Source organism: Poecilia reticulata, chromosome 1 (genome assembly GCF_904066995.2).
Source record: "Poecilia reticulata chromosome 1, P_reticulata-male-v2, whole genome shotgun sequence".
NCBI classification, from domain to species: domain Eukaryota; kingdom Metazoa; phylum Chordata; class Actinopteri; order Cyprinodontiformes; family Poeciliidae; genus Poecilia; species Poecilia reticulata.
This window is the reverse complement of record NC_088830.1, coordinates 13,391,977-13,680,334: the sequence shown is the minus strand read 5'-3', so window position 1 is coordinate 13,680,334 and position 288,358 is coordinate 13,391,977. Positions and strand designations below refer to the sequence as shown.

Here is a 288,358-nt window from a genome sequence, read left to right as displayed (position 1 = left end):
CACAGCTTGGCTTTGACACAAAGACATCTAACGTTAGTCCCAGACATCAAACTATTTATCTTGCAGTACCAAACACGTTGGTGTTACCTGCAAAAGAAAAAAAAAAAAAAAAAAAATGTAACCGATAAAAGAGGAGACCTAATGAGGTGGTTGCTCATTTTCTTGGAATTCAGTTGGTTTTTTTTTTCTCATGTAGCAGTAAGTGTGGGATGATGTACGGCAAGCCGGAGGTGTTAAATTAAACATAGATATGCTTCCAGAGTGAGGGGGGGCCTCCCTCTCACATTCTGTGGAGTCGATTGAAAGAACTGATTCGTTTATTTTGAAGCATGCTAAAGTACATCTTAGTATAAAAAAGTTCTTTATTTTAGCGATTCAGTACAAATTCATGTATTATACAAATTAAATACACAGAGTCTGACACATTGTAGGCGTTTGTTTCTGCTAATCTTTATGATTGTGGCTTACTGCTAATAAAAACCAAACTTCAATTTATCAACAAAAAAACAACAACAACTATATAATAAAAAAATAACATTACAAAAATGTTATATTTTGGCATTTTTCTGGCTTACACAATCTTGAAAAAATGGACTTGACAGTCGTCCATCACTCCTCGACACCCTTCACAACCAGGGCGAGTCAATAAAAGGTTGCTGCTAAAGAAACTCACTGCGTTTCTCGGGTATATTAGCGGCAAGTCATAAGATTAGAGTAGAAGAAAAGCGCGAGGTTGAAATTTCCTGCTTCCCGAAAATGCGATATTTACATTAGAATTGTTTTTAACACATGAACATACTGCTTCAAAGTATGTCTATGTGCACTAAACACTTGGTTGCGACTCATTTTGGCATAAATTACTACAGAACGCAGCACGCTGTCGAGGCAATCAGTCTGTTGTTCTGCTGAGGTGTTCAGGAAGCCCAGAGAGCTAGAAAAGCAGCTTTTAGCTCGTCTGTGTTTTCGGATCCGGTGACTCTCGTCTTCCTCTAAACAATAATTCATAATTTCTCTCCGAGGTTTAAATCAGGACAGTTTGCTGGCCAATCAGTCACAGTGCCACTAAGGAGGTATTCTCGATGGGAAATGAAATCAGCTTTTCCATACATCTTGAAAAGCAACAGGAGTGTTGCACCTTGGAAATAGTTAATTTAGATTACTATAATTTTTTTTAAGTTATGTATAAAACACTAAATTAATTTACATAATGTATTTTCTTTGCTTATTATAGACAGGCAGGTAGACAGATTTTATTGTAGACTATGCAATTTTATTGTTTAAAACATTATGTCCAGATATTTTTGTTCAGGCGCATAAGTTTTACAGAATTTGAGGTGTGCGCTATGTCACTGATGGCATCAAAAGTAGAAAAAGAAACTCTGCAATGTGACTGTCGTCATCTGTGCATCCATGAGGATAACATAACATTTCTGTGAAATATTTTTTTTTTTTTTAAGTTTTATGTAATATTTACATTTTCTGAAAAACTGAAATTGGATTTCCATTAGCTGTAAGTCATAAGCATTAAAGTTAACAAATAATAAACCATTAAAAATATAATACTCTGTGTAATTTTTTCCCACAGATAACAGGGAACAACCTGTAACTAAATAATAACAAAAAGGTCACACACTCTCTCAAGTTCCCCCAAGAGAATTGACTTTAAAATTACTTTATTTGAGACTTTTTCCTGTCTAAATTGTTACTTAATTGATATAAGATTGTTTGCAAGATATTTCTTGTTAGCATTGCTTAATCTCATGCGTTTTTCTCTACTGTGTTGGCCAGGATGTTGGTCCAGCTTGCGAGGGTTTTGAATGCGGTTCATGAATAAATGAACATCATTACTAAAATAATTTATAAGAGGATCAGTTAGTCCTCTCACAGGGCTGCTTTGTTTCCAGGGTCAGACCTCACTGACACCACGTCGAATGCCAAGCGGACCCCGCAGCAGCGCCAAGGAGCTCAGGGCAACGTTTTGGCACCGGTCTGCCAGAGACCGAAGCGAGACAACCAGGTTTGGCGAAGGGAGCGTGGAGGTCAGTGTGATGGCTGGTATTTGGAGAGCACTGCACATGAAGTGACTCACCACATGAAGGATATGAGTAAAAATGAAGCTAAGCCAAGGCAGACTGCGTATTTGTTCTTTTCTGTTTTAAGAGCCGCCTGAAAGTCAAATAGTGAAACAAAGTTACTTTATTTGTGATAAGCTGGCCAAAACCCCCCGTCTCTCTCTCTCTCTCCCAATACCAAAGGCAAACAGGACCTAATAACAGCTGCTGCTGCTTTTCTCTCCTCTATCAGGGTCATCCTAATGGAGATGTGATTTTGCACATATTGACAGTGAATGCTGTGGGACGCCGAGCGTGAGAGGACCGGTTCGTTTTATTACGATTGACTGCTGTTGATTTTCTACTAAATGCTGCACTCATGCATTAAAAGGAGACATTTATTTATGTTGATTTTAGTTTTTAAAACCGTCCCTCAGGAGTATGTCTGGTGTATGTGTTGGTAATTATTTGTGCGACCTTTGTTTTACCAAAATAACCTTTCTGAACATTTGTAGTTTAGGAGAAGAGCAAAAGAAATAGTGGAATCCTTTTGCTCAACATCAGCATTAAGATAGAAAAAAAAATGCTTTTAGTAACATTGTTGTGAAGTTTGTCCCAATTAGATTAATTATGCTATTGCTTGTTTGTTACACTTGAGTGTTTCAGATCATTAAGACATAGTTTGATTAGAGAAACAAAGGCTGAGTAAATATAGAAAGCAATTTTCAAAATTAACTTAAAAAAGTTACTAACCAACCAACCTAAAGTCAAAAAGCAACTGCCTCTTCATCCTGATGAGTAAATGATGAAGAGTTTTTTTTGTGTATCACTGTGAAAGAATTTTGTCTCCGTTCTTCCTTGCAGAATTACTTTTATGTAGGGCTGTTTTCAATCAATCGATTTTATTGATTGATCAAATTTTCTGTCTTTTAAATATGTAATTTTTTGAAAATCTGGATGTTTTTTTGTACCAATGCACTTGTTTTGTTTCCGTAGTTCAGACTGATGTTAGCCAGCCCCAACAACTTGTATGACGACCATGTTTTACAGCTTAAAGAAGGAATGATTGAAATAAAAGCCAGTTTTTTAAATATATTTTTCTCATTGTATTATTTTTTTTTCACAGAAAACAGTGAAGAAAAAATTTATTAAAATCGGAAATTGCATATGGCATTAAAACAAAATCTGAGGTTTACTATCGATAAAGAAAGCCCAGGCTCAGTTTTACGTCAGATATAACTGGACACAGAACTGTCAGAAAGTTTCACTGATGTCTCGTCATGCCAAATAATATTTTACAAAAGCTGTTGGAGATCATCAAGATGTTTTCTAATAGATGTGCAATTTTGAGTTATTTTTGATCAGGTATGGTTTTTTGCCTTGAAACTCTCCTATGGAGGTCATTGTTGCCAATAATCTGTTCCCTGTTCAGTTATAAACGCTGACCTCAACTGAGGCAATTGAGACCTGCTGTGCTTTAAATGTTGCTCATTCAGGTTAAGTTCAACCAAGTTTGTCTGATGTCAAAATTTGTTTTATCTATCTACAAAAAAAAACTGAAGTTTTTTGAACATCTTTTCTTTACACTATTTTTTAATGTTTTTTTTAACAAATAATGATCCTACAAAACTGATATTATCAGGAAGAAGGAAAAAAGTGCACCTGTCACCAAGACGCCATTTATTATAAATTTTAACTTCAAGTGTTGCTGCTGATCAATCAGAACAGGAGGGTGTGTTGTGTTTACCTGGAAGCGGTGAAAGTCTGAAGGCTTGAAGTCATTGGGCGAGCATCCACACCAGTCCACAATGTGCTTGTACTGACACTTGCAGCCCAGTTTACGGTTCCAGTTGGTGATGCGCAGGTTGTTGTCCACCATGCTCTCGCAGTGGGCGCTGTTCTCCAGCACGGTGTGGAAGAACGACTGGGAGACGGGGAGCAAAAACAGGCGGCGAGATAAGGAGGGGAAAAATAAAAGAGATGGAAAATTAGAAAAACTGTGTGTCTGTTGTTTTTCCCCACATAATCCACTTGACAAGAGGAAATAAGATTGGGAGCAGGGAAAAAATAGATTTACTACAGCTCTTGATAAACATTCAATTTCTCTCCAGAGATTTATGTTGTTTCTCCCCCCCCCCCCAACCTGAGTTAATGGCTGATAGGTTAGGATCTTAAGTCTTCCCCTCACTCTCCGACTCTCGGTGTCCGCCTTTGAGTCATCTCACATTAACAAAAGGAGAACAGTGTGACTGTTGTTTGTTAAATGATGCGGTGCAAATACAAAGCAGGGCTTGCAAGTTAGAGAGTAAAAAAAAAAAAAAAAAAGATGTGACCTTGTGTGTGTTCGTGTGCTGGCCTGTGTTACCTCAGCAGGCAGCAGCGTGTACGCGTAGAATCGCTTCATGTTGGTGACCAGATCGTCCTTGGAGTTGATCACATATTCCACAAACACGCGGTTGAGGAGGAACCAGTCAGAGCCGCCGTCCACAGAGATGCCTTCTGGGATTTTTCGGTCGCCCAGCCTCCACATGTGAGTGTCGCACTCGTAGAAGAGACGATCCAGACCCTGCTTACGGATGAACCTGACAGAGACAAAGAGGACGGTCTGGTCACATAGCTGACTACTGTACAAAAATCTTACCAATCCTAAAGGCTCCGTTCTCACAGAAGGCAAATGCGACCCAAATCTGCGGCTTTCCCCAAAATATGACCTATATCCAGCTTTTGCAATGCTGTCTGAACGGACCAATCTTTTCACACCCCAAAAAGATCCAAAGTGTGCCACATCCATGTGTGCTACTGATTCGTATCCGGTTGTTTTCAAAGCGTCTGTTGCCTTAACCGTCATGCCGCATTTTATCTGACTTGTATGTCATCGATGTGAGATGTGTCATAATTCGGCACCAGACGAAGCCACATGTGGAAAGTCGGGATGTAAACGATGTCTGAAAATTACGATTGTGAACTTATGAAAGAAGTGCGTCGCATAAGCACATCATCACATCATCACATCACAATCGGACCGCTGCTGGGTCTGACTACACATCCAAACAGATTCCTCTACAGAAGTTGCAGTCAATGTTCCTCAAAAAGCCATCGCTGTTAGTGACGCTTTCTTATTAGCTTTCTTTGTGTCGTTATGATTTTGTGACATTGTTGGCTATGAACTTCAAAATCGATCGATAAACTCCTCCATCCATTATGACGTCTGTATGACATCAATGTTCTTCATCTGAGCATGTGGATCACTTTGGGGACGTGAACCGTTCACACAGAAATCTCATTTTGTTCGAGTTTAATTAGTAGTATAAATAAAAAAGCCAAAAAATAAGATCAGAATTGAGCATCAAGAACTTCTATGTGGATTTTATTCTCTATTTCCTAATGATTATCTTTACTACATAATACACCTTTGAGGCAACATTTCCATCCTCGTTCCAAACCCGATATGAAACCTTATTCCCACGTCTATTTCAGAGACACTCCTCTCTTTAAAGATGCAAAAAAAAATAAAAATAAATGTGAGCAAACAGCACAAAAAATGCACATAGAAATACTGCACAGAGAGCTGGGCAGCCACAACTTCTCACTAAACATTTCACTGCACCCGCTGCAGTAACAGTGACAGCCTACAGACACAGCAGGTGGTGTTACTCCTGCGAACAGATCAAGTGTTGGATGCGGGGAGTCAAATTTAGGTCAGGCAGGTCAGACTGCTCCCTCTGCCATCTGAATGGCAATGTGTTGAACTGGTGGCGCACGCTCAGACATTAATCTTTCTAGTAAAGAGGTTAGAGGCGATTAATGCGATCGTTGAGATGTTTGATTTAATTAGTCGCGTGCACACACGTTTTAATAAACAAGAAGCTCTTCTGTCGGAGAGGATCACGTGATCAGACACAGCGGCCGCAATCACGAAAAGGTACCGCTGAGTCACACTGACTCATGCGTGCTTGCGGGACATTTTGCTCCCTCTGCTTCGGGTCTTTCTGCCCACGGTGCTGAGCGATGACTGGCCCGGCCACGAGGGCGCGACCGGGCAGAGAGCGGGGTGGCGTCAGCGCCGAGCGGCGCTCTGGCAGCAACCTCGCCTCACCAAGAAGGTTAATTAATGGAGCCCACAGATGGGAAGCTAATTGTGTTATGATTCAGTGTCCACGTTGTGTTGGCACATGAGTTGCAAGTGTGGGAGCGAGTGGGGGGAAAAGAGACAGAGGGAAGGAGACAGAAGGCTGCTGGAAGTGAGGCTACAAAGGAAGATTCAGAAGGTACATCTTACCTTGCATTGTCCCGGCCATGGGACTTAATGAAATTCAGGTCTCTGTACTTGGACAGGAACGCCACCAGCTGGTTATTGTTCCTGAAATAAAAAAAGAGAATGACTTACTCTTGACTGGGAACATATGGTGACCGCTGTATAGTGGAGGGAAATTGATTCTCCAGCACAAATTATAGGTTTAATGACTTTTTGGAGGACAGTTGCGCAAATGGGTTCATCTGGTTGTAAAAGACGCCTTAATATATATAAATTATGCTGCGTTTATAATTAGGAAATGCCTGAGAACAACACACAGAGAGCAAAGTGTAACAAACGGAGAGTTGAGACTGAGAACTCAAGATGTTTTGTGAGACTTTGGCATGTCTGTCCGAGTTTTAAGTCGGCTCTGTAAGTGCCGGAACGTCCACTGCACCGAAGAGAGAAAACGATGCTGTAGGCTAGAAATAAATGAGAAGTTTACAAACATTTATCAGTGGCACAGAGCCATTAATCGTTGGCCTTTAATAATATATTCACTCCCTCAAAGCTCTAAACAAGTGTGTTATGGTTTGTGGATTGGTAGGACGAAGATGCGTGTGCCCGAGGTAGGCTGAATCGTATTAACAGTGATTTATAGAGGAAAAAATGTGGTACACTGTGGGCACAATCATGTAAATGTGTGTTTCTCTACCTGGAACTCAGGGATCACTGTCTGCCTGTTTTAGGTGTTTCCCTGCTGTCAAATACCCGACTTTAATAAACGGCTGATTGACAGAATGCTAAGGAAGCAATGCGACCAAATGAAGCCGATGTACTGGAGCCGAGATGCACCTACAACATGAGATGTGACACAGACTGTAAACCGTGACTGGATTGTTACTGATAAACACAAGGACACAACTTACGACAAAAGACCCCCATACACATACCTGAGCCTGTATAATTTTGACTCAGTTAATGAAAATCCACAAAAGAAATACTTTCTGCTCCCAGTTTTTTTTGCTGTATAATTGTTTGAATCTGGGCAAAGAATGAATTACAGTAAGCATTTATCAGGGACCACCTTGACTGATTAAGTTATCCAGGTGAGAGAAGGGAGTAATAATGCTGTTTTTCAAAACTCCTCGGAGAAAAAAAAAACAGGCCCTGCTACTTCTGTTTCACAGCATCTTGGAAATGTGAGTGATGGGGTCCTTCATGGGTCCTTGTGTTTAAGCTCATATTGCCGCTTTAAAACAGGGCGAAAGAGATGATGTATGTACTGCCATCGTTCATAAATTCGTCTTAACCCGGTGTCAGGCAGATCGGATGTGTCTTCTGAGGGATAAATTCATTAAAAATAATGACTAAGGACGGAAATCCTTTTAAAATTCAAATCTGGCACGCCGTAGCCCCGCGCGGCGTTGCTGCTAAAGGAGAATTGACCAGCCGCGTGCTCCTAATATCCGAGCGTCGGCACAGTTAAACAACGGAACAATAGACATTTCCTTTCTAACTTTAAATCCATTCCCAGCTTCCTTTTCACATTAAAGTTTACAACCCTCCACATCACTGCAATATAAACTCATTTGGAGTTACAGCTGGCTTCTGTGAGTGTTTGTAATGCCACAAAACCAAACTTATAAATCTCCTGTCTTAAGTGAGCACAGAAATATTCCCCCTTATGTCGACAACAACAGCTTTTTAAATTCCAAACTGCACATACATCAAGCAAAGCACTCGACTGGCAGGATTGGCGCAAACACATTCCTAAGCAGAAAAAGGGAATGGGGGGGAAGACTTGACATTTTACACAGGAATATTTGAGGGTTTTAAAGGGGATCACAGAAGGACTTCAAGTCACACATACCAATCAATTAAAGATGTTGCCTGTGCTACTCCTCCACTTCCTTCAAGCTGTTAAAAGCTATTTAGGGTTACACAAAAGACCGTGTCACAATCCGCTATTTTGATCAATGACTCCACGCTGCTCTGGAGCTGCGGAGGGGTCTGCTTCCACCAACACATCGGGCCAGACAGGCTAAAAGCTTTGCTCTGCAGGCCTCTGCCCCAGTCAATGGCTCCAACATCTCATCTGCGCCGGAGCCTTTCACGACGGCCGGGATTGTCTTTCTGAAAAAGAGCAGTGAGGCTCAAGGATCAGTGGGGGGAGAGACAAGTGCATATTAATGTCATTTTCCCCTGAAGGAGCAATTTCACAGCCTGGGGGGTTTATCTTAGGAGGTCTTGAGCCATAAAGCCTAACGGATGATGTGCTGCACAGACCTCCGTCTCCGTCCCCCCCCACCACCACCACCACCACCACCCCCGCTCCAAAGACTCCTGCACACGCTGTCTGTCTGCTGGTATGAACACTGGCAGTGCAGCGTACAGTCCTTGCGCACAGACACACAATGCCTTCAGGCAGGAGGGCAGACACACACACACACACACACACATGCAGACAGAAGCAGGGGAATTCATGTCAAGCTCCAGATTTGCCACCTGAGTGGTCACCCTGTCCACTGGGTGCAGTTTGCTAACTGTCAGCCCTGTGGCCGCCCTGTCTCGCAGTGCTGTTCACACACAGAGACGCACTCGTACCTCGGAAAGCCTTGTACAGGTCTTCGTAGTGCTTAACTTTTCAAATGTTGATTCATTACAACCACAAACTGGAATGTATTTACCAGGATTGTTGTTTTTTCTTTTGTTGGGTTTTGTTTTTGCCACAGCCCAGCAGGACGTAGAAAGGAATGGACGCTCGGATTTTCAAAACCTTTTACGAATAAAAATATGGAGAGCTGAGTGAATGCCTAAAATGATTCACTTAGCTTTAGTGAATCATTTTAGGTAGTTTTATGAACAATCTTTTACTGTAAATCTTTTGAGGTTTGTCTCTATCGGAGATATTTTTCTGTTAAGATAATTTTTTTAAGGCTTGCCAGAGCTTCTCAACTTTTAGGTCTGCACTTTGACTAGGTCCCTTGTGACACCTGGACATTTTTATCAGCCACTTAGAAGTTTGTCGTTCTTCCCTGTTCCAGCAAAAGAAAACACTCCCCAAGCATGATGCTTCCACTACCATGTTTCATTGTGGTGGACTGTTGGTATGACAGCAACAGGACTATCCAAAGAACCAAATGAGAATGTAATATTATTTACAGGGATATATAAACGTGACCTGAAACCTTTTAGACTTCCGTTTGACATCTGTACAACCCCTGCGACGCAGCACAGTCTCACCCTTTCTGGTGCCTTTTCTGTGCTGTTGCCTTTCTCTCACGTAGAGCAACATGCTCAGTAACTCGCTGCTTCCTCTGGTCACCAGGCTGGGCAGCTTCTTGTCATAGTGCCCCAAATGAACAGCTGCCGTAACAACATGATGCCATTCGGGGAACGTGGTCTACTTTTAAAAGTGCATTGTCAAAGTGAAAAAAATAAAATAAAATAAATAAACTGTGAAATCGTCTGACGCTTCCTGCACAATTGAGTTGAGTCTTCTGGGCTTTCCGGTGCCACAACTTCCTTAGTTACCTGCCAGATGTTTTGTATGTAGGTCAAAGAGCAGCTTCTACTTCATGCTTTGTATCCCCTCCGTTGATTGTGACAACACACAAATAAGAGTTATGACTTTCGGTCTACAATGACTTTGCATCTTGTCACAGAGCAAAATATGACAGAGGGTCATATTTTGGAAAGTCTATGATTGTACCATACGCTTTCTACATTCAGAGCATGGGAACGTTCTCCCTGATATCTTCTCTAACAAGCCGCTGAGTTTAAGCCAGAGACATTAGACTCTGTCTACTAATGCTAGGTATTCCCTTTTTTATGGCTTTTCATAATTGTACTACTTCTTGCAGATCCAGGACATCAAATTCGAACAAAATAGAGGTGACAAAACGTGATTGTATCTGCTGAGAAGAGAATCGTAACGACGAGGCACATGTTTTTCCAACAGGATCTACAATCACTTCACTTTGATAGAATGAGTCATGTTTATTTTCCAAATCAAGAATGGCATCCACAAGACTGAAGCTCCACATTTTATTACCCCACATGAATACCGTGTGATGCAGACGAGTCAATCATTGCCCCACAAAGCTGTGACTTCAAAAAAAAGCAGCGGTAAAGTCTATAAAAGGTTGTTTTTTTTTTTAAAGGAGCCGGCAGAGATAAAAGCTGGGAAAGAGGCCTGCGCTCGCTGGCAAAGAGGGCGTGTAACTCATCCTCCACCCTGACTGGACCCACACAGACACTAATGCAAACATGCATGCCATATCTCCCCGGTGGACACGCAGCAGCCTCTCAACGAGAGGCTCTGGGATTGCCTTTGAGAGCCATCCATGCGGCAGAACAGACATTATCAGGGAATTAGCGGGGAAATAATGCTTGTCTCCAGTCCCACTGATAACAACAATAACAGTCAGGCAGTCCAGGGCCGAGGGGAGCCCCCCGCATTCCAGACTGCAACAACGCACGGCATTCACACCGGGCGACAACGTTTAGGGACAAAAATGATTGTATTTGTAGGACGCAGCAGCTCAAGCTGGACAGCTTAAGTTTATGAGATGAACTTATTGGGTGGATGGTGACGGCTCAGGAGGCGGAGTTTTCAGTTTTCTTTTGATGGTTGCTACAAATTTTTCCAGACGCAAAATTCTACATTTCTTTGTTGGTTAATTTAACAAATCACTATGTGTATGGACGCATAAATGTCCCACAATTCATTCATACTCTCATAATAAAAGATTCAAGGCATGCTGCATTCTGCAAAGACTTACATTTAAACTACCCAAATATAGTTTACGCTGTTTGAAATATAAAGTGATACAAAATTGCCCCTCCCCCACGTGTTGCTATTGGTTGCAGGCCTATGGAAGGCCTCTACACTGTTCAATCTCCTGAAAAAAAAAAGACAAAATTATCTCTTTGGAAATTTTTCAAACACAGAAGCCCAGAGGAGCACCGACCATCACTTGTATTGGTTAGAAAACCAGGAGCAGCATTTTTTAAGAGTAGAGTAGTGCCGGCTCTCTACTTATAAAAAAACCACAGCAGAGGGCAAGATTCAACAATCAGGTAATATAAGGCAGTAGTATTCGTGTTACTTTATGAAGAGCTGCAAAATCTTTTAATAATCTCAACAACAAGCATTTAACATTTCTTCTTTTTACCCATTTTTTGCTATTTTTGCTATTTGCACAATTACAGCTGTAGAGCTTGTAATGCCAAGTTCTTTTTTTGCAGCAGAACATATAATCACTGCTTTTCATGTTTTAAATAGAAGCAATTTGGTAATGTTGAACTTTTTTGTGATATTACTGTGAAATTGCGGTATTCTTACTTATGGTTATCACACTGGCCTTTGACTATCACAGCACAAACAGACATGCTAAAAAAGGCACATAATTGTTTTTTTTTTTAGGCTGCAAAATCATGAGCGACTCACGAAACGTGTCTTCAGGGAGAAAATAAACCATCGATGCTCAGTGTAATTGCATTTTATAAATCCATCAATGTTCTTTTGTTTGGTGTCTTTAATTATTCAGCTAAATATTAGTCTAGCTAAGAACTGTAATGTAGTAGCTTTGATGGTCCTTGAAGAAGCTCTCTATCCGCTGATGTTTTTGAGAGAGTGAGTACAAAATAATAATGTAAAGCTGCTTATTACACGGAGAAAATATGATTTTTCCCCCCCCTCAGATTCCCTCCTGAAGATAGGGAGACGGGGTTGTCAACTGGAAAAAAGGCTGAATGGGTGTCAGCTTGTTGCTTGAGGGCACTTGAGCAGCAATGGGCTCACTCTCACTTAGGCTTGAACCCAGACCTGGCACTTACAGGGAAAAAAAAAAAAAAAAAAAAAAGATCTGCAAGTTCAACTCAATAAAAACACGCACTTTGCAGACTTGGTTAAAGACATGCCATGGCTGCACATGCACTTCCTAAGCTAAGATACAAGAGTGCAATTTCCATATTTTCATATTGCACGGATCCAAATCGTGCCGTTTCCTCTCATTCCCCTCCTCTAACCGCCTATTCGTTCTCCCTTTCCTGTCATTTCTGCCTCTCTGCTCCTTCTTTCGCTCCATCAATCGTTTCGTTTCCCAGAAGACGGGGCTTAAAAACCTCCACTGTCAGCCGTTTTCCCTAACACCAACACTCTCCACATGCAAATGATAGAAAATAATAATAATAAAAAAAGAAAAAAAAACAGCACACTCACAAATATGTTTAATCAGACGGCCTAACAAGCGTTTAGAGAGAATAAATCTGCACAACTTTGCACAAACAGGGGCTGAGAGCAGGACTAAGATGGCAGCATACAATTTGTGCAAACAGTATTGATGCAGAGATACAAAAGCAAAGCATGCCATTGATTAGGCCAAAACAGATGAGACTGAACCAGCCTGTCATCCGAATCCACATGTGCGCCAGCATCTTCGCTCCAGCTGCAGAGACATCGCGGCTTTTCACCCGGTGGCCATTACAGCTTGTCTAAATTCAACTGGTGGACATCTGGCTGTGCTGAGGAGATAACTCTCTCCTTAATAGGGGGATTTTAATTGGCTGCCGTGGAGCTACATCAAAAACCCAGCAGACCCTCAAGTCCCAGAAGGACTGTAAACTCACACCAGTGATGAAAATTTCTCCTCCAAAAGGCTATTTCCATGACTTCATGTCTCGCCTGTGTAGACTTTGCAGCAGTTAATTACACTTTACAGCTTCCTAAGTGGGATGTTTTTGAGTTGGAGGGATGACTCTCGGACGGCGAGGTGCACAACAGACCTGGAAAGTCAATGGGTATTGACCTTAGGCAATTAAACCGCAGTAAGTTAAACATGTAAACTGTTCAATGTGGTGAGAACTAGAAGGCAGATGCTTGGATAAAAATAAAAAAAAGGGTATGTATGAACAGTGTTTAAGAAAGCAGAGGTGCTACATCATCGATCTGTTTGGTTTGACTGTATTTAAAGCTCACAGTTAACGACAGAAGCATAGACTGGAGAGTATTGGATTACTTGTACATTGACTCAGAGTGGGATAGCACTGTGGTGACAGGATGCTTTTAAGGAAAATCCTTTTCTACATTACACTGCAATATCGCCACGCTGTCGTCATGTCTTTCTGTTAAAGACGCCAACATTGCTTACTGCAGAATAGTATTCTATAACAAAAATATTGCTCTTGTTATTTTTAAAGGTGGCTTTGATCAATAGTTCACTGGGACATTGTTTTTTTTTTCTTTTTAGAGATTTTTAGTCCAGTACCTGGCTATTTCAGATACTTGTAAATCTGGTAAATTCAGTCAAATGACTCATACATAAACACTGTTATAGTACGTAGCCAATACTATAACAGTGATCACCAAAGGTGGTTGTCATAACCCCACAAGGTGTAGCAAACCAACAAGAATTGTGTTTTAATTTCCACATCAAAATAAAAGAAAAACAAAAAATATATAGTTTTAGAAGCTAATTCTTAAAAGAAATGAAAGACAGCATTCACAAATGAATAAAAACAATATTTTGGTAGTCGATGTCCATGTCTTGTTGTTATATCTGCTTCTACTGACTTAACATATTTTATACTCATTTGACAGATGTAAAGTAATTTCTTGTTTTATAGTTGAATGGAAACTGAACGGTTCGGCTCTAGAACGTTCTACTCTATTTTTCCTAAGCGCTGCTGACTATAGTCTCTTCTTGCTTAGCTATGCTAGCTGCTCTGACTGGACTAGTGAGAAAGTAGGACCCCAAAGCATCTGCTCCTAATATAAATAATAATCCATTGCATAAGAAAGTCAGCAAAAACATCTTGAATGCTGTTTTTGAAATGTTCTGCTTAAGACAAATGCTTTTAAAGAAATAAGAACTAACATCTAAAAATTCTGATCCACAGAACAGCAAGGGAAGATTACTTATCTTTATGGAGCCCTGCATATCTTTATTTCAGAAATTTCCCTCCAGGCTTTTACTGTAACGTGATGGTCCTCTGTTACCTGATAGGGTAGTCGGCAGCGCTGAGATTGATGAAAAAATCCCAGCTCCAGTCCCTCATGGCCAGCAGGTCAGCCATGCTGCGCAGATACATGGTCAGCAAACTGGCTCCCCCCCAGATGGTGGCCATGCGCCAGGGCGTCACCCTCACGTTGGGATACTGGGAAGCGAGGGCCTGCACCTGCCTGTGCAGGTAGTTGGAGCGCTGAAAGAGAGAGAGAGAAAGAGAGGAACCAAACTGTGTTTTGGAGACGCGTGGCTCCTGTTTTGGACCGTGTTCCAGGTTCTGTGCGGCTCACCTGGTCGACGTGAATGTAGTAGAAGTGAGAGGTGTGGAAGATGGCTTTGAAGAGACGCTGGAACTGGCGAGAGGCTCGTCCGTGAATCACCAGAACAAAAACTATTCTCACTGGTTTCAGTGGAAAGCTCTCCACAGAGTCTTCATCCCACTGGATGTTCACGTTGGCTTTACCTTCACAGGTCGACAGACAGCAGAGAGTTTTGTATTATTTGTGGGAAATTATTAAATCAAACCAGTACAAATAGAATAGGGAGAGTAAATGTAAAGAATAGGTTATAGTCATTTTTTTAGGGTCAGCTAGAGGAATTAGGCCAAAGAGCCTTGTTTTTGTCCGATCCTTTTTATCTGTTTTGGGCAATTTTACCTATTTTTATCAGGCATAATTGAAAGTTAATGTTTGAGACTGCAAGGATAAATGATTTCAGGCTGTTTCTAGACAGAATATGTATTTTAATATGACAGGTAAAAGCCAAAGGCAACACTGAGATAGTAGTGCACTCTTGGTACATAATAATGTCAAAGAAGCTAAAGGAAAAGAAGAAAAATAAGCATAGAAATGTTATGGATCTATCTATCTATCTATCTATCTATCTATCTATCTATCTATCTATCTATCTATCTATCTATCTATCTATCTATCTATCTATCTATCTATCTATCTATCTATCTATCTATCTATCTATCTATCTATCTATCTATCTATTGAATTTGCACACAGTTATGATTCATATAGGTTTTTATTGTTGCGTGTATCTTAAGAAAAAGAGGATCCAACACTGGTCCGCACTCCGTTTAACAAGGGGAAAAAAACAACCACTCCAGACTGGATGCTAAATGAGACGCTAACACCCAAATTTGTCACATTTACAAAACCAAACGGGAACATAAAAACAGAATCAGGAAAGATGTAACGCTACAGAAGCACAATGCTATGAGTCGCTCATTCGGTTATCGTTTGATTGAACTGGAGCCATTTCAACAATTCCAGCCACATGAAATCTGCTGTGACCACCGTCCTCCCGCAGGCAGGAATCCTATGAGAAGTTCCTCCGGGAATCTGGGTGTAGCTTGGAATGACAGAGTGCCATCATACCACAACAGGCCAAACTCCCCGAAGACGTCTTATACTTTTGCAAAAGATGGCAACGGCATGAATGTGGGCGCACACACCCAGGTTGTGGCCTGTCAAAATGAAACAATCCCAGCGGTCCTCGGAGGATTGTCGGAAACATTGCTCAGCTTCATTGTGTGGCTTTCTACCACGCTTAAACAACCCTTAAAGATTTACACCAACATAAATCTTTTGATGTAAAATAAACTGTAGAGATTTTAAATCAGCACAAAAGGAACAGACTTTCATTGAATTCCTCGAAGCTGCTAACCTCCCCCGCTCCTCCCCTCAAAAAATTATTATGGGCATTGTTTGTTTGCTTTTTTTTTTATAAATCTTTAGCTATCACAGCAAACGCACACAGACAGTTTATGAAAGATTTCTGTTCACTAAATACGCCTTGAGCTGAAGCCTCAAATTAATATAATTTAGGGTTACAGCTCCCAAGAGCCTGTCTGTAGTGTAGACACAGGGAACCTAAGGGAATACTGACATGTGGACTGTTTATTCGCCTGGCATTAAGGAAAAGCCCTCTCTGCTGGCCCCGAGGCCTTGTAATTACAACGGGTTTTAGCGCATGTATCTGTCATATCCATATTCTGTAGAAAACTATTGCACTCGCTGAAATTTAAGGTGGATTTGCTCAAAGGCCAATGACAAGAGTAAGGTTAACGACACGCTCGCTTGGTTCTAACTGGCTTTACCTCCCGTCATTCACTCCCACAGAGTTCGTGCTACACCATTTCTACATGTGTGTGAGAGTGTGTGTGTGTGTGTGTGTGTGCGTGTGCGCGTGTGTGTGTGTGTTCTCTGAGGGAAATCTGCTGCAGGCCGTATCAGATTGAACAGTAATTGGTGACCGGCTAAGAAGATCCACTGGCTTGCTTTGCAGTCAGATAATTGGCCAGTCGCTTCTCAAAGCACTCCAAGAGTGTGAGCAAGACTGTCTGGCTGAACTAATGAGCACTTCTGTGCAAGCTAAACTTTCTTTTTTTTTTTTATTGTCAATTTGGTCAACCTGTTCATCTGCAGAAGAGCAGCTTTGCGTGGCGTATTCTCCGAGCAGACTGTGTACCTGAGCTAAGAGCTTGCTATCAATCTTTGAAACTGCCTTTCCCTCATCTGCTATCATCCCGCACTCTTCCTCCATCATCCTGTGTAACGTCTGGCTCTGACACACCCTCCATCTTAAATGCTCATATGAGAGGTTAGAAGAAGAGCTGAGTAAGGTCCCAGAGGGCATGCACCAAATTGCATTAGAACATGTCTCAAGGATTGTCTCGGTCTTAAAAGAGAAGAAAAAGGCACAAAGTGAGATTTGCAGATAAAAAAAAGGTATGAATAACAAAAATGGTATTGCATTTGATGGTTTCAAAGTGTCATATTTGGTTTATCTTCAGGCAGACAGTGTGAAGAAGACACATTTTCATATCTTCCCACAGATTCCCTACTGGATTTACTGCAGTTTGACTTGACCATTCTAACACATGAATATGCTTTGGTTTTTGTAGCTCTGGCTGTATGTTTATGGATGCCGACTCCAAGTCTTTTACAAACTCTAGTAAGTTTTCTTCCAGGACTTTATTAGGCTCCGTCCATCTTCTCCGTGGCTGAATAAGAGAATGATGCTGCCACCGCCATGTTTCTCCGTAGGGGTATGTGAGCAGGATAATGTCTGTAAGTAAGATCTGTACTAAATAACATAAAAACAAAAAAGCCCAACTAATTTACAACTTTATTACATGACATTATGATACCCAAAGGTTGTGCTGCAGTAATAATGTTTTCCTTAGAAGCTGTAAGTAAAATAACAGTTTGGAAAAGTAAGGGGGCTCTTGTTCCTTTGTCTTTTTTTCCCCATTTACTCATATATTTCCTACCACAGATTGTAGGGTACAATAATCTTTTACAAATATCTGAACTTCAAATGCTTTCATAACTTTTAGTCCAATTCTGCAATTGTCCAATAAGGACTGCCAGGTCACTCCTAACTATTTATTGAGATATATTTCAATCGGATGGTCTCAGTAGGACTAATTAATTAATTTTTCAATAGATCTAAGTAATTCGTCATGATTTATGACACCATCATCATTTTTCTACCGATATTCATCACTATTCAGCTGGGTCTTTAACCATTCTCCTCCCATCAGAAAGCAGCCGCCTGTTGATCCGGCAGCCAGAGCAGAGTGTCGTTAGAAAAGTTAGCATGTTCCCCCTAAATTCAACGACTCTAATGTAGAGCTAACACAATTGCTAATCTAGCCGAAGCCTCGAGGATTGAAAGTCGATCAAGCCAATTTGGGCATTTTCGGCTAACAAGGTTAAGACTTGATTGGGAAGGGAGGAGGAATAACACGTTTGCAGCAGGCAGCAGGCAGCAGGCAGCAGGCGGACGAAGAGAAAGAAAAGTGATTTAATTTAGTTGTTGTGTTGTTACATCCCAGCCACCAGGGGAGAGCCCCTTTTCAATTTCTTTGTCTCTTTTGATCAAATTGTCAGTTCGAGTGGGCTGCGAGTTGCTGTGTGAGATGACAAGAGATCAGGCACAGACGGGCGACGTTCCCGCTGATGAGGAACGGGAATGCACCAAAGTTGCAAAGTCATTGTGCTTTGTCAAGTTGTAACAACAGGAGCCGGGGCAGGAGAGGTATCTCAGCAGAACAGGCAGGAGGTATAATAGGTTTCTCCTCCTCTCCTGCTGTCTGCGTTGCATACAGTCCGCTGCCCCGCGCGCGCTCGCACGTGTGTGTACGCAATGTTCACTGCAACATGCCTGCTGATGCGTGCAGCTCGCTGATGGCTGCCGGCGCAACAGATTTTGTGTACAGAATCCACAACCAGCCTGCAGATGTCCATAAATTTGTGAGTGTGGTGCGTCTGAAGAAGATGAGGGAACCTGCGTTCTGTGGCCAGCTTGACAAAACAAACCAAAAAAAAAAAAAAACAATTTGGGGAGAAACACAAGCAGCATCCCAATTTTTACTTCACCAACAATTTACTTCACCAATTACACATTGGAAGGGGTGAGAGCGGGGGACGTACCTCGGCTTTGATGAGAAATTGCAATTACGAGACGGGGAAATTTTTCTCTGTCTACTTAAGCTTCACTATAGACCTACTGTCTGTACGTAACTTTGTGAAGTGGTTACTTTTGTTGTTTTCTCTGGGGGGAAAAAAAAGAGCCTTCACGGCAAAGATTAGGCAGACGTAATGAGAAAAGTAACATGTAAAAACAAGACAAAAAGGCAGGAAAATCATTCGGAATAACTTTTAACAAGATTTTCTCCGAATGATAACTCCCCGGAGCCCTTAATTTCATTCTACTTAATGTATTGCTCACTCCTATTTTTTTTATATCTATAGCTTCTGCTTTCCTATGAAAGTTGCACTGAAACATTCAATTTAATTCTACTAATTTAAAGACAGGAATTGTCTAAATCATTGTCATTACCATAAATTGATTGCAGTGATTTTGTAGATGGCTAACTTATGTTCCAAATATTAAACATTTAGCTCAGTGTGTACAGTTCTGAAAACAAAAAAATATTTGCTACTTTCTGATACCTTCTTGTTTTGCTTTTTGTTAAGATTTTCTCAGATCATCACACATATTTCAGTCTCAAAGATAACCTAATCAATATTTCGTTTTTAAATAATGATTTCATTTACCAATCCAACCTCACTCTGTGTTAAAAGTAATTCATTTCAATGTTAAATCATAAAGAAACTGTGACAGTTACCATTTTGGTTCGGTTTGGTTCGGACTCAAACCCAGGCGTTTCCCACTGACTGACCAGGGGAATCAATAAATGACTGGAAGGAAACCTGTCTGACAGCAGGAAATGGGCTCAAAGGTCAGAACAGAAAGAATGTAGAACAACGATGAGAGAGCCGCAGGAGCCACTTTCCCCAGTTAAATCGTCAATTTTCACGATTTAACAAGGAAAGGTGATGGGAAAAATTTTATCCATGGGAGAGCTCCAAAAAAAAGAAAAAAAAGAAAAAGAATAAGAAAAAACCTACAAAAGCCTGTGTCAAATTTGCCAAAAAAAAAAAAAAACCATCTTGATCATCTTCAAAACTTTTGGAAACGGTATTCTGTGGATTATGAAGCTGCGTGTCGTGTTGCATCAGGGATTGAACTAAACAGTCAAACACGATGGCGGCAGTGTAATGGCCTGGGCCTGTTTTGTTGCTTCAGTCCTAACTAGTGAACTCATTGTTTTTGCTCTCTGACAGAGTTGAGTTAAACCCTCCTTTAGTTAAAAAGAAAATAATAATTGAGGGTTTTGGAGAGGCCTTAGTCAACGTCTGGGCTTAAATCCCGTAGAGATGTTGTTCTCTGATCCTAACTAGATTTTACAAGCTCGAAAACCCGCCAATGAGACGGAATTAAAATAATCCAAGAAGGGAGGGCTACAGTTCCTCTTCAGCGATTGAAAAGACTCATCGAAAAGTTGGTAATTTTAGCTGCCATGGGCGGCACAGTCTACTAGGGATTACTTTTTTTCATAAATCAGAACTCTGCAAAGAAACCAAATACGTTTCTCCCCCCCCCCTAATACAAGTAACTTTACAGCTTCAAGCAACTATGCAAACCTCTCTGTGGACTGGAGAACTCGGCGTACAGTGAGGACGCTTCCCATTTCGAATGCTGCTCTGTCAGCAGCACTGAGAACAGCGGCGCGTAGAGCAACACTGAAATGTGAGGAGCGACTGAAAAAGAAGTGTCACAGCAAAATGGCAGCTCTTTCTCACAATTCCAACTAGAGGGAGAAGAAGAGGAGGGGGCATGAGTCGCGGGGAATCTTTGGAAACTTTTTAATCAGAAAGTTCGTCTGTTGACAGCTCCGACAATCAGACCAGATCCTGAATTTGCATTCAGATGTCTCAGTGTTGGCTGAGACGCAGTGATACCTTTTCAAATGGTAATTATAATTTCTAGTCACAAGTGAGTTAGAGCGTCTGAGGGGAAGCTTAGAAAAAAAGCTGTTTGCCTGGAATAGTATTTGTTTGATTTTTTTAAAAGTTAAATGGCCATTCGTAGCCATTAACTTTAACATGATCTGTATTTTCCTATAAAAAGCAGATTCAACTCATTTGAATGACGCACAACTTTTTATGAACTGTGCAACGCTGTGAGAGCGCGGGTACAGCCAGCTGCACTTTGCAAAACAAAAGCAAAACCACACCGTCGTCCGCTACTTCCTGTTGTCTTCTTCGTCCTTTTGACCAGTAGCAACATCCGGCTGTTGATCATGTGACTTGTGTGATGTAAAAAAAAAGAAAAGTGTTTTAATGTGGCTGAAAAATCATCTCATTCCAGTGCGAAAACATTTTCTCTAGCAATATGAGTTTTTCCTTCAAAAGTGCTGCATTTCCATCAAGCGAATTTATTTTTGTAATTACAATTTGCGCAATTTTACGGTTAATGGAAACTCAGCTACTGTCTCCTTTTAAGACAGAGCAGCCGAACCCATTAACTACAGCTACTCTTCCTGTTTTTCTTTCCCATAGAAAGTACTCTTGGCTCAGTGCTTCTGCTGAGTTCTGTCTCCTTCCAAGATGAAGTTAATATGTTTATGGCTACTGCAGCCATAAACCTCGTTGCATTCTCCTAATTAATGTCTCCAGAGAAAGAAGTTCAGACTCATTGCTTCAATGTTTAGCGGTGTCACTTTCCTCAAACAAAATCATTGATAGAGCTATTGCAATAGTTAAATATGTGCATACACTTTGTAATTATCTTTTCCTTACAAAGTATCCCTGACCTGGTGCTTCCAATCTTTTCCATACAGCAAGAACTCCTGCTGCAATCTAGATCAACTTACTGGAACGGATTCACAACGTTCTTCTTGATTGGAAATTGTGAAAGAAAGTTTGCGTAATCAAACAAAAGCCACACAAATTGGGAGAGCATTCAAATTCTGCCTCTCATGTAAACATAAAACCATGACAGCCCTTCGCTAGAGTAATGCACTTACCTTCAATAGGGCAATAACGAGTTACTGCATCAGGCATCAGCTGGCCCTCCTTGTGTCTGCAGTAGACTTCGGCGATCTGCTGCCGGCACTCCTTGCTCTTGGCTCTGGACAGGGCAGAAATGGCTTCCTTGCCGCTGATCTCGCATTGCGGCGGCTGATCGTACGTCACCTCCAGTGTCGGTGTAGTCGCCTGCTTCTTGTGCGGATGCTGATGTCTGTGCTGGGACTGGTCAAGTGAGGCACGAGTGTGCTGCTGCTGCAGGCCTCCGACGATGCCCTGGCCACCAGGATAGGAGGCATTGTTTCCCAGTTCTAGCGACTGGTGGCCTATGGGCAAAATCTCATTGGAGCTGCGGCCCAGTCTGGGGGAGCTGTCGTGCCAGGCCTGCTGCTGGGTGTGGGGCTTCCCTTGCACACGCTCCCGCTGCTTGCTGCTGGTGGCGCCTACAGATTGCCGGTGCGAACGGGCACCGAAATTACTATTATCTATGTTCTCAAAGTCTTTGGGCACCGAGTTCTCATTGTTGCTGTCGACTCTGCTTTTCTCCTTCGGCCGGTGGGAGTAATACCCATCCTGGAGGGAGACAGGTGGAGCAGAGGAGGACAGAGTCGAAGGAAGTGTTGGGTAAATAGAGTGGGGAGAGAGAGGTAAGAGGAAGAGCAAAGTGGGGACACAAATAAGAAAAACAAGATCAGAACCAAGCGAGCACCGTGCATATCAAGTGTTGGATTAACAATCAACATGGCATTAATGACTAGGCAGCATGGCGCCGAACCACGAGCCATGAAATGAAGCAGCAAGGCACCACAGGGCGCTACATAACTCAAGGTGATACAGGTCTAGGGACTCCGTTGCGCCGTGCCATCATCAGATTAGCCCTTGGTTTCAATTAAAATCTCCTTCAAACAGACCCAACGCTCGGCAAACAAAGCACCAAGAGGGACTGAAGATGCAGAACATGACTGAGCGTGAGCGTAGATGAGCGCGTGTTCTTTCTTTTGCTTGAGACAAATAAAAATGCAAAGAAATTGCAGAGGCGTGGCGTCTGACTGCACTGCTCAACACTGCATGGCTGCATATTGGAGATAGTCTCAGAGTGAACGGGATTGTTTGCTTGAGCCCGTCCTCTGTTTTTCCAGCAGAATAGGCTGAAAGCATCGGGGAGCACAGGGCACAGCGGCACAAAAATCTGCTAGTGAGTGACACAGCGGTGGAAGATGAAGGAGCACTGGCACAGGGTACGAGCGAGCTATGTTGATTTTCTCTACTGAAATGTTCTGTGATGCATGAAACGAAAAAAAAACAAAAAAAAAAAAACAGAAAAAGCTGCCGCCAACCTGCTGTAACGCACCCCTCTACAGAAGCTAATCTGAAATTTGAAAGGGGAAAAAAAAAAAGTGAAGGTGGGAAACAGGATGACAAAGAGCAGCCGAGGAAAGACATACAGGGGATTCTTGACTTATACCCACAAAGTTTCTATGAATTTTACAGGGATTATAAATAAAACATTAACAGAAAGTGGCACAGAACTGTGAAGTGAAGCCAAAACTCATGAAATTTGTCAAATTATTAAAAAAATTTCAAAATGTGCAAAGATTACCCAGAGTTTGGATCTTTTTACCAGGCACTACAACAGCAGTTATCATAGATATGTGTGTAAAACAAAGCCTGTAAGAGAGAATCAGAACCAGGACAGGTGAGAAGCACGAGAGAGAGACGCGAGATTGGTTGGAAATGTCTCTCCACCCCTACAGCCAGGTCTGTTATCGCCCCGTTGACCTTTCCTCGCTGTAAACACCTTGTACTCGCACAATTACAAAGGTGGGACACTTTCACGCTCAAAGAGACAGGAGGGGGGGAGGGGATGATATTATACAGCGCAACGCAAAACTGCAGGGAAAACAAGACGGGGGACAACGCTCCCATTGTCATTTCCCTCTAAGCTTCCTCCTTGGCGGAGGTCTGGTTCTCACTAAATTAGATGCGTTAAAGCTGCCTGCCTCTCTTCTCCTCTGAATCTCTGCCTCTTCCCTCGCTCCTGCCCTTCACACTTCTCTTCACACATCTCGTTCCCTCCCCTCCGCTCCACTCCGATCATCCCTCATCCTTTCTTGCACATCTCCCTCCTCTCCTCTGATCATCTGCTACCCATTTTGCCTCTCTCACACCTCACTTTCTCCCTCTTCTCACCTCCTCTTTATTAATCCACCACTTTGCCACCTCTCCTGCCTGTCATAACCTCTCCCCGTCTCCCCTTTGCCCTCGTCTGTGACTGCTTTCCACCCCCGCCGCCGTACCCCACCAACTAGTTTAAACAAGACAGTGTTTCTTGTGAATGGCAGAACTTGTTAATCCTGCGTGTAACAGCTGCTTAGGCCGGTGATCACCTAAAAAGAAATCCCTGCCTCGACGTTTCAAAGGGAATGCTTTAGGAGACTAATCCACGCAGTGCAAGTCACTGGATGTTTCCAGAGGTAAAATGAGGCTGTGTGCAGTCACGATTATGTCTGTAAAGCTCGTGCTTGTAGTGGATTTTTGTTCAAAAAGTGCACAACGGAGAGTGTTGTTCTTTGTTTAAGGCAGAAAGAGTGAAGCCGAAGCATGTGTTTGCCCTGGAGGCTCTTGTGCTTTGATCCCTGCTGAGACAGATATGAGAAGATGAGGGACACAGTTAAATTGGAAAACTGCCTGGAAAAAAAAAAACAACGCCACAAAAGTGTGTGTCTCAACTTAGTAGAAGACAGACACGACGCAGAAGTTAGAGGTGAGATGCCAGTAGTTAAGAGCTTTTCTTGCTTTTAAAATAAGACCGTTTTGTTTTTTGTTCTTTTTCTCTCTAGTGTTCTCTTGTTAAATTAAAAATGACAAGTCTGGCATGTGGTGACGACGTGTTGTTGGACTTGTAAGGCACGTACTCCCCAAAGCACAGCTAATGGTAGAGAGTCTAAATCTTTTACAGTTTGTGGGAGAGCATAAAATCCTTTAACCACGCTTCCAGGAGAACAAGCTGGGGCGTGATCACGCAGACAATCCAACACAGAGGATCTAACGTCTTCTAGACGACGTATCGAGAGATGCAGAATTCCTTCTGATTCCTGATCTCAGGTCTTTGGAAAGCTTTGATCTGGCTTCCTGCTGTGGTTGATAATCAATTATTTATATTGGTGGCAGTGAGCGGTGGAGCGGTGGGGTTGCGGTGTTGGAGCGCGGGCAGAATGACAAAGGTGTGAATCTCTTCCTAAAGTCTTTCTGCGTAGAGTTGGAAGGTTCTCTCCCACTTCAACCCATCCATCAATTTTCTTTACAACCTTGTCCCTTAATGGGCTCGGGAGGGTTGCTGGTGCCTATCTCCAGCTAACGTTCCAGGCGAGAGGCGGGGTCACCCTGGACAGGTCGCCAGTCTGTCTCAGGGCAACACAGAGACACACAGGACACACAACCATGCACACACAATTTAGACAGACCAATTAACCTAACAGTCATGTTTTTGGACTGTGGGAGGAAACCGGAGTACCCAGAGAAAACCCACGCATGCACAGGGAGAACATGCAAACTCCATGCAGAAAGACCGGGGCCGGGAATCGAACCCAGAACCTTCTTGCTGCAAGGCAACAGCTCTACCAACTGTGCCACTGTGACATCCTCCCACTTCAACTAATTTGTTTAAACAGGGTTTCTGTGTAACTAATAGCTTTGACCTCTGACAACACAGCAAAAACAGCCTCATACATTTTACTGATTTTTTTTTAAAGATTTTGAGATAATGCCATACAAAGACATTGATTAAAATTGTTCAACTTTATAGTTTGAAATGGTTTTGCCTTATATTGTTTCAGATCTTTGCAATTTTGACTTGAGTTACTAAGACCATTACAGCGAAGCAGCCCCATGCGGCCTGAAGTCCAAATGAGTGGCCTGTGTAAGCAGAGGCTGAGGAGATTCCTGTGAATCCACAATCTTCACACGGTGTTCCTCTCTTCCTCCTTCTGTGAGCAAAAGGACTCCAGTAGCTGTGCTGCTATTTAATCTCGGAGACCGGGAGGAAACGGTGGGACACAGAATTAATAGCGGAGGCACTCACTGAAGATAGAGCTGCCTTGGACTACAGCTGGGGCATGGAGCTGCAGGGAGCTATCGATTGTTGCTGGGGATGTGTTTTCCGCTCCCTGGGAATGTCAGGGAGGCAAAGCGGGGATTGCCTGGCATATGGCGAGGTGGCTGTGCAGACACACACGCACAAATGAGCACAAGCGGGGAGCGCCCTGAGCCTTGCTGAACAGTGAGGAAAATGCAGAGGGGGGTAAACAAAAAAAAAAAGAAAAGAAAAGAAAATCATCCATCACTGGTAGGTACATTTAGAGAGAGGCCCAATGGAGCTGGGAGTTTCAGCTCCCCCTCTGGGGATGGTTTAGTCCATTTCTCAATACTAAGCTGGCCCTTTCCACTTTACCTCATTTCCTCTCCCACTGGGGGAAATAGTTCACCTGTCCTTTTTTCTTTCTTTCTCACTTCCTTTTGCCTCGATCTCCTGTGCAGCAAAGGGGAAAAAAAGCACATATCTGTCTTTCAGCACCTGTCCAGCTTCACCCTTTTCTTTCTCCTCCTCCTCCTCCTCCTTCTCTTCTCTGGCATTTTATTCCTTGCTCTCAGTAAAAGAAAAAAAAAATGTTCATCTGGTCCACCCTATCCCCCTTTCTTAATGCCATCGTTTGCTCTTGCAGTCCCAAGGAAAATGTGAAGGCCCACAGGATAACAACACAGATCAGATTCACCCCACCATTTCAGTTGGCCTTTATTTTAAAGGTGTATTTAAAGGGCTTGTTTTAATCTCACCCTGGAATAGCTCTCGAGTTGCCCTGCGGTGCTCATTGAGCTAAAATGCAAATACTTTGGTGTGTAACAGACAAGTTACAAAAGATTTGAAAAGATATGTCGGGCCATTTTAACACAAAACTGCCTGCCATATCTGTCTGCATTACATTATCTAAAAAGGCGTTTTGACAAGACACAAGTGACTCACTTGCTAACCGTTAGCTGCTATGCTAACGCTAGCATCTGCTTCCGAGATCCCCGGAAGTAAAGGGACATGACACAGTTTTTTTAGATCACTCTGGATGTTTACATCATTTTTCTGGCAACATTTTGTGTAGTAGAAAAGGGAGGATAGACCTGATAGGAATGGTTTGTACGCATTTATATTGTGACATAAATCAAACCATAATTTGATGGAGGGATTATTCTTTTTTTTTTTTTAATCATGACAACTTTAGAAGGAGATATTTGCATAAAAATTTAGTCCGGATATTTGACCTTAAAAATGTTTACTTTTCAAAAAAAAAAGTTTCCTCTGCTAAATACAGAAAATAAACCGCTTGTTTATGGCTACGAATTTCTATCATTGGATTTTCTATTTTTAGAGAGGTTTGATTGAATTTTACAACAAAGCTAATAAAAAAAGCAAAAAAAAAAATCTAATGATGTTCAAGATTCCCAGTGCACGTCCACAAACAATGGACAGGCATTACAAACCTGACACCAGAGAACTTACCAAACCAATAAAAACAACAACAAAAAAACACAACTCCTGGTAGACTCTAAAAACCTCAGAGTCGCTATCTACGAGGGAGCGTGTGTGCTGTGTCGCCAAAGTCGAGAGTGTGGGCAAATCTCTGTACAACCTGCCTTCCATGTGGCTAACGAGCTCAGATTAATTACCTGAACCGAGTGGCAGCAATTCTCTGAGCAAGACGTGGCGTCTGGCGCGACATGGAAGACGGATGCAGTTGACAGACTTGGTGCACAGCTGCTCCAGCACCTGAGGACGCCTCAGTGAGAAATGAGCCAGAATGGAGTTAAATGTGTCAATGAGGGGGGCCCCAAAGTGTACCAGTCAAACATGACAAAGATTTGTAAGTGACTAAGTGGGCTGATCTCTCAGTTTGAATGAAAACTGAATGCTCTTCATGCAGTAAACCTCCCAGCAGGTCTCAGCTGCAGGAAGAACAAAAAAAAAAAAATGTGGCAAAGATGCGTGAGAATGAGTCTGCGGTAGTCATTTCTCAGAAGATACGTTAAATACTCATCCCTGCTCCAGCACAACAAACAGGATTAAATAACTGTTTTTACCTCCTCAACATGTCATCGTGTATAGTTAGACTTTCCTATTCTAGACAAAGGTGGCTAATCATTGGTGAATGAAAATTTGCTTGCAATTTGCATCTCCTCCTTTTTTATTTTTTTTTACCAAGGTATTCATTCATGTCTTTCACTTTTGTAAGTCATTATTGTAGACGTACGAGATGCAGCCCAATTGAGTAATAAAATATCTGTTTTTGCTATCTCGAGCAACGCAACGTGATTCAAAAATGTCAAAACACTTGTCCATTAATACAATATCTAATTTTGTTGTGTGTCATTTACAATCTGCTTCATTTTCCGTTTTATCTGTTATGACTCTAAAACGGTTCCGTTTTATTTTTTTTTACTGCTATTCTTTTCTATTTTCCCAGTGTAGACTTTGCTCTCTGAAGAAATAGACCTGATGCATGTTGTTGGAGTGAGAAGGAATACAATTCTTGAGTTGAACTTTTGAGCTGAAATGAAAACACCCAACTCAACTTGCACCCACCAGGTAAATGTTTTTTGGTTTGTTTGTTTTTTACCGCCATTGACACAAATGTTTTTTTGTTTATCCTGCTAATCCTCTATAGCATATTTCTCAATCTCTAGTCCTTGAGGGACTCAGCAATGCCTCTACCAACATGAGCTTCATGTTATCTTAGGTTTGATCATAGGACTCCGTCTTTCAGATCTCACAACTCAAATAAGAACCAAAATAAATGGAAATAGTTTAATACAAAGCTAAACCCCCAACAGCAATTTAACTCTAAATCTAATCTTCAGAATTAGTGAAGATACTTCACTAATTCAGAAAAAAACAAAACAACAAATGGTTTGTAGGTATGAAACAGTTTATCCACAGTTGTGAAATGGGGGTACAAATCAGCAAAGAGGAGGATTGATCCAGAACCCATATTTTCTTATCCCATTGTCCGCCTGTTTGTTATCAATTACTGCTTTTAATTCAATAACGTGCATATTCATGCCTGGTGCCTGGGAAACACTAAGATGACACATCTTTCTGGCTTCTGGAAACTCAAAATAGTCTCTTACTGGCAACCAAGCTGTGAGATTTCATTACTTTCTGTGTTCTGCGTGCTTTTCAAGCTTCCTTTCTCTGTTTCTCCCTTTAGACATTCTCTTAAAACCCCCCTTTTTTTTTACCACAGGCCAAAACTGGAGAATGCTGGTCACATGTATGGTAAAAGAAGGAGTGTGTGTGCGTGTGTGGGGGTGTGTGTGCGTGTGTGTGTGCGTGTGCAAGCAAATACACGATTAGCACCCGCAGCAGCAGCTCCAAATGAGCTGGGTTTGGTATGCACAGAAGCTTCTTGTGTGCCCTGTGACAAGCCCTGGAGCTGGAGTGTTGGAGGGGGAGTCCATCTTTTCATCAGAGTGAACGCTGGTAACACTTTCTGTCCAGGAAATTTGAGGTAGACACATTGTATGTACTGATAGCAAAATTATATTTAGGAATCAGACAAAGATTCTGTTTAAAACCAAAGAGAAAAGATTTTGGAGTTACACAGACAAGGGTCGAGGGTTTTCACTGAGACCAGAGGTCAAAGGTGAGGTTACAAACTGATGCAGAATTCCCATTTTGTCCGAACAGACTTTCTTCTGTCGCAACTATGTGGCTTCGCAGACTGTTTGCACATGTGTATTTTTGCTTTGTCAAGATAATTAAAATGCCCAGAACGACAGAACCATTCCCACAGACACTGTAGTTTCTATTCCTTAAATATTGCAAATCTGCACATAAATGTGAACTCATAATGAAACATTCATCTTGTGTTGGTTTCTATAAGCTCACAATGGCATTACAAGTGAAAAGTTTTTGTTTTAGGAAACTGCAGGTTGTGATTTTTTTTTTCTCAGATCCAGGCGTTATATTATTACTGTTAATGGTTCTCACGTTAAATCGTTTCTATTCTTTAATCATCTCAATCTGTACAGTCAGAACCTCTCAGTCTTTTTCAAGCACTGCTGTGGGATAGACGTGTGACATGTAATGACAGCTGATAACCAGGGCATCTTTCATTCATCAAATAAACCTACAGGTTTGTGAAAACAGACTCATTGCTGCCTACTTCTCTAGTCAAAGTCTCCAAAAAAGGAAAGTCAAAGAGCACCAACGACGTGTTAACTCATTTTTTAAGCTATAACAGTGAGTCAGTCGTCTTAGTCACAGGCTCCACGTTCGAGTTTGTGAAGAACATTTTTATAAAGTTAAAATAACAGAAGGGTAAGTCATTTGTAAATTACCAACGTAGAGCTCCATCTAGATATGTAGTTGTCTGTTTTTTTTTCTTTTTGATTTTTACACACAACAGAAAAAGCAAGGTTGTATACAATGAAACAATAATTGCTAAATTTCCCTGTAGCTTTTACAATCGTTTCAGGGTCACTTCTTTTGTTCACGCTGGCTGATTTATGACTCATTAGAGTGCCTTCGGAGCCATTACTGATCTCATTACATATTCACCCTGCACCGCATAGCAGGGTAAACTGAAAGCTACTTATATTTATTTTGGATAAACAGGCTTTTCAGAGTAACATTTGCACAATAAAATAAACTATAAAACAGCTAAAAGTTTGGTATGGAGCAAGAAACTTTTTTTTTTCTTTAATAATTTAACACAATAACTCTGACAATAGTTAATTATATGTATGTGAAAAAAAAGCTAACTGGTTGCTGCTGCACATTGGCTCTTATAAACATCAACTTGACAGTCTAATTTGACCGTCTTTCCAGGGAAATGACTCCTTTTTAAATGTGATATCAAAAAACAAGAACTCTGCAAGGAGGTAAATTTGTTTATATTACACTTTAAATTAAATCAGATTAAATCAAAATTGGAAGGCAGCATCTCTAAAATTATGATCCTTACAATCACCAATAGGTGGCAAAAACTTAAATACCATCAAAGAACAGAGAAAGCAGCACTGCTATTGATAGGGAATGGGTTGTGCAGGAGTTTTTCCTATTTTTGTAAGACTAAACTAATGATCCGTACCTTTCAGTCTGTGCTTACAATAAAACGATAACAATCTTGACATGTAATTCTTGGCAAAAAAAACAAAACAAAACAGTATTCTGGTGAAAAAAAAAAAAACGCTTTATGTGGCAAGACTTATCAAATTCACTTTGCTTTGAATGATCAAAGCAAAATATGTTTCTGGAGATTTCAAAAGCTTTGTGTAACAAAAGAAAAAAACTTAAATGAAAAAAAAAAGATTAAAGGAGGTAATTTCTCTACTTTCAAGACACATTTCCAGCCAATTGTTTCGGACCGTGATCCTGATCATGTTCTGGTTGTTTTATGCTGCATCTTCTGCACTTAATTACATTCCTCTTCAAGCAGAAAAAAAGAAGCATATCTCCTGATTACGAAACACAACATGCACAGCTGAATCTTTGTATTCTAATCTTAAAACGCTGAATTATTAAAATCACTGCTCACTGCTTTTTAGAATGTAGAAAGTCTGGTCAATTCAAGCTAATGCATTTTGCACACACAGGATGTGCGTTTCTGAATAAAAGCATCAGATAAATGTCATAAAGTGTCATTTCATTAACATCGGCTCTCTGATGTGGAAATGACCTGATGCGACCGTTGCGGAGGAAATATAAGAAAATCTGCACGGAGATGAACAATATTCACTTCTGAAACTTCTACACTTGAATTGGATTAAGTAGAAAATGAAGTTGAAAGATGACCCTGAAGATTTGCTCTGTGTGGGCTCTCTCATTGCAAATTATGTCAGAGCAAAACGATCTAAAGAACAACGAAATGAATGCAGTGCTTCAGTTTTGGTTCACCTTCTTGGCTTCCGTAGTTGTTTTAACAAGCACACACGCACGCAACGCACACGCACACACACACATGCACACACGCAAATGCAAACTGAACAATGCCAGCACCGCTCAGTCACATAAACCTAGCCATGTCTGTGTGTTTAGCTGTGTCCATGTGTGTGTGAGTGACTGTGCCGCTTGTGGAGGCTCCAGGAACCAGGCTGGGTTTGAGAATGCTCCAAAATGTATGTGAGTTACAACACATGTCTGAAACCTGAAATTTACCTTTAAACACATAAGTCATGTGGCATAGCTAAAGACGGAATAGGTTATTTGACAAGTGTCGTTTGCTTTCAACGTGAGAAGTGATCAGGTTTCTCCTCACCATCTGGACTAAAATACAAGTTTTCTGCTGGGCAGCTAAAGTCATAACTAGACTTAAAATTAAACATCTCATTTCAGGGCTTACGAAGTTAGCGTGTACAGTTACTCCATCAAACTTCTCACATTTCATTCACATCTTTAATTGGTACAGTACATCCGCCAGTATTTGAGGTGCGTTGGATTGGACATCCACATGTGAATAGCTAAAATCTGAAAACTTGAAATCCCCTCTGGTCCTCTTAATGTGCATTAATACGTAGAGTGGAAACCATTGTAGCGCTACTTGAGAAAATAATATCTACTGTTTTCTTGTTCTCTACTTTTGGGGATACAGCCAGTCGTTGCTAAGGAAAATAAATGGCGCTCCTGGATTGGCTGATTGCAAACAACAGTCAATAATATGTTAAGTAGCATTGAGTTTTGGGTATCTCAGCATCCCAAGCAGCCTCTTTTTGGAATAGTGTCAATATGCTCTGCAAAAATTTAAAAATCAGTGAATAATTTTAAGTCATGTTCTACAGAAAAATCTGCAAGTTCTTGAATTTGCAAATACTGATCCATAAACAGGCTGGGGTCCACCGAACATCATGCTCTTCTCCCAATGATTCTTCTTTCCTTTTTTTGTGTGTGCAGGCAGCAATCACTCTATGTGTTCTAGTTCTGGATACGGAATTGGGGATGTTCTCATACTGTGAGGAAACTATTCAGAGCAGGAATTTATTTCGCCCTACATTCAGCGTTTCTCACCAGTTTGCTTGTGAAACTGACTGATTGCTGATGGTTTGGAGAACTCAAATCAACATGGATCTCAACAGCTGGCTAAGACCTATCAGTGAGGATCAGGATGCCCACTTCTCAACCTGCTGTGCTGAGATTGGCAAACCAAAGTGCAAAACGAACTGAAACTCATCCCAAAGTTCAATCAGTGTATTTTAACACAAAACTGCATGGCCAGCAGTTGCTTGTAATATTAACTGCGTGACAGAAAACGGAGGAAAACAAGACTGACAGTAAGGTACAGGCTTTTATTAACTTGTTTACGACAGAGGAAATGGAGCTAAATTTAAACTGTCTGTGTACCACCAGGCAGCTGTTTCACAAATATGGGAAGCTTTACATTGCTGATCCCAGTCACTGTTTGCTAACAAGAGTCTGAACCACCACCATTACAAAGCACTGAATCAATACCTGACACTGTTCAACGTGGCGTTCTTCCACAATTAATCCCACGTTGAATTATGTCAATGTCACACAGAATTCAACATTTGATTATTAGTACGAGATCAGCTGTGATAACAAGGGACGTCCTCGGCTTATGACTTATTTTCTGAAATGGTACATAAAAACAAATCATCAAGCATGTTGATGAGAACCTGTATGGTTCGGCTTATGTATAATACTTGTCAAAAATAGGACTTAAGAGAAATGTTAGTGTTTATTTTTGCTGTGATCATAAAGAGAAATTCAATATCACATTATGTCAAAACTGAAACACCAGTAGCTTTAAGGGGGGGATATTATGTCAAATTTGACTTTAAACTCCATTTTAGCTTTAAACTCTGACCAATGTCTGTAAAATTATGCTGAAAAAAGTCCCATAAGCTCAATAACTACTTACGCTTTAACATTAATAATCGTTTTGTGTGATAGTGGGGCCTAAATATGCCCCTCAAGCCTTCAGGTTGGTGCTGAAATAACTTGTCCTTTCTCCTTAACCGCCTCCTCACTATGTGAACTCAGAAAGTTTCCAGATGACAACAGGAATTGAAATCATTCAGCTTGCAAACAGTGTATTAAGCCTATATATCTCCAGCCACTGAAAGCCATTTAACAGGCCATGTTAAGATATTGGCAGTCCTCCTACTGTGTGCCTCTTCACGCTCTTTTCTCTCCTACAGCGTCCTAATATTTCCTCCCTTTGAGTAAGCCCCAGAAACGCACATCTCCCAACTTCGAATAAAGCCCATCAGGCGATTCCTGAGCCATATCTCACAAGGGCATGAAGAAAAGTTTCTTACCCCTCCTCTTCCTCCTGTCGCGCACCTCCCTGTTCAGCCATGAAATGACACCCCTATTTAATCAATTGTGAATCATGAAATTTTGCACAAGAGACCCCTTTTCTTTGCACTTGACAGTGATTGAACTGCACAGCCATGCAATTCCATTCACCACGGCGATGGGAAGAAAAGGGAGCGGAGGGGGAGGGGCCGCGTCTCTGTGCAGTCGGCGTGCGAGTGAGGGATGACGGCAATTTCCCTGTGACATCATGAGGCCCCGCTCAATGGCGCAGCAACACAGGGTCCCTTCTATGCGTCGAGGCTGCGTGGTCTGTCAGCGCAGTGGGGTCCCATAAGGGTACAAGGAGGGCTGCGTGTGTGTTGTGCTAGAGACAAACGTTTTACATATAGGCCCAAAAATAGATCAGGGGCAGGAAAAAACTGAGACGGACAACGGGTCTGGCATGAGAGAGATTAAGTGTAGAAAAGAAGAACTTAAGGAATAGAGAGAGCAGGGTTTGGGGGGCGGGGTATCCCCCTCTCTTCGGCGGTCAGCTGAGATACAAAGCAGTGACACAGCAAGATGCCGTACACTACACGAAGCTGAGCGGAGAGTCATGTTCGTCTGTTTTTAGCTGCGAGGCAAACCACATTTGATCCCGGTTCGATTTGTGCTTTACATGCTTAAAAAAAAAGCAGTCACCATATTTAGGAACAGCATGCAATGATTTGCAAATATACCACATGGTGAGGCAATTTGGTTTCACTTCCACTGTGCTGTCAAATGTTCTGCCTGCAGGACAAAAACCCAAGGCACATTGTTGGTAATTCCGAACGATAAGGAAGACTGGAATATGATTCCCTGATGCCCAATTCTTTTTTTTTTTTTTTTTGGAAATGCACAAAGATTGAGAAACAATGCTTCATTGTTGATCTTGGCGTGTACACCTTCTTGTTTCTAAGAGTGAATCCCCATCTGTTTCCTCAAGCCTTTTATTAAAAACCCATCAACAAGTAATGTGACAAAGATTTAGAAGTTGAAATACTGGATAACAATCGATTCCAATCTGCCATATTCCAACTATGCATTTAGTAGTGTCAAAAGAAATGTTTTTTACTTAAAATATGACAGAAATAACCAAACATCTTAATAACCAACAAGAGCTTTCCTAGAGACCTGTTGAAAACGTAATATATGTCATCGACTTAATGAGGCTAGACAAGATCAGGCCAACGATGACTTAGTCTTTTGCGTCTAAAGTTCAGTTTATTCTGGCCTGGCAGAGCAGGCTATTTATGAAATACCACACACTTACGGCATTGCTAATATCAGCATCCTCTTCAGGTTTCCTGTTGTTTTCTGAGTGAGTGCTTTAAGGTGAGAATAAAATAATGACTTCTTCTTTAGCGGAAAGAAACCGTGGTGGAAGCTGTCAGTTAGATGTTGTTTCTGCTGAAAGACTCGAGGGTGAAAAAAACTGTTTACCGAAGCAGAGAAACTCCAAGAAACGGTGCTTTCAAGACATCCATTGCATTTAAATGTTCTTAATGCACTGTTTGCCGAAGAGTTAAACATCCTTCTTGAATAAAATTCTTCAAATGATTATAATCAATCCATTTGGAAGTCACATCATGTGGTCAAATTTGCATTTTTGCAAAAACAAACACAGAGAGCTAATGTGTTGTGTCCAAACAGCTGCGAATGCAGCACAGCTGAACAGTCAATGGGAAATGGAAAAATTACACTCAAAGAGCAATCTATGGTTTTTGAAAGGTGTAGTTTGTGAGTTTTAAAAGTCGCTAAAGTTACAGTTATCTCCTTGGGGGATAGGGAGATAAAAATCAAAGTGAAAGCAGTAAGAAGGAGAGGAAGTGAAGGGGAGAAGAGAAGGCAAAAGCAAAAGCAAAAGCACAGATGGTTGATCAGATTTTAAAGTTCGACAGTCACAGCATAAAAATGTCCAGGGCAAGTTATTTCCAAGCAAGAGAGTAGATTTCAAGCCTTAGCTTCTTAAAATGTAAGAAGAAAAAAAGCCTTCAGTGAAATCTAAAAAGATATCAAAAAGATTATTTGTCCTTCTATAAATTAGGCAGTTTGTGGTTCAGTGGTTAACAAGATTGCATGACAAGAAGAGAGTTGGGGCAATAAACTAAAAAAGTTGGCTGAAGAAGAAGGAACCAGATTAATGCTTAAGTCTGCAGTTCTGTAAGTGGCCACTTAAAGCCTGCTTGCAACAACAAGTCAACCCCACAGATGTTCAGAAAAAAATAAAATTGTTTCCAGTTTGCAAAATTAAGCAGTTTTGGTTCATGCAGAGAATTTCACCAGACAATCACTGGGTTCTTTTAACCTCATCCTTAAATTGCAGCATGACTTAAGGGAGTGAGTTATCATGTACAGTATGTTGAAAAGACATTTTCCACAATGCGTGAGCTTGATCTGGTAGTGCTAGCAATAAGTTGGTGAATGAACCATTGGAAAATATCACATTTTTACATTTCAAGCAGGCAAAATCTTTGGATCTAGTCACCGGTCCATGCTACAGCCTGAACCAACTTTATTGGCAGATGAGACCATTATAGTGTCACATTTGTATAACAATGGCCTACGTCCTTTTTGCAAAAAAAAAAAACACTTTTGCCAAAAAAAATGACTTGGGTCATTATTTTTAGAAATGTGATTATATAGAGATTTACAGTATCCCTGAAATTAAACTAAGACAATCTCATTAGAAGGATTTACAGCATACCACTGTATGCTGTAAATTGTTTGTGGTGTGATGTTGATTCTACTGTGTTTCATATGTTTGTTTTATGCTTTGTATAGTTTTAAGGTTGATTTCTATTGTGCAGCGTTTTGTGATTTTATGTCTGTGAAAAGCGCTTTATAAATAAACTTTACTTATAAGCTTGTAAAATGGGTTTCAAATGGTTAGGTTGAGTTAATGTCAGTCTAAGCTGTGACGTCCAACTTCTGAGTGAAATGGTATGAACCTTAATGTCTATTTTAATTTAGCTAACATTAATATTTTAAGTCATTGTATGTCTCGAGTTTGAAAATTACCCAGATCAGGACATTTTAAAATTTTCCCCTAAAATTTGAAAATTATTTTTTTTATATTTATATAAAAATGATATAAAATCATCAACGCAGTACCTCAATCATGTCTAAAAACAAATAAAAAATTGCTCAAATTAAATTAAAACAAAAAAATGAATAGGGAAAACCAATAAAAAGTAAAAGCAAGTCATTTTCTCCAAATAACTTTGTTCACATTTTAGCATTGCTGTTGAAAGATCTTATACATGTATTTAAATGTTAGTAAAATTATATTCAATAATTATTTTACTTAATGAAAAATGTGCTGTTGACTGCCGCAAATACTCTCTAGCACAAAATCTAGCTTGGCTTGTTTGATTCATCTCTTTGTCTTCTAAATCAAATCGTATTACATCAGTCTGGAAATGACAAAATAAGAGCATACCTGCAAAACAGAACAGACCAAAAATATGAAACAGTTTTGCGACTGCATTGTTTTTGCAATTGACTGGAACAAACATTGAAAATGAAACTGATTAACTGCTCTACCACACTGTGCGTACATACGCTGTAGAAATCAGACAGTGACGTCTTCTCTTGAGATTTTGACAATATCACTTAAAAAAAACACCCAGTTCTTCTCCGTTGCAACAAAAAACAACCCGCAACACGCTTGACTTCTCATTTCTCTCTCTTTTCCCAATGTTAGTCCCACCTCTGAGCAGCATGGGGTTTCCAATACTCCCCCCCACCCCCACAAACCTTTTAAACCTGACATCAAAAGCCATTTGTTGCCAGCAGGGCTCCCTGACCAGGCCACACCCAAAACAAGTCGCGACACAATCTGGTCAAATTACAAACTTCCCCCTCCTCTCTCCTCTACCATTAAAGGGCACCTTAATATCCCCTCCACCACCACCTGCATGGCATCAAAGTCTGGAAACCCGGTGCTTTTCAGGAAGACACATCAGCAGCAATTTTGGCTCTCATTTCCTCCCTCACAGCAGGAGTTTAGCAGGACATGCCAAAGCCTCCGCTCAGCGTGACGGAGGGGGGAAGAGGAAGGTAGACTGGGAGTCTTGTCCTGCAGTCAACAATGTCCCTAATTTGTCCACAGATTGAGCGAAGAAGAGACAAAGGCAGGCCCTCAGACACCACCAATTCAGATGAAAGCACATTTATGAGCTTGTGTGTTTGCGTTTGATTGCCTCGGTGTGTGAGCGTGCAATTAGCAAGCAGTGTGCTGCAGCCATCTCGCTTGGCTGCAGGGTTACTGGTCACCAGGAGGCCTTCATCAACCCCCCACCTCCGGCTCCGCGGCTACAGATGTGCAGCGTGGCGTGGCGTCGGCACAAGGAGAGCGACAGATGTTTATACACGCGCACGCTGCGATTTGTACAGATGGATCTGTGTGAGGCAGTCGTTCTGATGGCGGATACCGACGCTTCTTCTTCACCGTCTCGCCTGCTGGCCTGGCGTGCCCTCTACACCCTCCCCAACATATGCTAATCGCTGCCAGAGAGCTGTAATTTGTAAATGATTTAACCTTTTAATAGCGAAAAAATGAGGTTGGATACAAGTGAGTCCCTCTGGATGTAAAGCCAGAGAAGAAAAATAAGGATTTGAGCGGCTATTTAGACATCACTTAACTGTGCCATCCAATTATCTGTGGGGCTCTATGCTCGGACGTGATCTGTCCACAGTGTGTGTGCGTGAATGGCTACAGTAGATGTTGAATTTGTTATTGGATTCTTACTTTTATATATATATATATATATATATATATATATATATATATATATATATATATATATATATATAAGTGTGTTTGTGTGGCTTTTCAAAACAAGCTGGTGCCAGGGCTTAGCTGATAGGCTAATTAAGATCACCACAGGGAATAAATGTTTCCTCTCTGCCTGCCATTTGTCACACCTGGCACAGAAATGTCACTGGGAAAAAGGAAACACACAGACAGACGTACACACACTGCGAGTGGGAGCATTGCTGAGGCGACAGGGCTACTGTGTGAAATTAAGCAGAAGCTAACAAAAAGTAGCAGGGAACTGGGGGAAAAAAGCAGACAAATGAGACATAGATATATGGCAAACAAAGAGTTTGTGTGGTGGTAAATTAGAACGGTTAGAGTGCAAAGAAGTGCAGAATAAAGGATGGATAACAAAGAGGAAAAAGACGTTCTAAGTTGTGCAATTCAACAGAATATTATAATAAGATAATATTAAGCTTTCCTGATAATAATATGGAGATGCTGTGACTAAAACTGGGAAAATATCCAACTGGGCATCGGGAGATTGCAAAATTAACCAAGCAACGGAAAGTCATAAATCTTGGCTCCTCACTGCGATGTCTCATCTGTGATTTTTTTTTTTCCTAATAAAGGTTACAATTTAATCAACTACTTTAAAAAAAATGTTCTCAAAGTGTGGAAGTCTTGGCTTACTATATTAATTTGGTACTTAAAGGTGTTATGCTTTCCCTTTAACAGGTGGCACTGAACACTGAAGTACACTGTGGCCCATAAAGTTGGAGTAAAAAAGTTTTTACATGTTCTTATGAAATCACTGTTCTGTACAGATCAAGTGTGTATCCTTTCAGAAAAATGTCGGTCACTCTCTCCCGAATATAAAGCATTGAAAATCAAGAAACATATTTTCCAGCTTGTTTTATCAAGATGCTCACTCTTTGACAACCTTGATTAGCAATAATACAAAACCACAGTTGTAACACAAAAACAGCAACGGTTATTCAGCCTGAAATGTTTCAGTCGAGTCAGAAGGGAACAGGAATCAGAGCAGTTTAATGCTCAGCTAACCAGTAGCATGCAGCAACAGGTGGGGGACGGGCAGAATTTCAAAACTCTAAGTACCAAAAAGCTAAAAAAAAAAAAAAAGAACTGAAGTCATTCCAGCACTTTCTCTGACTTCCAATTAAAGCAAATGTAAATCTTAAGAATGATATGAAATTTTATTTATTTCTAACTATTATTCCAGAGGCTGCAAAAACAACACATAGATAATTGCAGGTGAAATACAGTGTCCATCACATTATTTCTTCTGATTTCAGAGCTCGGACATAAATTTGGGCAAAACCATATAATGCGCTCCCACCGAATTTTGCAGTAGTTTTCAAGTTGTACAGAATGTTAAGCCTGTGTGCAATGGCTCTTTTCACAGAGTAACACAATTATAACAGGCTCTTATTAGCAGGTTCATTAGTTACTACAAATTAGTATTTGATCAGGTAGAGCCTGCAGCCGGTTGTATGACAGAAATGTCTCCTTGTAACTTGCTGTGTTTCGTTTTAAAAGAGCATTCACTTATTTATTTAAATTCAAAGGTGGGAATTACAAGTTTGATCATTTTCCAACGTCTGTAAAATCAAAACTGAGTATGGAATAAAGTTCCCGAACTTTATTCCATTAAATAAGTGATAAACATTTCAGAATAAATTGCATTGGTTTCTGCTCATATATTCAGAAAATGACCTTTCTTTTCTTGGTTTACCAAATTTCATGGCTTTTCCAACTCCTTGATCTTTTTCATTTTTGAAGGTTTAACAAATAACATTACCCTCAGTCTCATTGTTTGACTTTTGTAAAATTACAAACTGTGATCAGTGATACTATCAGTGAAATGCATTTCACTGTTTTAAGTTTGTCCAATTCAAGAAACCACTAAAATAACCCGTTACAACATTAGATTGACCATTGTGTTTTTTTCATGATTTGTGAAAACAAATACAGAAAATAAAGCCCAACTAGTTTAAAGAGGCATGATAATGTTACAACCATGTTACATGGTGTAAAGTTCAAAAAAGTCATTTTTACATAATATTGTCTCTTTAATAATTACACATAAGTACCCATAATAAAAGTCTAGAAAAAGTGTAAAAAAAAACCCTGAAGTAATCTTGAATGAAAGTAATGGGTGGCCCTCTTTTAGTTTTCACACTATTGGTAACTACAAAACGTGTTGTGAACAGGACTTAAAATCAGAGGAATAGCAATTATAGCAGTTTTGGAACTTTTTCAGGCCCTTGTAGACCTTGATATTAATAACAGGAACGTTTTCAAAAGAATATAACAAATATTTAAGTATTAAAAATGCATGAAAGACGATAAACTGCAAACTGTAGGAAGGTTACGATTTAATATTTATAAAACCTTGCAATACACCGGACACCGGCCTACGTCTTTGCTAATACAGGCAGTGAGAAATGAAGGAGACCGGATCATCCATCCAGAAGCCCATGCTACCGCCTCTACGTTTGCCTGGTGAGTCTTTGGTTGTCTTTCAGAATCACATATTGTTTCACACTGAAACTCACCCTTCATCACACCTGTGACAGTTGAAGTGGAGTGTAGCTCCACAGCTGCTGCAGCGCTAACAACCAACCACCAGCCCAGACCTGCTGCAGCACGAGAAGCACCAAACATGGCAGTCCCAAACACACTCAATGTCTGGATAAGCCTTGATGAAAAAAAAAAAAATGTATATGTAAAGCCTCTCTCAGCTAGCTTGACCTTTTAGGAGTAGCTGAACATAACTAAATAAAGCAAACAAATAACCCTCTGTTTGGATTTTTGGAGCACAGCCCTGAAATACTCACATACTGATCAAATACATGCTTGCATTTCACGGAGTAAGTCAGAGTGCTGGAGTGTGACACGGAAACGCCAGAGGGGGGTAATTCAGACTCGGAACTGTAACTTCTTTTCATTTGGAAGCGATCGAGGCCAAATAAATTAGATAAAACCTTCATTTCGGTTCAGAAGTTTGCCGCTGCGAAAACTTTGATGGAGTGCAACTTCCAGAATTGATTGCAGCTGAAAGCAAAGCGAGTGCGGCATGCGCAGCAGGGCGAGGAGGAACATTAATGTAACATCGCATTACGCCGAAGATGCTGCAGATGTTGCAGATGACAGTGAAGTTTTTTAGAAGAACTGCACCAGGGATGAACTTTTATTTTTTGATTATTAAGTCAACAAATGGTGCTGTTCCCGATCATACGTTGATAGGAATACAGTAATTTATGACTTATTGGAAGTAACTGCCATTAAACATTTATGGACTCATTTTGCATCTCGTCAACATGTCACTTATGCATCCTTTGTTAACTTCAACATGCCAGCTGTCCATTCTTCCTCCTCCTCCCTTCATCCTCCTACATCTGCCCTTCATTGTTCATGGCACCCTCTACCCCTCTTCCACCGCCCCTTTCTTTGCAACAACAGACATATTATCGTTGCTGTCTCCTGCTTTAATACACACTCCATGCAGTCTGACAGCGGCCGTATGGCCCCATCCTGTCCAGCACCGCAGAAAAACGTTGGCCCCATATGGAGCTTCCCCACAGGGGAGAATGTATCTGGAAAGGCTGAGGGCATTGAGTTGGGCTGAAAGCTTCACAAGGCTCACAGAACACAGAGCTTAAAAGGAACTACGGCTGAGCAAAGACGCTGACTTTTCCAAGGTTCGGCTTTCATGCTGGAGTCCTGCTGTTTCCTCATTCACCATGTCTTTGTTATGTTAGGTTTCTGTTTTAAAAAATATCATCATCATCGAGCCATATCAGCTGTTTGAGACAATTAAGATTTTCACTTTAAATGATGGGACACTGACCTCAACAAACTTTTTGCCTGACCAGTCCTGAATGATGGTCGTCTTGGTCGGAAACAGACAATCCAGACTCTGGATTTGGAAACATTGGCAGTATTTTCATAAACACAGCTAGCCCCCCAGGCTAAATTAAGTCATTACTTCTAAAAACAACACACACTTAAGGGTCCAGGTTGGTCGGAAAGAAGCCGAACTGTTGACGTGGTTTTCCAATGTCCGTTTTCGCACAGACCTCTTACAATCCACCAGACCCACCGAGCCGAGCTCCTGCCCAACGTCGTAACGTTTTGCTTTATTTGTGATTTACAATAGCGTAGTAAACACAGTGATCATGGCAGAGAGAAACAACTACTACAAGTCATAACATCACAAGTTCAGAATAGGAGGAAATACTCATTGTTAATTTGGAAAATCTCATTTTATTTTCCCAAGTTTTCCTTCTCTGTCAGAAAAAAAAAGCAGAAGGCCTCAGTGAGACGTTTCAGTTCACAGATTAAACTTCACCTCTAATTAATTCATTTGGCTTGTTTTGAAGGACTGGTGAAATACTGTTTAACTACAAAGCTGTTTTTTACTGATTGCTTTCTCGCTCTCTCAGTCTCACTCACACCGTGTGACGTCTCCCTTCACAAAAAACACTAGTGATCTTACAAAACTCCCGAAAGCTGGTATTATAAACGAATGAAAGAATGGCTACACAATCTAAGGATTAACAGTAAATGTGAGCATTTGTTGAATTTTCTTCTCTTTCAGAAGTTGTGGTTCTTCTGTTTTCACAAGTCATTACAAACCCCTCTTCAAGTACTGAACTGGTTAATAAAAACATTAAAAAAAACAGCAACTCGACATGTCGTCGTTTTAGAGCAATGTTCCCATGCTTCACTGATAAAGGGGAAAAAGAGGAAGAAAAAAAAATCAGACAGCATACGAGCTTGCGCCTCTTAATCTCCCTCCTCCGGCTCAGCCTAACTGACATTTTCTTAATTTATTTCTCTCAGGATTCCAACATTTTAATTAGGTCACTCCAAATCTCCTCCCACGTAGTGTTATTCTGGAAAAAAAAAAAAAGAAAAACTTTTCTTTACTTCAGCATGTTTGTCACTTGCCTACTTTAGTCTATCGCCGTCTCTGTTCCCTTTTCTTTCCCTCACACTTGTCAGTTCAGCTCAAGGCGTTATCGTAATAATGATGTTCAATAGTTTCTCAAGCGACTTCTGAATCCACCACAGGTAAATACATAATTGAAACTTTCAAATTTGCAGCAGGTCTCTGTAGAAAAAAATCCTTTCAATGCTTCAGCTTTGACAAGTATGAAAAAAATTAGTAAAAAAAAAACAGTGAGGGTCTGTGCTGCTTACGCATGAATTTATATTTGTTCACATCAACATGAGGGTTTGAGATAATATTTTAACCCCTTGTAAAAGTTGTCAGTACTCTTATCTGCTTGAGTATATTTGTCCTGTAATTACAAGAAAAATTATCCATAATATTTGGGGGTTTTTAAGCTGGAATTGCTAGTTTATCTCCAGGTTGACTGGAAACAAAAGTAAATTGCTTTTTTTGTAAAGTCTTTAAGAAAGTCAAATCCTTTCAACATTTTCCTTTGACAACAGAAAGGAATTTATTATGACTCGTGTTTTGTGGCCAAGGTAGAGGCTTTTAGGGTTTCGTTTTCTTTTATGATCAGTCAGTGGCTGTAAGTTTCCAGACACACCAAGGTGACAGTCTACTCTCAGCTGCACTAAAAAAAGGCTTTGGGCAATTGTCACCTGCAATTGTCACCTGCAATACTGGCAGACGGTGTCCCATAATTCATTACGATGTTGTCATAACAAAATGACTGAAACTTTTCAGAATCACAGCAGAGTTAATTGTAAAGGGGCTTTTTCATTTAAAATAGTTTTAATAATTAGAAATCCTCAAAAAAATGTGTCTGAATTTTTGGCTTTGGACTGACAACATAGAAATGCAGCAGACTTGCAACTCTTTTGTTGGCTAAAGCATGCAAACTTTGATAAAGAGTCAAGAGGCTTCTAATCAGACAATTTTATGCTTCATCATTTATGACATTTGGCCACTGAGTTGGCTTTTTCTGCAACCGATGAATGCATAATATCACCAAAAACAACACTCTTCGGTGTAGAAGTTCCTACCCAATAAAGGAGTCTCAAAGTTAGCAATAGTTAATATCTGTCAGGGATATGGCAGCACAATTAGCAACAGCACATTTACAGCTACGACAATATCAAGCATCATGCCTTAAGGTTTTCTATGCCAGTCTTAAACTTTGTGAAGTTTGTTTTTTAATGAAGTAAACGCTGCTTAATGTTCTTAATATGTTAATATGTTCTAATAAAACATTTTTTTTCAGTCCACAGCAGATGTAGTCATGATTTTTGTTGAAAATTGTGAAGAAATGGTATCTCATTTTCGGTATTTATCAATTACTCACTACCTGGAGTTTGTGTTTGCTATGAACCCCAAACATACATACATATGCATTTATTGAATAAAGCAATATGGTTATCACAACATTCAACAAGATTATTGCATATCTAACATTTCCAAGTATCCTGTAGCTGAAAACGTCTACAAAGGAATCTGCACTTTCTGCAGAGATTATGACAGAGAGCAACACTCAAGCAGATATCAGGAAGATTAAGATATAGCAGCTGTTTTATACTTTATATTTAATATCTTGTGGTATGGGAAAGTTCTGCAACAAAATAGAAGAGAGAAAAGGAGAAGTGCTGCAGTTATGTCTTATTTGAGTCGTGTTTTTACATCAGGTACGGACATTAGATTTGTATTTTAGATGTATTTTTAGAAATTCAGAGACATCTCAGTAAACTATGGCCACAGAATTCATTATTTTATTTAAACATGAACATCCTAGAGTTACAGCAGTTTAATTTTCAATTACACAGAAAGAATTTTTTAAAAAGTTGTATTTCTTCTTTAAAAGACATTTGAAGTAATTAGTGCCTGAACTTACATCACAATGTGAGAGCTCTAAAAAATATCTCTTTTTGGTATATTCACTCATAAGTTAAAAGCTTTATTTTGAAAAAAAAAAATGCAACAGTTGCAGAATGACTTCAAGAAAAAAAGACAAAGAAAAAAAGAGCAGCAAAAATGTAATTACTTTCTAGAAGTTTTCAAATTTCTGGAGTCAAGTCATCAACGGATCTACTCTCAGTTACTCCATGCTCTGCTTTGGTAAGATTTTCCTCAAATTGCCTTTATGACATTTAAAAAATAAAAAGCAAACTGGTTTGACATCCAGTGTTCTTGGTTAAGGAGTTTCCTCCAAGTCTCCCAGTTTCATGGATGAGTACATTAAGATGCAGTCAATTTAAAATTTTCCTGGCTTTTTTCAGCTTTTCCTTAAGCTGTATAGCCAGGGGAAATTTGTGTCATTCATGTCCATTTGCACTAAAACTCCTTATGAGTTGGGCACGTCATAAGACCCTAAACATTTTATTGGTTTGCTCTTTCTGTCTGTTTCTCTCTGCTCTTTACAGAAACAGTGACTCTTTAGTCCTGAGAAAAAAGAAAAAAACCCACCAAGATTCATTATGGGCCAAACACCAGCAATCAGATTTTCCTACCACAACATACAGCACTTTAAACTCCCCATACTGGTTTGTTGACTGCGCACAGCGAGGATCCATAAGAGCGGGTGATGGCTACAAGGCTGAGGGATTACTCGGCCTTGTAGCCATCACCTTTTAATAGAGATAAGCCAAGCAAACCAGTACTATCTTCTCCTCTCTACAGAAAGGGTGATGAGTCCACAGCCTCGGCCTCGTAGTCTTGTGTCGATTTCAACCTAAGCAGCTCATCTCTGACAGTAGGATCGTGCTCCAGTGCCGGATTGAAAAGTGATTCATCCAGATGAGTGCAGCAATTATGTGGTTAACCTTGGCGAGTGGCGGAGACTAGCTGATTATTGCTACAGCTGAAGAAAACGGAAGCTGAAGTCGTGCGCGCCATGTGGCAAACTGAGACTGGGCAGGAGCTGTTTTGCTCCGGTTTGCATGAAAACTGTGCCACACAGAGCGTCTCCTCTGTGTGTTTGTGACTCTGGGATTAAAACAGCAAGCTTGTGGTTTTGTTTGTGGGTGGGAAGTAGAGGTTGGAGGCATTGCGCTGCACTATTAAAAAGGTATATTGCTATCCAGCACTACAAACGACTTTACCACGTCTTTCCCAAATAAATTGTAAATGGCCTGAACTTGTAGTGCACTTTACCAAGTCTGAGGACTCCAAAGCGATTTGCACTACATTTATCCATTCACGCACATCAACAATAGTACTGCATATCTAGTATTTTCAGAGTATTACAATGTAGTAAGCTACATTGTAGCCCCAGCTGGTCTGGGGAAGTCTGGCAGAAGGCTGTCATACAAGCCTACGACTGAGGATAGAACCGCCAACCCAAACGTCTACCACATGAGCCTAAATACACACATATTAGTCACAACAGTGTCAGATCATTTGACAGGTTTTTTTCATTTTAAAATTTCAGCTACACTAAGAAAAGAACGGTGGTGGAGCTTTTTTAGATAAGAGGAAGTGACCAATTAGAGCTAAACAGCCTTAATAAACAGCAGTCCCCAAAAAAGCCTTTTTTGAGGAAGCACAAAAGATCATCCGAACAGAAAAGTGCTCTATGCCAAACAGTCATTTGAGTTGTCCAGCTACTCACATTTCTTCAGGAAATATAAAAGATGGAAAATACTTCTTTGCTGAAACTTGAGGATGCCTCGATTAATGTCTGCTTTTTCTCATGAGCAACAATCTGCAAGGCAAACATCCATGGAAAATGTCTTAATGTCACCAACTCATTTTCTCTGTCTTATTCAAATACAAACATAACTCAAAGTGCTGCAAAGAGGAGTATTTGGGCCGTAGGATGAGAAGAAAGCATTCATTTTCAATAATATTAATAAATAGTGTAATGTAGACTGCAATTACGACACATGGTCCTCTCTCTTCGCCTTCAATTTCACAATGCACCCCATAACTTTAGCATTAGGATCTATTGGTCACTAAAATGAAGGTATTAAGCCAGTGGAAGTCCATTAAACTCAGAAAATGTTTTGAGTTAAGAGTTAAAAGATCACTGAGGAATCAAAACTCAAAAATCTGATCTTTTTCCTGGCAGTAAACATACCAGATTTCAAACTATCAAATTACAACACTTTGAAGCACACAAATCTGATATGCTTTCTGAGCTTGAATACATGGTAAAGGAAATGTTATGATCTACCAACATTATGTCTCCAAGAAGCTTTCTTTTCCACGTTGCTTTGGTATTATGACAAACTTAGAATCAATAAAGATAAACTTTAAAAAATAATTATGCCACCTAATGTCACTGTATGCATAATGCCAGTCTGGATGATATGCTCATGAATCTTAGACACACAAACTTGTTTCACTTTTGTTTTGCACAGTCTACGCAGTTGAATTGATCATGTTACCAAGTAAAACCCTTTATATTCAAATATGTAGATCAAGCTGATGCTCAGTTGCACATATGGAAACCATATGTGTTTTTCACCAGAGTAAAGACACCTCCTGTTGTGCTAATAGTTTTGACATAGCAGATGCACTGACTGCAGCGTTACTGGTAAAAACGAACCTACCATCCTCCCTTTTCACAGCTGCCCAAAATTTGATAGAGCATAAGCTGAAGAGAAACAAGAGGAAAGGAGGAGAACTGGCAATGGGAAATATGGAGGGAAGCAATGGCTGATAGCCATACCCACAGTGACTCAGATCAGATCCCCCAGAGCTGAGGATTAGGGTTTTTGATCCAGATTTCAGGCTGGATTTGGTGGTTTTTCCTCAAGCGAAGCCCAGCTAAAAGACGGGTCTGCTCCCTGATCTCGCATTTGTTTGTTTGCGCGTGTGGAAACAAAGAGGCAGAGGGAAGAGCCCGTTGCCATCGCTTGGTATTCACAGTGAGCTGCAGCAGCGCCAGCCACAGAAGGAGCAGTTAGCCAGTCCGGCAGCATCAATTTGTCAGCATAGCCAAGCAAAAAAGCTCTGAGGCCTCTGGGAGTCAAAGCAGGGCACTGGCAAGAGCACAGAGTGCCTGGGGTGAGCCAGCAGGCGCTAAGTACACACAGCCGCACACTGCCATGCAAAACGCAGGAAGATGCACATATCCTTCTCTAAGAGGGGATACTAACAGTGACAAGAACGCAACAAATATACATATTGAGCTGCGTTTAGTGGTGTTAGAACACAGCAACATAAATAAGCACACAGCTGCAGAATTATAGTAACAGCTGCTGTAGTAAAGGGTCAGACTCTGTGAATGCAATGCAGTCTGTGTCCTCTGAATCATCGGGTCTGCTGCAGGCTGAGACGACATGTGGAGCTCGACACGTCGCGCGCACGCGCCCACATCCGCGCCCACGTCCGCACGGGGAGAAGAAGCATTCATCACCTTCGCTGACCTTTGATGTTCAGTGGTGCGCACACATTCAAAAACACACGGTAAACATGAGCAAAGCCAGAGGCGTGATGCACTCTTCATCTATTAAACATTAGTGATGTATCACGATGCAGAATTTGCCTCAAAAAATGTAAACAGTTTGTTTGCAGTGCTTACCGACAGTCAGGCATTTCTGAGACCCAACACTCGCTGTGTTTCCATTTTGACTTCATCTAAGTTTTAATGGTGGCAATTTACTGGACTCCCATCCAGAGAGGGATCTGCAGCCGTCAGTACAGTCTCAGCTGAAAAGTGCTTTCATTGTTATGGAAAATCTAACAAAACAAAGTGCATGGGATATAATACAGGTCTACAAATCAAGTTCTTTTAAATGGTGCTGTCTAACAGACATCTACATTCAGATCTGATTGGAGTATCTCTGCAGGGGTCACCCGCTTCTTCGCGTTTCTGTATTTGTGGATTAATTAATTTGGGGATTTTCGATGAAACATGACTCTTATTTACATAAAATCTGACTACTGACAGACCTTTTTATAGAAAATATGTTAAAAAAAAAAAAATCAAAAGAAAAGGCAGTTTGAAAATGTGAGATATGTAGCTTCAATATTACTTGACATGCTATTGGCTGGAGTTTGCAAACCAGCCAATCCAGGAGTGCCATTTGTTTTGCTTGGTACTGATTGGCTGTGACCCCAACAGCCAAAAAAATAAGGAAGATTGTGGGAGCTAGCTTCTGCGGTAGTGCTATGGATGGTGCTGAATGGTTTCCAGTTTGTGTATTAATGCATGTTAAAGAACATTTAGGGTTTCAACTATTAAAATAGTTGACTTAAAAACGCAATAAATTATTGTGTATTATCTGTACATATTACTGTACAGTAATACGTTTACTGTAGTAATTACTACGTTTACAGTCATTACAAGATATAAGTCATTACTACTGCTACTAACGTATTTGTTTACAAACCAAAGTTAATCAGTTAAAATAAAACAACCACAGAACAAATGTCAGCCAAAAGCTAATTTCTCAAAAAAAAATCTTAATAGAAAAAGAAATTATTGAAAGGATGATAAAAGACAAAACTAAATCAAATTTACGACCAAATAATGAAAACCTCAGCACTTTCAAGATCTTGATGCCTAATAAATTTGAAGAACTTGAAGAAAACTTGAATATATGAAATGATCTAAGATATAAGTCATTACTACTGCTACTAAAATAAGATGACACATTACTTAAAGTTACACATTACTGTATATCCAAAACTTTTAATGATTAGATCCCAATAACTTTAACTGATACTATATTTAAATTTACCTTGAATGACATGCGCTGCATTCTGCAGTGGTTTTCCCTATAATATCTTTCTTCTCTGTTGCTTAGTTTTCATATTACATGTATGAAGAAATAGTTTAAATTACTATACTGGTGACCAAGTGGTATTTTAATTGTTAATATTTTTTCAGTAATATCCAATTGTTCATTTCACTCACAATTAGGTATTTCTTCCCGTTGTAGAAGGAAAACATAATATATAAAAAAAAACTGATTTGAAACTAATAATTTATTTATTTTTTACTTTATAAATGACATTGTACAAAAAGTTGAGAAGAGAAAAAGAAAAACAGCTTAGATTTGCGAGTCCAGGGAGATTTTCTAAGGTTGTTGCTTTCATGTTTACCTGCAGAAAATGATCTTGGCTAACATTTTCGTCTGTGGCACATGTCGGCATCATTTCACGTCAACACAAACCGTCTCCACTCAAGGCGCACCTATTTATTTGCCGCGGCGCTCTCAACTGCATCCCCTATTAGCAGATGGTGTGTTCTGTATAATGAGCTCTTTTAACATCTGCAGCTCCAATGAAACTCAAAGGACTCGCACAGAGCAGTCATCTGCCAAACCCAAAGCCCCCGAATCTCAAATCGAGGTGAGGCGGGATTCAGATCTGCACCGAGATCCGATCAGTCCTTTTTGGTTACGCTTCGCTTATTGATGAAATGTCTGTTTCCATTTGCATAATCTCACTGACAAACAAACAAACATTAGCAGTTAAGGCTTACCTCCACTTTCCCCTTGATGGAGGGGGGGAATGAGAAACTCCATCTGCTGATAAGGACTAAGCCGAAGGGGTCGTTGGATGTAGCGGTAGATAACCTATCTCTTGTCAGTCCCATCTGAAATTGCCAACGTTAAAAGCTGCTGCGTTTGAGTAGCCGCCAAAGTGGGTTTATCCTGAGCTGATGAGCTGACTGAAAGGAAAGCTGGAAAACCTAAATGATGATGAAATTCCGTCATAAGATCTGCCTAATCTCGGCAAAAATGTCACGTTCGAAAATGTGATCAAAACGCCGGGACTGTTAGAATAAATACGCTTACCGTCTTGCTGTGAATTAGATGAGCGGATCAATATCGCTTCACGGCTGTGCACTGCAGCGGTCGCTTTCTGGGAGTTTAGCTCGGCATACGGATGGAAAACAGAGGGGATACAGATATTCACAAACTGATAACCAAATGCTCTCCCTCACATCTGTCCTTGGATTTTGTTTAATCCGAGGGCCACATCCTCACTGTACTATAAAAATCAATGGTCCTATAAGCAAACGAAAGGTGTCTCTGTCTACTGGATGCCACTACAACCACCAGCCCTCCCAGTGTTTATCAAAGCATTTCAGCAAAAGCCTAAATACTGTAGTGTTTGAGCCAAATTCCAGCATGTAAGAACGGAAAATTTGCATAATAATTCAGAGAAACGTAATAACTTTCCTCTGTATTAATCGTCTTTCCTGCCACTGGATTTAAAACTGGTAAAATAAAGTCCCATTCCTTTGATAATTCCTTCCACCTTACAGCGACACAGTCACATGAGGCAAACAGTTAACGACTCATTACACTCCCTCTGTTGCTGTTAAATTGCAGGAATGTGTGTCTTTTAGGCAAATAGACTTGAGTGCTAAGCAAGCAGACATGCCGAGGTGGAATTATAATTGCTTCAACCAAATCTCTCCCTCAGCATTTGTGACGTTTGCATTTCTCTCCATATCTTTGGACGGTATGGTGAAAATGTGAAAAGCTGATGTGCAGCATCTCACAGAAGTGAGAACGCCCCATGTCGTTTCTTAAGTATTAAAAAAAATGGTGGATACTGTGTTTAGAAGTGCATCACGCTGCAGCTCGTTCCTGCAGTGCAGGTTTCTGCTGCTTGCAGCTGGGATACCTACAGGCTAATTAATATTTTTCTCTTTTGGACCTTTTTCCTAAATGCATCCGATTCTGTTTAATTCCACCTAAATTGCTTTCTATTTTCTCTGAAGCAAATTAGTTTAGAATAATATGTGGAATTAAAACAAATAAAAACAGAAACAACAACAATGAAATGAAAAAGTTCTACTCATTGACATTTAGATGGAATGATAGATTGACAGTCAGATATTTTTAATCAATCTGAGTAGTTTGCTGAACTTTACTGCCTTTTTGGAGGTTATTAAATAAACTGAACTTTTTTTTTTCTATTTCCAGATCGTGTTGCCATATCCATATCAATATTTGATCGTCACGGTCACTCTGGATTGATATTGTGCTGGATTCACTAGGGCGCTGAAATTTTTTGTTTCATGTGCATCATTATGTTGACATGCATAATTTGGTGTCATGTATGGTATTTAAAAATACAATTACAATCATTCATTTTGCTACTAACTAGCAGAAAATGTAGTTGCTGTCATGTTTTTGTCTAATTTAGTTCCCGTCAAGCGGTTTTAACTGCTTGCCTTCCAAATCTGCAGTACAGCGGTAGTTATTTTTGTCAAATATTAATTTAAATGTCACTTTAATTAATTTTGGTGTGCTTAAAGAAAAATATTAAGTTGTTGTTTCCGACAACATATTTGGTTAATCGGATGATGATTTTAAGCAAAATCATCATCTGTGATTTTGCTTAACATAACAGTTTCCATAGTTAGTTTATTTTTATGAGATCATGGCACAGAGGGTTAATGTCTTTAAAAATGTGATATCATTTTCTAAAAATGTGTCAAAAAACGGCCCATCATTGAATAGTCTCTACATAAATTGTCATTGTGTTAGTGAAATGTAACACAGACCTCTGTGTTATGTTTCTGTTTAAGGTTTTAAGAGATTAACTCTGCTGTTCTGTTTTTTCTTTCCTCCAGCCTGGCTTTTTATTTTCCTTTGCACTGCCTTGTTTTTTTATGCTGGTTTTGCTTCAGATTAGACTTGACTGCTGCCATAGAAAATTTCACAGAAAAATTCACACCAAAGTCTTTTCCAGCACATGCTTTCAAAAGTTGCAGGCAGAGTTTTAGGAAGACTTTTCCTCCACAGTTACAAAACTGCTACACATTTACAAGTCAAAAACTTTGAAATGTGCCCTGACTGTAAAAGGACTGTAGTTTTTTCACCACATGCTAATGGTTCTCTGAGGTGAAAGATGAAAGCTTTTATTGATAACACAGAGGCTGAACAAAGTAGATAAAAGATGCTCTGTTTTATCCTTTCAAGTGGTAAATGTCTGATATGAAAATCGGCAGATTTTGGAATAGTGACCTTTTAAAATCTGAGTTAAGGTAAGAAACTGCTGTTTTCCATACTAATTGCAAATAAAATATGCTAAAGAGTTTAAAATATTAACTCAAAATCCCTCTGACTTTATTTTAAAAGAATATAATCTGTAACCCTAAATGTTCTTTTTAACCTCAAAGAGTTGCTTAATACACGTGTTCAGCAAACATATCTCGTCTGTTTACTCAAATTCACAACTTTGTTGAGACGAGTTCACCAAACCATGAACGCTACATAAAAACGGGACTTAAACTTCCAGAAAAATTAATCTGAACACCAAGTGAAATGAGTTGAATAAAAAAAAGACATATGTGCATATATACTGGCGCAAACCAAATTCCCCCCTGCTGAGGTTCGAGGACAAAGGAACAAGTCAAGAAAAGCTCTAACCTTTAGCTCCAGCAAAATGTCGTCTGGCCACTTTGAAGGGAGAGGAGGGAGGGAAAAAAAAAAGAGCAGCATTGTTCTTTGTTTGAGCTTACACACACAAACAGTAGTAGAGTGCTGACACTAATAAGCCGCCAATGATTTTCTTAATGGTTCTCTGCTATGGAAAGGCAACTCTCATGAGAATGGTTAAAGTACTCTGAGCCGTGTGTAAACTCTCCTACTGCTCGCAGACGCACACAAATGCTCCCCAGAATGTAAACTGCAACGCCACAAGCCCCCGACTTCCACCGACTTATCTTTTCAGGTCAGCTTTTGTTGCTCTGATTAACCCTTTCTGTCTGTGCAGCTCTGATGCAGTGTAACTGCTCCCCGTTCAGATACAGAAGGATTCTCCATTATCTTAAGCAAACAGCTTGGGCATGCCAAAAGGGACAAACAAAGACTCCTTTATGCTTTATAAAAAGAGCCACTTGTATGTGAGAATGCAGGTATGTCTGGATATTTTTAGCTCAGGTGTCTTTATAGAGGGAGACTTTATACAAAGTGAATTGAAACTCGTTCTAATCCAGGGACAGGAGATAAGAGGTTCTGGTTTGAAGGTTTGCACCAAACAAACGGAGATGCACAGCAGCGACTCATGAACCAGCAATGTCTTTAAAAGCTCACCTTATGTGAATCTTAAAGACACGATTTTCCTTCCGAGGTCCACTAGAGCAGCCTTAGCTGCTTTTTTTTTAAACAGACAATATTTTAATCATGCTTTCCCTTCGAAACGATTGATGAAGTTCCTTTTTCTTAAAACTATGCTTCTCAAAATGACGCATTTCCAGCACTTTGTCACCTGAGAAACATAGTGTTTCTTTTACTATTTAAACAGGAAAAAAAAAAAAATCTCGTTGGGTTTTTACCTACCTGCCCGACTGTAGCATGGATGGAGGCAATGCACTCGAGTATTCACACCCACTGAGAGTTTTAATGCTCTGTTGTGGTAGAACCAGAACATTTCAGTGTGTTCTATTAGGATTTTATCTGACAAACCAAAAATGGATGGAGCTAAATACAGGCAAACATTTACCATATTTGAGGGTGCAAAACAAGGCAGCCTGGAGTATTTAAAGGTGGTTTTACAAAGTGTGAATAAAAATGCTCACCACACTTTTCATATTTTTATTGGGCAAATTTAGACAAAAATATTTAGTATTCATCTGCCTTCACAATTGTGCAAAACTCTGTGTTGATCCGTCAGTAAAATAATTTAATTTTCTTGTTAAGCACTTCTGGATGGATGCAAACTGCATTTTGTTGCGATGACAAAGTTGAATTCTGTCCTATTCTATTCTAAAATCTCAATTAAACACATTGGTATTTGTGGTTGTGTCGAAAACATAATGCAGGGTTTTCAATGCTTTTGCAAATAGCAGCACAGGACAATCATCAACGCTGAGTAACGTTAGCAACAAAAGCTATTTCTAAACTACAGGAAAACAATTTTCCAGTAAACAGTTCAGCTACATTACTTTTTGTTCTCACCACATTTTTTTTTTCACAAGGATATTTAGATGGACTGCTGATATTGCACAAGAGAAAATATGTGCAGCCCACACCAGCCACCAGGACCCTCCGGCTCACGGATTGGCTGGCTGACTAAGCCAGAGGTCTGAGCTGAGACGTCTGCAAGTCCTTCTCACCAAAGTAGCAAATGGGCAGCGATTTTGAAAATGCATCGGAAATTGTGAAGTCGTTAAGCAGAAAGCCAGGGTGACGACTCGCTCCAAACTGCTCAGGGCTTTCTTGTAGAAGGCATGACGCTGTGAGCTTTGCATTTTCACCACCTTGGACCTTTCAAACAAACAAAACACAAAAGAGAAAAACGGCCAGAAACAACTTTGGTATCTCAGTGGAAAAATAAAAAAAATACACATCCTAATTATGTTCTTTTCTCGTCAATTCTCTCCTCGCACAACAACCAGCTACTCCAAACATCGTAATTTCTGCAGCCTGCACCTCGGAGGCGCGCCACCCGATGCCACGAGACAGAAACTGGAAAGATATTTGGCTGAACGGGTCTGAGCGCAGAGTGAGGGAAGAGCAGGGGAGCAGAAATAGAAATAAAAAAGGTGCAGTAAAAGCAATTGACAAGAAAGCGAGAGACTGAAGCGAAAGAGCAGGTCAGCTCTGATGGTGACGGCAGCAGCGTGGAAGTGATGATGTGATGGCACGATGATGATGGTGTTGATGATTCGCCGCTGTTAGGAAATCAGAGGGAAGAACGTATTATTATCACGCAGCTCAATTACACCGCAATTTCTTCCCGGCTGCGACAGGCCTCTGTGGGGCTTCTCATCGAGTCTGATTTGGAGGGCCCGCGGCGTCTGGAGGGCCGATGAACGCCTCAGCGGTGCGGTGAGATACTCAAGGAGGTAGAGGAAGACGAGGGGGAGGGGAGGCAAAGCGGATGATAAAGGAGAGGAAGTAGTCAAGGTGTACAAACATGCCAACGTTAATGCCGGCATTAAGACCACATGAGCTCTCTCTCTCACTCTCTCTCTCTCTCTGTCTCGGAGCTGTCGGCAGTCGGGAAAGAACAGCCGGGATGTAAATGCACCACTGATGGAGAAAAAACACCTGCTCCGTAATGAGAGCGAGCTTTCCGACTTGTCCTAACATGAATACTGAAGAGCAGCTATTCAGGTGGTGAGCAGAGACGTTATGCATGAGCCGAGAGAGGAGGAAGAGGATGATTGAGATCTTTGTGTGTGTGCGTGCGTGTGTGTGCGTGTGTGTGCGTGTGTGTGCATGCGTGCGTGTGTGTGCTGGCACGTACGTGAGAGTGTTCATGAAGGGTCTGTGAGTGCTTTTCTGATTCAGGAAGCAGAATATTTTATTATTTTAGCTATTCTGTGGGTGTTTCTTCAGGGGAGAAGGATGCTGAAGAGGTTGCTGGAGAGTGTGTATGTGTGTGTGTGTGTTTGTGTGTGTGTGTGTGTGTGTGTGTGTGCGTGTGTGCGCGCGTGTGTGTGTGTGCGCGTGTGTGTGTGTGTGTGTTCAGATACATGTATAAATATTATGCTAAGACTCTCCTAATGCTATGAAATTGCATCTCAATAAGTTTGAATGTCATTGAAAAGTTCATTCTTTTCAGCAGTTCAATTCAAAAAGTGAAACTCGTGTACAGCACAGACTTTAGCACACGCAGTCAAACGTGTTTATGTTAATTTGGATGATTATGGCTTACAGCAAATGAGAACTGTATTTTCACTGACACCCTTAACAAGCATGGCAGGCAAAGAAGTTGATTGTTTGTAGACTGCTGCAACTAAGACACATTACTGGAACATTTGGTGGGAGGAAAAAGTGCACATAATAATATAATTGAAGCCTTGAGAGGGTTGTGAAGCAAAGGCCATTCCAAAGCTGGTTCAGAGACAATGGGGCCACTGTGCTTGTAAACTGGTATGACAGCATAAAGGCTAAACAAGAAAACTGACTCATCGTGCCGACAAGTAACCCTGATGATGATCTTTAATACGGTACATTATCTACAACTTACAAAATATAATACGCCTTTGGTCTGACCTTTTAAACTCAAGATCCTGAGAACGATTCTCACTCACACACAGCATTCAAACTTAAGACTTTTCTAGTCAAATACGGTACTGAAGAACACATAAGAGGAGGGGAGGTAGGAGGCAAGGAAACAAGTGAGGTAGGAGACAAATAGGGAAGATTTAAAACACAAGACAGGAAATGAAGGAGAGCCACAAGAAAACAAAAGGGTGGATGGGATCTAGGCAGGACACAAGGAATGAAAGGAAAGAAGACCACAAGAAAAGAAACTATGGAAGATACATAAAAGTAAGGACAAAAGGAAGGAGACAAGAAAGACGAGAACAAAAGTGATAAGTGAGAAAGATGATGAAAGTTAGAGGGCAAGGAAGGAGGGAGTAAAGGACAAAAGGAAGGACAACATTTAAAGAGTTGAATAGGGAATAAAGTCTGAAATGCAAAACTATCCGTGTACTTCTATGTTCTCATACTTCCAGACCTGGAAAACATTTCAGACGTTTCCAGGCCGTGTAAGAATCGAGGTCCACAAAAGAACAGAGATTCTGTCCAAACCTTTCAAGAAGTAATGTTTGTGTGTCCTACTGGGAGAAGCTAGAACCACCGAACATTTCCTGCTGGTTCTGCACCTTTTTTCTACCGTCTGGTTGTTAACAGTCAAAAGTCCGACACGAAAAATCGAAAAAAACAAACAAAAAACAATATAAAACATAATCTCTGTGTGATCACAGAAAAAAAAGTCTTCAATGTCATATCCATACCCAAGCAACGCTAACAAGCCTTCACACCAAAAACGGGTTGCCCCCCCCCCCCCGGATTACGCCTGGATTTGAGTCAGCATCGGATTTGCAGAAAGGAAGATGAGACATTTATCTTTTCTTTTCTTCTCCCCCTCAAACGCCTTTTCCTCCAGCTTTTTTCCGCCTTGCGTATATGTATATGTGTGTTTCTCTCTTTTCTCCGCCTTTTCTTTTTCTCTCCCTTTTCTTCCGCTCTCACTTTCTCCCTCTAATCACTGAGACAAGTCTTCTGGGGTTTCTGGTATTCAACTCCAGTGGCGATGAGGAGAGAGAGAAAGAAAAAGGGAGGAGAAGAAAGAGGAAGAAAAGCACCGCTGTCAGTTCCTCTCCTTGTGCTCCGCGGGACTGGAAGGACAAAAGCTTTCCCTGACAGGCCAGATCGCTCCTATCTCTGCCCGGCCAACATGTCATCGGCCTGTGTCTTTGCCGCAGAGCCGTGTAGCCTTTTCACTTCTGCCACGGTCCCCCCCCCAACCCCCCCACCTACCCGTCGCTTAAGGACAACGTAACACACTGAGATTAGTGTATGATGCGTCGAGAAAGGAGCAGCGAGGCAGCGGCCCGTGCTCGGCGTCATTAGTCTGCGTGGGTGTGATTACAAGTTCATGTGCATTTCTATTGTACATGTGAATCGGCACGTTGCCTTGTCACTGGAGCAGAATGAGGCAGAGCCGCAAAGATTTCAGAGGAGAGGGCAGTCGAGCTCTTTCCCCCCAATGACATGCGACTATTACAGCTGAAAGACAAGCACGCTCCACGCTGTCTAATGACCTACTGCACAAAACTATTCATGGGGAATGCTGCGGGGGACACAGCAGAGATGTTAGATTTACTATAAGTCATCAGTGCTAAAAGAAAAGCAAAAAAAAAAAAAAAAAGAAACAGCACGAGAACGGATATGTGGCTGTCACTTCTAGCAACATTACCCGCAGCCTCTCATCACATCAAACTTGACAAACAACACCATAAATGGAAAATTCACTTACATTTTATGTGCCATTACCAGAAAACTGCTAGATCCTCTCCTAAATAATCTGTACTTTGAAACAGAATAAGTAAGAAGCAGCACTGTAACAGCGGATTGGTTTTAATTGTGTTGCACGAGTCATGCTGTGTTTCAGTTGCCATAATTCTCATGTTTTATGCTCCCGTGAAATCACTTCATTCAAATAGCTCATTTTCTGAAATAAACGAGTTTAATCCTACATTTTTCGGGGCATAATTACAAAGTGAAAGTCTAATTTTAAAAGCATAGATTACAGCTATTGAAAACTTGGTCTTGAAACCTAATTTAGGTTTGTGGTTAGATTGGGTATGGGAGATTATTACAATATGAAAACCTTTGGTAAAAACAAAAATGCAATGGTTTCACAGTATTACATTACTTACAAAAGCAGAAACGCAACAAAACAGTGTGAGCTGATGATTAACGGAGGTATAATAATGTTGTCATCTCAACTTGAGCATTTCTTTCCACCTCGTTTTACCTTCCAAATAACTTTCCATTGAAATTTTTCAAACACCTTTTGTGTTTGCTGAACAACTGTCAAGTCAGCACTTTCCCTATCTTGTGTACAAGATAATACAAAATATGAAAAAATATATATTTTTGATCTTGTGTTATACATTTGGAAATAAGCTATATTTATCAAACAAAAACTCTCTCTGCAAGTGGTGGGACTCCATTAATAAGAAATAGAGTGAGAGTGAGAGAGAGAGAGGCGTTCTCATGGTAACAGTCCTGATCTGCTAACAGAGCTCTATTTGGAAGAATCATCCGGAAACAGCTAGCAGGTACGGAAGTAGACAAGAGCCACTCATTGTAATCAAGATACACGAGGGTTTCAGAATCTCGAAAAGTTCCCCCCGTATCATTCCTATGGTTTACAGTCCTTTCAATCAGGTCCCAGAGAAAGTGATTGAGTTAAGTTTCTCCTTGCACTGCTGGCTTGCTGGCTCAGAAAAGGTTGCCACACTTTTCGGCTGTTTGGAAATAAAGGCAATTACATTGTGTTACATATATTTATAACTGCATCTTTTTGTTAATACAGTGAACAGTTATACTTATATTTTTAGCTAAGGTTTTTCCACACTGTGAGAATCTCCTACCAGCTCATCCACAAAAAAAGGAGCTACGTGACGGACCTTAAAATCCTTGTGTGTGTGTGTGTATATATATATATATATATATATATATATATATATATATATATATATATATATATATATATACGATGTTCCAAATATTTCTCGGGCCACCATTTAGCTCTGCACTAAGTAATGGATCTTTATGTAAATTTCTATTTCACCACCAAAAGCCCAAACAACTACACCTCCTATCTCGCCTGTGTGTGTCTTCCAGGGCTGCCTGCTAAGCCTCTTACCTGCGAGAATATTGTCATCACCGAGTATAATATAGGTTCATTCATCTGGATGATGCATTAATAATGTATCGGAGAATGAAACCATTTGCAACAGTGGTTCCGGATGATGTGTGTGTGCGTGTGTGTGTGGGGAAACTAGGAGGCAGGAGACATGGCTGCGCTGGTATTATGTGAGGATTGGCTGTTTGTTCACAGAGGGATGTTGGACAGAGGGATGCAGATCTAATTGGCGTTAAATGTTGGGCTTTGCTGGAGTAGATTTGAGAGAATAGAAATCAACCATAGTTACGATCTTTGATTTTTACAGACCATCCATAAAACAGGCGCCATGCTGAGGTTGGAGCACACACAGATTCACTGAAGCACAAAAAAACCCTGTTAAGACCTGATTGGAGAAACATGCTTCTTGCAAGAGAATGTGGGGCTCTTCCACAACCATCTACACTAAATCTGTGGAAAAATTGTTTTCTAAATTAATTTTTGAGAGCATGCTGCTGTACACAAACTGCACAGGGGAACAAGCAAAACTAAAATACTTCCTGTTTCGGTCATATAAGCACCAGAAAGGGGTCAGGCCACAACATGACCTGTAGCATTCACTAGAGTGGTCACTGGAGTCAGGACCTCTTTAGTCTGAGGTCATAGTTCATAGCCAGAAAACATGGAATGGGGATGAGGCTTTACCTGAAGCTGAATACTGTGCCTGTCTTTGTAGGGTTTTAGAAATTAGCAGAACGTATAACTGTTTTCTCAGTTTAGACTGCTGCCTCTATGACCTCAACCTGAGTAAAGCAGAAGACAATGGGGGAAGGATGGTTGGTGCAGCAACAATTTCTTGACTCCTCTCCTTGTCATCATTACAATATTTCCATTCTATGAAACTTGGGATTCCTGTCAATAGGATTTTTGAACAGTTTGTGCACCAAGGAGTACAAAAGTACCACTCACATTGGCATGTGAGGGTAAATGAATGTTACTTGAAGTATAACTATCTACCAAATTTTCCATCCAAGCAGTCATAGTTGCATGCGCTGTTGTTGCTGATTTTGATGTGGAGCTGCAACCTATTGTGCAGTTCCACATCTTGAGTGTCTTGGTAAATGATTATGGCGGAATCTTTCTCCACAGTAAATGTATTCGATACAGTAAATATTCCTGTATCGATAAAGAAGAAGTTAAATGAGGAAGCTGTTGATTTACCGATCCATCTGTTTTGTTTTTTCAAATGTTTTCAACTGCTGTCAAGAGAAATGTAGCAGCAACCGAGAGAACATGTGCCAAACAACAGACAGATGGACAACAAGAACCTTAATGTCTTCTGCAGAATCTACGGGAAAAACACCGGCTACTATGTAACTCCATATAAATATGGAGCTCAAAAATAACTTTCTTTACTGCATGTTCCTGTTCCATATTTATGGAGACCTAGAAAATCCTCCAATAACTCTCCAATCTGGACATAAAGTCTGTAAAATCAAAATTTTCCACAGTTTCTGCTAAAACCAAAACCGTTACTTATTTTTCTTCCTATGGAACGTGGCAACCTCAAACCAAGAAGACCAGCAGAAGTCCTCCTCACATGTGACCACGCTAATCCAGGCAGAATAACTGCACATACCCTCTGCCGTTAAACCCTCGACACACAGTTTTTGTTCCTAACTCGATGCTGCAGTTATCCATTTGCCCTATTAACCATAATATGGTAATGGAACTTGCTCCGCTCTCATCGCCCAGGCGGGGAGTCAATATAATTGACCGGACCGTGTGAGTCACTCCCCTGTGTTTTCTGTTTGCAAAGACATGCGTAGTATTTTCGGCAGCGTAACACCTGTTGAATGGCTGTTGTCTCATTACACAATGACGGCAAAGAAACAGAGGAAGACGGGGGGGAAAAAAGGAGTCTTCCGACACTGCGAACAGATGGCGTGCGTGCATGGTGCACTGAAGAGTCCATTCAGCACCTGTGCTGCACAACGGGCTTAGCAGCGAAGTCTGTGGCTTGTTGTGTTTTGAGTTGCTCTGGATACTCCGTCGATGCTCTTCTGCACATCATTTCACACGCTCGGGATTCCACATCGACGCTGACAGTTTTCACATTAGTGGCATCGGCTTAGCAAAGTAACATGACAGGGGTTTTGCATTATGGTAATGATAAAATGTTTTTCCTGTTGCAGCACGAAGGACTGTGTCGTGTGTACAAATTACACTTCAGCATCAAAGTATTCTAGGTTTTCAGGGAGTCTCTTTCAAGTCTCTCAGGTGCACACTTCTTCCTTTAGATCTGAATATGTTCCCAACCTCTCTCACAGGCTAATGGCACTTGAAAACGAGGTTCTCTGTGTTCAAAAATCACAATACGTTTTTGATGGATGGGCAGGCTGCACTCTACTCTTCTCCTTATTGCGGATTTTTACAGAATAACACGTTATTGTTGTAAAGATTGGGCCATTAAGAGTTTTTAAATCACAGTCTCCTTGGGGAGTTTTTTTTTTTTTTTTCAGGACCGTAATCATCTGTGTATAAAGGTTTGTTTAAAGCAGAACGGCTCATGCTCACGTCTGGACGATTTACTTTTTGGGAGAGCCAATTTAAATGCCAATTACCACACTGAGAGTGGCTTTGATGTATTACGAAACCCGGCGCTGACAGTGACTGGTGCATGCAGCGGAGCAGGAACAAACGGCACCCCCAGGAATGGCAGTGTGAGAATGAAGTGGACTTGACGTGTGGGGAAGATGGGGGGGGAAAAAAAAGCATACAGTGTGAATGAAAGCCCTTTCATGATAAATGAAAACGCCGGCCGTTAAATAATGACACCATTAAAAATGTCACACCAGACAATGGCGGGCTTTTGTTTCACTTTAGCGAAATACGTTGCACAGGTTGGATATGCCACCGTCAGTGAGAAGTAACAAATTGCTCAAATGAATGGAGATGAATGATGATTAGCCTAATATTAGGCTTTGTTTGCAGGATTCAGATTCCTCCTCTGCCTCAGTGGAAGAGTGGGCATGCACAAACGACAGAGCCCTTGTTGGCTGGGCAAAAAAGGCAGATAAGGCCGCTCAAACAAAGTTTAATGCTGTCTGTTTAAACAGATAAGATGTCAATTTATTTAAATTTACAATCGACTCTAAAGAAGCACCGTCTTCTAGCATAGATAGCATAAAATCAGACTTGTGCAGAAATACAGCAACTTGGAATTTGCTTGAAAAACCATTTCTTCTGCTCTTGCTTTTTTAAACACTGTTAAGTGTTCGAGATTATCAAACTAATTTTATTGCCAAAGATAGCATGAGAAAATACAGGAGACGGTTTTCAAAAAGCATTGATTTCTTTTCAGCCCATCCATACCAACCTGGCAGTATTTGAAAAAGTAAACTTTTTTCAATTCTAATAATTGGTTGTGCAGCCGTTGGTGGCAGCAACTCCAAAAAATACTTAATAATAATTTGTAAAGTCTTTTACGCTACTGTGGAGGAATGTAACTACTCTTCTTGTTTTAATTCAGCCACACTGGATAGTTATTTTTTACACTGATGCCTTCTTTAGGGTCATGCCACATCAGATCAAAGGGTTAACCCACCCAGAGGAAAACTTTCTAGTATGTTTTGGGTTGTGGTCAAAATATTCAATATTTCATTATAATAAATACTAAATAAACTCTGAGAATCTTAGAAATAAGAGTCAATTTTATTATTGTTATTAATAAAATAAGTAATATTAAAGGTCAACTATATTATGCTTCCTTGAACAAGCTATGGGATAAGAGTGTGGGCTGTACAAAACATGTTCATAACATCTAATACACATCTAATATCTTGTGTATTAGATGTTTATAACATCTAATACACAAGATATTGAGATTTCACCTGATCAGTTCTGCCTGTTTTGAGCTCCTTAAGGAATGCACTGTTTTAGGGCTATGTCATGATTATGCAAATGAGCTGTTGGCCAAGCCCTCCTAACTGTGTTTACATTAGCACCGCCTCAAAATGGCTACAAACAAACACACAGTACTACAACCTTACATCCTTAACCCCAAAGGAAACACAAAAGCACAATAATTCAGCACAAAGCCATTTTTTTTTTTTGCACAAATGCGACCTTTTTAAAAAACATAATGGTGACGTTAGACACAGGAGAAGCATTTAGCATTTAGCACAGCGTTAGCAAATGCTAGTTGACAAATTATGTTTGTGCCGAACAACAATACAAAACAAATACATCGTTAAGTACTTGCATTGCCATCATCTGCAGAACTGTGACGAACAGTAGAAACAGAACCATCCTTCAGTTCAGTCAAGACTTTTGGTAATTCCTGCCGTGGACAGTTTGTAGTTTTCAAAGTTCTCCGTCCTAAACTGAACTGCCTGAACTTCAACATTCTTTGGTAATTTCACCGGGACTTTGCAAACAAAAAACGATTTGAATCGTTTGCTCAATATCGCTTTTTTCTTTTATATACTAAACTGTTGTTGCATTACCAACTTGTTATTGGCATGACACTAGTTAACTCAATAAAAATAATCTCAAACTGTTATATTTTCAGATTTTTTCACTTGGAAAACTATGCTTTAAAAGAAAAATTGTAGCATCAACAAAGTTATCAGAGTATTCTTTCGAATAAGTATGACTTTTTTGTACTGTGACATTACCTAAGTGTGCTTGAATCTAAGCTCATTTTTAACAAGAGGCAAGATTTCAATATTTTTATACTCCATTTGAGCAGTATTATGTTCTTCACCTTCTATTAAAGACCATCCCTGATCCACCTTTACTTTATCCAGAGAAACAATGGGACAGATGAAAACCTGTGTGTGCACTTGGGAGTTGTCATCCAGCGGTAGACAGATTGTGAAGCAGAGATCAAAGAGCTTATACTACAACCTTTCGACCTTCTCTGAGGCTATTTTTGTTATCAAGTGTTTAACTTCTGGTGCTACTATGAAGGGAAATATAACCTGACTGTACATATTTATAAGGTAGATTATGCATATCATACATGAGACACATCTTAATATCATGTAATTTGAAATTAACAGGAAATGGTACCACTGTTGTATGAAAATCCTAAGATTTAAGGACTAAAGTGGAACAATTTCACACAGTAAAACCAAAGCTATTTACCCTTGGAAGGCCAAAATTATCATTTTCGTAGTGGAAACATGGTGTGTATGCATTTGTCAGCGTGACTCAGTGCTGTGATCATAGACATACTGGGATGAATCATTTTGTGAATGCGGCTGGAGGATAAATGGTTACATGAGATTGAAGCATTAAAAGTAGACCATGCATTATTAAAACTAACAATAATCCTTGTATGTTATGTTCTTTCAATCAATCTATTAATGTTAATTGTGTCAGTCTTTGAGGTCACTTGCTGCCTAAAAATGTCTTTCCATAAATCTATTTTACTCTTATACTTCAGTACAGGCTGATGAATACAATTGCTCAGTAAGTTCACCTCTCACAGTGGAGCTTACTTGATGATACAATCTCTTTTCTGCAGCAAATATCACTAACACCAACAGATATGAATTAAATGTCATCGTCACAATATAAGTGTGCTAATAGATTCCAAGCACATGTGTGCCAACGTAATATTTAACATCTAGTATATTTTCTTTCTTTCTAAAGCAAATTAGTGCTAAGGATGCCAAATAGTTTTGGAAGCACAGAGAAGAAAGAGGAAAAACAGGAACAAGAGGATGCTTCACAGACAGTCTGAGCTTTCTCCCATTCACTTGGATTCTGCAGGTAGAACAAGAAGAACAGGAGAAGTTGTGAACGACTATATTTTCCTCACTGTTTTGGAATTATAGTCTCCCTGTAGTTTTAGCAATGGCAGCCGAGGAAGTGAATGAAGCCGTTCAGTCCATGTTGGCAACGCTTCCAAGTGTTGAATTTGTACCAACAGCCATCTCTTTCAGCTCGAGACTTCTCACTTAGCATTGGAAGATGGCTGCTTACAGCCATCTTCCACTGCAAATATCCGGTAAACTTCATTGCATCGAACTGGCGCATGACACACGTCACAGCCAAAAGCTAATGATTGAGTAACATTTAAAACCTGAACAGAGTCCACACCTCCAGAGAACAATCGTTTCTCAATAGCCAAGAGCCCAGACCCTCCGGATGAAGCAAACATTGTAGGACAAGGGGCTGGATTTTACCAGGCCAGTGAGCTGTGGGCATCATGCAAATTTCTTCATGACTTTAACGAGTGAAAATCACCAAAAATGTCTCTCAAAAATGTTTCTCAAAAATGTATGTTTTTTTTTATTTTTTTATTTCTTCTCTGGCAACTTGTTTGTGGTGTTGGTGTGTTACATTTATTTGACTTAACAGTTTAGGACATCTCCTTTGCTCTTGATTCGGACATTTGTAGCCACTTGGAAAAAGCTACTGAAGGATTAAACACACATACATAAAAAAACTAGAACAGGATCAAGCAGAGCTTCATTCAAAAAATAGACAGCATAGTATAGTATACGATGAGGAGGAATTATTTGTAATCTACCACGTTTCTGGAAAGTTGAGTTGAGTCTCCACACCCAGGTCGGATTAGCGCCAGACCATGAATAACTGTAATAAGACCTGTCCGACAGCATGAAGTAGGTTAAAAGATCTAAAAGAAACAGATCATGTCTTGCCATCAGCTTGTGAGCTTTATTGAACTCAAGCACAATAAGGCAGGTAGGAAATTAAATATACAAATGAACATTTTTGAGCGATCTAGTCAAACTCTGGATATACATCCCTCTGTGATATTATGGCATGACCTTAAAAAGGTACAAAATAACAATAAATAATAAGGTACAAAAATCTACATGTATTCAAAGTGCAGCGCTTGCATTTATCTGGATTGAGTCAATGAGCCATTCTTCTCAGAGACAAATCCTTCACCTCACAACTGTCTGGCTGAGTGTGCTGTGGCATGAGAACAAACGCCCTAATATCATAACTTGTAATCACTCGCAGTTAAGGCAGACATGTGCCATTATTATACTGTGGAAACAGTTAAAAAGAAGAATAAAATTCACAAGGAACCAGATGGCTGGTGATGCCTTTACTGCCATAGAAGACCATTTGGAAAACTTGATGCAATGGAAAACATGTACATCAGGGGAAATGTTGCACATATTACCACGACTAAGAGGAGAAATCTTAACAACGGGAGTGAGCCTGAACTCCCGCTACGCCTGGGAGAGGGGGATCATGACAGAATATGAGTGGAGTGCTGGGACAGATGGAAAGAAAATGCTGATGGCCAGATGTGTAGACTTTCATAGCTTTTCCTCAATCTGCTGCCGGGGGCATGTTTCTCCTTCTTCACACACACACCCTTACAAGCCTATTAATAACAATTGTGACATTAACTCTTGTAATAAATGGATGTGAGAATAAAGACGACAGGCTAATTAATAAATATGGAACTTTTACGGGATGATAAATGCTCAACAGGTAGTCAAAGCCTGTGTGAAAACACAAACTCTGCATACTCTTCAAGGAGTAGCTCCCTAAAAACGACAATAACAAAAAAAAAAAAGAAAAAGAAAGAAATATGCTCTAATGACAGCTGTGGCTTCTGCCTGCTGGGATGACACATCTGAAGATCTGCATAATTTTCCCATGTAACACCAGTTATCATGTAGAAATGCTGTCTTTTGTCAAAGTCTAGCTCCTGGCTCGTTCTGTTCTGGATCGAATTGCTGCTCGAACTTTCCTCAGACGCACTGCCTCATATAGCATCGGCTGGCACTCATGCGGCAGTCTTACACAAGGCGAGGCGGCCTTGCCAACTCACAGAGACGCACTCAGACATGCATGCTTCTCATAACTAAAGAGGGAATGAAAACACGGTGATTAGGTAGGAGAAAGTACGTGGATGTCGAATCTGGAACTATACGGTGTTAGAGAGAATGAGCCAGAGACTGGGGTTGTCTAATCTGCCCCTCAAGGGCTCACATCAGTAATCGGAGGGTTAGGTGCTGTGGAAATTTTAATTCTTTTTTAGAGATGTTCCAATAAATCAGTCAGAAATCAACATCACCTAACTTCCTGTAGACCAGCTCTGATAAGAGATCAGCAGGTACAGATTTTACAATCAAAATTCTTAAGAAATGAACCAATCAGTCTGTCAATTTTTCCTGTATTGTCCATGAGTTGTTGAAAAGTGACATATTAAAATTGTATTGGAGATAAATTAATCATTCGCCAGAGTCAAACGGCCAATTTTCTCTAGATTGTCCTATCAAATCTTGAAAATACTGATTATTGTTCCTGTTAAATAAAAGCTAGAAGAAGCACTTTCACAATTTTTTATCTATCGATGCATCAACCAAAAATCTGCATTATGATTCACTTTTTTGACTTTAACAAGAAATGGATAAAAGTTAGAAATGACTCATAAATAGCAATCCTTCGTTTTTTGGTTCTATGTTGGATTCTAAACTGCTACTTCAATTTAGGAACCTGCAGTACATTTTTTTTCTCATGTTTGTATTACAGTTGGAAAAATAAGTTCTGTATCTGTCATTATTGGAAACAGCTGGTAAGTTCTCAAAGAAAGCCCGAACTCGGTATCGACCAGGAAAAGCCTGACTGGTGCATCTCAAAATTGTACTTCCTGTTTTTTAAATTCATCAAATCTCAGATTGTTCTTCAATACAATATATTATGTAATATGTCCTGCAGACATTGTTTTCTGGTGGATTAAAAAGTTATTACCTCTGTTGAAGATCCTCCATCACATTTTTCTCGCCTCTGATGTGGTATAATCCTTATACAGAATCAATAGGTCAAATCAAATCTCCACAAAAACCTATAATTGGTGTCATGTAGGAAAAGTCTGATCGTAGCATCTCTACGGTGTTTTTTTCCTAATCGTTAAATGCATCAAAGCTAAAAGATAATTTTTTGTGAGTGTTAGGGGCACGTAATTTGACGCATACATCTTCTGTAATCATGAGATTCCTTAAATTTGTGTTTTATTCAAAGCTACTATATTTACCCAAGAACATGAAGCACTTTTTTTCCCCTTTTTTTAATAATTCCTAGAATTAATGACTGGAATTGGTACATCAGATCTGAAAGAGACTGATATTGACATGGCAAAACCTGATTGGTTTTTCTCAATCACAAAGAGATTTGACGATTTGACGTTCTGAAACAGACGAGCAGCAGCGGATGACCAAAGTGCCCAGAAAAGAAAAGGAGGTGTTTTAACAATGAAACACAACTGGATACGTTAGTGTGGACGCAGCACGAAAAGGTTCCAACGTGACTAATCTGGAGTTGCTGTTATGTAATTCATGTGCAGCACAGTAATTCAGTGCAGCGCATCATAACAACACCCTAATGTGCTGTAATTTCTCCTAATTTCCCTCAAGATCCGAATGAAGAGTAGACTGGTGTATCAGATAAATCCGCACCACTACGTAATGCCATACACAACTCACTGCGATGCACTTTGTTATCTGACTGCTTTTAATCTGAACCAGCATTAACTTCATCAGTAACCTGATCTACAGCAGCTCGGCTGTCGGCTGAGACCACACTGGCCAGCCTTCGCTTCTCTGGTGCCTCAAGTGATCCTGTCGCCAGTATCACTTGGTTCTTTGCTGTCCCCTGTGTTATGATTTAAGTTTTTATCCATTTGAGCGTGCAAGCAGAGGCGATGCAGATGTATTTTGGTTATCCAAGGATGCTACATTAAGCCTGATGTACGATAGGAACATTTTTTCATTTCTTGTTTTTCGTCTGTAAAGCCCGGGAGAGAAAGCGAGCGCTGTACCCTGGTTGAGTTCAAAAACATAACGCCGTTTTTGTGCAGCCTGTGATTTGAATGCGGCCATCTTGTTTTGCACGTGGCGTGTCGTGTGGCCTGGACGCCAGAGGTGCATGACACTTAAATACAATTAATTTTTCAGTCTAGAAGTGAAGATTTAATATTGTGATTAAGCAATGTTAATAAATGCTAATAAAACAGATACATTAGAATGAATGACAGGGTTTCTGTGAGATTTTGTCAGTTGAATTTGAAACTTTTCAGCACTTTTGTGACACGTATTATTTATATTTAAGAATGTCATTAATTATAAAAAATAGCACATTCATTTCATAACTTAACTTACAAAATAGTCTAAACAAGTTAAATATTCGGCTACATATTGTTTTAGTAACTAATGAAATTCTTTTTTTGAAGCCAAACCTAGTTAAATATAAACTTCTTCTGAGCTTATAGTGGGGATATAAAGAACGTTTCTACAGTGATTGCCAAAACATTGAGCTGTTTAATTTTTTTTCCTTATTTAACAAAGGAAGCCGTTGAATCCTGAAATATCATTTTAAAAGCTTGCCTTGGCAAATACGACAGCATATAAAGGCAGCACTAAAAAGCAATTAAAAAACTCATAAGATTGGTTAGACGTTACAAAATGTCACTAAAAATATCCCAGAACTAAAATGAGACCAGTGACACAAGCAGTAGTTCAATACAGATAAAAATATCTGCATCCAGATATTTAGTTCTCTATGATGTTTAACATATATTTAAATTTGCTCAATGAAACGAGTTCCTTTATATTCTGGAGTTGATTGCACATAAGCGGCAAACAGAGAGGGGCAACATGCAACAAACCAGCTTTAGCAAAAGCTGATTTATTGTTAAAAAGTGGATGAACTATGAAGCAATAAATGAATAATCCATATTCAACACATTACTTGATCAAATTTAAGACCTAGTATGGGAAATCCTGAGGTAACGGAGACTTTTAACCCTCTGGGTTCCCTTCATTTTCAGCTCCACCTTTGAGGACTGCAGTTGTCAAAAAGAAGAGTTATTTAACCTAACTCAAATATGCAAATAAAATAGACATTAACTTGCAAAGAAAGAGGAATAAACAGCATTATGAGTATGAGTCATAGGACCCAACAAAATTGAAAGGACACAAACTGCTCAGTTTCATTTTCAAAGAATATAAAAGACTTAAAGAAAAAACAACAATTTCATCCAAAATAGCCAAACTCAGCCCATGTTTATGCAATTCGCCACAACAAAACTTGTTGGGAAATTTAAAAACAAGCAAGCAAAAGTCAATGGACTGAATGGAACTGTACGATTTTTTTTAATACACAGCAGAAACTGCAATATTAGCTGATTTGTTCATATGTTTGAAGATCTGTCGTCATTTTTAATTTGACGACTCTAATTCCTCGGCTCTCATCAAAACCAACTCTGCAAATTAGGTTATGTTTCAGTTTGGCATTGGCCAGACAGTGCTGCTGAGCTGTGCATAAACTGTTGACTTGAAATACCAAATAGACCCTGACAGGTATAGACTACAACCCCAGACAGTGGCTCTGCTGTCCAGGCATCTTCACAGCTGCTATCTTGTGAAAAGATTTTTTTTTTCTGCCCCCTTTTCGCCCTTCCCTGCAACCACACTGCCCTGGAGTGAACCGATTTCACTCTGCTTTGGCATTTCTTTTCATTTTTTTTTTTCCTATGAAGAAAGGAAGTCTGGCGTTCATTCTACAGACGCACTGGATGACTAAAAGGGAGCATGCTTTGCATCTTGCTCATGCAAGACAATCATTTCCTTCCAGAGGAGCCCGACAACGATCAAAAATTCATTCAGAGGCCCTGCAGAGCGTTTGTCTAAAAAAAAAAAAAAACACAAACAACAACAACAAAAAAAACAGGGATCTAAGCAGAAGATGTTTCACCCAGCCCACCACCCCCTCCACCCCCGATGAGGTCCTTTACACCGAGCTTAAGATGCGACCACACGGTCACAGCGCTGCTGTCTTACCGGCTGCTGTATGTGACGAGACGTCCCCCTCCCCGGCGGAGGAAGATGCTGCTGCTGCCCGGGCTGCCGCTGCTGCTGCTGGACCCCGCGCTGGAGATACTCGCTGCCGGCGGCTCTGCTGCCCGCCACCCGGTCCCTCTTCTCTCGCACGCTGGAGCCTGCGTTTTCTCGCTCTTCGCCGGAGTCGAGGGAGCTGAAGTTCCACACAATGAGGGTCTGCACCAGCAGCACGGTGAGGGCTGCGATCAGGGCGGACCGAGACCGACGGGCCAGCTTGCGAGCACAGGAGCCGCCGACCATGTTCGCACGCCGCGCTGCACAGAGCTGGAAGGAGCGTCTGTGGCTCTGAGCGAGCGAGCTGGGGAGACGGGATGGGAAGAGTGGAAGTACTGAGGGAGGCAGCGGAGGAGGAGGAGGAGGAGGCGGTGGTGGTGGTGTTGGTGGAGGGAGGCTGAGCTTTATGGTGGCGGTGGAGGCGAGGAGGAGCGTCGGGAAGGAGAGACAGGGGGGCCACCGTGTGGTGAAACCCGACAGAAGAGATGCTCCAGGCGCTCGGAGTCCACTTCCAGTTCAATCTCCGTGAGACGGAAATTAGTCCACGTTTTAATCTACCAAAAGAAGAATTTGGATAATATCAAATGCGTCCAGGTAATTGCAAATATGGAAATGTTCACTTTGCGTTATTAGAAGGCAGAAAATTGCAGAATTACTGGGCCTGTAGGGCTTCTTGACGGACAAGTTAACTGATGTCAACAGGGGCATTGACTGTGGGGTCCCTAGCTTTATTATGTTGCCTTGGGCAGCTTTACTAATTCATCTCAGTCAACTTTCTGTTGGGGCTAAACTGCAAAAATATATATATATATTTTCCAATACACCTTCAGTCAGGTAAAAAGTATTTTCTCTCTTACATTTTGCTTCTTTATTTGCATTTCTTCCACTAGATCATCAAGCAAAGATAACCCGCAAATACAAAATGCTGCTTAAAATGTCAACGTAATTTATTAAGGGGGAAAAAAATTGCTATCCAAGCAAACCCAAACCCTAAGTAAAAAAAAAAAGTTATAAAACTTGCTTATTGGTTTTAATAGTGAATTAATTGGGAAGAACATGATGTCTTTTGCAAAGCTAAGTGAAAGTTCACAAGCCACAAACAGCCCTGGTTACTGCCATCTAACTTCATAAAGGCCAACAAAGAAAAATCAGCACATCATGACATAATCTAAAGAAATTGAAAAATGCATGAGAAGGTCTTTTACACTTGATGGAGAAAAGGTGATTTCTAACCAATCCTTTGGAGCTCAAGTGAACTGCAGTAACAGCAGAGAACAGTGATTCCTTCGCATGCTGTTGATAGTGGAATGGTTTGGGACTGTTTATCTGCTTCGTGACCTCTTCTTGTTGTTTTTATAGGAACTATTTGAATTATTGTCTGGTCCTGAAGAAAAATGTCCAGTCATCAGTTTGACCAAAGTCTCAAGTGAACTTGGGTTATGTGGCAGGACAATGAAGCACACCAGCAAGTCCTCCTTTGAATTCTTCGAAACAAAACAAAATAAATGAACATTTTTGGCTTGGCCTAGTCAGGTTCTGGACTTAAATCCAATTGGGATGCAGTGGCATTCCCTTAAACAGGCTTTGCATAGACAAGTGGGCCAAACCTCCTTCACAGCGATGTAAAAAAAAAATGACTCATCACCAGTTACTGCAAACACATTTTAGCCTTCGTCACTGAAACGGTGGCACAACTAGTCGTTAAGATTGGGAGGCGATTCCTTTTGAACATATGGGCAGCTTAGTTCGGATAACTTTTTTTTCCCCTCAGTATAAGAAACCATAATTTCAGTCTGCGGTTTGCTCGATTTATCTTGTCTGAAATTAAAATGTGTTTGATCATCTGGAACACTTAACAGTGACAAAATAAAAAACAGGAGACATCTGTTAGAGAGCAAATGAATTTTCTCAAATTGCGGTACAAAAGCTTAATGTTGTGAAGTCATCTGTAAAGAAAGTAGGTTTTAAATAAAACTCGTCGCTCTGTTATGAGATGTTTTCTATGCCCATTTATACTCATTCTGTAGTGAATGTTTCACATGGGTTATCGGTAATGATTGACCAACATTAATTAGACTAAATCTGTTGCAAAATGGCAGTGATCTGCTTCAGACTTGGGCCCCTCTGCGACTGGCCATTAGCTCAAATATGCGAGGCACTTTGGACGGTCATCTACAACAGGTGAGACACAAACAGCTCATCATTTCCCAACAGAAGTGTTCCCTAACCCTGTCCCTAAGGGAACACTAGCCAGCACGTTTTGGATGTGTCCAAAATCATCAAATGATCATTATTACCTCCCCCGGGATCCCATCATGTTCTGCAGGAATCCGTAAATGAACACCTCGTTTAGATCAAGTGGCGGTTAGGGAAACACCTGAAACACGCAGATCTACGGTTGAAGACTTCTGCTCTACAAAACTCAGCCTCGGAAAAGTTGCCACTGAATTCTGAATGTGTTATGAATTCAAATGATGTTTTCACTTGTTCCAGCAGACCATTGCCACCATTTGAGTTCCATATACTTGACTGTCGGTAACGTCTTTCTTTACATGTGCATAATTTTCTTATTTCTTCCACTGTTTCGTCCTTGTTGGCTCATATATTACCTCCGGTGTTATTGTGCTGATTTAGCATGAGGTCATCCAGCCTCTGTGGTGCTTTTCCAGCTTTCAGGTTTCAGCTCATCACCCTTCCCCTTTCCTTCTTGTCAGCTACATAAATAAGTTTATAATGAATGGAGGGCTTTTACAATTTTCTTGTTTTAAGTTTCACTTTGTTTCTTCTTCTTTCTTTTTTTTGTTCAATCAAGCAATCTGCATACGTTTCACATAAATAAAAGAGGCCGTACTCCTGTGCGAGGTGCTTTGTTGATTTTCTTTAGCACTATGTCCAATTTACACTGACATCGCTTAAGTATTCAGAGCCTAATATAGGTCTTTGACAGTGTGTAGGACGTCTTCTTGAAAGTAACTCTTTTTGAAAGGGCAACTTTCAGAACCGCATTCATTTTCAGCACTTTTTATTGTTACTTGTTTAGGGAACAGGTCCAGAATCTGGATTCATCAAAGACTTTGGCGTCCTTTTCTTAACATTATTTATTTTTCATACTGTGAGTTATAATGCTTTAACGCTTGTTTTGTTCTATGTTTGCCACTTCCAGCTTTCCATTCACTCTGACTTGCGCTCCCTTTCCGTTTTGTCATAGCACCTTTCAGAAACATTGGCACCACTAGTAAAAATGGAGAAAAGCCTTAAGGGAAATTTGAAGAAAACATATTCAAATTAAAGATTGGATTTATGCCCGGCACTAAACGATTAAGTCTTAAAATAAATTAAGCTTTTAGTGCAAACAAATAGATCTAGGTAAATTGAATACATTGATTCAGTTGGTGCTTTACTATATTGATAACAAAAATCATAAAAAAAACCTAAAAAAATAAACCTTTGTTGTCTGTCATTGCTTTAAAACAAATCACAACACATGGAAGATTTTTGAACCGTCAGTGTAACTGAACGAGCTCTGACAAACGCAACCATTTTCAAAGACTTTTTTTCCCTCACAAATTGGGCACATTTTCAGGTAAGTGGTTGCTACAAAGGCCTCAGTCTTTGTGTCTGCCTCCCTTTCCTTTCTCCTGAAGCTGTTCATGGTTCTCAGGTTTGGCAATCACATAAACAGAGTCGCAGTATCTCCTGCAGCAGGCCCCTTTTTCTACACAGCAGGCAGTTTGACTTGTCATGGTAGGAAAGGCAAAGGTGTTACTAAAAACATTAAGCCATGGCTCACTGCAAGTCAAGTCTCTCAAAAAGTCCCCGCAGTAAGCCAACGTGAATGGCCAGCAGAATCATCAGAGTGAAAAGCTGTCATTTTATGCCTCTTAAAGCAGGGACACACATAAGCTCAACATTGTACATGCCGCCTGTCCTGTTTTATCAGAGAGTGACACCATTTGAAGACAACGTAAGGTCCTAAAGGATTGTGTTTTCTGGCCAAACCAGGTGTTTCTGTTCCCTAAAGCTAGCAATTTACAGCATCAGTTCATTCATCCATTGTCAATACCTGCTTATCTTGGCCGGGGGGGCTTGTGTATTTCAAATGATCATTGGGCGAGAGGCTGGGTACTGGGTACGGCACGGAGAATTCACCAGTCCATCAGAAAGGCGCACAATGAGAACACACAAACATACATAGGGAGAATATGCAAACGAGACAAAGAAAGACCTCAGGCCTGGAGTCAAACTCAGCAACCATGTACAACAAGACAATAACCAACATGCAACATGTTTAGCTTAGACTGAGCTTCTCTTCCACCTACCGTTAACAATATATGTTGCCTTGTTTCAGTATTGATACTCCTTGCATGTTTGTACATTCTGTCAGGTCACATTCAAAGACAGTGCGTTATGCCTTGAAAACTCTCCATCCATTTGGACTGAGCACTGGTACTTGTTCAGAAAACAAAGGGATTTCTATTCCATACAATAAAGTCAAAAATGAGGAGGAAAGCCAAAAAGTTGTCCCGCATATGTTCTTCCAGGTTAAGCCTTTTTCAAGTTTCAAGCAGAAGAAATTACTCAGAGCTTGACATGCATGAATACTTTTGCATAGTCACTACAAGTATATCGCCTGCCCTTCTTCCCCAAAAGCCTGATTGTTTGCCATATAGTGCCTATCCTGTCTGCTTCCTCTGCATGATCTTGCCACTTAACAGTACCACTGTCTAAAAAAGATCAGAGACTGAAAAGGAATTTTTAAGCGTTTCCACAATGTTAACATGCAGCATCTGTGCCCAATTTCAGCATGATTCACATTATGTCATTTTACTGCACTGCACACTATAATTTCCTTGGCTGAATGTACACGTGTTAGGCCTGGGAGGAAAATTTCCCCTCGGCTGAGGCTGCAGCTCACGCCAAGCTGACTGACAGCACCGCTGGTTCTGCGGTGGCTCACAATACAAGGAGCTTTCTTCCTGCTTCAGTTCCTGTTACTTCTCACTCCAGGAAGAATCCAGAAAGACGGAAAATTCTCTAGTTTTCGCTCCATATTTCTTTGCCGTGTCAAGTGCACTGCGGTTGTCACCAGCATCACTTTAGGAGAATAGTAGTCAAACCAAGCTGCCTCGTCCACTGTCTATTTTAAATATAAGGTGAAAACCACAAATAATTAAAAGCTTTTTTTTTGTTAATATTTTACAGGGAGATTTGTCTAACCTAAAAGTGTTTTTTTCTTGTCTATATAAAACAAGTATGATTTCAAATGGTCCTACCAGACACCTCAGGTGTCTGAATGTTTTTTGTTTTTTTTTCATGTTGGACTCGTTGGTCATGGTGAGGTTTTTGGAGTTTTTACACCACCTTTTTGTTTTCGCTGACATTGAATTGATGAACTCTCAGTTTGCAGTTTGAACCAAGCACAGAAAATCACAGGCGTGGATGATTTTTCTTCATTTTCTTGTTCAGTTATTTTTGACGTAAATACGTTTGCAGCATTAAACACGCATGCTGTGTTTTACACGTAAGCAGACATGACATACAAAGGGCAGTGACGTCAGAAGTACCGTAAGCTGAAAACTAGGACACCCTCTGAATGCATGTTTTTCTAGCATGTTAAAACGTATGGATGTATAAAATCCATTTTACTCATAATAACATATTCAAACGACATGTCTAAACACTTAAAGGCAAATGAAAATATATTTTAAGCTGTCTGTAAAATGTGATTTAAATGCAAGCAATTCTTGGTGAAGAATATAGGAAACAAAGGAGTGTAAGCTTTTATAGCAGTGACACACACTGGGCCCAGGTGTCCCCGTCAATGTCATGATGACCTCCTGACGCTCCAGCATAGATTGAAATCAGATAGATTTTATTGTACAGAAGAAGAATGTGGCGCTCCGCATCTAGGTGGGTTTTTTTTACTGGGTGAGATGGCTCTGTGTCCTTTATGCAAGTAATGCTAAAACATATTGTTGTACATCATAGAAGGTTTGATTCACATCCTAAAATATGTGCTTAGCTAAATATCCCGTCCTGTCTTTATTAATTGCTTTTAACCATCTCAAGTTCAAAACGGAAAATAATTTGCCTGGTTAAACCCAAATAAGTGGAATACTGAAACTCAATAATTCTACACTGGACAAAAGCTATTTAAAACTAAATTTTATATTTATAAAACCTCTATGCTATTCTAGTTTATTTTCTGATAGTGTCACAGCAACTGAGCAAAAGTGAATTTATTTTATGAAACACCTTAAACACACTTCTTCTGTGACCTCATAAGAGTAAATCAACAAAAATCAACCAAGATATTAATACATTTTGTTTATTGTTGGGTACAGTCTCCACATACCTGACCATTCATTTGTTCATAGTATCGTATCAAGCATGGATACCATGTACCAGGCAGGAATTATACCACTCACAAACGACACTGGTTCCGTTACCCAGAGAATGATGTGTTGGTCCAAATCATGTGTTCAATCCCAATGTGGAAAGAGCTGCCATATGTGCACAATTCTGTTTTGTATTTTAGATTTTTAAAGGGGTGTTAAGATACCTGCACTGTGGACAGTGAAGTCTTGGAAAGTCCAGAATTTTTCCATGAGAAAGAATCCTGAATTAATTACATTTATCCTTATGGAGCCAGAATAAATAGTTCATGGAAGTTCCAGTGGTACTAAAGTTTTGAACTCTTTTCAAAGTGGTTTAGGTCTTTAATTTACTTTTTTCTCTTTATTTTGCGTAGATACACTTCTGCCAGTAGATCAGGGTGATGAATATTTCTATTAATGCCCAAAATCCAGTTCCAAGCAAACTTCTTCCAATGGTGTTCTCTTGTTTTCAGAGTTCTGCGACATCATATTTAGATATCCCTAATGTTAATAAATCAAATTATGCTAAATCAGATTATTCTCAACCGTTCTGCACTGTGACATAAAATAGCACAACCCCGCGTTTGTTTTCCATCTTTGATACACAATGTGTTGCAGCAATCGTATAATTTTGCCTGACTACACAAAGACAGTAGCAATTGCTTTCTGACAAATTGATAGCTGGTTATGTTTATTGAAGGGCAAAATAACATAACTCGGGGAAGAAAACAATAAAATTGCTAGATGCAGATTCCAACACCCAACAATGTTTTGCATATATTGCCCCTCGGACTGGGAAGTAAATTACACACTGTGGTGGCTATTGAAACACAGAAATAGGAATTATTATTTTGAGCCACACATTGTGGGTTTCATCTTCAGGGATCACATTACTGACACACAGACAAAGCAAATGCAGAGTCCAAAACAAGAGTCTGATAGCAGACAAAAGAAGCTGCTTCTCGCAGACAAGCGAGTTGCTAACCTTGTCACTTTTGATTCAACGGCGTAATTAGACATTCCAGTCAGTTTCTGAGTTATAGAAGTTTCTTTTCATGACTACACATTTAAAGACTGTTAACTTTGGTCTGATGGACAAAAAGGGAGAAAAAAAAATCTCACTCAATATACTAAAGAGCAGTGCTATCTCAATTGAACACTTTTTTAAATGGATGTTTTAATTAATTCTCCGAATTTGACCTGCAAAAGTTATACTGCTGTAATGTAATGTGGTAGACATGAGTCTGAGAGTGTCGCATTTTTTGCCACAGGTCAGCAAATTGCAGGGCCTTGCAAATGCATTTATATCAATTAATCTAAAAATACATTTAAAATAAACACATTTAGGTTAAAACTCCAAAACTTTGTTTTTGTATTCAGACACGCTGGGTCAATTATTTGCAGAGACAACTTTTACTGCAGTTACAGCTGCAAGTCTTGTGGGTTGTTTAGCAGATTTAAAGACTTAAGTTTTTGCCTATTCTTCTTTGCACAATAACTCAAGCAGAGTCAGATGAGATGGAGAGGGAGATTCTCAACTGAATTTGGATCTGGACTTTGACTGGTCCATTAGAAGACATAACTATGCATCAATCAAAACTATTCCGTTGTATCTCTGCCTGGATGTTTAAAGTTGTTGTCCTGCTACAAGCTGAACCTTCGTCCCAGAAAGTGTAGAGCTTGACTGCATGCTAGTTAGGCAGTTTTGCCATTTAATACAAATGCGTAGGACAAATGACACATCTAAAAGCTGCACCACTCGGGCCCTCGAGGACCGCAGTTTGAGACCACTGCTGTAACATAAATATGTGAAGCTCAATCGTATTACTTATCCCACAATTCACTCGGAACACAGCTTTGACCCTTTCTGTTGGGAAAAGGAGTCTTACCATTAGCTTCACCAATTTTCCATCTGCTATGACCAGCTTTCCCTTCTTGAAGATGAGAACATCCAAAGCATGAGCTGTGGATCTCTACATCTCTTCCAGCTACCACGGGCGTCTTGGCTGCTTCTCTGATTAATGTTCTTCTTTGCTTGACCTATCAGTTTAGGCTGACAGCCGTATGTTGGTAGATTTATAGTTGCACCATATTGCTTCCATTGTCAGATGATGGATTGAACAGAGTTCTGTGAGACACATTAAGCCTGGGATATTGCTTTGTATCCCAACTCGGATTTTAAACTTCTCCACATTCTCCGTGACCTGCCTGAGGCGTTCCTCGGTCTCCGCAACGCCGTTTGTTCTCCAGCGTTCTCTAACGTACCTCTGAGGTCTTCACAGAACAGGTAAATTCACACTGAGATTAGCTGGACACTGTTTCCAAATTAGGAGACCTCAAATGTCTTTGTTCACGGTGGATGTTTTTGAGGGATAGTCGATTAAAGAAAGATGAATACAAATACCTAGCACTGTTTTGACATCTGTGTTACTTAAATTATAACCCATGTAATATTTTCCTTCAACTTGATGCTTGAAGGAGACATATTATGCATTCTTTTGAAGAAGGAAAGGTCTATGGGCTATAAAAGACATGTTTTTATTTTTACTTTTTGCACAAAATTGTTCTTATACAAAGTGATTCCACCTGGTCAGTTCTGCCTTTCTCGAGCCTTTTTCAGAACAAGCAGTTTCCTCATCTTTTGGACCTTTTTTTTTAACTTAGGCTCCCTTATGCACTACTGTGTGTTCGTCTGTCAAATAACATTCAAATAAAATACATCAAGGTTGGTGGTATCGGTGTGAGAAAATGTGAAAAGGTTCAAATGGTATCATTAGTTTTCGGCAGTTGCTGCACATTACCTGCGAGGTAAAAATAACACATAAGCATAGAAAATGCGACACCACGACTCGGGCCTCAGCAATCAAAGTGAAAGTGTTTCCATGTTCTCTTCAGATATGTTCGAAAAGTTTGTAAAAAGGTGAAGGTAAAAGATGACAAGAACAAAATAATAGAATTATCCTAACCCTAACCCCTAACTTATGAGTGAGTAGTGAAAAAGCTGCATGAATAAAAGTAAATCAGTTTTAATATCTGTCGTTTCAGACATCAAAGAAGGACAAAATGTTATCCAGACAGCTTGATTTAAAAAGCCTCCTCCAGAGCATTCAGCTTATTTGGCCTGAGACTTCATGTGAAAAGAAGCAAGAAAGCCTTCAGAGTAGATTTTCCTGTTATAAGAACTGCTTTTTGGACAAAGTGCTATCACATCAGTGGCTTCCCGTTGAACCCCTTGGTCAGTTTTCTCTACTTAGCAGGAGTTGTTATTTACAACTTTTGTAGAAGTTGCTATTTTAACAGAACCGTTTGCACAATATATTACCTGGGATGTAATAGAGCCAGCTGGAAGGATGATATTTTATTGTAACAGCAGCACAATTTTCTTTTATGAGTAAATAGAAAACAAAAACTGCTCTCAATGTTTCAATGTCTCTAATCTACAATCTCATTGTAAAGTTTTCTTTCACTGTTTGAGCTTCAGAATCTCTAATTTAGCGATCAAATCGCTCGCGTTTCTGCAGGCAAACATAGTTTCAGAAACAGAGATAAGGCTGCGGAGTTCAGACGGAAACACGCGCAGAATCTCAAAACACGCTGGAGATATTTGAGTGTCTTATAAATGTTAATTCATATTTCATCAAGGAGAGTGAAAAGGGCCAGGGGGACTGAAGCTGTTCATCGCTGTGTACAGGAGAACAAGACAAGACGCCAAGGAACGGCGGTGTGAGGTGGGATGGGTGTTTTAGCAGAGATAAAGGCTGAGAGAAAGATGAGACAAATGAAGAGCTGTCGAATGACAAAAAGTGACATTATTGGAGAGTGAGAATGGAAAGGAGAAGTGAAAACATAATTAAGCCCAGGAACCCACGTCTGCTAAATAAATTATGAATGAAGAAGGGAGCAAAAAAACAGAAAAGCTGATTAAGAAGAAAGATAGAAAGAAGAAAAAAGCAGAGAAAGATGGAGGCAGAGGAAACATGACTTTCTCCGATTAGCTGCCGGGGCGCCGAGCGATCCGACTGTTGCCGTGTCCGTGGTCACCGTTTCCTCTGGCAACGTGGGCCGGTTTTAATAAAGTCGACCTTTATGTCACTCTGATAGCTAGACAGACAGCCACGCTCGCTCGCTGACTGACTGGCTGGCTGAACTGACCAGCGGCTTAAAGCGAACATGCGCTCGCTCCTCGCAAACAATCCACCTGCATCTACGTGTTGAGGTGAAACGGCAGACAGGCACAGATGAGCAGCCAGCTGGTGGACTGAGTCTGGGACAGAAGGGAGAGGAACCCGGGTGGGCGATACACAACATAGCTGCTGAAGCCTCAGGCGTCCTGCTGTAGGACACTCTCCTGCGCTCAGCGGTTTATGTAATCAGGCTTCATGCTGACTGGAGAGCAGCAGAAAACAGAGAAACACAGCTGCAGACAGGTAGCTTTGACAGGGATGCCCTGGGGGACTGCAGGGAAGGGTTTTTTTTTTGTTTTTTTTCCCCTCACACTGGGATGCAACCAGAGAATAAAGTGGCTCTGGCTACTATAGAGAGAGAAAGAGAGCTAAAATTATGAGAGTCCACAGAGATCCAGAGCTGTACAGTCTTTGAATAGAATATGCTGCTGCAGTCTTGTGTTTTTTACCTAAGTCAAAACAGAAATCAATTTTCACAAGAAGATTTCATTTATTAAGGGAAGGAAGCTGTAAAAAAACCAGATGCCTCTATGTAAAAAAAAAAAAAAAAAAAAAAAAAAAGGAAAAAAAAGTAATTACCCCTTAACTTTAATACATGGTTGTATGACTCTTGGCAGCGATAACGGCCCTCAAGTGTTGCTTTAACTGCTTATGAATCTTTTTGTATCACTTTTGGGGAATAAAAGTGATATAAAAGCATCACTTTTATATCACTTTGGTTTAAATCAAAGCATCTTGATTTAAACCAGGGCTTTGACTGAGCCTCTCCAAAACATTCAGGTTGGCTAAGTCATTCAGAGTTTGACCTGCTGGTGTGTTTTTGATCTTTGTCATGCCGAGCGTAAGCTCCTTAAGCTACGGTCGTAATTTAAAAACATTTTTTTGTAATTTTTGGCTAGAGAGTAGAATATATCACTTAGTCACAATTTCTCCAGGTTCTGAACAAATAAAACAGCCACAGACCATCACACTGCCACCACTGTGTTTGACTGTAAATACGATGATCTTTTTCTTAAATGCTGTTAGTTTAACAGGACAGAGACCTTCGATAAAGTTGTACTTTTGTCTCCACAGAATATTTAACCAAATGTCTTGAGGACTGGCAAATATTTGGTTCTTTTTGCCTATGACAGCTGCTTTATATCTGACTCATAGATAACAAGTATTTGGAAAAGTCTCTTAAATCCATTTTAAGTCAAACTAATTTATTTAGGAAATAATTTGAAAACAAATAATTAAAATGTACTAAAAACAATTACAAATGACTTTGAAATCTTCAAAAGTGAAACATTTAAAGTGACAAAGAAGATTAAAAAAACACAGAAGGGTGCAAATGCTTTTATCACGTCACATCAGAAATAATCAAATCTATTTGTTAACAAGCCTCCTATTTGTAGCCTTGCAATCATGATGAAGCTAATTGCTCAATTGAATAATAGTATATTTGATCAAAACCTTTGAAATTATTTTCTGTGGCACTCAGTGGGTGGAAGCTGTTATTCTCAGCTAATATTAATTGATTACTTTCAGTTCAGATCTATTTTCAAATATGACAGGAATGCATTATTATAAACTCCATAATGTCAAACTGTGGGACTCTTTTACACAAAACACTCAAGTAAAGAATGGGTTAACTAAATAAATTCTAGTGTTAGACTTAAAAAAAACAACTTATTTTTGAAGTCTGGGTTGTTTTTCTCTCTTTAATTCCCTTTGAGTAATCATTTAAGACCAAGTGTTAAATCTGACACTGATGGCTGCAGTTTGCATAAGTGAGCCACAGAGAACTCAAATGCTTGCCTGGCATAGCAACGGTAACTAGTGGAGACGGCTTTGAGAAAGGTTTCTTAAAAGACTGACAGAGTGCGAGATGAAATGAATTCATAACTGCGAGGTTAATAGAGGTAGATCAGCAGATTCTCTGGTTTCAAAACTGATCTGGGAACGTGTGGACCACAAATCCTACGTTTTTTTACACTTCTGCCCGTATGTGTAAATGTGATGGTGAATTCTGGAGAAATGTTCAAATCCTGGGGAGCTAAGCGGCTCTAACATCAGACAGTTTGCCCTAGAGGAGCGCAGCACTTCTTATCAGGTACAAAGCTTGAATCACCACCAGGGAAAACAGACCAGCCAGTACATGTCGAGGCTGAAGCTTTAAAAGGGCAAATGGATAAGGAAAAGTGAAGTCAGCCACGGGAAAATTGCAACAAACTGCAAAACATCACGTTCTCACGACTAAAGACCAATGAAAGATGTGGAAACATGCGCGAACATCAAGGTGGTGACTGAATGTGGGATTTCTTTGTTTGCGCAGCGACAGAGTGGTACAACATCAATGCCTAGAAAGAACAACACAGAAGCATCGACGTCCCCTTTTAAACGAACTGGAAGGAAAATGAGGCGAAGGGGAATGAGGCGTCTCTGTAGAACCGCCTTACGCTTTGAGTACAGCTGCTAGACTTTGGGGTATCCTGGTTTAGCACATTTTGAGGTTGACATTTTTGACACTTTTTCTTTGTAAAATAACTCGAGTTCATCCATTTTCAAGCATCGGCACATTGTATGTTTCAGCTTCAGCTTTCGCTTGTCCCAATCTGAGGAACCAAGACATTTAAAAAAAAAAAAAAAAAAAAACACCTGTCAGACAGCATGAAGTAGATAAAATATATACATAAAAAAATCAACAAATTATGTTGATCCAATAACATTCAAACACAGCAAACAACAAAAATCCTTCCTCAAAGACATCCGTCGATCTGGAAAGGGTTACAAATCCACACCAGCAAACCATGCTGAGAGTTATTATCCACAAATGGAGCACTGCACTCCACAGCTCCGCCAGCCTCGCTTGCCACAATTAAGGCTTCGGTTGCCTCAGTCAGTGTTCAAAAAAGTGGTGTTCAAAATGACAGATGACTCACAGCAGCAAATTGACAGAAATATAAAGAAAAACCTGGAAGCATAACAACATAAAAGTTGTGGCAAGGTTTATAGTTACTTGATTTAATTTGTGGCGTGACATCGCTAATCGTTGCTAATCTGTTCCCTTAAAAAGTATATTTTTAAAGCCTGGGAGCAAATATATTACGTTTGCCTTTCGCTCTGTGTCACGGAACATAGGCGGCAGATAAATTATTATTTATTTTAATTCTACTTCGCAAAAGTACACACTTTTAGGTGCTTATGGAACATCTGTACAATTATGACCAAGTCTGTAGCGTGTAGAGGAAAAGCTGGTGAAAATACTATGCTGTTTGTCTTTTATCATCACCCAGTAGAAACTTAAAAACTGCAATGTGGGGCAGATATCATTTGAACAATCCAGTTACTGACTTTTGATGGTTTTCAGCAATGTTCCAGCTACACATCACTATTAGATAATGACTATTTTTTGCTAACAAGATTTTGCAAGTGGCTCATATTCACAATAATGGAGCTGATGGTGTTTTTAGATTTATGGTTTAGCTGCAAACCATCATTTTTTGTGTTGTTAGACTCTACAGATCCTGAGTTTGATAAAAAAAAAAAAAAGAAAGAAAGAAAGGTTTCTCTTGGCCAAACTGCAAGCAAAGCATTTGTTGGTCACTCTGTTCTTTTCTGTACACACATAAAAGTCAAAAACGTTAAATCAAACTCCACGACCCTCTTTAGATACTAATTTGCCTGTGAGGTGAGACGAAGAGGAATCTTCAGCATGTCTGCAGTTTGATCACTCTGGGCCCTCGCAGTAACACTCAGCAATCAAAGCCCCTCCAAACAAACTCGCACAGGATCTTCAAAGAATGATACTTGATCCTTCAAAGCAGCGGACGCTATAAAAAAATATCAAAGTGCTTCATCATTAAGAAAGGGGCTTTGAGAGGAAGTGTGGAAACATCTGAAGGAGTCGGAGCCGATTTTGATAACAAATGCAAAGGACAAATGCAGTTTATGTGGAGGTCTTTGGCCAGAATGATTAAAGGCAAAGAGATGCGGATCAAAAGAATTCACCACCGCACGGTTTAGAGTCATATAGCGGCAAACTGAAGTTGAGCGGTTTATCCTAAAAACACGTGAACTCTGAATGGAAATTATCTATGTGCAAAGAGAGTGACGACGAATTAGGTTGTAGTCTTTTTTTGCATAAATTGTAAAATCAGTGAAGCCCGATTATTATATTATCATGCCCAGTTACACTATTCAGATGATGCGCACAGTAGAAGTAAATATTTTTGATAAAACAAAATGCCATAGAGTCATCAGTATGACAACTCAAGGTTGTTGTGACAAACTCTGGGGGGGGAATAAAATAAAAAATCCTTGCTGGTCTAAAATTAAATGACATGGGGCACAAGCACATCAAACCATAACTTCATGGTCGGGTAGATCTCAATCGTTTTGATATGTTCTTCTGATTGCTCCACTGACCTTTTGAACCAGCTTCTGAAGTACAGCCATGCCTGGGTTCACATCTGTGAACTGTGCACATATTGACAAATTCATATAATAGTGGCTGATTTATGCAAATTCAGTGACATTAAATGGTTCAGCTCAAACCTTCAGAGGCAGCTGGGCATCAGTTCTGCATTCACTGCGCCAGAGCATCGGAGTATGGTAAGAAACATAATGCAGGGTTTCCACACAGTTTCTAATCATGTAGAGATCGTACGCTATAATCAATCAATCTTCATTTAGCACTTTAAACACCTGAAGTGATCAAGATACAGGGATTAAACTAAGACAAGTCCAACAAGACACAAACCCCTATGAAAAACAGATCAGTAACAAAAAAAACAACAACTAAGAAAGTCAATAAAACAAAAGGCACTAGAGGTTTTGTTATACGAACACAGTACATTGAATACATTGGACAAGAGGTCATAATCTCTCATACCACACTGGTCATAAACCCACAACACTTAAAAAAGAGACTAAGAAGAATCAAACCAAATTACATTAAATGTTAGCGACTACAGTAATGGTCAGGAAATGAAATTAGATATTTCAAATTTTGAGTCTGGAAACATCTTGAATTTGAAAATGTAAAAAAAAAAAAAAAAGATGACTCCTGATGGATGTTTTAAAATGCCCGATTGTCACGAATGAACATAAATTTGATATTTTTCATTTAAAACGTGTTGTAAATCACTCTGACCTTTATTGTTGCAGTGAGAGAATATATCCAAATGAAAAAGAGCATCTTCTGCTGCAGCCTTCTTGTTTCTGAGCCAGACTTTGCAGATGTCATGTGACCCGTAACCTGTCGGTAGCACTTCACTTTTTGGGGGAATTAATACAGCTCTCTGTTGCTTCATGTCTATTAATACTGTAATTCAATCGCCTTGCAGCTATTCTGTTTGTCCCACGTCACTCGGTGAGCTTCCTGTCCATGGAAGGCACTATTTCATGGACCATGTCCAGCACTGTGTGCCCTCATTAAGCCAATGAATAATTTATCTCTGCCAGATCCAATTCCCTCTGGGTTTTTGCTGAGTGGTCGAATGATAACACATGCTTTAAACAGGTCTGCACGGACGTCTTCTGACAAAACGGCTTGTGAATTGACATGTGCTTTTCCCGAGACATGAAAGTCAATTGTTTATGCCACAAAGGTTGTGTGAGATCTCCCTGTCAGTTATATTTAGGATACTGAGTTTCATTTTACCCCTTCAAGGTCCTACTACAAGTACATTTTCTTTTTGGAAAATGGAAACACGTCATGCATGTAAAATGTGTATCTGCGACTAGTTTGACGCTGTATTTCAGTGTATATTTGTGGTTTTAACAAATTCCCACTGGAGTTTAATAAAAAATGATATTTGTGTAAAATATTATACATTCTTAGAACAACTTCAGCTGAGATATCGCCTTACAGACAGCTGGTCTTGGGTTACACCTGTCAGGCACAGCATTAAAACCACCTGGCTAACGCTGTGCAGGTCCTTGATCTGTCTGCCAAAACTGTTCTTTCTCACTGGGGAAAGAACGGTGGACTTCTGGGAGTGTCCTGCTTTGTCCCTACTGCCAAAGCTGGCAGATTAATCGGCATCTAAAAGTCACGAGATGCTTTAACGCCGCGCTTTTGTTATTGGACAACATCAGAACGGACAGAAGGTAAACAATAATTGAAGGAGCTCCGGAAGAAAATAAGGAGACCCAGCAATTAGCCACTAATACTTGTTGAAATGCGTTTTGCACTGCACTGCTTATCATAATTGGCTGTAAAATGCTATAGAGGAAATAAGTGGGAAGCCCTTTTTGTCTCATTAAATGACTCCGTTGCTCATCAGCAAGGGCAGCATGGGGTGTAGCATGTGGCCTCCAGGGATGGGCCAGGGTACACCAGGATTTAAAATCCCTGAGCTGATCTCATGCAGAGAGTGCCAGTGATTTGGAGTTTTCTCCCACCATTAAAGAGACAGGCTTATTTTAAAGCATCACATTGTGAGGGCAAATGTCTTTTAAGTTATGTTTGGTATACAGGGTATGTTTATAACAATAGAAGGTAGCACATTTGCTATACCATGTCACTACATGCTTCTTTTTAAGCACATAGACTTTGTGTTTTGTAGCTTATACCCCATAAAAAAATTGTTGAGTTAATTTTGGACATGCACATGTCAGTAATGTCAAGATATCCACTTATCTAACAGGGTGGTGTGGTGACTTGTGCCTGTCTCCAGCGGTTATTTGATATGCACCTCTTTAACAAGTTACAGAGAGCAAGGTAATATACTATACGGTAAATGGTAAATGGCCTGTACTTGGACTGGCAACCTGTCCAGGGTGTACCCCGCCTCTTGCCCGTTCACGGATGAAGATAGGCACCAGCATCCCTGGTGACCCCACAGGGGATAAGTGTGTTAGAAAATGGAGGGGTGGATGTATCTGTATCAAACCCCGAGGACCCCGAAGCTCTACACGGTACATTCAGTCATTCACCCATTCAAGCACACGTTGACACGTTGATGGTGGCAAGATACTGGATCGTACCCACAGCTGCCTTTTGACAGTCTGGCAAAGGTCAGCAGAGCAAGATAGTTGAAGAGACTTCAACCACAGAGATGGACAGATCGGGGATCAACCCGGCAACCTGTCGATTACAGAACGAACATCTACCACCATTGCCACCATTGTCCTATAATGTAACAATGTTGTTTAATATTATATATATATTAAATTATTGTCATAAATTGCATAATATTTGCCACACAATGAAAAGAACAGGAATTCTTAAATTATAACAGTGTGTGGAAGCAGGTCAAGGTCGAGCGAGCATCATTTCATATTTTCAAGGCTTGTTTGTCACTAAATAAAGATATATATGTTTTGAAACGTGGATCCTCTGTTATGACGGGTGTTCAGCTAAACCTTTTGAAGTGACGTTTAATTTTAATGCCACCTAAAACGCAACGCTGCAGCCAGGTGTGAGTCAGCTTAGCACAAAGAGCAGACACAAAGTAAGGGGAAACAAGTTTAGAAGACAGATGACACGACGCTTATGCAAATATTAGACACCTCTGGGGAAAGTTAACATTGCAAGAGGGGAGGACTAGTTCACACAGCTCAGTGCATTCCAGGTTCTCTCTATATTTATATGAAAGCCTTTGTGCATGTTTGACTTTTCAAAGAGTCTAACTGTGTCTCGTTTAAAGCGAAACAGCACATCTGTCATTTAGACATTCAGCTCCAGGCCAGCTCTCTTCATTTGTTTCAAGGCTAAGAGTTTTGCTAACCGCTGTCGGCTCTCGCTCTCGCTCTCGACACCGTCTCCCTTTCCCTCCACCTCTCAGAGCCGCGCAGGCAGGCATAACACGAGTACCGTCTTTACCGCTGATCTCAGGGAGCGTTTCTCTGCATCTTCTGTGACCGACACCTCGTTAGTCAGGTAAAAATAGCAACCCCAGCTTTAATTTAGAGAGAAAGCGAGAGACTGATTACACATATATTTATGTAAAAGAAAAAAAAAAAGAAAAAGAAAAAAAGGTGAGAGACGGAGGAAAGTAATGATGGAGAGAGGCTATTCTGTCTGCAGCAGCCCTCACAGCAGCTCTCACTTGCGTAGGTTGAAAGAGATTATGTTCTCCTACTGGTTCGGCTGATTAGCAATAACCTTTTGTAGAGAGGCAGCGACAACACAAACAACTTCATAGAGTGCACCTAAATCACAGTCGTAGACACACATCCTTAATCAACAAGTAAGGTTCATAATTTGAATCCTCCAGTTAAGCTTTTTCTGCTTTTTGCTATATTAGCTGTGCTCTAAGATAATTGAAGACATATGTTTTATATTTAAAATCAAAATGCAAAACTCTCAGAGTTCAATTGGCCACGTTGTGACATTTGTAGTACATACATTGGACACCCCTGTTGAAACCCTTGTTTTTCCATCTTGCATGTGACCTATAACCTTTGCAACTCAATAAAAACACACCTGATTGTTTTGTCCATTCTCAATGAATCTGTTTGTCAAGAAATCGCCATTAGGAGAACAATACAATTATTTTTTTTAAGGCATTAGATTTGCAGTGGAGAACTTTGAACGCAGAGATTAGCAAGTGACATTGGCAAGAACTGTCCCTCCAAAATAAAAGCAGTGATTAGAAGAAAACTGGCCAAGGACGCAGTACGAAGCCAACAGCCACAACTAGAGAGCTGCAGAAATTTTTGGCAAATACTGGCTGTGCAGGGCATGTGAAAACAATATCCCATGTTCTTATGTTTGGGGAATGGGAATGAAAACTGTTTGGTCAGAATGAGAAAAGCAGGAATTACTATTTTTTGGATGCTTGTTTGTTTTTAACAGACAAGAAATTATGGTGTGATCTATGCATGGGGTTTTCCAGTTTGCACAAATTGTTTTGAGAAATGTGCTTACCATTTCGAAAATATCCAGGATGACTCAAGAAATGCTCCAAAGTGACGGGGACAAGTCAAGATGTGCCGAACCGATAGGCTTCTAATGTACACTCACATTATTTTCTTCTTTTATTTTTCCGTAAGAGATTTTTACTTGTGTTTCAGTTGAACTGGTTAGGTTAATGGCAGAAAAAAAAAGTTCTGAAATTATTGATCCTGTTCCATTTTTTATTTTTTTCCAACCGCAAGTTTGTGGCATTTCATCAGAGCAATCTTACACCCATATTATAATAAACACCTTCTGGCTTTGAATGTGGAACAGAAAATGGCATCGGTTTTCAGCCTTTCCTCTCAAGTCAAAAGGTCAAACTTTTCTGATGTGTTTGGCGGCGCAATGGTGGCTGTGAACTAGAAAGCTCTGCTGAATTCAGCATTAAACCCCCTTATTGTCTCCCTCCCACCCAGTCCTCAATCAATAGAGTGTTGGAGTAATTGTTTGCTGCTCTCACATAAACTCAGGAATTCATTTAGTTTTGCTCGTCCTGCTCCACCCCTCACAGCAATCTGTGACCGCTGCTGTGATCCTGCTGTTGGTGCCGGCGGTTTACTTTTCTGTCTTGGTAATGGAAAAAAAACAAACAAAAAAAAAAGACGCGCAGCTTATTGATTTGTTTTCCCAGATACAAGCTAACGTCCGCTCGCTCTTACCTCTCTTAAGATTCCCGCGGCTTGACTGCGGTTGACGATTCTTCAAATTAAGAGCGTAACGAACGGGAGTGGAAAATGGGGCACGTGTCAGCAAATGATAAACATTTTACATTTTTGCCCAATTTGTTTTCTTTGTACGCTTGATGAGGTCAGTAATGAATCTAATCTATGAAGTGCCCCTTTCCACTGACAACAAGTAATAAGTCTTTGGCAGGGAAGCACTGCACGGATAAGGTGGGTCTTCCTCGGTGAGGATTGTGATAAATGAGAGCTATTACAGCTGATGCATGTGATTTTGTGATGCGAACTGACCTGACAAACACGGTCCTAAGCTCTACCGCGTGTTACGCCGCTAAAATTACACGAGGAGACGTTCAGTGCGTGAGTTGGCTCGACATTAGCAAGCGGCACGGGTCTATTATGCATTAATTAAGAGTTGGATTTTATCCACAGGAGTCCAGGTGTGTGTTTTCACAGGATAGCACATTGTTCTCTGGCATATGCACTAATCTTCTGAAGATTGAAGGGCGTTACGAGGGCCAAAGCTGGGTCCTAATGTGGCATGTCCCATTTTTTAGGGTTAGGGGTTAGATTTAAGATTAAGGCGTCTTTGTGAAGATAGAAAGAGATACACTGTGTGTGGCCTTTTATTTGATGCAGTGTAAAAAAATCAACATCTTCCTGACATATACTATATTGTGGGGACCAACAGCTCCTCGTGGGCCTCAAAGCTTGCGCCTCATCAGAAGAAGTGCTGTTTTGGGTTAGCTTTAAGAATAAGGTGTGAATTACAGCAGATGCAGCGCTGAAGAGGGTATTTTCTTGAGCTAAGTGGAGGATTGATGTTCTGAACGGAAACAGAAAGAGAGGGTTGCAAGCTGATATCCTCAGTCTGAGATCTGAGAAATAACCCAATACAAGCGTATAATGTCATCAGAGCAAGCCAAAAATCCCAACCAAAAACTCTGCTTGCTCTAGGGAAAGCAAAGAGTTGAACAAAACAAAGAATCCTGCGCTCACAGACTGGTGAGGGCGATGCTGAAAACACACAAGACGAGCAGAAACTTGATTATCTACTTGGTACAAACAGATGAACAAAGTCCAAAAGGGACGAGAGGCTGAGGAGAAAAACACACCAAGGCTCTTTAGATACGAACAAAAACAGCGATGGAATGCGGAGACCAAAGGTTACAGATGATCTGGCAGCGAGGAGACACAACAGAGAGCATAACGGCCAGCCAGCAAATGCAAGTAATGAGTTATTTGTCTACCAGGGATCAGCGCTGCAGCATGTAGTGCTAAAACATGGTTGGAGCGAAGCATTATTAAACTGTAATGTGTAGGAAACACAGCAAAGGTTGAAGAAACAACTCAAACCTGGAAAAAAATATATCTTTTTTTTTTTTTGGAGATTACTAAAATCTTGACAATGAGATGAAGGTCCAGCCTAAAACATGGCAACAACCTTAAATATGAAGACAGATGTATAATGGGATGATTTAGATCAAAGCATAATTGTGCATTAGGATGAATATTTGCATAAGAGTATCAGAGTAAAGATGTTGAATAAAAATACATACCATTTTCAGATTTGTTCTTGTAAAAAAAAAAAAGGTGCATAAATGTTCCACTGCACATTTATACTCTATTATGTGTTGGTCTGTAAAATGCTAACAAAATACATGTTGTTGTAACATGACAAATGGTGAAAAGGCTAGTGCAAGCACCGCATGCTGTTCTCTGCCTCGACACTCATTTAGTCACATTTTGCTCTATTTTCCTTTCGCCTTCTATTAATTTCATGTGAGAAATTCAACTCTTTCTCTACCTGTTGAAGTCTGAACGCTGTGTCTGAGCCTCCACTGTAAACACTCGTCAGCATTTGAAGAATTTGTCTCCCCTGAGCTGTATTTATCTAATTCAGCACAACAGGCACAATCATAATTGCCTTGACAGTCACGCGGTGAAAAGAGGCTGACTAGTTAGTGTGGGTGGACGCATCGTCCCGCCGTCAAGGTCCTTCTGTCCTTAGCCTACATCCCCCGGACACGGTTGGTCCTGTTGTCGGAGCTGATTAACATTTCAGAACACAGCAAACCGCAGCTCAAATTGTACAACGGCACACATTTAACAAATACTGGCTGCAAATACGTGCAAAAAGACACTGTTTAAGGACACAGGCACAGACCGACAAGAAGAGGGTTGGTGCAGAATACCATGGCTTTGCAAGCTGCCAACAGAATATGTAGTGCCGAAGAACGGATGCAGGAGTCTTTGAAATGTAGACTCAAATTTGTACTTTTGATTGTATCGTGCTTATTTTGGGAGCGATTCCAGCTCAGCGATTCTGGGGTTGACTTCCTCATTAATGCAACAATCGTTTTCTTGGTTGGTGGTCTTCAACATAGAGGATAAGAAACTGATCCACATCGTTTTGTAATCTTTTGCATTTCAAACCGGCAAATAATTAAAAGAAGCTAAACTTTTGGAGCAAACATAGACATTAAAAAGTCCTGATGCATTTTTACACGTTTTGTCCAGCAGAAGCACGGACAATAATAGGACATCTACAACAGAGGAGTTGCTGCAAAAGGAGATATCCTATATATCTCCACCGTAACAAGCAGAATGTTAACAATTACATGTGACAGAACAACTGTAGCATTCAGCTAGAATAGATTAAATGCATTCTGCTGTCAGATGTAATATTCAGGAGTATCGTGTAGTTTACAAAGCGTAAAAAAAAGAAACTACTAAAACATGCAGGAAACAAATGTGTTCTCTGAAGGCGCTTCACACCGTGCACTGGGTGCACAACATCACTGTGAGCAGTTCGGTGTTGTGGAAAAAAACAAGACAAAAAAAAAAGTCAGGGATTTTAAAATTCAGATAAAAAAAAAAATCATAAATAAAATTATCTGCAAAATGTTTTGCTGTGAATCTTTTGTAGACATTTCACAAAATGTATTTGCAGTGTTGCCTGCATGCAAACCTAAATAAACAAACAAACAAAATTAAAAAAACAGGAGCGTGGGAGAAGGAAATGTTGCATCAGATCAAAATCAGAGTGTTTTGTCTAAAACACAAAACTGAACAGAAAAACTACATACAAAATCAACTCTGCTGTGAAACATGGTGGAGCAAGCGTCATGCTGTGGGGGATGCTAGTCTTCCACAGGGAAACCGGTCAGTGTCATGACCCTTTACGCACCTATTCATGAGTTTCATCCCGTGTAGTAGAGCTTTCGCCGTCTTGAGAGATCAGGAACCTCTCACCTCTCACTGCAGTTGCACTCGTCAGTCTGCAGGGGATTTAAGGAGCTGCCGGCGGCCAGTCAGAGCCTGATCGTCAGCCGAAGTCTCGGTCTTCCCACATTGGTGGTAGAGTCGAGCCTCCTAGAGTCTCTGTGATCATTTATACATGCTTCTAACTCCCCGTGTTCCCTGTGCCTCCCAGGTTGGCTTTATTGCTGCTACCTTGGTTCAAAGTTGGATTCCTCGAGTATTCGCCTCCTTCAAGTATAAGGAAGAACTAATTAATTCACGCGATCGTCCTGAGCAACCCTGGAAACATCCTCAAGAAACCTAAACCTGCCTGCATTACTTCACCTCATGCCTCTCCTTGTGACTGCTTTCTTTTTTTCTTTTTTTTTTTTGCTTGTTATAAGCACAATCTCCAGTTTTTGAGTTCACATTCTCCTTCCCTCTTCAAACAGATCCTCTGTTCTTCCGCAATAAAGGGTGTCTGATTAATGGACTCTATTTTCATGCCACTAATATTGTAAATAAACTGCTTAATGTTCTATGAGTCTCCTCTGCGTGTGGTTCAGAAAACCAAACATGAATGTAAATGTCAGAGCTGATGGAAAGATGAATGAAGCAGGGAAGTCCTGGGAGAACATTTGATCCAACCGGAAAATGGTTAGTCTTTGTTCAGCAGAAATCGGCACAAATTATTTTTTTCTTTCCTCAGAAATCCTCTCGTTTTACTGTTGCAAGCTCTAAAAGTCTTAGTTACCCAACAATCTCAATTACAGACAACCAACAGCCGCATTTGCCAGAGAGCTGGGACACATTTAATAATATTCAGCAAAGCACGAGTGTTCTGAAAAACGGTGGTGGTGTGTTTTAGATCATTGTGCTGCTTCACAGCCTGAGTGCACTTCAGCTTAAGGTCAGAAAAAGATGGCTGGTAGAGAGCAGAATTTATGGCTTCACTGATCAGAACGAGCCATCTAGGTCCTGAAGCAGTTACGCAGTCCTGGATCATAACCCTTCCAACACTGTAATGTCTTTTTTTTTTTGTCCTGAAATGCTCTGTTGGTTCCATGTAGCAGGAAGCAAACCTTTCATAAAGTTCTACTTCTTTATTATCAGTCAACTAAATGTTTTCTCAAAAATCTTGGGGTTCATGAAGATTTCTTGAATTCTCCCGTGGAGGCCATCTTTGTCCCGCCTCTTGTTGAATGTTGGGAACAGACTTTAACTGAGGCTTATTGGGCTTAAGATGCTTTGTTTGTGGCCTTTGGATGAGACGTAGACACGCCCTTGTGGTAATTTTGGTAAGCTATCCACTCCTGGGAAGGTTCTCCACTATTCAATGTTTTCTTTTATAGCATAAAGACATAAATAACACTCCAAACAAATCAGACTAAATTTTATTGCTAAGTAAAAGGCAGGGGATGGATTAAAAAAAACATCTCTAAAGCACTGATACATCCCCTGCAGTTCAGCCAATTGCACCATCAAGAAATGAAAGGAATATGGCCCATGTGAAAATTTGCCAAGATCAGGCTGTCCCCACCAAAAGGAGGACACTAATGACACTAGGAAGCTTCGGTAGCTGATATAGGAAAGATTCTGCAAAACAACTGTTGCCCGGGTTCTTTGCCAATTTAAAGCTTTATGGGAGAGAGACAATGAGAAAGCCACTGTTGTAGAAAACTCAGATCTAAGCTAGATCAGTTTGCTAAAAGACATGTGGGACAATTCTTTAGTCTGATTAGACCAAAATGGAGCTTTCCAGCTACCAGACAGTGTATTAACTTATAATATACTGTCTAACATAGCATATTATAACATGTCTAATATATTAACAATTTTTGTCAAAAAAAGACCAATTTTGTTGATAATCATATATTTGTAAAAGAGCAAAACAGTTTTTACAAACACTGAAGAGGTCGAAAGCCTCATCTTAAGAATTGAACTTAAATTATATCTAAGCTATATGTAACTATTGCATGTAACTGTTTCTGCTCCAAATTGCCAGCTGCATCTTTTAAGGAAGGTTGGTGAGTGTTGCCATGTGTGTGTGTGTGTGTGTGTGTGTGTGTGTGTGTGTGTGTGTGTGTGTGTGTGTGTGTGTGTGTGTGTGTGTGTGTGTGTGTGTGTGTGTGTGTGTGTGTGTGTGTGCGTGTGTGCGTGTGTGTGTGTGTGTGTGTGTGCGCGCGTAGGGGTGTGTGTGTGTGTTTAAAAATTTTTTTGGAGCCTATTTTGAACGGAGCTAATGACACGAACATCCCTCAAACTGCAATTACACCCCACAGCTTCCTCTTTGAGAAATGAACAGAGTGCCAAACTGAATGAAGGTAAATGTAGTGTGTAATCAGTCTGGATTCGGCATGGACTAGCGCTAATGTCCGGACAGGAACCGGTCCGTCCACAAGGATGTTTTCCATCCTTCTTATAATTCGTCCTCTTTATAATTCATACTCTTGGAGAAGATGCAAATATAGGAAAGTGAGGAATAACAATGTTTAGCACAATACAGAGTTCTGTTTCTCCAGAATTTACATCGAACCACAGTTGTTTGAGAGAATCACAGTATGTGCTTTCCCAACTTGGCATAATAATAAGTTATGAAACCAGTTTTAGTTAACTTCTTGCACACAACATTTTGAGTTTGTGACAGCTTCTTTCATATACACCCCTCCCCAACGTACAGGATATACGGAGAACTGTACATTCCTCCTGTGGTATGCTCTGTGTAACACTGAGAAAAACAAGACTGGACAGAGAAAATGGGGGGGAAAATGGTAGAAATAAGAAGGAAAATATTGGGAGGGGGGCTGGTAGATCTGCAGAGAAGCAGGTCTCTGGGAGTCACCAGGGGACGGATTGAGGAGAAAAGCCGGTATTGTTTTCCTTTCTCTTTGATTTTGTGCCCTCAGCAACAACGCCGTGCAAACACACATATACGCTCCACTCACATGCAGCGAGAGAAACATGTAGGTTCGGTCTGTCTGCAACATTTATATACATCTGTCCATCTGTTACTGCAAAAACAGATGGGATGCATATTTCCCCATTGCATTTGTCAGTAATTCCGGTAAAATAAGAAACGAGTCTCTGCGTTTTTTGTCATGAAATGTTAAACAAATATTCTGCATTCTAAAGTCCAGCATATACGGCAAGATAAATTGATATTGCCTCAAGTCTTACATCCATTAAATATACAGTATACTGCCCTACAAACGTATCCGCGGCACATGAACCTTTTAACTTTTTATTGTGTTACAGTCACAAACTTCTGTTTTCTTTGGGGTTTTGTGTGAAATCACAGTAGTGCATGTTTGCAAAGAGGAAGGAAAAAGATTCAGTGGGTTTCAACATCCTCCTGCAAATAATTTGCATTTGTATTTAGCATGCTTTACTCCGATACCGCAAAATGAAGCCCAGTCAAGCAACTTGCTTTCAAAAGTCATCCAATAGGAGATTGTTTCCTAAGGACAGATATCGGTCGGCCATTAATATAGGATTGGCCAAAAGAAAACCGTTGATAAAACAAAGCTGTAAGTAGAACACAAGCCATGTATCGGACCAACACATCATGATCACATCAGCCTGAACACACCAGACTCAACATAAAATATAGTGGTGGCAGCATCATGCTCCTTATTATAAATTGCGTTAAATGAATCCCTTTCTTCAAAAGGAACATGTTTTGAGATTCCTACAAATTTACTAAAAACAGAAAACCAACAGATTCCATTTACAGAAGCATCCGAAGCCCTGGATTGTTTCGTTGCTGATCGACCTTCAGCAGCAGTTTCAGCCTCAAGTCTTTTTGAGTCCGATGCTTCCAGCTCGGCACATACGTCTTTAGGCATTTTCGCCCATTCTCCTTCGCCGTTCTTTTCCAGCTCCATCAGGTTGGATGGGAGATGTCTGTGCACCAATTTCATTTTTTTTTTTTTTCAGATCCAGGCCATGAGCTTTGGTTTGTTGTTCTGCTGAGAAATGAACTGTCGTCCCAGTCTGAAGTGGACAGCGCTCTCGAAAAAGTGAAGCATTGTGTACATTTTTGGTTGCAATGTAATAAAATGGGGGAAAAGTCTAGGATTGGTGCCCTATTCGAGCATCGTTACTGTCTGACGAGGACATGCAGCCACATTTTGCTTTCACTGCTTTCTGAATCTAGCCGCAGATATCTTCATCACTGCTGCTTTCCCCACCTACACAGCACTAAATGGCCGCAGACTGAGAAATGTCAAAGCCGACTCTGACAAAAAGCAAATGTCAGAGTAGGGAATGAATGTGTGCACCAGAAACAATAAATAAAACTAAAAAGCTGCAGACCTTTGACGCCTAGAGAGTCATTGGATGATTTCATGCTGAAGTGTGCATGTCTGTATAAACAAACTCAGCTGAGTCCAGATTTAAAAGAAAGAGAGCCCAGTTTAAAAGGAAAAAAAGTTATTTTATTTTTTTTTACAGATTTATTCATTAAATCCCATCCCTCTAAAGCGTCTTATATCTCAGAGGAACTGAGGAAACAGTAAGCTACATCTAAAGAATCCAGACGCATTTCATCTCCGCATGTGAAGGCCAGGCAGAGTCTGAGGGATGCTGGGCATGAAAACTGGAGGCTCTGCTTTTAAAATGTCAGTCACACTCCGGAGGAAGATCAACCTTCCCCGTTGGCCCTCCTCTCGCTCCTTCCTCGTCTTTGCTTGTTGTGTTGTCAGGTGGAGGAGGTGAGTGCTCAGGGATATGCTACATGTGTTAGTCGGATGATTGGGAATTCAACGAGAGAGCATCATAACCAAGAAGAAGAGAGATGGACTGTAAACCCCGGGCTGCACTGGGAAACGTCTGTATGTTTTTTGGAGAGGTGTGGTTTGCATTCAGCTGGGGAAAATGCAAAATCTGCAGGAGTTGTCATAATGCAGGTGCACATTTGTTTATTTGGTTTGGTTTGTGTGCATTGGTGGTGAAGCATTTCTGTTCCAACTGCATTACAGAAAATGTATTATTCTGTTAAGGGAATTCATGCATTTACTATCTGCATTCTGCACAACTGTCTATAAAGTCTGCAGATATTTAGATTTTCCATCCATCCATCCATTTTCTTTACACCCTCGTCCCTTAGTGGGGTCGGGAGGGTTGTTGGTGCCTATGTCCAGCTAATGTTCCAGGTGAGAGGCGGGGTCACCCTGGACAGGTCGCCAGTCTGTCACAGGGCAACACAGAGACACACAGGACAAACAACCATGCACACACACACTCACAGCCAATTAACCTGACAGTCATGTTTTTGGACTGTGGGAGGAAACCAGAGTACCCGGAGAAAACCCACCATGTACAGGGAGACCGGGGCCGGGAATCGAACCCAGAACCTTCTTGCTGCAAGGCAACAGCTCTACCAACTGCTCCACTGTGCAGCCCTATTTAGATTTTACATATGTAAAAAAAAAAAATGTGAATAAAAAAATCTTAGTTTCTAAACAAACTGAATGCAGTTGTGCAGAACTACAGTATTGCATTACATGTTATATTACTATTTAAAAGTACAAGTTCCCCAACATGAGAGAGTGAATGTTTCAGGGTTTTGAGGTGGAGCTCTGCGCTGCCTCTGACTCAGTCCGTCAGAAAGATCCGAGTAACGCGGGCCGACTGGATCCTGCTGCAGCCGGCTTTCCCTTCTCTATGTTTCATGAAGATGATGATGTGATGACACAACAACAGCCGCTCCAACCGCAGAATGTAAAAACCGGCTTCAAGACGCTCCCTGCTGCTGTCAGAAATTCTCTGATGTCTCAATAAACACTAAAAATGCGGCGGCGTCATTCGGTGTCTTCAGTCATTCTGCCCGTTTCTGTTTTCTATTCGTAGGGAAAACAACAATAAATCTGCGAAGTAAAACTTTTTAATAAAACTGTTACTCTCCATCTAAAATCCTGTTAATAATTCAAAACCCCAACGCTGGTCTGTTGACTGAGGCGGAGCACCAGAATAATCCCTCTGCGGTTTCAGCACTATAAATTGGGTCTTGGGTTGCAGGTAATGTAGAAGATTTATATGTTTAAAAAGCTCTTCTGCATTCCACTGGGCCTTTTAGTTTCTTAGAAATTACGTTGTTTTTATGTTTGTTTTTTTTAGTAATCTAAACAATAAGCAAAGAAATACACGGGTGAATGAATAAATAAATGGTAACAATATTCCCAAACAACGTTCAAGTTAATAAACAATGAATCATACACTTTATAAAGCTTAAAAATAATAATTTATTCTGCAATGAAAGGTTGTAAAAAAACAACAACCTGGTAGCCACCCTTGTGTTTAGATAGCATGCATCAGACCACTGACAGTGCAGAGAAAGTCTCTCTAAAATGATTGTACAATACATATTCCAGCGTCTTAGTGATAAGTGTGGTAAATGCACTTTTTTGAAGCTAACGTTTCACTGTATTATCATGCAATATAATTACATATTTACATGCCCAGAGCACATATGGTTTACCAAAAGGCATTTGTATTATTTTTGAGTTGTCTTATTTTTTTTATTTATTTATTTATTTTCATTTTGTTGGGACTAAGAACAATTCTAACTCTCAACTCGTCTTGCCGTGGTGCAAAGCCATGTCCCAGCTGTCATTCCTCAGCCATGTGTAACGGACACAAACGAACAGTCGAGGGCTGCTCCGTCTCTGAAAGCAAGCCATCGATCATAATATGGCACCACAAATTTCCTGGAAGACAGAGATAAACTGATGCGGATAGCAGGAGCCGTGGAGCCGGTTGCAGGACCGCGTGTTTTCGAATGCGGCTCTTTAAAAACAAGAGAGGACAGTTAAAACCTGCAGGAAACGACCGCAGAGGTGCAAAAGAGACAGCTGCCACCTATAATGCTTTCAAAAAGCTTCCTGCCTCTGATTGGTCAGAGTTCTTCATCCTGCACGTATGGCTGGTGGTGTGCTAGTAAAAAAAAAAAGAAAAAAAAAGAAGAAGCAAATGCGACTAAAGTGGAAAGTTGAGATGAAAAATAAAACCAACGGGGGAATACAAAGAGAGGGAGAGACTAAATGTTTCAGGTTTCTAAACACCGAGGTTCTGCGGGATTAGAAGCCTATTGATAATCCATTTCTTTCTTCTTATCACTTCCCCAGCCTATCTTCCCTCCGCAGCTCCCCCCACCACCTCACCTGCCTTTCCTCGACTCATCTCTGCACCTCTAGGCTTCCTGTAATCTCAGCACTCCGCCCCGGGTCCTGGAAGAAAAATTCAATCTTTGCATTTTCATTGTCGTTGCCCAGACCGACGGTTGCACCTTATGAAAGTTTCATCTCCCCTATTCCCTTTTCTCTCGCATTACGTCTGCATCGATAGCAGGATCCGGCTCCCCAGGTGAAGAATAATGATGAAGAACGCAAGGAAAGCAGCAGAGGTTTGTCGTGCAGGCCTCAGTGTGACTTATGCTTGGGGGTGACTGACACCAGACAACGTGGAGGGAAAAACTTTGAATCGTCTTTATATCTGCTATGTAGCTCTAAGCAAAATGTGCTATCTCTCTGATTTGAGATTTTTTATATTTTTTTTGCTTCCCTTGTACAAAGATCCTTTGGGCAAATCCCTCAAGTGGACAGCAGTGGACTAATCAGCTATACGCTCATCGGACGCACAGCTCAAATCACTGATGTGACTTTATGCGTACAAACAGAAGCTCTTCGTCTTACTCTCACACATAGCATAGGCAGTCTTGGAGAGGTGGGCTTTAAGTCCTGATTTAAATAGGGAAAGAGTGTCAACGCTAGAAATGTTCCAGAGTTTGGGAGCAGACCCCCATGGTGCTGGGATCGGTGAGCCGGACCCCCAGACGAGGATCTGTGGAAGCGGGAGGAGATGGCACCATGAAGAAGATCGGGCAAGTAAGGGAGGAAGAGGCTGTGAATGACCTTGAACGTAAGCAGAAGAATTTAGCAGTCCACTCCGAATCTGACCAGGAGCCAATGAAGCTGCTGTAAAACTGGAGCGATGCGATGAAAATTAATGACGACGTTCCGGTGGTAATCCGAGCAGCTGAGTTCTGGACCATTTGGAGTTTATGGAGGGATCTTTGAGGGAGACCAAAAGGAAGAGAATTGCGATCATCAATGTGGGAGGCAACAAGGCTACAGACAGGAGTTAAAGCAGCGTGAGGGGAAACGGAGGGAGGGAGACGATTAATGTCGCGTAGAGGGAAATATGCGCGCTGGGTGATGTTATTTTTGGAGAGACCTTGTTAGAACAAAATGTACTCTGACTTACACTCACCAGTCAGTTTTTTAAGCACACCTCTCCAGTTTCTTTTCCTTTCTTCTTTTCTTTAGTCACAAAATTGCAAGGATAGAAATCAGAGCTCAACTAGACTCAGTGGGACTAAAGACCACAACATAAACTGGCCTCAAATCAAAATGGAAACTGTTGGTAATTCAGCTTATTTTCAAATTGAAAACATTACCATAATAAATTTTTTTTTGTCAAAACATGACAGAGAAAAACAGGTGCATGTTTCATTCTTATATTATATTTTTTCTTTATATATCATATGTTGGGTTTACAAATCTAAAAAAGAAAGAAAACAAGCAGTTGATCCAAAGTGTTTCTGCCAGAGTCCTGTCCAACACCAGGGAAATGGATCGTGTCACCTCCTGAATCAATCCTCTGGTTCAATGTGCATAAATGGATCGATTTAAAAAATCAATTGACTGGTTTTGGTCTCTAAAGCATTAAATCGTCTTTGGCCAAAATACTTTTCTGAGTCAAATATGAACTACGTAGACTCCTGAGTCAGAGGCTGCTCCCCCAGTGTTCCCAAACCAGAACTAAACAAGGGGAGTTTTTAGTTTCAATTTGCATTATAAAATTGGTTTCTTTTACACAGGGGGTTTTCAAAGCTTAAGCAACTTTTCAAAATGTATTTTTATTATTATATGTAAAGTTGCTACGTAAAAAAAATATTGCGTTGCTTGTTAACGCAAACAGTAAATCACATTGGAGCAACTCAATGCATCGAGGGATCATGTGGTAAAGACGACCTGCTGAAGTTCAAACTGAGCATCAGAAAGGGAAACAAAGAGGATTAAACGGACTTTAAACAAGGCTGATCCGAATATTTAAAACATTTTTTGATCCCCTGGAATTTGCGCAGAAAGCCGTCTCTGGATTTATTGCATAGACGATAGTCTGAAATAGAAAAAAACTATATATCAGTGAGCAAAAGTTGTGGGAGAACAAAAACATGGTGGACAAACTAAAGCAGCAGAAGACCGCACAGGTGCCATTTCTGTCAACTAAGAACAGATAACCAAGGCCTCAATTCACACAAGATCACCAGAAACGTGACAATAGCAAGTGGAACATGTAACTTAATCTAATGAATCTCAAGTTTAGCTTGAACGGTAAGGGCGAAACATTGTGGCGGTGTAATGCTGAGGAGGATATTTTCTTTGGAAAATAAATGAGCATAATTTACCTCAGTTGACCTGAGTTGTTGCTGACCATGTGTTGCCCACTAAGCTGTTGTTGCTAACTTACAAATCCTCCTCAACAAACAACAGAAAGAAGAGAGAAGCTGCTGCAGATAAATATTACTGAGTGAACATCAAATTACAGCGGACAACCAGACTTCAGTAGGAAACATTCCTTGTTGTATATCAGAGTGACAGCTGGGTTTCCTTATTGAGACAGACGGGGTTAGCTTATAATGAATCCTAAATGTCATTGCCGACTCGCTGTATGGCTTTCACTCCCGTCTTCCTGCCTCTCCACTTCTTTGTTTGCTGCTGTTCATATTCTTGTCAAGCTGCTTCCTGCTCTCGATTTCTATTCCTCTCATTCCAACTCTTTCTCAATTCACTCCGTAAAATTATCTGTTCACCTGAAAAAACTGTGGAGGCACTTATACCAAGACTTGTTTTTCAGTCTTTTTTTTTTTTATTGATGGCATCAACTGAATATTTTTACATCCTGCCTCGGCAAAATATGAGGATATTATTGTGAAATGGCTTCTGTCTCCATTAGTCTTGACAAACAGGCGTATCTTCCTGGATATGCCTGCAATTCACGTTCTTCAATGACAATGTGAAACAAATGTATGCAAAAATATGCATCGATTTCTTCCGCAACTTTTGTGAATATAATTAAAATAACATTATAGGCTTATCTTGCGCGTTCTGTGACGGTGTGTTTTGGTGTTTATGTTGGACGGCTGCTGAAAATGTGACACCTGGTAGCTAATTTCTTTATAGTCATGAACTAGACTCGCACCGTGAAATCATTATATTGTTTATCCTAGCCCCTTCGGTCTTGTCATATCACTCACTCATCCGATGTCTGTTCACAGCAGTGAGACGCACCCTGAACAGGTCAGTAGTCCATCACAGACACATACAACCAATCACTCCTGACCTGTTTTCAGCCAACAGCTAACCTGACATGATTGTGAGTAAATCAGGGCATCCACCATCCAAACTGGATGATCCTGGAATAGAGGGCAATTTCCAGGATTGCCCTGTATTAACTCCGTTTCCCATGAAGTCTGACCAGCATTCCTGTTGCTGCTGAAGAATGATCTTGCTGCTTCTAAGCGTCATCATAAGGAAATGTGTGTTGAAGGAGGTTAATTTCTGTCCATACACACACAATTTTGCTTATTGGTTATAGAAAAGTTAAATTTGCCCCTCATCAGACCAAAACTCCATCTTTCACGTTTGCCTACATGGCCTGACTTTCTTCTTGCATTCCTTCCATCAGGACTAGATTTGTAGACTACACAGATAATAACTGTCACTTTAATAAAATCCAAAGTTTTGGATATATACATTTTTTATAACCTAACCCCAACTTTCTCCCTAACCTGTCTGCTGTGTTCCTTTGTCTTCATGATGCAGTTCTCCTAACACAAAACATTCTCTAACACACCACTGAGGACTTCACATAATGTCAAGTTTCATACTGGGAGTAAATTACGCACAGGTGCACTCTACAAATTAGGTAACTTCTCGATGCAGGATTTATTTTGGTGTATCCAGTTGAAGGGTGGGGGGCGGGGCGAACACAGTTTTCTGATTTTTTTTTTTTAAAGAGAAGTGAAAAAAAAGACAAATTTAACAAACTTTGAAGAGTTCAAATGCATTTTGGGGGCACTGGATATATTCTGAAAATAAGGTGACAAAAACCTCAATTTGTAGAAATTCTGCTGCTGCTTTTCTGAAACTCTTTGTAATCAGATGCTACGGCTGAAGGCCACCGGATGTTCGAAATGTATTGAAATACCTTGAAGTCTCAATCATTTCGACCTCTTATTGAGTGCAGATATTGACAGCCAGTAGTAGGTGTGTTTATTTTGCCAAAGCTCTGGTTCCCTGCGGCCGGGCCTGAGAGCCTCTCACAGCGAGAGCAGGGAGCAAGAAGAAAGGGTTTTGAACGAGGCAGGGAGGACGAGCGGGGGTGTTGGAGATGGATCAGGAAACGGTGAGTAATGCAACAGCAGGGAATGGATGAGTTCGTAGATAAGGAGAAGCTAAAACTGTGCGAGGGAGAGAGAGAGCCAAGGAGAGGAAGGTGTTTGAGTGACCTGAAAGTGAGAAGCAGGGTGAGAAGGGGGGGTAAAGGTGGATTGGGAGGAGGCAGGGGTAGCTGTGATGAGATAAAATGAGTCTGTCTGGGCCTAGGAGAGATGGATTATAGTGTCTCCAGCTACCTGTGCGGGGGTCGCCGTTAAACTGCCTGGGCCAGATAAGGGCTTGGAAAGAGCTTGAACGTGGGAAAACATTGACCGGTTACCTCATTGATTTAGTCAGGATGGAGCACAGAGCGGTGAGCAGAGTTCAGACCTGTACAGCTGTTCATCAATGTGTCGAGACCTACACCACCCACCAGGCCCCCACATCACCTCAGTTCATCCAACATGAAACCGTGCGGAGTGGGGCTGGCCACAGGTGTTTTGTTTAACCCCTTAACCGTCATGACGACACCAGTCTCTTCATGGACTCTTTGGCTAAAATGTAGATGTTTTCGGGGTGACAGTTCGTCATTAAATACTTAAAACCTCTAAAACACGTTTGGAGAAAATGTACCCTACACGGTGTTTTACAATGAGTTGGGGATCCAAGTTCAAAAGTAATTACTCACCCTAAATCGTCATCCGTCTATTTCGGTCAAGGGAAGATTTGTCCAAGTGTTGGGGTATTGGACAAGTGGCCCTCATCTTCTGCTTTGGTCACAATAGTAACTTCTGTAGGAGGAAAACCCAAGCCTCCAAGATAGTACCTACCTAGAAAGATTATGTCTAGTCCCTCCAGTGAGTTCCAAGTCTGCCTTAGGGCTTTCTCCCAGTAAGAGCTCCAAAAGAAGGCATACTGATCAGACCCTGGGACAAGCTCAATGGGTTTAGTGTTCCAGTGCATGATCGCGAATGAAGAAGCTTAAAACTTACTTTGCTGATTGGCATCTGTAGCTTCTGGGATCAATTGGACAAAGGATATGGCGAGCTACACCTTCAGCTTCCATCCTTTTAGTTTTTAACCGAATCAGCAACAGAGGGAAGGCTGTGAAAAGATCTGCCTTAAAGATTGGAGGTACTGCACAGCAAACAATACCTGGACTGAAAATCAGTGCCAAGTCTAATAAAGTGATTTATCCAAACCCAAATCCAGAGACCGGTGACAGACCATAAAAGAGTCAGTACTATTTGTCAAAGGCTTAGTGTTTTACTGCAGTTATTTTATTTGTTGGATTGTCCCTGATTTGTTTCTGATACTTCCTGCCGCTCTGCCTGCAGTCTAATCGTCACCCCTGCATTGCATCAGTCTTATCTACCATAACACATGCGCTATATCCTCAATTTTTCCCTCACTTCATATCAAATGTATTTCCATATAGTGGGCTTAGGTTCCTTGTTTCATCTTCGATCCCATGTCTGATCAAAATGAAAAGTTTATTGTGTCTGGATTCATTTTCCCCATTATTCATTTTAAGCTATTTTTAAATGACATTCTGCGACAGCTTACATTTACAAAGCAAAATCTGAAAAACTTTTTAAAAACAAACACACTGTGTAAGAACTTTTTTTTTCAGTTCAGATATATCTCTTTCCTGGAATTTTTCTTTTTAAATATGGAAAGTGAACTTTGTATGAGGTAAAATCTATCTCGTAAATAAAAGAAAAGAAAAAAAAACCTACAAAATGCCTCCAAGACAAACACCCAGGTTTGTGTATGTACAGACAATAAACAGACTAAAAAGGCTGTGCTCTCCAGGTAAATGCCTTTTATTTCTTGTTGTTCTGGGCCAACTCCTGTTCTGACATTTGTTTTGAGTGTGGTGGGAGGTAAACGCTGAGAGAGGAACAGCCAAGGGTAGGATGTCTATAATTACATATTGATTTCTCGGCGGCCACTGTTCAGCTAGCGCCATGAAAGTGTAGAATAAATCACTTGGTCTGTATGAAAGCTAAGTATTTATTCTTTTTAATTCGGTTTATGGTGATCTTGATTCATGCCCCACAACCTCGGTCACCCCTCAACACGGCTGCCCTCTTCATCACAGCAGACCGTGGTACATAGCTATGAGTCTGAGACTGCACTTCCTAGCAGAAAAGTCCTTTGTATTTGTGGATGTTTGTGGATTTACAAGTTGAGCTCCGTGGAAAGACGGAGATGAAAACACAATTTATTAACCAAGATGATTACATCCGTACGGTAGTCACCTTTTAGTGCTTTACAGAAATAGACAATGCAACGTAAAAAAAAAAAATAAAAAATTCCGCCAGGGATAGCTACTGCTTATTATTATATAAACTTTAGGATGAGTTTGAACTTGTGAGCGATATCGTATAGCAGCTTGTGATTAAAATGAATCATTTTTTATAACCTTATCAGTTTGAGGTGTTCAGGCTTGTTAATGAACATGGTAGTTTCTAGGACTGAAACTTGAGAGACTCAAAATAAAAACATGAAACAAAAGTGACAACGGGAGAGCTCAGAATGTAGCAGAAAATTTTGTAATGAGTGACGACGATACGCATGGAACGTCAAGCATCAGTGCACAACGAAACGATCACTAAAAAAAAATAGAAGCGATGGCAAAGTCTCCAGCTCAAATGTGAGATTTATAATTAAGTTATTTGTTGACTTTTCCCAGTGAAGACTAATGAGGTCTGAGAGCATTAGTTTTGAGACAAAACTAACCGGTACCCTTTGGACACGTTTAAAAGTTTGGCCTGTTGAGACCAGTCTACTTAGAAGTGACCACAGAGGAGAATGACTTCTTACGACATAAACTTTGTGCAAACACGCCAAAATTTCTAGCAACATTTGGAGTGACGACTTCATTTTAATCTCTAGTTCTGACCAGCAATGCATTAGCAAACAATGCAGCAGTTGTGCAAGACTCATTTTCAAATATATAAAAGGTCTCTTCTACAGTTAGTTTTCCACATCATTTGGCATTAACAAGTCAAAATACTAACTTACAAACTTAAACTGTCGTGCTCATTGTGAATAATTCGCACAGTCTTTACTGACCATAGTTTCCACGTTAATCTGAATATCTAACCAACAGCATCCGATCATATTGAGGATATCTCTGAGAAAACGGCATGACTAGAACAGATTTAAATACAATCCGATTGATTTTGTCAAACTTACGCTGTTCTCTAACAAACAAAAAGATGCTTAGCGTCAGTAGAGGAAGAAGACAGCCATGCCCCACCTTCATGAAAGACGCTGAAGGATAAAAAAAACTGACTGAACTCTTGAAGATTTCTGACGGATTTTATCACAAAACTAAGACGGATAAAAAGCGTCTTTACATGATGCTGCCTGTGAATGATTTCCAGGCCTTCCGGCAGTTTCAGATGAAATGCCACATGCACAAAAGATAAATGGTGGTCAAATATGCATATTTTTGAAGCTTTTCTTTCTATCTGGAGACATAAGCGCAGGGATGAGCAAATTCATCTTTGGTTTGACTTTGATGATTTAATTTTAGCCCATTTCATCATAACTTAAAGGTCATACCCACTGTCACAAGCCTAAAAGGGAACAGTAAGTGAAGGGGAGAGATGTGTGCTTTAAGCTTACATGTTAGCAAAAAAAAAAGATTTATAATCTTCATCTGGCTGTGCTCTATCATAACATGATCTAACCATTTTTAATACAATACTAAATGACTATGTGGAATGACTGCTGGTGCGGTCTCTATCATTTTTCACGCAGTTGCCGTTTTCAGTATTTTTCCTCAAATAGCCCTAATACCCATAAATCCTTCAAGTTGTTGTTTAGGCCGCAGGTGGCCTAAACAACATCAAAACAGACGAAACGAGGCTTTGCAAGTAACTTTAACTTTAGTGGATCATTTCCTTTGGAATACATCAAAGAGGTAACTGAGAGGAATGGATGTGCTTCATAGAGACTCCACACATGTTACCTTTTTCCTTTTTCAGGTCATGCACAGTGTGACCTCCAGTATATTGTGTTTTTGAAACATAACATTCGTTTCTCTGAAGAATCGGAGTAAGACCATAAAGTGTCAGAGCGTTCCTTTCCCTAAGGTGACAAATTCAAAATGTACAATCAATACTTTTAGGCCAAGTTTAAATTTTTTTATTTTTTTTGGCAAAGTAAATTATTGTAAAAACTGCATGTTTTGATAGATTTGAACTAAGTCATTTTTAAATCCTATGTTATATAGTATTTTATTTGTGAAAGACTTGAGAGGATTTTTCCCTGATACGGTGTGAAAGACCTGTTTTCCATTTGAAATGGACAGATGGCGTGTTCAGAACTTTGACGTCCCTCCACACACAACCTCTGTGGACGGATTGTCCAACACCGGCTCAGGTGACCAGCTACTATTTCTCTGGTTTGGGAGACGGAAAAGAGGCGCTGTAGCACTTTGCCGATGTTTGACCATCAGGTGAAAGAGGCGCTCATGTATTGGACAATACGGGTGGGATTGCTGATGTTGTTGGCCAATGATATTTAAAGTCTCATAAAAAGTTCAATGCACCCCTGTTTCCTTCTGCTCCTTTTCCGGATGATCAGATAGGCTTATGAATCAATCCATTCATCACACAAGAGAAAAAAATCAGACATCAGTTTACCCAGCAATACTGGTCCAAACACACTGAAGGTCAAGATCTGAAAATTCCAATAGAAGCACATTTTTATTAAAAACTAAAGACGAGAAATACCAAAACCAGACAAGCTGCTGTCCATGACTCTGCTTTGAAACCACAAACAGGATCAGAGACAAGTCCAACCCACACTGGGATCAAAATTTTGCCAAGAACGCAGACGGAACTCTTGATTTGGCTGTTGAACCCTTAGAAGCATCTCAGATACCCTGTTCTACCCCAACACCTCCCACAGAATGACTTGGAAGTTTTCAGATTCATAAAACTCGTCTCAAAATTGGACAACCAAAACTCCCACGACCTCTTCAGCATTTCCATGAGGGTGAAGGTCAAACACATATTAAATTGTTTTATTTTTTCAGCTCTAGTGGCCTTTATTTGACAATGATCCAAAAGGAAAACAGGCTGAGAGACAGAGAGAGAGACAGAGAGACAGAGAGAGAGAGAGAGAGAGAGAGAGAGAGAGAGAGAGAGAGAGGAAGACTTGCGGAAAAGGTCAACGGGTCGGGGCTTGAACCCGTGAGGACTGAGGCCTCCGTACGTGCGCCATCGTCACGCCCACATATTACAACTTAAAACAGATTTTACTTGAATTCTTCTGCGATTAAAATTGATTTAAACTCAGGAAAACATTACAGCTACACCCACCCTTATTTGGCAGCGACTGAAATTAGTGTCAGATCTTGAAACTGAGCCCATTGCCACCATCGTACCATTCACCTGCTGACGCCCCAGCAGTGACGCACGTTAATGGAAAGCTCTTAAAGCTCTGACAGAAACTATCAACTTGTTTGTGGAACTTCCTGCCATTCTTCTCTCTCGGCTGACATTTCAGGCAGCGCTCTTGGCATAAGCCGTCATGTTTTCATCCCCTCACTTTGATCAAGATGGAGCCACAGCGAGAGGCACCATTAACATGATTTATAGTTGTCATTGTGGTTGTTGTGGCTACCCAACTTTCAATGCTCTCACCTCCGTAAAAGCAGTTTGGATCCCCACTCCTGGCCCACTAATGCTTGCCGCCGTCTGCACGTACAACAACGGCTTCACACGTGGAAACACGCGCACACACATGCACACACACACGCCCATACACACAGAGGCCATTTTCAGTCTGAAAAGCTCAAAACACACCCACACAAGGGATTGCTCAGTGAAAAGCAGCGCAGCTCTCCCTAGGCCAAGGAGCTTGTGTAACACACTTCATTTGACACATTCATCGTTCAGCTTGAGCTAAAAGCTCTGCACTCAAATACAAACTGAATTCATTTGCACCAAAACAAGGGAACAAAAGCCTTTCAATAGCTAACCAAAATGATGCTCATTGCCTCCATCTACTGCAGCTCGGTGAATGCGTGGGGTGAATGAGCTATGGGGGGGAAAAAGAAGGGAAACAAAACCAATCCTGCAGAGCTCTCGTACTGCCTGATAGCTTTGACACCTGAAATCATCCCTCAAACTCTCACTCGTGTCTCGAGCTGAGCTGTAGCTTCTCATTACCGTTTTAATCCAGCTGAAACAATCAAAGTCTCGGGGAGGTTGACGCGGCGAGCTGCCGCAGTCCGAGGGTGGCGTTTATCAAGTGCATCACCAGCCGACAGGCCAACACTTCACACATGACGAATAGAGGGATTCGAAGTGGATCGAATGTGTAATCTAGGAGGAGGTTTGGAGTAATCAGACTATCACAGTTTATGACAGACAATCTGTCAGAGAGCGTGCATAGCTTCCAGCAACAAAGCTCTGCAGTCCCTTTTCCATCAAAGTGATGCTTGATCTGCCATGGCTGTGTTAAACAAAAGTGTTGGCCCGTGCTGTTTGCCTTTTCTTTTTAATACTAGATATGTATTTAAAAAATTACTTTCAGCAACACAACTGAGAAACGGTGTCATAAAAAAGTATTTGCCCCGTTGCACGTTTTATTTTTGACATTTTATTGCAATAAAATGTTCTACATCACAAATAAACAGCTTTTATTTTTAAAAAAACAAACAAAAAACACTATTGTCATAGTAATAGTCACACTGGCCTCAAGCTTCACTTGGGTTATCCAGGAGGACAATGATATAAAGCACCCCAAAAAGTTCACCATTGAATTATTAAAGAAAAAAAAATACAGTTTTGGAGTAGAAAATGTATGCAAGGGCCTAAATGCAGTGGGGTGCTGTTGTATGACCTTAAACAGATCATTTGTGTTTGGAAAACCTTCAGTTTGGACAAAATCAGTTCTCCAAGACAGAGAGGGTCAAAATTCCTCTGCAGTGATGTAATAACACATTATTAGTCATCACAAACCCTTGATGACAAGTGTTGCCTCCAATTATAACACAACCATACATCTGGAATATGAAGTTAATATTTATTCACGCAGGCCCGGTTTGGTTTGGACAGCGTTTTTCCCTTGAAACGCTATCATATAAAAACTGCATTTCTGTATTAGCTAAAGTTTCTGTGACATTAAAAACTGTTTGCACAAACATAAAAAAATGGTAAGGGATGGAATACATTTTTTTTCTTCAAAATATAATACAGTACATCAGCAAGTGTTCCACTTTGCAGTCCACTTCACCGCGAGAAATCCACTTTAGCCACCCCCAAGAAATCCAATTTTTAAAAATGTGCATCCAAACACCATTAAGAGTTTATTGTTATTCTAAAGAAGCAGCCACTTGAACACCAAGCCATGCGTAGCCTAATGCCTTTGACTGCAATGGCCAGCTTGGAGCTCAAAACGCTGTATAGGTTTTCTCATTTTATGAAGCGGAGCATTGACTTGGGAATGTGTAGGAGTGCTGCGAGTAATGTTGCTGGAAGTAATGAAACATGATGGGAAACAAATGTTTAATTGATTTTCATGCCAAGTTATACAGTGCTTTACATTGTACTGAACTCAGTTGTGTCATAATCAGACTAAATTAGCTCAACTTCTCTCATCCTCACATGTTGTTTTTTTTACCAAGTAATAAACAATTTCAGTAGTTTGGTTTTAGATTAATTTGACATAGCAATGTTGGACATTGATCACACCGCCCTTTATAAGATGTACATTTGTGTTGTAATAGATATCAATCTGAAGATAAGCTAATAAACCAATGTTATATTCAGTTGACAAAAAACAATCTTTTCGGTGTTCTCCATTACAGCATCGATTTGAGAACTCACTGTATCCTTTTTCATTCTTGACACACGACAAATTGATTCAATGAGGGGAAATTTTAAAAAATTACAAATACTGAACTTTTTGATTGATTAGGTTGCTGGTGACATCTATAATGCTGATGTTAAATCATAATGAATTTCCCCCCCTCCTGTTTAGCAAGTGGGAGAATCTCACATCATGAGAGATCGATCGCCAATCAACTTTGCTGGGTTGGAGCAGGAATCCAGCTCTCTCCCAGTCACAGAAATAGAGAAGCCGACGATCAAAAAGCGACATTGTTAGAAAGCTACTGGTGCCTGTTCAGCAGCTAAAAATTGTAGCGGAGATTTAAAATCTAAGGACTGTAAAAAGTCCTATTTGTTTTTGACTATTGCGTGATGAGCATTATTAAATGCTGCAAAAACTGGAATAGCAAGATTTAGCTCTTTGTAGAACTACAATGCAGTGGTAGCTTCAAGTCTTACCAAAAGTGTTGCTCATTCTTTGATTTAGAGCAGCTTACTGGAAATTGCTGTTGATGATAATCCAAAAATTTGGAAGCGTGCACCAACATGGATTGAACATCTTTGTTCACTTCCACTGCTGTCACTGCTGAAGCTGCAGGCAGACTACAATTCTAAAGTAGTGCAGAAAACCAATGTGGTCGTTCACAACTTCTTCTGATTGACCAAGTTGAAATTCGACTGGAAAAATCCAAGTGAATGGAAGAAAGCACATACTGAGCTGTAAAGCGAGATTAGCGGAAATACATAAGACGGCAACGGCAAGGCTAGAGAGTTCTCTATCCAAGCATATTTACAGAAGGTTGAGTGCAAGGAAGAACTGTGGTAGAAAAATTTGAATCAGCAACTGGGAAAACTGCAGCCATGATAGGATGGTCAAGTAAAATCCATTCCAGGAGAGCCACCATGCACAGACACATACTAGACAAATGCCATGTTGAGCCTCTCCTGAACCTAAAGACAACGTCAGAGGATGTTACATGGTCTAAGGAGGAAGGAAATGGGACTGTCGCACAATCGTCCAGAGTCCTGTTTCCTGGAGGAAGAGCAGAGAGGCATAAAATCCATGTTGCTTGAAGTCCAGTGGGAAGTTTCCACAGTCAGTGATGGTCTGGTGTGCCATATGCCGTAGACGCAGCCATCTACCAGGAAATTCTAGACCTCTTCATTCTCCCCCCCTGTTAGCAAACTGTATGGAGATGCAGATTTTATTTTCCAGCAGAACGTGGCGCCTGCCCACACTGCCAAATGTACCAAAAGTTGCTTTGATGACCATGCATGCAAGAGTAGGCTCAATCAAGTACTGAATGTCAAAAATATGTTCTTGGCATCCTTTTTTCTATTGTTTTGATGTGCTATTCTAATTTTCTGAGACATTAAATTTTGCGTGTTCTTCGCTTGTAAGCCATAATCAGCAAAAACTGCAAAAAAAAAAAAAAAATACAATTAATAAAATAAAATTTTAAAAAATGTGTAACGAATTTTTGTAAAATAACTTTCACTTTCTGAGAGGACTGGCGAGAAATATTGCACTTTTATGCAATATTCAAATTTTTTGACATATAACTGTATATATAAGTCTCTGAAAGTTTACTGTTTTGACTGGCCCCTTTAAACCAACCCGTTTTGCATTTGCTTTCTGTCCATGAACCCTACGAGTATGGGAATCATTTTCTTTTTTTGCAGAGGAATTTTCACCTCAGTCAACAACTTTATTTACACCTCCTTCCACTCCCGTGGCAATTAAGGCCACAGCTCGAGGCAGCAGCAAGGACAAATGCTTGAGCGCGGCCTTGGCTCCGTATGTCCATGTGTTTATGCATAGCTGAAAGCGGTATTCCTGATCTCGGAATTCCAAATAAAAGTCTGCACACACAAACACAGGGACGTTTAGAGTTGCAGAAATATGAGACGGTGAAACAGAAGATGGGAAATTTTGGAAACGAGCTTATAAAACAAATGTTACTTTAATTTAGTCCTCGGGCCGCCTCGTGTCCCCGAGCCCCAGCTCTAGGTCAGCACCTCCCCACAGTCCTATCAGAACTTCACAATTAGTTGATTGAACCTTCCTTGAGAGAGCCATCTGTCTGGGCACACTCTGGAACTGATGTCCTCACCTGCCCGAGGCAATTAACTCCAAGTACGACTTTGCCCGCTCACGCACCACAACTCTCCTCCCATCTGAGTGGAAAAAGGTTGAACTACGTCGAAGTTGAAGAGGAGGCGGGAAGCGCGCTCCGGGCCCCTGGAGGATGATGGGTAATTACTTCCGTCAGATTTATACTTGCAGTCATGCGGAATCTTGGGTGACTGTCTTCAACCCTCGTGGGCACGGGAAGCAGAAGAGTTCTTCTCTTTTTTGGGTGGGGGTGGGGGGGAGGCCATCTCAGGTCAGCTGAGAAGGCAGGGTGGGAAGCGAGGAGAGGGCAGCTGGTGGCATGAAGAGAAGGTTAGATGATTAATTAGAGGAGCAGCTCAGGGTCAGCCTCCATTGTTGGGGTGAGGGGTCAAATGAGTGCGGCATTGAGTGCCTCACCTGATGCATTGCTTCACCTCCCGTCCTCGGCTACGCAGGAAAGATGAAGTTGTAACTCAGGGCAGCGCAGCGGGAGCAGAGAAGAGCAGAGACAAGATGAGGACATTGGGGACAAGAAAAAAATAAAAAATTAATTAAAAAAAATTTAAAAATCTGTGGATTCGGAGTGTATCAGCTGACATTTCAATTAAACTGCCGTCACACAGGTGCCAAGAGGATTGTTGACTTCACATCTGGCACAGACACATTTTTCCACGCAAAAGGATTTAAATTACCTTAAGAAGTGTTGAAAATTTGCTCAGCCAAAGCAAGAAAAGAAGTGCCAGGGCACTCTGACAGAAAAAGAAATGCGTCCAGGAATGCAGGAGATGCCGCCGAAATGCACTTGTTTGTTCAGAAACGAGGATAAATCAGCCTAAAAAGAAATCAAGATTTACCTTCATGCACATTCAGAAAGCAGGACACTGGGAAAAAAATACATAAATAAAAATAAATTTTACCAGCAAATGTGAGGGACATTTGATGAATTATGTTTGGGTAATAAACAACCTAAAATAATGCATTATTTTATGACTTGCTCTTATTAAAATGTTTCAGAAAACTATGATGGTTACACCCTTGAATTATTTAAATTTAAAGGGCTGCACAGTGTGGCGCAGTTGGTAGAGCTCTTGCCTTGCAGTAAGAAGGTTCTGGGTTCGATTCCCGGCCCCGGTCTTTCTGCATGGAGTTTGCATGTTCTCCCTGTGCATGCGTGGGTTTTCTCCGGGTACTCCGGTTTCCTCCCACAGTCCAAAAACATGACTGTCAGGTTAATTGGCCTCTCCAAATTGTCCCTAGGTGTGAGTGTGTGCGTGCATTGTTGTGTGTCCTGTGTGTCTCTGTGTTGCCCTGCAATAGACTGGCGACCTGTCCAGGGTGACCCCGCCTCTCGCCTGGAACGTTAGCTGGAGATAGGCACCAGCAACCCTCCCGACCCCACTAAGGTACAAGGGTGTTAAGAAAATGGATGGATGGATGGCATTAAAAAAAGGTAGAAAAAAACTGTAAAATATTTATTTTATTTTTTTTAGGTGATCAATTGTAATTTTCCCCAAATACAAAGTTATTTGAAAAATACATCAGTGGTATTGTGCTTTAGGGGTTATCTGATGTCAATTGGCGTGCTTTTTTTGTCTGTCGGCCATATTGGATTTAACAAAAATTATTTCTTGCATTTGCAGCTGATGGCCAGTAGTTGATGGTGTATTTTATGATACATCAGTGTCCACTTCAGTGGTCTGTGTGCATTTATAACATAAAAATCCACAAGAAGCACAAGAAAATGGCTTTTAGAAAGCTGTCCACTGTAGTGACCACTATGCATGAAAGGGTTAAATTTCTTACTTATGAAAGTGATCTAAGATTCAACGGTGGGACAAAATTGCACAATTTATGCAGCCTGGTCAGCCTGTGCTCAGCAGTAAACGGCAGGCATCGGTTTAACACACGGGCACCTGTACATGTATTAAAGCAATAGAAAACTTTTTCGAGCAGTAACTTATTTGGGGCTCCTTTTCTGCCGTCATCCTCAGCAAGTAGCAATTAAAAAGCCTCTGGCTACTAATCACACTTTCAAGTAAAATCAAGCAATAAAACAATCTGACCTACTTTCTTGATGGAGCTAATAATTATATGACAACAGTGAAATGTCATTTTTAGATGATCAGTCATTTAACGTGAGATGGCGGGCTACGGAGACAAAGACCCAACCCGTCCAGAAACTGCACTGTATTTCGTGCTTGTAGAAATGCTCGAGCTGATGGTAGTTTGGGAAACAGTTTGACAGCAGCTTCACCAAAGCAAAGTGTAACGTTACCGAGCATTACTTTGCATGTTTTTGGTTTTCCGAACGTCCTCCCAGGACGGTTCTCCCTCTCGCCCATTGAAGTTGGCCGGGGGAGATGATAGATCTGTGAGGCCACACCCTGTCTCTCCTCCCAGTCTGCGTTTCTCTCCTTCCTGCCCGGGGAGAGCAAACCCTGAGAGCATTGTGGTGCTATAACGCTGTTTTTCATACCTCCTGTGTAAACATCCCTGACAGTCGTATACGTCTTTGGACCAACCCTTTATTATTTCTCATACCCTCTCTCCGACTTTCCCCTCTCTATCATAGGAAAATGTCGCTCTGTACACTGCTGTGAGGCGCTGATGTCCTTGAAGAAAACAATGAAGACGTACAGAATGCTAAGAACCGCATGGCCATTTCATTGATAGCAGCGGTGAGCTATCAATCTCTGAAACAGATTGCCTATCAGTTGCACGGCTCTGTCCTCGACATGTCTTCTACCAGCACAGAGGTGACCTTTTAAAAGATAATGCGCGGTAAAGATGACGGTAAATTCTTCATTCAATTTAGAGTAAATTAGCTTTTACCCATTAAACAGAGGAGAGGCATATCTCTAATACTTTGATAATTGCGATTATTACTATTACAGCAGATTATTCACGTCGCCACATTATTTAATACATTTTACAGGAAGCTAATGAAGGCTTGAATTAAATGTAAAATAAATGATTAGGCTATGACCAGCGTTCCCATTGTTCCGTCCCGCTTATCGAGCGCCTCGTGTTGGCTTTTTACAGCACAAGAAAGAGCAGCTGTGTCAATCCTCATTAATTCTCCTTGTGAATTAGAGGCAAAGTAGATGATAGGAAATTAATGTCTGCAAGGAGACACTTAAATTATTCAACAGCAACAGGATTACGATGGAATATCCCCACACTTTCTTCTTTTTCCATTCTTCCTTTTCTTTCCAAGTCTTTCACATACCTTAGTCTAATTTGGTGCTCCTTACTTCGTTTCTATCGTTTCAGCATAATAATAGATATTACATGCTCAAATTAAATCCTGCGTAAAACTATTGTTGTCTACAAAGTTGGTCTTGCTGTTATGCATGTATAGTCTTACTTTGAATTATGTGACTATTACAAATATGACAAATATTAGACGTTGACAAATATGAAGTTTTGTCAAATTTGTAAGAGCAAAGATAAGTTTGTTCATAAATGTGTGTTCGCATCGATAAAGTTAACACCAGGCAGCCACAAGGTCATAAAATCCATATTCCACTTTTCCTATTAACATTAAGTGCCTGGTCCTAAAGCATTAAAAGTAGGTTATTTTGTCACTTCTACCCTTCTGTAGATGTGAGTACGTTCATGCATGGTTGTCTTTCCAGAGTGTCTCCATGTTGCCCACTGATAAGCTGGCAACATGGAGACACATTACATTTTTGCTGCCATCTTTTGTTTAATGTGTAAGGCCATTTTTTTAAATTCTAGTTGTAATTAAATCACTGTTTTATAGAAATGAAAACATTTTAGACATTAATATGTGAACATTTATTTTGAAACAACTTAACATGTAATAGTGTAAAAAAAAAAATTCACATGACTCCATATGTTCCTTAAGTTAAATATATATCTCTAACATTTTCATCCCAATCTTTAGTGTAAAACTCAAAAGAGCAAAAATCAATTTTAGTGCAGACATCTGTTTATGTTCAACACATTGTGAAAACCAGATGTGTTTTCATATCAGTCACAGCTCACTGGCAACCAGTCAAATACAGGATACAAAACCCTCTTTGAGTGAATGACAACAATAGGTGGCTCAGGTTATACTAAATAACTCACTGATACATCTAAATAAAAAAACACAAACTTTAGACAAGATTACTAACTGAAGTAAATTCGGTTCTTCTGTGTCTCAAATTGGTGATCATCTTCACTTCAGCTCCTGCTTTACTTGTTCTTTTTTTTTTCATTTAAGGCTAATCTTCATGTTACATCAAAGAGAAACAGAAATATCCCCCAGCGGTTGTCTTGATTCGAGTCAAAACTACAGTAGATCACATGCTATTCTGAAACGTCTTGGGCTTGATGGGCTTTGAAGAAATCTGACAGTGTGAAGGGAATTACCTGGTTTAGACCTTGAGGGATTCAACAAGGGATCTATTGAGATAAAAAAAAAAATACATACACATACACACACACACACACACACACACTGATTTAAGGGTCTATATAGTGAATTTCTGATTACCTTCTGAAGTTTTGTGGCTAAGGTCAAATGGGCTAACCAATAACATTGCTATTTGGTTGACCTCTTGATTCCTCTGGTAAAAGGCAGTACTTTGGAGGAGAGCAACATTTCTCTTGGATGGTTATTTAATGTAAGATAAATAAATCACCATAGAGATAATAAATTTTAATACTAATCCCTAAACCACCAAAATTCCTAATTCTCCCATTGGTCAATTTACGGCAGATGTGGAAATTTTTTAAATCTCCGAACTATATATTTTATTTTTCAGTATTATAATACTATAGTTTTTTAAGATTCTCTGAAAGTGAAAACACTTGCATACAATTAGGTGCTATTTTGAAGAGGGAGACAGACTGTAGGTTAATCTTATTCTCTCTTCACTTTTCAAAATCTGCTTTAAAGATTTAGCTATAATCAGCAAATTATACCAGGAAATGAAAACTATTTTACTAGTGATCAAATCTTTGACCCTTTTTGCCAGGCTAAGAAGAGGGATCCCAAAAATGTCCTTCTTTTTTTCCATTTGTGAATGACAAGCAGATAAAAAAAAAAAATCCAACGCCATCGAAGACGAGCACAACTGCAGTATTTTTTTTTTTATCCAGCTTTGTGTCTATACCAGAGAAATCACTCCTTTGCAGTAATAGTAGTAACAGTGAGGCTAGGTGCCAAACTAGTCCAAAGGTTAGGAAGGTCACAAGAGGACAGCCGTCTTCCAGAGCCTTCTCAACATCTCCAGTTTAATAAGATGAACCCAGACAGAGGTCAAGTCACCAGAAGACAAACCCACGCCATATTTTGAAATCATACTTCATTTCCTCCCAAAAAAAAAAAACCCTGAGAATCAGCAAAAATGAAATGTTAGCCTGAGGATTTTAGTTTGTAACAGCTCTTCAATAGTTTAAACAGAATAGGTTTATCTAGAGGCACTTGAGTTTTCAAAAGCTCGTTTCTAAAAAAAAAACCAGACATTTTTACATGTTCACTTTAAGCACTCTTAGCAGAGAGCGGCATTTTTCTCTTTCCACCTCTAGTCAACATTTCACGACCCACAGATCAGCGTGAGGAGGTCATAGCAACTGGATTGTTTCACTCTCAACCATTCGAAATGTCCTTGTCTGCAAAGGACTCATCAACTTCTGTCTGTTTCTCCCTTGTGGGAAGAAAAGACAGATAAGTAACTAGTGGCTTCTTTAATCCGATCAGATTAACAGTTTATTTGTGTGCGAATGGGACAAAAACTGTTTGATGAATTTATCCCAGTAACAATTTCTCTTTGACAACAGTAGACACTTGATTTGCACAACATTGTACTAAAAATGGAGAAGGGATGAGTCACATTACATCCTCTATTACTCTGAATAAGAACATGATTCACTGATGCTTGATTTTCTAATGTTAAATAAGTGAGTTTAAAGGTAGTATGTCTTTCCAGCTTGAGTTTAAGACAGAAATATGTGCCTGTTCTGTGAACTACACACACAGACACAGACCCTCCTAAACACCAAACTCACACAAGCTCCTAATAAATTATTGCCCAAGCGTTAGGCTATCTCCATATCCATGACGCAGCTCCAGCCTGCAGTAAATAACCTTGTGTCCCCACATTAGCAGGGTAGCAGTGTTCCCCTTTTTTTTGTTGGCACACACCCAGACAAAATAAAAATAAAAAAAACAACAGGCAGCATCATCTGAGCCCGGGCCTCATCATCATAAATCTATTGACACACAGAATGCCAGCAAGGAGGGGCCAGCTAATTATTTCAGGGTGAATAGGTGGGCATTGAGGTGATACCGACACACAGAGGCAAGGGATCGAAGATGCCACTGACAAGCTGGAGTGGGTTCACATAGAGGGTTCTCCACAATGTCACTGTTGAATATTGGTCAATTCAAGTTATGAGAATTACACATGCCACACACACTGTGACTGATAAAACATGTCTTCAACTGCTAATTGTTGTAATTTCAGGAATTATTATGGTGTGTTCGCACAGAAAGCGTCTGGTTTACATTCAAAGTCTATGCGGAAGAATGTCGACGGCCGTCGAGGAGCGTTTCAAGCGTCTGTCTAGAGAGGCGCAATTTGAACCGTTTGAAGCGTCAAGCGCGTCCGACGGACAACAGCGGCTAGAGCTGACGCGCCTGAAGCGCCTCCACGTAGGTTTTGAACGTAAACCAGACACGCGAAACGCTAGGTGTAGAGCAAAATGTCAAGGGTCTGCATTCAGAGTGTGTCGAACTTGAAGTGTCGCACGTGTTTTTGACACGCTGTTGCACTGAGAGGTGTGGTGTGGAAGGAAAACTCAGCAAAATTGGCTGTACCATAAACAAAGTGATTTATTAGGCCTTCAGCACAGCATAATTCACTCACGAGACAAAATGGCAGCTCTTAAGCTTCAGCCAGCAGTCTCTTTAAATACTGTTGTCCCCGCCTTCTCAATTAACTGCCCAGCTAATCAAACTCCAGCAAACATGGCTCCTTCTATATAAGCGCTGGGTTTGAGGCGGGCCTCCTCCTTAGTAAGTTCCAAGATGGCCGCTACAAGGACACACCCAAAAAGGTAACAAACATTTCACAAACAAAAGGATCACATACACACATTCTAGAACTTAAATGTTACAGAAAATCGTATTGCTTCTTAACACACGCCTAACACGTTTGGTGTGAACGCACCATTAAAGGCATCTCATCTGGTTAATGTTTGACTCTCCCTGTTTTGTGAAGGAGTTACTCCGGCTGCATGGCGCATAAAGTAAGGCATCACTATTGACTCTCTATCAACCAAAATCTATTCAGCTGTTTGCAGCTGTTATTCTTGTGTGCTTCCTAATGAGGATGTTTGCCTGATAGGCCACTGAACATCTTTAAACATCTAAATAATAAAAACAATCACAACTTAATGACTGAATTATAGGGAGGATGTAAGACCCTAAAATGTTTTATCATTGCCAGTAAAGTTTTGGTATTGTACCGACATGTAATGGTTTGTTTGTTTTCAGGGAGGCGTCGTTTCTGCTGCACTGTTGGTGTTCATTAAACTTGCAATGTGTTACAGAGGGATGAACGTTGGGGCATCTGCTGGAGGGAGGTTGCTGGCCGCCCAATTATTGTTTGACCTCAATAAACTTTCTTAACCATATAAATATTTACCAGACACTGTTTCTTCTCAAAGTGTCTTTTTTTTAATACAAATTCCTGAAGCACAGCCTTAAGGCATTTTAAACCGTGGTTGCTTTGTTAAATATGAGAATTTCGGTTTGTATCTAACAAATGTGTATTTAAAGCAAAGTTGTATGAAAATGCCACCCCACAAAATAAAATAAAAAATAATGAAAACAAAAAAGCAATTTGAAGGTAAAAAAATAAGTTGGGAGACATTTAAAAAAAATGTTATTTAAAATTACTAAATTAATTGAAAGCCAGTTGAAAGTTCAAATGAAAGAAAAATAGAAGTGATGAGACTGTAGCATCGTTCTGTATGCATAAGTGTTGTTAATTATAGCAATTTCTTATAAATATTGGTCGCAAAAACCACAGTTTGTCCTCCAGGTGCTGCACACAAAGACGACAGGGCGGTGTTGGTAACGGAAACCCTTCTCACCCCTGCTGCTCGACCTGGCCAAGGTGATGCCTCTGCATTTTTATTGGCCCCACATTTATAACCCGAGCCTGAAAAACAGCAGTCAACTTTCCATTGCTTGACTCGATTAAAAACACAGATTGGTCTTTATCTTTTCTATTTATGAAAATAAAACGGGAGAGTACAAGTTTCAGTTATTAGCTTTAGAGAGCAATTAGCCTTTCACATGGAACCAGGCAGGTTTGTTCTGTCTGATTATTCAGTTCTAGTTTTTAGTTTTCTTTGATGATCTGAAACATTAAAGCACAACAGAAAAAGCAAAGTAAGAAGAATTTTTTTAAGGGGACTAAAACTTACTGTACGTATGAACCTAGCATCTTTATTTTTTGAGAAAACATTTCAACCATGTTGGATCTTAGACGAATTTTTACTCCATCAGATGACTATAAATGGGACCCTCTCCTAATCTATATTTTGCCAAACTAATAAAAGGCAATCTCTGCTCCAAATGCAAACAAAACAGAAACAAGGTGCTGACTGTAAGTTCTGGATTTCAGCTGCGTCCGAAGCCTAAAACAAACGGTGGTCTTGTCCTGTTTACGCTGAAGATAATGAATAAGGCATGAGCGACATGTGCTGCGCTTTTTCCTATTTTGTTTTCTTACTGCACTTATCACCCTCTCAGTGTTACACTTGCTCATTATTCAATGTTTCAACATCAATAATGCATCAGCACCATGCACATGGGTCCTCATGCAGATCTTCACCACATTTTAAATTGTTCCAAACTTAGCTTTGATATTTTTGCTCAATTCCGTTTCGTCTCCAGATGGAAGCCGCCTTGTTAAATATGGCCCCTTGTTCAATCGCAAGCTAGTGAAATTAGCAACTAGCAATCATCGGTAAGTGGTAAGCAGCTAAAAAAAAAAAGAAAAAAGTAATTATTTCCCCCAAGACTTACTAGAGAGCGCGGAGGAAGATATTGGAAATTACTAAGCTGGTTAAAACAAAAGAACATGAACTGAATGCAAAAGGCTGCTGCTGAATGATGGAAAAGTAAATGAAAATTACATGCCAACAAGTTTTCTATTTGAACTTTAAATGGTTTTAAATTGTCAAAGTCAGAGTTCGTTTTCAGATGCATGCTACATTTCATGATGCACATTTTCTTCTGCTCCAGTTTCCATTCCATCTTCCCTGCCTTATGAGTATCTAAATCATTTAGCATGAAACTTGCTCAAGTTCCATCCATCATCACTGAATATACGGCCGACAGTATTTCTTTATTTTCTTGTTCTGTGCGTGACATTGGAGGTTGTTTTTAAACATTCATCTTCACCAGCTCTCGGCAAACTGAAAAATCTTTTTTAGCTAAAAGCTGGTGAAGACTTGTCACAAGAGAAAAAAAGGGGTATAGTGGTCATAAAGTAAACACTGTATTTGTAAAGACTACAGTTCAAATTCAATTAAAACAATTCTTAATCGATCCCAAGAGATCAATAAATTAACTGGAAATAAACCAACACACCATTTGACACTTAAATAACCATTTGGAGCAACACTATGTACATATACACAGTGTATACATAAATATACACAGTATATAACAAAAAAGTGAGGTTCAATTCATTCCTCTCCACACAAAAGTGTAAGCTTTGACAGATGTTACTGATAAACCCCCTAATAAAAGTTTTAATTTCCCCAAATAATATTCTTTCTACTGAAGAAATTATCAATTTAAAGGCTGGTTAACTTCTGTTTTTAGTTTTTTTTTCCATTTGTTTTTTTTTTTAACCAACAGTGAATGAATGAGGCGAATGCCTGCAGTGTGAGCATCTGTTCAGATTTCTGTCTCAGTATAAAATGTGGCGGGTAAATTCGTTTATAATTTCTTATTAAAAGGAGACTGTCTGAAACTGATTTTAAGAGTTATTATATTTCTGTAAAATGACAAGAGCTCCAAAATGTGAAACAAAACAGGCAACTATTCATCAAGCAAGATGGTTGCCTAGGTGAATTAGTGATAGGTGCCATTACTGTACTGGAGATTCGTGTCAAGCAAAACGTAATTGAACTGAAGAAGTATTCAGTTCCACACGCTAAATATTTAGCATGTTTATGCAAAAGATTTTCTATTCTTTAGCGTGAAAGAAGCTGAAAGTCATCGTTAAGACCAGAAAACAGGTAAGGGAAAAGCCATGGAGATTTTAAAGCAGGAGTATAAAACAGTATTCAAAGCTCTGAACACAAAGCAACATTCAATGCATCATTTGATCATGGAGGAGTGTGGCACCGCTCCACATCTGCCAAGACATGGCCATCCACCCTAAATGACTGGCTGGACAAGAAGGGAATAAATCAGAGAAGCAGCCAGTAGTCTCTGTTAGACAAAAGGGTGATAATAATAAATGCTAGCAACATTTTTCACATTTTCATTTAGAAAATATTTTTAAAACCACATCCAACGTTCTCTTCTCCTTGACAAATATGCCTTACTTCCTGTTGGCGTATGACATAAAATCCCAATGTAATACATTAAAGTTGTAACATGACAAAATGTGGAAATATTCAATGGACACACAGGATTTTGCAAGAGGCTGCATCCGACGCTAGTCTCTCAGACAAATCAGGACCATTTAGCCTTCACAGGAATTTCAGCAAGGCCCCCCGCCCGATCCACATTTGGAGGGATATTCGTCAAAACCGAGAGCAAAAAATGCAAAGCAGCTCCACTTGTAGCAACATGTAAGGCAAAAAATATCCCTAAATATAGATTTAGCAGTGAGTCAAAAAATCTCTTCTTTTCAGTGCTGGCATCATGTGGCTGTCCCCCACCTGGTGTAGTCATGCACCAGTGGGTCGGCTCAGTTGGGGGCCGAGAGAGCTCGCAGACTCAACCCAGATGCTGATGGAGTAATACCGCTGCCGCTCTGATTACGTTCACGGGGGAGGCAATGACAGACAAGTGAAGGCAACCTGCTGTGCTGCACGGTGCCAGAACAGAGAGGTGTGCTGCTGTTTATGTCTGTGTGTAATGGGCTTGATGAGCAGAGCGTGAGTGGGCTGTGTGAAGTACCAGAGAGGGTGGGGGCGGCGCAGTGTCTGACTATTAGATTTGTCGCATGATATGACTTGAATATTAGAGGCACGGTGAGAGAGATTTTGCCAGAGACAAAACTGTACCTTACATGATCAACCACAGGGTACACAAAGGAGGCGATTTCAACATTTGTGGGATTGTCTACTCTCGGAGGCTTAGATTTGGATTGGAAAGTAAATTGGACATGAAAGTCACGACATTTTACACACCGCAAGTACAATGGATATAAAATATATACACACCCTTTGTCTCTATATCGAATGAATTAGACCATAAATAATATTGCTCCGTCATAAACCTTTCATATGACATATATGCCGTTTTATTCAACTGAAAAGAAAATAAGCCGAATTGAAAAATGTAACAGATAAAGCATGACAACAACCTGGTTGTATAACTACAAGTGACACTTTGTGGAAACAGATTTTAATACTATTCAAGTCTGCTAGCTTTTAACTATTAGACTGTTCCATATGTAAAGACTTGCAAAGTTCTCCAAATGCCTCAGATTGAGAGGACATCTGTTGCCCGCTTATGTTAACCTATCAGGTATTAGGTTGAATTTAAATTCTTACAAAACTTCAGTTTTCTTCTAGTGAAATCAGTCATCGTCACTCTTCATCTTCACCCTTCTGACAGACATTAGAATGGTGAAGTTTTATCCATATTTTGATTTCGGTATAATCTTTGGTTATTTTGAGCCAATCGGTGCAGTTGGGTCTCATCCACAAGGTTTTGGCCGATCTTAGCCAGGCCTGGATGTTTTCTCTGGATGACAAGGTTGTCCTCTCGCAGGTACACCTCTTACTTAGATCAGACATTAGAAAAATATAGGAGACCATTGAAGAACAGAATCAATAGTGGCCAGAAATGTCAGTATGGATCTTGGCAGTCTCCCTGACCAGTTTCAGTCTTATACCTTTTATTAATTATGTAGAAGCATCCAGTTCCATTGATGCCACCGTTGTCTAAAAATATATTTTTCTTTTTATTTCTTCACTGTGCCAAGATATAAAAAGTGGAGGATGTTTTTTGTATTCTCATCCTGACTGATACTTTTATATGAGATCATATCGATCCTTTATAACCCTTCTGCCAGCTATGGCTTATGTAGCCAACAGACACAATTGAGCAAAATGTCCTAAAACTTCTTCACGGATAGCTGGACATTATTTCAGGTACGATTACGGTCATAAGAATGCCGAATGCTTGAACTGAAAGCAAAACCAATGAAGTTGAAGTCAATTAAGTATTAGTTTAAGAGTGTCCTTACTGTTGCAACAAGGTTACAGGAGTTTATTTAATCCTCTAACAGATTTGTTTTTCAGATGAAATGCATGGTGCATACGTCACATTAAAGGAACAGACAAGCAAAGATTTTACCAGGGATGTGTGTAGACTTTCTACGTCCAAAGCCCTTTAACATATCCATCCATCCATTTTCTGTACACCCTTGTCCCTAGCCGGGTCAGGAGGGGTGCTGGTGCCCATCTCCAGCGAACGTTTCAGGCGAGAGACGGCCCTGGACAGGTCGCCAAGTCTGTCGCAGCCCTTTAATATATTCCTGTAAAAATCAAGCTTGCTTTATTGAAATGGCACAGCAGGATGTAGAATTACTGGCACTCGTTCTCATGGTACATCCTGTTCTCTGACCCACCAGACATTTACCTGCTTCTGTTTCTGTGTAGTGTCCGAGGCGGGGGTGTCTAATATGGGTTACTGGTAGTGAACCAGGACTGGTGACCCGTTAAAGATATACAACCTTAATTAGTTGGTTTTTTTTAACTATCACCTTCTCTTCATGTCGGGGATGGCATTTATTTGCCTAACCCTATTTATAACTTCATCTGAATCCATTAAAACACATTGGGAGAGAATGTTGCCACAAAGCTGTAATTGAACATAATGAGGTTTGGCTGACTAGTTGCTGGTTGATAACATGCTTGGTAATAACCCACACTTCTTATTGGATTCTATAAATAAAATTCAGTAGTCCCATACATCGACTTTCAACCACTTCCAGTGATTTACAGAATTGATTTATGTGACATCTGATCAAAATCTGACCCGACAGAGCTGGACTCCAGGATGTCAATTGGCCTCGGGTACTTTGGATTTTAGATTTAAACACTAAACCCTAGATCCTTCCATTTTCGCTAACATTAGTGTCCAGTTTTAGTGCCAAGAACACAAAGTTATTCTCCAGTGTCCCTCCAATTTAATGAATACATCTATTACAAGAAACTAATGCAGGTGATAAAATGAAAGAATTATACACAGCACCCTTGTATTTAAGGCACTGAATGAGTTGAGAACCACAACTCAGGAATATTTAGGGAAAATGTCAGACACATCACTTGCACATTGCTCAGGCGAATGCTGTAAATATGAGTTAAAAGCATTAACCAGGTAACACGTGGAGTACGTGTCAGAATAAATGAGAACAATAATCATCGTCCTGATCATCTGATTCTAAAGAGCTCATAACATTTTTCTCACTTTTTCAGTGTCAGATCAGTTACAATAATCAAAATTAAATAGGGTTTTTTTAATATAAAAAGAATTTATATATTTTTTTTTTCAAATTAAATTTTGAATAGGCAACGGCTGGAAGGCTGGGGATCAAGAAATGAACGTAACAAAATAACTAGACATAAGAAATGCAATAAAAACTAGAGCAACTATGAAAATGTCTAGACATGAGAAATAAATATAACTGGAATCACTAGGGATGAAGTACAGTAAAAATGGAAAGAAAGCAGGAATAACAGAAAGAACTAAGGAACACAAATAATAGCAAAACCCAAAACACACACCCCAAGATGCAAATAGTGAAAAATAAAAGGTTCTGTATCTTGTTACATACATATTTGTTCTAGCTTTTTTACAGTTTTGTTTCCCAGTCAAATATCTATCTCATAAGTCACCTATACATACTGAGTACAGACCAAAGGTTTGGGCATAACTACTCATTCAATGACTTTCCTTTATTTTCACGACTATTGACATTGTAGATTCACACTTAAGGCATCAAAATTATGAATTAACACATGTGGAAATATGTACTAGACAAAAAGTGTAAAACAACTGAAAATATGCCACTCTGAAAAATTGGGAAAGCAAAACAGAAACAGAAAATTGGGAAAACTTTGAAAATGTCCCCATGTGCAGTCGCAAAATCCATCAAGCGCTACAAAGAATCTGGCTCACATCAGGACCCCCCCAGGAAAGGAAGACCAAGAGTTTGTGGAGGATAATTTCATCCGAGTCACCAGCCTCAGAAATCGCAAGTTAACAGCAGCTCAGATTAGAGACCAGGTCAATGCCACAGAGTTCTAGCAGCAGACAAATCTCTGCAGCAACTGTTAAGAGGAGACTGTGTGAATCAAGCCTTCATGCTAGAATAGCTCCTAGGAAACCACTGCTAACTAAGGACAGGCAACAAGCAGAAGAGACTTGTTTGGGCTAAAGAACACAAGGATTGGACATTAGACCAGTGGAAATCTGTGCTTTGGTCTGATGAGTCCAAATTTGAGATCTTTGGTTCCAACCACCGTGTCTTTATGCGACACAGAAAAGGTGAACGGATGGACTCTGCATGCCTGGTTCCCACCGTGAAGCATGGAGGAGGAGGTGTGATGATGTGGTGGTGCTTTGCAGGTGACATGTTGGGGATTTATTCAAAATTAAAGGCATACTGAACCAGCATGGCCACCACGGCATCTTGCAGCGGCATGCTATTCCATCCGGTTTGCATTTAGTTGGACCATCATTTATTTTTCAACAGGACAATGACCCCAAACACACCTCCAGGCTGTGTAAGGGCTATTTGACCAAGAAGGAGAGTGAGGGGTTGCTGCGCCAGATGACCTGGCCTCCACAGTCACCCGACCTGAACCCAATCGAGATGGTTTGGGGTGAGCTGGACCGCAGAGTGAAATCAAAAGGGCCAACAAGTGCTAAGCATCTCTGAGAACTCCTTCAAGACTGTTGGAAGACCATTTCAGGTGACTACCGCTTGAAGCTTATCAAGAGAATGCCAAGAGTGTGTGAAGCAGTAATCAAAGACAAAGGTGGCCACTTTGAAGAACCTAGAATATAAGACATATTTTCAGTTGTTTCACACCTTTTTGTTAAGTATATAATTCCACATGTGTTAATTCATAGTTTTGATGCCTTCAGTGTGAATCTACAATTTTCATAGTCATGAAAATGAAGAAAACTCTTTGAATGAAAAGGTGTGACCAAACTTTTGGTCTGTACTGCATATATCACAACATATGATGCGCAGATGAACCTAAAACCAATCATAAAGCTTTAATCCCCAAAACAACTTTCCCTCTCATTAGCTTTGGTCAATTAGTGGGAGTCACTTTCCAAAGCAATCTGGTGCATGTTCCTTATGCCATGCAGCAGCTGGCTGCTGCACGAGAAGCAAGCAGAGAACTACAAGGGCATAAACACATCTAAAGTCAAAAAACAACAAGCTTTCTGATCTGCTTTTAATTTTAGATAGATTAGACAAGATACATAAATAGTACTTTGTTTATGTGAGCATGTAGTTCATTTAACAATTCAATGTGCAGGTTCATCTCAGTAGGCTTCAGGAGTTTCATGTCCTATAGAGATTTAAAGGAACAGGCTACAAAGGGCTCAAGTGCTGCAACATAGACCTCGTGTCGAGGAAAAGAAAATGAATGCTTGACTTTTTGTCACCCCGGCAGTCATCTGACAAATCCGTTTTAGTGACATTGCACTGTTCGCTTCAGATAGACGTGCCGAGAGCTAACCTCCCACCTCCAACACCAATCAGAAAGGAGAACCAGCCTCATTATTCAGGACAATTAGCCAATGGGCTCCGCGTCCTCTGCCATTACTCACGGCTCATTTGGTTCCAGTCAGACGACGGTGCCATGTCCAGTCAGGCTGCACGTCACTCAGGAGAGGTGACACAGAAAGACAAGAGAGGCGGCCAGTTCAAGATCAACTGAGCCTGGAACGCAGCCTTCGCTCTTTGTTTGATGCAGAACGGGTAATATATTTCCTCTGATGAGGAAACATTTCGCTGCTTTTATCAAACATGAGCGATCTGCATGGGGCAACCTTGTAGCACAGCAGGCTCGAGAATGGAAATGACAGCTAGTCATGCTTCTGGCAGAAATCTGTATAAACAGATACACACAAACACACACAGATTAAATTTTGTACGCATGAGTAATTCAACCGCTAACCCTCTCCCGTAGCAGTTTGGCATTAGTGTTTAATCCAACAACCCCACAAATTTGGATGCTCTTGGCTAATTTGGCCTCTTTAAATCCATGGTGGTTTATGTCTACAACTTTGCACATCATTCTTTTTGAAGGGTATCCCACATAAGACAGCTGGGAGCCAGAGAGAATCAAGCACAACGAAACAATACTGCGTGCATGGCGCATTAAGAATAACACAGAACAATAACACCACAGAAATCCATTAAACCTCAACTTGGGTAATAAAAAGCCACAATGCCATTCACAATCAGGGACACTTTTAAAATCTGGTCCGATTGCTTTTGGTGTGGGCATACAATTGCAGCCAGAAGTTAAGAAAGGCTCATCATGGACACAATTATATTTACAGGAATTTGAAGATTTCTCCAAGTTATTTTTTTACATGAATAAATGGTCATACAGCACAAAGCAGCTGCAATGATTCTTAAAACAGCAATTGCAAAAACAAGTCAGACAGGCTCTCTGAATATCTTTGATAATTTTCCTCTGGAACTTCATCTGCTTTTTCATTTATTTTCAATCCTCTACCGCATCCTCTTTAGGAAAATGTTGTTACAACTCCATTAACTCAGAAATATCAATATTTTTGTGTCCAGGCACAAAAAGACTAACCTCACAGGATGAGTCGCCATTACTTCTGCACATAATTTAGCACACACTACTTCAAATTGGACTTTTAGGCTCTTTGTTTCCAACACAGCTGTGACAAATTTGTACCCAATTCCTTTGCAGGATTTTAAAAACAAGGTAAAAACAAATTACAAATAAATTTTTATTACATTTTTACATCAACAAAGGGAATTCCTAAGATCCAAAGGATGATTTGTTATGTAAATGGTTGAAATGACTCTTGATATGCCTCACAGTTTCTCTTTGGTGCATCAGTTTCACATAAAAAAGTTTGTAATTCAGGTTTTGTTTTTTTTGTTATTTTAATAGCTAAAGTAGAAATCTAGGTTGTAAGCTCTACGAAATACACCGATTCTGCATCTTCAAAGAACAACATTACCTTCAGAGGAAGAGCTTCAGAAAGTATGTGGGAATCTGTGGGATTTATAAGCATGAGAAAATATTAAATTACTCCGGTTGCCATTAGCCATGTTGCACCAAATTGTTTATCGACCCATATCTCAGCGCTGACACTTTCTGATGAATGATGTTATTAGGAAAAGGAGGAGCAGCGGGGGTTGGGCATGACAAGCCATTTTATGACTGCCCCAAAACATTGACCATTAATACGCCTGTGCATCTGTGCATAAAGCTTGTATCATGTCCATTCTTCCATGTACACTGGCACGCAGATTGAACATTTTAATGTGAACCCGACACTTGTCTTTCAGTTAACCAGTGCATTCATGCTTGCAGTTTGTCCCTTAATGCATGTTGTTGCCTCTCGTAACATGATGAGGGATAGAGTTCACACTGACGTACAGTACGTATTGACAAGCTTATTTAATCAGGAGCCTGATGAAGTCTGGCAGTGAAGTTTGTCTGTGTTTTTCCATGGCCGTGGGGTAATTTCTCTGATAAACACATACTCTAGTGAATTACTGCAGAAAGTACCCATTTTGAAAAATCCTCTTCTCTTCTGTGCTCTTTGCCAAATGGAAGGGCTTTTAGTCAGGATGACAGCAGCCCTTTCAGTCTGGTTAAGTGTTCAGCCTCCATTCTCAACAGCATGTTAATAATACTAACAACTGAAAGAAGGGCTCGCTCCAGCAAGAGAGCCAAGTTCCAGATTTCTGCTTTTACGATGCATCCTATAATGATGCCAGCAACATTTACTATTGGCACAGGAACCCCGGGGAAGACAAATGATGCCTCAAGCAAACCCATTATTTTGAATTGACACTTTCAGCAGGATAACAAGCACATTTTGATGCTGTAGTGTGAACCAACCGTTGGATTTTGAGCTAGCACTGACGACGTCTCTTTGCTCTGCTGACCTCTTCAGCTGACATGTCGGGTTTCAAAAAGTATCAGACAAAGATGAGATGAATTTTACTATTCACGCCCAGACCTGATTACATCCAAACCTGTAGAATGAAGAAATCACAGATTCTGGTCTGGTGACATGAAACAAGAAGACATACATCTACAATCGTTAAAAATACATTTTCAAAAATCGTTGAACAAAGTTGTTTGCGTCTCTCAGTTAGGAAAGGACTGCAAAACCATAAGGTTTTCAGAGTCGATATCTACAAATGGAGAAATGTTGTACCTTCCCCTGTGCATCTTGTTATATCTGGCAGACTCACAATACTGGTTTTTAACAGCAGTGTGCATTTTTTAGATATACTGTGGTGTGCAGCTATGAAAATATTTTTTGTGTTTTGAAAATGTGCCCTTTATGCCAGTATTACTTTCTTTCATAATATATGTATATTTATAAAATCGCTAGACATAAAATAATTGGAATTAGATGCAACTTTCTTTCTCCACAATTTTGAGTAAACTGTTATTTTTCACATTAAATATTTTGATAAATATTTCTCCAATTCTTCCAGTGCCTTTCTTACTTTATCTCAATGGAAAGGCAAGATTAATATGACGTACTGTCACAACATGGTGACAGTTTTAACAAATATATATTAAAAAAAATATCTATAAAAGTTACATACTGTTGCTTTTACAAAAAGTAGGTTTAATACCTGCTTAATTTTTTTTTCAAAACATACTTTTATTCTGACAGAATACATATTATAACTTATTGAATATGTCTGTACATGTATTGGCTATTGATATGAGATACATGGGCAGTTGCTCAGAGCAACATTAGTAGGGGCAGACGCATTTGACCCAGATAAAAAAATCTACAGTAAATTATTTGTCAGCTGCACCCTTTATAGGTTTTCGACTATTTCTATGCAGTGGAAGAGCTTTTTTCTGCTTATAAAATTTTCGGCATCTTTTTGGGTGCCGGAAAAAGAGGCTCAACCCGGAGGACACTCATCCCAGAACCACCACTGGCTACAATGCTGTTTTACTTCCGAATCTTGTGTCAGGTTTCTCTAATATTTGACGTATTCAGTCAGCAATCTGTAAGGAGTCTCAGCCATAAGCTGAAAGTCCTCCAGGCAGAGCTGCAGTAAGTCTAGGTGACATTTGAGTTGCAGCAGGTTTCAAGTCATTTGACACCTGTCTCATTTACATCTGCTCGGGGCCCATGGGCCGCTGGTTTTTAATGTACGTGTGCTCGGACTCATATGGACCGTGCGTAAGTGAGACAGAGTGGGAGCGAGGCCGTGCCTCACTACACCTACGAAGGATCAGCCGGGGTCGGAGGAGAAAAATGAACTAATAAGCCTTTCCAGTGGCAGAATCTCACCCAATTTATTTCCAAGCTAACAGGCGTTGGTTAATGAGCTGAAGCAAAGCGCCGGCTCTCTTCCTCCTCTCTCACCCTCTTCTCCTGTCCTCTGCTGTTCCGCCGGTGATTCTGCAGACCAAACCAATTACTTCTGAGCGTACCCATTCACGTGCACAAACGTTGACATTTATGAGGCCAACCCCACATGTTCAGTCTCCAGTCTGAAAAGAAGAACACCACACGCTTGCATAAAAACATTCAGATGTGTTGCTCATATGCAGCAACGACGAAAACTTGTCTGTATATGCTAAGCTTTCTGTTTGGTCTGCCATTTACTAAAAGTCATTGGAAGGTTCTACAGTATTTAAGGAAATTGTTGGATATTCATCAGTCTTTATCTGAAAGCTTCACCAGACGTATGAAGTCAAACTGATGTAGCACTTTGCTGACATTTTGGAAGAACAGATTGCATAGTGTTTAGACAGGGGACATAAACTATTTTAGAGGAAATCCTGTAAAAAAAAAAAAAAAAAGTTTTGCATTTTGTCACACTGTTGGTAAGGTGCACAGAAAGACAACCCATTTCAGTATAGAACCAAGTTTCAGAATCACACAATCTGCTTTTCAAGATTCCTTGTCGGACCAAGTGGTTTCTTGGATCATCCTCTAAAGATGTCTACAGCTCCTTATGAACAACCAGTGAGTCTGCAATCATCCTTGGGAGTCTGGAAGTTTTTGGAGCGGTTGGTGGCCCATCATGAATCACTGGACTTAAATTTTGCATGCCTTGTAACCCCCTTAGTTCTGTACATTGAGTTTGGTCATGTTTGTTGAATCTTCAATATTGTTTGTGGTACAAATATTATGCAGAAATTAAGAAAGGTAAAAACATAGGATGTAATTTTATTTTCTTTTTTTTAATTCTGAATGAGAAGAATTTTTTTTATTTTTTTTACTGATACTACTTTTACACTGTTGCTTGAATGAAACCTTAATTGCCAAGACTATAACTCATTTTTGGCTTGACTGCAGATACTTAAATCCACTTATATTTCAGTCAGTATCATCCTGTAATCAATCAAACTTTACATTTCACTGATTAGAATTTACGACCATAATTTGTAGGATTGTTTTGGATCACTGATGAGCTAAAGGCCACTAATTTCACACAGAGGCTAAATCATTTATGTGTAATTAGTAGCATCTTAGACTAACTAAATATGGCAGCACGTCTTTGTAGAGTCGCACCATGTTTATCATTATCCAGACAGATATTTAGAGCGTACAATTTCTCAAGGCAATCCTACCCCACAGCCTGTAAGAAAAATGTTAAATATATCATTTCTAATGATGTAACAAAACACCCTGTTTTTTCATTTATGGTTCTTTCTAACATCATGTATTATTATGAGACTAAGATTATTTTATCTTCACAAATTATATGTATTATGCTTCATTTCTGTTCTTTCTCAATTATTTTTTTTTTTACAACATTTTATAAAGAAAATACGAGACATCAGTAGTGGTAGAGGGTCATATGAGGTGTGTGTAAATGAGAGTACCATCAGGCTGTTTTTCTCACCAATTTCTTTCTCTCTTATGCAAATGTCCCAACTTTTCTTGCTTAGTATACTTTTCCAGTGCACCATCTCTAAAATACCACAACCAATAGATTACATCTGATTACCGTCGTGCTATGGTGCTCAGATCACCCATCAGGCTCCAATAGTATTGAATTTATAGGTGGGGGATTAAAAAAAATCATACTCTGTAAGTAATACAGTAGAAGTGAACAGGGAACAGCTCAAGTGACCTTTTGAGAAAATGCCCGGGGAACCTTCCAGCAAAATCCCACATTCCTGGAACAGCAGTCCCTGACATTATGGATGGGGATTTGCAAATTAATTGCCAGCTATGCTGTTTCCAGACAGGGAATTTAACTTCCCAGCAGCTGTGAATCATCCAACAAACACGCAAAAAAGGAAATTGAAAAACCTTCATATACCCTAAAAATTATTTACTTAGAATTCAGAAGTAATAGAGCGAAAACACATTTATTACCAACTCACTTCACCCTTCTATAAAAAACAGATTAAAAAAAAATCGCATTGATTGTTTCTCATCTGTTCTTGAATTTCCTAAGATTTGGGGCTTTATGTTTGCTTTTGGACTTCTTGTACTCAGGCGTTATCTGAAACTGTAAATAATTAGTTTAAGTCGTGATTTGACAGCGGTGGGACAGCTACTTTTTCCACACAAGGCCAAGTTGGTTTAGATCAATTTTTCCCCACAAGAAATATTTGTAATTTCTTTGTCTACTATTGCAATTTGTTTGATGAACTGAAAAATTAAAGTAAAAATAAAAAGCTAAAACAGAATGAACCTGTAATGGGGGAAACTTTTTCACACAAGACAAGGGTATTGTGATGAACATTCTTCACGTGCATTACATGAATCTGTTTCACAGACAGCGCTTCATTAGTTTAGATTTAGGCCCATAATAAATATATTTCTAGATTTGCCAAAAAATTTTTTTGTTGAAAACAAAAAACAACTAGTTCGGACATATCTACATGTAAACCCTAAAACTGTGTTTTAAATTTTTCTGATTCTCTTAGGATTTCCTACTACTCGCATTGTCTTTAGCTGTTAAAAAGAGCTCTGATTTTGAAAGTTGGAACAAGTCTGGCACACATGTGCAAGGAGGAGAAAAAGACCAAAATTTACCTCTAAATGTCGTCTATTTTCACTTTAGTGCAGATTTCCTGCTTAATGTTCCTATTAGAACATAGATAACCTGAACTTTAAAACAGCACTATGCCTAGATTCATAGCTATTGGCATTGGAGTTTAGTGGGGGTGGAGCGTCGCCATTACATAGCCTAGTGTCTGCTTCTCACAAGCACAGCCTAACCGTTCTGCTAACATGGCTAAACTTTAAAAAAACCACACATAAATTGGCTATAAAACACCGAAATTATACAGTCCTACTATATGTGATTTTGCACGCATTTTATGAAAAATTACCTGCATAAACCGTGGAAGAGATGAGACGAGAAGCAGCGTGTTCTGGTTTGACGCAGCCGCAACACCGTTCACAAGAAGGTTCCCTTCTGATGGCGGACCTACTTCCTTCACACTACACTGCCCCCTTGTGGCGCACTCCACAACCGCATTCACATCAGACTCAACCAAATAAATATTAACAGGTATTTGCTAGAATGATTTTTCCTTATAACTGGAATGCTCCTAATAAACTGCTAATGAACTATTCTCAATATGAAACAAATGTGACTGCACAATTTGTGTGCACGTACACATACATCAGAAAAGGAGCTCATGTTATTTAGAAAAGTATCTAGACAAAACTAATGTTAAATAGCCATCTGGGACATTTATTTTACTTTCTGCATGGAGGCTAATTTAAGTTGCTCTCTGTACTGCCTATAGGTACAGTGGCTTTTTAGGAGTGACATGCTGATTTTTTTTTCATTTAAGCTGGTTAAGCTGGTCACACTGGGCTGGGTGTGTCCTCACTGGGTCGCCCCAAAGCTCTAATGGCTACAACACTCTTGAGGACTTAATTACAACCTGAGCAGTGCTGCGGGAGGCTCTCAAAATCTGTTAAAGCCACTTGCTTTTAATTCCAGTAATTTGTCCCCTTCTAATTGTATAAGTCTGTCTTTGCAAGCAAATGACTTCGGAAAAGCAAATCTGTAAATAAATCTTACAACAGGACTAATATATGGGGGTATATTTTAATTTCAATTACTTCCTGAAGTGTATTTTAAATACATATCCTATCCTCCATAAAATAAATTAGATGAATGTTTGGAGTAGTTCCTTCATTAGACTGTATAATATTGCAATACAAAATCCTCTCTGACATGTTTAACTTCCTGTAGAGACTGACAAATATTCAAATAAAGTCAAATATTAACCCTCAGACAAAGTCTTTCCACTTATTTTTTTTCTAACCAAGAGAGTCATCCAATTTTTGTAGAGCAGAATAAAGAAACAGAAGTACAAAACAAAACAAAAAATCTTCAAAAAAGGGCACCATCACTTTTGAGGGATCTAAAGTGTTTTTTATACACCACGTCTGTATCTAAGCAGAATAGGACAAGTTTGTGATGGCAAATTTGGCAAAATAAGAAATAAGTTTGGTCTGATCCAAAACATGACTTAAAAAAAAAACAAAAAAAAACACACATGGACGCAAAATTAAAGTTTGCGAATGTGACCAGCAGGTGGAGATTTTTAAAAGTGACAAGATGCACCCGAACAGACTTGGTGCACAATGTTGTTAAACAATTTCTTTAAAGTATTTTTATTAAAAACTAGGCTTCTGGCCTTCTACTCGGTCCCTAGAACAAAAAGGAATACATAAGGAAAAAGGACAGCCAAGTTCAATTATTCCAAAAGAAATATACAATGCAAAAGAAATCAGTAAATCCAACAAAAAATACTTCAAACAGTGGAACAAATCGTTGTCATTCAGTTCCAGATGCCCTTCGATGGGGCCAGAGGAGTAACGCCCCGCCCACACAGCCGGCCCAACCAGCAACAGGTTTAGTTGAGAGCGGCCCAAACAAACAAAAGCAAGACAAGACTAGACAGCAGAGCGTCCAAAGCTCTGCAGCTCCAAACACAATCAGGTGCCTGAAACGGAAAACCCATTAACAGTGGATCCAGATAAAAGAAATCAAAAGCTAAATAGCAGGCTTTTAGCTTTTTAGCCTAACACAGCCTAACCCGGGAGGAATCGGATCAGCAGGTGAGGACCAGAGGGAAGCCGCACGCCACAGCAACCCCCAGCTGCACCCGACAACGCCATCACTATTGGTGTAGCACCCAAAAACCAACCATGATCCCAGCCACGGATAGCAAAACTGGTACGATCGCAGACGAGTCAACCGAACACACAAGCCGACATGTAGCCGCCGATCGTAGCAACAGTGGGACAAAGACGCACGCACCCTGCAGCGGCCCGCCCAACTTTAAAGGCATTCGCCCCGCCCACCAATCAACGGTGCCAGGTGCACAGAGTCGGGGAGGGTGGAACACCATCCCACCACACAAAGATGTATCTGAGGTAGCAGAAAGCCACAGGGGCCTGGGCTGAGGAGGGCAGGGTGCTCACATGTCGTCCTCGCTCGTTCAGATGTGGCTTGTGTTGTGAAAGCCGCATTTTGCTGCTCCTGTTTTGCTCTAAAAATACCCACATGTAGTGTTTAATGCCAGTCATTATGTGGGATCCCCAAGTGCTTCGCTCTTGATGTCAAATCAAAGCAAAGGGAGTGAAGATAAAATAGATGTGAAGAAAAAAACTAATTTTGAACTAGAGTTTACAATTGTTTTGTGAACTCTAGTTTTTTTTTCACTTGTATCACTTGGGAAGTGATACAAGTGAAGGAAAATAAATTTCTGCTAACTGCTTAACAGCAATTACCCCGTAAAGTATGCTCCTGATTAAGGATAATTTTCTGAAAGGAAAAGCAAGGTTGTTTCAGTGATGGTGAATTTTACATAATTCAATTTCAAATGCTTCATTGAGTCCTTAAAAAATTACAGGATTAGGTTGCGATCTTTTAAAAATAAATGCTCTCAGCTGCCTAAACTTTTGGCTATGTCCTTTAGTTGGTGCTTTGCCACTAAAAGCTGTTTTGTTTTGCGTCACTTAAGCATTTGCATTTAGGATGAGTGATTAAATACATGGCTACTGTTAGAGAAACTTTTGACCACGATGAGAAAATAACTTTTTTGCTTTGAGTTGAAAAGTTTAACCCCGCTAACACCGAGGCAGCGTGGAAAAATATTAAATCATAATTAGCAGATAAAAACCTAGAAAACACCAGTCTGTGTGTAATTAATCTATATGTTTCGTTTGTGATAAAATTTCTGAAATAAATTGACTTCTCAATAATATTCATATGTATTAAATGGGTCTCTACATATATTTTTCTTATTTTAAATCCCACCATGGTGTTACATCTGCTTGATGCAATGAAAGCAACACCAAAGCGACAGAACAGTGTTTTTCTGCTCTCATATCTCACATCTTTTGACATTTGTATTTGTTATTTTAGAACACTTGGTTGTGTCAGGGTGAAGGAAACTCCATATTCAGACAGTAAATATGAACGCAGATATTGTGCAGTACTTCTATGAACAGAAGGTTTTTTGGTTTCCATCAATAGTTTTGTTTTGTTTTTTCTGGAAAATGAACTGACCACACTGACTGCAAAGCATCTCCTCTATAGCTGTTACTGGTCTAATGTAAATAAAGTTTTAAAAAAAATACTTAAAAGAAACAAAGAAATGTTTACAGCTTAAAAGGATTTTATTTAATATATAGGATTACCAAAATATCAGTTTGTAAATCCTTTTTAAATGCGGAAACAAACATTTCCTTGCCTAAGAAACGAAGGCAAGGAAATGTTACCTTCATATTGGTATATTGATATATTGGTATTTTGGTTTTATATTATAAACCAATATAATTTGAAAATAAATCATAAACAAACAGACCCCCAGACGGGTAGAATATATTTGTTCACAGTGCAGAACGCTAACAAGGCACTTGTTTAAACTCCTTGAAAGTCCCCACCCACCCACACACTCACCCGCCCCTCCCACACAAACTCTAACCCCGGCATCACCTGTCACTAGGAGCCTCATTAAGCTGACAGGCCGTGGCCCGTCAGGGCAGGCCGACACGTCAGAGCCCGATCCCTTCCTGTCATGGCGTGATGGATCTCCCCACCACTGGCTGCCAAGCTGCCACTCAAGTCCACCTTCACATGGCCTTCCATCAGTAAACACTTGCAAAGCATCCTGTTGATCAGCTCATTTGGATATATCCACCATCGCCTTTCCTGTTCAAGCACGAGGGGCTGGTCAAGACCAGCTGTGTTTGCAGCTTCTCCTCCGACTCTCGACGTCGGTGTGGACTGCAAAGTGCGGTGTACCGATGGTTGCCGGCGTAGCTCTACTGGAACTTTACGTTGCTCCACAGCGAGGGGTCTGATCAGCAGCGTGTTGAAGCGAAGATGTGGAGCTACGAAGACGACTGAATGAAACGGATGCAGGTGCACAAGTAGAACAGACATAACTGGATGAATCAGACCTGAAATATTCTGCAAAAAACATAAAGAAAGACACACAAAAAAACTTTAACATGAAAGTTGATTTATAGGAGTCATGCTTTGAAAAATCTCACTTTAATTTGATAAAAGATAAGTTCATTATCAGAAGAAGATATTCAGGAAAAATAATTGATCTCTGAAAATAAGACAGATTTGTAACCATTATGTTTTTTCTATGACGCCTGGAAAAGTGTTCACATTTTTTCAACTTATAACTGCAGGCCTCAATGCATTATTTTTGGATTTTATGTGCTGAACTGACACTTAGAGCATAATTTTGAAGTTGACTAAGAATGATCAATTTGTATTAATTTGCACTGGATTTTGCCGAGTTGCTCTTGAATAAAAGATGGCAGCAATCTAAAGCACAGAGCACCTTTACGATTTTTACTTGTAAAAATTAAAATGAAAAAGAAAAAGAAAGAAAACCGTGTAATACTTTTCTTCTATTCAGCAATGATGCTCTACTTTGTATCGGTCTGTCCCAATGTGGTAAAATCTGTGGTTTTATCATGACAAAACATAAAAAGCTCACAGGTACGTTAGGTCAGAAATCATCCAATCGTTTTTCATTTTTCAGAGACACATGACATGAAATCCATGTGGATTTGTTGTGCTACGTTTTATTTTATTTTTTTCAAACACTTCTTGTGAAGCCGGTCCAGCAAAGGAGAAGAACAGAGAGAGCGGCAGCTTTGGTGATAACAGTCTCAGACACCTGACACTTCCACTGCCAGATCCCTCCATCCAACGTTCTGGTGAGTCTCTTCCTCTGTTCGTATCTTCTGAGAGCTCCTGGTGGCAGGCCGGGTCCTGATGAGACGTGTGTCCCTCTGCTGCAGCTATTTGACAGAAGACAGCTACACACACACACACACACACACACACACACACACACACACACACACACACACACACACACACACACACAGAGAGAGAGAGAGAGACAGAGAACTGGCTATTTCTGTAATGTAATGTGTAGGTTTTCTCACAAACGCAGGTCCCAGAGGTGACATGGATACTAAAAAAAAAAAAAAGTAGAAGCCCAGGTAATTAGGTTATCAGATTGAACGGTCTTGTTTGCATTTTTGTCTGTTAGGACTTTGCGTTTGGTGGGGGTGGAATATGAATTTAGGCCAGGATTTGTATTCTCTTTGCTCCGTGAGGTATAAGCCGTCGTTTCTTTAATAGTTTATTATAATTGGAGGCTGTTCATCATTTCGTTGAGAAGGCTGTTAAGGCTGACTGGAGTTTTCTGGCACAACCTATTTTCTAAGTGGACGGAAAGAACAAAGCTAGAAATAGGTCAAGATTCTAGAAAACATTAATTTGGAAAGCAATTTTATCATTCCAGCTATGCAAATGAGTAGGATTTTAGATAATAAAAAGTGAACCAACCATTCGATTGCCATTCTGGGCCTATTTTTATCCATTCACAAGCACAGATTTTGTCTCTGGATACATTCAGTCGCCTGTAACAGTGGAGCCGCACGTTCAACAGAAAGTTCTTCAGTATTCCTCTCAGCTGTTGTTGGCCAGACGCGCAATCGTAAGGGTCCTGCAGGTGAGCAGAGAGAAAAACGGGCCGATCCGACGATTTTATCCTCTTCCCACATCCAAAGCCTCAGAGGCCATGCATTATTCACCGGAGAAGAAAAAGGGGCGTATCTCCGCAGGAGGGTTGGTGAGAATAAAGAAATCTACAGATGAAGGGAGGGACAGTATGGGGCAGAGATGGAAGGATAACAGCACGTTTGGGTGCGGGGTATAGAAATGTGAAGAAAGAGAAAAAGCGATCCAACTCCAGATAGAAAGTCAGTCACAAGATCCAACAAAAGTGATGAAGACGATGAAAGGCAAGCTGGTTATTTGGAGACGAGGGTGAATGCTTTTTAGCAACACGCGGCTGCAGCGTATAGCAACAACTAAACTGAAAAGCCCGAAAGATGTCGAGTTAATTATTGGATCACTGAAGCTTATATAAGCATTCAAGCTGTCGTAAATCTAAAATTAGAGTGTAGCATAAAACTGGAATTAAGTTCAAGAGCGAGGCTTAAATGAAATGTAATCCTCTGATGAGCTCCTCTAAATAATGGAACAGATTTTTTGGCTGACAAAACAATATAAAAGCAGAATTCCTGAGTGCGTATCTGTGGCCCAATTTTAGCACAAAGAGTATTTTGATCTAATGTTAGAAAAAACAACAACTTTAGTTTGCCAAAGTTTTCTTTGAAATTCATTATTGTAGTATATTTACTCACTGCTGATGGTTTGACTGCACCTTGGGAAAGCCGGTAGTATTCGGGGGCCAATGTTTAATAAATGTTCTCCATGATTGCCAAAGTCTTTGCTGCCGTCTCAATGTTTCCCACAGATCTATTCTAATTGAACTCATGTTGACAGGATTTTTTTTCTCCCATTGTATTCCACCATCTGTCTCTGAGCCTTTCCTCTCTCAGGACGCAACTTCTCCCTTTTCCATGCAATCAATTTATCTTTACACAGATTTAGTTTGCAGTGTTCCATTGACTTACCTGCAACATTTCTCTACTCTCCTTTAACCACTCAAATTGCAGTTTATTTTATTTACACAAACACTGAAGGCCGGAATGTTGTTTTCACTGTGAATGCTGCACAGCTCAGATTATTTATTTTAGTGGTGGGACTCGATAAAATCGTCTAATCAGCTTATTTGCATGGGTTTGTAATGAATTAATCGCAATCAGTCGCATTTTAATCGAAAACTGCACATCACCAAAACGGGCAACATTTTCAACTCAAAAACCCTTCTTGTTGATTTAGCAACAGGTGCACTGTGGACGCTGACATTAGCGTTGGGGAGGTCTGTCATTGCTGCAGCATGTTTTGCGCAGAGATACAAAACTCCTTTCTGCACGACTTTCACACAACAATCTTCTGTTTCAACGTCCCTTCAGATCATTTTTTTGAAGCAAAAATGAACTTCCAGTAGGCAAACATAAGCGGCTTTGTCGCTGTTGTTCGCTGAAGTGGCATGTGCATCAGTTTAACGGGCGTACCGGAAACACAATACAAAGGTTCCGACCAAAACAAAAGTGCTAATAATTAATTCATCAAAATTAATGTGTTAAAGTCTAGGCCTTAGTTTATTGATATAGCGATAATTTATAACTAATCCAATCTCAAGATACATTACAAAAATGTATATTTTAATCCTACCATTCAGACAGATTCCAAGTCCAGGACATGGACTCTAATTGCATCCTAGTTATCAATCTGTGCATTTTATTGTTGAAATTGGTCAAATGTTTCCCATCCAAGAACACCACAGACACGGGGGATTTCCTGCATCAGCTCACTAATTTACCTTATGTCAAACAATACATCCTCAGGCAAACTAACAGAGCAGGTTATTGAGGTTTTCCCTCCTGAACACAAACATCGTCTACCTTTTCTTCGCTGCTCCGGTGTCTTGACAGCCTCTCTGCTGAACACCCACACAAGCACAGCTTTGTTAATTGTACGCACCACAAACCTATCAAATTAAATTTGCACACAAAACCCGACTACGTTATTACTTGGCTCACTGTTCACCCGCCTAATTAATTGAATTAGGCAGCAGACGTACGTCATCCTAATCAGAACGTGTGTGCCGTATCTGGCAGCTTCATCTGTAACCACTGCTGCTCAGCAAAGTGTGAAGGGTAAGATGGGATAATGACATTTTAATTCAGGTTCTCTCGGGTTCTCACTCATCTTAAAAATGAAACGTTTTTCATCGTGGTCGCATTAATGCTTCTGCAAATTTATGACCAGACGACGCAGGGGGACGCGTTAAGTGTTGGCTTTGAACCCCGAACACTAACTTTGCTTGTTTACTCAGGCCAAATATGATTATTAACCTTAGTAAAAAAATTTTAAAAAAAACTCTGCTCAGCGCCAACTGAGGAGAAACCTTCTCATGTGCGGTCAGTTCATAAAATCCTCAGTTGTACAGATAAAGGGTTACCGCAGGTTTAGATAACAGCTTACTTTGACTAAGGGCTGTTTTACATGAGATGCAAAAAGACAGTGCTAGCTTTACCATTTACAGCTGCTGCACTTCACTACACTTCACAAGACGAGGTGCTTTGAAGAAATGTATAGAAAATCTGTGTAGAACAATGGTTTGATATTCAACATCAGCACCCAAACAGGATTAAACATTTGTCATCAAGTCATAAAAGACTGTGGGTGATTTCTAACATGATATTTTTTTAGTGTACATGTACAAGTAGACAAAAATACAGCTGTTCAAACAATGAAAAATAAAAAGCTAACTTGCCATCAAAAAACTGTGCTTTAACAAAGTAAGACCTATCCTGAGAGGACATTTTTATTGATTAATCAATACTCTGAAAGCCGCAAGCTGATGCTCATGCTGATGATCTTTAACATTCAGCACTGATCCCTGTGATGTACTAAATAACATCTTAATTTGGAAACCTTTTGGTTAGAGCTTCCTCAAGGGTATGTTTTTATCCTTCCGCATGACATCTTTCAAATTATATCCTGCTCTATCCCCTCTGTTTCATCCCTTTTACATTTTCATCGAGCTCCAAAGAGAAGAAACACCAGAACAGACCGCAGCAGCAGTCTTTCAGAGCCAGGAGCCGTCATCAGACAAAGGAAGGACAGATAGAGAGTCGGGCGTTGTCAAAGCCAATGTTCCTTTTTTTTTATTACCATGATGTCTGTGCTTTTATCACCACTGCAGACAACAAATACCTTTTAAAGCCACTGGGCAGCAGCTGGGAAAGTCCTTCCTGAATGGCGAGTGGGCTTGGACATTCATTTGATCTGCACATTGCTGGTGCAGGATGAAGGGTGACGGACAGCATGTTGAGGGCAGCAAAGTGGTAGCTGTCAAGGAAATATTGAACCTGTGATAAGGTGTATTGGTGTTGATTGGTGCAAGCTTATAAATTAACAAGTTATTTATTTATATTATAAAATGGGACATTTTTCTCAGCAAACATATTTCTATTTGAGCTATTGGTGTGAAATTCACGTCAGATGTTGCCAACCCACATATACAAAGAAACAAATAAGTCCACACAAGTACAGTAAGTTATAAAGTAGAGTGAAACACAGAATAAGCTTCATTCGTACAACTAGAAACTAGTGTCGCTCAAGATTGATTTTAAGGCCATTCTTCCACACAAACTTTTTAAGAATTTCCGTGGCTGGGTGTTCGGGGTGATGTGCAGGAACATTCCCAAAATACGCTGTGTGTAATGACATATGAAAGGTTCAGTTTTGATTTCGACGGACCCAACTATATGCTACCAGTATTTAATTTATTTGTCCAAATGCTCCAGAGAAAACTTTAAAACCAATACAACATGCTTTTTCTTCAGCGGTTGGACTAAAAACATTCGAAAGGATAAAAGAAATTTCCACGAGAACTGAACCTTGTGGAACACCACAAGTAAGCGGGTTGTGAAAAGGGGATTTACAATTTGCTGTACACAGCAGCCTACAGCTGCTGTGTACAGCATGTCTCAATGTTTCTAAGAGACTACTTTGATTCTATGGCATTAAAAGCAGCATTGAGGTCTAACGGGACAAGTACAGACACAAGGTCATTATCTGAGCGCTGCTTCAGACCACGATGAGCTGTGAATCCTGTCAGAAACTCTTCAAACAGGACATCGTTGTCTATGTCAGTAAAAGATTGAGTGAGAAGACAGACGTGAGTGGGGTTGTGAATGTTATGGACAAAGCCAATAAAATAAAGATAGCATTAAAAAGCTTCATTTGGGCATTATCATAAAATCCCACTTTACAATGACCTTATTATTTAATGTCAAGTCAGGTTAGAACCGAAACAAACAAAATCAGAGTAAGGTCCTTGTGGTCTTCCAACAAACAAAATCTACAGACAAAAGTGACTTAAATGGAAGGTTTTTACCTGCCAGCCTTTGGTTTGTTAAACTGGATTCAAATATGTTTCTGTGAAATAAAAACAAAAAACATTGTAGTTGTTGAGAATTTTTGGGGGGTTTAACCAGAATTTTTTTATTTATTTTTTATCACTTGTTATTTGGGATATTACAATTTAATATATTAAAGTTGTAATTGTTATTTCATAGATTTGGTTAGTATTTCATAATTATTATGTGGTTCAAAACGGACTATTTGTGGACTTGTAATGGAATGGACTATATATCCCATGATGCTTCAGAAGTAGAAGTTAGAAGAAGAAGAAGAAAGAATATGGCGGGGTTTTGCAGAGAGAGCTACGTTTTCTTAGCTCCGACGCGCTGTCATTTATCATATTACGTATGATTCGTCCATCCTTTTTATTAACTAAAGTTCGTCTGAATAATCCTTCCGACTATGGTTAGCCACGAACTGAGCATTATGGTTAGCCAGGCTAACCGTAATGCTCAGTTCGTACCTCCTGTTGCCTAGAGACCCTTGACCACACCTTAAATCAAGCGCTCTCACTTGTTCAGATACACAGCTGTTGGCCGTGTTGCTCCTACCCATCATAAGATGTTTTTTTGTTGTTTTTTTCTTCCACACACCCAAGGAAAGAAAAAACCCCTTAGGAACAAAAATTAAACATGATTTTCCTTGAAGAAAAGAACCCTATGCAGGGATTCACAGACATATTCTCAAACATACCAAACCACTCTGTTAAAGTTCCATGCACAACAATAAGCTGATGTTAGCCAGGCACGACTCCAATTAAAACATATTGACCTTAACACAAGTGACGGTGCAGTTGGAGAATTTTACTTCACTTTCATAAAGTTTCCATTGAACCTATATTACACAAAGATTTTCAGCGAGAGAAAGAACATTCTTACAGACTTACAGACCACACTAACAAATACTAAAAAAAAACACTAGGAGGCCTCATTGGAATCAATATAAAGAAACACAGATTACCTCAAGGCTTCACTCTGATTACATTGGAAATAATGCCGTCTCTTCCATTGCATCTGCCTACCGGTAAGCAGGCATTACATTTCAGAAAAGGGGGTACATGACACACTTCTTTGTATTGATAAAAACTGGCAACTCAGAGTTGGTTCAACACACTGACCTCAGCCACCGCAGAAAGCATCGAGTAGATACTATTACACATCACTCTCACCGCTGTCCGTCTTGTAATAATCTCCTCTGCATATTTAATCCCTCCTTCCTCCTTCCTGTCTTCGCATCAGGCATCTGGGGGTTAATGCGGGTTCAACCCCTCGCAGCCTCCTTTCTCCTCCACTGGAGACGACTTGTGTTTTGTGCCCAAAAGGAACAGATTTGAAATGGAATTATGCAGCAATATAAAAGAGCAGAATAAAGACCAGACGGGGAAATGGTAGAGAAATAAACATAGCCTTTTCTGTAAAACTAATCTAAAATCAAACAGTTTAAATCATTCTTTCCCCTCCAACAGGACATCAGCCTGAGAATACCTAATAGACATTTCGAGAGCATACATGGAGTGAGTTCAAATTAAAAAGTGACTTAATGAATTTGCACACAGAATCTGACTTGAAGGCTATCTGATTTAAACAGACTCCTGCTGACATAGATGCCTAAAATACTAGCCTCCCCAAAAACTAGAAATTAAATTAGTCACATCTTTTGTTAAAACAGAAAAAAAAAAGAAAAGAAAAATCTCCGCATCTACAAGATGCTGCCATGTGCCATGAATCCGGAGAGCAACAAGCTTATCGGATCACGCTGCTGACACCCGTGTATGTTGATGTTGTTTGCAGCTTTCATTTCCAGACAGACACCGAGCTGCGTGGCTCACACTAATTGGCTGCATCTCAATCGCATCAAGTCGAAATGCCAGCAGAGAGGCTCGGCGTGGCGTCTCGGCTGCTGTCAAACAGGCTGCGCTCTGAATGACAGAACACCTGCCATCTTTTTCGCGAGGAGGCCGACAAGAGTACAAGCAGGTAGAGCTTTACCGTGCGGGATCAAAATAAGCACCGTGTCAAATGCGTCGGCGTAACAGGAGAGGAAGGGAGACTTAACAGCTTCTCCAGGAGGTGATAAAGAGCGACAAAAGTTGGGAATTTTAAACTTAAATTGGCTGAAACGCAAAACGCTGTCAATGACTAAGTGTCAGAAACGGTTGTGGACGCGGGGAGATTTCTTTGCGTCCGCTTCTGGCAAAGTACAGTAGGGCATTGTTGTTGTTTTTTTTCTTTTCTGTTTTGAGAAGTGGTTCAGCGTAGATGAATCTCTCGTCCAGGTTTGAATGGTATACTTTTTTATACTAGAGGCGAGCCAAAGCAAATCAGAAAAAATAAATAAATAAATAATAAAGGTATTTCACCTATTCTGTCTGAAGGTTCGAACCAGACAAGCTCAACATTAATCAGATTTAAATGTAACATATGTTTAGATTCATCTAATAATGTCGTTCTTGATAGGAACTGAGACAGAAACAGAAAGTTTAGGAAAAACTGGAAATCATTTATTTTCCAATTTGACGTTATAAACGGCCGGACGTCATTTATAACCTCAGTAGTCAGGTGAAAAAATTTTATTTGTGTAACAGTAATCAAATCCATCTTATAACTGTATACCAGGTTTTTTTCTCTCGCTTTCACTGGTATTTTGAAGATTTATATTGAAAAACGACGAGCATCAAGTCTTTCTGTTGAAGGCCTGCTAGCCATCACAGATTCAAACTGGGGGTTGGGCATGGACAATATCCATCCATCCATCCATCCATCCATCCATCTTCTTCCGCTTATCCGGGGTCGGGTCGCGGGGGCAGCAGCTTCAGAAGGGAGGCCCAGACTTCCCTCTCCCCAGCCACTTCTTCCAGCTCCTCTGGGGGAATCCCAAGGCGTTCCCAGGCCAGCCGAGAGACGTAATCCCTCCACCGTGTCCTGGGTCTTCCCCGAGGCCTCCTCCCGATGGGACGTGCCCGGAACACCTCACCAGGGAGGCGTCCAGGAGGCATCCTTACCAGATGCCCACGCCACCTCAACAGGCTCCTCTCGACGCGGAGGAGCAGTGGCTCTACTCTGAGTCCCTCCCTGATGACCGAGCTTCTCAGCCTATCTCTAAGGGAGAGCCCAGCCACCCTGCGGAGGAAACCCATTTCGGCCGCTTGTATCCGTGATCTCGTTCTTTCGGTCATGACCCAAAGCTCATGACCATAGATGAGGGTGGGAACGTAGATCGACCGGTAAATCGAGAGCTTCGCTTTGTGACTCAGCTCTCTCTTCACCACGACGGACCGGTACAGCGCCCGCTTCACAGTAGACGCTGCCCCAATCCGCCTGTCGATCTCCTGCTCCCTTCTTCCCTCATTCGTGAACAAGATCCCCAGATACTTAAACTCCTCCACTTGAATCAGAATGACCCCCCTGACCCGGAGAAGGCACTCTACCCTTTTCCGGCTCAAGACCATGGCCTCGGATTTGGAGGCACTGAGCCTCATCCCGGCCGCTTCACACTCGGCTGCGAACCGCTCCAGTGAGAGCTGCAGATCACGTTCCGATGAAGCCAACAGGACCACATCATCCTCAAAAAGCAGAGATGCGATCCTAAGGCCACCAAAACGGATCCCCTCAACACCTCGGCTGCGCCTAGAAATTCTGTCCATAAAAGTAATGAACAGAATCGGTGACAAAGGGCAGCCTTGGCGGAGTCCAACTCTCACTGGAAACGAGCCCGACTTATTGCCTGCAATGCGGACCAGACTCTGACACCGGTCATACAGGGACCTGACAGCCCGTATCAAAGGGCCCGGTACCCCATACTCCCAGAGTACCCCCCACAGGGCCCCCCTGAGGGGGCCCTGTGGGGGGTTTGTGGACTTGGAGAACGCCTTCTCCAAGTCCACAAACACAAGTCCACATGGACAATATACATAACAAAATAATATTACTGTTGATCAGATGAAAAATGTTGCTCAAATAAAAAAACAAAACTTTATATCTAAAATATCATGGGGCATGAATGGTTTAATGCTTAACTTCAACATCAAAATATATTTAAAAATTATGCCATAAGTACCTTTAAGAGAACAGAGAGAATCTAACGGGAAGATTAATACACAGGAAAAAAAACTAGGCTTTCATAATGGTTTCCCAGTTAATCAAAAGCAACATATTTTAATGTAGAACTGTAACCAGTGCATATACTTTACATTTGTCTCTCTTAGGTGATCAAGACCCTTTTTTTTCCAACTTTGAATTGAACTCTATCAGTGTTAAAGTTTTAATCTGTCTCATCGTTCACTAAAACACTAAAACTGAGGAATTCATTTCCAGTATCTGAAGGAAATCCCTCAGGCTTTTAAAAAGAAAATCTTTCACAATTTTAAGAAATGCTAAATAGGTTATCTTAACACTACATTTATTCAGACTGAAAACAAAATCACACTAAAGCAAACAACTGATAAATTTGTGAGTCCTTCAGATGCTAAAAAAAATATTTGCAAGCATTTTTCTGCATCGTCACTAAACGGCTCAAATCTACTGGCCTGATCTCCGTTTCATTTCACAATCCATACTTCTTGTTGTTCAGGTTAAAAACAGATGATAGAGAGATGTTACATATGTGCGGAATTTTAGAAGCAATACAACATTTTAGCCTCCTAGCAAACAATCAGCCTGGCCAGGACTTGCAATGAGAAATCAGGAATCACATCAGGAAAAGAAACTGTAAAAAAAAAAAAAAAAAAAAAAAGGAGGAAATGTATAAAATAGCACAGCTTAACAATAAGAAGCTGAATCCTGGGGACTTTCTGAGCATATGACAACTAGAATAACACTGCCCTCAACAGGGAAAGCAGTAAAACAGTCCAATTAATCTCTTTTCAGTCAAACTTTATTAATTTTGTCAAAACAAACCAAAATGAAAAATAGAAGACTGTGAACAAATGAAAGCTATAATCACTCCCCTCCCCCCGTCTTCTCCTCACCCCGGCTGTCTAAATACGGCTCAGCAGGATTCATCCTCGAGTGAACGTGAGCCTCACCAGACAGCAAATAAATTCAAAACAGAAAAATCACCGAGCTCCAAAGCTCTTCCCAGCTCTGAGCCGAGATCTGCTTCTAATCGTTCCCTATTCTAACTCGTAGTCGTGACAGGCCATTTGTAGATATTCACATTAACTCACTGTAATAGATAACTCTTCATCGATCTGATTTAAAACTAGATCATCACACACAAACTGCACCGAAAACAAAGCTAGTCATCATTTACATCCGATTAAACATGTTAATAAATTAATCAAGCCATTAGTCCCAATATCCCGCCGCCCCCAACCTGTTATTTAATAAAAATATCCACAAAAAAAAAAAAATACAGAAAATGTCCAGCATTCTGTTCTTCCCTCCCATCCTGAGCTGTTTTCAAGAACTGGACTTGCAGTGAACTGGACTTAAGCAGATTCAGCTCAGCTTACAGCAAAACGGCTGCAGAAGTGAAATGATTTGATTCAGATTAAAACAACTGTGTTGCATCTGAACTGACCTCAGCCCCAACAGACATCTGAGCCTCCTAAACAGATCGACGGCCGATATGAGAGGCAGGTAAGAGCTTTCAAACACACATGTTGACCTTGAGAAATTACAAACGTATAAAAACAGTGGTTTTCTTACAAATGTGATCAGATATACTGGGCAATCCCTCTTGTAGAAAAAAAAAATACACACAAAAACTAATTAAAACTTCATCTTTCAGTCCAGGGAATCTGATTGGCTGACGGGTGGCGGTAATGCATATCGAGTTTTTTTCTTTTTCTTTTTTTCTTCAGATGTTTTGCTTATATTAATTACACCTTGGCATGCTAAACAGTTCACTGGCACACCAACGCTTTGGCGTAAACGCTGGTGCAGTGTGTCCTCTTTGGTCTCTGAGGTCACCAGTCGCTAGGGATCAGTTTAGTGGACGCAGACGTGAGGGCGGGGCCCGCCTCACGTGCGCCTGGCTTTCTGTCTCTTGGCCTGACGCTTGGCTTCATCCAGCGCAGCGATGTCGGCGCTGGCCTGGGCCATAGTCCTCACTCCCTGGAAGCGGCTCATGAGCTGCATCAGGAGGGGAATCACCTGAAAAAGAAAAAAAAAACAAACAAAAAACGTTTCAGTGCATCTGAGCAATTAATTAGAAGAAGCAGGAAACTGAAAAAGACTTCCAGACCGGGATTTGATCTTGAGGGTGAAGGCTATTCTGGCCAAGAGGACTTTTTGCATTACTGGCAAATAAATATATCATTGGCTTAAAAAGGTTATTGATTTGAGCAAATTTAAAATGGTCAAAATGATTACGTTATCTAAAGGTACTGCATTAAAGGCTTTTTTTTTTTTACTTTACTGGATGCTAAAAATTTATGTATGCATCTTTATTTAGAGAATATTATTAATCACATCAGTTACGAGTAGAGAAACACATCTATGTTAAAATCCTGCTTCTGCTTAATAATCTATATAATGTTGTTCTTTTTAGGGTAGCTGTGTATTTTCTAATAAATGTCAAAATACAAAATACCAAAGTTCACTATGAATTCAGGGCACATTTTCCTACATTGGACAGGTTTTAAATATGGAAAATGGACAAACCAAGGACAGAAAGAAAGGGACGAATGAGGACATGAGAAAAGAACAACAGGAAAAATATAAGACAGAAAGTAAAGGAAGTACACCCAAAACAAACGAACGAACGAACGAACGAACGAACGAACGAACGAAGGAAGGAAGGAAGGAAGGAAGGAAGGAAGGAAGGAAGACCAGAATGGAGGTGAAGTAGTACACAAGAGACAAAGGGATATAAAAAGGAAGAAAAAGAAGATATGAGGACATAAGTGATAAATAAGAGGACAAGAGGAAGGAAAACAGAACAGAATGAATTGAGAAAGAAAAATTTTTGCCTATTTTCTTGCCTAAATTCATGTTTTTTTCTCATTCAAACTCATTTTTTAAAAAATGTTTTGATATAAACATTGAGTTACGAGTTTTATGGCTGCAAAGGACCAAACTGGAAATAAGCTCTAGGCTTCCTTGTGGTTTTTATCGTGTGTTGTTATGCCTGACTGCTGTTAATGCTGCCGTCTTCTCCACACAAACTAAATTCAATTCAAGATTTATAACTACAAGAAGTGAGGAAAGAAAATCCATGTGAACAGGGAACCTGGACGAGGTCGGGTTTGACGGCTACCTTCTCGTGGTTGTACGCCGCTATCAGCAGGAGCAAGGTGAGAGGCAGAGCGATGTAGGAGCCTTGTGCAACGTCCTGGTCGGGCACTTTGCGCTGCAAAGACAAACGGAGGAGAGAAACGGACAAATCAGAACTGATGGCATGTCAGAGACTAAGACGGGAGTTTTGTCTCTCCGTTTCTTACAGTGGGGTTGAAGGTGAGGGTGACGTGCTTGTGGTATCCGGCGGAGGTGAAGGAGACCTGAGGCAGAGTGAAATCGTACTGGGAGCGGGACAGGGTGGAGTACAGCATGAGAACGTAGCTCTGCAGAAGACAAAAGTCACAGATTGGGTGTTCAGATCACAAACTGCACACGGCGCCCGGATAATTAGTCGGAATAAGCGATGAGTCGATACCTCGCTGTCCCTATCCAGAGGGGGGAAGTGGAAGAAGAGGGACTGTCCCAGAGAGACGCTGTTGATGGGATTGTCCAGGTTGTCGCTCTTGAACAGCTTCACCTGGTGACAGAGGAAATAGTCAGCTGTAAGCTTTCCTTCAGATGCAACAAAAACCCAGAATTTGGTGCAGAAATGTTTAGTCTTCGCTGCAGAATTGGAATTTTCTGACACTGCTTTAAAATTGCACAACAAATGTTCACCACAGCGTTCTTGGGAGGCCGTTCCTGGAAGCCAACATGCAGCAGCTGTGATTTTGTTTTTTGTTTTTGGATTTATTGTTATGTTGGGACAGCAATCTGTGTCCAAGTTGCAGCTGTAAAATTAACTGGTCATTGAAGTTTTACGACACATGAGTCGAGGCTGGGAAATATGGCTGAAAATCATCGCGATACAAGTTCATGTCTGTAATAATTATCAATAATTATCAATTTGTTTCTTGTTTTAAATATCTGAAATACTACCAAACCGGTCCTGAGCCGTTCTACTCATTTCCTCCTGTCGCTCCACGTTTTAGTCTTTTTATTTTGTTGGCGAAACATGAAACTGCTGATGCATAAGTTTCTCTACAGGTTGTTGCTAGGTAACCAAACAGTGAGCGAGTTAAAGTTGATGCCACCCACCTTGCTTAGCTTGGAGTGAGGAGTTGAGAGGGTTAATCCTTTCCTCTGCCTACATCTCCCAGAATGCTGTGGGGTTCTGGAGTTCAGTGACTTGATTGAACACTCAATCAAATGTATTTTCTATTGATATTGATCACGTCTACTGCAATATACAGTGTTATTGATTCATTGCTCAGTCCCACCATGAACTAAAACACCTGCAACACCAAAGACCAGACTAACAATAAAGTACCAACCTCGACTTTATTGGGCGCTTTGCATAAATTTGAGCCTCCATGTACTTTATTGAAGCTCATCAGTCAACCAGGACATGACAATCCTAAGTTCAAGCCCGGCTCGGCACAGCTTGGAACGTGACTAATACGACATTTGTGCGAGTGGTGAACGTAAACGTCTGCTGAAAACTGTTCCAGGGATTTCCAGAAAGCAGCAAAACAGACCAAGCATCAGGGAGTGCAAGTCCTACCGAGAGCGTCGGGAGATGTTCAGGAGGCGTAACGATGTTCCCGCTGAGGTCGAACTGATTGATCTGTCTGAAGGCGATGATGTTGACCCCGTCAATGTCGCTGCTCCCAACCTGATAGGAAACACGCAGCTTAATCTAACAGTACGAGCCGTGCATGTTTAAAAAAAAAAAAAAAGAAAAGAAAAAGTGAACTGAGGAAAAGCTTTTGTTAAAGTCACATGGTGCGATAATAACAGAGAATTAAAGGGGGAATTAAGGCATTTCCTGCCTCGCGAGAGAGATTAGGTGGACCGCAGCTTTTCAGACGAGATGAAATTATAAAATGATAGGTTAGAATTTGGTTGGGGAGCGGATTAGCGCTGCTTTTGTTCAGCGGAAAAAAAGAAGAAGAAGAAAAAAAAAAAGGGGTCCACCTGATGAGGCTGATATTAAGTCGTAATCACAGGGTTCTCACAGTCATTTCAACAATTCAATTACCAAACTTTTCCATACCCTTCTCAAACTTTCTGTGCATAACCGATTTAACAGTTAAATTAATAAATGGAAAGAAAGTATTACGTATTTATCTCAACTCTGGAAACTTTCAGCACTTTAGGTGGAAGCAGGAACTAATACAAAGTTTGACCTGCAGTCTAGAGATAAGGAAGTTTTAAAATAAAAAGAAATCAGAACAATCAGGTTACTCTAGCTTCTGCTCAGGTACTCAAACAAGTTAAATAAACTTTGATGAGACTACAAAGTGAACAGAAATCAAATATGTTACTGTATTGTACTGATTAAAAATAGAGAAGTCCTGCCTAAATTCAGAGTAAGAAGTTATCATTACAACCAACTGCATAGATCAGGGGGTGTCGTCCAATGGGCCTAAAAAAAGGTCATATTTTTAACAACTAAAATCACAAACTTGTACTGTGATTTTTTTTTCACCCCCTCAACAATAAGCTAAGCATGCAATATTTTATTTAAACAAGTAAATAAATATATCTAAGGGTAGAGGGAGTGTCAATTACTGTACACTGTAAACTTAAAAAAGGGTGACCTGGTGATTTTTTTTATCAGGAAGAATATATATATATATATATATATATATATATACCAAGATTAATATGATATATATTCATTAATCTTGTTTGCTCTCATCTGGATATTATTTGATCTCGATCATTAAACAGAACATCTTTTGGTTTGCACTTTTTGCTTGTTTTGTTCTTTATGATGAATATATTCTCCAGTCATTGTCCGTTATTAAAAAGCTTACGATTTGTTGAGGATGTTGTCACCCTGCTGCCTACCTCTATCGCTCTGTGCTGAGGCAGTGCCCTCTCTATGTGGTCGTTGCCCTCGGCTCGAAGCTGTATCAGATATTTACACCCCGGCTGAAAGAAAAGAACACAAACATTTAGTCATGCGAAGCGTTAAATAAAACAGCCTAAAAGCCTAGCTACAAATAAAATGCAGCAATCGAGTGCTTCAATTCAAACTCGGCCCTTCATGCCTGCCTCAAATACCACCTACATGTTATATTTAGCGAGGTCAAATCGCAGTGTTTTTGCACCTGGAGTACGAGATAATTCAACCCCCCCCCCTAAGGTTTTAAAACCTTCTCTCACCAGCAGACCCCTGAGTCTGAATCGACCCTCCTCGTCTGTGACGGTGTCCTCGCTGTAGAGGCTGCATTCTCCCTGACCCACCGCCTCCACGGCCACGTCTCGCTCCGCGTCGCCGCTCAGGGACTGCACCGCTCCGTAGCAGCTGGAAGCGAAAGCACAAGAACACACATGCGGAACAGACAATTCAACAAGGTACGGCATCGTGCAAAAGTTTTCATACACGTTGAGCCCGTCCACAAACACAAAAGTAGCGCATATTGTAAAGTGGAAGGAAAATGGAAAAAAATATTTTCTATATAAAATCTGAAAAGTGTGGTGCGCAAGATTCAATTACAGAGGTGTGAACTCTGCTTACTGATCAAGTGACTTCAGAAGAACTATTTGGACATGACTATTTATAAGCATCATAAATATAGAAAAAAGGCTTTTACATTAAAAAAATAAAAAAGATTTTTCAATTTGTAACAAACTAAATTATGTTGTTCCATCTAATAAAATCCCAATAAAAAAAACCCCTGAATATTCTCTGCATTGCTCTGTATAAATCAGTGTGTGTGTACCTGTAAGCGGTCTTGATGCCCGTTATATCGATGCTCAGGTTTTGACCCTCCTCCACCGTGATCATCTGAGACGCCGGCTCAAAGCGGAACTCCTTCATCATCGGCTTGAAGTAGTACTGGCCTGGACTCTGGAGAGAAAAGCAAGGTTATTTCAAGCGTGGGGCAAAAAAAAAGAAAAGAGGAAACTTTATATTGCTTTCTGAACTGTTGGCTCACCAGGTTGTTGAAGGTGAGAAGACCGGTGTCCTGGGTCAAAAGGTTGGAACGGAAATGCCCTCCACTCAGAGACAGAAGCACTCCAGAGAGCGGCTGTCCATCGTCTGATATTATCTGCAGGAAAGAAAAAAAACTATTCAGATTCATGTTTTACACATAAAAATAAAATGTCCCTGAAACATAAAGACATTGTGGGTACTGTGGGTGTAATCAAGCTGGCTGTTCAATTTCGTGTCACAGATGTTTTATTTAAAAGGGGGATGTACAAGTGAAGGATAACCAAGGGCACCAAACTGTGTGTCAATGGTGTGGAACTGACGGCAGAGCCATTTATCACTTAGTCAGAAAGGGAGACTAATACCAATTTGTGCAGTACGGAACCTTTTAACAAAAAGCAGGATAAAGGCCAAGAGCACAGAGCGGGAACCCCCCCCACCCCCCCAAAAAAAAAACCCGGTTTGAACCATCTGTGAGTAATCTTCTCTCTTAATTACACTTTCAGAAAGAAAAACATGAACAGAAACTTTTGATTCTGACATTTCATATTCACTTAAAACCAGCAAGATCAGTCCAGGGTGGTAAAGATGAAAACAGGCTGAGTGGAGACAGTGTGAGCGGGGCTTGTGATCCCTTAAATGTAAAGTTGTTACAAAGTATGCAGACGATGGTAGCATGTACCTTGAAGGTAACTCCGGCCAGAGCAAACGCCTTGAAGTCTCCTGGGGTTCCCTCCACCGGACTCAGGACGAAGCCCTCCTTACTGGCCTTGATGTCGTACAGCCGGTCGCTGTGGAGCGGGCCCACGCTGGCGGAAACAGGAAGACTAAGTAACTCTGATGGAAATAGGAAGGCTAAGTGACGCTGACAGAAACAGGAAGGCTAAGTAACAGAAACAGGAAGGCTAAGTAACGCTGATGGAAAGAGATAGGCTAAGTAACGCTGATGGAAACAGGAAGGCTAAGTATTGCTGATGGAAACAGGAAGGGTAGGCAACAAGTAAATATGCACTGAACTGAAATGCGGCTTGATGAATTTGACTGGCAGCTAATCAGAAGGATGAGCATGGCAAATAACAGTTCAATAAATGATTTCCACTTATATTTTTGACTACATTTTATGAAAAAATTATTTGATTTTCAACCCTATTTCTTTCTCCATCTTCACTCCAGTTTTCTGAGGCCGCCCCCCGGTGGCCTCACTTTGAAAATCGGTTTAAAAAGGCTTCGTTCAGTTCAGACTTTCCACACCAACATCTTTTCCCATCCATCATGTTTTAACATGTTCTTCTACTTCAAAAACCCCTAATTTGAATAAATAAGACAGCATTTCGTCTCAATGGTTCCATTAAATCCCTCAAACGTTACCACGGCGTTTACATCCATGACTACATTACATTTGATGTTTAGCCTTTAACCCGATGTCTGGATTCGGAAGCGTAATGTCTTGCTTTATGCATGGCTGCAACGCCGCGCATATCCTCTGATGACAATAAACATCCAGAGGGCCCCATCAGAGCCGCACACAAGGCGTAACGCCAGCGAGAGTCCATCCGTTTTCAAGCGAAAGCCACAGGCGGCGTCGGCCCAAAAGTCCTGAACATCCTCACTGAAATTTTAATGCAGTCCATTTATCTGTCTGGATTTTCATACCTGTAGGCTCCCATCTCATTAGTGGCCACAGTAATGAGCGGCACAGAAGCGCCTCGCTCCGTGATGGATATTTCCACACCTTGGAGCTCCGGAGACACTCTGCCCTCCAAGAAGAGGCCAGCGCGCCCAACGATGTCCACCAGCCGACCGGGGCACGATTCTGACGAGAGAGACAGATAGAGAGAGGCGTTCTGTGATGCAAGCAAAGAAATGGACAAACCTACTTATTCATAGTTAATGTGAATCCTAAATTTAGACCTGCTCTCTACATGTCGGACTTAATTTCAGTGTGTGAGAAATCTCTTACCCCCCGTTATAGTTGCTTCCACTTCAGGCGGGTAGAACAGCAGCTCCTTGGAGGAGGGAGTGACTGTGATCTTCTCTCCAGCCCTGCAAGGAAATATTAGCGCAGCTCTTTGTTTATTTATTTTAAGACAGGTGGTTACTTTTAATGGATGCAAGGTTTCCAATTTTGTGAAATTACAGGCGGCGTATGAGAAAATAAAGGCGTTAAATAATTTCCGCTCATTAAGATTAAACTGTTGGTAGAGAAAGTTTTTTCAAACACTTTCAAATGTGCATCACTGCACACCGAGTGAAAATGAAGGGGAATCTGACTTTGCGTCACTGATGTTACTAAAAACCAAATCTGCACGTAGAAATCTCACGAAAAGAATTACAACGTGCACACTTAGTGAGATTTATTCAGATTTAGAGATCAAATCTTCTGTCTTTTTGTTAAGTTTTGTTTTCATAATAATTCCACCTGCCGAGTCTGATTTCTCTCCCAGAAGATATAGCTAAGATTATTTTATAATTCAGTCAGAACTGGAAATCTGCCCCAGGTCACATATTAGCGGAAAAAAACCGAAGAAAAACAACAAAAAAAATTCAATAAAAAGTTAATGTAAGCACAGACGGAGCAGCAAGATCAGAGGTCTGCAACCTGTGGCTCCAGAGCCGCAGTCCGGCTAAATAAATACAGAGCCAACAATTTTTTAAAAATATAAATATAACAAATAATTTTTTTTTGCATCAAATAAATCCTGCATTAAATTTTCACAACAGAATGGCATAAGTACCAGCAATATTTATGATCTTTTTCTCATCAATACGTTGGAAACTAAGTGTTTTTTTTTATTTACAACATTTTCTTCCCACAGACGAAAACGTATCAATTCTCTTTATGTTAATGGGGTTTTTTTAATTTATTTTAAAAACGGAAGTAAAACGGTGGTGCTTTAAAAATGACCGCAAATTTCTGTAGTAGATATTCAAGTTGTCTTTTCACAAAACGCTATGCATCAGTTGCGAGTTTTATTTCGCTGGACTGAGGGGGGGGGACGTGTGTTGGGTTAGTAAAGGTCGCAGACCCGTGATCTAGATCATGGAATGCGCGAACGGACCTGGCCCAGTACGAGAACTCGTAGTGAAACGGGCCCGCCAGCTCGTCGGCCTTCTCCAGGATGGGGGGACTGTCGTCTCTGGCGCCGCCCTGCTCCTCGGCCGCTCGCCGCTCTCGTTCCTGCCGCCGCAGCTGGATCTCCTGCAGCTGCTGCTCCTGCCGCTGCTCCTCCAGGCTGCGCAGCGGGCCGAGCACCAGCGCCGGCTCGCTCTCGATGGACGACCTGAGCGGCGGGGGGAGATCAAAACAGTTAAATGGACGCTCAGACGGACAGGAACGTAGCAGCCCGAGGCTTCTCGAGTTACTTGATGGTGACTGTGACGTCCAGCATCTTGTCTGTGGTGATGAGCCCAGTCATGTGATGGCGCACGGCGGTGAGCGTCAGGATGCTGGGGGCCGAGCTGCAGAGAAGAAGCAGGGACGTTTGCAACGACACTTTGTTCAAACTGTTAAACAATCGGCCGCGTCTTCGCTTACGTGTCGTAGGTGTAGAAGTCCTGCTCGAACTGATGGCAGGAGCGGGGGGTGACTTTGTAAACACCTGGACAAAACCATTTTTATGTGATTAATCACTTTGTTCCAGTTTTATATTTAGCTAAGTCTGACACACACCTTTCGGGTCAAAATGCTGCGCTGCGACTATGCACGAGGGAAAGGTTTGCTGGTCTGTGGAATTTTCCTCCATGTGCTAATTAACGCCGTGTTAAGCTACAGAGAGGTCAGGAGAAAGAAACTCACCAGGCTTGGAGAGGCAGAAGCGATTGACTCCTTTGGAGAGGTTGTAGACGCCGACGTTCTCGGGTTTGCTGCCATCTTGGAAGAACTCCTGCGGGGGAAGCGAGCGGAAAGACGTCGTGAAAACTCCGGGGAGAGCGGTCAGCTCAGGGAAGGAAAACACTGATTACTGAGTTAATCTACGGTAAGAGGTCATTTTCTGAAACACCCGAGTTTTCTCTTGCGTCGAGAGGGCTGAGCGTTCAATTTTGAGTTATATACTTTGAAAACAAAATTAAACTTTAACTTTTCTTTGTAAGCTGACTGAGCAAACAAAAAAATGTGGCCTTCCTGACTTTACTAAACTTAGACATATTTATAAAATACAACAAAACAGAAACCCATTGTTAGAGATTTTTTGGTATTATCATTTTGTCATTACTTTAGTTCATATTCAGTCTAATGCTCAATTTAAAGTGTTCTCTTCCTCTGTGTGTATAAACTGACCTGGAGGCCCCATCTGCCTGTGTCTTCATGTGAAACAGTTAACTGTGTGTTTCCCAGACCTTAAATTACGTCTCCACAGGTGCCTTCTTATCAGCCGGAATACTCCCCATCTTAGAAACTGCCTGTGCAGTAATAATTTATCTCTGCTGTCTTCTTTACCTATCCTCCCTGTTTCTGCTCGATAATAAAAGACAAGCTGTAACCAAAGGTTTACAGAACGCTCAGTGAACGGCTTGGAGGAGCAGTTTGATGAGTCTTCTCCTTTTGCAAAAGCTTGGTCATAAAATTCATATACGTTGTCTGTGGTTCTTCTATTGAAGGTTCGAGAAAAATACTTATCACCCATGTTTTGCTTTTCATTTTTCTGCTGAATAGAAAAATACAAGTTAAAAAAGATTAAATATGTGAAACACTTCATTCCCCATGACCAGAGAGATATTGGTTGCTCTTGAAGAAACGTGAAAAATTTGCTCCGTTCAGCGATCCAAGTCAAAATCAACGTTGCTTATTGTAATCGTGTTTTTCTTTTTTAATATTTTTCCATCATGTCACAATTTTACAATTTTGAGAAGCTGACGCTGCCTCTTCTGGACGGAGGCCAAACTACAACACTATAAGAAGGTCTAAGCAGATGTTATTAGTTAATCGACTGGAGCCAACTTTAATCTAATAAACCATTAACCGTTTGTGTCCCTACCTCGGACGGCTGCATACTGACCAAAGTGATGGCGTGGGACAGGGAGCAGCGCAGGATGTAGCCAATCTGTCTGAACTCGACGCCCAAGACGTCCGAGTCCAGGACCTCCACTTCCAGGGATTTATGCTTCCAGCACCATTCCTCGTGAGAAATGCCCACTGGGAGCAGAAACAGCGGGAGAAAGAAATAACTTTAAAGAAGGTTGAGAAAAGTCCTCGGAAGCATCTCGTCTGTGCTCCCTGAAGGGATCTTTAAGAAAAAGCTTAAGAACGTTAAGCACCGCAGCAGTCAGGGCTGCCAACACCAAACTGAGAACAGACACCTCAGGGATGCTGTGTGTGCAGACAGCTTGCAGGCAAATAACAGAATGTACACTGTATGCTGAACAGGATTATGGATGTATGGAGCAGCAGGAGACCCAGAGGTGCCATCTGTGCGATAACATGTCTGCTATTTTACCACAGTTATGATCTAAAGGTGTTAATTACAAATTGATTTCCCAATAATTAGCCGCGGAGTCAGAGAGGAGGAAGAACGACTTTTACAGAGACACTCGGAGGAAACGAGCATCCATTTCCCGCCTCACCCCCCCCCAAAACAGCAGAGGTTGATTTTCACAGAATACAAATGCATGAAAATAACTCTTTGATCCACAGCTTGTTTTTGAAGTTTGCCCACTTATAAGAAAACGAACAGCCTCTAAGTATTATGGTAATTAGATCTCATGAAGAATATCGTAAAAAATAAAAAAATCCCAATATGCAAGAGTGATTTGCATTTCTTTGACTGAAATGAGAACAGTGGCGTTAAAGGGAAAGAATTAGGCTTCCACAGATTTTTTCCTGCTTTTACTGTCTGTCAAACTCAAAAATGTCACATCAAGTTCATTTGAATTTTAAGACTTTCCAATGTAAACCAATAGACCCTAGTATTACTCCGAGGTCTAAAGAGAACTTCATAAGCCACAGCCAGGAATGATGTAAATGAATGATGTCTTTGGCAACAGGAAGTAGGATAAAAAAAAAATCCTGCCCTTTTGTCTGAGACACTGAAGATGCATAGATGAGACTTGAAGCATGATAGTGATTCAAACTTGCTGAGTGTCAAAAAAAAGAATAATTTTTGGAGCGGAGAAGCAACTCTTCACACATTAGCCCTACAAAACATCTGTTGCTTAGCAGCCAACAAACCTAAAGGTTTGAAAGTTACACAACAAAAAAAACAACTTACAAATTCAGCAGAGAAATTGATGTTTTTCCCCTCAGTGTAAATACTTGGTAAGAAATTTAAACAACCTTTATATTTTCCAGGCAAAACGTTGTCAAAGTTGAAGCTGAGGACGTCGGCACTGCCAGCCAAAGCCACCGTCTTCCTCTCTCCTTGCCGGCTCACCGGCTGCAGGGTCACAGACAGGTCGTCGCAGGAAGCTGCAAGAAACCAGCGAACACGAGGACGGCTTAGACGGGAGCATCCGCAAACCGGTGTGAAACATTTGCTCGTTTAAGGCCAACAGAGAAACCTGCATTGAGTGAGGATCAACCAGGAGAGCATTTACCGAGGCAGTAAACTTTTCCAGAGACGGAAGCCATGAACTGGGTGAAAAGCAAGTCTGTGAGCGGCCGGTCCACGAGCGAGACCTCCAGGGCCTGAGGCTGCAGGGCCAGGCCTGCTTTCACCTCCACTTCGGGGAGCGACACCTGAACACACGGAGGACAAGTCAGGGGAGCAACGTCTGTAAAAAGCTCCCACAACAGAATGACACAAATGGTGCAGTGTTCCTTGGTTCCTAAGATTTTCACACAAGTTCCTCAGTTGAGTCCCACTGGGGACGGAAGTGGCAACATTTGTTACATCTTCAGCTGGTAAGATTCGTTTTTGTACTGCGCCGTGTTCAACGATCCAAACCCTCAGGAAATCCCGCCGCCACCCTCACCTGCCGCAGCGCTGCGTCAAGAACTTACGCAGGAAATGACACGACACCATCAGAAGACGACGCGAGCTCAACTTCCTTCTACACAAAATGTAAACAAAAACGGAGTAGAGCCCGGATTTTAGCGACTGCAGAAATTCTCTTTTGTCTTTGGTCAAAGACCACGAGCCGTTTCTCCTGCTAGCGCAGCATCACGTGTGCATTCAAACAGCGCCAGAGTTCACTTCAACCCGACCGAGATCTGGGCTCTTAGGTGGACCAGAGTTCGCTTTTTGGGTCAGCATCAGAGCTCGATTGCACATTCACCCCTCCACCAAGTGAACCGGACTTTCTAGACCAAAGCTGACCAAGCAGGGCTCAAGTGAATGCACCCTAAAAGAGAAAAGTTTGTTTCTGTTCTAAAACCAAAAAAAAGTCCAAGTTGGAAAACCTTCTACACGTCAAACTTAATATTTGTGAATCACTTTCCAGATTTATAATAACTAAAAAGGTTAAATTATTTAAATGATTAAAGGGTCCAGATGATTTCGGACACTTAGACGAAACCTGAAAGCTACGCGAGACTCACGTGGACGCTGTAGTTCCCAGGTTTGGCCTGGAAGCAGAAGGCCCCCTGAGGGTCCGAATCGGTGGTCCAGCTGAGGGCCTTGTCCTGGCCTCGGTGGGTCAGAGTGACCTTGTAGCGCCCCTGCTGCTTCATGCCCTCAGGCAGGCGGCTGACGGAGATCTGGCCACAAACGCTGAACCTGCGTTCAACAAACATCAGGACGCTACAAGGCTTCTCGGGGACACCAACCACTTCCTGTTGGTACTCGTTCGAGTTAGAAAACGGCAAACGTACCCCGCCGTGATGATGTCGGGAAGCTGGGGCGTGTTGGGGGCGATCTTCACCGTGACCGTCTCGAAGAGCATCAGCTCCTTGGTGACGCGGATGGTGTAGACGCCGGCCGTCATGTTCTCCAGCCGGAAGGAGCCGTCTTCCTTACTGACGACTGCGGGGGACAACAGGAAGGACGGTGCAGCGTCAGAACGCGTTTGAAATGTGAACTACAAGACGCTACCACGGAGGTTAAATCTGCAGAGGAAACGAGGAGTCTTCAAAAGCCCAAGTAAAGAATATCCAAAGATATTTTCTATTAGTTCGTGTGCTGAGACGGCTTCCGATATGGGCAGTACGGTCACCACCCAGGGCGGCACGAAAGAAGACTCGTTCAATTTGCACATTGAATGTTTGTAAAAATAAATAAAAATAAATAAATAAAATATATATATATATATATATATATATATATATATATATATATATAAAACCTGCCAAACTCATCTACAGGATATGTAATATTGTGTATTATTTTTAATAACACAACACAGCGATGCTAAAGCTTACCCTTAATCTGATTGTTGAGCGAGACGGTGGCGTCTGCCACGCCCTCTCCGTCGGCGCTGTTCAGCACGCGGCCCGTCACAGAAAAGCCCATCACACGGAAGATGGGCTGAAAAGAGAGCGACAAAAACAGAACGACGTTCATAAATGTTAGTGATGAGTGAGATCTGAACATTACCAAACACAAAAGGAGAGAGGGATTTCAGATCATTTTAGTTTAAAAATACGAGATGACTCCATGTTTTTTTTTTGCACTTAATACTGAATGCACAAATTAAGCGGCAGGAATTATTCCTTTCTCTGCTTAACGCTTAGTAAATCACAAAGCAAAACAAAACCAAGGAGGAGAGTCTGAATTTTAACTTTTTACCTCGAGTTTCAAGCTGTTGTGTTCCACCTTGAAATTCATCCTGGAGGGAGCGACATCGAAAGTGATCCTTTCTCCTCTGTAGAAAGGCACCTGCAGAGGAAGGAGGGTCACAAATAAAAGAGAAGTCATTTTTCTGCTTTGAAACAACAATCTGATCAAAACAAACCCCTGAAGGTGAATTTGAAATCGTTTTTCCTTCGTTTTTTTGGTAATATCAATATTTATTTTTTTATTTATGGTTCTTGCCGTAGAATCAAGCTGCTACATCAGCATGACATGGTTGGGTGGTTATGCAAGACAGGGGAAGTCATTATTATATAAAAAAAAAAAATAGAGAATGTAGGATGTGGTGGCATCTAGTGGTCTAAACTGAAAACTGCAACCATCTGAAAATCAGTGGCTTACCTCTTAGTCGTACAGGAAAAAATTACACTGCAAAGAATTTGTATTTCTGCAGAAAGATTTAAACACTCACTTTGACGTAAGTGATTAAATATGAGAAGCAGCCTTGATTTCAAACTTGAAAATACAAAGTCTAGGCTAAAAGGGGATAAAAATTTAGAATTGGGACAAAAATTGTCCAAGATCTGCAGAAAAAGTCAGTCAGTAAATCAAAGATTTCTTGAGCGGATTAATTTGATTCATTCTAGCAAAATTTCTTCCTCAAAACTTAATTTAAAAAACTTAATTAGAAGGTTTTCCTAGCCTGGCCTACGTACTTCTCCTCGATTCTCATCTCCTCTTAATGCTCCACCTGGACTTTCTCTCACTGAGCTGGATCTCTCCTTTCTTATTGGGCCATATTTTCTTCCATTTTCGATTCATACCAAAAGCATTCAATGGCAAAACAAAAAGGGTCTTTAGCAGAAAAGAACAAAAAAAAAAAGTGCAGAAGTTGCTGCTAACTTAGCTTGTTCGGCAAAATAGGCCTAGCATAATTTTTTTAATTCAAGGGCATGTACAGGTCAGAACTTTACAACTGGGTTTCGCCGAACACCAGCCCAATGCACCGCTTCAAGCACAATACATAAGTATTACTGATTTCTTTATACCGTTGTATACACTGTTTTAACCATTTAACTGACCCATGCAGTAAATTAATGACTGCTAGATATAGCTTTATACCTCACATTAATGTCGATCTGCGCCTGTTCTTAGCAAACAGAAAAGCAGAAGAACATACCACGGTGTAGTCGCCGCTGGCCAGTGAAGGAAACGTGAAGGTGCCGTCGTTCTTCGACTGAGTGCTGCACAGGTAGACGAGGGAGTTGTCCTCATTATCCGCTCCGTCCACTGGGGACATGTTGCAGCCGCTGATGTCCTGGAAGTTAAAGAACATTAGCATTTTCAACCCACCAAGGACCACGTTACGGTCGCCATCACTTCAAAGGTTAGAATTAACCATAAACACAAAGGTTCACTGTAGATTTTTTTGACAGATTTGAACAGCCTAGGCTTTGAATGTGGGACCTTGAAAACCACAGACAGGAGAAGGAAAGATCTGCAGAAGGATGGGCAGATGGATGTATAATGGAAGGTGGGAATGTTAAATCAACGACTTCTAGATGGCTGGAAGGACAGACATGGATGCATCAACAGACTGGAAAGTCTGGATGAATGAATGCAGTTTTTAGACAGTTAGACGAGATGCACAATCAGAGAAAATTGATTTTTTAATGTTCTCATTTTTCTATACCTGCCTATGAAGATTAGGAAACCACTTCAAACAAATTTAATCCTTTTCCAGGCTCCAAATAAAATGCTAGGAATAGATTTAAGTTGAAGCAGCAAACAAACAAAAAACCCCCGATCCCTTCTAGATTAGCTTGAAAGACAAAAACTTTCCGATCCGGCTTCACTCCTCTTGTTCGTTGGAAACGTGCGAACGGATGTTGGTGTACCTCTTTCCTGACCGTGGCCGAGTACAGCAGGAAGGTGACCTCCTTCATGGGCTCTCCATCACTGCGGACCTCCCCAGAGACGTCGTAGCCTCCAACCACCAGATGCTCGGCGGCCAGAGCGTTGGCATTGGAGACGTGCACAGCGGTCTTACTCTGCATGGAGACAGCAAAGGTTGCTGCGTCAGGCAGCATGCAGGGGCGGAACAGTTCCCCTTGTTTAGAGACTGTGTGATTAGTCCTGGAGACCATATATATATATATATATATATATATATATATATATATAAAGAAAAAACCTTGCTGACCTGACATGGAACCTGATCAGATCAGCAAGTAAGTGAATACTGAAGTTTTTTAAATTTTGTTTTGTTTTTTTATCCTCAAGAGATGCAGAGTTAAACACAATTTTTAAATGTCAAGATATTTAAAGTATGTTTTTTTTTTTTAGACATTTGGACATTTGAAGAAGAAAATATTTACCCAGTTGAGTTAATATTTGAATGTCAACCCAACGCTGAACTGGCTTCTGATCCAATTACCCGTTTTTTTCACCTGCACCCACAGGAGGGAACATATTACTCCCATCCTCAAAAGCTTGCACTGGCTGCCTGTATCTTACAGGATGCACTATAAAATCCTGGTACTGACTTTTAGAGCTCTTCATGGACAGACGCCAGACTACATTAAGAATCTCATACAGCCTTATGTTTCAACTAGGAGCCTCAGGTCGTCGAATTTGAACTTGTTGACGGTTCCTCGGACCTTTTTTAAGACTCGTGGAGACAGATCTTTTAAAGCTGTGGCGCCCCGCCTATGGAATGAGCTACCTTGCACCATTCGATCTCTACATTGCATAGACACTTTCAGGAAACAACTTAAGACCCACTTTTTTAATCTTGCTTTTTAGTGTACTACTGTGTTTTATTGTTTGTATGTTGTTTTTAATTTGTTTTATTTTTTATACTTTGTGCAGCACTTTGTGATCCTGGTCTGTGAAAAGTGCTATAGAAATAAAGCTTACTTACTTACTTTTTGGGCAGCATTTAAATATTGCCAGATTCTACTTATCGTTTCTTTCATGAACAGATCAAATTACGATCAAAAGAAGAAAAAAGAAACAAGCAAGTAAAACCATTCTATTTTTAGTCTGAAATTATCGTTGTATTTTATTTCTGTAAGATTTTGAGTGGGTCGTGTCATATCAGGTAAGCTAACATATTATTTGAAGTGGCCAGAAAAAACTAGAAATAAAAAAATAAAAAAAACAGCTACCTCGGCATAGATTTTGATGTCTCGTCTCATGTTCAGCATAAAGACAAAAGTGAAAACTTTTCTTTCTACATTCACCCTGATATTTGATTAACTGTGACGATTCTGCAGTGGGAAACCGAAACACGGATTCTCGTTTAAAAGCCAACAAGCCTGAACAAGGTTATGAGCAAAGTCTCGACACTAAATTGCATACAGTGCAGATTGAAATGTACTGGCCCGGTCGGAAAGTGCTCGACTTTCAGCGCTTTACTTTTAGCGCCCAGCTCTGTCCTGGCGGTGAACAGTGATTTAAAACATCATTCAGAAAAAGTGCAAAAAGTTCGCAATTCCAACTCCTCCCAGAAAGATGAAGTCAGAAGAAAATTGTCGTCGTGGTCGCTCGTAACGTCGACGCAAAAATGCTCTCGAAACTCATAAATCCGTCACTATTTTTTTTGAACACATAAAAGAAGCGGCCGTTAATCACAGCTGTAACCTTCTGCGTGATTAAATGGCAGAACCAACAAACAGAATGCCACGCTTTTTACTGTGGCAGCGTGAAACCCTGCAGGAAATACACCAACCTTCTCCAGGGACCAGGAGGGATGGAAGGCTGTGATATCAAAACTTCCAGGCAGCACTTTGAAGAAGGTGTACCTGTGTTAACAAGGAAAAAAAAGGATTAAGTTTTTGCCAGCAGTTAACTGTTAATAATTTCACCAGTGTGATTTCTGCAGAGGCATTTGTGCAAATCCTTATTAAACAAAGAGAGCCACGGTGCACTTACTTTCCTCCAGGCTGTGTGAAAACACTCCTGACTTTCTCCTCTGATCCCGCCAGGCTCAGTTTGACTTCGACTCCAGCGGGGCCCAGGAGGTGGCTCTTACTCAGAACCTAGGCGGTCGGATTACACAGGGGAAACAAAATATTCAAAACAAAAACCAGCAGCAGGACGGAAACTGCACCGGCTGATCGCGACTGTGGAGAAACGGCTTCATTTAGACTAAGAAAACAGCCTGGGTACATAGATTTATCGCTGTTCACGTTCATTAAATGTAGCGGCTTGAATCAGTCAAGAGTTCAGATGATTCGCACCCATTTTGCTCTCTGACTATGACTCTTGATGAAGGCGTTCATCATGGCTTCAAATTAATTTCATTCATCAGATGATAAACTTTAGGTTGCTGAGATCACATGGTTGTTCCAAGCTTAAACCTCTCATGGAAAATACATATATTTGGATGTGTGTAATTATGCTAAATGGTGCTCTTTAAAGTCAGTGATCTCATTCAGAATTTGTTTTTTTTTTTTTAACTGTGAACGGATTCTTGGCTTTTTCTGCTGAGAATCGAAAAAGCCAAGGCCAGCTAGATAGATAGAAAGATATAGTCACATTTTGTTTTTAAGCTGTCTTGGTCATAAAAAAAAAAACTGAGAAACTTGCAGAACTACATAGAAGTCCAGACAGATTTTTCAAAACTTATCAAAAATGTTTGTTTCTGTTGCACAAGTGTTTCGTTCACCAAACATGCTGTTTAAAGCGCGTTAGCTATGTAAAAAGTCAGAGTTTATGAAAAAGGGGGCATATGCGCTTATGCATAAATGGACAATGGCTTACAATAGTAAGCAATAGCATGTTTAGCTATTGATCAACTCACAAGCTATTGAGTTTGTGAGTTGTTATCTCGCAAACTCAAAGGAAACAAACAAAACAAAGTTGCACGCATAAACTCTTTGTGAACATGTACGGAGCACAGAGTAGAGCAGTGCTTTCCCTCCCACACCTGTTGCTGCGCACTGGTGCTCAGCTGGCTGAAAGAAAGCGACAAAAGCTTTCCTCTGCTTAATAGAAAGAGAAATTGGGCCATTTGGAAATATTTCTGGTCCCAGGGGACAGAAACAGTCATGGCATGAAAAGCTTTTTATTATCATTTTCTAAATGAAGATTACTGAAAGGAAGCAAACCCACTGTGGAACTACGCTAGAAAGAAGTAGCAGATAGGCAAAAAAACTAAACAAAACAAAAAACAAGAAGATAAAGTCTGCAATAAGATCTTACAATACAACAAAATGTAGCAGCTAGTTACTCTATATTTTTTTTGCTTAATTGACTTTGTTATGTCTTTACATGAAGGGGAGCAGAAAATTGCAACTGTTGTTGACAGATTGTGTAAACTCTAAGCACCACACAGTCAACGGTTTAGTAAAAATTATCCATACGGTGGCATTCTAATTGTTTCTTTCAGTTATCATGAAGCATCATTTCCTTCAGCGCGTTTTGAAAACCACAGAAAGCCTTACCGTTCCTGAGACCGAGAAGCCTGTAAAAACAAAATTGATGTCTTCTTCTTTGGTGCAGATGTCACTGACTCCATCCACATGCAGGTCCACGCTGGTTGGCTCTGTTGGCAGTAAACAAGAACTATAATCCACACACACACACACACACACCCACACACAGAGAGAGAGAGAGAGAGCCTGCAGACAACCTGTGGTTAAGAGTTAAAAAGACTTCTTACCAAAGCTCCAGCCGAGAGGAGGCTCGATCTTCAAAACAAAGTCTCCCTACATTTCAGAGAAACAAGTGTGAGCTCCATAACGTCTCTTTCGGAAATGTTCGATCAGCAGCTTCGTTACCTTGTCATAGAGGGGGATCATGAAGTACCCATTGATCGGAGCGCAGTCAGTCTGATACTTTAAGGAGCCTTGTTTAGTGTACAGTTTAATCTGGGAACCAAACAGGACACGGAAACAGCGTTTGAATTGTGCTCGGCTTTATTTTAGGGTTTTAATTGCATTTAGTTGGGTGCTTTTAAGCCCAAGGTTGATTTCACAGGTTTAAATAACCCAGTGCCTAAATCCTCTGGAGGCTTGAATGAGGCAGGATTAGGAGGAGCACTTAAGGTCTTCCTCATCAACTCTGACAGATATTAGGATTAGGAGTGAGACTGCCACGTGGAGAACCTGCACAAGATTATAGTACTAATTTCAAATGATACATTTAAAACAAAACTTAAGCACAGACAACAGATAAACCACGGGTTTAATGTAGCTAAATTACCATCGAACTACGTTCATTGTATAATTATATATACAGGCAATTTTTTTTTTTTTTATTTTTTTACCAGAACAGAATATTGTTTACGTATTTTTATTCTGCCATTCATGCAGATAGCTCCGCCTAACCTTTGGTTTGCTACGATAAACCAGCTAACAGCTAGCGGCTAGCTCATCTCACCTCGATCAGGGAGTAGTTGATTTCAACGTCGGATTTGACAAATCCACCACAAGCCACCACGATGTCATCTGAGGAGCCGGCCAGGACCTGAGTGTAGATGACGCAGAACAAGAACCAAAAAGATCCTACATCTGCTTGGATCGTAATTCTCAACATCTTTGACAGACCGATAAGAGCCACCCAGCACGCTGCCTCCGGTTCCGTACCAGCTGAGCTGCCGCTGTCAGACAGTGCTCTAAAACGTCCTCAACAGCGCCCTCTGGCGGGTCGGAGGATATATAACGCAGATAATTTAAAAAAAAAACGTATTCGTGAAAATACGTCATTAGGAGACTTAACCCTATTAATTATTTTTTATTAATAACATAAATGGAGCTAAAGACAGATAAGTACATGAAAAAAAACGTGTTGGGGCAAAAGAGAACTGACTAGACTGATGTGAAGGTGGAGATTCACCCCATCCAGAAACACATAATGGGTCAGATCAAAGCAGAATGACCTAGTCAAAGTTCAGACCTAAATCTAAATGAGAATATGTAGCAATATTGGTGCATCAAAGAAGTCAAATTAAAAGATACCATGTGGCTTTAACAGGACAGTGTTGAGAGGTGCAAGTGGTCAGAATACATTTGTAAGGCAATGTAGAGCCAAAATGTGTGCGCATATTTTATTTTCCATTATATTAGAAACCTTATAGAGGAGGGAAAACTCTCTTTACGCACCAACTGCTATAGGTTTATGACTGACCAGTAAGAAGCCATCCTGCTCCAATTCTACAGTAACCCGGGAGTCATTTTAAAGTTACAAAGAAATGTTCAAAAAACATTGCTGTCGTTCAGGACAATGCAAATTTATTTATTTTACTGCACAGCTGTTTCTATACTGTTGTATATAAAACCAAATAAAGAAATGTACACATGACCAAAATACAGGTCGCTTTGGTAAAAAGATCGCTAAAAAAAAAACCTCTTAAAGTGCATGAAATGTAAAGACGCTGTTAATAAAGAAGTGAAGTATATTAAAGTGAAACAAAGTCCTTCTTAGAAGGAAAAGATACAAGTAAAAACACAACAGCAGACCTAAAACCATTTTCTTGACTACATATAAAACTGTGATAAGTTAAACACTGAAAAAAACTGACAGTATGACAGCATATTCACAGAACCACGCAAGTTAATACAGGAAAACAAACAAACGACAAAAAACAAAAGAAATTAATGCAAGAAAAGTAAAAACAATGTAGAGATTGTGTTTTTTGTTGTTGTTGTTGGTTCAACTCCCGTATGTCTGTCTACTTGTGGAACATCTTCTCCGTGCCTCACACATGTGTGGAGGACTTCGGTGGAGAATGTGCCAGGACCACCGAGTTGTTGAAATTGCTGGAGAAGCTGGTGTGGTAGCTGGGGCTCCGCCTGCCGGGACTGTTGAGCTGAGGCTCAGAGGCCGCCAGGATACTCTGGGCCTGACACAGCTTCTGGATCAGGAAGCGTTTGTCCTTGCCCTCCTGGAAAACAAAAACCCGGAAAGATTTCAGTGCACGGGCTTTTACACCGGCAAACCTTCACTTTGCGTACTACCCAGTCTGCACACCATAACCAGCTTCTCCCTTAGTTGATTGATGACTTTCTTGTGAGCTCTGGCAAGTGCGATCACATAAAACATGGCCAAACTGTAAAGAGAAAAATAAAAATAAAAAACATTTTTAAGTTCAGCCAGAAAGACAAGAAGCATGTCTATCAAAGCGTAAAACACCGCAGCGACAACTCACCACGTGACGACAAAGAAAGAGACGGCAAAGGTCTCTGACGCGAGAAAGTTGATGAAGTTTCTGCCGTTTTGCGGCAGGGCTTCTACCGCGGCTGGAAGCGCCTCCCAGGACGTGTTGTAGTTAGAAAACGGTCCGCACGCCTGCGAGGACTTGATGCTGCACACAGAAGAAGAAAAGTGGAAACGTAAAATCCAAACAGAACCGGAATCGTGGTCGGGAAACTGTAATGAAAAAAATTAAAAAGTGCATATGCACATACGGTGTAGCTGTGTCCATTTTGCACTTGATACGAATAAAATAAAAATCCCCAGTAAAAGGAGTGTTACAAACCGTGTAAATATTTCAATTAATTAAAATAAGGAAAACTCAAGTATGACAAACTCGTTACATTTAAAGGGTTTATCACTGTAAATAAAAACAAATCTAAGATCTAAATCTAAAGAATATAACCGCTACTTTTAAGGCGCTTTCGCACTGCAAGGAACGGAACGGAACGGTTCCGAGCGTGTTCGCATTACAACTTGCGACCGGTTCCACCCGGCCCCATGGAACCACAAGAGCTGTGGTTCCAATCGTGCCGGCCAAGCGGTTCTGCTTAGAACCAGCAGCTGATTGGCTGCTGGTTGTTATGGAGTCAGACGTTGATTTTCCGTTGACAGCTGGCTCTCACTAAACTGTATTTTATTTTGTAAAGAGTGCTCTTTTCAATATGTTTATTATTAGTTTTAATTAGCAGTGGATTCGTCTCAATATAGTGCAATCACCTGGTCTAATGATGAGGTATTTTTTTTTCTCAGCTTACTTGCTGATGAACGAGTACAGCCGCTACATCAAAACCATTGTTTAGTTTCCAAAATAATGACGTCCGGTAGCGCTTCGATGGCGCCCTCAGTGTAATGCGAACACAACAGGACTGGAACCGTTCCGTACCGTTCCGTGCAGTGCAAAAGCGGCTTTAGGGTCTGTTATAGAAGTTCAACGCAATTATTCCATGACAAAAAACAAACAGAAAAAACTACTAAAGCATGCATTTGTTAATCTATAGTTATTAACATTAGCTGGTTAAGTTTCAAAGAGCAGTGGCTCCAGAGCTGCAGGTTGCAGACCCTTGTGCTAACGGCTGCAGTTTTGCTATGACCTTTAGAGGCTTAATCTCCTTGTAGAGGTCAACTGTCCATTCAGCAGCTTTCCCCATGATCGAGATGGCCATAATACAGCCATAGCATAAGATTATCGTATTACCGCATGTTTTATTCTCATCTGATGTGTAAATCCTCAGACAAACTGAACTTTCATTAGCTGTAGACCACATTAAATAAAATTACCACGAGTAAAGGCGTTAAATATGTACGGAAGAGGATTAGGGTCACTGGGAAAAAAAATAAAACAGTTCTGACTTTAATCTCAGAATTCTGAGAAAAAAGTCAGAATTCTGACTTTAATCTCAGAAGTCAGAATTCTGAGATTAAAGTAAAGATTTTTTTTTCTTTTTTCCAGTGGCCCTAATCTACTTCCGTAAATATGTCAACCTGTGTGTAATGATTTAAACTCATCTGAGTTTTTGACTTTTTGAGTTGAATTACTGAAATAAGGGAACATTTCAGTGACATCCTGACTCTTAAAGATGCAACTGTTCTTCCAGCTTAATAAAGGCAAGTCTAGAAAATCTGAGATTGGAGGGCTGCTGTACATTTTAGTCAAATCTGTCCATGTAGCTAAGAGACTGAAGCAGACAAATGATTTGATACGATACTCCCCCGGAGGAGCTGGAAGAAGTGGCTGGGGAGAGGGAAGTCTGGGCCTCCCTTCTGAAGCTGCTGCCCCCACGACCCGACCCCGGATAAGCGGCAGAAAATGGATGGATGGATGGACTTACTGTGCAAGGCTAATAGAAATGGGGAAGCAGGCGAGAATCAGGCCGATCAGCAGCACACCAAGGAAGAAGAAATTGGAGCTGGACGCTCGAAATGGCCGGGTGGACGGACGGCAGTTTTTGATCAACGACAACTATGAGAGGTTAAGACAAGATACACATATAAATGTGCTGTATGTACATGTATATGTGAAGATTAAAAGATTTTAAAACTATTCCAACCATTTTGGAGTTTTCACACTTTTAAGTTTATAAAATCAATCAAACAAACAAACAAAAAAAAAAGCAGAAACCTTTTTGACGTAGAAGATGCAGAAGTATTTGATGGTGCAGATGGCCGGAAGCATGGGGCAGTAGAAAGTGCCGATCCAGCAGATGGTCTGACCGTAAACAATTTCCAGCACATTTTGAGGAATACCGAACTCCTGCAGGCCCAACATCTTAGCCAAAGGACAGTCACAGAAATCTACAAGCATCCTGAGCAGGAAGAGAAAAGTGGCTGTTGTAAAACTCAGAGAAGCTGCGGGAAACTGAAAAAAACAGAAAAACAAACAAAAACAAAACTGGGCTCAACCAGAAATATAATGTTCAATTTCTATCAGTTCAAAAGACAAACGCTTTTTGAAACGTAAACTCCTACGTCGGCTACACAGCTGGTTAGTTTGGGTGTGTTGGACTGTTGCTCTTATTTCTCAAACAAGCCGAGGTTGGCCACTTATTGGAAAGTCGTGGTTTGAGGGAAAAAAAAAACGTTCCATCATATCGTTTCTGCATTTAAAGTCCATTTGGTGAGACGACAAAAACTGCTTGAATGAGGATTCTACGGCTGAACAGACTGTAGCAGAATAATTAAAAACTCAGAGCGCCGTCAGCTGCAACACCACGACAGAATCAAAGCAGCTGTGACTCGATAACAACAAAATCCTCAATTCCTTTCAAGCCACACAATCCTGACATTTCAATCACCTTGGAATGCAGGAAGCCAGATTTGTGCGTTTTTCCCGATTCATTTGCATAATAAATATCTGACCAGTAGGGGGCACTCGGCGCATTGAAATCTCAAGTCATGGTTTTGCTGTTCAATGCAGGTCAGTTTTAACCCCCAGTACATTTTCCAAGAGCGCCTCAGTCTGTGCAGCACGGTGAGCTGGTGGCCTCCTCATCCTCTGACCCTGCAACTCTTCCTCAACAAGTCGTCCACAACCTTCGGTGAATCATAGACAGTTGATCTAAGACGGTGTCGTGGCTGCTGCGCTCTATGAGCCGTTCATAAACCCGTTTTACAAGAAACGTGTTCCTGTGCCGGGGGCCGCGTCGCCTCGTGACAAAACAACCGCCGTTTCTCACATGAACTTACTTTCGGGGAAACTCCACAAAGATGGTGACTGCGAGTATAATGATGAAGTCAAATACGGTGAGCTTGTACATCTCCTGGCCCACACGGGTCTCCCAGCACTGCAGATAATAAAAAAAAATTAATAAATAAATAACAAAACCCACGGAGATGGTTAAAGACAGAACAAAACAAATCTAACCAAACACACATTCTGCTGTTCACAGTGAACTTCAGCAGAGGTTTGAATTGGAAGGTCTGGAAGAATTTGATACAGGAAGAGATTGACTCAGACTTTGACTTGGCCAATCTAACACATGAATACACTTTATTATAAAAGGCAAACTCCATCCTGGAACAATGACAAATGAATACTTTAGTTCCATCCCTACTTATAGAGCCTGTTTGTACCTGATATTATTTACACATATCGGTAAAAGGGGCTGAAAATAAATCCAAACCGTTAAAAAAAATGATGAAAACAAAGCATCATTGTACTTCCACTTACATCGATGTATCCACACTACTTTGTGTTGGCGTGTCATACTAAATCACAATAAAATGCATTAAGGTTTGTGGTTGAAATGTGACCAAAAATGTGGAGCTATTTTGCTGTTGAACTAATTGTGAAATCAGAGGAAAAAACAACTTACTTGGCAAACTTTTGGGTTGCTACAGGGATCGCTTCCACATTCGCTGATCCGAGTCCACAGAGAGAAGAGCAACACGGCAATACTGGTCAACCGCATGAAGACACACCTGTGGAGAGAAGGTGGAGTTCAGACAACGGTAGCCGTTTCTCTCAAGCTAACTTAGCAAGATGAGCACCAGGGGGGGGTTTAACACATGGAGGTCCACTGCACCTCATGAGAGTGAAGCGGATTTCGAAGGCGGGTGAGTAATCCTCATAGTTGATGATGACAGAGAAGAGGAGTGGGGTGATGAAGTTGGCCACGGTGATGACTATGGAGGGCAGATACTCATGGATGAGATCCACAACGAAATTCACCTACAGGAAGGAAATAGTTGCATTCCAAGTGATTTGCGTCGATGACTGTACTGCACAGGATGGATTGTTTTCAAAATGTTTACAGATGGAAATTAATGGAAGTTGGTATTTTAGAAGAAAAAAAAATCTAAAATTTTGAAACCATGACTTTGCTTTGTAAATCAAGAGTGTAAAACAAATTTGCTTCAACGTTTATTCGTTAAATGTTACGTAAATCTGGAAATATTATGATTTCTTTCCACACGTTGTGTGTCAGAACCAGAGGTCGCGCTAGACTTTTTTGTTATCCGTTCTCTTGACGGATAACAAAAATTGGTCATGTACTATTTTTACCCGTCAAATCAAAATCATATTAAAATAAGCTGTTTAGCCTCATTTCTACGCAGTTAGTTAATCTTCACCTAGTTGAACCAAGAATCCAGATCCCATCACACATAAAGCAAATGAATGCATTTAACTTTATCTCCGTAGTGACAAAAACCAGTGACTGTGGCCCCGATAACTTATAATAAATTAAATTAAACGACCCCACTTAAATTACAAACACTTCAACAGCTGGGGTCTGAAAGCACAGCCTCACAAATTCCTCCTGGTCGCATCTACATAGAAATCTTTGCTGGTTCATCAGTCACTTGGATCTGTCTGATCCAAACCGATCTGTGAGCTTTTTACTCTGTGCGGTCCGGACGTGTGCTTTTATGAGGATCTTTCTGCGTGGTTTCGCTCCCCCGAAACAGACTAGATGTTACGTCTGCTGCGCTAGTGAGCGCCGCTCTCCTTCTGGGTGCAGAAGGTTGGCTCCCAGTCAGAAAGACGCATTTAGTTCAGTGTCTATGAGATGGTATTCAGAAAAGGTTTTTTTATTAACTGATTTTAGTTGTCTCTGCGATGAACTCTTTGCATAAAGTCTGTAATGTCTGCGCATGTGCACCAGTCAAGGGTGTGAATTAGAACCTGTCAATTGACGGACGGGCTTCAAATGTTCCCGTCGTTTAAAAAAAAATAACCGGTCAAATACGGAAAATGTTCCGTTAACGCAACCTCTGGTCAGAACCATCAAAATAATCAACAGCGACTATGCTCCAGAGGAACGGGAAAGAGAAAAACACAGTGGGAAGAATCATATTAAGAAAACTAACATTAAAAGATAGACACCATGCTTGGAACAAAAATCATGTCGGTAATACGTTGTTACCTTTTTACTTCTGTTTTCTGCTTTCTGGGAGAAGGCGGTGGCAACGTAGATGCTGTAGAAGCAAGCGGCCAGCACTCCCATGACAAACATGTTGAGGACGACACGGAGGAGATAAATCCGACATTTGTCCTGTGTGGTGCGGTCCGCCATTTTCTGTTTGATCCGCTCGTCCTCCAAATCAGTCTGGAGATGCAGAAAACATGATCCGCTGTCACAGCAGCAAATGTAAGAACCGCAGAGACGCGACCCAAAACAAGAACGACAGAGATAATTTAAGGCCAATAATCAGGAGGAACCACACTGTTTACTTGTGCTTCTTAAAGCAGTTTTTCCAATGGTGTTTTTAACCAAATGAAAACAGGAGATATCTTGTTTTTACAACAAGGGAAAAAAAACTACTTGATAAATCCGTAAAGATTCAACATTCATGAAGTTAATGGCATCCATTAACTCAGCTGCCTTTCACACTCACTAGTCAATAACAAATGAGTTCAGTGAAGAGTCAAGGCTTTTGCGAATATCTACAGAAATACAATAGATTACATGTTTGCAAGGCAGAAGTCTACATACAATCAATAATGTCCTGGGTTTAGTCTTTAAATTATGAATTCAAGTCATTTTTTTATTTTCTAAAACAAGAGTTGGTGGCACAGCTTTAATTTACTGTGGATTTTTTTATCCACAGTAAATTATTTTTACTCAAAATAGGGCAAATATGTACATACACCTCAAGTAATATTTGGTTAAAATTTGGAAACATGAGGAAACTAAACAGAATAATCCCAAACTCACAACACAAATAAATCCAGCTAACCTTTAGCATGTATAAGGAAGACATGTAAAAATCTAGACCAAGGAAGCTCTGAACCAGGAAACCAATCAGCTTCCTCTTATAGAAAATGGTTGGTTTCCATACCAGGAAACTGCTGAAGTTTTGGCAGAACTTCAACAGTTCTGCCAAAAGGAGTGATGATATGTCAGGACAGAAATATGCTAAGATGATGTTAATGGCAAAAAATCTGTTTGAATTTCTCTCTACATGTAGAGAGAAATCATGTCTATATTATATATATATACATATATATATATATATAGACAACAAACTTTAAATGACTCAAACTCCATTTAAAACTGACTGAAATGCTTAAACAGACCTTGAGCTCGTAGAGCAGACTGCTCCTCTTCTGCTTTGCTGCGCTCTCGCTGGTGGTGCAGAAGTCCCAGCCCGCAAAGATCTTGTTGCAAAAGCTTTGAAAGCGATCCTCATCCTTGATCAGGTGGCGCTTGAATCCTGCAACGGACCTTAAAGAAAACACAAAACTTAAGGCTCCAACACGCTTCATATTGGCGTCGAGTTCGGCAGGCGGATGCCTCCCTGTAAGCAAAATGACGCAATTTTCCATCGCGCGTTTACGCCAGTGAGAACAGATTCTGAACTTCGCCTGAAGTACGTTGGAGTCTTTAACCCAAATGTTTGTATCTGCAAATAAAGTGAATTTGTGAGGAGTTGGACTTCTTTAATACCTTTTAACAATCCAGAGGAGGCTCAGGAGGAGGTATCCTAGAGTTGCGAGGAGATATGCCAGTGGCAATTTGTATATGATCTGTGGAAAACGGATTTCATCCTTTGTGTAGAAGCCGTATAAAAGGTAAGTCCGTTCCAGAATGCCCTGGAGATAAAGCAGAATGATCAAGTCCTGAACATGGCTTTATACACGCAGTAACTAGTGATTCAAATTAAAAAATTATTACAAAAATGTTAAAATCTGACCAGAAACTGGAAGTAAAACATCAGCAACAAAGAAAATACAGCAGTCGGCTAAATAAATGTATCCTTTCTGTACGTTGTGTAAGTTAAAAGAAATGCCTTTAATTTTTTAAAATAATTATCTTTTAAAGTTTACAACTGTTTATTATCCAAAAATAACAGGTGGTGTGAGTTGAACGTCAAATCAAACTTTATTGTCAAACTGGGTGTGATTAGGACGGCAGCAGAGCTGCAGCTCCGTGTATTTTCAGAGATGTTCAAAAGATCAGTGATCTTTCCTGTTGTGTCTGCCCTTATGGTGTAGTGACGGGGAAAAATGCAGTAAAATCTAGTGGCTGATTACAAACACTAATAAGATGATGCTAAAATGTGCATAAAACGCCACTGCATGTTATTTATTATTCATTTGTTTTTCTTAACGCGATATATTCCACTATGCGTTCAGATTCTCATCGCATTTGCGTCGAAAAAATTAAAAATGCCATTTACAATTTAGACTTGGATTTACTGCTGTATAAAGAAAATAATTTGCTTAGCCTGGTGGGAGGGCAAGTAAAGGCTGATGTCCTGACAGGTTAATAAACTGGGGGAAACCCTGTAAAGATGTAACTTTTTTAAGGATTATCAGGAAAATAAATATTATACATTAACATTAGAATAAAGCATTGGGTACAGAAAATCATACTCCATTTCATTTTCCCTGTGTGTTCCAACCTGTGAAGCCCTTAAATCATATCCCCTACTTTATCTGATTAACCATGTATAAGTGCTGCATCGTACAGAAACTTACGTCACCAGAAAGCAGATCTACAATATGTTCGTGATAGTTCTTGAGTATCCCGCGAGTGGTCCTTGGGTTGGTTCTGCAAACATTTCCTGCAGGAAAACGCGGTTAGATTCAGGCGCTTCGGCATTTCACCTCCAGTTTAAGCTTCATGATGGAAACAAACCAGTGAGTCCCCGCACCTTGATGCTGATTGTAGATGACATTTCTTGGGGTGGGGTCAAGGATCATGGGCAACATGACAAAGCAGAACATGACCAGAAAAATGATCAGGTTGAGCGCAACCAGGAAGCGCAGAAAGGAGAAGTAGGAAAGGATCCCCGTTCCAAACATCCCTACAGACAAATGAAAGAGGACGGGTAAAAAGAGCACGACCAAAACACACAGCGACGGCGTCTGGAACGAAAAGATGAGCGTTTGTTTGTCTCACCCTCTATCTGGTGGATGTCTGACCTCCAGAGCTTCATGGAGCTCAGGAATACGTGAGCGTTATCCGTCAGCCTCTTCATGTGCCTGCGAGCGTCTTCCCTCCACTGACTGCAGCAGATTAGATCGTTCCTCTCCTCCATGCGCTGATCTCTGGCAGGTGATGCAGACAAACAGAATGTTACCATCAGGCACCGGCTGGTTACTGCTGTCAAGGTATTCAGAGGTCGGTTGGTTTTGAAACCAGATAGTTTCTATTTTCTGGGTTTATGCAAATCAGAAGCTGAGAACGTGTCCGAGTGGCTAGAATCCTCTGCCCCTCCCTCACCTGTTGCTGCGTACTGCTGTCCAGCTGGCAGAGAGGTTTTTACATTTCCTTAGAAAGTAATTCAATCATTTCTCCAAATTTTCTTTAAATGTTTGTGTTAATTGTACAGTAGTTCTCCTTCAGGGCATCAAACACAGCAGGGATTTCCCCACAGTAAAGTTCAGACCACCCTAAATAATGTTTTCAAAAATAATACAAATGAACTAAAGAAGACAGTTTCAATTTCCTATTTATGTGATCTGTTATTGTTATTAATAACATATTGTGATATTGTTCTACTGCAGGCAAGATAAACTGAAATATAACAAAATGTTATGCTCTGAAATATCTCTTGCACACACCCTATGCATTCGATTGGTCCAAGAAAATTACAAATAAAATCTCTTTAAAAATTTTTTCTAAGTTTTATTTGCATTTAGCAAATATAAATGAATAATTTTGGTAGCTCCAGCTGACCTAAAACAAGAGAAGTTTGGTCTGATTTAACTTCAGGCAGTGAGAAAAAAAAAAGTGTCTCTTTTTATCATTTTTAAAATACCCGGCTTCAAATGTAAATATAGCTTACCAAATTTAGCCTTTTAATCAGATGTTAGATTGCTCTTTATTTAAAAAAAACTGTACAGTTTGTATATGAAGCATTTTTAAGGACTTTACACAAAAATCGAGCACTTTCCAAACCTTCCAAAACACCTAGCTGAAATTTTCAAGGATTTCAAGCACCCACACATTCATACAGTGAGAATCCCATAGCGGTGGCACACGCCTACTTTCTGCACGCAACCACGAAAACATGAAGCAACATGAGAGATTTTCTGATTACGTTAGAAGACATTCGACGGATGCTCAGGAGTTTCCTACTTGTGTCTGCGTTTTTCAACTATGGGTAAGGTTAGTTCTCTGATGGCCCGCTGCTCCATCTGACTCTTCCGCCTCTCCTCCAGTTTGTTGGCCGTGTTAAACATGCCAGAGATGCTCAGCCTCCCTTTCGAGCTCTCTCTGCGTCTGATGCTTGACGATTTTCTGCGGTACAGCAGCGACTGGTAGCTGGGAAGCTGGTCCAGCAGCGGGTTGCTTTTGAGCCGTCCCCTAGCGCTAATGACGAAGACTTAAAACAAAGAAAAACAGAGTTTTGTTAATAAAAACATGTAGAAATTAGCAAGAAAAGAAACTGATTGAATTGAACAAAAATAAAATTATTTTACTAATTACGGTTAGTCACAAAAAAAAAATCTATACCATTTCTTTCATTCAACAGAAAACTGAAAAGTGCGGTGTGTATTTGTATCCAGCCTTCAGTAATTTTACTGCAGGGAATGAATGACTCTAGCAGCTTTGCACATCTACAGACGGACATTTTTACCAATTCTTCTCTGACAACCAGCTCAACCTCAGTCAGATGGGATGGGTAGTTTCTGTGAAGAGTAATTTTCAGGTCTTGCCAAAGATTTGATTAATATTTTTGTCGAGGACCTTTTTAATATATGAATATGATTTGATGCGTTAGTTTTCCCACAACACGAAACACATTCAACAGATATTTGCAATGCAGTGAAAGGTGTTTATTCTGCACAAAAAACAGAAATAAACACTTTATGATGACTGTTTTGTTGTTGTCGTTTGTTTACATTTTGGGCTCAAATTTTGAGTTTCGAATTCCTTAATGTATTTTATCATAAACTCATATTGTAATCTATCAAGCCATTTGGTTTTTGCCTACATCATGATGCGGAGCAAGACAGTGATTTAAGAAAAATACTTTCAGTTTAGATTTACTCACCTTATCAGTGGAAAAATAAGGTTTTAGGAGAAATGCCTAATGGTAAGGATTGTGAGAAAACTTGAATGGATGGACTAATAGATATGGACCAAGATAAGATAAAGATAAGACGAAAAAAATATATTTATTTGTCATTAATGTGGATTAATGCAAATACATATTTTCCCATATTCTACTTTCCTTCTTTCACACTTAATACAATCGTGAATCCCGAACTTTTCCCCACTAGGTACGAGCCTTGTGTCATTCAAATAATGAATATGAATGACACATTCATTATGTGAGATAAATACTTGGCATAGAAACGCTTTATGGCTGTAGTGCAAACCAGGGAATACTTAATAATAATAATAATAATAATAATAATAATAATAATAATAATAATAATAATAACTAATTTCAAGATAATCGTTGACAAGCAGAACAATTTTAGCAGGAATGTGACGTTAGATCGGAGTTTGCAATGTTAGCTGACAAGCTAAAACAGAACCAATGTTAGCTGACAAGCTAAAACAGAACTAATGTTAGCTGACAAGCTAAAACAGAACCAATGTTAGCTGACAAGCTAAAACAGAAGCTAGACTACTTTTACGAACCTGTTGGACAAGTTCGTAAAAGTAGCTGAAGTTCATAATCACCTGAGTCGTCCTCCATTCTTCCTTTGTTCAGAAGAAAAACTGCAGTTTTAACAGATTTAAAGAGCTGCTAAATAAATATAGAGCCAGTAGACTTCGTCGGCAAAACATTAAACACGGGAGGAAACCCTCCAACTGTTGTCAGGAAGACAATCCCCAGAGACAACTTCCTGAATGAGGATACCGATCCCAGACATTATCTATGGAAGTCCGTTACTGACATTATTTGTGTTTGGTTTCATTTTTGGAGTAGTGTAATGAAATATAGTCTTTTTTAATCTCATCTGGACCTGCCTTTCATAGGTTCAACTAGTAAGATGTCATAACAATAGGTTTATTCGTATTTTTCATATGTAATTTTGGTACAGCAATTATGTTTGTTGGCTGAAATTGAGGCAATTTTAATTCCTAGTAAATGTATGCTCTTTTACTTAAATTTGAATATCTTTAAAAATTGTTTTTTGTATTCATATTAAAAAATGCCATATTTAGTATAGTCATATTTTCAATTAAATAAAAAAATTATAGAAAAGTTAATCCATAATTCAACTCAGTGTACCAGGTAGGTTTGTATTGATTTACAAGTTTTCCAGGTCTGTAAACTATTTTGGTGTCAGGGCTTCATTTTCTTTTTCTTAGACAAACTATCTCCTTGTGTTTATGTTACATATAGTTATTACATGCTAACATTGTCCAATTTCTAAGACATGTTCTCTTCATGGGGAATGTGGCTCTTCTTAGTTATGCATTTCCTTTACTTGTTAAAGTTTCTTGTCACTAAGCAACGCCTAGATACCTTTGCACACTCTGAACTCCAAGAAGCTCACCAAAGTCTCAATAAGGAAACCATTTAAATGTTGGCTAACAGGTATAATTGTTTTTCCCATGTTGAGCTGTCATGGACACGCTCGTAATATCCAGAAGTGGACTTTTAACTTTGCAAGATCACACTTCCTGGTAGACAGAGAATATATTATCTCTCTCAAGCAGCACGCCCCAGGTTGGCTCACAGGTTCACATCAGGTTTGTTCTGCATGGACTGGAGGAGTCCTAGCACCTTAACTACAACAATATTTTCATACAGTTTCAACTGGATCACTAAAAGGTAAGAAGAGTGTAATAATAATGTTTTTATTTAATGTAGCTGACTTTGTGTCAGAATCTATTTGGTCCCATGCGCGGCAGAAACCAATCCTCCTCAATGAATTAATGATGACCAGATGCGGATTAGAGAGGAAGATTAAATTACACATGCCTTCCTCAAACAATATAGCTGTCACTCTGCTTAAACTCACTTGGCTTGAACATGTGACACTGTTTGTTGAGGCTATATTAAAGCTGAATGAGGGCAACTTAATAAGGAGGGCTAAATAGTTGAAAGGAAAATATTAGGCGTAAAATGTTTTATTCAGTTCATTTGACTGTTTTGTCCTCTTTTTCGCAGGACGTAATCAGGACTTGATTAAAACTCCCACTTTTTTGAAGAATAAAAGGGTCTGCTTTTAAGGATCTAATGACGAGTTACAGTAATGGTGGAGTTTTTAACCCAGCCTACCATGACAGTGAGACTCTGGAAATTGACAGGAGGTACGTATGACCAACTATTCTGTCTAAGTAATGTCTTTTTCTCTCTTCTTGTGTTGGAGTGTTCTTTAATTCTATAAAGTTTTGTCTAAAAATCCTGTAATATTCTATAGTACTGAAACCCAGGAGGTTAAGCTGAATGTCCTAAAGAAGCAGGCAGTGTTGAAGATGTATGTTTTGAATCTTTTTTGTTAAGTTTTATGATATGAACTCAAAGGTCATGTTTGTATGAAGGCTTAACTTGCTTACTGTTTCACTAAACTTCCTAATTGGAGTAAAGACTGGCACGCCAACAGAAAATGTAAACCTTAAAGGAGTAATGAAAAAAGTAGCAAATAAGTTTCACTGTAAAGCTCTCCCACACTTAGCTTCTTATGAAGACTTTAATTTCTATGTTGCATGAAATGCAGTGTTAAAACAGGACTAGTCTTACATAAAAATAATTGTACATAATTTTTTTTTGTTTGTATCTGAAAATATTCCATTTCGAATATCACTTCCTGATCTGACAAGGTCAGGAAGTGAATAAAGCATGTCATAATCATAAACATACACTGTAAAAAAAAAAAAAAAGTCTCTAATTTACTGGCGGTTATGATTGCCATAATTTATTTACGGATTTTACCGTAAATATACGGTAAAAGATTCATGGATTATATCATATTTACACTGTAAAATTCTGGCAACCGCAGCTGCTGGTATTTTACCATAAATTAGAGACTTTTTTTTTTTTTTTACAATGTAGCAAGCTGAATGGGAGCAATTCATCTTTTGGCATTCATGTCTTCCAGGAAACACCAGCAGCATACCAATCCGTATGCGAGAGTAGACCCAGCCCAGTGGGGGCAGAATGTTGAGCCCACAAATCACGGTGAATGGAGAGCAGCCGGGGATGGTTGGAGTGGGAGAGAAAACTTCCCCATGGAGCTCATCTCCACAAGTCCTCCACTGCAGCATAACCCCAGTAAGTGAATCCCAAATGAGCTGTGAAGATAAAATTAGACCTTGTTTTTTTGTTGCCTTCACAAAACCTTAATTCACCAATATAAAGTCAAAAGAACGAAGTTACTTTAACAGGGCTAAGATTTAAAATCCGTCCTTTGCGTTGAACAATAAATATCTTGGCTTTATGCTAACGTACAGTCACTGAAAAAAATACATCATTCCTTTTTCTTTTAGAATACCTTCATTTCTACATGCAACAAGTTCTGCTTAATTCAAGTTAGAAAAGCTGAGACTGAATAATAAGTTTGACATTTGATGCTACAAATGAATTTTTGGTAATACTGCTAACATTATAATTTTTTCCTTCTGTATTCTTTATTTTCCCTTATATAAATAATTATTTTGCCCTTCTTTTTTTTTACGTGGATCTTCGAATCCGTTCAAACTTCTAGCTATATTTAGTTAGTGGCTGTTTGCTTTCTTAGCTCTGTGTCTCTTTATAACCATTTTGTTTGAACTCTTTCTTTTCTCCGCATTTTTTCATTCAGATAACAACACATTTCAAATTGACCCAGACTCTCAGTATGATCGCTTTCCACCTGTTCAACTTCATTCTTCAATTTCAGGTAGTGTGTTTCTCCAATTTTATCCCTCAGATGTTTTTTAATCACTAAACGTATTAATTTAGGATTTTTTTTGTGATATTTTTGCTGAATACACATTAAATTTTGTGTGCCAGGAGCTTCTCTTAGATTATTAACCTACTTAGAAATTCCCACTGGATAATCATTAATGCAGAACCTGGACACTTAGCTATCGATGAGAACAAGGAAGCTGGCAGAGAAAATAAAGCAGATTGAACTTAATTTTGATTTAAGCACACACTGTTTCTTATCTTACCATGCATTTTGTCATATCTAAAAACACGTTTATGTGAAGAAATAAATTATATTAAGTGAAATAAGTCCTGAAGCATTTCCATATTCAGCTTTTGCGGTCACCAAGTGTCTTTTAAGGTGACAGGACTTTAATTTGTACTGCAAGTCTAACATGTATAGAGGACTGGATGACAGTATGCTGTCTGCAGAAATGAGGATTCACTCATCTCGATATGCTGGACAATTGAAAATGAAAGTAGCTCAGATCAGGTATACAACGCCACTGAAGGCAGAAAAGGCTAATGCTGGAGCAATATTTACTTGAAGAATATCATACACCACAGATCACAGGGCAAATATGCATTAATCTGAAAAAAGTATAATGTTAGCAAATGTATATATGGTAAGCAGGCATTTGCTTTGGCTTTGTGACTTTTGTTATGCTTTAAATACCTTTACAGTTACATTACAGGATTAAAACGTTAACAATTTATATTCATTTTTTTTAATTTTTGTTTGTTATAATGGGTCACACTGTGAAGTTTTTGTACACACTGTTTTGAGTTATGCAGATGTCTTTATTGACCCCCCCCCCTTTACCCATTTTAATCTGACTGAATAAACTCACACAAAACGAGACAGATTGCTTATAGTTCTTTAAAATATAAGCTATGATTGTTATGCTGGGTAAACTGTGAGTAATTATTTCAAGTGTAGTGTTTTGTTCTGTTTAATTTTGGCAGCTTTTCATCTTTCTTCCAAAAATGTTGTTTTTCAAAAGGTTCAGAAACAAACCAAACCAGAACTCTCCCACAGGACAAAGAGAGATAAAAAGTTTTTTAGTAATTCATCATTTAGTACTTACAAAGTAAAAAAAATATGAACAAGGTGAATACTTTAGAGTATTTGATATAACCTTATTTTACTTAATCCAGAGGATAAAATCATCAAAAAGATTATCTATAAATATATTACTGCTATGCCCTACATAGAAAAATTATCAGTCTAGTGACACATTTGGCACAGTAATATTTATATGCAGCGTGGTGAAAACAGTGTCACTATCACAGCTTTTAATCAGAAATAAAGATAATGTTGCATTAAAGTGGCCACATAAGTTCTCAAACAAATATGCTTACTCTGACTTCTTTATCAGTCCAACAGGACTAGCTCAAAAAAAATGCATAGGTTAGAGTAAAAAAATAAAAAATTAAACAAAGACAAGCATTCTATACAAATACAGCAATAATGAATGAAAATATGACGTAAATATCAGCATTGTCAATACTCAGCCATGAACACATCTGGTTTTTTTTTTTCCCTTCTCACGTTTATACAGGCAACATGACAATGAGATGGAGAGGAGCAGCAATGAGACGGATGAGTATGTTTCCTAACGCCGATCCTGCCCACGCTGCTTTCACAGAAGATGCCATCAAGAGCGAGATGGAAAATGGTACGAGCCCATCGCTGGGTATTTGGTTACAGCGAGTGCAAAGTGCGTCACCCGATCTGCATACGGGGTGATGGTTCCTTCAAAGAACCGTCTTGCTGTTTCTTGTCCGACAGAGGAACAGAACCTCATCAAGGAGCTTGTTGCTCTGTCGACAACGGAGCAAATCAGGAAGATCCGGGAGCTGCCTGTGAGCTTTGAAGAGAAGAAACATGTCAGGTTAGTGGAGAGCAGTAAAGGGCGATAAACAATCTGCTGCAGTCGTTCCAATGCACTCGGTTAATCATCAAACCTTTTTGGGAACCGTAAGACCAAGCTTATGCAAATACTTGTTTGTTTCAATTATTTCCATTGAGACCTTGTACTTAAAGCTCTGGAGCACATGTGTCAAACTCAAGGTCCAAGAGCCATATCCGGCCCACCATAGTGATTTATGTGGCCCTATGGACTCCAGAGAACCAACATAATGAATAGAACCTTCTAGATAACAGCTTAGTGCATATATGTGTTCTTTATTTTTATAGTGTGAAATTACATCAGTGTGAAAAGACGTTTCATATTAATTAAATTTCAGAGGTACTCATCAAATGTGGAGACAACCATTAATATTTTAAGAGTTTGTGAAACGGTAGTTTTTATCAGTACTTTCAGTCACAACTGGCCCTTTGAGGACATTCATCGTCTTGATGTGGCCTGAAATGACAATGAGTTTGACACACCTGCAGCAGGGAAAGATTTGGGGCATTTATAAAACAGTCAGCCACAAAACTAAAAGCTCCTGCATGGCCTTTTCTAGACCTCCTGCTGAAACACCCCTGGCCTCTGAATGCCCTGGAGGGCAGCCTGCAGCTGCCCTGGAGGGTTGGGCTTTTATCTTTTAGGCCTTTCTTCCCACTTCTTCCAGCAGAACTATTTTCACATCAACATCTGGATAAAACATGGAATCGCTCCACTAACACAGAAACCAATTACATAGATAGGACTCACTGTAGGGTATCTTCAGGCTTCTTGAATGTGCAGCATTACTTTATTAATATATAATGAACATTAAGCTGTAATGAAAAAGTCTTATTTTTTCCAATGCAATCAGGTGATCACTTCATGTTTGACTCATTGGTGTGGAAGTCAGGTTTCTTACACAACACAAGGGCCAAAGGTTTTCCATGCAGACTGTGTTGCTGTTTTGAGCTGTATCTGAGATGTGGAATTCAAAACGATTTGTGATCTTATGTCAATGTATTTTCACAGGACACAAGTAATGGCATTCAAGTCTTCAGGACGGTCCAATCACTTCACATCTTTAACAGATTTTTCTCAAAATATGTCACTGGTCAGTATTTTGCTTTGTACTTAAGCTTCATTCAAAAATGTAAGGAGGATGTGTACTTATGGGTGCTTTTGTGTTGCTTCCTTCCTCTTCAGTCGATACGAAGGTTTGGTTACAACATAAAATCCGCCAGGCAGACCCTGCAGCTTTGGCAAGGCATCATGAAGGAGATTGGGGGCAAATTTGGCTCCAGTGTTCTCAACTACTTTGTGCTTCTAAAGTGGCTTCTCCTGTTCAACATTTTCTCCTTCCTGGTCAACTTTGGCTTCATTACCATCCCGCTCCTGGTTTCTGACCTTTCACCCAATGTATCCCCAAATGTGAGCTTCAGAGGCCTGGAGTTACTCACCGGAGCTGTAAGTGGATTTATAGGTCTGGAAATTGTTCAGATGCCTCTTTGAAGAGTTTTTATGATTTGTTGTTGCTTACTGAGAGGTCTAATCAGGTCGGTTCCTTGTTTGGAAATAACTCATCTTCAGCCTAATAAGGGGTGGCTTTCTCAATCTTAGATTTTGAATACTATTAATGCTGAATATAATGACTTGATCAAATTAACCCAACCTTTTATTCACCGTATTCAATTTGGCATTTAAGTCTTCAGAATAACCAGTCAGTTGAAGTCTGTGTATACATTTTAATTTAGCATTTTCAAATTGCATATGTTATGTTATGTTGTTGTAGCTAAGAAAACAATAGCTCATAATTTGCTATGATTTAAACATATAGTTCTCTTCATTTGCTCTATGAATGAAGGACGGTTTCCTTACAAGCACAAATAGCAGTTTATAAAACAGAAGCTCTGTCTAAATGCAGCTCTAGTTTGTGAAAAATGTATGCCTATACAAAACCTACCGGAAAAGAGTGGCGTTCATATGTTTTCGCCTCTTCAGGGTTATTTCAACCACACCATCATGTACTACGGGAGCTACAGCAATGAAACATTTAGGGGCCTGGTGGATTACGACATGCAGCTCGCCTATTTCTTCACCATCTCGGTCTACATGGTGCTGTGTGGACTCGTGCTCATTTTCAGGTACGTCGTTCTTCCTTCAGTCGGTTCTTTCACCTGAACCTTCCAGCGTTTCTTCACGTTACACATAACATTTCCTGCGATTTGGCTTCATCCCAACGCAGCATGGCGAGCTCATTTAAGAAAAACTACGCCCTGGCAGACCAAGCTTCAAACAGTGCATGGCAGCTTCTGTGCAGCTGGGATTTCAGCATAACCAACGAGAAAGCAGTGAACCAGCGCAAGAACAACCTTCGAATCCAGCTCATGGTGACTCCTGCTCTTCTGAAGACATTTGGCGAGACAGTTAACATTTAATTTTTGAAATAGCTAAATGAAATGACGCTGTTACTCCAAAAACATTCATTCAGCATCCATTCAAATAATTGAATTCCGACGTCATAACTTCCATGACCACAGGTTTATAAAATCCAGCACCATGTGTGCAAAAGGTTTGGTTCTGACATTTTTCACTGCTAGGCATCGCATGTTCAACTGTTAGTAGTTTAGTAACAAAGAAGGGGTGAACAACAACAACAACAACTCAAGTGAAAGGTCACGAATGATCTCAAACTGAGTTTAACAGATACTGATGCTGCAGTTTGGACATGTATCAACTTTCTGCAGAGTAATTAGTCAGAGACCTCCAATTATCATGTTACCTTTAAGTATTTTTGTGTGGTATATAATTTGTTGCTGTTCAAGCAAAAAATGCATAGTTAGTGCAATATTTGTTATCTTGCTGCCATTCCAGGAGTCGTTATCAGAAAAGGCGCACAGAGAGCGACAAACAACTTCTGAACAACTGAAGCAGTACGGGATTTATTTTGGCTCCTGGCTCCTCTCCACTGGTTTAGCTGTTGGTTGTGGAGCTAGCATCTTTTTTCTCTGCCAATACGAAGACGAGGTACGTAAGAGTACGTATTGTTGTCGAAATCCAGTAACAAAGAACTGTTGTTACCTGGACTGACTCTAAAGGCAACAGTTACAGCAACTGGTCAGCCATTACCCTACGTTTTGTCAGGAGAGATGCATAGACTTAGTCTCATAAACAGCGTTTATCTTTAAGGATCGTCCCTCTGTTATCTTTACAGCGGGCTGAAGACACCGAAACTTGGTCCACACTGAAGGAAGCAGAGACACTCCTGGTTCCCTTTGTAGTGTCTTTGATGAATATGGTCATTCCCCTCTTCTTCTCCCTCTTCAACAAGTTTGAGCAGTACTCCAGCCAGCGCAAACAGATTTATGCCCTGTTGTTCAGGTGAGGCGTTTAGTGGTGCAGATACCCTAAAGGTTTTAGGACATTAAACCAAAATGGACCTATGTTTCTAGATTTGTTCTTCAGTAGTTAGTTGTGGCTTGAGTCTTTCTAAGATATTTCCGTTAGTAATTTTGTCATGATAAAAAACTCCAAGGCTCTGATGCTGCGTTGAATAAACCTCGACTCTGTTCAAACCTTCAAAAGAAGGTTCAGATCTGATATAATGGGATATCGTTTAAATTACTTTCTCTATCAATGGACAATGACATATTTGTTTATCTTTTTTTCATTCTTAGAAATGTGTTACTCCGGATATCCATTTTGGGTGTTTTGTGCTATTACTGGATGAATATGGTGCCTCAGAAATTCACAGTATGTATTTGTCAACATCCCTTGTTTATATATATATATATATAATAAATTAATGTGTGTTTATTCATTCAAAAACTTGTTTTCTCTCAGTGCTGGGAACCCATAGTTGGACAGGCTTTGTACCGTTTGGTCATTGTCGATTTCATTTTTCTGATGCTGGGATCCTTGTTTGGAGAGTTTCTTAGCAAGTGAGTAGCACATTTTCCCATTTACATTATAGTCACTGAAGCATGGAGAATTATTCTTTAATGATAGCTGTACTGTGCGTGTTTTTTTTTTTTTTTGTAACAGTGTGATTGGGACCAGGATACAACCACGTCTTGGAGTACCAGAGTTTGACGTAGCCAGAAATGTCTTGGAAATCATTTACGCTCAGACTCTGGCCTGGTAAAAACATACGAGGCAGTTTTTATTTTCATTTTTTGGACGATTGTAGGAGGTGGTTCAGTTAAAGTTTACACTTTTTCTCTTGTTAGGATTGGAATCTACTTCTCTCCTCTGTTACCTGTCATCCAGATTCTCAAATTCTTCATCTTGTTTTACTTGAAAAAGGTAAATGATGGTTTAAGAAGGTTTGAAAAACCTGCTATATATCATAACGACACACCTGGGTAGAAAAACCAGATAGAGAGCCGCGCTGTTCACCCGTCAGGGTCTCATGTTACTCTTTGTTCATTTCTGTCAATAGTTAATTTAAATCCTTTCATTACTTGGTTAAAAAGATTTAATTTTTTTTTATGCAACTGGGAGCTCTGGTTTCTCAATGATGAGGATAATCAATTGGTCTTTGTTTGATTCACAAAGCAACTCTGGGTAGATCTATTGTTAAACGCTTAATGAACAAACTCAGTGACCTCTAATATCACGCTTGTCAAGTTCTGCGAAATATAGATGCAATGCTTAGGCTTTAATTGAGTGAAGATATGGCTCACTCCCCAGGGCTGCATGACCTAGGGACCAACATGTCGTCTCCAAGCAGTTTTTCCATTTAAAATGTTGTTGTATATTATACATTTTATAGGTAGAATTACACCTGCTTGTTGTTTCTCTTGCTGTGGTATTCATGTGTTTGTCACCAACTCTCCAATGAGAGTAAAGACAGAAACTAGCAGGCTGAAATCTCTCATATATTAAAGCGCTAATGTTCATCAATATGTATATCCACTCCTCCTTCAGGTCAGCTTGACTCACAATTGCCAGCCTCCACGGCGTTCAGGCAGGGCAGCCCAGATGAAAACCATCTTCATCTTTCTCCTCTTCATCCCTTTCTTTGTGGGAGCCGTGTCTATCGTTGCGTACACCGCCTGGAGGTAAACGGGCGTGACTTTCACAGCCGCTAAGTTGCTTCACAGCTTGACGGTTGTGTCATACGTGATGATGTCCTATTTCCCACCACAGTCTGACCCCTTCGGAGCACTGTGGCCCTTTCCGGGGCCTCAACAGCACATTCAGTGTGATTGGAGAGTGGATCAATGACGTGGACAAAGTTTCTAGCACCGAGTGGGTTGTGTGGATCTACCAAAATGTCATTAGGAGTGAAGTTTTCTACTTTCTTATCACACTCATCATCCTGTAAGCATCCGCCTGCGTTGTGCGACGTGTTTTTGTTAATTGAGTCTTAAAATGTTTTTGACATCGTTTACCTTTTTGCCATGTTTTATGTAACAGACCAACTGAAAAAAGTGCATAACAGTTATAATAGTTTTATTTAGATGTATCAAGGCACAGCTGGTGTCACTGTTGCCTTGCAGTAAAGAGGTCCTGGGTTCAAATCCTGGCTCTTTGCATACATGAGTTCATCCTGATGACCTGGCTAGGATGTAGCTCCACCCTGCCACTGTGCAAAAGCGACACATAAATTGGTTCATTTTTATCCATCTGCTACACAATTCTGCATTGGTCGTCACATAAAATTTTATGAAAATAGAAAAAAACGTTTATGGTCCTAATGTGATAAAATGTGGACAAGTTTAAGGATTAGGGATACTGTTACGAGGCACTCTAAATGTGTTTTTCTTTGATTTGGAATCTTTGTGCAAAGTGTGAACGATCCTTGTCATGTTTCTGTCCCCCAGTGTCATCATATACATCTTCTGGCAGCTCATTCAGGGCCGCAAGGAGCTCATTGTTCTTCTGAGAAAGCAGATTGCTAATGTAGGTTCAAATTGTCCACCTGAATGAGTGTTTGACTACTACTGATTTCATTTTGCTTTTGCTTTTTTCCAGTTCATTTTGTGCTGATTTTACACCCATGTCTGATTTTTTTTTCAGGAGGGGAAAGACAAGTCCTTCCTGTTAGACAAGCTGCAGGACCTGCAGAAATCCTGTCCGAAAGTTAACAAAAAACAGAAAAAACGGACAACTGTATGCTTTGCACGTTTCTATTCAAAATTTATTTGTTTACAGTTTTTTTGTTGTTGTTGTTGTTTTTGTACTTTACCTAACGTCTTGTTTTTCTTCAGCACACAAGCCGACGCTCAGCTGAGCGCTCCTCTGGAAATCAGTCCAACTCAAACGCGGTGGTTCAGGTTCTACTCGCTCGCCAGCAGCTGGAGGAAGAGGAGAGACGCAGCGCCAGTGGCGTTTCAGTCCCGTCGGACATTTCCACCTCCGGCGCCGTGATGCAGGCCATGCTGGCCCGTCAGAACGCCGAGAGACGAGATGAAAACGTCTACGAAGTCACTGATGGGCACCCTCCTCCCCTCGATGCGGTGGCGCAGAGCTTGGCAGCCAGACAGAGGGCTGAAGAGACGGACGAATACTGGAGCACGACCCACTTTAACCGAAGTAACCCAGTTAACAGCTCCATTATCCAAGTCAGACAAAGTGCTGAAAGGGACAGAGAAGACGATTCGTACGATGCTTCATCCCCAGTATCAAGTGCAATGATTCAAGTCATGCAAGCCAGACAGAATGCAGAGGAAGAGGAAAGGAATCAGAGAATCTATCCTCCGGGGCAAAACGTGGCTCCTCCCGGCTCCAGCGCTCTCATCCAGGCCATGTTGGCCCGGCAACAGGCCCAGAATGAATATGATGATGGTTATTGACCGAAAGCTTCAGACCTCAATGGAAAACATTATCCCATGTTGTGTTATGAATCATTTCCATTACGTCAGATATTTTATTTCTCTCGACTGAAACTTATTCAGTTCAGCTAGAAAGTAAGAGATACTGCAATTAGGGAATAAGAGCTGCAGGTTCACCTCTTTATATGAGTACATGTTAGTTCTAGTGTATTGTCCATGGATGTGTGTAGATGTATAGAAATGAACATTGAGGTTTAACATGTGCCATTTTAAGTGCATTTTTTTAAAGAAAGAAAAACGAATGTTAACTGCTTGTATTAATGCTGGTTATCTAGAACTGTTACCACTTAGAGAATAAAATAAGTTATGTTTTGCATGAACAAATGAACACTATTTAAATTAATTTAACTTAATTATCATATTTGTACAGTTGAGCATTTTATTTCTGGCCAGTGTAGGCCTGTGTACTATTAATATATGCATATATTTTTTACCAAATGTTAAATAACATTTCATTGCACATCCTCTTAATCGTTTTACTTGCTATATATTTATAAAATCAATCGGTGCATGTTTAAAAACAATAAATGAAAAGACTCTGGAGATGGAACGGCTTATTCTTTTTTTCAACTCACAAGAACTTTAGAAAGTTCTGAAAAGTGAAAGTGCAATAATTGAAACTATTACAGAAAATAACTTTTTAAAAAGTGATGATTAGCAATATAAAATGTACAGTTTATTGATGTGTTGATTATTGTAAACAGCTTTTTTCAGAGATGTGGTCTAGCTTTTAGGCTTATTATATCTTTGCTTTTGATATTGTAGAAAAGTTCTTTTGATTTAGAGTTTCTCAGGTTTTATTTAAGTTTTTTTTGGTAACCATGTGGCACAGTGACGGCACAGGGAGAGAGTGTATGACCCATATTCAGAGGCCTCAGTCCTCCACGCAACCATCATGGGTCCAAGTCCCGGCCCTCTGACCTTTGCTCCATGTCTTTCTCGTCTCACACAACCCAATTCGCTGTTGGATGTCTATCAAATAAAGGTCACAAGAGCTGGAAAAAGCTTTTAAAAAAGGATTTTTTGGTAACTAAATCTACCCATGTACTTCTTTTACCTGCTTACTTATTGCAGAGTTGCTGATGCATACGTAGCTCGTCCAACACAGAGATCAACAGGACAGAAAACCATCCTCACACACACACTCACACTGAAGGCAGTTCAGAAGTTACCGCATAGAAAGGTTTTTTGACTGGGAGGATGCTGTGGTGTATGGAGAGAACCTTCAAACTTATAAAAACGACGCTTAGAACAAAGTGATGGGGGACGAAAAACAAAGAAACCTTTCAGTCAGCTGACAGCCAGTGTAGCCAGTGTGCATGGCCAAAGTTACTTTATCAGCTCAGTTACTCTATGTGCCATATTTCTATCCACAGCATGATAGAAAACCATCTTGGAACTCCGTGTTTTTAAAACCTTGGTATCCTGGTAGTAGCAGATGGCCTACAATTATTCTGAAGCTTCAAGTGATAAATGCTGAATAAGCACCGGTTTTAATAAACGTGCGCTTTATTCACCACATTGAAAACCCAGTTGAGCCTAATGTTTGTTCTGGTCTTTCGATCTGACCCAGTCCAGGGCCGTGAGAAGCTGAAAGACACTCACTCCAATTATATGGGTGACCTCAACATTTCTTTATATGTTACAATATATTCAGTTTCACAAAAAACTAAAAATAAAATACATGTACATCCACGGATCTCAGGAGTTGTCCATTTTTTCCCGCCAGTTTATTTCCCCAACTTGAACCAAGTGTGACTTGAAGCCACCTGATCTGCTTCAGTTAAGGCAGCGTTGAAGAGCAAACCTGCAAGCGTCACAGCTGAACACGAAGCGGAACTTATCAGCATTGTTCCTCGCCAAGAGATGCTGCGAGGTCGACAAAGTCCAATGAGGTGGTAGGTATAGGAGTCCTCCTGCCGCTTTTTAGGGACTGACTGGAGTAAACGTCCACAGATTTAGAGATGGAGTGCAAGGAGTTGTCCCGGAAGTATCCGTACGCCTCGCGTGCGTTCTCCTCCCGGATGGTCTGCTCGAAAGTCTTGCGCTTGTGTCTGAACTCGATGACGGTCTTCGTGTAGGAGTTGAGGGTGGTGACCGATGCACCCATGCAGCAGGTGAAAGACGCCCATGCCAAGCTGATGAAAAAAACAGGAAGAGAGTTGATTTTGTAAAAAAATGAGGTGTTTTTTATTCTGCTGTGACAAAAGTGAAGTTTACGAGAAAGAAAACCAGAATATACTACACTCTGTACACTTTTGGGAATCACAAAAAAAGTGCAGCAAAAACACAATTTAGTAGCCAGAAAGCTTGTGGCTGGACTCTACAGAGGTGATGTCCTGTCATGGCACTACGCTGGAATTCACTAAGCTTTTGAAAGTGACCCTTTCACTAATCATGATGGCAATAATACACAACGCAAAATAATCCAAACACACAAGCTGTTCCCAAAAACACAAGCCCTCACAGATCATGACAAATTGCAAATGACATAAAACAACAAAAGTTCAGTCTGATTCAAAGCTGTCTTTTTACACAGCATTATGTAAATGTCTGTTTGCAACTGCATTAAACACATACTGTCTATAATGCACAGCAGAAGATTTATTATCCTGTTACATAATTGCGATCATGTCTGCAGTGGGGCTTTAGACACCAAAGCTTAATCCTGCCATAAGACGTCTTGACCTCCAATGCAGACAGCAATGCTAGGGAAAGGTATAGATTTATTTCCTGTAAACTTGTTTTCTGATGTGGATCTGCAGCATCTTACCAGAAAGACCACCCATAATCCCAGTTGTAGGGCCTCCAGTCAGGTGGACCATGGCTGACGGTGACCTGGAAGACCTGCGTGTACATCACATGCGCCACCATGCCAAGAAGACCTGAGATCAAACATATAGTAGAGCCACTGTCAGACCATCTGGTTTATGTCAGAGTCAAAGAAGGTACAGAACTTCTCAGACATGGGATGGTTTGTCTCCCAGAAATACATTTGACTACTTAAATACAGAGTTTTACATTTTAACTGATCTTAAACAAGCTGAAGCTTACCTGAGAGCACCGTGAAGACAGCAGCAAAGGCATTGAGCTTGAGCCCATCAATTACGTTGCTGGAGTGGACCAGCTCTATGCACATGAGGCTGAAGCCCACCATCAGCAGCAAAATGTACAACATCTCAGAAACCACAGAAAGCCACAGCATTCCTGTAAATATATATAATTAACAAGTGAAATTCAGTAAAATATTTATGATTAGAACTCTAAAAAATGAACACTGAACCTCAACCAATTTCTAGGCTGCAGAGGTTGAGTGCGGCTGAGTCTTTTTTCAGCCGTATGAAGAATCTGGAAAATACGATCAGCTTTTTGACAACATATGAAGATCAAAATATAATGTCAGACTGCTCGTGATTGTAAAGATTAGTATATTACATTTTTACCAAAGATTTAAAGGAAATGGCAAGATTATATATTTATATATATCCAGGGGTGAAAGTAGTTTTAAATTCTTGGGGGTACTATGACAACTATATATATATATATATATATATATATATATATATATATATATATATACTGCTCAAAAAAATAAAGGGAACACTTAAGCAACACAATATAACTCCAAGTAAATCAAACTTCTGTGAAATCAAACTGTCCACTTAGGAAGCAACACTGATTGACCCGACGAGGGTCCCCGTTGTCAATCAGTGTTGCTTCCTAAGTGGACAGTTTGATTTCACAGAAGTTTGATTTACTTGGAGTTATATTGTGTTGTTTAAGTGTTCCCTTTATTTTTTTGAGCAGTGTATATTACTACTTTGTGTGCTTTGGAGTTTTTGTGCTGATTAATTTTTTTGCGAAGAGATAAAAGCTGGGTAGCTCTTGAATTGCTACAAAATAAAGCTGTATTTCTCTCAGCCCACTGGCTGCAATGTTGACACCTTGAGATGCCATGAGACCTAAATTCTGAACATCATGGCATGGAGTGCATCCCAGTTTTACATGTCTGGCAAATAACCATTCATTTTAGCTTTTAAACTGGTTATATTGATCCTGTGTCCAGACAGAGGGATAACCAGTAGCCCAGCATCATGACCTGTTTGTTCTGAAGATCCTGCAGCTTCCTCTTCTCTTCCTAACATGGCACCTCCTCACCCTGACCCTCACCCTCATCTCCTCATACTGATAGGAGGAGCCACAGAGCTCTGTTAAGTTAAAAGCTCATCTTCTGAAGTTGGGAAATTTTTCCTCCAACAGGTTCCAGAGGAATCACCTCAAACCAGATGTTGGACTGGATTTTATTTCAATGTCATTTGTGAATGTTAGAGCCTCATTTTCAACAGTTGAGCTATAAAAGTTGAAAAAAGTTACTTTGGAGAAAATCTCATCAACATCAATATTTCCACTAAAAGAGGCAAAAAAAATTGTTTGATAAAGGAAAAGCCTCTTAGATTCTTGACCCAACAGCAACAAACTATTTTTTGTATTAGACAATTCATTTAATTTCACACAATTATCGCGGTAAAAGCCATTTGTTTGTTAAATATTTAATGAAACATATTTACAGTGTTTGATGTTTGTTGTAAATGACATATACTCACAAAGAACGAGGTAATTAGTCCAAGTTTGTCGTTTATTGAATGTTCAGAAACTACAGCGGCTGTAAAGCACCACAGCAAAGGTAAAACAACCCGAACAGATGATCAACTCAAAACCTTCCGCAATCGACATATTGCTCTAGCAATGCACGAACAGTTCAGAAACAATATGAAATGGGAAAAAAGTTATTTATTAACTGATTAAGTCGTGTTTTAGATTGTTCTTGAAAAACTAATCAGCCACGGCTGATTAGTGGGTGAACTCACAGCTGCACAGTGAAGCCATTGATTCTTTACAGCAGACAGCCGCTCCTCTCTCTTGCAGATACTGCGTATCCCCACTAAATCTTTTAGGGGTACGCAGTACCCTGCCATACCCCCTTACTTTCACCCCTGTATATATCCTAAGAGTAACATGCTTCTGTATTTGAAACTTCAATGGGATGACCACTTTCAGATCGTAATGATTTATTGCTGCCAGCAGGGGGACAACATTTGAATTCAAATATAAACTCACATAAAAAAAACTGATTTTTTGTTATAGAAATTAGATTAATTAGGTGCAGTGTTTGGATAAACAAGCTTACACACACATTTCCAACCACATTTTCTCAATAATTTTCACCAGTTGATCGAAGATGACCCATTAACCAAAGTACGCAAACCTCTAGGCGTGACTGTAAGTCGGCTTATAAACTTATAGTACAAATCCTCCCAGCGCAATTCAGTTGTCTCAATAGTAACCCCTAGTGTCCACAGGGGAGAATGCTTACCTCTCTCTAAAGTATCAAATGACTATATTGAGTTTTTATATGTCAGATGAGATCATTTTTGGCTTGAGGACATTTTGTAAAATACTTTATGTGTATGCAACATTTTGGTAGGAAATTACCTGATTATATTGGTAAAAAAATGATAATGTTTTTAGTTTTGGGTAGGAGACATTTTCAATCCTGTTTTACTTAAAGGTTAAAAGATCACAAATTGTCTTTAAACTCAGATTTCATTGATATGAACCTTTTGAACTGTTCAGCACCTCATTCTAGCTTCATATATCGACAAAAGAAATTCCCTTTAAATTGTTATTTCACAAGAAACTTTTGCCACACACACATTTTAACTCTGAGCCAAGGATATTTAGCAACATGGCATTATTAGGTAAATAAAAGAAGAAGAAAAGCCAATTCTGCCATTTTTACAGTACATTTAGTTTAATTTTAATATTAATATTAATATGTTGCCTTCCGGTTTGAACCATAACCTACAAGATGCCTGTCTAAAGACTTGTAGCATTGCAGTTACAATGAAAGTCAAGACATAACATGGAATTATAAATCCAACTTAACTCTGTTCCAGGTAGAAAACTATTGGGATTTATTCTGTGCTTATTGTCTAAACTCATAAAACAATATAAGTCTTTAGTAACACCTTGCTAGTTGGTGGAAAGTGTAACTGCTACATGGGGAAGCAAAGAAATTCATGCAAAATGCTCTCTTCATTTATTTAATATTTCATATTTCAGATAAAAAGAAAATCATCAGCCAAGAAAACCTGAGTAAATACAAAAGCTTACAAATTCTGATTTCATTTCGCATCTTAGTAAAAACATCCAAACCAAAATGTACAGGCTCCATGTGAAAAAGTCAGGAGGAGGTTTGATCATGAATGGTCCGTTTAAGATCCAGCCACAGATCCTCAGTCAGATTTTGAGCTTGACCGTAAAGCTAAAAGTTGATGGTCGGACATCATGTTTTGTTATTGTTTGGTATGAGAGAATTATTCAAAACACATCACCCTTCCACCACCGTGTTTGAATGTCGCCAGTAAATATTCTGTCAGTGTACAGAATATCTTCTAAAAAGTCTTGAGGATCACCACAATGTTTTCTGGGAAATGTGAGTTTAACTTTTGTGTTGATTTTGGTCAGAAGGCTTAAGTCTTCTGAAAACCACTCCTGCAAAGGTTCACCATTGTTCCATGTTTCCCCCCCTTTGGTGACAAATAATGAGCAGCTTTGTTATTACTGGAGTCTCTAAACCTTCTTACAGACTAATACAGACTGAGAGTGATCAGGTCTGAGTGTAGCCTTTTAAACTAAATCCCCCAAATTTAGTTGATCACAGTTCATTTAACAAGGGAGGTCATTTTTCTCACGCACAGAGTTAGATTGCTTTGGACAGTGTTTGTCCATTAATAATTAAAATTATCACTTGAAAACTGTACATTGAATTTACTCAAGTTATTTTTTGTCTCATATTCAATTTCATTTGATGATCTGAAACATTTAAGCGCAACAAAAAAAAACAGCAAAGAGAATATACGTTTTACAGCATAAGTAGATAGTCACCTTTCTCTGATGCAGGAGCTAAATCGATGAAACTTCGGCATCTTTCACCTTCAAGGCAGAAAGAAAAATGTACTGTCATTATGGCACTGTGTGTTATATATGAACATATTCCGCATGCGGACGTGATTGAAATTGGATAAAATTCAAAGAAAACCACCTCAGGATCACAAACACAAAAACATAGCAGATTTTAGTCAAGTCTTTAATCCCTCTTTAACTCCTGGTTGACAAGATCAGCTCATCCTGAGAGTGTGATCTGGTAAATTCTTAAGTAAAAAAAATAATTAAATAATCACAGTTCATAAGTTCAAGAAGGAATAAACTCCACGTGGAAGATGAGACATATGACAGAGATGGTCCTTTTCTGACCTCCCATTCAGTGTCACCAGATGGTGCGCTGCTGGCAGAGCTGCTCAATCTGGTCCAGAAAAGTACAGGCAGTGTAAAACCAATCACAGATGTTCAACACTGTGACATCCCTGTGGCAGTTCAACAAACAGGATAGGGAAAAAAAGACCTCTGACACCACGGATTTCTGCACGTATATCTGAGCAGATTCCTTCTGTCATCACTCAGGCCACGCATGTCACTGGATTTGTTGTAAGTGGAACTGTTTAATCAGGTAGACGGCAACAGCTGTTTTGAGGAAAAACTCATCAAGGCCTCGAGTTACGTAATCCTCATTAACTTGAGCTGCTCAGATGAAAACATGTCTGCAAGGAGGACATGAAACAGCTGCATTCTGGCCAGACTTTAAAACGTCTCGCTCTTTCAGAATTATTTTCTCGTTGTCAAATAGGTTTGCTTTATGTTTCTATGAAAAGTAAACGTAACTAGCTAACTAAATAAATGAAACTTGCACATACATGTGCGAGTTCATGCCAAAACACTTACTGTGTTTTAAGTGGTACAATACTGGCGGTTGTTTTGGCCAGGAATTTAAAGTGAAATGCAACTGGTCAAAATATTATGTTGTAATTTATTGTAAAATTAACAGACTTTATTATGGTTTGCCATGTATTGAAAATTATTTACCATACCAGGGTTTATCATTTTACTGTTCCATTAACAATAGATTACTGGAAAAATGTCTACATTATAAATGGGTTTTTTAAACAGTAGAAAACCATAAAAAGTTACAGCCAATGTTATTTTTTTTACAATAGATAACAGTATAGTGCAATATTTTTTCCTCCTGTAACTTTCTGTGAAAAGGTATGTTTTATACAGTACAGCTAAGATGAACAAACCAATAAACTATTTTGTCTTGTAGGGATTCCCCCCCCTTTTTTGCAGTACATTTCTGGCAAACCCAGCTGACAGTATTTTACCATAATTTTGACTTTTAAAATTTTCTACAGTGTCTAGGATATCATAAAAGCTCTATTATTGGTTTGGTCAACAACTACAAAGAAGACTAATACCTAACTTTAGCTACTTTACTTTTTTTCCCCAATATCTAATAAAATAAATTGCATTTACAGACTGAAAAATCAGATAAGTGAAAAAAAAAACTTAATGGATATTTAGTACAGACGGGGTAAAGGGGTTTACATTTTAGAAATCATGTGATGGCTTTAAAAACAATTATGGTGCAAAAATAATTTAATTGCGATACTAAAATAGAGCTGCAATTGTTGGCCACAATCAAATTTCATTGCATAGTTGAACCACTGAATATCACACTAATAACTTAAAAATAATTTTTTTTAAAACATCACATTTTTAATAAAGATACAAAGGAAATAAAATTCCGTAATTAAAAACAATTTAAAAGTTTGTGATCATTTAAAAGTATGGCCATTTATTATAAAATACACGATTTTATAAAATTTAAAAAGTGAAAATTTCAGACTGGCTTTTAAATTTTGAAAAGTACTTAAGAACTTTATATTTTTTTATTGTTCTTGTTTTGTCTGTTTATGGACAGTGTCTAAATAAACCATGCACACACACACTCACACCTAAGGGCAATTTGGAGAGGCCAATTAACCTGACAATCATGTTTTTGGACTGTGGGAGGAGACAGGAGTACCCGGAGAAACCCCACGCATGCACAGGGAGAACATGCAAACTCCATGCAGAAAGACCGGGGCCGGGAATCTAACCCTGAACCTTCTTGCTGCAAGGCAACTCTACCAACTGCGCCACTGTGCAGCCCAGCAAACATTTCCATATAAAATAAACAAACACGTAAAATTATGACATGACTGAAGATATAAAAGTATGCATTCTGAATTACTTTTCAGCTTTCCAGAATCAAACTCGGTTTTCTTTATCACGCCGGAGTGATTTAGTCAACGTCCACGCAGCCCCACACACAGACCTGCTCTTACTTTCATCGTGGATGTTCTCCTCGCATGAGTACCAAATGCCGGTGTGAAACTGTCGGAACAGGAACCTGTCATCCCCGGTCTCCCAGCTGTACACCACCTTGTTGGGGTCCGTTTCATTCACTCCGTAGTCTATGCACTGGTGCGTCCGCAGCTTGCTGCATTTGGGCTTGGGCACCCGCTGCGTCCCCACGCACCAGTAAGTGGTGATGAAGGCAGTGATGGCGAACAACAGGGCGAAGAAGTTCAGGCTGACCGACAGGAGGGTCCTCGTCTTCATTGTCCTCGTGAAGGATGCACGAGCCTCAGCAGCGTCAGCGGCGCGCGCAGGACCCAGAAGTTCATGGGTGCGACGTGGAAGAGACGCACGAGCGCGCCAGGTGAGAAGAGGGTCCCATCGGACACCCGAAAAGTTACTAAATACTGTCCACGGACAGGCTACATCTCCAACAAGGAGCTCGGACAGGAGACGAAGTGACTCATTTCCACCTAATTCACACGCGTTTCACCACGAGCCTGCTCGGACGTCACGTTGTCAGAGGATTTGATGCTCGTTTGCATCAGTGTGGGATTTTCTCCTCGTGCTCTCCTCTGGCTGCCGCTGTCATTAGGACCTTCCTCTCCCTCAATCCATCACAATCTGCTTGCCAAATGCAGGCGATTATCAGAGCGAGAATAGATACAACCGAACCACAAGACATGGTTCCATTTTTATTTTATGAAAGTTGTCCATGTAATGAGTAATAACAGAAGTTGTTGTTTTTTTTCTTCTTAATCACAAAGTGGAAATGTTAAATGGTTTTTGAAAAGCCACCTTTAGATGCCATTATAGCAGCAAGACTTTTGAGCTTATGCTCTACTGATTTTTCTTCCCTATTCCTTTTCCCCCAAAAAAGTTCAAGGTGAGTCATATTAGAAAGGCTTGCCACTGATTACAAAATCAGTCTGGGTAGGTCTGGGCTTTGACTTGGCCATTCTAACACATGGATATACTTTGTTTCTAAGCATTTCACTACAACTACAAGGTCCATGACATTGTCCCGCTGGATGGTGAACCGTCTCCAAAAGCGCATTTTTTTTTTTTGTTTTTTTTTCTATTCTTGAACAGGTTTTGTTTCCTGGGTTACCATGTGAACGGCCATTCATCTTCCCATCAATCCGGACCAGCCTCCCGTGTCATTCTTTTGAAAAGCATTTCCACAACATGATGGTGCCACTCAAGGTGCTCGGTGAAATAAAACTATTAGATCTGAGGCCACGAAAAATGAAACGGCCTTTCACCCTCTTTGGCCTCTTTTAACAAAAGTTGGAAACTTCAGGTTTGCGTGAACACGTGATTCAACATGTCCAGACTGGTTTGGATAGATTTGTTATCATATCAAATAAAATCATCACTTGAAAACAGATTTTTGCCTTCCCCCTTCTTAATCTTTGTTAATCATTGATTTACATAAACATTTACTTGGTAATATGACATTTTAATGTGTGGCGGGAAAAAAGAAGCAAAAACAGAAAAATGTGTAGTGGGAAAAATATTTTCTCATGAATGTTGGTGATGTGTGATTTTTGTCTTTACTTTTTTTTTTTTTTTTTAAATAAAGGAGTCAAAACTTGTAACACTGGTGGGAGACGTCCATCCAGTTCTTTCAAACTGAATGTAATCATGAGCACAATAGTCGGTGGTAATTAATCCCAGGGCAGATGTGTGTTTGCCTATAGATAACATCAGCATAATCCCAAACCGACAAGAATGAAGGGAAATTAGAATCCGGCCAGAGAAAGATGGACCAGGACAGAGGGAGAAGATAAGGAGGAGGAAGATAAGGGAGGAGAAAGGCTTAAGGGAAATGAATCTGAAGCAGGTATTCGCTGTGAATTAAAATATAACACTCAGCAAGACCAAATTAAAAATGCTACACTTTGACTTTTCAGTGATTCCTGATTATACAATGTGCAAGAGTGTGCGTAAGCAGTCCGCTCTCATGACTCTGTGGCATTAACTAAAACTATTAAATGTCCTTGCACACTAATTATTTTTTAAATCCCCCAACAGAAAGCGTTTCAACTTTTTCTCCTTGAACTGAGCTTAATTTCTGAGTATTTTCGGAGAAGCTGACCCGTGTGCTCCGTCGTTCGGCGGGAGAATCTGGGCAGTGTCCGTCTGTTTCCCGCAGGCTAAACTCGAGGAGACCTGCTGATTTTCAGCGTGAACTCTGCGGCACCAAAAGGTGAAGATAGAAATCATTTAAGCTGGTATTTGTAACCCCGATATAAACTGGGTCGTCAGACAGGTCCAACATGCGAGTTACCTCAGTGGTATGCCAACATCTTTAACCCCCGAGGCTAATTCTTGCTTCAACGCCTCGATGAGAACTCATAAATCAGGTCAGGGCTGTCAGCTAAGGTACTGAAGAACAAGCCGCTAGTGATACTGGCAGATTTTTACTAATGCACTCCCATGAGTATAAACGTATTAATATAATAGGCATTACATTAGTCAAACCTTTCATACCAGCAACAAATGTCACCAAATAAATACAGTTAAACCTAAAATTAGTCATGACCATTAGAAGATATATATATATATTCCATTTAGGAATTAAATTTAATTCTGAATGGAAATGACATATCTTCCAAAGGAGAATAAGACAACATAAGAATATAATTGCAGAAAAATAAAGACAAATAGGCATTACATTAGTCAAGCCTTTCAGACACTTGCAGATCAGCCTCTTGCATGTTTCCACAAGTATTCTGACTATTTATCTTCAGTGACGCGCTCCAGGCCGCCAAGGCCTCCTCGTCGTCATTCTAACCTTTAGCTTCCTTCACAATTTGTCTTTCACATTCAAGTTGGGACACTGTCTGGAAGCATGTTTGTAGAAGTAAAAGACAACGTTAAACCTAAATTCAATGGGGTTATGAATAACTTGGGGTTCTCTATTAACCCTTACAAAAATCTATCAATTGAAAATCATCTTCTATTATTGTCAGCAAAAATATCTTCACCTCTTGGAAAACAAAAATATGAAAACCGACAAAAATTTTAAAGGGTAATATATATATATATATATATATATATATATATATATATATATATATATATATATATATATATATATATATATATATATATATATATATATATAAAGTATATATATATATATATAAATAAAATATATATATATATATATATATATATATATATATTAAGTATATATATATATATATATATATATATATATATATATATATATATATATATATATATATATATATATATATATATATATATACTGATGCAAGTATTTTAAATGGGGCTCAATAACACAAAACTTGCAAATCAGACAGAGATTGCTTTATGTATTATTTATTTAGCTATTTTAAAGATTTTACTTAAAAATTTTGCAGCTAGCACTCCATGCTGATTTACTGCGTAACAAAAGAATGAATATGCGGAAAAGAGCCTCAGGCTCACTCTAGGTATGGTGTGGGATCTGTGATGCTCTGGGTCTCTTATTAGTAGTGGTGACATAATAAACTCTTTGAAGTAAAAACCTGCTGATCTCTGCCAGTAAACATTAACAGGTCGTCATCAGGTCTTTTAGTGGGATGATGTTCACTAACATCTGCTCAAATAAAAAAAATCAACCTTTCTCTCAGTTTCCAGAGCTGAATGCTTTAGCCCGTGGGCTGGACTGCAGAGAAGACAGTATGAAAGAGAAACCAGGACTAAAAGAGGATCGACCAAAGATTTCACTCTCTGTGTGCAGCAATGTTGTGAAATGTTACGGAAGAAGAACAAGCCCCCCCAAATATGCACGTAGACGGAGATCGATTTCTGGTTATCTAAGGTTTGCCTGTTTTCGTCTTTTTTTTTAAATTCCATAAATATCTTTTGAAATAAATACGCCCAAATTCAGCCTAAACCAAGACGCTGACAGTCAGACTCTCAAATCCACCTCTTATTCACATTTAGACTTAAACAGGCATTTTTCTTTGGACATTATCGACCTTTGACCTTGCGACCACAGTCTCACGTCGTTCACACAAAGCCATGTTGTCTTTTCTATGTGTAGTCAATGAAAATTCCCAATTGGATAAGGCTCTCCCATTGTCAATGTACAAAGTATAAACAAAAGGGGAACCAGTGACTATTACAAACTTTTTAGTGTGTAATTATGTCACAACAATAAATATCGTGGTATTTAATAGATCTTTACCAGGGGTGCTATGAAGTTTGGAAGGCACTCTATGAATCGGTATGTTTCAGACCTACTAAAGCAGTTAGGTCATGGACTCTGCTACTTCAAGAGATAGTTTGTCTCTTTAAGTGACCCAGTAGTCGCTGCCACCAGCTGACAAGAGCCTTATGCCATATCAGCAGCACGCTGGAAGACCAATGACTTGACTTGGCGGCTGTCTCATAAACACCGCTTATGACGTCCATGTGGGTGGTCAAAGGTTGTCTCCTGGGTTTCTGGCAATAACAGGAAGTTAATCCCAGCTCTTCGGTTGACACAGTTGAAGTCGTTTCCCGCAGTGTGGTGTAATAGACGTGGACGCGCTCACTGATCCTGTAAAAGAAAAGGAAACCAGATAAAGAGGCGTCACACACGCGTCACAGACACAGCAGAGGAACGCATTCAGTAATGATTTCGAAGCAGTAAAAAGGGGAGGAAAAGTGCAGATTATAAATCAAGTGTTTTATTGGCTAAAGCTTCAAAAATGAAGATTAAGATTGACATAGATATTTCTTTTCTAGATTATACTTTTTACATTCACAAAGTTAGTTTTTTTTTTTTGGGGGGGGGGACCCTAAAGGCTTCACAGAAACTTTGCTTCCAGAAGAATGAGTGTTTGAAAAGGTTTTTTTTGGCCATAAAAGTATGAACTTGACTTTTTAAATCTTTTTTGCACAGATCTGTTTTATATGTTTTGCGATATGTTTTATTAATTTTTATTTACCTGCAGTTAATTCAAAATAGCACCTATATTTTCCACATTAGTACTTTCTGCATTTAATAAATGACATATTTGTCATTCAGTTATTAAATTCTTCATATTGAGTATATTTAATTCATGTAATATATTCACTTCCACTTTTATTTACATAGCCATGTATATTTTTATTGGCTCACACTTGATTGCATTGTGGCACTTCAGACACTCTTTTGCATTCAGTTCAGTGTGAAAACAAAATTAGACTGTTGTAAAGCTACTTGCGTTTCAACAGTTTAACCTCTCGCACTAAAAACAGAATCACACTATTAATAGCACCATCTGATCATTTAGATAAAAAGAGCAACATATTTCACACTGAAATCTTACGTAAGTTGACGCCAGAACCCAAAATAGATTTCTTTGGCTGTTGGATTTCAACTGATCCCTTAGATTTCTTTTCTTTTCTTTTTTTTTAGTTGATAAAGTGATGACACATTTCCTTGCAGCTTTGCCTAAGTCTGGAACTCAGAGAGAGAGAGAGAGAGAGAGAGAGAAAGATGGAAAGTTTAACGTTTCTAAATCTCTAAGCACGCGAAGCCGTAGCTTTGACATGCATGAAGAAGGCCAAGCATGTAAATGCAGAGATTAAACAACGGTGCATTTATTTCCTCTTCCATGAGATCACATCATATCCATGTGCGGTGGGGCCTCAAATCCCCTGCAGCGGCTCGGCTGCAAATTGAAAAGTGCACAAACTTATCCCGGGTTTTCTGCGTTGTGCATGAGTATCGATGTCAGGGGAGATTAATTGCTGTCGCAGTGCGTCGCTTGCTTTCCCCTTCGGTACCTCAAAAGTGTGTGCAGCCTCAGAGTGAGGCGCATCAAACTCTGGGCTCGTGAAAGACACGGACTTCATTTGTATTTTAGGGGCAACTTCTGCTCAAAGCTGATAAGAGTAGAATTTTCCTCTTAACACGTTGCCCCTTAGGATTAGTCTTTGTAATCTGCTATTCACTGATCCTCGAAATCATACTGTCTGCTCTAAAATCAGCTTACAGTGACAGTAGATGTTGACTGAGTGGTTTTATCATTGTGGTCGTGTGTCTTTACATCTGCGGTGATGAATGATGGGGTTGTAGGGGGAAGAGAGGGGGGGGGCGATTGTTTGGGGATAGCTGTTGCCTCCAATCTGCACAGAGGACATGTCACCTAGTGTTGTGACAACACGCTATATGCATCTCTTTTATTTTGCTCACGCAATCCTTCGCATTTCCACTAATACCCGACAGAGTAAAGCCGTTTCTCACACATATCCTGACAGATGCCTGGCATTTGATTATTTACGGCAGGAAAACGTCAGCAGAGCTCCCCTGTCACTTGTGGGTTTTCTTTTTTTTGCTTTTTCTGTTGCATGCATGATTGTAAAGTGGAGTCAGAGCTGAAATTAGATATTCACAGTATAAAAAGACATTAGTTTCTCCCTCTCTGTCTGAGATCAAATCAAACTAAACAATTCCTGTTTTAGTTTTTGCCTCCCAAATCTGACAGGGCAGATTCGCTAATTTTTCGAATAAAAAAAGAAAACAACCTAGTTGATAATCTGGTCGCGACATTAAAAGATGTAAACATAGCCTTCAGTTTTTACCAATCAATTTGGCCAGATATCTCAATCTTTGTGTCCTCTGACCATAACTTTTCTCCACAAGGCATTTTAGTTTGTCTGGTGTCGATGTATATTTGGGATCATTCTGTCCAAACTGTGACCTCAGATGAAAGGGAATGGTTCAGGATATTAGGGGACAATCCAGAAACTCTCACCAATATAATGTGCAGGATGCTAGCACACCAGTTTCAGTGGACAAATTTAACAACATTGGAAGGAGTGAAGGATTTGAGGAAAAGCATCAAAAACAATTGTATACATTTTTTCTAAATTCTTTGGAATAGTTGTATTTTCAGTCCAGTTTGGGGGTGGGGGAAAAGGATGGTTTGAATGCATCAATAAATGCTCAAATTTGATTGTCGAGTTGAATGTAAACGTCTGATCAGCACTGTAGCTTTCTAGTGCTATGAGAGGAAAACGCAAAAACTGCGAAGGCCTGTGAAGAATCCTGAAAGGGTTTCAGCTCTCAGTCTTTACAGTTTCATTACAAAGACGCCTTGGACAGTCACTGGGTGCAAAATACCAGATGGTCAGCGGGTCGGGATGAAACTATGGTAACGTCTTATACAATCAGTCAAAAACAGATGAATGGTCGTCATTGGAAACAGTCAGCTGAGCTCCTGGGATTGACTTCCATTACTGGGAACACGGATCCTCATTACGCAGGGATGGAAATTCCTTGGAAACAGTCAAGAGGTATAATCCCCGAAGAGCCTCCCAAATCTGACAGGACAGATTTTGAACAAACCGTGGGTGTCAACTCATCAGGCAAACAAACAGGTTTTTGGTTTTTCGGCGAGCATTGGATATTCTGCTATAATTTATTTTTCTGAAAAACATTCTACACATTTAATCTCAAGCTATGAACAAAGCAGATGCATACATGTACAGGCATAATTTTAACAGCAGCTTTAACCCCCGTCTGATGCAGCAAATACACAAGAGAACAAATTAGTCTAATCACTCTGCATGTCAAAGTTAAGAACAGGTATATTACAGATGTGGAATTAGCAAAAATGTTTCACAGAGTCTCGTTTCCGTACAGAGAAGAACCATTCCTCATAAATAAGTTGAAAATAACTCGACACGTAATATTTGCAGGAATTCGCAGTCAGCGACCCTTTTCTGTTGCTCCTCTTATTAAAAGTAACAAGTCAAGACAGAGACACACAGACGTTAAAGGTTGGCTTCTTTGAAAAAAGAAAATAATAATAATAAAGAAACATTAGAAATGTTAATGGATCCTGGTAGCTGATGGTCATATTCCATTTTTTGTTTATTTTGTGCCTTGACAAGATGTCTATGCAGAGCTGGAAACAGCCAGTTTCTTTAAATGGTCCATGAAGACCTGCAGGCTGACATCATCAGTCAGGATTGGTGCTCCTGTCTCCTACAGATACAGAAAAACAAAACATAATTAACATTCATTGTTTATTTACAAATAGATCGTTTCATAACAGAACTGATCCAATGATACGTTTGTAGCACTCAGACCTCAATCTGTTGATAATCCTACACTTTGCGTTTCAGCAGTTTCAACAACAGGTTAAGGGTTCACCCCTTCCTCTTGATGCAGGAAGTAAGGAGTTTAATGCCGATTATAGATTTTAATCTTCCAAGTCTCAAATAAAAGGTTAAATAATCCAAGAACTGTGTTGGAGACTTCTGATGTAGTAGGCCTGCATTTTAGACAGGAAATCTGGGGGATTTTTGGTTGATTTGTTTCATTCAAGTCTTGCAGAAGATTTTATCTGTGACTACAGCGGCTCTGCAGGACGGTGGAACAATCTCAATCTGGACTACGGCACCGTACAATGGTGTCCGTGATTTAAATGTATTTCATGAGGATTTTATATGGGAAAAGAAACCCCATACAGATGAAGAAACTGTCAACAGGGCAACTACAAATCTGCCCTCTATGGAAAAGTGGCAGAAAAAGAAAAGGTCAAGTACTATGAATGAGAAAGCGTGTACCTGTCCCCAGGCATAGAGGTTGTTGTGCGTTTGCGACGGGTTGACTTTGGACAGCAGGAATCGCGCCTGTGAGCCTCCATGTTCAGTGTCGACGTAGCGAGGCATGGGGAAGCGGGTCTGCAGGATCTCCTGAGCGTCATCCAGAGGAGCCTGAAGCAGCTGCTTAAAGTTCTCATACTCTGGCATTTCCTGGTAGCCTGCCTTTCTCCACTGAGCAATAGTCTGAAATCACATTGGAAAAAAAATAATTAATTACCCATGCTTTTTTTTATTTATCCAGATTTTAAAACAACAATAAAAAGTTCAGAATGAAGCATTCTGATGCAGACAAACTAGATTTCTGCTGCGTCCTGCCTCACCTCTCCGTGGTAGATAACCAGCTGGAAGAAGGTGTCCATCAGCAGGATTCGATCCGGCAGGATGCTGCTGCTGTCCAGGAGCACAGGCTGAGAAAAAACAAAACCAAACTGAGCTTTACAACGCTTGGCCGTGAAGACACTTTGACACCAGCTGAACAGACGGTATGAAACGGATGACAGTATGAAGGGAGTGAGGCTGACCTCTGGTGGCCCGTGGAAGGAGTAGGAGTAGAGGATGGGCTGGATCATAATCAGGGACTGGGTCAGGTCCTGCCTGACAAAGTGGTGCCTGTAGTAGGACGACTCATCGGGGCTGTTGTTGAACACCTGGAGGAACGGTGACCTCCGGAGGTGGAACATGAACTGTAAGAGCAACAAGGGAGAAAAAAACATAAGTGAGAAAAATATCCTAAAATAACCTTTAATAAAAATTCCTAAATACTAATTGAAGGCCTTTTACGTTGTATTCTAAATATAGGGATAGTCAACAGGGTTTCTGCAGGCTTCACATTTAAGATGTGAGAAAGCTAGCTAGCGAGGAAATATGAAATATAAAAAACCTAATCTATAAGATTAAATAGTTCTGCCAAGACCAATGTTACTTTAGTGAATTTAAGACTTTAAGGACTCTCTGGTCTTATTGCAAGTAAGAATTTGTTTTTGTGTTATATGAAGTCCAGTAAATAGTTCTTAGTATCTTAATTTAGCATTCGTACTGATTAGTTGGCCAGATTAGTTAATCAGGTAATCTGAGGAGAGACTAAAGGAACGAGACTTGATGGAAATGCTTTTTATTAACCTTGAACCTGTTGTCATGTTTATTTTGATTAGTTGTTTACAGACAGGTCAAGGGATTTTTTTCTTGCCAAAGAAATGCGAGGAAACTGGAGGCATTTTCAGTCGGAGTCAAAGAAAAAAAGAAAAAAAAAAAGAATCTTTTATATCACGCAGTAACTCTGACCACAACAATCTTCCTTTTGCAATACACGTGTCACACAGAAAGATCGTTACTAGTGCACTTTATCCTCCCTCTGTCTAAACAGACGCCCAAAGCAAACCTGATGTTGGTCTAAAGGTTCATAAAATGGTGCTTGCATAAAACTCTGAGGATTTGGTGAGTTCAGTTGTTTAAAAGTTGCTAACAGATAGTTTAATGTCTTGATCCCTCTCAGACCAGCTGCTAGCTAAATGATTGACACCAAGGAAGACATCATTTTCACAATGATGAAGCTGCAGTTTTGTGTTGCATTTCCACTGCGTGGCAGGTTTACCTGTGGGTAGAGGGACAGGGACTCAGACAGTCTGAAGGACGTTGGATCATCCTTGTTGAACTGGCCAAACTTCTGACACTGAAAACATGACAGGAAGCAAAGCGTTTAATTATGATTCACATCATATGATCTGTAATAAATAATTTCTAACATCACTTTTACTCCTCTAAAGTCAAATAGACTTGTCCGGTAAAATCCAAATATTTTAGAGGTTTCCTACCTAAATGTATTGTTTATTATTTAAATTTAAAACCGAATTGAAATATTTCACATAAACAATATTCCAAAAACAAAAAGAAAATCAAAAGTTCCTGAATTTGTTTCCAACTCACCAGGCGGATAAGCTGCCTGTCGAGCCACCTGAGAACGTCTGGGCCCTCCTCTGACTCGGCCCTGAAGACGCCCAGGCGAGCCATGAGCACGGCGGCCGCTTCTTGGTCGAACGAGGACTCGATGTGCTGAATCTGAGACTGGGCGTCCGCCCAACTGCAACAGTCCACGAAGAAAGAAGAGGGAGGATGCGTGGTAGAGGAAGAATGCAGGACAAAAAGAAAACCACAGGTGAGTGTGGGCGCGACGTGATGACGCACATAGTTTACATGTTTTCACGGACGAACTAAACAGCAAGCATGCAAAACATCTCTAGTGAGGACAACCTTCATTCTAGTGTGCATTCCTTTATTTAATTAATTCCTCGTCAACATTTTTCCAGTGAGAGAAACTGGTTTGTCAGGAACATATCGAACTGACAATAAAGTCCAGATTTAGGACAGAACTTGAACAGCAAAATAAGAGTCTTACTTCCTGGCGATGGTGGTGACCCGTATCCTCCTCTGCGTGTTGGAGTGCTGGTACTGGGTTACGAACTGGACCGCCCCTCGACCGCCCTGTGGCACCGGTGCATTGTGCTACACAAACACAGAACACAATCAGTCCTCTTGTGCACAAGTCGTTTCACAGCAAGGAAAACAACAAGGAATTGTCTGCAAACTTAAACAAAAAAAGCCATTATCCTGGATCACAGATGCTCTCTTATTTCAAGTGATTGATATGCACTCCAATCCTGGAAAGCTAAAAAGCTAAAACAAATAAAATATATATATATATATTTTTTACCTGATTCACAACTTCAAAGTAAACACCCAAAGTAGTGGAGGGGTCGAGACTGCACAGCTTCCACTGGTTTGTGCCTCCAATGCCCATCTCCTGTGAAACAGAAAACAGGCTGTGGTGAATTCCAGAGCATTGAGAGTCTCAGATTACCTACGCGAGGCTAAGGAATCCGAGTCCCACAGTTCAATCTGGGGCGGCGACTCACATTCTCCGAAACAGAAGGACCCTTTGAGTGCAGTGAAACACACGGCCCGATGGCCCCGCAGACCTTCAGCTCTCTGGATGTCTACAAAGACGAACAACGGGACAGATTTCAACGTCTGGTACATGAAACTATACGAGTAATATTTGTCGTATTTTAAGTGAACCGATTTACCTTGACCTCCAGGTTTCCTCCGAACGCCATCCGGAAATCTCCATTGTAGTCTTTGTTGAAGACTCTCTGGAAGGTTTGCTTAAACAGGGATGTATTGAAGGAGTCCCCCATCACAATGTGACCCCTGAAATACATAAAAACTGGTTACAAAATTTTTACTAAAGCATTGATGGAAAATTATCTACTTATTGCAGATTTATTTTTGCTTTGTAGTCATTTTGGCTTTAATTTAGTCATTTTGGTGATGCCCATCTTTCCCTCTTACTATATCTCTGATTAATGTCAGGTAGCGTGGATATGTGCTATTTTACCAACACATCAACAAAGGAAACTGAACTATAATGGAAAAAAAAAAAAGGACTGACCAAACTAATCCTGTACCCTCAAATGAAACACAGTCAGTTCAGACGTACCCTGTGAGATTAGATAAGCACTTCATCTCCAGAAGGCCCGTCTGGTCCAGAGCGCATGCGTAGATGTCGATACTGTGTCCGTTCACAGCTGAGCGGTTGGCCAAAGCTTCATAGTACTGTGGGAACAAAAGATCAGTAAATAAATAATCATTTTAATTCACTGTTCCTGAACATATCAGAGGTTTCCTAAATGCATCACCTTGGTTGCTTTCTTCAGATGCCGTGCGTTGTCTTTCTGGATGTCGTGCCAGGAGCGGATGGGGGTTTTCAGTTCGTCTCCCACCACCATGCCGGGTCCCTGGGTGGGCGGCCCCCCGATGAACAGCATCACACGAGCCCCTGTGTTTGGGAAAGCCCCCTGAGAGAAAGACAAAGAAGCATTTGGGCTTCACTTGAGTTGTGTTTCATCTCAGGTTTTACAAACACAAAATTAAAAAAAAAATTTTTCAGCCTTGTTTCTTATTTTTACTAATATGATTGATATTTAGCAAAAAACACCCCAAACAAAACAAAAAAACTCAAAATTTTCCACTGAAAGAGCCATGTCTAACGGAGAGAGTTGTATGGAATAAGATATGCACGCCACATAAAAACTTCACATAAACTCTTAGGGTGTGAATCTACATTAGCAAAGACCGAACTTGACAACCAGCAGACAAATCCAAAGTGCAAAGTCCGGGGACGTCCAGAGCATTATGAAACGTTTGGAAAAGAGCCATCTAGACACAAATATAGCAACAAGAACCTACTTTGATAAAAACTAAATTAAATGGTGATTCAATTACAGAAAGACATTCAGTCCTTAGTTACACAAAACATTTACACGGTGTTCTGTGGCTCTGCTTTGTACAGACAGCTTAGTCCTCTAGTCCGATCAGAGCATCTAAAATGATTAAAAGCACCAAAATTCTCCCACTGGGTGGGGAAAGGTGCAGTCGGGTGAACGTTCTCTTGTACTAGTAGTTACATAACAGCACAGATTATTAGAAGGAGAAAAGAGAGGATAATATCGGTGGAGGGAAAGGGCAAAGCGCTGAGAGGGAGCGGCCAACGGGCTGCAATGCAAACATGCTGCTGCTGCAGAGAGTAAATATGCAGGAAGACGTGATGTGGCTTTCTCAGAGAGGCTCACTGCGCACCATGTCTAAACCATCGACATTCGTGGAACCCGTTATTGTACTATAGTGGTTTGTTTTTTTTACCTCAAGGAGGCCGACAGCAACAGACAGCGCGACGCCGGTGGAGCGCAGCGGCCGTTTCCCCTGAGGGACAGGCCAGGGGTCCCTCTGGAGTTCTCCCAGCAAGTCGGTCAGGTTCATGTCGACTCGGTGGACTGGCTGCAGGAACCTAGACGGGGAAAAAGAAAAAGTTCTTAGAACCGAATCAAAACAACAAACAGCCAGGTGTGGTGGAAGGCAGCTGATAGTGATTAGTAACAGAGAACCGGTGTTGTCCTTCGTACCTGCATGAGGCAGCAGCCTCCTGAGGAGCCACGGGGCGACCTTGCTGTCCCGGTGCTGCTTGCTTCGTCAGCCCAAGCATCTCCTGAAATTAAAACCACACATTACCAAACCAATCTGAGAGATCATGTCAGGATGAATACCCGCTATTTTAGAGAAAAATATATGAATTACCGATACATCCTTTATTCGTTAAAGTAATCTGAACCTACCTGGATCTGTTTGGAGGTGAGGTCCTTGGTGCCCCTAAAGACGTAGCTCTTGGCAATCCCCTCGCATGTCAACTCGTGCACCTGGACCATGCGGCCGAAAGTGATGAGGCCCACCAGGGCATTTGGGGGCAGCAGACTCAGGGACATCTGGAGGGACTCCTTCAGGGCCTGGAGGTCCTCTTCTTCCAAGCATGTGTCCACAACATACAGAAATATGAGCGGGGCCGAGGGTCCGCGCTGAGAGGTAGACGGAAAGTAGGAAGGTTAAACACCAGTCTGACTAAAGACGACGTAGACAGAACAATAAGTAACACCACTTACATTCTATTGTATACCATAACACAGTAAATGTGATGAAACCTCTGTCAATAATTCATGATTACAGTTTAATTCATGATGTTGCAGCTAGCTATACAACTGTTGAATTTTCATTCCACCTAGCGATGTGTCAGAACAAAGATGTCCTGGAGCGAAAGACCAAACCCAGTGGCTTTTATGCATCGCCATTATCTCTCTTTTGCATGGCAGGCCTGCAGAACTGGGCGAGGTCAGAGTGCATACACGTATTAAGAATTTACCTGAACTATGTACTCGATGGTGGAGAACTGTGGCATGAGCTCGGCTGGCTGGTTCACCTCTGATATGCCTGCGTAAGAGGGAGGGAACTGCAAACACACAAAGAGGCAGAAATAGTCAGCTTGACCAGCCTAATGCAGGAATGTGGAAAAGCGACATTAAGCTACGGAGCTCATGCATGCCGTGACACAAGGTCGGCGTATCAATTAAAAAGCATCAGGGCTGAAATATGTTGCACATGTTTGGTACTCACAGGGTTCCTCTGGAAACAGAAGTTGCATGCCCAGATTTTGGCTTTGAAGTCGACTTGACTGCAAGAGAAAAATACATTGTTTTTTGTAGTCTTGAGACAAAATGTGGCTGTCCATGAAACAAACAAGACAAGAATTGAGATTTTTCCACATCACACCTGGTATTTATACAATGTGAGCTGAGAATTTGGAAATTAAAGTACTTTTCCCCCCTTTAAATTCACTACACGAATAAAAATGGATAACAAGCAGGCTTAAACGATTTCAAACAACCAACTTGCCAAATTAGAAGACAACATTCCTCTAGATTAATGTGATTAAAAACATTTTGTACCAAATATTATCCCCCCACCCCATTTTTTCTTATTTATCCTTCTACTTTTGTCTTCCTTACAGATTTCTTCTTGTTAGTTTCCTTGGTGCCAAACATTTTTAGCTTTTGTAAAGTGTTATCCTCATTGTGGATTCAAACAGCTCTATAAATAAAGCCCGGCTGACAACACACATAAAGCATGCATGTAGTAGGAATAAATAGACTACAAGACTGCACTGATTTGAAACCAATTTGGGTGAAACTTACCACAGCGGGTTGAGGACAGCTTTGCAGTTGGCCCGGCTGCACATGACCGGCTCGTACTGGACAGGTGGCAGGTTGGGCCGCTCTTTGAGAGGCGTGAAGAGGCAGGAGACGGGGACCACCAGCCTGGTGGCCTCCAGACGACTGGAGGGCCAGAGGTTCCAGCTGAATCGCACCCCATCTCTATCCTCGTTTTGTTGAATGAACTCCTGGTAGGTCGACATCTTCGAGCTACAGCAGAAAAAAAGATGTCGAATTACCCCAAACTGAACAGATCAGTCCAGCAAAAAGAGCCTAGTGTGCTCCAAGTATCTCAGGTCAGTCAAAAACTCCGTTGCTACAAACGTGGTTCTGTGTGACCAACTCCAGGGAAGGTCTGCTTTAAATACAGGTGAGTCGTCCCCGTCTGAGGCTAAAATAAGACACGGAACCTGGAAAGCGTGACGCACAAAGCGCCTTTGGCGAACCTGCTTGACTGGTTTTGATGACGGGGAGAGAGAAGAGAGCAGAGGAACCCTAGCGTAAATGAACAGGCGTGTCCAAACTTTTGATTACCATTTGTATACGCTTTGCTTTTGTTGTTGCGCGGTAGTGAAATATGAGTGACGCCTTTAGCAAAGCATCCCTTGGTTACAGCTGGATATCCTCCCTCAGAGTTACTAGAGGTCAAATTCTTCCTTTGCAGGGAAAGATTAGAAACGTAATCATGAAGGACTAAAATCAGATTAAGAGCAAAAGATATTTTCTTTGATATGCTAAAAATACTGTGACTGTACAAAAAAAAAACAATGAACAACAGAATACAAACGTGTTTTCGTTTAGCATTTGCCTGAGTGTTTAAACGTCTAATAATACAAACAACATCTAATAACATTAAATTAGCGTTCATGAAAACGTGAGTGTGGTAGTGTCTCACACCAGACATTTTTCAAACAAATAAGACAATTTACTCGTGTGACTCAGATTTGTATTTAATTGAGGGTATTGTACTTTGTAACATTTGCATATTTTACACTACATTAAACATAGTAGATACAAAACCGTTAGTCAAAGTTTCTAAAAAAAGAAAAACTTAAAAACATTTTTTTTCCAAAACATTTATTACATCATGGTAATATATGTTTTGCTCAGATAAATATACTGAACCACCTTCACGTAGTGAGCGCAATATTTGTCACTATTGCAGGTCTGCCTTCTGCCTGGGTTTTTATTTTGGTGATCCCAACGGCCCCCCAGTTAGCCCTCTTTAAAAACTTCCTGGATACAGCCCTGCTCAGCAGCCATTTAATAAAAACATTAATACCTTTGGATGTTTTGGATATGACAAAGCGGGTTTAAGGATTAAACAAAGCGGGTCCGACGCACGTTAATAAATATCGCTCTCAATTACTTTTGTTTGTTCTGCCACAGAAAACTTTCTCCATAGCAGAGGTCCATGAAACTGCTCTGTGAGTCATCGTGCTGCGCAGGGCTCTGAGTGAGTTACTGTGATCGGAACCAGTTTGGTTTTTCCGTTAGAGCTCTGAAATGTGTTCACCTGTATTTATTATGTGGTGGTTTGTTGTGCCCCACTTCCACTTCTGTGCCACAATCTGCTCAGCTTGGCTGTGACGTGATTTCAATTCTGATAGAAATACAGAGAGCTGCTGAGGAAAGCTTCACCATGGAAGTGTGTTTAAATGCTAAATGATTCAGTTCTCATCTGTCACCTAATGCCTCTGCTCTGAGACGCACACCACTACTGCAGACTTTGGTCACAAGGTTGTCGGACATGTGCAACATCAGCATAATGTGACAGTTTCTTTCACTGTAAAGGCAACATATTTGACGGGCTGAATAGAAACATTTCTGCAAGGTTTAGAGGAGAAGCACCTCGGTCAAAATGTCCAACCATTTTTGTCAGACTAAATTATTTTACGTCAGTAATGTCTGACATGTTTTCACCAACATAAATTAAATTGACTTTTAATTTGTGTTACCTCTTGGTTTTATTTTTGACTTTAATAAACTTTTTTCCCCTCACCATCATGTTACTTTTGCAGTTATTCATCCATTTCCTTCTATTTTAATTCAGAATGTTAATCAAACTACATCTGCAGGTGAATGACGTTACTCTTTCCTTTGAAATACGTTTTTCTCCATTCTTCAGTAATTTCCCCATGGACTAATAATAGAGTTTCCTTCTCACCATCTGATATTTGATCAGGTGGTTTACATTGGGCTTGTTTCAATAAAGTAGGACTTTGTCAGATTCCCCAACTCGTCTGTCACATTTGTCTATGTTTGTTGGATCTTATGTCTTTTAATTGCCTGACTATTACTAAAAAGAAAAAGCATGGGAGTGTATGGATAAATCAAAATCACATTGAAGATGTAAAGTAAGATTGTAAAACTTAGTATTGTTCTGATTGTTTTATTTGGAATATGTTAAAAAAAAAATTGAGACAAAACACCACCAATAATAATTTCTTTTCTTTAAATAGCGAAATGATTGTGGCACCGAGATAACATCAGAAACTTTGTTCTGTGAAATCCTAGATTACACGTCAGCTGGTCAAAAGCCATAGATGACATCTTTTTGCAATTTGTTCCATCTGTTCAAAAGTTCACAGTTCACACATAACTATTCAAATACAAAGGGAAAAAAACCCCAGAAAAAGACTATTTGTTTTCGGTAACACTAAGAAACATGAGATGTGTCTCGCATATGCATTGATTAAAACTATCAAACTATCCATTAACACCCTATTTGAATTTTTTGTAGGAACTTTTCTGAAGTGTTCAATGGACTAAGGAACTCTACATTAAAATCATTCTCGATTTGTCAGTAAACATAAATGTATGTCAAAGTAACAATCAAAACTCAAAGCAACATTAAAGTCGTGGATTAAAGATTTTGTTTCTTAAATCATGATTTTCACTAACAGGAACACAGAGGTGTCCCTGGTGTAACTATCCATACATGGTGTAAATATTCAAATAACACCAAATCAGTAATCCAAACTAGTAGCCACGTATCATTATTAATGAAGACACGAGCTACATAGTCAAATATGCCAAAACTACCATGTATCTACTAACACGGAATATATTGAATAAAACTAATATTCTGAATGTACTGTCCACATTTAGCCAAACAGTGTATTTTTATTCACGGTTTTACACTCAAACCTCGTCCTCGCTGCTATAAAACTCAAACATCTTACACAGCAGGTCGAATATGCTAACTGAAAGTAGCATTTTCCCCACTTCCTGTCACTTAAATGGAAGCTAAAAAATGGACGACTTACTCCATATAGAAATTAAGCGGAGCTCCTACCTTTTTATATCAAGTTAACTTCAGGGGAAGACAGCGAAGACACAGAATGCTGTATTGAAGACAACTTAGAGCATCTGGAGGTGGAAACAGACGGAAGAAGTGGACAGAAAGACGTCGGCGGTGGGATCACTCCCTGTCAACCCGGCTTCTGCACTTTACTAGAATGACGTGTTACTCCGAATTCGACATTCTTCTATTGGTTCTTTTTCTGTGACGTTGAGTCAGCGTAGCATGCGGAAGTGGGGTACTCTGGGAAATGAAGTCTGTTGGGTCTTCTCTTGAGGGCCGCAGCAAACAGGAAGCAAAGTCACAGTCTGTTCTGTAACATTTCTGAAGAATATAATGTTGCGTATCTATATAGCCGTAAAACTATTGTGTATACAACCTTCAATGTTTTTGTCATTAAAGGCATTAATGTTCATATTAATGCCTTTATGTATAGTAGCGAAATTTTGACCTATTAAACATGTCCATGCATAATTGTTATGCACTCAACTTGACTGAAGTTAGAGTGATTACAACATCAGTATTGGTGAAAAGAGTTGAGTCTTTCTCACTAATAGGTTAATATCTAAACATGACAGACCATAAACTCTATTTTTCTTCTTACATAGTACAGCTGCTGGTCAATGGTGCCACCAAGGGGCGCACAGCAACACTGAATATATTTCCAAATTTTACTGATTTTGGTACATGTCACACTGCTGTGCTGTATTCTATATGTTTAAATTGAGGAATAGCACTGAAATATAGAACCTTTTTCTTCCAAGCAAAACATTTTCAAGGAAACATTTTTTTTTTGGTCTGATGCGCATGTGTCAGTCTCGAGGCCTGGGAACCAAATCCACAGGGCGGGGTAATATAAGCCACCCTTTTAGGCAGAAGACTGAACAGTACTGGAAAGGTATTTGGAAGAAAGAGGCATTACATAGCAATTATGCACAGTGGCTAATACAAACCACACTAATCTCCCTGAACAAAGTCAGGTGAACATCACAATGGCAGATATCCTCTCAGGTATGAAGAACTGGGCAGATATGATCCACGCTCACTGGCTAATGACAGTCCAGAGCCTGCCATTAGACTCTGGACTTCTCTCCAGAGCCTAAAGACACAAATGAACAAACTGCTGCAAAATGGTTCCCACTCCGAATGGCTGACCAAGGGCTGAATAACCCTGATAATGAAAGTCAGCCAGAAGGGAATAATCCCATCCAACTATTGGCCAAAAACCTGTAAGGTATAGCGGGTAAGATAAGCACATGGTTCAATACATGACAGAGGCACAGAAAGGCATTGGTAAAAATACTAAACACCAACTGTTGGTTCACAGAACAGTAGCCAGACAAACAAACCTGCCTGGATTGATTACAAGAAAGTCAACAACACATGCCAATCCTGGAATGCAGTAAGCTGCATAAGATCAACAAAACTCTGAGAGCCTCTGTTCTCACTAATGATGGGTTTAAAATCAAAAAGTTACATGGAAAAGTTCTATTCAAATTTGCACAATAAACTTGATAGATATTATTTGGATAAATACTTCTTTAGCCTGATTTTGTTATGTTGTTATGATGGTATATATGGATTATTTTAATTTTAGTCTTTAAAGTGCCAACATTTTCACATTTTTTGGTATTTTTCTCCATCTGATGTAATTTTTTAAACTTTAAATGGTTGAAGTTTTGATCAGTTAGTGAGTATTCAAACAAAATACTTTTTTTTACTGTTACTTGAGTAATTTCTTGGAAGGCTATTTTTATTTTTACTTGAATAAAATTATGTTGAAGTAGCACCACTCTTACTTGAGTACTTTTGTGGGGTACTACTCCACTCACCTTTGATCTTTATGTTTTATAGCTTCTCAAGTAAGAAAAAAAAAACTAAACAAAACATAAATAAAGTAGTACGCCCTTTAATTTAAGACAACTAATGACATTTTTGTTTTTAAATGATTTAATATAACACCTAACAGGTATATTGTTCATATTTGAATAGGACTGCTCCATGTAGCCGTTTGATATGAAACCCACCACTAGGTGGCGCTGTAGGAAAGCTGTGTTTTCACAGAGGCGCAAACCTCTGGGGGGGTGAGAAAGCTTCAGGAGGGAAAGGCAGAGAGGAGCAGAGAAGGGGAGAGCTTTTTCCTCTCTCTGTCTCTGCTTTGCTCAGATGACTCCCTCCTCTCTGACTCTGACCGCTTTCACATCCAGGTAAACCTTCTTCCACTTTCATCTCCTTCCGGACCGGGATCGCGCCGTGCATCCGCTGCATAGAGTCGGATGATGCAGCGATAAGGAGCCCACAGCATCCTCTCCGCCGTGCTGCACTCAGCCCGGCATCGTCAGCTGTTGCTCTATGAGAGAGTGGGAGAGTGGAGGGCAACACAGAGGCCGAACTATGCCGCTGATTACCAAACGGTAACCCGCTTCCTCAACCTCTGCAGGTCGGATTGGATGCGAGCGGAGCTGCTTGACGAACCCGCGAGTGTTTTCTGCCCTTTGTCGGTGCCGGAGGAGCTGTGCCAATGGAGAAGGCAACTCCGCCGCTCCAGCCCCAGCCCCAGCCACAGCCCCAGCTCCAGCTGTCCATAGCGAAGAGTGAAAGTCCGGCCGAAGACATCTCGGGTCTGACGGACGAGGAGCTGCTCAGGTGGACCAAAGAGGAGCTGGTGCGCCGGCTGAGGCGGTCTGAGGCCGATAAGATGAGCGTGATTCTGGACCACGGGAATCTCATCCGAGAGGTCAACCGCAGCCTCCAGCTGCACCTGAACGAGATTAGGGGGCTGAAGGTGAGGAAGAGGAGGAAGGAGGAGGAAGAGGAGGGCGGAGGGCCGCGCATTTGCAAAGGATGAGATCATAGGTTTGAGGCGCACCTGAGAGCGCGCATAACGGGAGGAATATTCAGCTCTTTATCAAGCAATCAGCAACCATGATGCCAGATAAGATAACACTGAAAGTTCGCTGTCTCGTTCCGTGGGCCTGCGTTGTGGATGTGCCCACGCTAAACTTGCAGGCTTAAGAAGTCCAATGAGATTCGGTTTCATAGCCGATAGGTTGAGTAACTGTGCTTTTGAGCAGAATCAATGACATTATGGGCTTCGTACCCAGATCTGTCTCTCTCCTTACATTTGAAATTCCTGCACATCCAGTGCATTTGAAAAAAGTATTCAAATGAACTGGACTTTTCTGTATTTTGTCACGTCACAACGGTAGACTTTATTGTGCTTGACTGGGAATTTATGTGACATATGAACTAAAAAGTTCTCATTTTTAGGTTGAAATTACACGGTGGAGTCAAATTTCAAAAGATCTGAAAAGTGTGGTGTGCAATTAAATTAAATTCTCCTGACATAATTAGATGGCGCTCAGATTAGATGAACTGTATGTAGGCACTTAAATGGATTTGGACTTTTACTGGGACATTTAAGACTTGAATAGGCTTTGATCTAAACCTTTGGATCGTAGCTTTGGTGGATGCTTATGGTTGTTTTGCTGGAAATCTACCACATTCTCAAAACTTTGGCAGCCTCTAACAGGGTTTCTTCTAGCAATGTTCTGTAATTAGCTCCCTCCATCTTCTGACTTGCTGGAGACGGTGTGGTCTGGGGGATGTAAAGTATTAGTTTTCTGCCACACACAGTATTTTGCTTATAAGCAAAAGGGTAATTTTAGCTTCATCTGACGAGATTATTTTCTTACATATGTTTGCTGTGTGTAGGCGTGGCTTGTGGCAAAATGCAATTGCTTTTTGTTTGTAAGTGTTCGTCAAAGGCCAGATTTGTAGAGCAGATGGTTCCACTCAAGCTGTAGATCATTATAACTCCTCCAGAGGTACCACAGGCCTCTTTTCTCCTTCTCTGAATACTTTCTTTCTCCGTCAGTTTAGGTGTGTGACTACATATCGGTAGGTTTCTAGTCGTGTTTCAATCTTCAGGTGACGAATTAACCCGTACTTTTGATTTTATTTGGGATATCAGCGTAAACGGAATAGCGGGTGTCACACCCTTCAACCTTTTACTTGGGGGGCGGGGGGGAGATGCTTTTACACAAGATGGGTTTTTTTATTTTATTTGGCTACTTTTTGTTAGTCCATTACATAAACCACAACAACCACACTCTGAAATGAGTGATTGTTGCAGCCTATAACCAGAAGATGTGAAGACCTTCGCAAAAACACTGCAGATTTACACAAGATGAACCTGAAGATTCACCAAACCTTTCTCACTAACACTAATCTTAGTCACTACCTCTTCTAATAAGGGTAATGTGGCACTATGTCCACAGTGTTTACAATTAAAGTTGAGACTTGCCTGAGGTAGCCTCAGCAGCACACAGGGATCATTTGCCTCTCCCAGGGACCTTGTCACCTCTGCCCATCCAAGCGGCCTAATTACACTGGAAAGAGCTGGAGGCTCTAACAGGAGGAGAGGGAGCGGGAGAGGGAGGATCTAGGTGAGAGTTAAATTGTCACAGGCGGAGGGGAGGGAGGTCTTTTGGAGGTGAAAAAGGAGTGCTTTAATGTTGCTTTTAATGCAAAATGTTCTGCGCGGTGTCGTTTCTGCTCCTGAACCCGGCCTTCCTCGTTATGTATCTCACTGACTGCATGCACTTGCTGTTTATTCAAGGGGAAATCGGAGAGGATTAAGGTTTCATTTCATTACGATTGCACGCGGTGACGGGGCGATATCTAAACGAGTGGGGAATATAAATCAAATCATGTAATGGATGCAGCTTTTTTAGAGCGATAAATAGGAGATTCACCAGTTGAAATTGGACGATTTTTTCTCTCGATCGTTTCTGAGCGGTGATTGGCAGGTCAAGCACTAATTAATGAAAAACAAACTTGACTTTTCTTTTTTTTTTCTAAATCATTAAATGCATAAAAACTATGAGCTTCTATTTTTTGTTCTCTGAAGGCATCGGCCAACAGCTTTGTATTCTGGTGCACATCCTTTGGGTATGGGCATAATCCTGTAATTCCTTTATTTGCTGCTGGATTCAAAATTAACTCAACCAACGAAGCCTGCTGCACATTGTTTCACCCAGCCCCCACGTTCATGTTATGGTGCTTAAAATAATAATAATAAAAAAATGTCAGTCAGGAAAAGTCTGCTCAGAGTATCTCTACTGTTAGCCAATTTTTAAGCTTTTTTAGGTTATGAAATTAAAAATAAGCGTTTTCATAATTAATGGAGATATTGGATTCAAATAATTCAGGTTCAAAAACAATTTAAAAGTAACTTAGTGCAACTTTATGATTTATTCTGAAGCATTCGGCTTATTGAGGTGCTTTGCTTCCTGATGATTTACAAATCATTAACAAGAAATCAGGCTGCTCAAGTTTTTACTCCACTGAGAACCATGCATGAAATATGACACATTTGATCTATGTTAATCAATCAATAATTCTGTCTTGATTGGCTCTGATCAGAGATCAGATTAGATTTTTTTTGTACAGCCTTTTGATGCAATCCATCAAATTTCTCTCTAATTTTATTCTGCAGATGCATCAACAAGCATCATGCTATTTCTTTTAATGTAAAAATCCCCCTGAGGAATACATATCAGAGAAAAGTTCGAGAAAAATGCTTTGAAGCATAGATAGTAATGAATAAAAAGCATAGATCTTGTATTTTCCTGTGGATTCAAAGTCACTACCATTATCAACGAACTTACAACACAAAGTTTTCTATACATTATGACCCATCAAAGAAAAAAATGGAATCAGTAAAAAAACTAAATCGGAAAGTCATATCTTAACCCTTGTGCATGCGAGGACTGAGGCAAACGTAGAGGACTGAGGCAAATGATACGAGTTTTACGTGTGTGGGGTCGGTTAGACCCCATTTCTAGACACAAGGGTTAAAGAAAACCAGACTTTGTTTAGAATACTACTTTTACTTGATCTATAAGCTAACTTGATAACATTATCAAGCTACAGCTCATGCAACTTTAAAAAATTGTCCTAGAAAGGTTTTAAAGTCTTAAATAAAACTTAAGCTGAAAGCTGCGATTCATTCAAGAATAGGATTTACTGATTGATTTACTGACTGTTTACTGTCAACAGACTTCTCTGAAACTTGAAATACTGACTGAGCTGCATGGAGGAAATACTGTATAATCAATATATACTGCTGATCTCTGATGCACCAATCAAACAGCTAGCAATCCGACTCGTCAGATTTTCTTTAAATCAAATCTGATCGCCATCGGCAGATTAATTACTGGAAAACGTAAACTTTGTTTCGTATTATTAAATCTTTCCATCTTTTTTTTTGTTGTCTTGTAAGTGGATCAACAAACTGCACGTACTTTGAAAAATCAGATGGAGGTTAGGGACATACTGTATCTTTGATGTTCATATTCTATTGTATTCAAAACTATCAGAGACTCTACTGCATTTTCTAGTTGTATTTTTCAAAGTCAAAGAGAATCAGAAATCGATATAAAACCTGACTAGATAGTAATAAAATAATAGCAAGGATGCACTGGTAGCCATTTAAAATGTTAATTATGTTCCAACTACAGTCAAGTTTCCCATATTTCTTTTTTTTTTTGCATGTTTTTCTTCTCTTTTTCCCAGGACATCAACCAGAAGCTGCAAGAGGACAATCGTGAGCTGCGGGACTTGTGCTGTTTCTTAGATGATGACCGTCAGAAAGGAAAGCGTGTGTCCAGGGAGTGGCAGCGTCTCGGACGGTACAGCGCCAGCATCATGCGCAAGGAAGTGACCCTGTACCTGCAGAAGCTCAAGGAGCTGGAGGTCAGACAGGAGGAGGTGATCCAGGAGAATATGGAGCTGAAGGAGCTCTGCCTGTTGCTGGATGACGAGAAGGGAGTTTCGGGTGGAGGAGGGGTGGTGGTAGGGGGAGGTGGAGGCGGAGGGGGCGTGGGGATGGGAGGATGCCGCAACTCAATAGACAGCCAGAACAGCCTGCTGCTGGTGCCAGGCCAGGGGCTTCTCATGAGGGACGTGGGAGATGGGAGCAGCACCTCGAGCGCAGGCAGCGCCGACAGCTCGGACCACCCTCACCACAAGCAGACTCACCTCTCTGTAGGTGTGAGCGGCGTTGGGAGCAGCGGGGAGAAAGGCAGCCCTGAACTTTTGCACAAACCCAGGTGTAGCAGCATCAGTGGGATAGGTGGAGCGGACAGGGAGGTGTCCAGCCCAGAGCTCCCGGCTGGGCGGCACCGGAGCACGAGCCTGGAGTATCCGTACACCCTGCCCCAGCTCTGCCGGCCCCGCTGCGGCTCCATATCCGTGCCCGACCACAGCCGGGTCATGCGGGGCCTGAGCCCGGAAAAGTACGGGCGCAACATAGGCCACCGCAGCCCGGAGCAGCATCCCAAGCACCACAGCTCGGATCTCCTACTGGGCCAAAGGCAGCACTTCCTGGGCCATGGAGGCAGTGGGGAGCTCTACCAGAAGTACAAGCGGAGCAGTATTAGCACCACGGGCTGCGGGAGTCCCGAGCCCCGGCATGCACATTTGGGGGTCGGCGAGCACCACGAAAAGGGCTGCATGATCCACGGCGGCAGCCCTGAAACTCACAGGCACCAGTACAGCGTGAGCCCGGACCACGCAAAGTTTGGCAGCCCCGTGAGGGAGGGGCAGAGGAGGCCAGCTGGTGACGAGCTGTCGCCGCACCACCGGAGCATCTACAACGGCATGAACGGTAGGTGTGTGTCTGCATCCACCGCTCCAGTTCTCTGTTGGTGTTCTGCAGGTGCATCTCTGCAAATTGGGATATCATACACACATATTTGCACATTTCCATTATAAAATTGGGGATGGCCATTTATCATATCGCTCATCATTTATCGTGATACATTTCTTATCATTTGTCGTCATGACAAATTTAAAATTTTGACATTTAAAGGTCCCCCAAACTGTCCATGTTGCTGAAATGTTCTTTTTTTTTACTCTTTTGTCCACTCTTTGTTCAATCAGACCACCAATAAATACAAATATATTTGAAAATATGATTCAATACAATTACTATGTGCAGTTTACTTTACAAATCACACTTCCTGAAGTGACTGCTGCCCAAAATAAGTATAATATACATGTTTTTTTTTTTTTCAAGAGCAGCATTTGTGGTTTCTGTCATTCAGTCAGAGCCATACAGTTCTCTAAAAAAGAAGACATAAATAGTTATTATTGTCACTTTTACTGTTATCACAATAGTACCACAAAATGTTGTGATAAAACTTCAAGTCCCAAGGTTTCCCCCAGAAAACTTGCTAAGCCCAGCTTGACAGTTATTGGAAGATTGGAAGATTAATATCTAAACACCAACTAATGTCTTAAAAAAATGCAAACATAAAAAAAACAACAAAAAAAGACCCTTAAATAAATAAGCAATGCTAAGCTTGGTGGGGGCACAAGTAAAGCCTGGTGTATGGAAGTAAATATGTGCCATCAGAATTTGAATAAAAAATGCATCTGAAACTTGAATGTTGTATATTTGCGCTTACTTTTTCAATTTCAAAATTAATTCAGAATACAATGTCGGCCTAAAAAAATATTCAGTATCATTATTTGTACACGTTTGCAATTTTCATTTGTTAAAAAAATTCACATTCCTATTTCAAAGTGATACAAATTTCAATAGATATATTTTTCAGTGTTAAAAACATTCAGCATATAAAAAAATTCTACTTTTAAAAATTCAAATGCAATTTTTTCAGTGTCCTAAAAATTCAACTTGCTCAAATTCGCTGTCTCATATTCAACATCTAAAAATTCGCTGTACAAAAATGGCAAGGTTACTTCAGGTCACAGACATTAGCAATCGTTGTCAGATTTCAACACCCAGCCAATCACATGACCTAAGCGTCATATTGAAGAAATACCAGCATCACCGAGGCCAGCGACCACGGAGGCGAACGCAAACCCAACGGTGAGTCTATGCTTTCATATTTCTGTAGTACATTTTATTTTGCGCATGAACTTTGATACATGATATTAAAGCTTGATTTAAAACACGGGTTTGGGCCGTTGTTAATCTTACGCCATGTAATGCTGGCATATTAGTTCTCGCTACCCGCTAGACCTCCACCCCCTTCTCTTGGCTGTCCTACGCCCAATTTTCCCCCGTTTTATTTCAAAAAGGAATATCACTTGCGCCAAGTCTAGAATCTTTAATATATTTTTAGTTACAAAGAATGTTTGAGCTATGCTAAAATTTGTGATTAAAGTTGTAATTACAAGCAAATTCTGATTAAGTTGCACACCATTCAATTCCTGAACCCCACAGTGCCTTGATAGAGGTACATTTTAATTGGATAATTTAATGTGTAGCATGTATACTATCTTTCATTTAATTTGTAACATAGCAATCTGCAATCAAGTACATTTTGAGTTCTCTTGATCCCTTCTTTGTGTTTTCCAGGGTGTAGATTCCCGAAATTGAATGGGAGGAGAATCAGTTATCTTTAAAGATTCTAGACTTGGCGCAAGTGATATTCCTTTTTGAAATAAAACAGGGGAAAATTGGGCGTAGGACAGCCAAGAGAAGGGGGTGGAGGTCTAGCGGGTAGCGAGAACTAATATGCCAGCATTACATGGCGTAAGATTAACAACGGCCCAAACCCGTGTTTTAAATCAAGCTTTAATATCATGTATCAAAGTTCATGCGCAAAATAAAATGTACTACAGAAATATGAAAGCATAGACTCACCGTTGGGTTTGCGTTCGCCTCCGTGGTCGCTGGCCTCGGTGATGCTGGTATTTCTTCAATATGACGCTTAGGTCATGTGATTGGCTGGGTGTTGAAATCTGACAACGATTGCTAATGTCTGTGACCTGAAGTAACCTCGCCATTTTTGTACAGCGAATTTTTAGATGTTGAATTTGAGACAGCGAATTTGAGCAAGGTGAATTTTTAGGACACTGAAAAAATTGCATTTGAATTTTTAAAAGTTGAATTTTTTTATATGCTGAATGTTTTTAACACTGAAATATATATATATTGAAATTTTCATCACTTTGAAATAGGAATGTGAATTTTTTTAACAAATGAAAATTGCAAACGTGTACAAATAATGATACTGAATATTTTTTTAGGTCGAAATTGTATTCTGAATTAATTTTGAAATTGAAAAAGTAAGCGCAAATATGCTGGAAACCGTGAGTGTGAGTGAAATATCACTCACACTCAGGGTTATATTTTTTAAAGCTTTAGTTTTTGATCACTTTTGATGATTGTAGCTTACAGCTAACACCAGATTCAATTCCTCAGGTTACTAGAATATTATTGATCAATAAAAAAGGTATGTCCATGCAGTGTACAGTATCTGCACTCAATACTGATTTTGCATTAGCTACTTTTGCAGTGTGGTAGGAGGTGATGAGCCTGTGGTTCTGCTGAGGTGTTAAAGTTGATAGTGGCTTTCAACTCGTCAACATTAGTGTCTCTTATCTTCCTCTTGACAATACTCTCTATCGGGTTTAGGTCTGGCCAATTTGCTGTCCAGCAAACAGGGTAAAACCATTGTGATTAAAGTGGCATTAATATGTTTGACAGTATTGGCAAGTTTGTGCTGTTGGAAAATTAACATCCTGGTGGAATATGAAATCACACATTTCCATTAAGCCTGTCAGGTTTGACTGAAAACCCTAACCCTAAAACAGACATTCAACACAAAAGTAAAAATCTTGATTTATACTTCGTGGCAGTTGGTTACCAGAAAAAAAAAAAATCGCTCATCTCTTAACACCAAATTAATTAATTATTGTTTATGAAAGATAAGCTCTTTTGAAATACTGCGTTTCTGCTTAGACACAAGAAATTTAGTTGGTAAATTTTGCAAAATAAATATCAGATGTTTACTTTGTGGCACTTGGTTACCAATAAACACACTCGTCTCTTAGCAACTGATTAACAACAAATATTGTCATTGTTCAAAAAACATAAGATTTCTTCTGCTCTTCTCAAGTACTACTTATTTTTATACCACTTAACAAGAAATGTGCAGTTGGCGAATTTTTCAGAAAAGTGAAAATTTCTTGTGTTTCACAAACAATAATTAATTTGGTGTTAAGAGGCAAGCTTTTTTCTGGTATTGAACTGCCATGAAGTATAAATCATATTTGTTGTTAATCAGTTGCTAAGAGACAAGCTTGTTTTCTGGTAACCAAGTGCCACGAAGTAAACGTCTGAGTTTTACTTTGTAAAATTTACCAATTGTAATTTTCTTGTGTCTAAGCAAATGAGCAATATTTCAAAAGAGCTTATGTTTTATAAAAAAATAATTAATTTGGTGTTAAGAAATGAGCGTTTTTCTTCTGGTAACGAAGTGCCACGAAGTATACATCTGATTTCTACTTTTATAAAAGTAAAAATCAGTAGGCAGTGCATTAACATTAGCACAAACATTAGCAGTAGCTACTCCCCACATTAACAGTAGCCTTTTTCCTAAAATAAGCTTGTTAGCTATTTTGTTTATTTATTAACCATGTTTAGCACACATAATGGAGGAAGACAACGTAAGACAACATGCTAGTTATAGCCCACATGCCACTGGCAACATTTAGGCTAACAGTAGCATTTTGGCTAATTTTGGCTTGTACACTAATTTTAACATACTGAATGGAGTAAATCAATGTTACTTAACATGCTTGTGACTCTCCACATGCTGTTGACAACATTGTAGCTTACTTTAGCATTGATGCTAATTTTTAGCATTAGAATGCTGGGTACCAACTGACGAGCACACTTTAGCAGGCCCTGTTTAAATTTCTCCAGAAATTTTCTAGGTCCTCTTTGCTGCTGTATCTCTTTCTACCACAATTTTTCTTTCCATTAAACTTTTGATTAATGGTTGGATACAACACTGTGTAACAGCCACCATCTTTAGTGAACATCTTGTCTGACCTTCCCTACCAGCAGTGAGTGTCTGCTGGAGAAGTGAGAAGTCCTTCATTAACATCACATTTCTATACTTTAAAGAAAATAAATTCTCATTATGGAATATTGTATTTTCAGAGAAGCAGACTTTTGGATTTGCACTAGCTGTAAGCCATAATCAAAACAAACAGAAATAAAGGCTTAAAATGTACCATGCTGAGTGTAATAAGTCAATATAATTTGAGTTTCACTGTTTAGATTCAATAAATAGATACATTTTCATAATTTTTCCAATTTTTTCAGATAAACGAGCACTAAATTGCTCCATCAGTTACACACAAATCCCCAGAGGCAATTGGGGTATGGAAAACTTGGACTCTAACGTACAAAACCCCCATCATTTATAAAAAAGTTTTTTTCTTACTGTCTAATGTTGCTGGACTTCTTTGATTTCTCTGAGAGTTAATTCTCCTCCCTTTTTCTGTCTACTGCAAAATTTATAGTGTTATTGATTTTTCAAGCATCTCAAGAGGAATGCAGGCTGTCTCAAAAATTAGAGTAAAATGATCTGATTTTATGGCATTTATAGGTTGAAAACATTAAGCTAAAATGGTCAATGTTCAAAACTGCAGCCTTTTCGATGTGCAAGAGTGTCCGCCCTTCTCAGGCAACAATTTCCCTCAAAGCTTCGCTTTACTGTTGTCCATCTTAGGTAGATCAGTGGGAGTTATGGATGTCAGAGTGGTGGCGGAAAAAATCAAAGAACAGACTTGGCTTCTGCTTAAATACCCAACAGTGGCTGATAATGATTTCCAGAGTCCGGGAGGTAAAAAAAGTGCTGAGTGGTACAGAGTTCTCAGATGCTAAAGGACAAATTCCTCAAGGTGAAATATCAACCTGCAATTTGAGGGGAAGAGAAACACAAATAATCTCCACAGAACAGTCAGACTAAAACAGATGTAATGTACAGTGTAGTCATAATTTTTTATATAAGATTTTATATCAGAAGCTTTTATTCAGAAACTATTTCCATTAAGTGAAACACTCATTAATCACAGGCAGGCTATTGTTCTCAAGTTTTAACTATGATGATTACACACTAACCGCTAACAAAAACATGGTATTTAAGATTAGAATAGTACATCAAATATATAGATAATATTTTTATTACAGGAACTTAGGCTCAATGCAACATGTTTAATGTCTACCTAAAAACTATTATTTGTAAAAGGTACTTTTAATCTGACAGAGTACTCTCATCTGATCCCGTTTTCCAATTTATTGGATATGAACATAAACTGGTGGAATTATATGTTATTCTTTTTTATCTCAACTTCTTAGTGTATCACTGTAAAGCGTAAGAAAACGAGGCATGACTTTCAACATTTTTTACAACAAAGGATCTGAAAAGTGTGGCCTGCATTTGCGTTCAGCTCTTCTATAATGTGTAGGACCAGCTTTGCTGCAGTATTCTGCCGTGTGTCTCGACCAGCTTTGCACATCTAAAGACCTAGTTTTCCCCCATTCATCTTCAGATAGCTGAATAAAAGCCATTTCGTGTTAGCGACTGGTGTCGCATAGATCATTTTCTTACTCTGGTCTCAAGTCTTTTGCGAGTTTTAACAAGATTTCTTGTTCATCCAACTTCAAGATATTTATATTTAGCTTCACTCTTCTTGCTAAAAAAGCATCCCAAAGCATGATGCTGCCACTGCCATGTTTGATTTTGCCTGTAGGACTAAAAGCACAGTTTTGGCCTCGTCTGGCCAGAGAACTTTCTTTCGCATGTTTGCTGTAGACCAAACATGGCTGGTATCAAACATTAATTAGAATTTTTGTGCGGTTTTCTTTTAACATGTTTATTGCCAGTCTTCCAGAAAGGCTAGATTTGACCAGTAGTTGTCCTGACAAAAGATTCAATCTGAGCTGTGGATGTCAACAGTTTCTCCAGAGATTTTAGTTGCACAAACCTTTGAAAAGTGCATATCATTTTCCTCCCGTTCCACAGCTCTGCTCTACTTTGTGTTGGTTTGTCACATAAAACCACAATAAAAATAATTCAAGTTCATGGTTGAAATGTGACTGGAGTCTTTATGGAACTCTTCCTCTGTAAGGAGAATACTGTGGGGGAAAAAAAAAAAAAAAAAAAAAACCTTAATAATGTAAACGTTGAATGGTTGACGCAATATTTTAAGAACTACAGCGCATTGCAGGCTGAGAAATTGCAGTCTGGTAGCAAACATGCTCTTTGCCATTTTGTAATCTCTATGGATTGCAGCAGATTACTATAAAGACAACCCCAACTTTGATTTAAGTCGTCAGTCTGTTTCTATTTTAGCTCTCAGGGAGCTCAGTCTTGATGTAAACTGAAACGCATGTGAAGTCTGCAAAAGCCTCAACGCATTAATGCCTCACAAATCCTTACGCTGGAGGACGTTGTGAGAGCATCGGCCACTCACTGGCCTCCGGGCACGGCTGTTTGCCAACTGTATGCATAACCGTTTTGAACTTAGCCCAGAGTGAAATGCAAGCACCGAATAGCCTCGAACCAGGCCCATAAAAACTTCATTAGGCCGCCTGTGTGTGTTGCCACAGACTCATATTGTGATATTCCAGCTTGTTAGCTGTCAGAATGGCTGCCTTTCCTGATTATGAGCGTGTCCCCTCTGGGGTCTCGATTACCCTGACCTGACAAGCTCCCTAACGTAAAGTGTCACTGCGTATGATTCGAAAGAATCAATCAGGATGAACCTTAGAGATTTTGACTTTGTTTTTTAACCTGTTAAATATAATTTAAGATAATCTGTTGATGATTACATTGTAACGAGAACGTGGTAAATAACACATTTGGAAGGAGGAGCTCCTGAAATGCAGCTTTTTTTGTCCGTTTCCACCAGCGCCATCCATTGAGCCAACCTTCCAGTCGTGTCCTTTTTTTGGAAGAAGAGGGAATTAAATGCCTGTCAGGATGTAGTACACTCCACTTGCTTGGATTATCCTCTAAGCCCTTTGGACTGTATTATTTCATTTTTTATGTACTTGCATGCGGATATGTGTAGGAATTGGGCATGGTGTGTTGAAGTGTCCCACTGGAGCAAAGAGGCTTTATATGTGTGTGTGTGTGTGTGTGCGTGCGTGTGTGTGTGTGTGCGTGTGTGTGTGCGTGTGCGTGTGTGTGTGTGTTGTTGTTGTTGTTTTTTTTTAACAAATTAAGGTTCCATGTTAGGCTGACATTCAGCAGCTCTCATGTTCAGGCCATTTAAATCCCTGACAAAAATGCAGAAAGAAAGCAAAACAACAATCTGACCTCTTGCCGCCTTTTAATACAATCTGCTGCTGCTTTTTCTGCCAAGCTTATCACACATATTTCTAGAGGCGGAGGAAGGGATAGCTGTAAAATTATAGAAAGCATTTGACTTCTTTTATTTTTATTCTGAAAGACAAGACGTATATTGCAAGGTATTAATAGAGCTCACTGGAAAAACCCAAAAGCTCCATTCTTGGCACATCAGATATGGGTGTAAATTTCTTTTATTGTGAGCGTGGATAAGTGAGAAAAACTTTTTTAGATATTTGGTTATAAATCTGTCATTATCCAAAAGGCTTATAAATTGTGTTCAGTAGTTCAACTATGCATATTAAAAAATAATTTCATTCTGTTATGTTTGAAAATGTGAATGAAGGATTTATTGATGAGCCCAAGGGACCAACAGTTGCTAAAGTAGTTCAAACAGCAGAAGTAACAATCACACTTTGGGGTTTGCAAAAAATCATCAAGTATGAGTAGTTCTTATCCCTAGTGCAAAGTGACATCTTACAAGCAGCTCAAAAGATGTTAAAATTACTCAAACTTTATTAGTAAAGCACATTTAAAGCAACAAATGTCCGAAGTTCTAAACGGTTAAGATTGGTGTTAATGGTTCGTCAACAAGAGATGAGAATCATTAACGCTTTTAAAAATAAAAGAGTTTCAAGGCCAAAACCATAGTGGACAAAACAAAACACAAAAATATGTCTCACATTACCTTTAAAGAAACACCTTGATGGAAAAATTCTCTTGACTGACAAGACAAAAAGGGGAAATTATTGGAAAGTGTGTCCCATCATGTAAAGAAAGATACGCATGTTAAACTTACACAAACAAAAAAATCTACATCGCACCAGTACAAGTATAATTAAGCAATTAACTTGGCTCAGAAAACACAAAATGAAAGTTCTGAAGTGGTCTGGTAAATGTCTTGACATGATTTCAACTGAGTGGCATGCCGTTAAACAGGAAGTGCAGTTTTAAAAACGCAGCAAGTACATGTGATTGGCAGCGCTAAGACCCTCCTCCTGGTTCTGATTGGTCGTTTCTGACCCAGCGGTGCATTTCTGTAGGACCACAGGAAAGAGACAGCAGAGCTTGGTTTTTTTTCCATAGATTCTCCATCTCATTTTATGAAAATGTGTGTGTTTGTGTCTAGCAAATATGTAAAAAAAACATATTTTCTATGAAAGTTACAAACTGCAGCTTTACGTGTGGCAGCATAACAAAATCAGAATAAATATATAAGGGTATAAAACCTTTTTTATAGTACTGCATTTATTAGCTTCAAACGAGTTCACTTAAGGTTCTCAGGTGATCCCACTGGCCCTGGTATTGCACAAACTACACACCGTCAACTTAACCAGATGGTGAATAACACGTTTTTAGAGGCGTTTGGCAGCACAAAGCAATGTAATTTACAGCTGAAGTGTTTGCTTTGAACTTAAAGCTCCTGAACCGTTCAGCAGTACTGCAACTTCAAATAGAGAAGATTTCAAAGCCTCTTACCGGTTTGTGTTTGACATTGTGATTCTGTAATTTTTTAATATTAAATCTATGTCTGTCTATCCATGCAATGAGTCTCCTCCCAAAGGGAATAATGAGTTCTCTGCGCCGCGATTCTCGCGACCCAGACAGGAAGGGTGAATGATCGCTAAGCCTATAGGATCTACTCACTGAAGAAGATCCCTTTTCAAGAGCAGAGCCTTAATCGTGTTTTCTGGTTTAACAATCACAAGTTCTGCATATTAGCTTAAGCAGCTCAGCTGATCAAAGAGGAGAAAATAGGCCTCATGGGAAAAGGCTGACATAACAGTGTGTGGGGGGGGGCTTTCGCCCTTGTGATGCCAATAAAAAGGCATAAACACACACAAACAGACAGGTTGTACTATAAACTGGAGATTCAGTCTGCAGAAATGTAGGCAGCAGCAATATACGCGTGTGATTTTGCAGATTTTGAAAGTTTGTTCTTCTAGTTATTGCGCTTACATCTGTAGAAATTCGAAATGCTCTGCTAAGTCCGTTACATTGCAGCTTTGCTTTAGTTGAATTTAATGGAAATGAGTGAGATGCCGGTGTAAAGTATAAGAGAAAGTGGAAATGATGTCCCTAATTCCAAGGTAAGGCACGTGATGAAAAGAAATGCCAAAAGCTAACGTGAGCTTCTGAACCCGATGCGGTGCCCTGCTCAGACTCTTTCACGTCGCCGCTTGGTGATTGGACTCAAAGGAGGCTCTGTGTGTGAACGCAAAAACTCACTAACAGTTTTCCAATGACTGTTTGTGTGCTCTGCTAATTAATAACGTTAGCTCACATAGAAAATTGAATCTCCTGCGAAATCCTTTTAACTAATAACTAAACGAGTTATAAGCCTTTCTGTTGAATCTGTTCATCACGCTGCTAAGAGCTGTGAAGCCTGAAAGATTTTTTTTTTTTGGGTGAAAGGGAGTTGCTGCAGTCTCAAAACATGTAAACACTTTTTTATTCCATGTTACTGAACTGCTGTGTATAATTGGTTGAGCATGAAAGGTTACGTAAAAACATGACTGCGAGGATGAGTGCACAGAGGACTGCCATACAAAAGTCAGTGGGATGCTTAATGAAGAGTTCCTGCAGTTCACATCCAAACATGTTTAGAAACTCAAAATTGAAATGATACTCCACTCGCAAGTAGTCAAATACGTTAAAGCCAGAGTCAGCTAAAATATTACGTCTGATGAAAGCAGCGCAGTACACAGTAGCTTTAGAATGAAGGAAATCAGCCAATAAAAACCCGCTGAGTTTACCAGAACATCACCTGCTATTAAACCGTAGGAGAGAAAAGCTGGATGTAGCTTCAGATCTCTAACAACCAAAAACCTTCCCCAGACTTTATTCTTCACCCTGACTTAATATCCAGCCAACCAACCAGCCAGTAAAGTAAGGTTTGTCAGGGCCAAGGCGCATCAGCCACGAGTAATTGGTATATTGATGATTTAAGAAGAAAAAAGGAAACTTTTAAGTCTTGAACCAGAAAAAGGGAACGTGGAGCATGGAGGGACAAGTAGACAGCAGGGGAACAAGACAGATACCAGGCAAAATAATGGCCGAATCCAGCCCTGAAAAAAATGGAAAATCTGGAGCTTAAACTCTGAGGCAGGAGATAAAAGTTATAGGAGAACCAGATAAACTAATTAGGGGAAATGTGGTAAAATGGTGGCCAGGAGAGCACAAGGAAATTGAGGGAGGAGGCTAATTAGCACAGAGGAGCTGAACTGAGGTTCAAAGGACCAAGTTGCGAGGTGTTGTTAGAAGGTGCTATGTACATAAAATTTGACTTATTGGTTGAAAGAAGTTGTTACAATGACCACCAATTTATATATTTATGCTGTTTTCTGTATCTGAATGGATTACACAACAGAGCCTTTACATGTTCAGGCTCTACTTAAACTTCCTCCCCCTTTGACTCAAAACAGACTCAGAAACCATGTGAGCATCATTGCTTGAGCTCAGATGAGCTGATTGAATTAGTGAAGACCAACCCACTGTCTCACTGCCACTGTTGACTCTTATAATAGCAGCATCGTTGTAGCCGCTGCAGCAGCTCTTCTGGCTGTTGTTTAGAAGTGTTGCGGCTTGTCAGCGCAACAGGAAATCATCAGCAAAGCTGCGGCCTCGGATAATGCTCTCCCTCCGCAGTGTCACTGAGAAAGCCCAGCTATCTCCTCCTCCTCCTCCTCTCGTCTGTGCCTTCCTCTCTGCGCTCACTCTAATTGGCTGCCACTCTGTGCAACCAGCTGTCGGACAGGGAGAGGAATCTGATTACAGAGCCCTCTTTCTGGAGGATGTGCTGTTTGCCAAGATGAGCTGGAGGGAAAAGAGGCTGAGGAAGTATTTGAGTGGATTGCTGGTTGTTTTCTTCCCCTCCGTCTCTCGCCTCTTCTGTCTTCCTCTCGGTTACGCATCTCCTTCTCTTCTTCTGACTTCGCTCCATCTACTTCCTTCATACATGTCTGCCAAGGCGATGGATGGTGAGCGTCCCTTGACGAATCGTGGAGCCTTGCAGCCTGCACGTGGTGGGGGAAACTCAAATCTTTGTCACAGCTGCTTGGTGTTAAAGGATTTAGTTAAGCATTAGGCTGGTGCTCAGTATTATTACCAGCTTTCTTCCTCACTACATCACAAAACTGGTTTAAAATTCATTTTTCAGTCTTTGTTTCCTAAGAACATGAGTTGTACTTGCCTTTTTAAGTCAAATGTGCTCACATATATTAAGCTGATACTTAAGGCTGAAACCAAACATCCATCCACCCACCCACCCACCCAGCCAGCCAGCCAGCCAGCCAGCCAGCCAGCCAGCCAGCCCACAACCGTCTTCCTGCAAGACAACAGTGCTGCAGACGGCGTCAAACACCTTTGAAACCAAACAAAGGTGTTCGAAAAACAAAGTAGACGTCTTTATTGCTACTTTGAAAAGGAAAATCTTAAATCAGCATTTGAATTTCAAATCAAAGCTGGGACAAAACACCCTCAGCTGTAAACAAACCGAGGAGTCATTAATTAAGCAGTGCATGATTAGGCATTTTGTTTGTCTACCCCTGGAGCATATCATTGTCATTCTTAATCAAGGCGCCGCTAGCTTCTTCTGTGGAAGCTTGCTCCACCTGGGTGGAGCAATCAGCCTAAAAATGTTTATTTTTGGTGCATTGCTCAGACTCTACAGTATGTGTTTTTGATCACATATTGTGCAGCGGCAGTATGAAGTATAGGAGAACTGTATGTATCCTTTCCAGGCGAAATTATGTGCAGTGCCAGTGCAGCGTTCACATGCACTTATCAGGATCAGTTCAATATTAATCTTGGATTTTTAAGGATACATTTAACCTTTTTTTATGTTGAAAATATTTGTGTACAAATGCATACATGCAATCCAGCTAATATTTGCTTAAATGCTCTTAGATGAGTTGTTTCCAAAGTAGTCCTTACTGAGGGTTGTAAATAAACAGATGTTTGGTGTTGAGGTCCTTCAGAAATGAACTAAATAATAAAAATGACCATGGCTAAAGCATATTTATAATTAAAATAACCCTTACAAATAGATAGTATTAATGAATTTGGGGTTTGTGTGGTCATTATTTCCCAGTTTAGTTGGTGCAGTGGAGATGATACTCAACCAGCACCCAAAGCTCAAGAGTCTCTTCCTCTACGCAGTTTTTGTTGCCATCAATAAGTTTCTGCCACAATTCTGACTGAATATTTAAAATGGTAAATTTCATGTATACTAGTTGACATATTGACATGAACCCTGCTGTTGTCAGACATAGTCTAGTGGTCATTTAACTAGTGGAATGTGTGAACACAGCATTTAACATTATTGTGTAATTTGTGTAAATTATTGTGTAAATCAGACAAAATCCACAACAAACTGTATTCAAACTACAAAAAGAAATAAAAAATATATATTGTGGCTGTATAATCATTTCATACTGGAAAATCATCAAAAACCCTCATGGGATTCATTTCCAAACATTTCCGCTGCACTTTATCCTGAAGATAATTAGCAAAGATAATTAAAGTTTTACAATCTTTAATTATGATGTCCTGAAGAAAGGTGACTCAACCATGACTGGTTCATCAGTTTTGTATTTTCTTAAACATCTCAAGTATAAATCTCTCTCTGAGCCGGAAAATAAGATTCCCGTTGTGCTCCAGCATCGCTCCATTTCAAACCTCAGAGGTGTGTGGCAGATCTTCTACAGTATCCTCAATCATCCCTTAAGTGCGCCAACCTAGTGGATTAGAGAATCGACTTTGTCCCTCTATGAGCAGTAGGGAACAGCCCACTGAGCGGAAAGGAAATGAGTTTGCCATGCAGGTAATTAACTGGAAGCTGAATGGCTGCCATGTACACGGCTAGGACTGAGCCTGAGGGGATCTCCGTCGCTCCCAACGTCACCAGCAGGAACCACATACATCTATGTCAGATTTTCTCCAGCCGTAACGGGCGCTGGGCTGTCAGGCGACAGATTTAGGGTTTCAGGTGATTGGCTGTGAGTGAGGGACGAGCGCCGGCCGTCGATCCAGTGAGCAACGTTTAAACCTGACATTTGACGAATGCTGGGTTGAACTGTGCAACTAGATAAAAATGATGCTCATTCACTTTGTCCTTCAGAAAATCTGTTGTATGTAGTTGGGGGAGTGGACCAAAAAGCAGGGATGTAAAAGTAACGGCAACTTCCTATAATAATGGTTTAAGTCATTTTTTGCCAAAAGAGGTGGGGATTTTTTTTCCCCCTTTTGGCCAAAAATTAAGATTCTTCGATGAACTGAAGATCCAAAATTCATCAGCGATGCGAATGAGGAAACACTGGGGACAAAACAGGTGGACGAACAGGGGAGTGAAAACCGGGTTAGAAATGCTGCTTTAATGGAAACCTGCAGCTCAAATGAACTCAAAATATAAGTATTTTCGTATTCCCGATTGGCGAGATCAAAACGCTCCATGCTCACGGTTGAGGATCTGTGCGTCTAGCAAATGAATGAAATAAAAGTAAGGGGACTACTGTTCAAGCACAACAACTCGAAAAAGGGAACGCAGAATCTATGAAAATCAAACAAAAAAAAGTTAATACACTAAAATAAAGACTTCTCAGAAAGGTTCCTTAGAAACAAATGACAAAAAGCTAAAAGTGCTTTACATTATAAATATTCACCATCAGCCCCATTTATAGATTCCCACATGCTATTCTATTTTATTACACTTAAATTAATCAATAAGTAACATGTTAAATTTGGTGTCCACTCCAGAATAATTGCTTCATTTCTGACTTTATTCTAAACTACTACCTCTTTCAAACAAAAAAACAATTGCTGCACATTTTTATTTTTATTTTATCTGCAATCCTTAGAAAACTAAATGGGAATCAATCAAACCTTGAAGAAAACCTGGAATCTGCACAGGATCATGCGTATCGCTGTGCTTCAGACTATTTTCTCAAAGTTTTAATTACGGAGCGCGCTTGCTTACGTATCTGCAGTGCTTATCAATGGATTGTCTTATCAATGGTCAAGCAATAGACAGGCTGCTTTGCTGCACCTGTCACCATGATGGCTTTCTACAGCTCAACCATCTGCTGAAAGAAGAGAAAGTGAGATAACGCATCAGGAATACGGATGTCAAAGTGATGCAGTTACCTAATTCCTGGTTTATCTCCTGGCCTTATTGTGCATTTGATGTAATGGTTTTTCTGACGAGAACGACAGCAAGGCTCACGTGCAACGGCCCCCCATTACCACAGATGGATTGTCTGATTCGACCGACACAAGATGATTGGCATTATATTTATATCATTATCTCTTACTCGGTCTCTTTCGGCTTTTGCACTGAAAGATTTCCTCTCAGAGATACTGGAATCTATTTCATTACCCCCTACTACTCCAGACTGGCTGGCTCATTTCCTTTTCTGTAACAAAAAAAAAAAGGAAAACATATTTAATTACCACTTTCCTGTAATACAGGCGAAGCTCTAGCTGCAGGTAAAACACATTAGGAGGATTCTGGAGTTGCCTCAAAACCCAGTATGTTGCCACTATCTACACTCCAAGTGTTTCTAATTACTCCTGTGTGATAGTAATTGTAGTAGTAAAATATGAGTCTCACATGACTGTACTACATGGTGGTTTCATTGAAAAGGAGAAAGAAAAAGATGCATGTATTTTACTTTTATAAATAAGAATATGAAAAGCTTGTTGTGCATTTGTATTTTCCTATAGATGAAAAAAAGTGCTAATAATATGCCTATTGTGGTGCAAATACAGCTGCAAGACTTCTTTGTGAAAATGATTGTTAGACGGGAAACAAAGTGTCCACATGCAGTAATTGTCAAACCTTGCAATTACTGAATTTAGATCTGGACTTTGATTAGGCATTTCCAATAAATGTATTGTCTTTATGCCATTCCATCACAGCTCTCACTGTAAGATTAGGGTTGTTGCTCAAGAATAAGTAGGCTACATTGAAGGTTGCGGTGTTGAGAAATTGCAAGCAGTCAGTTTCAAGCGTTACGTTATGAAGTTTGGGAAAAAAAACCTGTTTTGCTTTCTTTTGTGTGCGGAGAACGAGCGGCGATATTTTGCCACCAGGATAAGTTCCTATATATACACCTTGTTATTAGGTTAGAAAATGTATGAGCACTTGACACTGCTTTCCTCGCTGCTGCATTCTTTTGCGTTGTTCTATTGGCTGCATGCACATTTTTCATATCTGATTCAATGTGTTGCCATATCTAAAAGGGGCTTTTATTTATGACATAGATGAAATATATTTTTTTCATAAGGAAGGGGAAAAACATCTACAAACATGTAAAAAAAAACCCCCAAGAAAAACCTTTTCAGCTCCAGAACCGTGGACATCAAAGTTTAACAACCTCTGGAAGAATACATTAAACTTGGAAGCTGGTGTCAGACGGTACAGCAATGGATTGTGGGATGCTTAAACCTAAAGCGTCTACCAGCGCGTTTATCAATGAAATCTTCCCTTTCATCTTCTTCGCACATCTGAGATGCGATCGCATGCATGCTTCACTGTTTTCCGCCCAGTCTGTTATATTATTCATCAGCCTTGAGGATGGATGGGTAGTGACACGTTAAAATAGGACAACAGCAGTTTATCTTGCAAGTGTCTACCTAAATATTTAATTTTCCCTCAGAGAAACATAGCAAAATACAAGCTGCTGTTATGTGGAGCCGCAGCGCAGGACACACAGGCATCAGAGGAAGAGTTTAAAGTCGTATCGCATGTATCTGTAATTAGTTCAGTCATTTTTATTTGTTTATTTTTTTTCTCTTACTCTATGGCTTACATGTAAATATGAATTTCTCCGAGGATCTCTCGAAAAATAATTGACTTGTCTGTGCGTGTTTGATGCGACTGCCTGGACGCGGTCTTTGATGACCCTGCGAACGCAAGGGCAAAAACAAACACACAATCCTCACAGGCTCAATCAAGCTGCAGGGTATCAATTATTCCTCTCTGTTTCATTGAGTTCAGTGCTCTCCTTCGTCTACAGTCTGCTGCAGTCACTCTCTGAGCCTCGCTGCAGACACAGAGACTTCAGGTCGCTCTTTCTTCCTAGCGTTGTCATTATGTTCATTGTAGCCTTTTCATCTCATTTACAGAACCATTAAAAACAGTTGTTGCTTTGTTCGCACACATAAATGTTTCGGATCAATGTCCAAGCTTTAAGATTTACAAATAATGAATCAGTAAATGTAAAAAATGAAGTTTTCAGATAAGTTCAACAATTGGGGTGGAAAAAATGCTAATTGTATTGTAGTTCCTTATAAGATCATAAATGAACACTTATTAATCGCATTTCTTTTTTAGAGCTGGGTCCAGTTTTGCTAGCCGAATTATTATTTTGCTTTCCTGTTTATCGCCAGACCATTCCAATCTAGAAATTACTTATATGGAACCTGACCGACAATGTAAAGTAGGCCAAAATACGTGAAAAAGCAAAACATGACACACAAGCAAATACTAAAAGGAGTTTTAAAATTAGGACATAATTTACTAAGGGAAAAAAAATATATCCAAACTCACCTCTATAAAAAAGTAAATGTCCCCTCAAAGCTGATAAGTGTCTGTCACATCCGTTGTGGGAACTACTGCCATCAGTGGTTTGTCATAAAGTCTTTTATATCATGTGGAGGAATTACTCCCCACTCTTCTTCATACAGGCAGTTTAACTTCACACCAAATCATCTCGGTTTAACTGAAGCGTCTTGCTGGAGGAGCGCTCCACTTCGTTTTGAGAGCCATTTAGAACAGGAGTTACTCAGGATCGTTGTCCTGCTGCATAACCCAAGGGCTCACAAACTAATGACACGTTCTCCTTCAGCAATGGTTGAATTCATTCATCAATTACAGCAAGCCAGGTAGGTAATGAAAGAACTACAGGACCATCACACCAGTACCATCGTGTCTATAATGAGTCTTTTCTGACACGTTGTCATAGTTTTATGACTTACTTACTTATCGAGTATCGAGTTTATTTACTTTGGATCAACATTACAAGATTCTTTTTCTTCTTTTGTTCTTTCCTTTGCTTTGCTATTTTGTTTGTATTTCCTTTCAATTCCTGTAAAGTACTTTGTATTTCCTTGTTGCTGAAAATGTGCTATATAAATAAAATTACCTTCACCTTTTACCTTTACCTTTTAACCCTGATGTAATGGAGCACACACCTTCCTAAAATGTCCACTTTTGTCCCTCTTTCACAATATATTTTTGACAAAATTTGTTGGGATCACTGAGATGTTTTTTTTATTTTATTTTTGCAAAATAAAAGACACACCTTCGTTACATTTTTGATCAGTGGTTTTCACCCTGAACATTCCCATGGATGTTACTTTTGCCTAGTCTTTCTTGTTGTTGAGTCTTAAATTCTGACCTGAACTAAGACAAGTGAGACCTACAACCTCACATCTTGTTCTGGTCTCTTTTCTCGCCTCCTGGATAAGTTGCCAATGCTTCCTGGGAGTCCTGCTTCCACATCTAAATGTTCACCTTTGTTTCTCTCAGGTGGGTCGTTGGAGTCCCAAAGCCTTAGAAATAGCTTTACCCAAACCAGTAACGTATCAATTAACTTGATCTCCCTCTTTTATTCTCATTTGTCTTTAAATTAGGACATGATGTGCCACTTTTTATGATCTTTTAGCACACTCTGTACGCTTATGCCGGATACTATCCTGCAGTATCCTGATAAACAATCAACAACCATTCGATACACGCAATTTGGAGGAGTATGCTCTTTTTCTCTGCTTGGATCTCTAATCTACCGGGCTCACATCATGAAACTAACTCTTTGGTTTGCAGAGGGCTGAGGGCGGTCAGGTTTCCTTGAAGCTGGGTTTGTTTGCACTGATTGTTTATTTCAGCTTGTTGGTCCTTTTTTGTTGCCTGAGCAATTGCAGGGCAGGATACAGACAGCAGATCGGACACCAGAGCTCTTAAATAAATTAATTGCTATTACAATAAAACATTGCCAATCCAGTGTGGGAATGCAACGTTGACCACAGGTCAATTCTCTAATGACAAAGTCTTACATATAAATTAGAGCCATATATCATGGATATGTTGTCACTGCTGCTTGTCCACGGAGCATCCATGACCCAGATATGCTGCTAGCAGAATAAGAAACACTAAAAACACTATGACCTCACCACAGATGGTTTTGTGCACCATCAAAACAGTTTGACAATCCATATTCTGGCTGATTTTTAGTTTTGTGGTGTGAATGGGGGCGCAGTTCTGATTTGATGTTTAGCAAGTACGCAATTTGTGTTTTCTTCATCGAGCAGATTATGTGATGGTTTAAGTCTGGTTAAGCAGACTTTTTTTTTTTTTCTATTTTTTAGCGATTATTGGACAAACTACCAAAACTGTAATAATTGCAATGGTGAAGCCTGGAGAAAGTAGGAATGGTCCCATTTTGGTGTGCATGTGACTTTGTAGTTGATGTGCCTTCCATTGGGATAGCATGTTTGTTTATCTTAAGGACTCTTTAAAAATTAATGGGGAAATTTGCATTAAGATTTTAACAGCAGAGTGGCACGCTCCCTTAGAAGTGATTAACTTTTGATGTTGTTTCAGATGTGGATCCAGGACTTTTTTTTCCCTTTTTTTTTTTACTATTCTACTCTGTCAGAGGTTTTGACTGCTGAGTTGCATCTGTACATACTTTTGTGTTTTTGTAGCCTGATGCAGAACTTTAGGACACACAGTATGAACTGCAAAGTTATGAAATTTGAATGATTTTGTAATTTGCTTATGTGGTTGTTTCATTTTGATTGCCTTTTCAGTTGCAGGATTATTTTCAAAACAGAAAACAGCAAAAGCTTGCTTGAAATATTTTCTAAGCTGAGCATTCTGCCACACCTGGAGAAATATATGATATACAAACGAGTCTTACTTCTAGATCTCCTGGCTCATTTGCTTGCATCCCGGATCGGACATCTGACTGCTGCAACCTACAAAACATTAAACAAAGTAGCTTGACCGACTTTCAGCATCACCCTGACAAACTGACTTCCTGATTGTCTGAATGAATGCCAGCTTACCGGTAGGTCACTGAACGGCTGTGCATCTCCATGGGCTCGCCTGCACAGGCAATCTGAATAATTTATGTAGCTGATTTTTAAACGATCTTAGTGAATGGCCATGTGAAATTACCTCGTATCGATTCTGTACATTGAGAGAAGAGGGAGAGGCAAGGAGAAAGAGGCACATCAAAGAGTACAGGGAGACGAGGATCGCCGTAGGTGAGCTGGTTTGTGTGTTTGTGTTCAGACTTTATTCTGACATTTTTCCCAACTTAATCACTAGTTCAGTTGACTTTTCAAATTCTTTTTTTAAAACTACAAACATGAAGGGATTTAGTTGACAGAATGTATAAAGATACTATCCAACAGGATTATCAAGTATAGATTTGAAATATAAGAGAAGATTCAAACTAATCTGAGTAAACATTTTTGGTGGATCAGTGGCTTTTGTCGGGTTTCTGTGTAGATTCTGAAGCATTTGGGCTGTAGGTAACTTTCTGAGCACGAATGCATTACAGTACCGGTTATGTAGTGACGTCAGGACGTCCTGCATAGTTACAAAATGGAGGCTGGGAGCCAATTTTTTCTATAGTGATTCTGAATCGCAGTAAATGAGAATCAATAATTTCTTTTGGAACAACACTAATGGATGCTGTTGTAGATGACAAAGCTTAAGCAAAGCTGAACAGGTGTATTGCATTATTTTTGCATCCTCCTGAACAGATATCATTGAAATAATTGCTGAAGATCTCTAATATTGAAACCTGGCCATTCAAATTCCCGCTGTTGCTCTTTATAAGTTGTTTCAATATTTGCATTATTTGGTGAAATCCATTTTGCTCACATGCTTTAATGCAGCCAAACAGAGCACAAATAAACCCCTTTGGAGAAGAAATTTTGTTAATAATAATAGTAAAAAAAGAAAAGCAAGAAAATCCCAAATTGAACTGCTCAAAGGAAATCTTGTTTGTAAAGACTCGCTTAGGGACAATAGATTTCTATCTTGAGAAAAAAAAACTACAAAAAAGGAAATCAGCAATGCTGACCCTCACATGTTTTGTTGGTGGAAAACTTTAAAGTATATTAGATTCATTTATTAAAGTAAGGTCTGGGTAGTAGCTTTGAAATGGCAGTGAACTTTCTTCATAAACTTTGAGATTATAAGTTGCAAAGAGTTAATAACCGCTGTGGCACTAAAGATAGCGAGAGATTCCTATCAGTGATTTATTCAGTATGGGAGCAGCATGTCCCCAGCCAATCTATCAGATTTCTTTGTGGGAAAATTTAGAGCCTTTCTCCAGAGCTCTGTTGTACAGAGGTGGAATATAAGGAGCTTAGCACCCACATTATTCTGGAATAATCACATTATCTGTTGACTTCTCGCTCTGACCTGCACCAAACTCCTCTTTCCTCTACACAGCTCTCATATCCCAATAAATCCAATTTTGGTTTTAACACTCTGGCCATAACTAAATCAACAAATGCCATCCGAGGGCGCTGCATGTTTATGCAGTTTATGACTCTCCTTTGAAGAAGTCACAGACATTGCTTGAAACAAAGTTTCTCACTGAACATTCGTCAAAGAATAACAGTGATGAAGAGCTTGTCTATCCTTTAGGTCTCTCCACAGATTTTCTATCAGATTCAGGCCGGACCCCCCCGCCCCCTCCAAAACGTGAGAGTTAGCCTACTCCTAGTCAGAAGAAACATGGTGGAATTAAAAGGTTAATTTACTGTTAAATTCAGGTGTATCAATACATTTGGGCTACAATGTATGGTGGTGTATTGGAAATCACATAGCATATTTGACTAAATGTGAAGGTAAAGAAATATGCCCTCTAAAAGCGCCCCCTAGTGGTCGGGTAATCGTTGGTATATGAGCCTCATAGTATGAACCATTTCTGTTACTACAGCTAAATGCGTGATTTAGGGTCTTTATGTTCTAACTGTTCCCTTTTAGTGCTTCAGTGTACTGCAGATGTGTATTGTTAAATGTCAAAGCAGAGAATCAGATCCTGGCTCCGCTGACTCACACACTGATGCAGTGAGGCAAAAATACACAGACTATCTAAAACTGCTCTGGACATCCGTACAAGAAGGTGATGACAGGCCCTGCCGACGTGTCTCCAAAGACTATCTGGAGCGAATCATACCGCGTTGCAGGCACTGGCCTATTTTTTGCTCCGACATGACCACAGGGTCACCCAATGCTCAGAGATCCAGCAAGGAGTTCACCCCTGTGCAATAACACTTAAATGTCAAATGATTCAATACTGAATCACCTTAAAGCTGCTGCAGTAATTGCGCTCTTTAGAGTCAGGTGATAGAAATTACGTATGGATTTACAAGGCTGACATTTCTGCTGTTCAAAAATCTTTTATTTTGTTCGATATTTGTTGACATGTTTCCGTGGCGGCGACTCCTTTCTTTCTTTCTTTCTTTCTTTCTTTCTTTCTTTCTTTCTTTCTTTCTTTCTTTCTTTCTTTCTTTCTTTCTTTCTTTCTTTCTTTCTTTCTTTCTTTCTTTCTTTCTTTCTTTCTTTCTTTCTTTCTTTCTTTCTTTCTTTCTTTCTTCCTTCCTTTCTTCCTTCCTTCTCTCTCTATGGCCTGTCCAGCAGAATAGCAATCAGAATTGCTGTCTGAGTACCGGAAAGAAATCTAACATATTTATTTTTCTCAAGTGGAACGTTATGCATATGGCTACAATGCTAGACTTGATAATTGTGTATATATATATATATATATATATATATATATATATATATATATATATATATATATAAAAGAAATAGCTAAATTAGAAGTTGATTTAGAGATGAAATAGAAAAGAAAGGGAAAGGAAGAGAGGTGGTGGGGAAAGTTAAAAGGGAAAGAGAGATAATACAAGAAATACAATACGCCAAAGCCTACACCAAGGCATAATAATAAAACATAAATACCTACATAGTATCCACAAAGCTCAGCAGAGGTTGTGTACTTTTATTAAATAAAGGTGCTTGCCTCTTTTTTCCCCTCGCATGAAAAAAAAACCTGCATAATGCGCTTGCTCCCTCTGTGGAATCCAGATCATGTTGTCATGTAACCCAATTTGTTTCACAAAGTTCATACAAACCGGATCCAGAGTTCCCTGAAAGTCCAGGTCAGCTCAGCAAAACTTTGTGAGAAAAGCAGTGACATTGCCATTTATGCAGCATGTAACCAGCCGTAATCGATATATTGGTTATTTTGTTTTTTAACAAAAACTAATAGTCACTTTGCAGTCCGTTGGAGAGCACTGTAAGATAATAGCTCCCAAAAGAGATGGTTGGCGAGTCAGCAGAAAACATGCAGTAAATATAGATTAGAGGTAGGTGTTGCCATAACTCAGCTACATTTACACCTTGTAGCTGTTGAGATTATAATGTTTGAATTAGGGTAAATGCATGCTGCCAGTGCTACAGCTGTAACGGTGCTGAAAGGAAGCTACTACCTCCTGTGCTACCACATAAAGACTATTTGGACTGTGAGTTTGAGTTAAGAGTGCATGTTAAGCCAAGACACAGTCATCACTTTACACAGACTCGCACAATTGGTTTGTCTTTTTAGTGATATGCAGTCACTTAGCTACTTCAAGTGTGACATTTACTGCAGACAAGAACTAATGGGCAACAGAAATATGGGTTTTAGGCGAACGTGAGTCTGTTTGTGTTGAAATAAAAGTTGGACTGGTGTCACTAAGACCAGTTGTGAGTAAAAGGATGTACTATTATTATTTAAAATACTAATGCTCGTATACCAACATGTTTCTTTTTGCTGGAAGTATATTAACATTTTGGAAGGACCCACATAGAGTCCTGACTGGAACTTGATGGAAAATCTGTAGAGGGAACTAAAGATTAGGGCGATGGCAAGGAGCCTTTCCAGCCTCAAAGCCTTACAGCTCACTACCAGAGAGTGTTTTATTTTTTCCTTCTAAGATAGGAGAACTTTTTATTACGAAAAAACATCTTGATGAATGAATATCTGCAAGGGGTATAAACAGTTTGTTTTTTAGAATTATAGACTGTGGAGCCCATTTACATTTTAGCTTGGAAGCAAAACTGATATACAGTCAATATACCGGTTTCATGCATAAAACAGCGCTGTTACTTGCTAGATGGCAGTGAAGTAAAGAAAACGAGACCATAAAAAACAGAATTAAAGTTATTTCCATATAGAGTGACAGAAGTCTTTTGCAATGTGCCTATAAAGCCAATCAGTTTGGGTTTGACACGTGGGAGACAACGTCGCTCCCTGTCCATTCAGTTTATAGCTTGTGCCAATCGACCATCAAACTTTGTGCGTGTGGGTTAGCAACATGACACAAGACAGTGGAAAAGTGTTTAACCTTTGTTGCTGTCACTACAAGCGTCCTGTGTGGTGTGTTCACCCCGCGTGGCGGAAAACTTGTGCCTTTTGCCGTCGTTCGTCGTGCCCCCTTGTGTCAAACCCATTGGAGAGAGTAATTGTGTGCACTTTTAAACTAATATTGATTATATCCTTGGAAGAAAATTAATCTAATCGCGAACTTCGCTCCTTATTACACAGGTATGGTGTAAGGAGACTGCTATCACATGTAAAACACAGTAAATACGTACCGTAGATTCCTGCAGCTCCTTCATTGTCCATTTCGGCCTCTTGGCTTGAATTGAAACTCCCTAACCAGTTTCAATCTTGCTCGTACATTTTGGAGAGAAGTCAAGCTTTTGAAACTACTCCAGATAACTAAAAGCTGTCACTGTATGTTTAAGGATGTATATGCAGGACACATCCACAATTTATGTTTTTATTTATTTATTTTTTCCTTTTACTAGAGTGATTTTCTTTCAGTAAAATTGTTTAGAGTAAAGGTGTAAAAAGATCAAAATTTATTACATGACAAAAACTAATGATTTATCAGTCATGAATTGTTTTAGAGCCACTGCACCGTCCAAAAAGCAATTCTTTTCTAGAAAAGAAAACAATAGCATGAGTTTTTTTTTTCCATCACAGCTTAAAAGATCAAATCAGCCTCATTCCACTCACCCTGACCTCCATATGAAAATACCCTTCAGCTTACTGTAAGTAAGCGTGTTTTTTTTTTTTTCAGTATTTGTACCATACCCTCAATCCCATCATTCTTTTTTTTGCAAAAATAAATAATGTGAAGGGAAAAGAGGCAGAAAATAAACAATGGAAGTGGTTTTTGGTTCTTTGGCACGATGTGGCTGTCACAAAAGTGTTATGAATCTTTAATGTAAGATGTTGCCCTGGCCAAGGAGAGGAAATGTGCTGAAAACATGATTATGGACTCCTGGGGAGACAGAGATTGTTGGCTGAAAGGGGAAAAAAATATATTAAGCAAGGCGGTGAGGATAAAAGAATTTTGAAGGACGAAAGAGACAACAAATAGGGGCGACATCTTTTTAAAAGTTATAGTGCTTGAGGCAATGCCATTTGTTCTGCAGATTAGTGGGGGGGGGCTACTAAAGTATGGAAATGCAATGGAGGCTACATCCTGTGCTGTAAAAGTTTCGGTTCACAGAACTTGGTTTGACAGCACCATTTTTCTGAGGGACAGAAATAAAGCAGGGCAGCAGTCTTGGGTCAAAGATGTCAGACAGAGTCAAGGCACTGCCTTCTGTTTAGAGACGCTAGAGTCGAAGGAGAAGCATTTACATCTATCACTGCGTGACAGCGTGACTTAACTTTTACCGCATAAGGCTGCAGACCATCACTCATTCTGCAAAGTGATTGCTTTATCTCACTGTCTGTCCCCTTTGTCAGCCGTGATTAAGGTTCATATAAATCAATCTGCGTGGGTGTGTGCCTGAAGAGATTCCCATTTAGCTCAGGTGCGCCAGTTATGTATGCGCTGCTGCTACACACAGACTGAAATTAGCAGGGTTAGAGGCAAAGGAATGTGGCGTCGGGGAACATCGATTTGCTTTCTACCAAATTAGCCTGAAAGTATAAATGGAAAAAAAAAACTAAATTTGAGACAATTTCAACAATATTAGATAAATTATTGAAATATTATTGAGAAAGCTGCAATCTTTTTAAACCAAAATTCTTCCACTCATCATTTATCTTTTGTATTTTTCCCCTGTTGTCTTCAGTAATGCAATTTGCAGGGAAGGAACCAGAAGACGGGAATTAATGTCCGCCAAGACCAGCATGTTTCTTATTGTCTTGTTGCAGCTTTGCTGCGGAGGACATCCTCGTGTCCCACATTTCTATTAGATTCCAGTGGTCTCTTATGGTTGACGCAAGTCCGTCCCAGATGACAACAAACATATTGTTCTGAATTTATATTTACTCGTTTATGTAGTCATGTTAATATAAGAGTTGCTGTGAGATCTTAATGACACTATAACCTTACACGACTATGTCAGAATCGCAGCTTTTTGAGTCTTAAAGAAATAAAGAGGAAAATAAAATGTTTTCCAGTATTACTGTGATACAAATCATGACAATTTCAAACTTAATACCTATTGAAACCTATTGAAAACTTAATAATAAAGCAGTTGTAATAGCATCTCTTGATTCGGTTTTTGCATTAATTTTTTTTCGTCAAGAGGCTTTCAGCATCACACATCTTGACAAGATTAAACTCCATCTTGCAAAAACTGTCAGATTGGGAGGACATTTTTTTCATCCACAGTCCTTTTTGTAAAACTTCACAGATTTTTGTCAGATACTTTATTATGTTACATCATATCAAGATTTTTCCTTTTTTTTCTTGTAAAAGTCAGACACCTAAAGGTTTTGTGTCGTAACTGACTGGTGTTTGGTTTTGTTCATAACAGACCTCAGATTATGATGCTGCCACCACTTCACTGTCGGCATGGTGTTATGAGGTTTTATGAGATTATAGCCAAGCTTAGATGTTTTGGACTTTTTTGTCTTCTTACAATGTTAAATATTGGTCTAGATCAGTGTTTTTCAACCCTGGTCCTCAGGCCCCACTGCTCTGCATGTTTTACATGTACCTCTATTCCAGAACAGCTGATTCAAATGATTGCATGACCATCAAGTACTGCAGAAGCCTGTTAATCGCCCACAGATGCAATTCAGGTGTGTGGCAGAAGGGAAACACCTAAAACATGCAGGACAGGGGGGCCGTCTATCCATCCCACTTTCCTATACTAACTTGTCTCTCTGTGCAGAGTTGTGGGAGGCGGTACACCATGGATGGCTTGGCAGACCATCACATTGTTCTTCAAAATGTTGCAATACAGAAACCTCCTTATTGTCTATGACTTGGGAGAAAAACGAGTTTAAAGCACAGGAACAGTTATCACAAAAGATACGGACTTTAACCTTAAAACCGGAAACATCCCTTACACAAGTCATCTCTCAATGATCAAAGGGGACTTGGGTGATTTCCAAAGTACTCTACTGTGTTGTTCAGGTTATTTCTCTTCGTGTTTGGTTTGCCTTTTGTCTGTGTGTGTCTGTGTGGATTCAAAAAACAGACCGCAGTTTTCCCAGTTCTATTTTTGACATACATTTTAAATGACAGCAAGAACGACTTGTCAATCAAAGTGTTTTATTCATGAGTCATTTTCCCATGCTTTGGCAGACATCAGTTCTAAATTAATGAGCCCCTCTTTGCTTGTCAGAAGAACACGTTTAAGACTTGTCTCCTCCTCTGTGTCTCCTTTTTTTCTACCACAGCTTTGATATCAGCAGGCTGCTGCACCAACAACTGCAGAAATGTCAAGCTATGGGACAGGTAAACCACTCTGCACATTGTTATGCTTTTTTTTCCCCTATGAACCGCCTTTGTGTTAATTAGGGACTCAGCGAGAAGATGAAAAGCCAGTCAAGGGCATTGTCAGTTTTTACCAGAAGGGTCCATAATCCTGTAATTAGCTCCCATTATTCTGCTTCACCATTCATGTGGTTCTCTGATTTTAACTCCTGTGTTGACGTCTATTCAGACTATGCTGGAGGGGTTTACATTAGCAGGATTTACGTGAAGTAATAAAAAATCTCTCGGTGAGAGAGGCATAACATATGGCAGTATTTGCCATATGATTCTCATAGGAATCATTGAGGAATAAACAAACATATAGTCTGGTCCTGATTAAATACGATGTCAGTCTAAGTGTTTCTCGACTGCATCAGTTCCTACGCTTTCTCAAGTGGAATCAGGGAGTTTACTGGGACGATGGCGTTAGAGGTGACCCTATTCTGCCTCTGTGTGTCGTTGTACATCTTCAATCAGGCCTCGGTGTCAGGCTGATATGGCTGTTAATATTTGATGACTGAGAAACACGGCGTACCTGCCTGGCCGTTTCTGTCGGGAAATGCTTAAATATAACAATATGCCGCCACAGCGCAGTTCCCTTCCCTCTTGTGTCATACAAAAAAACATCAGATGATGTACGTTGTGTCTGTGGCTAGCTAGGAGACAAGTAAGAAGGGTGCGTTAACACTGCAGGCTGAAGTCTGGCACTGGTCACCCCTCAGCTCTCTGATGCAGCACTGAACAGATGCGAGCAGCCACAAAACATTCTGTCAGGAGCACAAAAGGCGACGAAGCTGAGAATGTTAGTTTTTATTCTGTATGCCGCATTTTCCAGACTATAAGTTGAACTTTTTAAAACTTTTTTTTCATAGTTTGGCTGCTCTTGCGACTTATAGTCAGGTGCAAATTATTAGATTTTTCTCTTAGATGTTAATTCATACTTTTTGATGTGAGTCAAGGATTAAACATTACTGTCTGCAGCCGTGAGGAAAGCTAATTACAGACTAGAAGCAGGAGGACCACAGCTTGAGGAACAACTCCACAGATGGATGCTATAAGAACACACTACAGATTCTCTGAAGGTCTGTGATACCTTATCAGATTTTCCTACCGTAGAACATAGATAGCCGAGTCTATCGGTCGGTGTTATCTTTCGAAACTGCTGCAGCACCTGTTGAGGCTTACATCTCCATGCCTTGGTAGTTACCAAGAAGATGAAAATGCATTGCTTTGCAGGTGTTGCCGCTTCATGCAATGCAAGCACCTCACCTCAGATTGACCCTGCATGCGCCTCTGGTGTTCTACGCACTTTGCTGTTGGAGCGGAACCGTTCCTAACCACCCTGATTCAGAGCACGGACATCAGCGCGTCAGAAACTGCCAGCTGACTTACAAGCCAAAGTTGACAGTTTCCGTCAGTGTCTTGAAACGCAACTGAACACGTGTCACTGGATCATATCAGTCCTGTGGATGAGGTCCCCCTTTACGTTGGACAATTTCTAAATGAATGTGTTGTGTTGTGTAGTGTAGTCCAGTGTGACATATATATTGTTTTTTCTTCACGCTGCATTTTTCGGATGATGCAACTTGTAGTCTGGAGTGACTTATAGTCTGGGTAATATGGTAGTACTATTACTATACCAGTTTTGAAATCAATAAAGCCTGTGCATGCAGGATTGCAAGTAGTTGGGATTCCAATTATTGCATTTTGTTGAACTTTTGAGAGGTGAGTGCAATGCACCTGAATATCATCTGTCTGGACCTTTCTGGGATGGACAAGCAGAGGCCTGAGTCTCCTGCTGACCTTTCAGTGCGATCTGTTGATTTCTAAAAGAAGCATTGACCTCAAAAAAATACACGTACACAATTGTGCAGATTCTTTCAGCTTTTATTTGTAAGTTCACTAGATGTCTAGTGCACAACTTTGCTGCACAAGCTGGGATCAGGTGGCATAGATACTAAAGAGAAAGATTGAGATGTATTATTGGGTTAAATAGAGGACTCAGAGGCAGCTGAGTTGGGTTTTGATGAACAAATGACCCAGCAAATAAGGCAGTAGTTATGGCCTTTTTGTACTTTTTTTGCCTCTAGCAGCATTAATGATAGCTTAATTACAATTAACTAGCTCAGTCTCATGAAGGCTTCTCGTGCCGTAACAAGTTAGACGTCACTAGTGATTACAGTCTGCTAGTGAATTAGGGTGGAAGAACATGTGATTAACACTTCATTTAAATGCACCCATTGAGCATTAATGAGAAAATACACAATCAACCAATAAATAATGTCTTGCAAGCATCAGTCAAATTAAAAATCACATTCTTCAGGAGTTCCATTTATGTGTAGAGAAACAGTTTTCTTCCATTATCCATCTCTCCTGACTTGTTGCAGCAAAATAAAAATATTCTGGGAATCTGTTACTACTCTTATTATTTTGCGCCTGAGTATGAAAAGTGAAACATAAGCAGAACAATACAACCAAACTAGGATTTCACATGGTTTTCTTCTTGTCACAGATTCTTCCACCTAAACTGTGGAAGTCTGCACTTGTTCGATGTGTCATATTTCCATTTTGGATCTGTTTTAAATGGTTAATTGGCACACACAAATCTCATAATGTAATGTTTGCAAATTGTCCAAGCCAAGACTGTGTGCCAGTTGTCCCAAATTGTGTCAATTGTCCCAATTTAAGTGTGTGACTGATGTCCGAAAATATATGTCCCAATGTTCCAAAACACAGGGGCCAAGTGTCTTAAAGTGGGCACCAATTGTCTGAAGTTGTGTACCAAATATCTGCAAAGTTTCCTGGTATTCGTTTTAGGTACTTTGGACAATTGGGACACATTTGTCATTCCCGATTCTAAAAATCCCAGACTTTGCAGATTTTGTCACAGGGTCACCGCAGGTCAACAAAACATGGGACTATGCAAGGTCCCAGCCTATGCAAGGTTCTTTGCAAAGGAACTTCTAAAAATGTTGTAAGTATTGCAGGGTACTTACAACTTTTTGTAAGTATCACCACAAAACGTTCACCCAACGTATATCCTGAACTTCTGCAACATATAGTTAAGCCACAGCTGATTTTTAAAGTTGGCAGAAATTTGTGCGCTGGAAGTCCGGTAAATAGAGTTAGACAACTAAATCTGTTGTGGTGAAGAGAGAGCTTATTCAAAAGGCGAAGGTCTTGAGTTACCGGCCTAACCTACCCTCAACTATGGAGGCGAGCTTTGGGTAGTGACCAAAAGAACAATATTGCGGATAGAAGCAGATAAAATGAGTTTCTGGGCTCGCTCTCCATTAGAGATAGGTTAAAGTTTTTTGTCATCTGGGTGTGAGTCAGAGTAGAGCTGCTCCTTCTCTACATTGAGAGGAGCCAGTAGAGGTTAGCTCTGGTTCGGAACGCCCCCCTGGTGAGGTGTTCAGGAGACCCAGAGGAAGACACAGGACACACTGGAGGGACGGTATTACCCGGCTAGCAGGGAACGCCTTGGGATTCCCCCAGAGGAGCTGGGAGAAGTCTGGGCCTCTCTGCTTAGCCTGCTGCCCCCATGTCTCCAAGACGGGCAAATGATTGATGGATGGAAATATGTAGATATGTCTACCCCTAACCTTTAAACTTTTTCTCAGCTCGTCACTGACCTGTCTGCTGTGTTCCTTGATCTTAATGTTGCTGGTTGTTCACTAATATTCTCCAACAAAGCCCTTGAGCCTTCTCGAAGCAGCTAGATTTACTTACTAAAATGCTCATTTTCACAATTATTTGATTTATGTTGTTGGTCTATCACATAAAACACCAATGAAGTACACTGAAATACAATTTGTAGTTTTAAAAACATGAAATAGAGTGCTGCTGTCATGTGTTATTGCTTGCTTTTGGATTTATTAGATCATCTCAGAAACGGTTTCAGTTAAAAAAAACTTTTTTTTCCTCTTTGTCTTTTTTCTTGTACAGCTTTGATGCCTCCTCTTGACAACTTGACCACCCACGCCTCACCAAAGAAAGAGGGGTGGTAGTGGGGCAGCCCTCCCGTGACTCTGGGCTTGACAGACTTCAGGGCCTCTGGAAGCCGCCCTCCATGGCTCCGGACCGTCTGTAGTCCCAGACCTCTTCCATGTGCACAGCCCTTAAAACAGCCTGCCTCCATGTTTTCATTTCTACATATCAGGAGTTTGAACGGGATGTGGAGTGAGAAGGTTTCTTTTTTTTTTTTTCCTTTTTCTGTTTTTGATGAGAATGCTAATGATGATTTGGAAGACTCATGAGGCCTGCCATGGTTAAATGGATCAGAGCGGATATCTCTCGGTGCCAGCTGCGGTTTCGCTAACTCCTGGAGAGAGCACAGGGAGGTTGGACGGGGATTGGAGAGGAGATTGAGGACATTGCACTTTTTGTGCTGCTATCCTCTGTTTACAAAAGTAGATCATGATTGGGGAAGCACAGAAAACTTTCAATTCTTTGTTCTTTAAGTCAATTCTTTTTTCCCCACACTCTTTGCTCTTTCCCGTCTCCCCCTGCTTTCTCTGTCCTCTACCTAATCTTTGGCGATTTATTACCTTCGACATGTGTAATGAGACTGCTATAATCTAATGTTCTAAAATCTCAGTCTCCAAATCCAGACGATCACATGGCCACCATCATTCCTCGTAAAAACATCACCACTCTGGCCATTTCAAGTAAATGTAAAAACACATTTTTTTTCCTTAAAGACAACCTTGCAAAAAAACAACAAAAAAAACTACTCTTCCTGTGTCTTAAACCAAGATGGTCAACGTTACTAGCTGCTGACAGATGTTCTAGTTCTACAAAATGCAATGATCAGGTGTAATTTTTCTTTTTTGTATTATCTTATGTTCCCTTAAAGCGCCTATATTGAAGCTGGGTGGAAGGTGATATGTTGTCCATATTGTTTCTTTTGTTTGTTTGTTTTTTTACAAGGAAGTGACGTCCAAGTAAAAAGTAGATTATTGGATTAGTTTTCTATATATCTCTATATACAAATATATTATGATTATTATTTTTGACTTACTTGTATTAGAACTATAATATGAAAATGCGTATGGTATAATAAATAATAAACAGAAGTGTTTATCTAAAAGTGCATCGTGTGCTTGTGTTTTTCTATCTCAGCAATGCTGTTTTTTTAACAGATGGACGTGAAGTAAGCATGACCAGCTTCGGTGACGGTATACTTGGGTCTCCAGATTAGATTATTAGATACAGTACTAGAACATCCAATATTGTTTATACCTGTGACAGATTTAAATGCAACTTTTATTTTACCAAGATGTTCTTTTTAGAAGTTATATTAATGTTTTAAATTGGCCCAGCCAGAGTCCTGACTCGAATTTGACAGAAAATCTATGAAAGAAGCTAAAGTTTATTGTGATGGCTAGGAGGCCTTCCAACCTCAAATACTTGGAGCACATAACCCGAAATAAATCAACAAAATAACTGAAGCAACGTGCAAAAACTTAGCCAGCAGTTATAAATTGCTGTCATGAAAAGAATCCGTTTTTCATCAGTAATTTGGAAGGATATAAATATGTGTTGGGGGCTCAGAGCAAAAGAATGAAACAATATTTCATTGTTTATTACATTAAGTGAGCCAAAGAGATGCTTGCAGCTCTGGAGCTGCAGGTTGCAGAGCCCCAATCTAGCCGATGAAAACTGTGAAGCTAAAAAGTGTAATAGTTTAACTTTTAATTCACTGTTAAAGTAGAAATGGGGAATACAATTTGTCCAAGAGACCAATAACCTACAGTTTCTGTGCCAGTGCACGTCATCGTGAGAAACTGAGTTACTATTATCTCTTCAGTTCAGGGGCCATAACAGAAGACCCTGTCCACACCCACCCATACCTATCAGAAACAAACTTCCAGTTTGAATGGAAATAGCATAAAGTCTAACATTGCACACGATGTACCCTATTTTCCGGACTATAGAGCGCAACTCACTATAAGCCGCCGCACCCACAAAGTAAAAAAAAACAAACTGGAAACGTACATATATAAGCCGCACCGGGCTATAAGCCGCTGATATCTCCGCCGCTCTCGGTTTTCCTGAATAAATCTGCTATTAAGGATGCAGCCCTCCGTCTCCATCACCGAGCCATGGATTGGTTCCCGCTGAGTTTACGTGCAGCGGCTATCAATCTGTACTGCCAGATCGATAGCCCTCAACTTAAAAGCTGCATCATATAAACTTCTTCCTGCTGTTTCCATGATGAGGGGGTATGAGTTTGAAAACATTATTTCTCCATTGTGTCTGCTACTAGCATGTGTTTATTCTAAATGAAAATCAGCACTTTCTTCTTCTTCTTTTGTATTTTATTGGTGGGTGGGTGGCAACCAACTTAAGATGCATTTACCGCCATCTACCAGATTGGAGTGTGGTCATCAATTTGGAGTTCCAATGATTCACTTCCTGCTAATGAGCCCCCTAGTGGTTACAGAAAAATCCACAGAAAAGCCCCACTGGGCTACAAGCTGCATGGTTCAAAGAGTGGAGAAAAAGTAGCGGCTTATAGTCCAAAAAATATGGAATATAATGATTTTGGGCCTATAGCTGTATATCTGAATTATGACAAGGGCTTCGTTGCAGGATACATTATCTTACTGAAAGGGGTCTTCATGCTTCCATGACTGGGTCTGCAGGCCAACACGGCTTAGGTTGAATTTAAATGTCAACATAGCATCCACATGAGTGGTAGAACCCAAAGTTTTCCCAGCAGAAAAGAAGACCTGTAGTCGGTCATCGTTTGTTTTTTTTGTTTTTTTCATTTTTTTCATTTTTTTCATTTTTTTCATTTTTACTGGATTTATTGCCAGAGATCCACAGAATAACCCTCAAACTGGCCCCCAAGAGGTAAAAATATAGCCCCTCACTGCTCTGGGCAGCTGTTCACTTTCCTCAGACTTCGTCTAAATATCCCCGTGCTCGAAGTTTGTTTGACACATCAAGGTGATAAAACTGTGTGTAGGGATTTTTTTATTGGTCCCAGAAAATAAAATAAAAAACTGTTTAATGAGGTGCTGAGCTGTGCTGGTGCTTAAATTACACATCTCCACTCTGCTGTGACATGTTGGACCCCTGTGGATGCCCTGCTGAGCTGACTAGGAGGCCTGTAGTGGCTGTCTTGGCATAGAGCCATTTGCTTACGTGTAATACAGTAATACTGAAACTGGCTGGTGCATTCATGGCTGTGTAGTTGCAGTCTGAATGGTGCACAGATGAACCTTAACACACATGTTTAGAATCTGTCAAATTTTCTACCAGCTTATTTAATTTTATTGTTGTCTGCTGAATGCGCTTGTTTTTTTTCAAATTGCGTATTATTACTTTTCTGCAATTATTTGTGCACAAATGAGGGAAGCGGAACGGGAAATGCTTGGTAATAAGTGATCACGGCATGCACAGTCACTGAGGTGGTGTGTGCATTTCACCCAGTGATACAGCAGTAGGAGATGCAGGACACCTCTCCCTGTTTGCCCAGGAAGACAGAGTGTGAGTGGTTATATTGATTTGTATACATCTGAGCATGCTGTGCTGCTCCAGGAAGTAGCGCTGCATCTTTGCGTGTTTGTTTAATGTGTGTAAGGGTGAAAGCATGCAGCACCCAGAGCTGCTCTGCTGCAATGCAGCACAATTTTCGCCCATCCCGAGGTCGCCACTGTCCTCCGCCAGGGCACTCGTCCAAGGTCGCATGAGGTCAATCCTCCCCATCTGCATACCCAGAAGCTGCGAGGCTAAATCTGCAAACACCAAATCTGTCAGCTGGTAAAGCGAAGAGACGACGGCGAGGGCCACGGCGGAGCATAGCCGTCCTGCAGCTGCATGATAACAGTAATCCACCAGCCAGCAGACATGACATTCAGCTGGTCTGCCGGGAAAACCAGCTGATCAACGCAAGATCAAGCACAACGTTCTCAATAAATAAATGCCATGATTATTTCGAGTGGAACTTTGAAATTTTGTTTGCTCTGTATCTTAATGGATTCATGTCCTGGAGTTACCATGTGTATTTTGTTGTTTTAGTTTCCCCCCTGGATCCCAAGATTTCCTGTTTGTGTTTATTCTCCAATCACCTTCTCCACTACTGATCTGCCTTCTTTCTCCTCAGTTGGTGCTGGAACCTCTTGTGATCACTCCCGTTTCCTAGAGGGTTCGTCTCCTCTCGTGGTTCTGTTCTTTGCTTGAATAACACACCTCACACATGCGCATCCTTCCTGCTCGCAACTGTGACACCAAAGAAAACAGAACCAAAGTCTGGTACGGTGTCATTTTTGTAGAAAAGCCGTTGAGCTTTTTACAATCCATATGTTGATAAGCCGTGCATGGCTGGAGGCATTTTGAGCAAGACATCATGACCAATAATATCCTGATCCTATTACAGCCATGACGTGCAACGAGAGTGGAAGTAAAAATGATTATTTTTATTTATATCTTTAAAAATCCTAGATAAACAAAAACAGCAATTCGCTGACTGAAAAAGCACGAACGGGTTGACATGTCCACACAGCCGACATATCAAACAAATTGCACTGTTTGGCTGCGCAGGAACAACTCATGACTAACTAAAACATTAAACCCTTACATTTACTCGCAGTCAGAGAACTTTGTAAGTTTCTATTTTTCCTGCTGCCACAGGTAAACTGCAACAGTAATCCTTTTATTCAGCGGGGGAGAAGCTGCAGTTAGAGCACTCAAAGAGCTTTGAGCAGTCATAAAGAGCAACACTAATTTGAATAAGTGCGCGCATGTGTAAGATCCCGAGGCAATTTGTTAATTTTGTTTTACATTACTGTTGACTCATGAAGCTACTAAGTTCTTATGGAAAGAACAAAGGCAAAAAAAAAAAAAAAGAGAGAGAGAGAAAAGAAATAAAAATGTCTGTGAAAACGGCACCAGCAACGCTTGTTTCCTCGGAAAGTCTAAGTTCCTGCTGGATGGAGATCAGCCACATAATATGTAACAATCAGTGCATATATACCTTACACTCTGGCGACTAGACCACAAAACAACTGGAGTTAATTGCATCCTCTAATTAGTTCACACTAAAGCTAATGGCCAAGACAGATAACAGATCTGTCATTAGCACTGTGCACATTTCTTATCTGGAACAGAAGATATATGAAACTCATCTGAAACTGACTTGGAGTGTTAAATCTTTTGAAGCAGACGAGACCTACAGAGGAAATGTTCAGTTCTTACAATGTAACAAGAACAGGAGTGCATTTAAAACTGCAGTATGTAACTTTTATGAAATAAAAATAATAATAGGAGCTTAGGGGTTTAAGTTAAATGATGCTAGATGATGGATGGACAGAGGGAGGGAATCATATGGTCAATAACGATGAATATTATTCTAACACATTCTCACCACGTTAGAGCAGATTAATTATATAATCCATCATAGCACTGAGAGAACATATTCTTGGGAAAAAAAAGTTATATAAGACTTGTGTTTTTTTCATCATATCAAAACTTCCCACTTCACTAGTAACACCTTTATTTATTTACCAGCATATTGTAACAATCATATTTGCTGTCACACGGCGTGCCTGCAGCCTTATTTTCGCAGACGGCTTCGGCTATTTTTAAAGAAAGAATAATGTGAGTCTTCAAAAGAGCAGGAGGGACAAAGTCATCATAAATGTCCCCAAGGAGTCATCTGATCCTTTATTTCAAGCCCCGTAGCTAAACTAATATAGTGAAATGGCCTAAGGTGGCCTTTTGTTCCTCACTTTATCTTCTAGGTGTGTGTTAGTCTGTGGATCCAGGCGTAGCATCGTGTTCGATTGTTACAGGAAAAAATGGTAAAATATGTCAAACTATCGGTGCAGTGCTTCAACATTCATTAAAGGTCTCCGCTGTCTTATTTTGTAATGAATAAAGACAAGAAGGATATGTAAATTAAGCAGAATCTTAAAGCTTGCAAACATCTGAAAACACCCAGCTTCAGCTGGAAAGCCACTGTTCTCGTTGTTTTGGGTCAAATGACGATAGCTGTGTGTCTGCTCTGAAGCTTGTTTCTGGCATCATCACAGTTGAGACTTTGTTGTATTGATTTGATCTCTGACAGAGATAAGTAGAATGACAGAATGGTGTTCGTTAAAAACATCCCATCCGCCCCGCTCGTGTGTTTACGCTGTCTGATGGATGAAAAGCAACAAGCCGTCAACCAAAAGCCACGCGAGCTTCCTTCACCATAACATCCGTCGCTGCATCAGGTGCTGTTTTGGGCGCCGCACGCATGGCGTGCCCTCCGGCCGGGCAGCGATTTCACATCCTCTTCCTTCAGTTGCTGAGTCCAGCTGAGGCTCGCTCCTCCAGCTTCAGGAAGATTTTCTTTTTTATACACAAACGAGCATGATTTCTGTCCTACCTCGGCTGTTTCCACGGACGGACGCGACAGGTAGAGTGGACGTCAAATAGGTACAGGAGTGTTTCTGCGTCGGTCTTTGAAGGAGCATTTGAGGCCAGATCCTGCATTCTGAGAAATGTGTTGATGTGTCTACCTGGTTTTAGCAGATGGATCATTGTACCACTAAACTAAATGAAGTAGTACACAAGCACTTCACTATTTTTCTCTGAAATTGTTTGATGTTTCATTCCATGTTTTATGTCCATAAAACCTAAACCCAAATCTCCCTATAAAACAAAATAATAGCCATTATGCTACTACTTTTACCATTAAGCAGCTGCCAGTTGAGATATTGAAATAGTGGGAGAAAAACAAACTGAAAAAAGGATTATGTGACAGAAGGCTGCAACTAGAAAGTTTAATGTTCCCTTTAGATTCATTCATTTAACTTGAATCCATATCAGGTCATTAAAATAGAACCGTTACACAACAAAAGTCTTCCAGGTCTTATTCCATCTGATTCATTCAAATTAAAATGAAAAGCAAATATAATTTGCTGATATACACTGTGCCAGCAGTCTATCTATAATCCATGCTGCATTCATTGCTAAAACTATTCAACTAAATGTGTTTACATAAAGACAACTCTTTTTGTAAACACAGTTCTTGAGGTAATAGAAGAACGAGTAAAAGTTTATGTAATTTGAATGCTGGATGTATTAGATATTCTAATTGTAAAATAGTAGAATTAATTGTTATATTCTGCCATGTTTTTATTGCTTACTGTGATATGGAGAGACCTCTGTCTCTTTTTGTTTATCACTAATAAAAAATGCAAACCATGTAAACAATTATGCCATCACTATTACTTTTCATTGGTCTATCACAAAAAATCCCAATAAAATACAAAAAGTCATCATTTTTATTGCACAGAACTGTATGTGTACATTAATTCTCATAATATCCGTGCAACATGCAGGAACCAGTAAAACCCAGTTGCTCAGTTGCTCCATTTGATGATCACCATGACGATAATTGTACGCCACCCTCAAACCTTCTTACTATGAAATAGACGTTGGAATAGCAAAACTCCCTCTCAGATGGTTTTACTCATGTGATTAAGGGGCGATCACGTGATAATAATACTGAAACATTTAAAGAAAATGTCTAAAAAAAAAATCCACTATAGAGGTTACACTGGGTAACAGCCTATTATGAGAAAGTTTGAAGTTCAGTCTCGAATTTCTCTCTCCTGTCTCTACGAGTTACTCGTGGGTCTCTCTGTGACTTCAAATCTTTCTTCTTCTGCCTGCTTCTACTGCTGTCACTGCAGATCAACTCTGAGTTTACGCAACTACCTCACTTTGCAGCCAAGAACTAAAGGACGGACAATGCAGAAACAACGTCAGCACTTCAAAACTGTGACACAACTCGCAGTTTCAAACATGTTAAGACAAGATAACGTGAGATAAAAAAATAGGATCTGCAGTGAAATGTTGTCCCAAAGCGACATGCATTTTGACTGCTTTAACCTGTTTTGTGAAAAAGAAAAACTTTCCAATATCTGAACGTCAGGTGCAGATTAGGCTGAGAAACAAAATGCAATTAACCTCTTTTGTGCATAAAAATTCTCACTGGCACTAGTTAACGTGATTACATCACAAAAAGTCATTGAAAATTTTGCAGTTTTCACACAAATCATGCTGCTGAGCTGCACCTTTCAAGCTTCCCTTTGCTTGCACTAAGGTTGCAAGCAGGGTAGGCCCCTGATGGCATAATTACCCACTTCCTTCAGCAAATCACATGCTAATTAGCCACAGATTGCATCTGTAAATAAGCTGAAAAAAATAAATCAGCTTGCCATAATGAGTCCTCACGCATCCGTCAGTCAGCACACCTGTCTGATAGCTTGAAAGACCAAGATGCATTATATTTTATAATTCTCAGTTGGGTTGAACATTTTATCAAAAAGGACAAAGTCCCTTACTTTCTTGTTGTTTATCCCAGTTGGATCCCATTGGTCATGCATTCAAGAGGATGACACTTGTTCATTTGACAAATACACAAAATAAATCAAAGGTAAACATTTAGCAGGCAGAGGAACCTTTGATTGCGAGACAATTTACCAAATCAGTAAGCAATTCCTTAGTTTGATTGGATTTTACGAATACTTCCTTTACATATACTTGTACTTGTCATTTGGCGCAGCCTAAGATGCCCAGCCAATCAGAGCAATGAAATCTTCAACATGACTATTTTGCTCATCAAATGTGAAAATTTCTGATTCTGACTTGTTTGCTCCAACATAACTGGGTAAAAAGAGTTTGAATGGAAGAAGAGATATTGCTCATGCAAAAAAAAACAAGTGAACTCTTTGTCACTTTTAATGACTAAACTGGCAAAGACTTGCTGCCATTTTAGTCATTGTCCAAAACATGATCAAATGTAAATATTTCTAAGGGTTGATGACACCAGTTGTTGGTGGATTCTAACTGCAAACGGCAGGAAACTGGAGATGAATCCAAAGTATAACATGGAACAAATTTAACCCTTTGTCACACTTCACACAACTCACACTTCTGTTTTTAAAGCATTATGACCATATAAGAGGGATCCATCCTTGACTATGAATTTTGCAGAATACAAATGCTAAGACATTCCTATCCTGCACCCTCACACTGTTGCGCACACAGTTTTATCGTCATCACCTAAATCAGAATGCTGCAAAGTTTTTGAAAGAGGAAACTTTTCCTGGCTTGATGAGTTGGGCAGCTTTGAAGGGGTAATCTATATCTGGAGCACCACAGTGAGTCTTGTCATTCAACATGTCCTTAACACACATTCGACCCCTTCTCGCTGAGGCAGGACACGAAACTGGACTCTAACCTTGGATAGAAGAAAACATAGTTTGAAAATGTGTGCTTTGCAGCGTCGGCTGCTGATGTGGATTGTTTGACGCAAAATAACAGGGCTGTGTTTTTTGAAAACATGCCAAATGCCGCTGAAGTCAAGATGCCATATTTCCTTCACATATGCGCTGCTGCTGCAGAGTCAATACAAATGTCGCTGAAATGTCACAGCATTGATTCAATTTGAGGTTTTCTCAAGCTCATGCTTCAGTCTGTACAGATGAACATACTTGAACTTGGAGTTGCGCAAACTGTCGTGTTATCAATCAATCAATCAATCAAATTTTATTTGTATAGCACATTTCAGCAGCAAGGCATTTCAAAGTGCTTTACATAATTAAAACAAAAACAGAAACAAACAGTGAGAAAGAGAGAAAATTAAAAAATAAATAAAAATAAAAAAAAAACAAACTCCCTTACCAGAGGACGCCGCCGTCCCACACAGAATTTAACTAACTTATAGTTAGAGGAGTCTGCCCTCCCGCGGACTTTAACTGGTTCCATTCCATTTCCATTCCACTTTAATTTTCATCGTTTTCCACCCTCATTTTTCACTTTCTTCCCCATACATAAAAGAAAAAAAAAAAAAAAAAAAAAAAAAAAAATTAAAAACAGTAAAGACATAAAATCATGGAAGACATCAAAACCCGCACTCTAACCCTAATTTAGCCATAAGCAACTCTAAACAGGTGGGTTTTAAGTTGAGATTTAAAGGCACCCAGTGTTTCAGCTGTTTTACAGTTTTCTGGAAGTTTGTTCCAAATCTGTGGTGCGTAGAAACTGAATGCTGCTTCTCCTCGTCTGGTTCTGGTTCTGGGGATGCAGAGCAGACCAGAACCAGAAGATCTGAGGGGTCTAGACGGTTGGTACAGTAATAACAGATCTTTAAGGTATTGTGGTGCTAAACCGTTCAGAGATTTATAAACTAACATCAGTATTTTAAAGTCTATTCTCTGAGCTACAGGGAGCCAGTGTAGGGACTTTAAAACTGGTGTTATGTGCTCTATCTTCCTGGTTTTAGTGAGAACCCGAGCAGCAGCATTCTGGATCAGCTGCAGCTGTTTGATTGATTTATTAGTCAGACCTGTGATCAATTCGGCTAATTGCTATTTGACCATTGGGGTAATTTTACACCCTTCGCCCCAGGAGACACGCTCTGCACAGAACAGGGGTGCAAATACTTAACAAATGTTTCATATTTTGACATGAAACTCTTTAAAAATACCAACGTGAAATGGTGTAACTGCAGGCTTTTGACTCTTCTGCACAACTTTTTCATGTTGTTTTACTTTCTTGTTTTCTACATTCATTCATCAGAAGTTTGGACCAAAGTGGTTCACAACTGATCTGCATTGTTTTCCATTCGAATTTGCTGCAAGACTGCCACAGTTTTAAACTGCCACAACTAAGCAGTGGGATTTGCCTCCAGACCCCCAAGTCCCCGCTAACCATGACACATGTTTATTAAAATATCGTCTTTTATTCATGCTTGCAGTTCATTTGTTTTATTAGATCCTTATTGCTCTGAATGCTAAGCTTTCACACACGTCAGGAACTCACGTACGCACTGAAACTGAAATAAATTCATTTAGATTATGTAAAAATAAAAATAATAAGTGTACTGTTAATTCTCTGACATGGAAAAACTGCCAAGTCACTGAAGTGGAAGCAAAGTACTGCTTTTGCATTCCACTTATTGCTGCAAAGGTTTTGATCTGGTTGATGCTGGGAGGAAACTCTGCCTGGGCTAAAACGGGGCGGATGGTGTGAAGCAGCGAGTGACGTGTGAGGAGCTTTGGGACAAGAATCAGAGACCCGCAGACGAGCTGGAGCAGCCGTCCTGCTGCCCAGCAGGCTTCGGCCTCATTAGATTCAGCAGCAGTTTGGGATTTTTTTTTTTCAGTTTTGTGTGTGTGCATGCTTGCGTGTGTGCGTGTGTGAGTAAGTGAGTTTTCACTGCACTAGCAAGGAGGCCCAGTGGGCAGGAGCAGATGCTCCATCCTCATGCTGAACCCTCCTCTCCCTCCGGCAGTGTGCGTTATCTCTCTCTGAGTCAGGCGTTTGCCTGTTTCCTCTTTTGCTCTATCTCTACCAATTGCCCCTTCAGATTTTTCATTCTGATAAATACATAAGCTGTGCGAGAGTGCAATAACAATGTCAGCATATTAAGAAGGTGCGCAAGAAAAACTACCTCCTCACACCAACTTGATGTATGTTTTATCTCTACGCCTCTGAGATGCAATTTTTCTTCCCTTCCGAACGTCTGCCCGTGGCTCACGGATCAACTTCAAGCTGAGATAAACCCCGACCTCCTTATTTACAGCTGAATAGAGATGCTTGTTATTTAAATTGCACTTTATTTGGGGGAAAGTTGCTGCTTTGCAGGCCCAGCTATTCTGCTTTTAACATATAAATGCCACAGTGAGTCGTAGCATTTATCTGGAACGTGCATCCTCGCAGCAGAAGGTTATCCACTGACCCACATTAAAACCTGCATGCTCCCAAGCCCGGCCAGATCGTGATCATCCTTTGCCAGCAAGAGCGTCGCTGACGTCAAAGTGACCCCATTGGCTCAACATCAGCATGTGGGGTCATGCTGCTGACACAGAGAGAGGCTGCTATTTTTAAAAGTTCAGCTGTCAGTCTTTAGATGATGTATATCAGTAAATTTGTTTAGACAGTCCAGTCGTGTTTGCTGGTTTCTGAGCTTTCTTCCTTCTCGTGTGGTTGATTTGCAGGCATTGTTGAAAAGGAAAGCACACCCTCTGTCAGTTCTGTGCTTTTACAGTGTGACATTTTTTTAATTTATTTTAATAGATTCTAAAGTCTAGTCTTAATAAATCTTTCTTGATGGAAAGAGGAAGAAAAAGATGCATAAATAATAGGACTGCCTCGCAAAATATTCATACATTTTGTACTTTTTCACATTTCTTGACATGGCAACAAAATTTATTGTTCTGTAGTTGAATTTGTTATGTTTGTAAAACATAAAACAAGATGAAGGTTTATTTTTTACAAATGACAATGTACAAATAGAGGAAAATTTAATTTCACTATGAGTTTTTTGTGAAAGCCACAGAAAACCAGAAAACACGGCAAATGGATAAAGAATAAAGTTGTGGAAAGCTAAAACGGCTAGCTTTGAGTCAGAACAAATATATTCATCATTTATCTGGTCAAATCTTAAGCAAAACATAATAGTTTTATTAAACAGGGGTTTGTTTATCAAACAAGATTCAGACTCTTGACTTTTCACCAGAGGAAGATTCAACCTTTAAAAAAAAAAAAATTATTGTATGTTTGATCCTTTGAAAGGGTGGAAGAGCCTCTTCTCAGGCGTTCATGGTGGACAGATGGCGCAAACATTGATGCCTCCAGAAACAAACTGTGTGGACGTCACCCCAAACATCTCATACTGCAGTTATCGCTTTTACTTCCATATTTCCTGTCATCCTGCCTGACCTTATCTCCAACAAGAAGCTTTAACATTTGGTCCAAGCAGCAGAGTCAACAACTCGGAGTAAATGGCCTTTACTGGGAGTCACCAAGCTCCCCATTAATAAAACTCTCCCACCATTATTGCAGCAGCAGCAGGTTGAGAGGAATATGTCATGGAGGAAGCTTATAAGCGACTCGGCCGAAATGTGAAGCAAAAAATGTTGGTGAGGTAAACAGAGACACGATAAGAAGAGCTCAGAATCTCAGCATCAGCTTGGACAATTAGTTTTCATTTATCACATCAAAGAAAAAAAAAACAATTTGTAAATCCTTGTGAAATACCAGCAAAAATGATACATAGGTTTCAAAATTTTCACAGATAAAAACAATATTTTGTAGAAGCACCTTTCATCGCAGTTCCGGCTTCACATCCTTGTGTTAAGCCTCTATCATCTTTGAACATTTAAAGAATTTAAATTATAGACATAGAAAGCACAGATTCTGAGTAAATAAAAAAAGCATGCCTATGATGAGACTTTTTTCCTAAGGTCAAAGATTACATTTTATCAATCCAAATTCCAGATATTTTAAGGTTCGTAAAATGATAACTCTCATCCCTGGACGTTTTTTTGTTTTTTTTACTTTTTTCAATCTCAGTCAGCTGAATTGTGATGTGTAACAGACCATTAAATGCTTAAGGTTAGTGGAAAATGTCAGCGTTTGAAAAACATGACAAGCGATCTCAGTAATGAGCTCCACAGGTTCTGGTACAACAATTCTTCGAACGGTTCCTCCAGTTTCCATTTTTTTACTATTTATAGTAACAACTTTGATTTAATTTGTAACAAAGAATCACGGATACCTTACAGACGTGGGCTTGACATTGGTGTTGGAGACAAATCTGAATGTTAGGCTTTAAATTGCAACCTTTGAAATATTGTTTCTGTCAGCTCATGAGAAGAACAAATAACTCCACCCTCCTAAAACTGTTAATGGTTTTCAACAGAGCCACGTGTGTATGTATAAACTTTCATTCTGTCTCATTTTCCTTACATTAATTTTTGTCCATGCAAAGGGGATTTTTGCAGGTGAAACTGAAGCCGGCCCTTCATCATGCAAATCAATTTTGCTACTGGCAAGAGTCTCGTTTTCTGGCATTGTGAAACTGCATAGGAAGGCCTTAATTGTATGTTTTTCTATATTTATGTCAGGAAAACAAATGTGGGGAAAATGTTACTTGGTGAATTACTGGATTCGATGAATCTATCACATCTGACCTTGCACTGCAGGCTGAAGAACAAAAGTGACTTTTCCACACTGTAGCATCTGCTTGTCATTTCTTATAGAACCAAGATGTGGATGTTCTGTAAAACCAGGCCAAGCTGCTCTTAAAATGTCCACTGTGGAGGGAGATTTATCACACCACCTGCGGAGCAGTAAAAAGAGATCATTTGCCGTCCCTTCCTTTATACATAAACCTGTGTCATTCCAGGGGAGTACAACAACCATTGAGGCATAATTTTTGCCACCTCTCCATTCATTTTACTCCGAGTTGTTGGCGCTACGTAGCTGCAAGGAAGTTTATGGGTCTACATAGAAAAGACATTAATGAATGCAGTGAATAGTCATGTAATCTCAGCTGGAAACTGACTTTACATTAGCTCACCTCAAGTTTATTTTCAGTCAGGGGAAAAAAACCTGTGTCAGTAAAGTAAGTCGGAACAGGGCCTCAGTTCGGATGTTTATTCAAGTTGAAGTAAAACTTGGTTTACTCAGAAGAATTTGCAGTGAAAACGCCACCCTGATTAGAAAATTTAAAAAAGAAACTTTGTCACAAAACTACAAGATCAGGGTCAGAGAAATCAGTAGCTTTACCACACTTAATTTTTCATGTCCTTTCAAAAAAGACACTTGTTGCCATATTTGTTATTTAGCTACCATTCACAAAGAAGAAAGTCAGAACTTGACTTACGATGGAATATTCAGATTAAGATTTTTTTTGTACCGCTTTTGAACTTAAACAACTTTATAATTATTATTTTTTGTTATTAGGATCTTGTGTATACCCAACACCCTACGAGTAAATGTGTTCCTATATTGATAGTACCGTGTACAGCAATTTCAAAGGGCAGTGTTGAGAAGAAATAATCCTGTGTTTTCCTTCTGTCTCTTTTAGCTAGTTGCAAAGCTAAAGCTAAAGAAAAATGACATGTTAGGAAACTCCCTTAAAGCTGAGGTTGAAGGATATGACACGCTAGGGAACACCCTGTTTAGGGCGTAGCTTAGATAGGGGCTAACAAAGAAAATTACCAACTGTTGCTTGATGTCATTTTGTCCTGCAAGCTCCTAAAGGTCACATGAGAAATGGAACAGCTGTATTTTGGTATGAATAAATTCATGAATTCAACTCACTGACTCTTCTTCAGCCTCATACATCAAGAACCTAGCATGAAGAATGGATACATTCTCCACAGCAGTAAAACACACCACATAGCATCAGTATTACATGCTCTAAAATAGTGTTATAGTGCAGCATTTAACACAGAACCTGTTCTTCTGGAGAGCAACAAATATTTAGTTTCAGTTTCTACAGTTCATCCTCAGTTTGCTACTCCAGATAAGTTAATAAATCATAATTATGATTTCATACCTAAAAAGCTAACAGTTTTATAACTCTAACCCTATGACCCTAAAAAAAAGCATGGTGCAGTAAAGCTACTCCTAGAAGTACTTTCTCTAAGTTACTCATGTAAATGTAAGTGAGTAAATGTGACTATTAACCACCCAAACTCTGGTACCCATCTAAATGTTTTAAGAGTAAACACAAGGGACATACTGGACACTGAAAGTACATTTCTTAATGGGGAAGTTTCCAGTTCATCTCAAGGCCAATAAAGTGACACATAAGTCACAGATGACTGCTCTCTGGTCTGAGGTCCATGCAGAACCGTTAACATGAGTGCTTTTGTATTTTGGAGAGGCTGGGAGAACTGTGGAACAAAAAAATCTGTGCATGTGTGTACATATAAAGACAATATGCAAACTCTAATCATTACACCACAGTCCATTCTGTCAAACATTCAGAAACAAATAAAAATATTAACAGCATACAGCCCTGCAAATTTAAGGAAATCTAATCATTTGTATAGATTTGAGTTTGAAGCAACTTCTGCAAAAAGAAACTCATTTAGCAACTCATCCCAAAAATATCTCATGCAGGAAAGGTTGCTTCAAATGTTATTGGTAAGATAATTATGAAGCCTTTATGGATGATGACTGTAGAATCACATTTTATGTCAGTTCATAGATGCCACATTAGTGGTTTTTGAGGAGACCCAAATGGCGACAGGAGAGAGGCAGACGAGTGATGGATACTGAGTTTAATCAAGGAACTTACAGAACATGAGGCATACACACAGGAGCCATAGCAGAGAAACAGTAGACTCCAGTGATGATGAGTGAGAGAAACCAAGGTGCCTAATTACTGCGGAGATGTGATTGTGGCGTGGAAACCAGTCAAAAACAATCAACAGAATGCAGAGCAACTGGGGGAAAATCAAAGCTTGGAAGGTAGAGTAATGAGCGGAGAGGAAACTGAATGGAAACACAGGAAAATCTAACAAAAAGCTAAGAAGTAGTACTGACATAAGAGACTACGACAAGAAGTGTCCTGAGTTTTTTAAAGAACTAAAAAACTCAGTACAAAGGCATAAACTACAAGTCACTAATAACACTAAAATTATCTAAATGAAAACAGTAAATTCCAAGACTTTAAAAATTACTTCCAGCCTGAATTAACAGACCACTTTAAACTTAAATCTGCCAGAGTTACGAAACATTTTTCTTCTAATTGCTCAGGTACGGTAGAGTAAATATCTCACAAATCATGAACTGGGTTTTGATGAAACTTTGTTTAGAACTATGTATTTTATACTTGCATCTATTGCCAATTGTGATTCAATCTACTCAAAAAAAGAACCATCCATCCATCCATCCATCCATCCATCCATCCATCCATCCATCCATCCATCCATCCATCCATCCATCCATCCATCCATCCATCCATCCATCCATCCATCCATCCATCCATCCATCCATCCATCCATCCATCCATCCATCCATCCATCCATCCATCCATCCATCCAAATCAGATTCGACTGTGTATGCCATTATTTTGTTGAGGTGCATAAACTGGGCACAGCATTTATATATAAGCAATAGAAAGATCAGGTTGCAGTGTTGCCGAGTGCTTGTGCTGGGAGGTAAGCTGTATCGCCTATGAAAAAATAAATCCTCTTCCTTGATGAAGATTAGTGTGAAAATTAGATTTAAAACATATATAATCTAATCCAGAATTATCATAAGAGAAAAAAAAATGTTGTTTCATGAACGAACAAACTTGTCCATGTCCTCCATTGGAAAATTTGACTTCAGTGAATATCAGAAACTATAAAATGATCTGACATATCATACCATCCCAAAATTTATTCAGAAGCCACAAAGACACACTTTCAGATACAGTACATTATATTTTAAACATCCTGACGTATTTTTAGGTCATTTTGGTTTGTGTGTCCCAGCAGATTTGCTGCTACCAAAGAGCAAAAACATAAATAAATATGAGAGAACAAGATAGGAACTGTTTGCTGCTTCCTCTCTTCTCTCCTCCTCTGTATGACTTTGCACTTTTCTCCTTATTAGTGCAGGCAGATCTGCCAGTGTCCTGTTGAGGATAGCAGCAGCAGCAGCAGCAGCAGCACCAGAACTGTGGCCAGAATCCCTAATGAGAGATCCAGGAAGAAAATTGATGGCAGTTTTGAATTTGTTGGGCATTATACAAGCTTTAAACTCCGCTGTTTAATGAAAATTAAAGATTCAAAAGCAGTGTATTTTAGATCAATCAGGCAAACAACAGGGACACCGTGGGGGCAGTCTGAAACTAAGCAGCAAGGGAGGAGAACAAGATTAATCACAGCTGATGAGAAGTGTAGATTTTTTTTTTGTGTTTGTTTTCAAGGCCATTCTTTAATTAATTATTCTCAATGTGTTGTTATTGGTGATTTACTATCTCTCAATTTAACTGAATAAAACAACTAAGTCTTGGAAAAATATCTCTTTCCACATGACAAAGCATAACTTTTCTTCAATGGTGATTTATTTTTAGTTCTTGAAAATATATATATATTTTTTACATGATTCAGTCAGATAACACATTTTCTGTTCTGCTATTAATGGAAACGGGTCTGGAGCTGCACATGTAGGTGGACTCCCTTTCCATTTCAGTACTTCTTTCTACAGAAAGGGGTAGTGGGGAGGTGCATGATGTTCTCCTGCTGGCCTCCTCCAGGCACTCTGGCAATGGCAGCTCAAACTGTCACGATGAGGGGTCAAACATTAAGAGGGCATGGCAGGGAGGAGAGGAAGATGACACAAGGGGAATAGAACAGATCCTCAGTGGGGATGTGGAGGTGACATCGGAGAATTATCATCCTGCAGCGAAGTGCTGAAGATGAGGACAGAGGAGGTCTCTTATGCAGAAAGATACACTGAGTTAGGATTCGTAGTAAGATGTTATACAAACCTTGACGAATTACATTAAACATCTATCTTAAAATTCGTTCATTTCATTACTGATATTTTGAGTAAAAATGAATATAAATTCCGGTAGTGGGCTATCAATTCACGTCTTTTCCAGGATAAAATTATTGTTTAGTTGTTTACGGTTTCTGACATTTGTCTGAACTCCTCACGTTCAGCATCTCATTGGGATCAAGATTTGGGTTTTGACTAGACTACGTTCCGTTTTCTAATCCTTTGTGGATTTATTGTATGTTTTGGGTCAGCCCCTGGGTAAAGTACTACAATATTACACTGGTTAAACTGTGTGGTGATAACCTTGATGAACTTGTCCATCCTTTGAAACATCTTTATTAAAGATTTTTTTCTGTGGGTGGATTTCATATGTGAAGTCAGAAACCAAAGTACGCTTTGGTTTCTGTGATATTCAGTTCAGTCTTTGTTTGAGCTTTTAATCTGGAAGCCTCTCCAGCCAAGCTCCACTGCTGCAAAAGAAAAAAAAAAACTAAATTATTCTTGTGACCTCCCTGAGCCCACTTTGATGGATAATTTGCTTTACGTAATCATCTTAACATGATTAATAGAGTGTGAGAGCAGTCTAAAAGGTGACTTTTGTTAACCTTTTATGGGTATTTCCCTCTGGAGGAGCCATAAGTACCCACACAATTGTCTGATTCCCCATCTGATTCACTTCTGTGATGTACTGCCTCTTTCACTGGGAGGGAGAAAAGTTAACAAACCCAAATATATATTTCCCAGGAAGCACAAGAAAAAGGCAAATTTCTTTCTTATTGCAAAAAAAAAAACAGAATCATGTAATACATATAACATACTAGTTAGCTATGTAGGAGAGATAACCACAAAGACATGAACATATTAGTATATAAGGAAATGGAGTAGCGATCCCTACAAACAAACAAAATGCAGATACAGAAATTCATGTTTTCACCTGCAAGGACTGCAGCAGATATCCTTTACCAGTGGATGGCTGGATGGCTGCTACTGCAGAAGTTATTTGATACTGTCTTCATGAAGCTGCAGATACAATGGGCTGCAAAGACGTTAATATCACTTGTTGTTCCACTAAAAACCTCAAGAATGCTTCCAGTTTTAAGTTGTTTACATTTAATTTTTGAATTTTAAGAAAGTCTGTAATGGAGACTCGAGATTCCTAAGGACAGCTTCTGTGATGAAAGAATGGAGAAACTGAATGCTATTGAAATGGAAAAAGACAGAGCTGGAGGTGTTGATGATGAGACGCAGAAGCAGGACTTAAATTTAATATGAGCGGCTTTAGAATGGACTGGTGAACAGTGACGCTTAATTTGAATTCAAGTTTAGTAAAAAAAAAAATGGGTCGGTCCAGCTATTAAAATTATAGTTTATCATAATTTAGCTGATGAAAGTTAGAAACTTTTATGCAAACTTTTATTTCTGGATGTGAGTGGGTTCTGAAAGTTAGGAATTCAATATGTATTTGTTGATATATGCATGCTAACAAAGAGAACATAGACAATGGACAAAATAAACAGGAGAAGTCCAACTGCACAACCTTGAGGAACACCAGGAAACAAACAAGCCAAAGAAGAGGAGACAGAGTTCTTAACTATGAAATCTTGTTTTCTAGAGAGACATAGCTGAACGAGGAGAGAGCGGACCATGTGATGTTGAGGAAGGATTCCAGTCAGGTGTGAAAAGTGGTGTGGTTGTTGGCATTAAAGGTGGCGGAGATGCTGTCTGAAAAGCAGAAGAGAGTTGAATTTCTGATGCGGAAGAATCCAGTTCTAGGGATGCTGTTATAGTGACTCTCAAATATAGGAAGCCGTCAAACTTGATTTCCAAGGCTGCATATGTGTGAAGACGGGTTAGAATGGACTGGCTGAGAGTGAGACTGAAGTCTGAGCAGATTCAGTGTGAGATTTTGATCCA

At 40.1% G+C, this 288,358-nt stretch overlaps 7 protein-coding genes and 3 long non-coding RNA genes across 16 annotated transcripts in view; 2 read left to right on the top strand and 8 right to left on the bottom strand.

Annotated features, from left to right (window-relative positions):
* The window catches only part of xylt1 (xylosyltransferase I), a 103,104-nt gene extending 29,885 nt beyond the window's left edge, over positions 1-73,219 (bottom strand). The window contains exons 1-7 of the mRNA XM_008409210.3: positions 72,676-73,219; positions 21,688-22,261; positions 14,588-14,760; positions 14,291-14,493; positions 6,331-6,411; positions 4,417-4,633; positions 3,799-3,975 (exon numbers count right to left, since the gene is read on the bottom strand). Of these exons, the coding sequence (XP_008407432.1) occupies positions 3,799-3,975; positions 4,417-4,633; positions 6,331-6,411; positions 14,291-14,493; positions 14,588-14,760; positions 21,688-22,261; positions 72,676-72,975 (1,725 nt within the window). The 5' untranslated portion in view covers positions 72,976-73,219. The remainder of the gene's footprint in view (positions 1-3,798; positions 3,976-4,416; positions 4,634-6,330; positions 6,412-14,290; positions 14,494-14,587; positions 14,761-21,687; positions 22,262-72,675) is intronic.
* Positions 73,220-115,065: 41,846 nt separating this feature from the next.
* LOC103464850 (uncharacterized) lies at positions 115,066-140,485 on the bottom strand. Of its 5 annotated transcripts, none has more exons than XR_014087399.1 (6): positions 140,317-140,485; positions 137,309-137,511; positions 135,880-136,016; positions 133,592-133,872; positions 117,518-118,351; positions 115,066-116,589 (listed from the first exon to the last, which is right to left on the bottom strand). It is a non-coding gene; the product is annotated as an uncharacterized LOC103464850 (long non-coding RNA). The 5 variants fall into 5 exon arrangements; XR_014087401.1 differs by having other exon boundaries at positions 115,066-117,830; positions 117,937-118,351; positions 140,317-140,478; XR_533717.3 differs by having other exon boundaries at positions 115,066-118,351; positions 140,317-140,471.
* Positions 140,486-143,154: 2,669 nt separating this feature from the next.
* LOC145551525 (uncharacterized) lies at positions 143,155-148,287 on the bottom strand. Its single transcript, XR_014087395.1, has 3 exons — positions 147,866-148,287; positions 145,156-145,297; positions 143,155-144,428 (listed from the first exon to the last, which is right to left on the bottom strand). It is a non-coding gene; the product is annotated as an uncharacterized LOC145551525 (long non-coding RNA).
* A 6,962-nt stretch (positions 148,288-155,249) lies between these two features.
* On the bottom strand, positions 155,250-176,784 carry nomo (nodal modulator). Its single transcript, XM_081606663.1, has 31 exons — positions 176,552-176,784; positions 175,951-176,040; positions 175,833-175,878; positions 175,615-175,715; positions 174,101-174,207; positions 173,898-173,970; positions 172,063-172,215; positions 171,345-171,482; positions 170,162-170,251; positions 169,795-169,900; positions 169,249-169,399; positions 168,976-169,153; positions 168,033-168,174; positions 167,773-167,904; positions 166,499-166,635; positions 165,298-165,385; positions 165,037-165,100; positions 164,865-164,960; positions 164,561-164,782; positions 163,462-163,544; positions 163,155-163,314; positions 162,184-162,310; positions 161,506-161,619; positions 161,290-161,417; positions 160,730-160,871; positions 160,412-160,495; positions 159,120-159,230; positions 157,992-158,093; positions 157,780-157,899; positions 157,596-157,688; positions 155,250-156,490 (listed from the first exon to the last, which is right to left on the bottom strand). Exons 1-31 carry the CDS (start codon positions 176,705-176,707, stop codon positions 156,359-156,361), a joined length of 3,666 nt encoding a protein of 1,221 aa, XP_081462789.1. The 5' UTR covers positions 176,708-176,784; the 3' UTR covers positions 155,250-156,358.
* Positions 176,785-177,380: 596 nt separating this feature from the next.
* Positions 177,381-189,614, bottom strand: tmc7 (transmembrane channel like 7). Its single transcript, XM_081606668.1, has 16 exons — positions 189,451-189,614; positions 187,894-188,140; positions 186,712-186,860; positions 186,464-186,616; positions 186,288-186,373; positions 185,254-185,399; positions 184,884-185,031; positions 183,730-183,912; positions 182,389-182,534; positions 182,179-182,284; positions 181,550-181,647; positions 180,486-180,669; positions 180,196-180,326; positions 178,320-178,475; positions 178,142-178,220; positions 177,381-178,055 (listed from the first exon to the last, which is right to left on the bottom strand). Exons 1-16 carry the CDS (start codon positions 189,464-189,466, stop codon positions 177,870-177,872), a joined length of 2,214 nt encoding a protein of 737 aa, XP_081462794.1. The 5' UTR covers positions 189,467-189,614; the 3' UTR covers positions 177,381-177,869.
* Positions 189,615-190,756: 1,142 nt separating this feature from the next.
* Positions 190,757-201,886, top strand: tmc5 (transmembrane channel like 5). Its single transcript, XM_008409266.3, has 20 exons — positions 190,757-191,034; positions 191,823-191,995; positions 192,525-192,602; positions 194,194-194,310; positions 194,424-194,526; positions 195,556-195,637; positions 195,730-195,990; positions 196,525-196,667; positions 196,769-196,913; positions 197,398-197,550; positions 197,738-197,904; positions 198,201-198,276; positions 198,367-198,464; positions 198,568-198,663; positions 198,753-198,828; positions 199,453-199,586; positions 199,675-199,848; positions 200,352-200,430; positions 200,548-200,640; positions 200,739-201,886. Exons 1-20 carry the CDS (start codon positions 190,961-190,963, stop codon positions 201,321-201,323), a joined length of 2,907 nt encoding a protein of 968 aa, XP_008407488.1. The 5' UTR covers positions 190,757-190,960; the 3' UTR covers positions 201,324-201,886.
* A 995-nt stretch (positions 201,887-202,881) lies between these two features.
* Positions 202,882-211,140, bottom strand: LOC103464886 (germ cell-specific gene 1-like protein). Its single transcript, XM_008409279.3, has 5 exons — positions 210,647-211,140; positions 208,311-208,358; positions 204,417-204,569; positions 204,136-204,247; positions 202,882-203,500 (listed from the first exon to the last, which is right to left on the bottom strand). The coding sequence occupies exons 1-5, from the start codon at positions 210,921-210,923 to the stop codon at positions 203,206-203,208; spliced, it is 885 nt and encodes a 294-aa protein (XP_008407501.2). The 5' UTR covers positions 210,924-211,140; the 3' UTR covers positions 202,882-203,205.
* Positions 211,141-218,031: 6,891 nt separating this feature from the next.
* sec23b (SEC23 homolog B, coat complex II component) lies at positions 218,032-229,319 on the bottom strand. The gene is made up of 19 exons (XM_008409299.3): positions 229,152-229,319; positions 225,836-226,063; positions 225,258-225,315; positions 225,007-225,093; positions 224,429-224,665; positions 224,219-224,301; positions 223,959-224,103; positions 222,956-223,114; positions 222,757-222,872; positions 222,344-222,467; positions 222,173-222,253; positions 221,971-222,060; positions 221,656-221,762; positions 221,187-221,340; positions 220,855-220,932; positions 219,785-219,946; positions 219,584-219,670; positions 219,225-219,446; positions 218,032-218,640 (listed from the first exon to the last, which is right to left on the bottom strand). The coding sequence occupies exons 2-19, from the start codon at positions 226,054-226,056 to the stop codon at positions 218,551-218,553; spliced, it is 2,301 nt and encodes a 766-aa protein (XP_008407521.1). The 5' UTR covers positions 226,057-226,063; positions 229,152-229,319; the 3' UTR covers positions 218,032-218,550.
* Positions 229,320-231,232: 1,913 nt separating this feature from the next.
* ccdc85al (coiled-coil domain containing 85A, like) lies at positions 231,233-269,240 on the top strand. Of its 3 annotated transcripts, none has more exons than XM_081606648.1 (4): positions 231,233-231,942; positions 235,737-236,829; positions 264,070-264,127; positions 268,094-269,240. In XM_081606648.1, the coding sequence occupies exons 1-4, from the start codon at positions 231,679-231,681 to the stop codon at positions 268,110-268,112; spliced, it is 1,434 nt and encodes a 477-aa protein (XP_081462774.1). In that variant the 5' UTR covers positions 231,233-231,678; the 3' UTR covers positions 268,113-269,240. The 3 variants fall into 3 exon arrangements, with proteins under 3 accessions (XP_081462774.1, XP_008407549.1, XP_008407558.1); XM_008409327.3 differs by having other exon boundaries at positions 235,737-236,833; XM_008409336.3 differs by lacking the exon at positions 264,070-264,127.
* A 17,200-nt stretch (positions 269,241-286,440) lies between these two features.
* LOC145552769 (uncharacterized) lies at positions 286,441-287,506 on the bottom strand. The gene is made up of 2 exons (XR_014088895.1): positions 287,379-287,506; positions 286,441-287,144 (listed from the first exon to the last, which is right to left on the bottom strand). It is a non-coding gene; the product is annotated as an uncharacterized LOC145552769 (long non-coding RNA).
* Between the last annotated feature and the right edge of the window lie 852 nt (positions 287,507-288,358).

What these genes read in the sequence shown, in the direction of transcription:
- sec23b (XM_008409299.3), bottom strand. Translation starts at nt 226,056, where the DNA reads ATGTCGACCTACCAGGAGTTCATTCAACAAAACGAGGATAGAGATGGG. An exon ending in ACAGGCAGCTTATCCGCCTG is followed by an intron (nt 220,933 to 221,186) that starts GTGAGTTGGAAA and finishes TCATGTTTTCAG; the next exon opens with TGTCAGAAGTTTGGCCAGTT. An exon ending in ACCTCTATGCCTGGGGACAG is followed by an intron (nt 218,641 to 219,224) that starts GTACACGCTTTC and finishes CTGTATCTGTAG; the next exon opens with GAGACAGGAGCACCAATCCT.
- tmc7 (XM_081606668.1), bottom strand. An exon ending in TTTGTGGAGTTTCCCCGAAA is followed by an intron (nt 180,670 to 181,549) that starts GTAAGTTCATGT and finishes CTTCCTGCTCAG; the next exon opens with GATGCTTGTAGATTTCTGTG. An exon ending in TAAGGGAGAAGCTGGTTATG is followed by an intron (nt 178,056 to 178,141) that starts GTGTGCAGACTG and finishes TTTGTTTTCCAG; the next exon opens with GAGGGCAAGGACAAACGCTT.
- LOC103464886 (XM_008409279.3), bottom strand. Translation starts at nt 210,923, where the DNA reads ATGAAGACGAGGACCCTCCTGTCGGTCAGCCTGAACTTCTTCGCCCTG. An exon ending in GGAGAACATCCACGATGAAA is followed by an intron (nt 208,359 to 210,646) that starts GTAAGAGCAGGT and finishes TCTGCCTTGAAG; the next exon opens with GTGAAAGATGCCGAAGTTTC. An exon ending in AGCTCCTGCATCAGAGAAAG is followed by an intron (nt 204,570 to 208,310) that starts GTGACTATCTAC and finishes ATATATTTACAG; the next exon opens with GAATGCTGTGGCTTTCTGTG.
- ccdc85al (XM_081606648.1), top strand. Translation starts at nt 231,679, where the DNA reads ATGGAGAAGGCAACTCCGCCGCTCCAGCCCCAGCCCCAGCCACAGCCC. An exon ending in ACGAGATTAGGGGGCTGAAG is followed by an intron (nt 231,943 to 235,736) that starts GTGAGGAAGAGG and finishes TCTTTTTCCCAG; the next exon opens with GACATCAACCAGAAGCTGCA. An exon ending in CATCTACAACGGCATGAACG is followed by an intron (nt 236,830 to 264,069) that starts GTAGGTGTGTGT and finishes TTTCTACCACAG; the next exon opens with CTTTGATATCAGCAGGCTGC.
- tmc5 (XM_008409266.3), top strand. Translation starts at nt 190,961, where the DNA reads ATGACGAGTTACAGTAATGGTGGAGTTTTTAACCCAGCCTACCATGAC. An exon ending in ACTCTGGAAATTGACAGGAG is followed by an intron (nt 191,035 to 191,822) that starts GTACGTATGACC and finishes CATGTCTTCCAG; the next exon opens with GAAACACCAGCAGCATACCA. An exon ending in ACTTCATTCTTCAATTTCAG is followed by an intron (nt 192,603 to 194,193) that starts GTAGTGTGTTTC and finishes ACGTTTATACAG; the next exon opens with GCAACATGACAATGAGATGG.
- nomo (XM_081606663.1), bottom strand. Translation starts at nt 176,707, where the DNA reads ATGTTGAGAATTACGATCCAAGCAGATGTAGGATCTTTTTGGTTCTTG. An exon ending in GGCATCAAGACCGCTTACAG is followed by an intron (nt 160,872 to 161,289) that starts GTACACACACAC and finishes TTTCGCTTCCAG; the next exon opens with CTGCTACGGAGCGGTGCAGT. An exon ending in CCCTCACCTTCAACCCCACT is followed by an intron (nt 157,689 to 157,779) that starts GTAAGAAACGGA and finishes TTGTCTTTGCAG; the next exon opens with CGCAAAGTGCCCGACCAGGA.